This window comes from Eurosta solidaginis, chromosome 4 (genome assembly GCF_040869045.1).
Source record: "Eurosta solidaginis isolate ZX-2024a chromosome 4, ASM4086904v1, whole genome shotgun sequence".
NCBI lineage: Eukaryota > Metazoa > Arthropoda > Insecta > Diptera > Tephritidae > Eurosta > Eurosta solidaginis.
In genome coordinates, this window is record NC_090322.1 from 217,476,840 (window position 1) to 217,736,514 (window position 259,675).

The 259,675-nt window shown below is 38.9% G+C and overlaps 8 protein-coding genes across 24 annotated transcripts in view; 2 read left to right on the forward strand and 6 right to left on the reverse strand.

Annotated features, from left to right (window-relative positions):
* Window positions 1–17,004: 17,004 nt before the first annotated feature.
* LOC137249054 (golgin subfamily A member 1-like) lies at window positions 17,005–18,668 on the reverse strand. Its single transcript, XM_067780178.1, has one exon. The coding sequence runs from the start codon at window positions 18,040–18,042 to the stop codon at window positions 17,422–17,424; it is 621 nt and encodes a 206-aa protein (XP_067636279.1). The 5' UTR covers window positions 18,043–18,668; the 3' UTR covers window positions 17,005–17,421.
* A 792-nt stretch (window positions 18,669–19,460) lies between these two features.
* LOC137249055 (gastrula zinc finger protein XlCGF58.1-like) lies at window positions 19,461–24,379 on the reverse strand. 3 transcript variants are annotated; one of them, XM_067780180.1, is made up of 7 exons: window positions 23,760–24,379; window positions 23,657–23,710; window positions 21,443–21,532; window positions 21,084–21,381; window positions 20,592–21,023; window positions 19,969–20,497; window positions 19,461–19,906 (listed from the first exon to the last, which is right to left on the reverse strand). In XM_067780180.1, exons 1-7 carry the CDS (start codon window positions 24,048–24,050, stop codon window positions 19,765–19,767), a joined length of 1,836 nt encoding a protein of 611 aa, XP_067636281.1. In that variant the 5' UTR covers window positions 24,051–24,379; the 3' UTR covers window positions 19,461–19,764. The 3 variants fall into 3 exon arrangements, with proteins under 3 accessions (XP_067636281.1, XP_067636280.1, XP_067636282.1); XM_067780179.1 differs by having other exon boundaries at window positions 20,559–21,023; window positions 23,760–24,376; XM_067780181.1 differs by lacking the exon at window positions 19,461–19,906 and having other exon boundaries at window positions 20,015–20,207; window positions 20,264–20,497; window positions 20,559–21,023; window positions 23,760–24,377.
* A 596-nt stretch (window positions 24,380–24,975) lies between these two features.
* LOC137250974 (zinc finger C4H2 domain-containing protein) lies at window positions 24,976–31,274 on the forward strand. Of its 2 annotated transcripts, none has more exons than XM_067784776.1 (2): window positions 24,976–26,172; window positions 30,987–31,274. In XM_067784776.1, the coding sequence occupies exon 1, from the start codon at window positions 25,254–25,256 to the stop codon at window positions 26,166–26,168; it is 915 nt and encodes a 304-aa protein (XP_067640877.1). In that variant the 5' UTR covers window positions 24,976–25,253; the 3' UTR covers window positions 26,169–26,172; window positions 30,987–31,274. The 2 variants fall into 2 exon arrangements, with proteins under 2 accessions (XP_067640877.1, XP_067640876.1); XM_067784775.1 differs by having other exon boundaries at window positions 24,977–26,172; window positions 30,999–31,274.
* Window positions 25,025–121,683, reverse strand: LOC137250971 (zinc finger protein 709-like). Of its 4 annotated transcripts, none has more exons than XR_010953130.1 (6): window positions 121,202–121,683; window positions 120,732–121,035; window positions 112,056–113,135; window positions 108,125–108,653; window positions 106,213–106,494; window positions 25,025–26,148 (listed from the first exon to the last, which is right to left on the reverse strand). XR_010953130.1 is itself a non-coding variant. In XM_067784766.1 (5 exons), exons 1-5 carry the CDS (start codon window positions 121,499–121,501, stop codon window positions 106,338–106,340), a joined length of 2,370 nt encoding a protein of 789 aa, XP_067640867.1. In that variant the 5' UTR covers window positions 121,502–121,683; the 3' UTR covers window positions 106,148–106,337. The 4 variants fall into 4 exon arrangements, 1 of the variants encoding a protein (XP_067640867.1); XR_010953131.1 differs by lacking the exon at window positions 25,025–26,148 and adding an exon at window positions 101,216–102,335; XR_010953132.1 differs by lacking the exon at window positions 25,025–26,148 and adding an exon at window positions 102,365–103,820.
* On the reverse strand, window positions 32,398–37,810 carry LOC137250970 (uncharacterized). Its single transcript, XM_067784765.1, has 2 exons — window positions 36,428–37,810; window positions 32,398–35,828 (listed from the first exon to the last, which is right to left on the reverse strand). The coding sequence occupies exons 1-2, from the start codon at window positions 37,433–37,435 to the stop codon at window positions 35,340–35,342; spliced, it is 1,497 nt and encodes a 498-aa protein (XP_067640866.1). The 5' UTR covers window positions 37,436–37,810; the 3' UTR covers window positions 32,398–35,339.
* LOC137250972 (oocyte zinc finger protein XlCOF6-like) lies at window positions 45,016–201,204 on the forward strand. Of its 9 annotated transcripts, XR_010953134.1 has the most exons (12): window positions 45,016–45,122; window positions 45,205–45,708; window positions 45,768–45,848; window positions 52,955–53,050; window positions 53,117–53,420; window positions 65,745–66,166; window positions 69,020–69,236; window positions 84,031–84,559; window positions 90,431–90,590; window positions 95,673–95,774; window positions 196,508–196,652; window positions 196,704–201,204. XR_010953134.1 is itself a non-coding variant. In XM_067784768.1 (10 exons), exons 2-9 carry the CDS (start codon window positions 45,409–45,411, stop codon window positions 90,549–90,551), a joined length of 2,070 nt encoding a protein of 689 aa, XP_067640869.1. In that variant the 5' UTR covers window positions 45,016–45,122; window positions 45,205–45,408; the 3' UTR covers window positions 90,552–90,590; window positions 196,508–196,694. The 9 variants fall into 9 exon arrangements, 6 of the variants coding, with proteins under 6 accessions (XP_067640869.1, XP_067640873.1, XP_067640868.1 ...); XR_010953133.1 differs by lacking the exon at window positions 95,673–95,774; XR_010953135.1 differs by lacking the exons at window positions 196,508–196,652; window positions 196,704–201,204 and adding an exon at window positions 109,053–109,836.
* Window positions 138,078–208,298, reverse strand: LOC137250973 (zinc finger protein 260-like). 3 transcript variants are annotated; one of them, XR_010953136.1, is made up of 7 exons: window positions 207,895–208,298; window positions 207,554–207,824; window positions 196,045–196,662; window positions 179,308–179,836; window positions 154,354–154,482; window positions 143,331–145,123; window positions 138,078–143,282 (listed from the first exon to the last, which is right to left on the reverse strand). XR_010953136.1 is itself a non-coding variant. In XM_067784774.1 (6 exons), exons 1-6 carry the CDS (start codon window positions 208,183–208,185, stop codon window positions 145,093–145,095), a joined length of 1,869 nt encoding a protein of 622 aa, XP_067640875.1. In that variant the 5' UTR covers window positions 208,186–208,298; the 3' UTR covers window positions 138,078–145,092. The 3 variants fall into 3 exon arrangements, 1 of the variants encoding a protein (XP_067640875.1); XR_010953137.1 differs by having other exon boundaries at window positions 138,078–145,123; window positions 154,223–154,482; XM_067784774.1 differs by having other exon boundaries at window positions 138,078–145,123.
* Window positions 208,299–214,495: 6,197 nt separating this feature from the next.
* LOC137250975 (zinc finger protein 260-like) overlaps window positions 214,496–259,675 on the reverse strand; it is a 50,885-nt gene continuing 5,705 nt past the window's right edge. The window contains exons 3-5 of the mRNA XM_067784777.1: window positions 233,452–234,462; window positions 222,168–222,696; window positions 214,496–214,951 (exon numbers count right to left, since the gene is read on the reverse strand). Coding sequence (XP_067640878.1) covers window positions 214,810–214,951; window positions 222,168–222,696; window positions 233,452–234,462 — 1,682 coding nt within the window. The 3' untranslated portion in view covers window positions 214,496–214,809. The remainder of the gene's footprint in view (window positions 214,952–222,167; window positions 222,697–233,451; window positions 234,463–259,675) is intronic.

Sequence of the window (259,675 nt, forward strand, 5' to 3'; positions counted from 1 at the left end):
ACAGTTCACTTAAATTTAACATAATACAATAACATTTGAACTGCAATTTAGTCTTTAGACGTAACATTTAACATAAAACGTTTACCTTTAACATAAAATGTTTCCTTTTTACATGTAACATTTATTAACAAAAACGTTCATTCAACAACATACATATATATACAAACTAGCACAATTAAAATTTTCGACTGCGTCCATTGCCTCGTCCATTGCATTTGATGGCAGTTGTGTATGCGCCGTTTATATTATTTACGTCTTCTTTGAAGTTTACCGTATTCTCTATTTTTTGTTGTATGTGTAACCCTTCGAGTGTTAGTCGCGTGCTCTCTCTCCTCTCTATATCTAAAATCTTAACATTATCGAAGTCCGCTGTATGGCATTTGTTGGTTAGGTGCTCAGCAATAGCAGTAGTCGTTTTCATATTTTTCGCATCTGATTTGTGCTCACTAATTCGGATGCCCAATGATCTCTTCGTTGTACCAATATAAACTTTTTCGCACACTTCTCCTTCCTTTCCGTTGCATTTTATTTCGTAGACTACATCGTGTTGTTGTTCCTTGTTAATTTTGTCTTTTGTTTGTGTAAATATTTTATTTAGTGTTTGGTTTGGTTTATGTGCTAATGTTATGTTGTTGTTTCGCATAAAATTTTCCATTGATTTGTTGTCCGTTAGTCCTGGTATGTATGTTACACCTGTATATAGTCTCTTATTGTTTTCATTATTCAAATTTGCATTGTTGGTTACATTGTTAGTGCTGATTGTTTTTATTGTTGCCAGCCATGTGTCTATTAATTTATTAGGGTACGCATTTTTGTATAAAATATTTTTAATTTTTCGGTTGTTTTCAGTTATGAACTCCTGATCACTTAAATCGCGTACTTTCTTTATACAGTTGATTGCCGTGTTTCTTTTTTGTATCCATGGTTGATTAGAATGATAGTTAATTATTCGCGACGATGCTACAGCTTTTGCATACCAATTCGTTTTCAACTTTTTATCCGATTTTATTATTTCCATATCTAGGAAGGCCAATTTATTTTCTTTCTCTTTTTCTACCGTGAATTGGATTTTTGGGTGTTGTGCGTTAAAAGTTTTTAAAATTTCTTCCACGTCCTTTGTTTTAATTATTGCAAATATATCGTCTACATACTTATTTATGTATTTGATATATATATCCCTGGATTTGAGCTCGGTGATGCTGTCGTCAAGTATTTTGTCTAGCACTATATCTGCTACTGTAGGTGATAGGGGGTTTCCCATAGGCATTCCGTATACTTGTTGGTAGAATTTGCCGTCGTATGTGAAATAATTGTTGTCCCTCAAGCAGAATTCGAGGCAAGTTTGGAACTGTTTATTTGATAAAGTAGTGTGTTCTTTTAGTTTTTCCCATTTTCTCATTATTGTTCGAATGGCTAATAGTATGGGAATGTTTGTGAAGAGGGAAACTACATCAAACGATATTAGAATTTCATCTTCCGCTATGTTAACTTCTTGGAGGTTGTGTTTTAATTGGAGGGAATTTTTGACATTGAGGGTACCACATATTATGTTTTTTAAGGTCTGTCCAATGTGTTTTGAAAGTTTGTAGCATGGTACACCTACAGAAGATGAAATCGGTCTAAGTGGAGTTTGTTCTTTATGGATCTTGGGTAGTCCATACAATCTTGGCGCTGTAGCCGCAGTGCAAGTAAGTTGCTTCTTAAATTTTAAAGATATGTTTCTCTTCTTGTAAATGTCATTTATGATGTTGTAAACTTTCTTAACCCTAACCCCATAGTCGTAACAATATCCATACCCATCTCCAATGTGATCGATTAATGGTGTCTTAACCTAAAAATCTTGAATATTTCATAAAAATGAAGAAACCGCAAAAAATAACAGACATACTCCACAAAAAATAAACCAAAATCTACAAAAAGTTTTAAATTCACCAACTCAAATATTTTTAGGTTGTCGATATGGCGAGAAACCAAAAACCAATTGGTTGGCTATGGTATGGTTATGTCGTTAGCGTTATGGTATGGCACCATTAATCGATTACATTGATTTCCATAACGTAGATTCGATCAGCTGTTTTATCTGGTTATGGTCATGTCTCGTTAATTTTAAAAACTAGTTTCTCCATATAAATTTTGTTTGTGGATTTATTGTACACAGGCACAAATCTACAATAGATCAATAGATAATTTACGCGTTGACACATGCCCCATCCCTATAAACTAGATTACCATGATAACATGAATATTCAGCTGTTCTCATGATTGTGAATCAAACCACAAATCACACACACAAGATTGCGCATTGCGCATGTCAACAAAAAATCAACAGTTTTTACGCCATTTTCCTTTAGCTCTTGTCTTCCTTTCATTCGCTCAAGCAGTCAAGTGTGACGTAGTTGCGCAGAACGAAGCAATTTTGAACTCCTGAATGCGCAATCTTCTGATTTTGATTTATGGGAAATAAAGGGCCAATTAGTGGTGACTTGATTCACAATGGTTCTCATTCTGTTGACGTTTTCCCTTATGCTGACAAGTTCGGAATGCTAATTTAAAGGGTTGTTTATCATACATATTCAAACTACGATCGGAATAGATTTTACTATACCTTCAGAAATATATTATTATGATTTATTAACATAATTAAATAAATTAACTAGTTAAATAGACTAGTGAGCACTAACTGCCAAGGCTATCGGCTCTATATTATAACTTAAATATATGTAATTAAAAGAAGAATTTTTTAAGTTGGTTTGCTAGATTGCTGCTGTAATAGCTTTTATGAAATTGTATATTGCGTTTAGGTTGTCGTTTGTGGGATTTTTTAGAATGCTTATCCAATTTTTCTTTAGATAGATGTTTCTTGTTGCTTGTAGTATGGTACAGTCGGAGAAAATATTGTAACGAATTTGCTTGCAAATCCTCTTATTTGCAATCCTCTGCTAAGTTCGAATCACTAAACTGTTGAATAAATAACTCCAATTTGTAATAATGCAAAGTGGCCTTTATTAAAGTACTTCACAATAACAAACTGTGCAACGTATAGCTTGCTTAATAACCACACTGATTGATAGCTCAATGAAGCTCTACTATTCAAAATAACACTGCTATTGCTCGCTAGATATCGTCTTAATCAAACTGCTTGACAACTCAAATCAAACTGAATTACTTCTTACTCGCTGGCGCCGCTTTTATAGTTTACGCTGCATACTTCTAGGCTCTTCGATTTCCAGAACTTACTAGTTGTTTCGGCTACAAAATCGCCAGCCACAACTACGTGCACAAATTATTGCTCACTCTTGTGACAACTCAGATAAGATATATGCATGTGTTTGTGCATTGCCGCTCCGCTGCTCGTATACGTACATATGTGTAGAGGCAATTATTTATTCGTTTATGTAGATACATAAAGATTGAATTATTGATGTGAATGTTTGTAGTTTACAGTCTCTCGCGCGTACATAGGCATATAAGTAAATGCATCTGTGTGTGACATCTCTCTGGGCTGCCTTATATATGTGTATACTTGATTTGATTATTAACGTAAATACTGCTTGGCATGGCCTTAGCATCGCCTTAGTGATGGGATAATTTAGTGATGCTAATATCCGTGACACTGCCCTCCACCTAAGTCTGATCGTCCCGATCAGACAAATCTCTCGATCTAAACGTTGCTAGCCTTTCCAAATGGACCACCTTCATTTTGGTTCGTGGTTTACCGATGGTTTGTATGCGGTACACTACATCGTTGATTCGTTTTACAACTTTGTATGGACCTTCCCAGTTACACTGCAATTTTGGGGACAAACCTTTTTTTCGTTGTGGGTTGTATAGCAGCACCAAATCTCCTTCCTGAAACCCTTCCGAATTAATTGCTTTATCGTACCTTGCTTTCATCTTGTCACTCATAATCTTTGCTCGTTGCCTTACCAGATTGTGTATCTCTCTCAGCTCTTCTTCCAAAACACCAGTGGATTTCTTGACATTCCTCTCCGCATCGACATCTATCCCATACTTCAAATCAGCTGGCAGTCGAAGGTCATTGCCAAAAATTACCTTTGCGGGAGTTTGGCCCGTTGTGTCATGTACTGCCGATCGGTAGGCCATCAAGAATAATGATATGTGTGTATCCCAGTCCTTATGGTACTTGTCTACTACTTTCCTTAAATGCTCCTCCAATGTTCTATTGAAACGTTCCACCATACCATCGGACTGAGGATGCAATGCAGTTGTCCGTGTTTTCCGAATGCCCAGCTTCTTGCACATTTCTTGGAACACAGCTGATTCAAAATTCCTGCCTTGGTCAGAATGTAACTCCATTGGTACACCATACCTTGCAACCCATTCGTTTTTAACCACTTCTGCTACTGTTTCTGCTTCTTGGTTTGGGATTGGGTATACCTCTGGCCATTTACTGAAATAATCCATAACCACCAGTACGTATTTGTTTCCGCGGTTGCTAGTAGGAAATGGACCTGCGACATCCATGGCGATCCTTTCAAATGGCGCGCCTGAGTTATATTGCTTCATCTGGCCATGACTTCGTGTTCTGGGCCCTTTCGCTCTGCTGCAAACCTCGCAGTTCGCAATCCACTCAGTGACCGACTGACGGCAACCAACCCAATAGAATCTCTGTTTAATCTTCTCGAGCGTCTTCGTGATTCCAAGATGACCTCCGCTTGGACCATTATGCAGCTCGCTGAGCACATCAGGAATCCTCTTTCTGGGAACAACAATCAGTTTATTATTGTATTTACCATCCTCACTCTCCCATACTCGATGAAGGCAACCGGATATCAATTCTAAACTGTTCCACTGTGCCCAATATGACTTCGCAATGGGACTCTCTGCTGACATCTCTTCTCTGTTTGGTCTTTCATTTCGTTCGAGACCTTGCATAACACGTGACAGATCTGCATCTTCTAGCTGGCACTTTCTTAGCTGTTCCTTGTCCCATTCATCTGTACATGTTATAGTCATTAGCCGGACGTCTATAATTTCTTCTTTAGCCTCGGCTTTTGAACAGTGCTTGCATTCCAAACTACATGGTCTTCGTGACATTGCATCGGCATTTCCATGGGTACTACCTTTTCGATGCTCAATGGAAAAGTTATAGCTTTGTAGTCGCTCGATCCACCGTGCCAATTGTCCTTCCGGATTACGGAACTGCAGTAGCCATTTTAAAGCTGCGTGATCTGTCCTGACACGGAATCGCTGGCCGTAGAGGTATTTGTGAAAATGTTTAACGCACTCTACCAATGCCAACAGCTCTCTCCGCGTAACGCAGTAGTTCCTCTCTGGTTTTCCAATCGAACGGCTGTAATATGCAACTACCTTCTCCTGTCCATCGACCAGTTGTGATAAAACGCCTCCTATAGCATATCCACTCGCATCTGTATCTAGAATAAATGTTGCTCCTGGAATCGGATATGCTAACATTGGGGCAGTGCACAAACGCTCCTTCAATGTTTGGAAAGCCACTTCTTGCTCCTTCTTCCATTCAAAAGCTTTATTTTTTCTTGTAAGCTCATGGAGGCTATGGGCTACGCTGGAAAAATTTTGTACAAATCGGCGGTAATATATGCACAGCCCAAGGAAACTTCTTAATTCATGTAGGTTCTGTGGTCTTGGCCAATCCTTTACAGCCTCTATCTTTTCGTTCGCAGTGCATATGCCCTCTGTCGTTACCTTGTGACCCAAATAATTTACTTCCTTTTTAAACAGCGCACACTTTTTGGGACTTAACTTCAGACCAGCGCCAGCTATTCTTTGGAAAACTTCCTCCAAGTTCTTAAGATGTTCATCGAAATTCTTGCCCAATACGATGATGTCGTCCAGGTACACCAAGCATGTTTTCCAATGTAGTCCTTTCAATACCTGATCCATGAGTCTCTCGAAAGTAGCTGGTGCATTACATAGTCCAAAGGGCATTACTGTAAATTGCCAAAGACCATCTCCGACGCTGAAGGCTGTTTTCTCTTTGTCTTCCTCATTTACCTCCACTTGCCAGTAGCCGCTTTTCAAGTCCAGTGTGGAAAACCATTTCGTACCAGAGAGCGAGTCCAGAGTGTCGTCAATTCTTGGCAATGGGTAGCTATCCTTTTTCGTAACGTCATTCAACTTCCGGTAGTCCACGCAAAACCTCATTTTTCCATCCTTTTTCTTTACAAGTACTACCGGTGAGCTCCAGGGACTAGCTGATGGTTCGATGACGCCGCTGTCGCTCATTTCTTGTATAATTTGACTCACAACTTCCCGCTTCGCCAGTGGAACACTACGTGGAGCTTGACGGATCGGCCTCGCATCTCCAGTGTCAATTTGATGTTTCACAACGTTGGTGCGGCCTGGTTTAGAACCATTCTGGTCAAATATGTTCGCGTACTTTAGGAGCAGTTGCTTTGCCTTACTCTGATATGCTTCCCCTAGCCCCTGCGTCCATGCCGTGATGTCATTTGAAAGATTAGTATTACTAGCTGAAACGTGTTCCTGGAGCTGTTCACAGTTAATAACTACTTCAGCCTCTTGGCATCTTCCCAAAATAGCTCCTTTAGTCAGTTTGAGTGGTGAATTGAACTCATTGAGTACTCTTACCGGAATACGTCCATCTTGTTTTGTCATAGCCAGGGTTTTTCCTACAAGTATGTTCAGTGCTGATTTGTTTGCTGCTTCGACAACCCACAATTTGTTTGTCCCACAATCTCCATCAACCTTTGCCCAGATGACTGCTTCGGATTTTGGTGGTATTCGCTGACTCTCTTCTACCAGCACTCGTTTACTGCTGTAGCCTCTCTCGTAGCCGAAATTAAGTGATACATCCATGTTCTTATATCGCATCGTCTTGCTTTGCATGTCGATCTTGATGCCCTGGTCGATTAAGAAGTCCACTCCAATTATGATTTCGTCAACAATCTCTGCCACTATAAAATTGTGTACTACCGTGGCGTTCCCAATTGCGACTTCACATGATACTTTTCCTAGAACCGTGCTGTCTTCTCCAGTGGCTGTACGCAATCTTGCTCCATGCAATGGTGTTATCTCCTTGTTGACTAAATCCGCTCGAATGATGGAATGAGATGCACCCGTATCTACAGTCAGTAAACGTTTCTTTCCATCCACATGTCCTCCGACCGTAAGATTGTTTGACCTTCTTCCAATTTGTGAGATAGAGATTATGGGGCATTCAATTGAGGGAGCCAGCTGTCGCCCCTTGCGGCTGACTCGCTTTAGTTTAACGATTGAGTGGACTTGGAGATTTGCTCATCTCCTTCAGCTCTGCGTTTACGGCCACCCACATTGTTGGAGCTATTGGCACCGGTGCTGCAATGTCGTGCAATATGACCTGGGTTGCCGCACTTGAAACATTTAATAACTCCGGCATTTTTCTGTTGTGATCCCTTCAGTGCTTCCAAAATTGTGTCTACCCATTCTGGCCTTTCTACTTCTACACGATGAGCCTTATATGCTGGTTTACTCAATAGGGCGGCAGTTTCCTGAGTCAATGCATGTGATACCGTTTCAGCAAATGTCAGTTTTGGGTTCGCGTATGTAGCTCGCTTCGTTTCCACGTCTCGTATGCCATTTATAAAACTCTGGATTTTTACCCTCTCGGTGTATTCCACGGGTGCGTCCGCATTTGCGAGATGAGCCAACCTTTCAACATCTGAAGCAAACTCCTGCAATGTCTCATTTGCTTTTTGGTAGCGGTTTTGCAACTCAATTTGGAATATCTGTTTTCTATGCTCGCTTCCGTAACGTCGTTCTACAGCAGCCATCAATGCTTCATAGTTGTTCCGCTCTCCTTCGGGAATCGTCTGTAGGATTTCGGCTGCTGGCCCTTTCAATGCCACGAACAGAGCTGCAACTTTATCTTCCACATTCCAGTTGTTCACTGCTGCGGTCTTCTCAAACTGTAGCTTAAAGACCTGGAAAGGAACAGAACCGTCAAAGGATGGTGTTTTTACCTTTGGATTACTCGCTGAAACTGCTGGACGATTTAGTTGTAACTGCTCGATACGTCCTCTCAAAGCATCCACCTCGGCCTCGATTTTATCCTGTCGACCACTGAAGCCTTCATGAAACTGGGTTAGTTTTTCTTCCATATGCGCTTCCAGTTTAGATGATATACGGGCTTCCTGCTCTTCTAGTTGTGTGGAGATCTGAGATGATATCTGTGCTGAAATTTGTGCTGACATTTCCGAAATACGCGTTTCTTGTGCTTCAATCTTTGATGTTATACGTGTCTCTTGGGATTCCATCTGTGATGACATATACGTTTTCTGTTCTTCTAGTTGAGATGACATATACGTTTTCTGTTCTTCTAGTTGAGATGACATATACGTTTTCTGTTCTTCTAGTTGAGATGACATATACGTTTTCTGTTCTTCCATCTTGGATGTTAAACGTGTCTCCTGCGATTCCAGCTGAGATGCCACTGTCGATGTTTGAGCAGTTATTGCAGCCAATATCATGTTCAAGTCTGTGCTCGTAACTGTCTGCGATGTTTCGTTTTTCTCTTCCATTTTTGTTGTTGTTTCGTCCCCATCAGGATAAAAGACAAACTCGTCCACATCAATTCCTTGCGACTCCATTACCTCTCGTAGCCGTGCTTGAAGTTCGATCTTATTGCCAGTTGTATTTAATCCACGGTTTTCCAACTCCTTTTTCAGTTGCTGGATCTTCAATTCACTGAACTTTGCCATGTCCAAGTTGTATTCCCAATCTTCGGAATTTATTCAACAATTCCTCTTCTGACACCAATTGTAACGAATTTGCTTGCAAATCCTCTTATTTGCAATCCTCTGCTAAGTTCGAATCACTAAACTGTTGAATAAATAACTCCAATTTGTAATAATGCAAAGTGGCCTTTATTAAAGTACTTCACAATAACAAACTGTGCAACGTATAGCTTGCTTAATAACCACACTGATTGATAGCTCAATGAAGCTCTACTATTCAAAATAACACTGCTATTGCTCGCTAGATATCGTCTTAATCAAACTGCTTGACAACTCAAATCAAACTGAATTACTTCTTACTCGCTGGCGCCGCTTTTATAGTTTACGCTGCATACTTCTAGGCTCTTCGATTTCCAGAACTTACTAGTTGTTTCGGCTACAAAATCGCCAGCCACAACTACGTGCACAAATTATTGCTCACTCTTGTGACAACTCAGATAAGATATATGCATGTGTTTGTGCATTGCCGCTCCGCTGCTCGTATACGTACATATGTGTAGAGGCAATTATTTATTCGTTTATGTAGATACATAAAGATTGAATTATTGATGTGAATGTTTGTAGTTTACAGTCTCTCGCGCGTACATAGGCATATAAGTAAATGCATCTGTGTGTGACATCTCTCTGGGCTGCCTTATATATGTGTATACTTGATTTGATTATTAACGTAAATACTGCTTGGCATGGCCTTAGCATCGCCTTAGTGATGGGATAATTTAGTGATGCTAATATCCGTGACAATATGTTTCAAGGTTAATGTATTTTGACAGAGTGCGCATGTTGGTGCAGGCTCCCCTGAGAGCAGATAGTCATGCGTACATCTTGTATGCCCAAGGCGAATGCGGGAATAGATTTCAACTTCTTTTTTCCAGATGCTTGGTGGATAGGTTGGAGATACCAGTTCTTGGTTAATTGATTTATAGTGTTGGTGGTTGTAGCTCTTCCATTTTTCTTTATCTTCTTGTCGTAGACGGTGTAGAATGAACCGTCGCATATCATTTTTTTCAATGGTGCTATCTGCCGTTACAGGAAAGTGCTAGCTGATTTAGCCGCGGTGTCTGCTGCTTCATTGCATGAAATATTTACAAGTCCTGGTATCCAGAGAAGTCTAAGTGTTTCGCTGTTATCAATAAGGTTATCTCTGATCATCTGAATTGTTTTTGACGAAATTGTTGGGTTAAGGACTGCTTTTAAAACCGACAGGCTATCGGTGCATATGATAGTTTTGGTGTTTTCTTCTATTGCTATAAGTTTAGCATGCTGTATGGCTACGGCTTCAGCGGTGAAAGTTGAAGCAATATCTGCTCGGTTTTGTACCCTCAGTACGTAACCGTTAGTGTCTACGACAGAGTAGCTGCCGGGTTTGTCTACGGTTTTTGACCCATCTGTGTATAAGAATTTCCATTCATTTTCTTCGTAGTAAGCTTTCCGTTCTTGGAAGAGTTGTAAATATATGCTAGGTGTTGTGTTATGTTTTTTGTATCTGGACAGGCTGAGGTCGCATGATGTTTTTCGGATCGCCCACGGAGGGTTATTAGTTTGAGCCTCTTCTTCAACGTATAGTAGTCCCAAATTTGTTGCGGTATCGAATAATCTATGCAGAGCAGATCGCAGTTTTGGACTGCTGCCAGGCGCACTTTGCATTATCATTTTTACGTTCTTATATATAATGGAATCGCATTCAATGATTATTTTGGGAGTTAATCGTATCTCTATGTGGTGGATTCTTTCTTCCAGTGTGGGTAGATTCGTTTCTGCCAAGATGTTTCTTACTGGTGTTGTTCGGAAAGCATAGGTGCACAATCTTGCTGTTTGATGGTAACTCGGACTTAATATTTTAAGTGTGGATTTCGGAGAGTTTTCGTAAAGGAATAGCCCATAGTCGATCTTACTTAAAACTAGTGCCTTACTGAGATAAATTAATGTATTTATGTGAATGTGACATTTTTTGCTTAAAAGATATGATATAAAATTTACTCTGGCAGCTAATGACTTCTTTAATTCTAGACAATGGTTATTCCATCTGTAATTATTGGAGAATACAATACCTAATATTTTAAGATGCTTCACATTCTCTACTTCGACATTGTTAATTGATATTTTTAGATTGTTAAAATCGCATTTGCGTTTTCTACATACGTGAAAGTTTTTTGTTTTGCTCAATGTCCCCAGACCACCATCTACATAATGAGGCGAGAATACTCCCCATCAAGGAGAGAAATGAAATGCCAACCAAACAGTTACTGTTGAATACCCAGAAACCTAGGCATCCCAACAGACATCTGATTGATGAGCCAACACCGCCCAGGAGCTTAAGGAGTAATCTCCGTAAGCATTATGAGGAAATACGGCACTTGAGAACACAGCCGTATGAAGCCAAAAAACACAAGCAGGTCCTCAGCGAACTCCACATAGAGGCGTCGGACCTATATGCCAGGAATTGCCCGGTGAATCCTGTACTCAAAGAACAATATCCGAAGCTTGCAGAAGAGGAACGCACACTCCCTAGGGAAACGCGAGGCACTCTAGCTCAACTTCGATCTGGATACTGTAACAGGTTAGAGTTTAACCTATCCAGAATTAACCCCGACATACAAAATGTATGCCCCACTTGCAATGTGTCCCCACATGACACCAACCATCTTTTTAATTGTAATGTGGAACCAACGCCTCTAACACCATTCTCATTATGGTCCACCCCTGTTGAAACTGCAAGTTTCCTTGGACTACCGTTAGAGGACATTAATGACAATTTGTGATTGGTCGCACCTATTGGATGGGGCGAAGCACTGCTACAACAACAACAACAATAAGTATTGTAGCGAATTTACTTGCAAATCCTCTTATTTGCAATCCTCTGCTAAGTTCGAATCCCTAAACTGTTGAATAAATAACTCCAATTTGTAATAATGCAAAATGGCCTTTATTAAAGTTCTTCACAATAACACTAAAACTGTGCAACGAATAGCTTGCTTAATAACCAAACTGATTGATAGCTCAAACGAAACTCTACTATTCAAAATAATACTGCTATTGCTCGCTAGATAGCGTCTCAATCGAAAACTCAAATCAAACTGAATCCCAGCGCCTCTACAATTGCCGCCTTTTATACTCTTTGATTTCAACCTTCGCATCTTCTAGGCGCTTCCAGAATCTACTAGTCCAGCAGCTCTCAAACTTCTCAGCTGTAACTACAATTGCACAATTTTATAGTTTTTCTCATTGCATACTTATAGGAGTATCTCAGATATATGCATGTGTTTGTGCATTGCCTCTCCGCTGCACGTATACGTACATGGTACATATGTGTAGACGCAATTATTGTTTCGTTTATGTAGATACATAATGATTGATCTATGGATGTGAATTTACGTCACTGCTTAACATCGGCTTAGAGACGATAGAATCGCTCAGTGCTGCTAACATTCGTTACACTGCCCTCCACCTAAGTCTGATCGTCCCGATTAGACAAATCTCACGATCTAAAAGTTGCAAGCCTTTCCAAATGGACCACTTTCATTTTGGTTCGTGGTTTACCGATGGTTTGTATGCGGTACACCACATCGTTGAACCGTTTCATTGCTTCATCTGGCCATGACTTCGGGTTCTGGGCCCTTTCGCTCTGCTGCAAACCTCGCAGTTCGCAATCCACTCAGTGACCGACTGACGGCAACCAACCCAATAGAATCTCTGTTTAATCTTCTCGAGGGTCTTCGTGATTCCAAGATGACCTCCGCTTGGACCATTATGCAGCTCGCTGAATACGTCAGGAATCCTCTTCCTGGGAACAACTATCAGTTTCTTCTTGCATTTACCATCCTCACTCTCCCATACTCGATGAAGGCAACCGGATATCAATTCTAAACTGTTCCACTGTGCCCAATATGACTTCGCAATGGGACTCTCTGCTGACATATCTGCTCTGTTTGGTCTTTCGTTTCGTTGGAGCCCTTGCATAACGCGTGATAGATCTGTATCTTCTAGCTGACACTTTCTTAGCTGTTCCTTGTCCCATTCATCTGTACATGTTATAGTCATTAGCCGGACATCTATAATGTCTTCTTTAGCCTCGGCTTTTGAACAGTGCTTGCATCCCAAACTACATGGTCTTCGTGACATTGCATCGGCATTTCCATGGGTACTACCTTTTCGATGCTGAATGGAAAAGTCATAGCTTTGTAGTCGCTCGATCCACCGTGCCAATTGTCCTTTTTCCAATTTGTGAGATAGAGATTATGGGGCATTCAATTGAGGGAGCCAGCTGTCGCCCCTTGCGGCTGACTCGCTTTAGTTTAACGATTGAGTGGACTTGGAGATTTGCTCATCTCCTTCAGCTCTGCGTTTACGGCCACCCACATTGTTGGAGCTATTGACCCCGGTGCTGCAATGTCGTGCAATATGACCTGGGTTGCCGCACTTGAAACATTTAATAACTCCGGCATTTTTCTGTTGTGATCCCTTCAGTGCTGCCAAAATTGTGTCTACCCAATCTGGTTTTTCCACTTCCACATGATGAGCTTTGTATGCTGGTTTACTCAATAGTGAGGCCGTTTCCTGAGTCAATGCATGTGATACCGTTTCAGAAAATGTCAGCTTTGGGTTTGCGTATGTAGCTCGCTTCGTTTCCACGTCCCGTATGCCATTTGTTATTGTTGAAAGCGAAAATGACCATGAGCGTGACAAAATAAAAAATGCCATTGAGAACAATCTGGGAAATAACTATGAGGTTAAGATTCCCAAAAAAGTGAAACCAGCAGTCATGGTGACTGGTATAAATTTTAAATATAGCGACGAGGAACTGGTGCAAAGAATTAAAACGATAAAACATTTGTTTAAGTGAAACGGACATAAAAATTGTTAAGCAATATGAAGTGAAAAAGAACGCGAAAAACTATTATAATGCTGTGATAGAAATGAATGTTGAAGCGTTCGCAAATGTACTAGCTGGAGAGAGTGTGTTGTTTTAAAGGCAAAGGCTTCAATCACAAAGCGGCTGACTGCAAGGAAAAGGAAGTATGCACAAAATGCTTGGGTGAGCATAAACATACACAATGCATAAAGGATGCAGTAAACAAGTGCATTAACTGCATACGAGCAAACAAGGAGCTGAATCTAGGACTTGACGAAAACCATGATACTCTGGATAGAACTTGTCCCGTATACCAACAAAAGCTAGATACAAGGAAAAGGAAGGTTGTTTATTAGCAACCAAAGAAAATCCTTACTGCAGCGCAAAAGTCAAAATATTATTTAAATCGAGATAGCAACAACTTGGAATGCATTTATCTTAATATTAGTAGTATCATAGCAAATAAAATGGAGCTGGAACGTCTTATTGAAATAAGAAGACCAAGTATTGTGTTATGTACGGAAACGTGTACAACAGAACATATCTTGGATTCTGAACTTAGTATTCCGACATACAAATGCATTCGTTGCGACTCTCAAAGTAGGCATACTGGCGGTGTTGTCATGTATGTGAATGAAAATATACAATTTAGCATAGTTTGTAATAAAGCTATCAACATGAAAGTGTGGTGCATTATTGTAAAAATAAACAAATGCGCGTTAAAATAGAAAATCGGTGTACTATATCACTCACCAAGTAGCAGTTACTCCACCTTTATTACTTATCTAAATGAAATCATCACTGAACATCTCAAGGAGGCGGATAATTGGTGATTTTAATATCAATGTAAATGTATCGTCAACATACTTAAACCAGCTAACAAGTTTATTTGCACAAATGGCAATGATACAAAGGATACACTTCGACACAAGGATAACAGAGTACTCGTCTACAAGAATTGATTTGCTATTCAGTAACAATGATAAAGTTAAAGCAGTGAATATAGGTGAACATCGCATTTCTGACCATGAGACAATCCACTTCGAAGTGCCAACAACAAAGCTTTGTAAAATGAGAAGGTATGCTGCTGATACATGTTGGGAGTACTATAGTGCTGAAAATCTTTTAACTTTGCTACGAACATGCGATTTCAGCTTTATGTCAATTTCCGGAGTAGAAACTAAAACTAAACCCCTGAACGAAGTTTTAACTGAGGCTATGCAAGCACTGACTTATGTATATAAAGAGGAACCAAATACAGATAAGAAATAAGTGGTACGACCGAGAATTAACAAACCTGCATAAAAGAAAAATAGAATCTTATAAAACTGCTCGAAATACTGGATTTTGGGACGAATATAACGTCATTAAGAAAATATATAAAAGAACCATAATTTATAAAAAAAAGAAATACATGGAAGATAGAGTAAAGCTGGAGACATTGGTGCTTTATCGGTAACCGTATCGGTAACCTTTTAACAGCTGATTCGACCAACCTTATGAGAATCAATACAATCTATTATTGGTGCCGCTAAGGTCGTAACCGTATCGTAGCCAACCAATTGGGTTTTGGTTTACCGTCGTAACGATAAACAGCTGATTACGTTAGGGATACGGATACAGCGATACGACATACGGCACCAATGACTCCGGCTTAAATCATAACAATGGCGATATGAAACGTATGTGGAAGTGTCTAAAAGACCTCGTCGAGCTTAATGATGTTAAAAAACATATCAATAAAATTGTAATTAACGGTGAATGCCTGGAAAACGAATATGATATAGCAAATGCCCTAAATAACTTTTTTATACAAAGTATTGTTGAAATTAATGATAGCATCGAAGAAATTGTAAATGGGATGAAATAAGCGCAAATCATAGTAATCCATTTGAAACATTTAAATTTACTGACATTGTAGTGGACGATATTATTATTATTACAAAATCACTTAAATCAAATATGGCGGCGACAAGCTTTTATCGGAGGGTGTCGTTAAAGATGCCATGACATATACTGCTAATTTCTACAAAGACATAATTAACGAATCCTTAAACAGCGGTATTGTACCTATTTACTGGAAAATTTCAACAATAATACCTGTTGAAAAAGTAAAAAATACAATGAAACCTGAGGAACTACGTTACCTACAGATGAAAAAATTATGGAGACAGTGGTGAAGGATCAACTTGTGGCATACTTAGAGAAGCACAATGTGATTATCCCAGAACAATCGGGATTCAGGAAGAGCCATTCTTGTGAAACAGCGTTGAATATGGTAATTGCAGATTGGAAAGAAGACATGGCGGACAAAAAATTTACGGTGTCTGTCTTCTTGGATTTAAAACGGGCTTTTGAAACTGTCGATAGATCTGAGCTATTGGACGTTATGTTTAAAATTGGTATAAGAGGAAAGGCGTTGGAATGGTTCCGGAGTTATTTGGGTGACAGAAAACAGAGAACGATAATTGGAAAGGAGGTTTCATCAGTGGTGGATGTTAACATTGGTTTACCACAAGGCTCGGTCTTGGCGCCAATATTGTTTACATTGTATATCAATGATATCAAAAGATGCTTAAAATATTGTAAAATACGTCTATTTGCGGATGATGCATTGCTTATCATAAGTGAAAAATATGCAGAATGCCATGCTGAAAGTACAAGAAGACCTGGACTCGCTATACAAATGGTTATGCCTTAGAAAACTTAAATTAAATGTCGAAAAAACTAAGTTCATGATATTTTGTAAAAACACTAATATCATAAGTAACAATTGTTTAAATAATATTACGCTGAAGGTAAAAAACATGGAAATCCAAAGAGTAGACAAAATTAAGTATTTAGGAGTTTTGATTGATGATAATCTAAATTTTGGAGAGCATGTAACTTATCTGGAAAGGAAAATTGCACAGAAAATAGGCTTCATGTATAGAACATGTAAACATATCAGTCAAAGTCATAAAATATTGGTATATCGTTCAATTATTGAACCACACTTTATTTATTGTCCTACTATTTTGCTATTAAGTAATGATATGTATATTAAGAAACTTCAGATACAGCAAAACAAGGCAATGCGATTTATTTTAAAATGTCCTCCAAGAACGCCAAAAATTGTAATGCTCAATAGATTAAACTGGCTTAGTATTAAACAGTCAGTTAGTTATTTCACATTGAAATTTATACACCAACTTAGGTTAGGAATGTTACCGAATTACCTGAGTAGTAAAATACATTATAATCATGAAATCCACAATTATGGAACTAGAAATTGCAATAATATAAGACTGCCTAGAATAAGAACTGAGTTCGCCAAAAGGTCTCTCGAATATTTAGGGAATAAAATGTATAATGAGTTACCTTCTGATTTGAAAGACTGTGAAAATATTAGTAAGTTCAAAGAAAAATTGTTTTTATATTGTACGTCACTAAATGTGACATGAGTATTTATGTTTAATCTCTTATTTTAACCTAAACTAGGTCTTAAAGACCGTAATAATAAATAAATAAATAAAAACTTATAAAACTCTGGATTTTTACCCTCTCGGTGTATTCCACTGGTGCGTCCGCATTTGCAAGATGAGCCAACCTTTCAACATCCGAGGCAAACTCCTGCAAAGTCTCATTCGCTCTTTGGTGACGGTTTTGCAACTCAATTTGGAATATCTGTTTCCTATGCTCGCTTCCATAACGTCTCTCGACAGCGGCCATCAATGCTTCATAGTTGTTCCGCTCTCCTTCGGGAATCGTCTGTAGAATTTCGGCTGCTAGCCCTTTCAATGCCACGAACAGAGCTGCAACTTTATCTTCAGCATTCCAGTTGTTCGCTGCCGACGTCTTCTAAAATTGGAGCTTAAATACCTGGAATGGAACAGAACCATCAAACGTTGGGGATTTTACCTTCAGAGTAGACGTTGAAGTGATTGGACGGTTCAATTGGAACTCCTGAATCCGATCTTTCAAAGCATCTATCTCGGCCTCCATTTTATCTTGTCGACCACTGAACCCTTCCTGAAACTGCGTTAGTTTCTCTTCCATACGCGATTCTAGTGGTGCAGAGATCTGCGATGATACCTGTGCTGAAATTTGTGTCGACATTTCTGATATACGTGCCTCTTGTGCTTCAATTTTAGATGTTATTTCTGACGACATTTCTGAGATACGTGCCTCCTGTGATTCAATCTTCGCTGTTATACGGTTCTCCTGTGATTCTAGTTGTTTTTCCATCTTGGATGTTATGCGTGTCTCTTGGGATTCCATCTGTGATGACATATACGTTTTCTGTTCTTCTAGTTGAGATGACATTGTCGCTGTTTGAGCAGATATTGCAGCCAAAATCATGTTCAAATCTGTGCTCGTAACTGTCTGCGATGTTTCGTTTTTCTCTTCAAATTTTGTTGTTGTCTCGTCCCCATCAGGATAAAAGACATACTCGTCCACATCAATTCCTTCAGCTTCCATTGCCTCTCGTAGTCGTGCTTGGAGTTCAAGTTTAACGCCGCTTGTATTCAATCCACGGCTCTCCAACTACTTCTTTAGTTGCTGGATCTTCAATTCACTGAACTTTGCCATGTCCTTGTTGTCCTCTGGAATTTATTCAACAATTCCTCTTCCGACACCAATTGTAACGAATTTACTTGCAAATCCTCTTACTTGCAATCCTCTGCTAAGTTCGAATCCCTAAACTGTTGAATAAATAACTCCAATTTGTAATAATGCAAAATGGCCTTTATTAAAGTACTTCACAATAACACTCAAACTGTGCAACGAATAGCTTGCTTAATAACCAAACTAATTGATAGCTCAAATGAAACTCTACTATTCAAAATAATACTGTTATTGCTCGCTAGATAGCGTCTCAATCGAAAACTCAAATCAAACTGAATTCCAGCGCCTCTACAATTGCCGCCTTTTATACTCTTTGATTTCAACCTTCGCATCTTCTAGGCCAGGGCTTTTCAAAACAGAAAGTGCACCTGTATTAGTGAATAGGGTGAATTGCTTTTTCATTTAGTCGCTTACTAGCAAGCAACGAGCTAACAACAAGCATATGTATCGCGCATAATTTTTCATACATATTTTTATACCGATCAGCCGATACCTATAACCGATGTTGCTACGCCAAGTGCCAAGCGACGACTAACTCAATTAACGACGACAGAGCGAATCCTATGCGTGTGAATTGAAGGGCACAATTGTGCTATGAAGTGAATAGCCCTGTTCTAGGCGCTTCCAGAATCTACTAGTCCAGCAGCTCTCAAACTTCTCAGCTGTAATTACAATTGCACAATTTTATAGTTTTTCTCATTGCATACTTATAGGAGTATCTCAGATATATGCATGTGTTTGTGCATTGACTCTCCGCTGCTCGTATACGTACATGGTACATATGTGTAGACGCAATTATTGTTTCGTTTATGTAGATACATAATGATTGATCTATGGATGTGAATTCACGTCACTGCTTAGCATCGGCTTAGAGACGATAGAATCGCTCAGTGCTGCTAACATTCGTTACGGTATTTAATTTTAATATTGCACATGATTAATCTCTTCTTTTAAACGAAAGTCCATTTAATTAGACAGTAAAATTATTTTAATTGAACTAAAACCATTTTTTAAGCTACACAAAACATTTATTTTTTTTTTTATGAAAATCTAGTATACCTGCTTGCGCAGTACGAATTTTTGGCTTCATTAATCGTCCAAGCCATATTTTCTCTGTTATGTTTAAATTTATTGCATAAATTATGAAAAAAATAAAATGTTTATCTACCTAGTTGTTATTGTTAAACATGTTATTAGGAAAAAATGTCCTAGGATAATAAAGTGTAAACCACAATATACACTTGAACATTATCAACTTTTAAATAACTATGTTTGTAATTTATGTGAAATATCTTTTGATACTTTTCTTTATTTTTTATTTTTCATGTATAAAAAATATTCATTGAAAAATAATTGTAATTTGTAAAAAGACTTTTAAATATTAAAAAAATAAAATATTAAAAAAAGCTTTAAAAAAGGGCCTTTTTTGATTTTTAAAGTTTTGTGAACAAGTTTTTACAAGTATCTAAGGCAACGTACCAAAACGTATAGTGTGTTCACTCTTGCCAAATTATTCTCGAGAGATACCAACGTTACTTTTATTTTACCTTGAACCCTGTATGTATCATACATTGTTTATTGCATGACGTTATCTAACCTTCCGAAGTCTTTTGCTAATTTAACACGAGAATAACGACCAGTATTCACTTTAAAAATTTCAGATATTTCATCCTCTGTTAAAACTTGATTATGCTTCTTTTGTAGATGCGTCCTAAGCCTGTAAATGGTAACATTTAGAATTTAATTTATATTTTAAAAATATTACAAACAGAAACCTACTTTATTCGCTTCGTACAGCCATAATCACATGTTGGGCATGTATATGGCATGCCAGTATGTTTATAGGAGTGAGTTCTTAAATCATCTACACGATTATACTCTTTGCCACATACATTACATCTTCGCTTGATACCAGCATGTCGCTGCAGATGATAATTTAGCAATGCTTTATTTCGAAAACGTTGTTCACATAAATGACAGCCATATGGCTTTTCTCCAGTATGTACCCGCATATGAACCTGAAGTTGATTTGGACGTACAAATCGCCTATTACATACATTACACACAAATTTACCATCGAAATGTGCTTTCTTATGATAAGAAAGTAGTGTGCAAGTTTTATATGAATTTCCGCATATATCACAGGAATATTTACGCTCTGAGGTATGCACACGGGCTATATGAGTTTGCAAGTAATGTTCATAAACTTCTTTTTGGCATATTGGACATTCTTTCCGCGGGGGGTTTTCTTTTCCATGAATTTTTTGTTCATGCAAACGCACAGATTTTTGCCTAATAAATTCACGAGCTATAAATATTTAAAATTATGTATGTATAAAAATTAAGTAAAAAATGCGTTATGCACTCACGACAGTATGCACATATATATTTCGTAGGCTTACATTCAGCTAAACCGCCGCTACTACTTAAATTTGATTTCAAAATTGTTATTGATGAATTATGTTTACGCTTTAGATGTTCCTTGTAAGTATTCACTTTTCTAAAACTCATCGGACATACGAGACAATAAAATCGATGTTCCTGTATGTGATCAGCCAACTCATAAATTGATGAGAACGCCTTTTGACACCGTTCACATTGAAATGGAACATCTTCGCCACGTTCAAGTACACGCAAGCGAGGAAAATATTTTAAATAAACACTCGTGTGATTTTTTTGTAAATGTTTGGCGAGTACACCCTTTTTCATAAGCTCCGAGTTGCTACACCAAGGGCAGCACATATTAATATCAGTATCGTGTACGAGTTGTTTATGCATTTCCATATCTACTTGTAATTCAAATACTTTCGAGCATTTATGACATAAAATTGTATCTGTGTACAAAAAATTAATATCCCTATATTTTTATAAAAGTTCAAAGGAATTGATATTACCTTTATGCAGCTCGAAAACATGCTTCTTCAAGTCATTTTTTTGAATACACTTGTACTCACAGCTGTCACAGTTATAATGTTTCTTACGTTTAGTTTCATATTTACTACAATTTTCTTCTTTATCATCATCAAGTTCATCTTCACAGGAGTCCTCGAATTTATTGTAACTAAGTTCTACTTGCACTTTCTCTTTCACAATGCGTGATTTACGTCGACTTTTCCTCATAGCAGAAGCGCTTTGCAAACAATCTTCTGATATCGTAGACGCTGAAGCAACTGCAGAGGTAACAGGATTACCCTAATAAGAACAGGGAGTTTACGTTTGATTAATTTAAATCGTTAGTAACTGTAGTTAGCACCTCTCTAGATCGCCTACTCGATTTGATTGCCAATGAATACTCCTTGTTTGTTGAGACAGATAGTGGATCCAATGCAGCGCCTTTGGAGTCCTAATAAACATATGTATTAATTAGAACTAATTTTTTGTTGTCAAATATATGCATAGAAAGTAAGCTGCGGCTGTTTGTACATGGCCGTATTAAGTATACTCCATACACCGAGCTTTCTTGCATGGCCAGGTTTGAATGCAGTGAAGATTTGTGAGCGAGTGGATACGGAGTTGTTGTTGTTGTTGTAGCAGTGTGCTTCGCCCCATCCAATAGGCGCGACCGATTACAAATTGTCATGTTGTTGTTGTTGTTGTTGTAGCGATAAGGTTGCTCCCCGAAGGCTTTAGGGAGTGTTATCGATGTGATGGTCCTTTGCCGGATACAAATCCGGTACGCTCCGGTACCATAGCACTATTAAGGTGCTAGCCCGACCATCTCAGGAACGATTTATGTGGCCACATTAAACCTTCAGGCCATTCCCTCCCTCCCTACCCCCAAGTTCCATGAGGAGCTTGGGGTCGCCAGAGCCTCGTCTGTTAGTGAAACAGGATTCGCCGCGGATAGGTGAGGTTGACAATTGGGTTTGGAGAAGCTATATATTGCGCTGGCAACCTGAAAGGTTGCGCTACACAGCCCCTTGAATCTGGTATTTTAGTCGCCTCTTACGACAGGCATACCTACCGCGGGTATATTCTGATCCCCCAACCCACTGGGGTTACAAATTGTCAATATCCTCTATCCCAGCGGGTTAGAGAGCCAGAGTATACCCGCCGTAGGTATGCCTGTCGTAAGAGGCGACTAAAATTTGTATTTGTATTTATTACCAGATTCAAGGGGCTGTGTAGCACAACCCTTCTGGTTGCCAGCACAATATGTAGCTTCTCCAAACCCAATTGTCAACCTCATCTATCCGCGGCGAATCCTGTTTCACTAAGAGGCTCCCCAAGCTCCTTATGGAACTTGGGGGGTGGGGAAGGAGGGATGGCCTGAAGGTTTAATGTGGCCATATAAATCGTACCCGAGATGGTCGGGCTAGCACCTTAATGAGGCTGTGTTACCGGAGCGTACCGGATCTGTATCCGGCAAAGGACCATCACATAGATAACACTCCCCAAAGCCTTCAAGGAGTAACCTTATCGCTACAACAACAACAGCAACAATCAATATCCTCTAACGAGAGTGCAAACTTCCAGTTTCAACAGGGGTCCAACCATAGTGAGAGGGCGTTGGTTCCATATTACAATTGAAGAGATGGTTGGTGTCATGTGGGGACACATTGCAAGCAGGACATATATTATGTGTGTCGGGGTTTTATTTTGGATAGGTAAGAGTTTAACCTGTAACAGTTCCCAGATGGAAATTGAGCTAGAGTGACGCGCGTATCCCTGGGCAGAGTGCGTTCCTCTTCTGCGAGTTCTTAGTATTTTTCTTTAGGAACTGAATTCGCCGGGCAGTTCCTGGCATAGAGGTCCGACGTCTGTTTGTGTATATCACTTTTTTGCTTCATACGGCTGTGTTCGCAGGTGCCGTATTTCCTCATAATGCTTACGGAGATGACCCCTTAAGCCACTGAGAGGTGTGGCCCCATCAATCAGAAGCAGGTTGCTGGGTATTCAACAGAAACTGTTTGTTCAGCATTTCATTTCTCTCCCTAATGGGAGCACTCTCGCCTCATTGTGTATGTGGTGGTCTGGGCAGTGTTTTGGAAATATCTCGCATACTTTGCAAAATATAACGCACGTTTTATTGAAAACTTACGTATGTAACGCAAAAATTTACGTTCTTTCGGAAACTGCAGTTTTATATATTAATACAGCTTCATTACAATAATTAAAAAACCCACGATGTCCCTAGTTTTTATTCCGAGGATTATATTATGCATGGAAACATTATAATCAATAAAAATTTTGATTTACATCTGCTTCATACGAGCGAAATGTAGGTTTGTATAGTAGTTGCTGCTGTTACTGCGAAGCACTGCTACATCAACAATAACCACTAAAAATTTCTCCAAAGATTGAGGGGGTATTGCATACGTGGGTAGTCCTTAGCCGGAGATGAACCCAGTACGCTACAGGACTAGCACATTCCGGCGCGACTTTGTTTACCCTACCCGTTGTAGTATTATCTTCTTGAATATAGTCATGTGCAAAGGCTCTTTCCACAAATCATCTGTTTACCTACCTGTGTCATATCAAAATATCGATGATCATCAATAAATGTAGCGGCTTCAATATCCTAAAAAAAAGTTTATTTGATTTGGTTGATATTCATAGAACCATCGTACCTCTAGGACTTCAGGCTGGCCTTCTTCTTTGCTTCTTAATGCCAAAACCATTTTCAGTTCTTGATCTGACCTATGCGCCTTTTGTCTAAAAAGGTAAGCCTGTTGTAAACTTTGAACACAATTCACACATAATATATTCGGAAGTCCATCTTCGCTTGTTGCTTTTAGCTGTGTGCAATCATTAAAGTAATCATACAAGGTTTTCCCATCAGTGGGATCTACGATACTCATGTCCGTTGTTTTTTCGCAACGAAACCTACAGGCACGGCACAGCAACATTAGTTCCTTCATATTAGTTTTGTTTTCAATAATAATATGCTGGCAACTGCTTTAATAGTTTAGAACGATCAAATATCTTCTAGTAAAAGGCAATTTATTATATTTTTGTATGGAGCAATTGTACGAACTGTTAAATTAGTTTATTAATTTAATAGAGATGAAATCGGATGGGCCACATCAATCGAAAAGGTATCGGAGCCATAGTGTACCTATATCGGAGAACACTATGATCGGAGCTCGAAATACGTATTCCGTCACAACAAATCACACAGCCAAGATTGCGCATTGCGCATGTAAACAAAAGATCAGCTTTTTTTTATGGGCAATTCTTAAGTAATTTTCCTTTTGTTTATTTCTCTCTTTCTTTCATTCGCTCAAGCAGTCAAGTGTGACGTAGTTCTAGAAAAAACCAAGAGCTATAGGAAAATTACGTAAAAATTGCCCATAAAAAACAGCTGATCCTTTGTTTACATGCGCAATGCTCAATCTTGTGAGAGTGATTTGTGGTTGTGTGCACTCATTCTCTTAGATAAATTCATAATAAGATAATCCAATGTAAACAATTGTGAATGAATTTCCGATAAGAAGCAAATAAATTTTGTACCATTGTTTAGTATATAGTTTGGCAGCTTAAGTAGAGGTTATGTTGCGAATAGAGTGGAAGGCAGTGGACTAGGCAGTCGAATGTCATATAATGAAGGAATGGTGTTCGGAGTTTTTTCAAAGTTAAAAAAAAAAATGAGAAAAGCTTTAATATAAATAAAACTATTGCTTTAATAACAACAAAAACGCCATATATATTCTGTATACATTAATTGGCAAGGATTATCTCACTTTAAAATTTGAATTAAATAATCTAAAGTGTTTTTTTGAAACTGAGTCGAGAACTGTGCGTGTGAATGTGCGAATTTTCTCCGATCAGCTGTTAGTTGCGCTACTTAGTAAAATTTACAATGTTTTGTACACAACGCTGAAAGTTTTGCGCATTGTTTTGCGAGCTGGAAAATTTATTTAAGCAATCATATTTGTTTGTAAAAAGCCGTAGCATAATTCAATGAGGGCAGATACAATAAACAAAGGACTATCGCTAATCCACAATATACAAACAAATTTACGTAGTAGTGTTTTCATACGGTGAAGAATTTTAGCAAAAAAAAAAAAAAAAAAATCAAACGACCAACGCAGACATCAACGAGAGGAAATAATTTTAATAAAATGGCAAACAGCGATATCTCCAGCTCCAATGAGCGCCATTATTATGCAAAACTTGAAGCTATAAAGGATATACGCGATAAAACTATTGCTCTAGAGAAATTGAAGATGAAAATTATAAAGGAAGTAAAAATCAGCGATGATGAAGAGAAATGTCTAGATGAATATCGCAAAGAAATGGAACATCTGCTGGAGGAAAAAATGTCCCACGTTGAAGAATTGCGCCAAATACATGCAGATATAAATGACATGGAAAATATAATAAAACAAACAAAAGAAAATCAAACCCGATCCGTTGACATGGCTAATCGTGTGTATGAAGAATACTTGGCACTAAAATATCAAATCGACCATATGCGTCGCGACTATTTGGGCCTGAGTCCGCTACGTGATTTACATGAAGAAGAAGGTAGTCCCATCTCAAAGGATCGCTTTCAACAAACAAACTTTTTGAAAGTAAGCGCAGCAGCTGCTGTTCAACCTACGTCATTGGCGCGTCCCCATCCGAGGCATCCACTTATTCCAGAGGCTACAGTTACAGCATTGGCGCCTACAGGAGGAGGGGGTGGACCCACTGGTGGTCATGCTTTCATGCCACCAGCTCCACCAGGTAGTGGACCAGCTGTAGCAGCAGCTGCTGCTGCGGCAGCTGCAGTTCGTTTGGGTAAAGGCGACTTCTCTGCACCGCCACCACCACCACCACCTTCTTCGCGTTTACAACAAACACCATCAATTGGTATCGGGCATCATCCTTCATTTCGTTCAGATTTCAATGTCAATCTACGTCAACAACCACCACCAATGAAATCATGTCTCTCATGTCATCAACAGATTCATCGAAACGCTCCAATCTGTCCCTTGTGCAAGGCTAAGTCACGTTCACGTAATCCTAAGAAACCTAAAAAGAAAAATAATTAAGCAGGTTAGTGTAAATGCATGGTATAAATCGTGGTATAAATATTATATTTATACCATGGTGTAAATGTAATAAAGTTGGCATCGTACTTAAAACGAACGGACCATTTTCAATATCAGTGGTTACATAAAAATTTATCAATTTGCTGAAACAATTAAGTGCATGGATATATGTATATTTTTTGAGTTTTTACCAACTATACTACATTTTCCTGTCAAAAAAATTATAATTTTCGTTTGGTCCTAACGACCATGCATCACCGAAAACGCTGGTAGGAGCATAGAAATCCAAGTAGACGAAGTTCCGGAACAACGCTCCCCTGATACCAGAATTTAAGCACTACATATTATACAACAACTTTTTTTTTTTTAATTGGCTGTCACTGCTCAGGACTTTGAAGTCTCTCTATTACCTCAAATACACTCCCAATACGGTATTGGTACCGAATTAGAGACCCCTTGTGTGTAAAGCGGCTTTGAATATTATCATAATAACCCTTCCTGGTGTAAGGCGCGACTGAAGTCCACAGACTTAAAAGTTTCGTTGTAGTAATATAAAATCGAGATGGCTGAGCTTGTACTTATTTGAAAATAGTTAATGGCAAATAAATAAACGCATATTAGTTTATAAAATATTTTGCGAAAAAGATAAGCAACGCAAGTTCAGGACGGACAAGACGGCTGTTTCGATTAAATCATATATGTCTAGTTGCGAAAAGAAACGGATCAGGAAAGGCGCCAGCGGGCGTAATTTCCCAGGTAGTTATTGCAATGCACCCAGACAAACGCTATTTCTAAAACAAACGCCAACAGATCAGAACGAAAAATGACACTGATGATGGCGCAACTGGGGATCCAAGGGGTTGTGTAGCGCAATATATAGCTTCTCCAGAGCGGCGAATCCCGTTTCACTAACAGACGAGGCTCTGGCGACCCCAAGCTCCTCATGGAACTTGGGGGTGGGGAGGGAGGGATGGCCTGAAGGTTCAATGTGGCCATATATCGTTCCCGAGATGGTCGGGCCAGCACCTTAATGGTGCTGTGTTACCGGAGCGTATCGGATCTGTATCAGACAAAGGACCATCACATCGATAACACTACCCAAACCCTTCGGGGAGTAACCTAATCGCTACAACAACAACAACATGGCGCAACTGCAAACCAAATTTGACAAGGAATGACGGAAAATCGTTCCAATATATTGCATATACCATTACGATGCTAGTCCGACCATCTCGGGAACGATTTATGTGGCCACATTAAAGCTTCAAGCCATCCCGACCTCCCCACCTCCAAGTTCCCTGAGGAGTTCGGGGTCGCCAAAGCCTCGTCTATTAGTGAAACAGGATTCGCCACGGATAGGTCAGGTTGACAATTGGGTTTGGAGAAGCTATATATTGCGCTGGTAACCTGAAGGGTTGCGCTACACAGCCCCTTGAATCTGGTATTTTAGTCGCCTCTTCCGACAGGCATACCTACCGCGGGTAAATAAATAAATATTTTAAGCCCCTAACCCGCTTGGTGGAAAAATGTCACCCTCGATGCTCGCAATTCATACTACGGCTTTGTTAAGCCTATTCATCCCAGCAGAACTTCTAGAAATAACGAAATATTTTAGAAAATGTGTTATGCGTTTTAGGCGAACTAAAAAATTTTGTCGCATGAAAATAACCAAGATTAATTTAAGTCAGTCATTGAATAATTAAGGGTATTAATTTCAACGCTTATATATACGAAATGTTTAAACTTAAGCATTCACATACACTGTTATATAATGCACCTTATTAAAAATTTGTATATCCTTGTGTCAACACAAAACAATTAACGCACCAAAATAACAAACCCACAAAGAAGGTCTAATGACTAAAATTACAGACTTTTTCCTGCCTCAGTCAGCCACACAAATTGATCAGTAAAACCCACCAATGGTTCTGAATGAACACACAGCACATACACATAACTAAATATACACAAGCATCAATTTTAACAATAGGGCTGACTACATTCACGACGGCGGTGTAGCCGCCACATCTGTCATATTTTTACACATGTTCTTATGAGCGTCGCTATTTTCGGCGCGACAGAGCAGCACGACAATCAATTACGACAGCTCTTGTAGCCATATTAAACCGAATTCTATTTTTGGGAAGCGACAGGAGTGGCGTCCTTTTTATTTTGCCAATAAAAACGTAAATAGAAGTAAATAACAGATAATAAAAGCTAAAATCATTCTTTTGGGCGTTTTTAAAACAAATATTTTTTTCGAAATTTTTTCCTACTGTATGCTGTAATTTATATTGGTGGCTGGCGCTTTCAAAGTAATCAAGAAGCCAATGCTTGGCTATGGTTGTCGTCAAGCCTTGCTTTATTGTGGTTGTGGTCTGTAGACGCCGTGTTGAATGTGGGCCTGAATTAGGGCTGATACCTGTTCATGTACCTACGAACTATAAATACAGGACAAACGACAACAACAGATCAGAACCATTGTGAATGATGACATCATTCACAATGATCAGAACTAAAATTGATAGTGATGATGGCACAACGCCGAAACCGGTTTGTCTCGAAACCAAATTTGACAAGGGTTGACGGAAAATCGTTACCTGTCGGAAAATCAACAAAACAAAATAAGTCAGTTTATTTGAAGAATTGTGAGTTCATACAAATGGGGAATGTTTGAAAAGGCCACAACAGTAAACAGTCTCGATCACCTGTTAAGTCGCTGTTTGCACAGGGAAGATCCACAGGACGGTTGGAGTTTAAAGTCAAATTACTAAGCAGAAATACTATTCACTACATTGGGAATTTTGTAGTAATTTTGTAGATATGTTAAGTAAAAATATGTCTATGACAATGACGCAATCAAACCAGAGGGAAGTCAATAGTACTACAATAAACATGTGGAATAAGAATGACAGTGATAGTGAGAGAAAGACGTCGATAAGAGCAAGAGCGGGAGGTTAATTTAGGTTAGGTTGAACTGGCCGGTCCATGAGGACCTCACATAGACTGATTGAGTCCGTAGTATTACCAGAAGTTTGTTTTAACGACCAAACTGAAAAACCCTATCAAAAACCAGGACCTATGTTATAAAATAACTCCGTCCTCTTGGCAAATACTAGAGGCTTCCTAGGACTTAAGTCACTTGCTGCTTCTAGATCTGACAGCTGTATCACTCCTAATAGCTGGAGTCTTAGCCTGGCAGAGCAGAGCACGATCACAGAACGTTCTCGATCGTTTCCTACTCCAACCCGCACTTCCTACATCTGCTATCACTGACCAAGCCTAATTTAAAGGCATGTGACGCCAGAAGGCAGTGTCCAGTCAGAAACCATGTCATGAGTCTACGGTCCTCTCTTTTTAATGATAGAAGCAACTTTGTTAGTCTAAGGTTGTAAGATCTACACATAATCTTCGACACTTTACAGCCCCGCACTTGAACCCACGCCTTTCCCGCTTGGTCGATCATGTGCACCTCTCGCCTTCGCTTAATCTCGCCCAGTCTAATTGGGACGTCTACGGAGCAAGCTTCAAGAGAAGCGCCCTTTTTAGCTAGTTCGTCCGCTTTTTCATTCTTATCTATTCCCATATGCCCTGGGACCCAATATAGATGTATGCTTCTCCCTGTCCCGATTCTCTCCAGAGACTGCTTACACTCTAACACGCATTTATATGCTGTGCTATGCGAGATTATTGCCTTAAAGGGAAAAGTAAGAGGAATAGTAGAAAGATTTACAGAATCATGAATGAGCCGATTAAGGTTAGCTTTGAAAAAACAGGGGGGGGAGGGTGAGGAAATAAGAGAGGGAGGGGATTAGACAGAGGGCAGGCAAGTGGACAGATAGAAAAAGTCAGAAAAATGTCTGTCGGGTTTGATCATGCGACTGGATCGGTATATATTTTTACACCAGCTATCTCTTTTTGCTCAATGAGCCTACCCCAACGCTTGGTTTACATAGATAAATTTCGAGTCTTGGGACAATGAACCGTCAATCCAGAGTTTATTCAGTTCCGTTGACTAAAACTTCCATTTCCTCTCAGGAAAAGGAATAAAACCCCTCAAAAAAGGAAATACGGACCAAGGTGCGTTACTTCATATTTCAGAAAAGCATTGTTGTAGTATTTTTGAATGATACTGGAAAGAATCAATGCTGATCAGATAAGTCAAGAAGCAACACTTATATTTATGAGGGCGACTATTGTCATATGTGACTCCATTTTGTAATATTGACTTCATCGGTCTGCTTTATGGCATCATGGTCTATGACCATGGCGGTTTGGCGCTCTTATAGCTCAAGAAACCTAACTAACATAATCGGCGTAAACGAATTTCCATACAACTTGTAAAAGTTTTTTTATGAGCTCGAACCCTTATTATGTTTTTCTAACATACATATATGTATTTTTAGTTTTGAATACCATTATTTTTTTACTAGGACTCGGTTTTTCAGTGCGAGTTTAAACCCCTGTTAAAGTTGACTAGAGTTTAACCTTGCCACTTTGTTCGATAACATCAAATTTTACTGCTCATCTCATCTTAAGCGGCGGAAGTGGTAGCGTTAAACTCTAGTTAACTTTAACTGCAGTTTAAACTCGCACTGAAAAACCGGGCCATACTATTTATTTGGTTTGGTACGCTTAATAAAATCTTATCTGGTTATATAATTTAACCTCAGTTTAAAAAGACTACATGGATTGAAACAATTTTTATTATTAGTGACATTTTTTGGCTACATAATAGTAAAAAAAATTATGTCATAAGGTCCGATTTCTTTATTTCTGTTTAACACCAATACAAATACAAAATACACCAATCTCCAGTTTATTTAACAGAAAACCGAACTATTGCTGCGAAAAACTGGTCAGGTAGCCGGAGATGGGAAAACGTTCTTAAGTATCAAAATTTAAAATTAAATATGTTCTTCAATCTTAAGATTAAATTAAATATTAAGCTCAATTATTAATATCAAGCTCAAATGTATGTCAAATAAAGTTTTTGTGGTAAGATTTTCCCATTCGTACTGTATTGCTTGACTGAAACTTCATAAAACATATGTATAAATTTGTACGACATTTTTTAAAATAAAACATCAATCGGTATTAAACTAATGTTATAATTTTTTTTTTTCAAATTGCATTACTTTTTCCAAGCTGGTCCCTTCGTTCGGGTTGTTGTTGTTGTTGTTGTTGTAGCAATGCTCGCCCCACCCAATAGGCGCGACCGATCACAAATTGTCATCAATATCCTCTAACGGGAGTCCAAGGAAACTTGCCGTTTCAACAGGGGTGGACCATAAGGAAAGGGGTGTTAGAGGCGTTGGTTCCACATTACAATTAAAGAGATGGTTGGTGTCATGTGGGGACACATTGCAAGCAGGGCATACATTTTGTATGTCGGGGTTGATTCTGGATAGGTAAGAGTTTAACCTGTTACAGTATCCAGAACGAAGTTGAGCAAGAGTGACACGCGTTTCCCTGGGGAGTATGCGTTCCTCTTCTGCGAGTTCTGGATATTTTTCTTCAAGTACTGGATTCACCGGGCAATTCCCGACATAAAGGTCCGACGCCTGTCTATGGAGTTCACCAAGGACCTGCTTGTGTTTTTCCGCTTCATACGGCTGGGTTCTCAGGTGCCGTATTTCCTCAAAATGCTTACGGAGATGACTCCTTAGGCCCATAGGCGGTGCTGGTTCGTCAATCAGATGTCTGTTGGGATGCCCAGGTTTCTGGGTATTCAACAGAAACTGTTTAGTCAGCATCTCATTTCTCTCCCTGATGGGGAGTATTCTCGCCTCATTATGCAGATGGTGTTCTGGGGACATAATAAGACAGCCCGTGGCGATTCTGAGAGCAGTATTTTGGCAGGCCTGTAGTTTCTTCCAGTGGGTGGTTTTTAGGCTTGGCGACCATATGGGTGACGTGTAGCACGTAATCGGCTGGCTAATTGCTTTGTATGTGGTCAAGAGCGTTTCTTTATCTTTTCCCCAGGTACTGTCAGCAAGGGATTTGAGGATTTTATTACGGCTCTGAATTCTTGGAACAATTGCGGTTGCGTGCGCACCAAAATGTAGATCCTGATCAAACGTCACACCCAAGATTTTGGGGTGTAGGACAGTCGGTAGCGTAGTGCCATCGACGTGGATGTTCAATATTTATTTTTTATTTATTTATTTATTTATTTAAAGTCGACGCAAACACAAAGTGGTCGACTAATTATTGTAATAGACAGATATATATGTAAAATACAGAGCCACTCTTAAAATTAAAAAATTCAAAAAAGGTACATAGAAAATTTGTATGTTATAAACATTTGACATCGCATTGTATAAGAAAAAATAAAATTAAAATATCAGGCTAAACATAAGAGTATAGCAGTATGTAAAGCAGCAAACGAACATTCAAAGCCAATGCAGTTATACAAATCATTGTACCGCGAGCACCAATGGCGCAGGGGACTGTTTCTAGCAAAATTTTGCCGGCATAGAGGTAAATGAAAAGGCACAAAATGCCTGGACGCCCTAGCAGGAACCGCAAAATTTAGTTGACTGATTAGGTCAGGGGAGTCAATCACACCAATGATGAGCTTGTGAATGAACATAACGCCAAGTAATACTCTACGATTCTCTAGAGATGGCAAATTAATTAGAAGAAGTCTATTCCTGTATGGTGGAAGATGAGTACTTGATTCCCAGTTGAGACCTCGTAATGCAAAAATTAAAAACCGTCTCTGGACCGACTCAATCCGATCAACATGGATTTGATAGATCGGAGACCAGACACATGAACAGTACTCGAGAATAGGACGTACCAGCGAGGTATAAAGGATCTTTGTGAAATAAGGGTCATCAAACTCTTTAGCCCAACGTTTGATAAAACCTAATACACCAGTTGCTTTGTTTATAGCGGTTGAAATATGTGTGGTAAAACTTAATTTCGGATCAAAAATAACTCCTAGATCAGTAACAATAGATATCCGCTCCAAGGGGTCGCCGTTAAGTGTATAAGATGATAGGACCGGCTTCACACGGTGAAAAGTCATTTGCTTACATTTAGAGTAATTCAAAAAAAGTAAATTTGCAGTACACCAGCTTTGAAATGAGTCCAGATCGCCCTGAAGCTGATTAAAACAGAACAAGTTCGAAGGCAGATATGTGTAACAAAGTTTTACATCATCTGCATACATAAAAACTCTAGAATGTAATATAACCTTTGGTAAGTCGTTAATGAACAGGTTAAAGAGTAATGGACCCAAATGGCTACCCTGGGGCACGCCAGAAGTTACATCAAACGACTTTGAAAGATTGTTGTTAAAGAAAACTCGCTGAGTCCTATTTTCAAGATAACTTGAAATCCAACTTAATAAAGGCGCTGGAAAACCCAGAAGATCAAGTTTGGTAACTAAGAGCTCGTGATTAACAGAGTCAAATGCTTTACTAAAGTCGGTGTAAATTACATCTGTTTGTTTGCAAACTAAAAAACCATTCATAACAAAAGACGTAAATTCAAGCAAGTTGGTAGTAGTTGATCTCCGATGAACAAAACCATGTTGACAAGGTGATATTAAAGAGCTACACAAGTATTGAAGCTGGTATGTAATTATCTGCTCAAAAGTTTTAGGGATAGCTGAGAGCTTAGCTATGCCTCTGTAGTTCTCAATATTAGACCTACTACCTTTTTTATGCAAAGGTATAATAAACGATTGTTTCCAAATAGATGGGAATGATGCGGATTCCAGAGACAGTTTAAATAATTTAAAGATAGGCTCTGATAAGCTGACAGCACAGTACTTAAGTACACAACTAGGAACACCATCCGGACCCGGCGAAGATATCGGTTTCAATGCAAGAAGTTTATTAAGAACAGTATCTTTATCAATAAATGGGTTTAAAATATTATTAGAACTTTCCAAGCAATATGGGTAAAGATTAGACTGGACACATTGGGATGAATAGGTTGATTTAAAGAATTCAGCAAATAAATCAGCGATTTCGTGATCAGAATTTGCGTTTTTGCACCCATAAATAAAAGTAGATGGGAAACCAGAAATTTTCCTTTTGGAATTAACAAATCTGTAGAAACGTTTCGGATTATTAGTAAATTGGAATTTGCAACATGATAAGTAACCTTTATAACACTGCTGGTTAAGACGATGAAAATTGGAGCGCGCCACTAAATATTTAGATAAATCAATAGCTTTACCAGATCTTTTGAAACGCTTATAGAGTCTAGATTTAATATTATCAAGTCTTAATAGTTGCTTTGAGAACCAAGGTGGTTTACCCGTGGTGGTACTGGAATAACGAAGGGGGACACAGCTTTCAAACAAAGCATCAAGAGAACTATAAAACAAGGAAGTCGCTGTTTCAACGTCTGTACACGCATAAAGACTCGACCAGTCATGGGCAGAGATCAAATTATTGAGCTCACTAAAATTCGTCTTTGAAAAACATCTCGACCGGGGTCGGGAATTGGGCTTAGAAACATCGAGCATCACAGGTTGAACAACATCCAGTACTATCTCAAGCGTAGGATGAAGAGGGTCTTCAGGAAGGGATAATGGGGGAGTTCGGGTTAGAGTAATACCCGCAGAGTCATCTGTAAAAACTAAGTCTAAGATTTTCCTTTTGGAATTTAAAACATTATTAATTTGGAGAAGAGATGTATCTAGCAGGCTGTTTAAAAACTCGTGCTGAGTAGTGGGAGTCATGAAATTTGAGTCGATGGTATTGATCCAATTTACTGATGATAAATTGAAATCACCAAGAACTACTAGTCGGTCTTTGTCTCGCAATTGCGAGTACAAACTGCAAATAACAGTGCTATGACATGTATAAACGTGTATATCCGATCGTGGCGGTATATACGAGCAGCAGATAAACAAACTAAAATTGTGCAAGGCAAGCTTTACTGCTATAAATTCAATGTCATTTGTGGTGTCCAATAGCAGCAACTCAGATGGAAGCGTCGAGTCAACAGCAATAAGGACACCACCTGCTCTAGATTCACGATCACGCCGATAAACTACATATTTACGTGAAAAGAGTTCAGAGTTAAAATTGTCAGCTTTTAACCAGGTTTCAGTAAAAGCTATAACTTGAGAAGTAAAAATAAAACTATTCAGATAAAAGGTACTTAATTTCGATCTTAGGCCACGAACATTTTGGTACGTGATGGTTATTTTTTCACTGTTTCCGCAGGGATTTTTGAGTTTTTTGAAGCTCCTGCGGCGTTAGGTTTTTTTGTAAACAAATGCACAACTGAATGTTCCGGCCAGAATGTATGTTCAAGAACTCTATCAAAATAAGCGTCTGGCACTGATATTTTAAATGATGAAATATCCCTATCATATCTAAAATTAAATTTATAAACGCCTATTTTAATAGGTTGTGAAAGGTCTAGCTTATCTTCTATATACTTAATAATATCATTTTCCATAAGCGAAGAATGAAGACGAGATACAAAAATTGTCCTGCGAGGTGGCACGGCAGTCACCTGCCTCGGTTGCGCATTGTCAACATTTGGCAAACGCACAGCGGCGGAGGTAGAATCACCACCAGTGTAGGTGGAGCTGGAAGCAGCATTGTCATTATTAATGGTTGTTATATCATTAACAGCAGTAATTTGAACTTGAGCCAAGGGTGTAGGTTTAGCATTCGTGTTTACCTCAGGCATGCTTAACCAACGAACCGATATCATTTCGTTACGATAATTAACGTTAATAAACGAAACAAAGTCATTTCGTTTCGTTTATTAACGTTAAGAGCGTCAAATTAACGAAATGATTTTGTTTCGTTTTCTGCCATATCAAAACGAAATCAAATCGTTTATGTTGATTATTAATTTCAAACTATGCTGGCAAAGCTGATTGATGGCGAAGTCATTAAAGGTGAAAGCATTAGCCAAGCTGATTGCAAATTTTTTCATGAATTTTGACAGTACGAACATTTCTCAGAGTATTTTTGACATTACCACCACCGAATTACACAAAAAAATTACATGGAGTTTGTGTGTGTATGTCCGCTCGCTGTTACCACCTTACGGCTTCACCATGGCTATAGCATTGCCAGCACAATGCAAACATAGAGTATCACGTTTTTGTTAAAGTTTTTAACGTGAACGAAAGCTTTTCGTTTCGGTTAAAAACGAGATGCAATTTATCTTGATAATTTCTTTATCGATAATATTTCGAAGTGCTTCAACGGAAACGGTGGAAATTTTTTGATAAACGATAAGCTTAACGTTAAGGTGCATCCCTGGTTTACCTTATCAGCGGCTATGTGTTCAGCAGCAGCGTGGGCATGTGCAGTTTTTGCAGTTTTATTGGTAACGTCTTTAGCATTAAGGTTAACAGAAATGTTATTAGCAGTCGAAGGCTTAACATTGGTATTTACAGCATAAGAGGTACTTGAGGTGTCGACGGCATCATTATTAGTCTGTGGGACGACAGTATGTACTTTATCGGCGGCGGTGAAATTGTTTGAATTAGCGGCGCCAGAATTTTCAACAGTAGACAGCCTGGCGTCACTGCAGACAGCGGACGGTGACAAAACAATTGACGAAAACGAAGGTGGGATAGGCACAGAGAGGGGTGTAGGTGTGAGCATAGCCGATGCATTATCAGCTATATGTAGCTGTGAACCTTCTAGAGGAGTGTTTAGAGGGGGACCCGTACACTGCGAATGCGAGCCAGAAGGCACCGGCGAGAAAGTGCATAGATCCATTGCATATGTAACCAAAGCATCGTTGTTGTGTTTTGGGGGCAAAGTACACGAACTCACTGCAGCTTTGAGCGCACCGATTTCGGCAGCCAACACACCAATGCTATCACGATTGTTCTTATTGTTTTTATTCTTATTTTTAGCACTGCGCTTATTTGAACTTGCTTTTTCCTTCGCTTTGTCTTTGTTGCTGCTTTTTTCATCCTCCATGTTAACAGCTTGGTTACAACAAATTAAGTTTTTTATGCCATCTATTTGGGTAGACAAATCCCTGAATTTTACTTCAAAAGCAGTCATTATGGCTTCTAGCCCCAGTTTTTGAGAGGCTAGGACGGAGTCAAATGCCTTCGAAACTTTAATAGGCGCATTTACACACTCCGCACACATGTAGCGTATATGATAATTTGATTTTATTAGTCTAACGTCATATTCAGTGATGGCGCCCTCACAGCACGCGCGATGGAAGCGCTTTTTACAAAAGCCATTACACGGCACACATGTATTGTCAGTACGACCAAAACCCTTATCACATTTTCCGCAAAAGTCATCCATAATTAAGTTGAGATCAAAAACTCGAGAACAAAATACCAAAACAAAAACGAAAACAAAGCGAGCAAGTAGATTCAATAATGAACGTCTGGTCACCTTTATATAAACTGATGGTCAGATGTCTTCACACACAGGTGGCGCAGTTGACCGCTTGGCAAGTGTCAGGTTAGTTAGTAATGGCGCAAAGTGTATTTACTTGTTCTATGCACTAATTGTTGTTGCATGCAATTAAATTTATAAGTGCATTAGTTATTGTTGTTGCACTGCAATTTAATTTTAGATTCACAACTATCCACTTTTACAAGAAATACGCCAGAGAGCAAAAAAACGTCCATTAACTTTCAATCAATAGAAAGGATATAACCATGTATTTAGCAATTCTCACAAATGTTTGACACTTTAAACCAATTAATTAAATTTTCAAAAGGACGAGCAAAGAAACTTTCGACTTGCTTAGCCAGAGTTGGCAGATGTATTTTGGTCGACATTTGGGGCGTCCATGTTGTAAATAAGGTCGCGGAAGATTTAGTCGGTGACAATGCCAGGTTTCGCGAGGCGAAAAAACTGGAGAGATCAGGGAGATAGCCGTTTATTTTATTGCATAGCTCATCGATCTTTGGGCCTGGGCCTGTGGCCATTATTGTGCAGTCATCGGCGTAGGAAACAATTGTGACTCCTTCCGGTGGTGAAGGTAGCTTAGATATGTAGAAATTAAACAAAAGCGGGGATAGGACACCACCCTGTGGCACCCCTTGTTTAATTCTCCTTTGTTTTGATGTTTCGTTTCTGAATTGCACCGATGCCTGCCGACCACCCAGATAATTTGCGGTCCACCTTTTAAGACATGGGGGAAGGGTGGACCCTTCCAGGTCTTGCAGTAACGAGCCATGGTTGACCGTATCAAAAGCTTTTGATAGGTCTAACGCTACGAGAACTGTTCTATGGTGGGGATATTGATTCAAACCGCAATTTATCTGGGTGCTAATGACATTTAGCGCGGAGGTAGTGCTATGGAGTTTTCTGAAGCCATGCTGATGAGGGGCTAGCTGCAAATGTGCTTGGAAATAAGGGAGCAAAATGGCTTCAAGCGTCTTTGCCACTGGCGATAGGAGAGATATCGGACGATATGACTCACCTACGTTAGCTGGTTTCCCAGGCTTTAGTAGCGGGACCACCTTGGCCATTTTCCATTTCTCGGGTATGACAAAGGTGGAAAGAGACAGGTTGAAGACATGCGCTAAGTATTTGAAACCCTCTTTCCCTAGGTTTTTAAGCATCGGCATGGCTATGCCGTCTGGGCCCACTGCTTTGGATGGTTTAGCGCGACCAATGGCGTCCTCAACCTCTCTAGCGGTGATGGTAATTGGTGACGCGCTGAGTTTGTGTTTATGTGCGTGTCTATTGGCTCTCCGTCTATCTTTGTCGACCGTAGGATGCATTATATATTGTCGGCAGAAAGCGCTCGCGCATTTTTTCGCATCCGACAGCACCTTATCGCCAAAGGCGATGGAAACTTTGTCTTTGTGCTTAGTCGGATTCGATAGGGACTTTACGGTGGACCAAAGTTTACCTACACCGGTAGAGAGGTTACAACCTCTTAGGTGCTCTTCCCATTTCGCCCGCTTGTGTTCGTCCACAAGCAATCTGATGCGTTGGTTTATATCCCTTATTTGGGGGTCGCCTGGATCAAGCTGTCTTATAAGGTCGCGTTCCCTCGCTAAGCTCGCGGCCTCCGCCGGGAAGTGGGGCCGGATTTCGGGAATTCTCCCGGCGGGAATGAAATGTGCCGAGGCGGATTCAATGACCTTACGGAAGGCACGCTCCCCTTGGCGGGCATCAGTCGGGATAGGGAGGGCAGCAAAGCTGCTGTCTGTTGCAGATTTATATTCTTCCCACTTTCCTTTTTTGAAGTTTATGAAAGTGCGTTTTTCGGTGACGATGAAGTCGGCAGTACGCTCGAACGAAATAAGTATGGGCAGGTGGTCGGATGCCAATGTTACCATCGGCTGCCAGTTGACGCAGTTTACGAGTTCTGCGCTCACGATTGAGATATCTGGCGAGCTATGACAGCTTCCTACCATACGTGTGGGGGCGTCTCCGTTTATTGTGCAGAACGTCGTTTCGTCTATTTGATCCGCCAACATCTCACCCCTACTGTCCGCCCGCAAGTTTGAATGCCATAGGTCGTGATGGGCATTAAAATCACCTAAGATAATGCGATTGTTGCCAGTGAGTAAGGCCTCGATATTAGGGCGGTATCCACTGGGGCAACAGGTGACAGGAGGGATGTAGATGTTGATGATTTCTAGATTTGCATCGCCTGACCGGACAGATAGGCCTTGACGTTCTAAGACATTGTCACTGCGGTCGATGCCAGGATCAAATATATGATATTGCACAGAGTGGTGTATAATAAACGCGAGGCCGCCTCCATTTCCGCTCTCGCGGTCTTTCCTGTGGACATTATAACCAGAGCAGGTCTGCAATGCAGATCTTGCTGTGAGTTTAGTCTCTTGAAGCGCAGCAATGCGGATGTTGTGCCGCTTCATGAAATCGACTATCTCCGTAATCTTCCCAGTTAGTCCATTACAGTTGAACTGCAGAATTCTGAAGTGCATGAGGGGTGACGCCGCCACTCTAGGGGTAAGTGAGGGGTGACTACGCCTAGGTTGTGGAAGGCCAGGACGCAATTGCTGTTGTGGCCTTGGGACTGGGCGCCCTTGGGCAAGCATTGGGGTACCCGGATGATTTGGGTTTGCGACCTGGCAACATGGCGCGATGAAACCCGTCGGGGGGTTGCCGTCGCGGAGACCAGAACATCTAGGAAAGTGGCACCACCCAAGGCAGGAGCTGCATTGAGCGGATGTCGCAAACCTATATATTCTGTGCTGGCAGACGGTGCAAACGGAGGCAGGGACTAAGAGTCTGTTTCCCTGACCTGCACGATTGCTGCCAGAAAAGAGGGGGGGGGGGGGGGGGAGAAGAAGACGGGGGCAGGGGCTGATGCTCAGCATTGCTACCAGCTCTACTACGAAGGTAGTAGTCATGAGTAGTATCAGCTGTTTGAGTTGTTGGCGCCGTGGGGCGCGAGCAGCAGCGGGTACTTGTTGTGGCTTGCTGAGCAGCGAAGCTGCTGGAAGGTAGTGGGGATACGCTTAGGCGTAGACTACGGGACGCCCTTGGGCGTGAGCAGCAAGGAGCCACAAAAGATTTATAAAAGTTACGTGGACGTCGGGTTTTGGGATCAAGCCCAGAACAACCTGTCCGATGCAACCATCCCTTGCATGAGACACACTGAACAGAGTATGACCGTCCTAAAAAGATTCTTTTCTGGCAAATGCAGCAAAACCATTTCTCATGACCGGGGTCAGGAGACGGACCCGGATTGGGTTCGATACCTTCCCGGAGTAAGAGAATATGTAGCAGTCCTGCTGCAAGGAGCTGCTGGGAGGATGACAATTTGTGGGACGGACGAAACAAATTAAATGGGGTCACACTGAAATGACAGTCCTTGGTCGGGAAAAATCCCGAGTCGCTCCGGTACATAGAACCGACTGCCTTGGGAAGCGTTCGGGTGGATGTGCATTATGTAACTTCTCTCGATTGAAAAGTGATGTTACAATATATTAGCTGTGTTTTTTTTTTCTCATCTATATACGTTTACGCTTAAACTTTATATGGACTGCTAAGCGACAAACTTTAAATACACCTCTGAAATTGCTACGCATAAAATTAGTACAACTAAATTTCAATACGCATTATGCTCTGATGTAACTGAAATATGTGTCTATGTTTCACCCTCTGCACTAATTCTATGCATTGTATGCGCCTCCATTATTTATCACAACTGATTCAGCTATATGTTATACACAGAAATACAACAGAGGGTTGTTTCTCCGCTTTTCGGTACACCCAGTTGCTGTAGCTAGTTGTTTAACCACAACCGCTAGATGGGTATTCTAAGCATTATCTAAGCGAGGATAGGCGTTTTTTTCCCGCGCAAACGAAACGTATACGCGTATACGCGTGTAAAAAAACACGGCTATTGTCTATAGCAGCATTTGAATCAGATAATCTCCCCAGAAAATTATACATTCCATCTTCAACTTAAAACTGTGTTTTAATGCCTTAAAACTTCTTAAGTAGAAACCGATTTTGGTATTGACATTTGAATGTAACATCAAAAATCACTGAAAACATGTGCGAACAAGGTTTTTTACAGAAGTCTACGAAATATGAGTCTCGGTACCTGATTAAGGCTGGAGACATTGGTGCTTTACCGGTAACCGTATCGGTAACCTTATAACAGCTGATTCGACCAACCTTATGAGAATCAATGCAATCGATTATTGGTGCCGCTAAGGTCGTAAGGCTTCCAACCTGGTCTCACCCAGTGGATCTCGTCGTATCTTTGCGGTCGAACGCAAAAAGTTATTTTTAAAAATACTTTTTCAAATGTCATCGATGTTCCCTCTGGCGTCCCACAAGGCAGCCACCTTGGTCCAATTCTGTTCTTGCTATTTATTAATGATGTACCACTATAAAATATTCCAAAATCTTAATGTATGCTGATGATGTAAAACTTTTTAGGTCTTATGCGTCTATCGAAGAACGTCCCTTGCTTCAAGGGTATTTAAACTGCCTAGTTACTTGGTGCAACGTAAATTCAATGCCGCTGAACCTCAATAAATGCAAATTCATGTGCCTATCTCGAAGATCTTTGCCAGCAGCCTCTTACGTAATTAATAATTTTTGTCTTCTATCAGTAAACTATTTTGAGGACTTGGGAGTCACGATAGATGCTAAACTTAGTTTCAACCTTCATATTAATGCTACTGTCAATAAGGCTAGAGGTGTTCTTTCATACGTGAAACGGTGGTCCAAAGAATTTAGTGACCCTTATGTAACTAAAGCCCTTTTCATCACCTTAGTTAGACCGATACTAGAATACGGATCAATAGTCTGGAATCCACAATATCGAGTTCATGCAGATAGACTTGAATCAATACAAAAGCAATTTCTACTTTTCTCTTTAAGGAATTTTCAGTGGGACTCTGCGTATAATCTTCCACCTTATACTAGTCGGTTAAAGCTTATCAATCTTCCAACTCTTGCAAGTCGTAGAGAAATGCTAGGCGTTATATTTATGGCTAAACTCCTGAATGGACTGATTTCTAGTCCAATTCTTTTGAACGAAGTAAATTTCAACGTCCCATCACAGGTGTCAAGACATTACAAACCTCTTCTTTTGAGTCAGTGTAGAACTAATTTCGAATTAAATGAATCTTTTCGGTGTTTGTGTCATGATTTTAACACTCATTCCAATTCATTTGATATAACGGATTCACTTTTTACCATAAAGAAAACTGTCTTATCCTATCTTAACTCTTTACAAAAAAAAAAAAAAAAATCTAATAAATTAAAAATGTTCACTTATTTAACAATGTAGTATATATATGTATTATTTCTATGTAATTTCTAACTGTTATGTATAGTACTCAGCTGATGATTTTTATTCTGTAGCTGAGCAGTTTTAGATCTCGACGCTTAACAAACCTCCGCCTATCAACAACTCGGCAATAACAAATCCGTGCGTCATGCGGATGCGCCCCTCGCGCCGGTCGGGCGGGCTTTGGAGGGTTTAATCCGTTGGGTATTATTATTATTATTATATCGTAGCCAACCAATTTGGTTTGGCTTTAAGCTGGAGTCATTGGTGCCGTTTGTCGTATCGCTGTATCCGTATCCCTAACGTAATCAGCTGTTTATCGGTACGACGGTAAACCAAAACCCAATTGGTTGGCTACGATACGGTTACGACCTTAGCGGCACCAATAATCGATTGCATTGATTCTCATAAGGTTGGTCGAATCAGCTGTTATAAGGTTACCGATACGGTTACCGATAAAGCACCAATGTCTCCAGCTTAAAACAGTCTGCGGAATTGTAGACGGCATGCACAAATCACACAAGAAGTTTGTGCATTGCGCATGTAAACATTAGATCAGCTGTTTTTTATGACGTATGTATTGCTCATTTTCCTTTAGCTCTTTTTTCTCGGTCTGTTTTTTTTCATTCGCTCAAGAGTCAACTTATACGTAGATGCGCAGAACGAAGCAATTTTGAACTCGTGATGGGTAGGTGATTTGTGGGCGGCATGGTGTTTAGGAAACATAACATAGTGTACACACGCCGCCTCATTAAGTCCTGAATTAGTTTTAACGTGCTGAACTCTGGATTCTTTCGGTATTATCCAGAGAGTTTTAGAATTGGATTTCGACTCTAAAATACATACATAACGTCTATGTGTTTATCAAACACATTTATTTCAGTTCAGTGCTTTAAAATGAAATCAAGCCAAAACGTCGGAGTCTCCTTATCGCTACAAGACGAAAAGGATTAAGCACTGGGTAAAACAGTCAATGTTAATGCAGCATGAAGTATATGAACACTTTTGTTTAACAGCACGGTAGCAAAGAATCGCAGATTTAGACAAGCGCTTTGGCCGAATTCCTTCGCTTTGACCGCATCTTATGATTATAATAACCGTGCTTTTTTTACACGCGTATACGTTTCCGTTGCTTAGGAGACCCATCCAGTGGCAACAAGCTACAGAACATGTTGTACCGAAAAACGCAGACACATACTCTAGTGGCCATAGTGTATAAGATATGGCTGCGTTGGTTGCGATGAATGGTAGACACACACCATTTGTAGAGTTGATACATAGAATTAGTGTAGAGGTGAAACATAGACACATATTTCAGTTACATCTGAGTATAATGCGTATTGAAATTTAGTAGTACAAATTTTATGCGCAGCAATTTCAGAGGTGTATTTAAAGTTTGACGCATATCAGTCCATATAAAGTTTAAGCGTAAACGTAGATAATGTAAAAAAAAAACAGCTAATGAAACTACTTGCCGCATTCTGCGCTTTGCAGCGACCAAAGCGTTTATGTGAATCCGCTTTAAAGCCCGAGCTAAAGATGACGTAATCTAACGCCATAGTCACAACCATATTTTTATTTATCCATATTAAAATGGCATCAGTTACTGGTGCCTTAACCTGATAGTCGTGAAAATTTCATAAAAATTAAGAACACGAAAAAAATTACAAACATATACCACAAAAAATAAGTCTCTTAGTCAAAACGTATCCAGAACAATAAATAAAATCTACAAAAAGTTAGTAAATTCTCCAACTCAAATATTTTTAGGTTATGCATATGGCGATTGGTTGGCTATCGCGTTAGCGTTATGGTATGGCACTATTAATCGATTACATTCATTTCCATAAGGTTGGTTCGATCTGCTGTTTAATATGGTTCTGGATAAAGTGTGAATTAAACTTCCTTAACTTTAACGCCATAGTCGTAACCATACCCATATCCATAACCATCTCCAATGTGATCGATTAATGGTGCCTTAACCTAAAAGTCGTGAAAATTTCTTAAAAATGACGAAAACGCAAAAAAATAAAAGCATATTCCACAAAAAATAAGTCTCTTAGTCATAACGAATCCAAAACAATAAATAAAATCTACAAAAAGTTATTAAATTCACCCACTCAAATATTTTTAGGTTATGGATATGGCGAGAAACCAAAAACCAATTGGTTGGCTATGGTATGGTTATGGCGTTAGCGTTATGGTATGGCACCATTAATCAATTACATTCATTTCCCTAAGGTAGGTTCGATCAGCTGTTTTATTTGGTTATGGCTTTATGGTTATAAGACCATTAATTTACCTTTAACTCGCCATTAATTAGCCCTTAACAAATCAATCACGCTACCGTTAACAAATCTATCGAGTAAGAAATATCGATCTGTAGTGTCTAAATCAATCGTAGTGAAATTCATGCCCATCTTTATATGTTTTATGGCTGTTTACATGTCACTGCTTTACCAGTAGATGTAATTAAATAGAGACCAAACGATTTTGGTGGAATAGGAAAAAAAAGTAAATTTTCGTAATGCAGTGCCGTGCATGTCGGAGCAGCAATTATCAAGACTCAACAGATATGAGTTATGTTGTACCAAATGACGGGAAAACCTTGTATGATTACTTCAACGAGTGTACGCAGCTGAAAGCAACAAACAAAGATGAGCTCCCAAAAATTTTGTGCATTAATTGTACTCAGAATTTGCAGCAGGCATACATTTTTAGGACGGAAGCGCGAAAGTCTGATGAAGAGCTGAAAAGAGCCTTGTTACCCTCAAAAACTGTAACAATAGATTGCGATCTCTATGGAATCCAATCAGAAATGTCAGAGGTATGAAACAAAACCCAGTTTAAATCTTAAACTTTAATATAATTTGTTTTCTTTTTTAGAGTAACAATTATCAAGTACTTTCTGTTTCGCCAATCAAAGCAGCATTTGTTGATTATCCTGAGATTTCAAATGTCTTACAGGTAGCTAGAAACCACAATTGCAGCTAAATTATGTATTAAAAATACCGGGAGTATGACATTGATGCGGTTGTGAACCAAAGCAAATTTTTAGTAGGAATTTATGATTGTCCACCATCGAGTTGATTCTGTACTTTAATTGTTGTTGTTGTTGTTGTTGTTGTTGTTGTTGGTGTTGTTGTTGTATAAATGATTACCCCCACCTAATAGCTGCGACCAATCACAAATTGTCATCAATGTCCTCTAACGGGAATCCAAGGAAACTTGCAGTTTCAACAGGGGTGGACCATAATTAAAGGGGTGTTACAGGCGTTGGTTCCACATTACAATTAAAGAGATGGTTTGTGTCATGTGGGGACACGTTACAAGCGGGGCATACATTTTGTATGTCTGGGTTGATTCTGGATATGGAAGCGTTTAACCTGTTACAGTATCTAGAGCGAAGTTGAGCCAGAGTGACTCGCGTTTCCCTGGGGAGTGTGCGTTCCTCTTCCGCAAATTTGGGTACTGTTTTTTGAGTACTGGATTCACCGGGCAATTCCTGGCGTGGACGGCGCCTGTTTGTGGAGTTCACCAAGGACCTGCTTGTTGTTGGTGTATCAATGCTCGCCCCACCTAATAGCCGCGACCGATCACAAATTGTCATCAATATCCTCTGACGGGAGTCCAAGGAAACTTGCCGTTTCAACAGGGGTGGACCATAGGGAAAGGGGTGTTAGAGGCGTTGGTTCCACATTACAATTGAAGAGATGGTTTGTGTTATGTGGGGACACATTGCAAGCGGGGCATCTATTTTGTATGTCGGGGTTGATTCTGGATAGGTAAGAGTTTAACCTGTTACAGTATCCAGATCGAAGTTGAGAAAGAGTGACACGCGTTTCCCTGGGGAGTATGCGTTCCTCTTCCGCGAGTTTTGGATAATTTTCGTTAAGTACTGGATTCACCGGGCAATTCCCGGCATAAAGGTCCGACGCCTGTTATTTCCTCAAAATGTTTACGGAGATGACTCCTTAAGCCCCTAGGCGGTGCTGGTTCATCAATCAGATGTCTGTTGGGATGCCCAGGTTTCTGGGTATTCAACAGGAACTGTTTGGTCAGCATCTCATTTCTCTCCCTGATGGGGAGTATTCTCGCCTCATTATGCAGATGGTGTTCTGGGGACATAAGAAGACAGCCCGTGGCGATTCTGAGAGCAGTATTTTGGCAGGCCTGTAGTTTCTTCCAGTGGGTGATTTTTAGGCTTGGCGACCATATAGGGGACGCGTAGCATGCAATCGGCTGGCCAATTGCTTTGTAAGTCGTAATGAGCGTTGCTTTGCCTTTCCCGAAGTACTGCCAGCAAGGGATTTTAGGATTTTATTACGGCTCTGGATTTTCGGTACAATTGCGGCTGCGTGCTCACTAAAATGTAGATCGTGATCCAAGGTCACACCCAAGATTTTGGGGTGTAGGACAGTCGGTAGCACAGTGCCATCGACGTGGATGTTCAAAATGGTCGACATTTGGGACGTCCATGTTGTAAATAAGGTCGCGGAGGATTTAGTCGGTGATAATGCCAGGTTTCGCGAGCCGAAAAAACTGGTGAGATCAGGGAGGTAGCCGTTTATTCTGTTGCAAAGCTCATCGATCTTTGGGCCTGGGCCTGTGGCCATTATTGTGCAGTCATCGGCGTAGGAAACGATGGTAACTCTTCTGGTGGCGAAGGTAGCTTAAATATATAGAAATTAAACATTGGGATAGGACACCACCCTGTGGCACCCTCTGTTTAATTCTTGGTTTTGATGTTTCATTTCTAAATTGCACCGATGCCTGCCGACCACCCAGATAATTTGCGGTTCACCTTTTAAGACATAGGGGAAGGGTAGACCCTTCCAGGTTGTTGTTGTTGTTGTTGTAGCAATGCTCGCCCCACCTAATAGCCGCGACCGATCACAAATTGTCATCAATATCCTCTAACGGGAGTCCAAGGAAACTTGCCGTTTCAACAGGGGTGGACCATAAGGAAAGGGGTGTTAGAGGCGTTGGTTCCACATTACAATTAAAGAGATGGTTGGTGTCATGTGGGGACACATTGCAAGCAGGGCAAACATTTTGTATGTCGGGGTTGATTCTGGATAGGTAAGAGTTTAACCTGTTACAGTATCCAGAACGAAGTTGAGCAAGAGTGACACGCGTTTCCCTGGGGAGTATGCGTTCCTCTTCTGCGAGTTCTGGATATTTTTCTTCAAGTACTGGATTCACCGGGCAATTCCCGACATAAAGGTCCGACGCCTGTCTATGGAGTTCACCAAGGACCTGCTTGTGTTTTTCCGCTTCATACGGCTGGGTTCTCAGGTGCCGTATTTCCTCAAAATGCTTACGGAGATGACTCCTTAGGCCCCTAGGCGGTGCTGGTTCGTCAATCAGATGTCTGTTGGGATGCCCAGGTTTCTGGGTATTCAACAGAAACTGTTTGGTCAGCATCTCATTTCTCTCCCTGATGGGGAGTATTCTCGCCTCATTATGCAGATGGTGTTCTGGGGACATAAGAAGACAGCCCGTGGCGATTCTGAGAGCAGTATTTTGGCAGGCCTGTAGTTTCTTCCAGTGGGTGGTTTTTAGGCTTGGCGACCATATGGGTGACGCGTAGCACGTAATCGGCTGGCTAATTGCTTGTATGTGGTCAAGAGCGTTTCTTTATCTTTTCCCCAGGTACTGCCAGCAAGGGATTTGAGGATTTTATTACGGCTCTGAATTCTTGCAACAATTGCGGTTGCGTGCGCGCCAAAATGTAGATCCTGATCAAACGTCACACCCAAGATTTTGGGGTGTAGGACAGTCGGTAGCGTAGTGCCATCGACGTGGATGTTCAATATGGTCGACATTTGGGGCGTGCATGTTGTAAATAAGGTCGCGGAAGATTTAGTCGGTGACAATGCCAGGTTTCGCGAGGCGAAAAAACTGGAGAGATCAGGAAGATAGCCGGAAGATAGCAGGAAGACCCTTCCAGGTCTTGCAGTAACGTGCCATGGTTGACCATATCAAAAGCTTTTGATAGGTCTAGCGCTACGAGTACTGTTCTATGGTGGGGGATTTGATTTAAACCGCAATTTATCTGGGTGCTGATGGCATTTAGCGCGGTGGTGGTGCTATGGAGTTTTCTGTACTTTAGTTCACAACTGCTAGTACACGTCGAAAATATCGGGAGGTGGTTCAAAAGACGTGAGGACTGTGCAGCGCAACCCTTCAGGTTGCCAGCGCAATATATAGCTTCTCCAAACCCAATTGTCAACCTCACCTATCCGCGGCGAGTCCTGTTTCACTAACAGACGAGGCTCTGGCGACCCCAAGCTCCTCATGGAACTGGAGGGATGACCTGAAGGTTTAATGTGGCCACATAAATCGTTTCCGAGATGGTCGGGCTAGCGCTTTAATGATGTTGTGTTACCGGAGCGTTCTGGATCTGTATCCGGCAAAGGACCATCTAAAAAACGGATTTTGAAAACGACACCGGACAGCCACGTACCGGGGGTGGGATTAACAATTTTTTTGCGCAGAACAAGTTTCTGCGCTTACAAAAAATCACCCCAGCCTGTCCACCAATAGAAAAATCCCTTTGTACACAATCGTTTTCATGTAAAATCACTACACGAAATTATTACAACTCCTCATGGAACATGGGGGTGGGGAGGGAGGGATGGCCTGAGGGTTTAATGTGGCCACATAAATCGTTCCTGCGATGGCCGGACTAGCACCTTAATGGTGCTATGTTACGGGAGAGTACCGGATCTGTGTTCGGCAAAGGACCATCACATCGATAACAGTCCCCAAAGCCTTCGGGGATCAACCTTATCGCTGCAATAACAACAACAAAAACCACAACTATAAGAAAATTTTTAAATTCCTCTTTCATTGCTTTAATTCACGACTGCCATTCTTGTCCAAAAAAGAGCTTTGAATGACGGACCGCGAATCCGCAAGCGGAAATTAAAAATTACCACGGACCATTCCGAAACGAGTGTGGGATCCATATTTTTTTTTTGCACAGACCATCTGCGCTTATAAAAAATTACCCTATCCTGTGTCCTGTCTACAACCACATTACAAAAACTACATGAAAAATTTTAATTATTTTGCGATTCGATTCATCTTCTTTATATAATGTTCAAAGCGTGTAAGTAAGCAGGCGATTGATAGTGGAAGGTGAAAGTCCTTTCGAGTTGTCCGTCTATACACTAGAGCAGTAGTGCACTCGAAAGCTTCGAAAAACTATTCGGCGTTAACCTACATGTCGCGCAGCAACAGAGATTCAGTAAAGCAAGCAGTCAATCCGTTTTGGCTTCTACATTACACAGTAAACAAAGAAATTGCGTTTGTTGTTGTTGTTCTAGCGATAAGGACACTCCCGGAAGGTTTTGGGGAGTGTTATCGATGTTAATGGACCTTTGCTGGATGCAGATCCGGTACGTTCCGGTAACAAGCACCATTAAGGTACTAGCCCGATCATCTCGGGGACAATTTAGTATCACCACATGAAACCTTCTAGGTCATACCGCCTTCCCACCCCCTAGATCCATGAGGAAATCGGGGTCGTCAGAGGCTAGCCCTAAATATGTGTATGATACATTCATATTTGTACCTCGCGCAGGTGTTGATAATTGCGTTAGGTTAGGTTGCGAGGGCTGAGCTGGACACTATGGTAACAGCTCACTACTTAGGCCACCAATGGGCCATTGTAATACCCTATACGGTCTCAAAGAGGACCCCTACCCTGCCTAAAGCGGGTCTAACCACATCGTGGAAATTATAAACTTTGCTAGAGCCTTTACTTCATAGCTAGAGACCTCAGCGAGGTCATGTAGAAAAGGTTTACCAAGGATGGCCAGCCTACGCTTACTAAGCGCTGGACAATGACAGAGAAGGTGCTGGACACTCTCCTCTTCTGTACATCTACGTTACGGCAATAGTCGAAGGTCGCTACCCCCATTCTAGTGTGCCTATTAAACAATGCCCTGTTAGAACCCTTATCAGGGACGATAGAACTGATTTGTTTAAAATCATAAGCGCTCTTGTGCACCCCTTGTCATATGAGGGCCAGATTAGCCTGGATGTCTCACACAATGCTATGGCTGACCATAGTCCATTTGCAATTCTTATAGTGCTTGTGCTTACACGAAGCCTGAAAGTGGCCATTGGTATACCTACCGAATCATTTCCCGGAAGGATATGGTCGGTGGTGCCTCTTCTGGCTCGTCTGCTCTGCAGTTGCCTTCAATATCCCTGTGCCCAGCTACCCATATAAGCCTGATACTGAAGTGCTGAGCCATCTCGTTAACAGATCTGCGGCATTCAGTGACCGACTTTGCGTTGTCGACGAATTAGTCCAGGGCCTTTGATGCGGCCTGGCTGTCTGAGAAAATAAACACCCGTTTACCATCCTTAGGCATAGACCCGAAATGATTCACAGCCCTGTGTATTGCCAGCATTTCCGCTTGGTAAACACTACAGTGATCTGGTAGGCGAAAAGAGACCTCTAGACCCAGATACGGTGAAAAGAGGCCTGCTCCCACTGTCCCGTCCAGCTTAGAACCATCCGTGAATATGTTGATGACACCCGGTACCATATGTTGTCTGGTATTCCAGTCTTGTCGCGATGGTATATATATACTATAGTTTTTAACGAAGACGTTCTTTGGCGTGCAGTAGTCAGTGCGTACCGGTATTGGGACTGGGGCGTTCGTGCCCAGGATTGTTGCGTGTACACTAGATCCATTTGACCAGAGACCTGTTTCTCTTATGCGTAGAGCAGCGATAACCGCTATTTCCTTCGCCACCAGGTCAAGAGGTGGAAGGTATAGTATTGTGTTGAGTGCTTCAGACAGAGTGGAGCCGAGAGTCCCGGTAATGCAGAGCTCCGAACTCCGTTGCACCTTTTGAAGCATTTTAAGATAGGTACTTTTAGCTAGTGCAGTCCACCAGACCAAGGCACCATAAAGAAGAATCGGACACACAATGGCTTTGTAAATCCAGTAGGCCACCTTAGGGGAGAATCCCCAGGAGGTGCCAATTGCCCTCTTGCAGGTGAACAGCGCTGCTGCTGCCTTCTTGGATCGCTCCATATATGGTCACTCCATAATAGCTTCCTATCCAGAATGACTCCCAAATACTTGACTTGGTCGCTAAACGCTAAAAAGGTACCCCAATTCTTGGCGGTGTTCGATTTGGTACTTTGTACCTCCTTGTGAAGAGGACAAGCTCGGTTTTATCCGGGTTGACTTCCAAATAGTTCCCATTCCATTAGGTGGCAAGAATTTGCGGAAATTTCCCCCGCATGGTGACGCAGATGTCATCTACATACGCGATCACTTGGTGACATTCTGCCTCCATGAGGCGTAGTAGTTGGTTGACGGTAACCACCCAAAGTAGCGGAGAGAGAACGTCGCCCTGCGGAGAGAGAACGCCGCCCTGCGGAGTGCCTCTGCCGACCGGTCTGCGGATCACGCATCCACCTAGCTCAGTTTTAATCTGCCTACGCGTAAGCAGATTGTATATAAATTCCTCCAGGCACGCGTCAACCACCAGATCGGTCCTCGGTGATGGCCTCCGGGAGAGCGTTGTTGAAGGCACCCGCTATATCTAGAAATGCCACCAGTGTGTATTCCTTGAGGTGTAGTGACCTTTCGATAACGGATACCAGTTTGTGCAAGGGCGTGTCAGTTGACCTGCCCTAAGTGTAGGCATGTTGAGCTTACGAAAGAAGCGATGGCTCAATCCTCCTCCTGATGTAGTCCCATAGGAATTTTTCGAGTGCTTTAAGCAGAAAAGAAGATAAGCTTATAGGCCTAGAATCATTTGGTTTAGAGTAGGAGGCTTTCCCTGCCTTGGGGATAAAGACCACGTTGACTTCTCTCCACGATGCTGGTACGTAATTGAGCCTAAGACAACATATAAACATTGGGTTGCGGATGCTGTAAATGGCGGTAGATCCAATGTGGTCATATTAAATCGTTCCCGAGATCGGCGGGTTATTACCTTAATAGTGCTTCTTATCGAAACGTACCAGATCTACATATATCCGGCAAGGATTACGTACTTAAAACTAAAAAAAACTGGTGTATTTTTTTTACAAGGTCATTGACCCAAATACATTTGAACTACAACCTGCGTCAACGAAAAATGGGTCTTCAACGGTTCAAGAAACTACTGAGCAAAGTCAAGTGTTAGAGGTACTAATTACATACAATTCATGTATTTTAATTAAAGCAACAAAAATAATGTTTCTTTTTTATTAGGATATAACTGTAAACTCTCCAATTGACCCTTTATCATCAACAGCTCTCAATAGAATAAGCACGGCTAAACCACAGGAAGATGAAAGTGAATTAGATATGTTTCAAGAGGAAATCAAGGCTGAATTTTCTTGCGATATATTTGAGAACTCCAATAAAAATCAGTTAGAGGAGTCATTGCATGATGATAAAGATGGCTATGCTAATATTTGTAAATCCAAAATAACTTGGTATGGCTGTGACTACTGTAAATACAAATGCAGCAAGCAAATTCAATTAAAAGATCATATTTTCGAACAACATAAAGGTAAATTCACAAATTTTTCAACAGATATATCAATCAATAATGATCTTGTATCTGTTTAATCCTCATAAGGATTTAGCTAATAAATAAGCGATAAATTTACAATAAAAGAATATGGCATTACGTACCCACAGAGTGATCGAATGAACGAGAGGATAGAAGCGCGAGCCCCCCACATCAGTATGCGTGCAGGTACATGGGTTTTTATCCCGGTACTCGTAAAAGTAACTGAAGAAGAGATAATTCAGACTTGCGAGGGATTCAAGGGGTTGTGTAGCGCAACCCTCTCAAGGGGTTCCCAGCGCAATATATAGCTTCTCCAACCCAGTTGTCAACCTCACCTACCCGCGGCGAATCCTGTTTCACACGAGGCTCTGGCGACCGCAAACCCTCATGGAACTAGGGGGTGGGGAGGGAGGGATGACCTTGAAGGTATAATCTGGTCCTATAAATGGTTCCCCGAGATGGTCGGGCTAGTACCTTAATGATGCTTTGTTACCGGAACGTACCGGATCTATATCCGCCGAAGAACCATCAACATCGATAACACTCCCCAAAGCCTTCGGGGAGTGTCTTTACACACAACAACAAAAGATGGTGGCTACGGCACAAAATTTCGTTTAATGAAATAATTAATTTTTCCTTTTTACACAGAGCTACTTGCTTCATAAAGAAACATTTGAAAACAGCCCAAAGAAAAGATATGCTTTTAACACAAAATAGTTAAAATGGTTAGCAGCTGTTTTCTCTTTATATTTATTAAATCATCATCTTCATCATTTATTGCAAAAGTAGTATTAGTACAATAAGATCTAGGATCTTTTATAGTACAACAAAAAGATAAATCGCAATGTAAAAAAGAACAAAAGTCATAACAGAGGGTTATGTAGGTTAAATTATCACATCAAACATAGAGAAGTATCGTAATTTACTAGTATCTAAAATAAACAAATAATTAAATTCAATAAAAAAAACATTGTATACACTCATACATATTGATGGCGAAAACTCAAGAAGTATAATGGTTTCAACTAAAATGAGCATAAAGAACATTTTTAAAGTTGCTTTTATTTAGACTACTACGTACGGATACTGGAATAGAGTTCCATAGGCGAATGGCATTGACAAAGAATAGCCGTCCAGATGTTAGATAGTTGTAAGTTGGTAATATTAGGTTGTTGTTGTTGTAGCAATGCTCGCCCCACCTAATAGCCGCGACCGATCACAAATTGTCATCAATATCCTCTAACGGGAGTCCAAGGAAACTTGCCGTTTCAACAGGGGGGACCATAAGGAAAGGGGTGTTAGAGGCGTTGGTTCCACATTACAATTAAAGAGATGGTTGGTGTCATGTGGGGACACATTGCAAGCAGGGCATACATTTTGTATGTCGGGGTTGATTCTGGATAGGTAAGAGTTTAACCTGTTACAGTATCCAGAACGAAGTTGAGCAAGAGTGACACGCGTTTCCCTGGGGAGTATGCGTTCCTCTTCTGCGAGTTCTGGATATTTTTCTTCAAGTACTGGATTCACCGGGCAATTCCCGACATAAAGGTCCGACGCCTGTCTATGGAGTTCACCAAGGACCTGCTTGTGTTTTTCCGCTTCATACGGCTGGGTTCTCAGGTGCCGTATTTCCTCAAAATGCTTACGGAGATGACTCCTTAGGCCCCTAGGCGGTGCTGGTTCGTCAATCAGATGTCTGTTGGGATGCCCAGGTTTCTGGGTATTCAACAGAAACTGTTTGGTCAGCATCTCATTTCTCTCCCTGATGGGGAGTATTCTCGCCTCATTATGCAGATGGTGTTCTGGGGACATAAGAAGACAGCCCGTGGCGATTCTGAGAGCAGTATTTTGGCAGGCCTGTAGTTTCTTCCAGTGGGTGGTTTTTAGGCTTGGCGACCATATGGGTGACGCGTAGCACGTAATCGGCTGGCTAATTGCTTTGTATGTGGTCAAGAGCGTTTCTTTATCTTTTCCCCAGGTACTGCCAGCAAGGGATTTGAGGATTTTATTACGGCTCTGAATTCTTGGAACAATTGCGGTTGCGTGCGCACCAAAATGTAGATCCTGATCAAGCGTCACACCCAAGATTTTGGGGTGTAGGACAGTCGGTAGCGTAGTGCCATCGACGTGGATGTTCAATATGGTCGACATTTGGGGCGTCCATGTTGTAAATAAGGTCGCGGAAGATTTAGTCGTTGACAATGCCAGGTTTCGCGAGGTCGTTGATTCGAGCAGACCTGGGGAATATTAGCTTATCATATAGGTAACTAGGCTCCTTATACATGATAAGTTGACAAAGGAAAATGCTGTTGTAATCAAAATCCAACTATTTATATATGTTGCACTTAAAAAAGAAGCCAGATTATGTGTTGTTGCAAATGATGCAAAAATAAAAATTTTCTCTTGGTTGACACGAAAACACCCATGTCTGAATGTTAATATATTACACTAGCAATACCCGGTGTGCATTGCTACGCCAAAGAAAAACATCTGAATTAGATTTTATCATTTAAGGAAATTTTTATTTATCTTAATGCTAACGGATAAACAATATTTTTGGTTTTTTCATTAGGTGTGTAAATAAATAAATTTTTTGGTGATCCGACTCGTGAACAGGCGACGTATAATTGGCCATGTGAAAAACACGAATTTATCAAATCCAAGCCAGCGATAGTTAGTGATTGCCCTTGTGCTTTATTTTTGTTCAAGTCGAAGATTTCGTTGGGCTTCCGTTTCATCGTCTCTGGAGGTAGAAGCTCTCACACGATTTTGCTGAAGTCGAGATTCCCTTTGCTCCAGTATTTCATCTTCTCTGGAGGTTGAAGCTCGTATACGACTTTGTTCAACTCGAAGATTTCGTTGGGCTTCCGTTTCATCGTCTCTGGAGATTGAAGCTCGTATACGATTTTGTTCAAGTCGAAGATATCGTTGAGCTTCCATTTCACCTGCTCTGTATTCCATCAAGTGTCTTGCTTTGGTCGTTTTTCTTCCAAGGGATGCTTTCTTTGGTGGCATTATTGCTTTTTTTTTATAAATTTATGTCAATAATAATATTTCGTATTCGTATTCACAACCGTTTTTGCAGCGTCTTAATTTGTTATGAGATAATGTATTAGTTGTGCGACTTTTATACTCTCCGCAGGTACTTATCATACGAATGTATGTATATGTATTTAGGAAAATCCCAAGGGTAAGATCATTATTTAGGTAAATGTTATTTTGTAAATACCTAAAACCTTCAAATAAAGGCTAATAGTATATTAGTGTAAGCAATTTCCAGCTTCAAAATTTAAACTTTCAAACCCTTTGTTACTCGGGTAAAAAACATTTTTCTGTGTAGGTATTCATGAATGTTGTGAAATGATATTTGTATAGGAATATAGGGGAAGCAAATTATGCATTCTGGAGTAAACACTACAGGCATAGGTATATTTGCGAAAAACAATAGTTAGTATACATTGTTAGGACCTCTATTCTATAAAAATTATGCTATATTTTAATTTAGACAAAATTCTACTAATTTACAAAACTCAACTAAATCGCATTACGAATATTATATTTTAGAATAAACCGGTTTTTGGTTCACTTCCCAGAAGAAAAATTATTGTTATTTTAATGCAGGCATAACGCTACTTACATATCAAATTTCAAGCAAATCGAGCCATATATACGATAGTTTAGAATAAATCGGTCCCTGATCCACTTCCCGGAAAAAAAATTATCCGACGTTTTATTCTACATATAACGCTACCTACATACCAAATTTCAGGCAAATCGAGCCATATATACGATAGTTTAGAATAAATCGGTCCCTGGTCCACTTCCCGGAAGAAAAATTATCCGACATTTTATTCTATATATAACGCTACCCACATACCAAAATTCAGGCAAATCGAGCCATATATACGATAGTTTAGAATAAATCGGTCCCTGGTCCACTTCACAAACACTCCGGGTTCCTACTAAGTTATCCTAAAAATTTCATGGCAATCTTTCTATCCGTTCTCGAGTTATGGAGTGACAATCAAAATGTACACTTCTTTTTATATATATAGATTACGAACCCCCCAGCGGGTTAGGGGGCTTAGAATATACCCACAGTAGGCGACTAAAATACCAAATTGATCCAAGGGGTTGTGTAGCGCAACCCTCTCAAGGGGTCGCCAGCGCAATATGTAACTTCTCCAACTCAATTGTCAACCTCACCCAATTGTCAACATCACCTATCCGTGGCGTATCGTGTTTCATTTATAGCCGAGGCTCTGGCTACCACGAACTCCTGATGGATTTAGGGGGTGGGAGAGCGGTATGGCCTAGAAGGTTTCATGACGTCATACCAAATCGTTCCCGAGATAGTCGGGCTAGTGCCCTAATGGTGCTTGTTACCGGAACGTACCGGATCTGCATCCGGCAAAGGACCATCAACATCGATAACAATCTCCAAGGCCTTTGGGGAGTGTCCTTATCGCTACAACAACAACAACAATAACCACCAACATCGATAACGCACCCCAGCTTGATAGGAATTCATGAAACTTCACTGTTACTTTGGGTCTTTGACCGCACTATGAAAAGAAAATTTGTTTGGGATGCAAATAAGTAAAGGCGTCATTCTCTATTACGAAACGAACGTTCGTTTCGCCTCAGGGACGAATCGCTAGTGTATTTGCACTATATTAAACGTTGATAACATATTGTAACGGATTTAGAGAAATTCCGCTTATTGAAACCTGCTAACGTTCGAATCGCTAAACTGTTGAATAAATCACTCCAATATTGTGTATTGCAAAATGGTCTTTATTATACTTCACTTCGCAACTAATAGCGTGTTTAAATTAAACTGATCCGTTATTACTCAGCTTGCGCTGCTTTTATTCTCTCGGTTTCCTCGTTAGCCCATTTCTCCTTAAGTCTAGTAATTTCCCGAACAGTTGTTGCTTATGCTTGGTTATTTACCAGCCAAATAAGTACATGTATATTTGTAGTTTATAACCATATGCGCGTGTATGTGTGAGTAACTACTTCGGCTGCTGACTACATCCGTGCGTGTGTAAGATAGCTCTTCGTCGCCTTCTACATAAGTGTTGCTATCTTTAATGTGTACACGTACATAATAGTGGCTGGTTCATGTTTTTGGTGTTGCGTGATTATCTACTAACAGATTAGTGATGCTAATATTCATCACAATATCATTTGACAATTGCTTTCGCCTTCCTGTTTGACATAAAGTGAGAAACGTAAAGGCCGAACTAAAATGATAGAGAATACCATTGCTAGACGAAGTCGTTTCATGTAACTTAACTCTTACTTTGGGTCTTTGACCGCACTATGCTTCTTCGTTCTCAGCTATACCTGCCTGTACTGGTACCCAGAAGAGCTTAGTATGGGGCGACTGGTGCAAAGTGTCTCGGATCGCGTTCATTGTATTCCACAGTGGGTGTTGGCGTTGTTTTCTTAAAGCTTCTATGACTGAAAGACTCTCGTCGAATATTAGCTTTTTTCTTGCTGTTTTGAGCTATTTCAAAGGCTTCGAGAATTCTAGAGGCTTCGGCCGGAAATATGGGTGCGGTGTACATATAAATGTTGTCTTTTTTGTGTTTTGTAAGCTCTGTGTTGCAGAAATTCGGATTTAAAAGCCAAATGATGTACTGTTTGCAAGTGTGATTTATTTCGTTATGATTTTCGTGTGGAATAAATACTGTTGTTCGAATAGTATTTTTGAGAGTAGTCTAAGTTTGTTTCCGCTATTCTTTCCTCTAATGAAGGAAGTCCTGATTCGGTTAAGATGTTATTTACACGGGTATGGCCTTACGGACAATGGAAAGCCTTGTGCAGTAGTTGGGTGTCAGAGAATGTGTTGCTGACCTTGACTTTGAACCGACGGTTCGTTAAAAAAGATGTAATGAACTTCAATATTTTACTCCCTATCCCCCAGGATTTGAGAGTATCGATGACGGCATGTGCACCGATTTGATAGAGTTGTAGGAGTTAGCGGGTTAGGGGGCTTAGTATATATCCGCGGCGGGTGGTACAACCTAGAACGTTTCATGTGGTCATACTAAATCCCGAAATGGTCGGGCTAGTACCTTAATGGTACCGGATCTGTATTACACTCTAGGGGCAAAACTTTTTCTATGAAAAAAATCCGCGTCTCTGATCATAATTACCGAAAATAAAAATTTAAATGGGAAACGATTGAGAGTTAAGTACTAGGTTTAAGTAGGTAATTGTAAATACGATAAGGGCAAACTTTTTTAAAGTGACCCAAGACTACGTCGTGGAAAAACAATTTGAATAGATTTTTAGGTTAGGTGCGAGTTTGCCTAAATTATTACCTAAATGAGTAAATGCCTCATGGCGTTTTCTATTCTGAAAATAATGCAGCTCTGTTGGTTCTTCCCACCTCCGCTTGTGTGTTCCTTTCAGAAGATATTTTCCACTGAATACGAAAAGGAGACCCCTTTCATATTGTCATATGTGCCATGTGACCTAGTTCAAAAGTTAGAATTTCATAGTGCAACATTAAGGTAAAATTTTGTTTTTTCAGAAAAGAAAACGCCATAAATTTCTGGAAAGATCCGGTAATGCATAATGTTCGATCTAAATTTAGATGTCAAATTTTAAATACAAAACAAGTAAGGAAGGCTAAGTTCGGGTGTAACCGAACATTACATACTCAGCTGAGAGCTTTGGAGACAAAATAAGGGAAAATCTCCATGTAGGAAAATGAACCTAGGGTAACCCTGGAATATGATTGTATGACATGGGTATCAAATGGAAGGTATTAAAGAGTATTTTAAAAGGGAGTGGGCCATAGTTCTATAGGTGGACGCCATTTCGTGGTATCGCCGTACAGGTGGACCAGGGGTGACTCTAGAATGTGTTTGTACGATATTGGTATCAAATTAAAGGTATTAATGAGGGTTTTAAAAGGGAGTGAACCTTAGTTGTATATGTGAAGGCGTTTTCGAGATATCGGACCAGGGTGACCCAGAACATCATCTGTCGGGTACCGCTAATTTATTTATATATGTAATACCCCCAACCGTATTCCTGTCATGATTCCAAGGGCTTTGAATTTCGCCCTGCAGAACTTTTTCATTTTCTTGTACTTAATATGGTAGGTGTTACACTCATTTTACAAAGTTTTTTCTAAAGTTATGTACATTTTGCGACAAAAAGCCAATCCAATTACAATGTTTCATCCCTTTTTCGTATTTGCTATAGAATTATGGCATTATTTCATTTTTCGAAATTTTCGATTTCGAAAAAATGGGCGTGGTCATAGTCGGATTTCGCCCATTTTTAATACGAAGATAAAGTGGGTTCAGATAAGTACGTGAACTAAGTTTAGTAAATATATATCAGGCATGCTTAACCAACGAAACGATATCATTTCGTTACGATAATCAACGTTAATAAACGAAACGAAGTCATTTCGTTTCGTTTATTAACGTTAAGATCGTCAAATTAACGAAATGATTTCGTTTCGTTTTCTGCCATATCAAAACGAAATCAAATCGTTTATGTTGATTATTAATTTCAAACTATGCTGGCAAAGCTGATTGATGGCGGAGTCATTAAAGGTGAAAGCATTATCCAAGCTGATTGCAACTTTTCTCATGAATTTTGACAGTACGAACATTTCTCAGAGTATTTTTGACATTACCACCAACGAATTACACAAACAAATTACATAGAGTTTGTGTGTGTATGTGCGCTCGTTGTTGCCACCTTACGGCTTCACCATGGCTATAGCATTGCCAGCACAATTCAAACATAAAGTATCACGTTTTCGTTAACGTTTTTAACGTTAACGAAAGCTTTTCGTTTCGGTTAAAAACGAGATACAATTTATCTTGATAATTTCTTTATCGATAATATTTCGAAGTGTTTCAACGGAAACGGTGGAAATTTTTTGATAAACGATTAGCTTAACGTTAAGGTGCATCCCTGATATATATTGATTTTTGCTCAAGTTATCGTTGTAACGGCCGAGCGGAAGGGCAGACGACGGTCGACTGTGTATAAAAACTGGGCGTGGCTTCAACCGATTTCGCCCATTTTCACAGAAAACAAGTATCGTCATAGAATCTATGCCCCTACCTAATTTCACAAGGATTTGTAAATTTTTGTTCGACTTATGGCATTAAAAGTATTCTAGACAAATTAAGTGAAAAGGGCGGAGCTACGCCCATTTTGAAATTTTTGTATTTTGTTTTAATTTACTTAAATTGTTTGTTAAAATTTGACTTAAAAATTTTTGCTAATATTTATTTAGCACACACATAGTAATAGGAGTAATGTTCTTGCCAAATTGCATCATGATATCTTCAAGGACTGCCAAATTACAGCTTGCAGAACTTTTAATTTACCGTCTTTTAAAAGTGGGCGGTGCCACGCCCATTGTCCAAAATTTTAGTAATTTTCTATTCTGCGTCATAAGGTCAACCCACCTACCAAGTTTCATCGCTTTAGCCGTCTTTGGTAATGAATTATCGCACTTTTTCGGATAAAGTGGGCGTGGTTATAATCCGGTTTCGTTCATTTTAAATAGCGATCTGAGATGAGTGCCCAGGAACCTACATACCAAATTTCATCAAGATACCTGAAAAGTCACTCAAGTTATCGTGTTTACGGACAGACGGACGGACGGACATGGCTAAATGAATTTCTTTTTTGCCCAGATCATTTTGATATATAGAAGTCTATATCTATATCGATTAGTTTATGCCGTTACGGATTACTGTTATGCGAACAAAATTAATATCTCTGTGAGCTCTGGGTGGGTGATCTTAAGTGCTAGGTTTGTAATTCTTTGTAGAGTACGGTGGCGATGATCCCAAAGGGCTCCGCTGATGGTAGCAGTACAATACGCGGTCCCTTGTGAAAGAAATGTGAATTACATTAAACATACATTGGTCAGCCGGGTGGACTTAGTCACACAAAATGAGTTATTGAGGAAATGCCTAATTTTGCTACGTTATAGCAGGGACAAAAAGAGGTGATGACAAACGTCCTTCTTCGTAATATTATTCTCCAAGACGCCCCCGCAAAAAATTTTATTGGCTGAACTTTCACAAATTGCATTGTTACCTAAAGATGGATTCCTTCGAACACCCAAGGCCCCTTCTTTTATTTAAAAAAATTCAATTTCTCATAAATATTTTTGCAATTTCTATGTCAAAATTTAAAAATCAAAGTTTAGCAAGAATATGTCTTTATATAAGGAGAAATTTTTCGCTGATTTTTGTCCATTTATATAAAGGACGTGCTTAAATTTTTATACCTTTCATGAAAATGAAATGGTATATTAATTTCGTCACGAAACCGAAAATTGTAAGTCCTTAAAGAAAATAGATAGACCCACCATTAAGTATACCGAAATAATCAGGTTGAAGAGCTGAGTTGATTTAGCCATGTCCGTCTGTCTGTCTGTCCGTCTGTCTGTTTGTATGCAAACTAGTCCCTCAATTTTTGAGATATCTTGATAAAATTTGGTGAGCGGGTGTATTTGGGTGTCCGATTAGACATTTGTCGGAACCGACCGGATCGGACCACTATAGCATATATCCTCCATACAACCGATTTTTCAGAAAAAGAGGATTTTTGTAATATCTTACCCAATTTAACAGATTGAAGCTTCAAACTTCACCATATACTTTCGTATATTGCACATATTGTTGCCTGAAAAAATTTATGAGATCGGTCGTATATATAGTATATATCCCCCACAACCGATTGTTCAGATAAGGAACTTTTCGTAATTACTGCCCTATTTTAAGAGCTAGAGGCTTAAAATTTCAACGAATGCTTACATATATAGCATATATTGTTGTCTGAAAAAATCATAAAGATCGGTGGTATATATAGTATATATATCGTGGTATATATAGTATATATATATATATATTCGCAAATTTTAGCCCAATTTTAACAGCTAGAAGCTTCAAATTTCACCGAATACTTACGTATATAGCATATATTGTTATCTGAAAAAATCATAGAGATCGGTTGTATATATAGTATATATCTCATACAACCGATTGTTCAGATAAGAAACTTTTCGCAATTTCTACCCCATTTTAACAGCTATAAGCTTCAAATTTCACTGATTGCTTACGTATGTAGCATATATTGTTGTCTGAAAAAATCATAGACATCGGTTGCATATATAGTATATATCTCATACAACCGATTGTTCAGATAAGAAACTTTTCGCAATTTCTACCCCATTTTAACAGCTATAAGCTTCAAATTTCACCGATTGCTTACGTATATAGTATGTATTGTTTTGTCAAAAAATCATAGAGATCGGTGATATCTATAATATATATATGATGGTATATATAGTATATATATATAGTATATATATATTTTTTTTACGATTTCGGCCCCATTTTAACAGCTAGAAGCTTCAAATTTCACCAAATGCTTACGTGTATAGCATATATTGATGTCTGAAAAAATCATTGAGATCGGTGGTGTACATAGTATATATCTCATACAACCGATTGTTCAGATAAGAAACTTTGCGAAATTTCTGCCCCGTTTTAACAGCTAGAAGCTTCAAATTTCACAAAATGCTTACGTATATAGCATATATTGTTGTCTGAAAAAATCATAGAAATCGGTGGTATATATATTATATACTTCATATAAACTGTAATTTTGACCCCTTTTTTACGGCTAGAAGCTTCAAAATTCATCAAATTTCATCAAATAGTTACGTTTACGTCATATATTTTTGAAATACGTGATTCGTAGTCATAGTTTTTACATGCAGACCACAAAAAACGTGAAGCTTTGCATCCTCACACAGATTACCTACCTATTTTTTATTTTATATTTATCTTAAAAATCGTTTAGATATGTTCAAATTTCACCAAATGCTTACGTGTATAGCATATATTGTTGTCTGAGAAAATCATAGATACCTGTGGTATATATAGTATATATCCCATACAACCGATTGTTCAGATAAGAAACTTTGCGCAATTTCTTCCCCATTTTAACAGCTAGAAGCTTCAAATTTCACCAAATGCTTACGTGTATAGCATATATTGTTGTCTGAAAAAATCGTTGAGATCGGTGGTATATATAATATATATCTCATACAACCGATTGTTCAGTTAAGAAACTTTGCACAATTTCTGCCCATTTTTAACAGCTAGACGCTTCAAATTTCATCAAATTTCATCAAATAGTTACGTTTACGTCATATATTGTTGAAATACGTGATTCGTAGTCATAGTTTTTACACGCAGACCACAAAAAACCTGAATATTGCATCCTCCCACAAATTACCTACCTGTTTTTTATTTTATATTTATCTTAAAAATCGTTAAGGTATGTAGATCTGTTCACTATATATTTCTTATCTTATACATCCGATTATTCGGAGATTACGAACGGGATAAGATTATTGTTCAGCCCCATTCATGAAAGGTATGAAGTCTTCGGCACAGCCGAAGACAGTCCCGTTCTTACTTGTTTTATTTTGTTTTTATTTTCTCCTTTTGTTTCTTTTATCACGGCGTCTTAACCTATCTGTGAAGTTTCATGTTTGTAGCTCAATGAAAAGTTACTTTAAAATCGATCTCAAAACACCAAATTTCCAAATTCTTATCTATATATTTCGATCCGTGCGCCACCTAATGGAATTTTTTTCTCCTTTTCTTAAATTTTCACTGCGTCTTGTCCTATCTGTGAAGTTTTACAGCTGTAGCTCAATGAGAACTTACATAAAAATTAATCCCAAAATTCCCTCCGTTTCGTACGATTTTTCTAAATATGTATCTCATCCCGTGCGCCCCTAGCGAATCTTTTTGTATCGTGTCATCGGCTGTCATCGACATATGTATTAAGTTTGAAATTTCAAGTATCTAGCTCATCGAGAAGTTACTTAAAAGCTCTGTGGTTGGAAAATTTTCAAATTCTTATCTAATTATTTCGATCCGTGCGCCACCTAAAGGATTTTGTTTTCCTTTTGTTGCATTGTCACGGTGTTCCAACCTATGTGTAAAGTTTCACGTTTGTAGCTCCATGAGAAGTTACATAAAGACAAGATCGATTGCAAGATTTGTATGAAAAGTGGATAAAACATTCAACCGACCTAATAAAAAGGAAGTAAAAACCATGCTTGACCGACGGCATGACTAGAGATTTGAAAAGAGAATGCGTGTAGCTTGCGGAAATTTTCATGAACTCATATTTTGTTGCCACTAGCAATAACAAGGGCTCGATTATTCATACAAATACAAGCTCGCAGTTTTTTTTTGAATCAAAACTATATTTTTATATAATAAACTTTATTTACAGACACAATTATCTGTTGTAAATGTTGCAAAGTATTTGAATTACCAAAAGAACTGCAATTACATAAAAAACTTGTACATGAAATTGATTCTCCCATGTGCTGCCCTTGGTGCGCAAACTCCAGCTCTATGCTAAAAAAGGAACTTGCCAAGCATTTGCAAAAAAAGCACAACGATGTGTTTTTAAAATATTTTCCGCGTGTGCGTATGCTACGTCGTGGCGATAATGATCCTTATCCGTGTAACCGTTGTAAAAAATGTTTCACTTCAGTGTACGAATTAGCTGATCATATGCAGGAACATAAATTTAATTGTCCAATATGTACGATGACTTTTAAAAAGAAAGCTACCTACAAACAACATATAAAACGGGTACATAATCAATCATTAACGAGTTTAAAAACAATGCCTAGTGAAAACAATGAGGTTAGTATTTAAACAATTTCGTTGTTGTTTAATGGTGTGTTCAATTTATACTTATTATTAAGAATTCATGAGCTTAACATCGGCTTATAATATTCAATTATTGTAAGCCGGTGTTAAGCTCATGAATTCTTAATAATTTCGTTGTTTATTGAACACACTGGATCACAAATACCAACTTTTTTCTGCACCAGAGACGCCATTATGAAATTCCTATGTAACATCAGCCCCTGATTCCGAAAATCAAGGTTATTTTTAATTCTATGGTAACGTTTTTGATATATTTACCAATTACCTTTTTTTCAAAAAAAAAAAAAAAAAAAATTGGGTCCACTTAATCATATATATCTCAAGAACAAATTGAGCAATTCCAAACCGGTTTGAAGCTTTTAAAACATAATAAAATTTTCCATAAACTGTGCATACAACACGCTAGGCCCTGCAGATAAGAAGATAACGAACAATCATTACGGATATTTTAAAATTTTTTCTAAAAATATTATAACGAATTAAGTGAAATTCCTCTTATTTGCAACCTTCTGCTAACGTTCGTATCGCGAAACTGTTGAATAAAATAACTCCAAAATTCAATAATGCAAAATGGTCTTTATTAGACTGCTTTGAAAATACTTCACAATAACACTTTTATACTCTTCGGTATCCTCGTTCGCATATTTCTAGGCGTTTCTCCTTCTAGAATCTACTAGTTCGCTGAAGACTGCATACTTTTGTGAGTATCTCAGAAATATGCATGTGTATGTGTGAGAACTACTTTGCTGATGATTTCATACTTTTGTGAGTATCTCTCCGCTGCTGTATGTACATATGTGTAGACATAATGATTTATTTGTTTATGTAGATACAAGTGACTGCTTAGTATCGGCTTAGAGATGATAGTATCCGTTAGTGTTGCTTATATTCGTCACAATATAAAAAAAAATTACTTTGCGAGGAAGGATCTCGAAAACTTTTTCTTCTCTCGCGCCCTTTTATTCATATTATATATTTAAGTAAATGACGGGTTGTAAACTGCAATTATAAAGTGAACAGTATCCGGCGAGCCTTGCAGATATTATGAAGGAACAAGGCGCATGTACTATTATTTATACTTAGATCAAGTAAAAATTCAAGCCTACCGAGACAAAAAGGCTCCCTAGTTCTACAAAGAAAACACTACCTGCTTTAAAAATATGCTCTTGCTTGAAATGTACCTGGGTTTGAGAAAACGACACAAACAGTTTTTTGTATCTAATAATGTACCAGTAGGGTACTTAAGTATTAAATGGATATATTTGCTTGAACGCTTATAACTTTTGTATTGGTCCATCGATTTTGTTGAATGAAAGCTTATTTTTTTGTAATAAAACAGCTTAGAGAGAAAAAAATCTTTAAAAAAATTATAAAAAGTTTTCGAGATCCTTCCTCGCAAAGTACACATTTTTTTTATATTTCTACAAAAAAAAATTTTAAAAATCCGTAATGATTATTCGTTATCTTTGAATCTGCAGGGGCTAGCAAAAAGTGTTGTTCGCACAGTTTATAGCAAATTTTATTACCTTTTAAAAGCTTCAAATTTGGAATTACTCAATTCGTTCTTGACGTATATATATTGTGACGAATATTAGTAACACTAAGGCATACTATCACCTCTTAGCCGATACTAAGCAGTCACTTGTATCTACATAAACAAATCAATCATTATGTCTACACATATGTACATACAGCAGCGGAGATATACTCACAAAAATATGTAGTCATCGCGCATATTGCTATGCGAGAGGCTATAAACGTGTATCTGTAGTTTATAGCGAAGAATCAATCTTGCCAATAAATGCTACTTTGGACTAGGTAGGCAATTGAAAAGTAAAGTCCTCTCTCGGCGAACGAAAATCATACTCTACAAGTCACTTATCGTACCCGTCCTGCTATATGGGGCAGAAGCATGGACCATGACAACAGCAGATGAAGCGGCTTTGGGAGTGTTCGAGAGAAAAGTTCTTCGAAAGATTTATGGACCTCTACGCGTTGGCGATGGCGAGTACCGAAGAAGATTTAATGATGAGCTGTACGAGCTATACGCAGACATCAACATAGTCCAGCGAATTAAAACGCAGCGGCTGCGCTGGCTAGGCCATGTTATGCGAATGAAAGATGATGCTCCGGCCAAGAAAGTGTTTCTATCGGAACCCGCCTATGGAAGCAGAGGTAGAGGGCGGCCCCCACTCCGTTGGAAGGACCAGGTGGAAAACGATTTAAACTCCCTTGGTGTGACCAATTGGCGCCGGTTGGCGGAGCGAAGGAGCGACTGGCGCGCCTTGTTGGACGGCCATAACCGTTTAGACGGTTAAGCGCCAATTAAGTAAGTAAGTAAGTAAGTAAACAAGTAGTAAATTCTAGAAGGAGAAACGCCTAGAAATATGCAAACGAGGAAACCGAAGGGTATAAAAGCAGCACCAGCTGAGGCATGGGCAATCAGTTTGATTTAAGCACGCTATTGGTTGCGAAGTATAAGTGTTATTGTGAAGTATTTTCAAAATAGTCTAATAAAGACCATTTTGCATTATTGAACATTGGAGTTATTTATTCAACAATTTAGCGATACGAACGTTAGTAGAAGGTGTAAAATAAGTGGAGTTTCCCTAAATTCGTTACAATATGATTAAGTGGACCCAATTTTTTATTTTTTTGAAAAAAAAAAACGGTAATTCATAAATATCTCAAAAACGTTACCATAGAATTAAAAATAACCTTGATTTTCGGAATCAGGGGGTGATTTCACATAGGAGTTTCATAATGGCGTCTCTTGTGCATTTTGACTGTAAACCAGTGATATTAATAAAAAAAAAAATATTTCAGAAACATACGAGCGATAAACACAAAGAAAGAACATCGAACTCACAAAACGTTATGGAGGATTTAGATCACACTTCATCAATGTCAGAAGATGACGGGATAAACGAAAATTTTGAATTAGTTAAATATAAAAAAAATGGAGCGAGTAGAAAAGAAAAGCAAGAAAAACGTGATGCTAATAAATTAAGAGGTCCAAAAAAATATATATGCTCATACTGCCGTAAGTATTAAACATGATTTGTTTAGCCCTGGCAAAGTCTGCCAGGTTTAGTTTCGTTGTTTGAATAAATATCGGTTCGGCTAGGTTACGTTGAACTGGCCGGTTGGCGAGGACCTCACATAGAGTGAATGAGTCCATAGTCCTACTAGAAGAAGCAGTGTCCAGTCAAAATGCCCGGCATAAGGCTACAGTTAGTTCTGATACAAGTAACTGCGAGTACACACTCGTGTACTTTGCTCAATTGCCGATTATTAGACAAGTATCTCGTGGACATTTCTTCTTAGATATCGAGAACGTGGGCACAATATCGAGGTAGCGAATACTCATGTCCAGGGGCAGAAACCATTATTCCTTTTATAATATAATTCCTTGCAAAACTATTAATTTTGGACTTTTAATATATTTGGATCAAGATAAAAATTATTTTCCGATTTTTATTACCTGAGTCCGATAGAACTAGTTAAACACGGACTTTAAAAAAAAATTTTAATTCGGATAACCCGTTTCTTTGTTATCAAGCCGGACTTTTATTTTGGCCTTAAAAAATAAGTCAGGATTTAACTTTTATTTCCGGACTTTTATTTTTAAAATCGGCCTCAAAAAATAAAAATACAGATTTTATTTTTATATGTGGACTTTTATGGAAAAACTTCGAAAAATAAAAAGGATGCATGATTCGACATGATATTGCTATAGGGATACCTGGAACTCAAACATTTTCACCTAGGACAATTTTTTGACCCGGACTTTTTCGACTCGGAAAAAAAAATTATTATTTTCCGTCCCTGCTCGTGTCAACTTACGCCTTCTGTTTTTTGTAAATTTTGTCTGACGGTTCCTGCTAAATTTAATTTTAAAATTTACTGCATTTGGTAATTTTGAGTTTCCATATAAAAATGACCCAAAAATAATATTGCATTCCTCCCCTAAAATGGCTTCCTTAAAAAGCCAGCATTTGGGAATTGTTAGATGAAATCATCATTATTAAATGACGTCAAATCTCCAAAGGAATTTTTGCGAGAAATCAATATAAAAGTCCTTTGCCTCCAAATATGGGCTCCGAAAGAAATAATTTTTGAGTCGTTCTTAGGAACAGGCGTATCGTAATGATCTGGCCGATAGTCTGAAGCCACACTGATAAGGTCCACTCAGTTCGTTGGCTTTGAGCTTCAGTCTTTCTCGTATAAAAAATGCTACTTAAACAAGTAACCGAACATTATATACTCAGCGTGAGCTTCAATTGCACATAAATTACTTTTCTACATAACACGTGTCTCCCCATTTCCTCTTACAATAAAACTTGATAAGTAAAATATCATTTATTCAAAACTATTTTGCTAAGTTGTAGCTTATTATTCTAGCCTACGACCCTTTTAAACTTGTTTTATATCTAAGTTGCCGTGGTCTTTAACCGATCCCGTCCATTCTTACTAGAAATATTTTCTGCTATAAGGAATTTAATTACGATATGTAAATTTTTCTACGAGTTATGGCTTCCGAATCATAGAAAATTGCTTAGTCATAAAAGGGGCGGTGACACACCCATTTTCAAAAATTTTAGTGGTTTCCAATTTAATGTTATAATTCAATTTAGAAAGTAAAATTCTATTGATACAAAGCTCTTTTTCGCTAAGATATAGCTTATTATTTTCATCTACAACCCTTTTAAAAATCTTTTATATAAAAGTGGGCGTGGTCTTTAACCGATCTCTTCCATTTTTTCTAGAAATATTTCCTGCTATAGGGAAAATTTGTGTACCCAATTTTATTACGATTCGTTAATTTTTCTTCGAGTTATGGCTCCCGGAACATAGAAAATTGCATGGTCATAAAAGAGGCGGGGCCGCGCCTATTTTTTTAAATTTGTGGTTTTTCCTATTGTAAAGAATTTACTTGCAATTCCTCTTATTTCAAATTCTCTGCTAATGTTCGTATCGCTAAATTGTTGAATAAATAACTCCAATATTTAATAATGCAAAATGGTCTTTATTACAATAACACTGACACTTCACAACCAATAGCTTGCTTAAATGAAACTGATTCTTGATGCCTCAGCCTGTGCCGCTTTTATACTCTTCGGCTTCCTCGTTCACCCATTTCTCCTAAGGTCTAGTAATTTCGTGAACCTGATGCTTGTTTACTAGCTATATACACGTATATTTGCAATTTGTATCCATATGCGTGTGTATGTGTGAGCGGCTGATGATGACATGCGCTTGGGAGTATCTCTCTCTATTGCCCCGAACGTATGTGTGCAGACAATGATTAATTTGTTTACGTACATACAAGTGTACCAGCTTGCTTTATTGTTGTTGTGGCTTTATTTCATTTCATTTATTTATTGACAGTATTAGCACAATAAGATCTTGTATGATCTTTTATAGTGCAACAATGGTTGCATAATAATGAGTATAATTTTTTTAAAACTTAAAACTTAAAAATGTATATATTGTCACGGATATTAGCATCCCTAAGCTATACCATCACTAAGGCGATGCTAAGCGATGTTCACGTCAATAATCAAATCATATATACACATATATAAGGCAGCCGAGAGATGTCACACACAGATGCATTTACTTATACGCCTATGTGTGTGCGAGAGACTGTAAACTACAAACTCACATACATCTGAGAGACGCTGAAAAGTTGAAAATTGTAAACAAGTAGAAACTATATGAGAACTATAAACACTCGAAATAGTTGGTAAGTTCTGGAAATAGAAGAGCCTAGATGTATGCAGCGTAAACTATAAAAGCGGCACAAGCGAGTAAAATGTAATTCAGTTTGATTTGAATTGTCAAGCAGTTACGAGTAAGACGATATCTAGCGAGCAATAGCACTATTATTTTGAAAGTCAGTTTCCTTTAAGATATCAGTTTGGTTATTAAGCTATTCGTTGCACAGTTTGAGTGTTATTGTGAAGTACTTAATAAAGGCCATTTTTCCATCATTCAATATTGGAGTTATTTATTCAACAGTTTAGTGATTCGAACTTAGCAGAGGATTGCAAATAAGAGGATTTGCAAGTAAATTCGTTACAATTGGTGTCAGAAGAGGAATTGTTGAATAAATTCCAGAAGACAACAAGGATATGGCAAAGTTCAGTGAATTAAAGATCCAGCAACTGAAGAAGGAGTTGGAGAGCCGTGGATTGAATACAAGCGGCGTTAAACTCGAACTTCAGGCACGGCTACGAGAGGCAATGGAAGCAGAAGGAATTGATGTGGAAGAGTATGTCTTTCACCTTGATGGCGAGGAGACAACAAAAATTGAAGAGAAAAACGAAACATCGCAGACGGTTACCAGCACAGACTTGAACATGATTTTGGCTGCAATATCTGCTCAAACATCGACAGTGGCTTCTCAACTGGAATCGCAAAAGACAGATATAACATCTCAACTGTCATCTCAACTAGAAGAACAGAAAACGTATATGTCATCACAAATGGAATCACAAGAAACGCGTATTTCAGAAATGTCGTCGCAAATGTCATCTCAACTGGAAGAACAGAAGACATATATGGCATCGCAACTGGAAGAACAGAAGACATATATGATATCTCAGTTGGCTCAGCAGTTGAAAGCGCAAGAGGATCGCATATCATCGGAGTTGGAGGGTTTTAGTGAACGACAAGATAAAATGGAAGCTGAGATGGATGCTTTGAAAGATCGGATTCAGCAGTTACAATTAAATCGTCCAGCAGTTTCAGCGAGTAATCCAAAGGTAAAAACACCATCCTTTGACGGTTCTGTTCCTTTCCAGGTCTTTAAGCTACAATTTGAGAAGACGTCGGCAGCTAACAACTGGAATGCGGAAGATAAAGTTGCTGCACTGTTCGTGGCATTGAAGGGGCCAGCAGCGGAAATCCTACAGACGATTCCCGAAGGAGAGCGGAACAATTATGAAGCATTGATGGCTGCTGTAGAACGACGTTATGGAAGCGAGCATAGGAAACAGATATTCCAAATTGAGTTGCAAAACCGTCACCAAAGAGCGAATGAGACTTTGCAGGAGTTTGCTTCAGATGTTGAAAGGTTGGCTCATCTCGCAAATGCGGACGCACCCGTGGAATACACCGAAAGGGTAAAGATTCAGAGCTTTATAAATGGCATACGGGACGTCGAAACAAAGCGAGCTACATACGCAAACCCAAAGCCAACATTCGCAGAAACGGTGTCACAAGCTCTGATTCAGGAAACAGCGTCGCTTCTGTGTAAGCCAGTTTTCAAAGCACGCCGTGTAGAAAGGCCAGAGTGGGTAGACGCAATATTGGAGGCACTGAAAGGATCGCAAAAGCGAAGTGAAAAAGTTATCAAATGCTTCAAATGCGGGAAGTCCGGTCACATAGCACGTCATTGCGATCTTGGTCTTAATAGTTCCAACAATGTGGGTGGCCATAAACGCAAAGCTGGAGGAGATGAGCAAGAGCAAGTAAGAGGTAGAGAGCTAGATCCAGCTATTGAATGCCCTGTGATATCTGTGTCGCAAATTGGAAGGAAATCAAGCAGTCTTACCGTCAGAGGGAATGTGGATGGCAAAGAACGAATACTGACTGTAGATACGGGCGCATCTCATTCCTTGATCCGATCTGACTTGGTCAACAGGAGAGTAAAACCGTTACCTGGAGCAAAGTTCCGTACGGTCACTGGCGAGTATAACCAAGTTCAGGGAGAAGTGATATGTGAAGTATTGATTGGGAAGGTCATGGTTCTACACAAATTTGTTGTGGCAGAGATTGTTGATGAAGTTATATTGGGAGTGGATTTCTTGGTTGACCATGACATCAAGATCGATATGCAGAGAAGGGTGATGTGTTATGAGAACCAAGATGTGCCACTTAACTTTAGTTTGGAAAAAGGGTTCAGCAGTAATCGGGTACTGGTGGAGAAGACTCGACGAAGGCCACGAAATTCAAAGGTAAAGGTTGATGGAACAAATGGGCCAAACAAATCAAAACCGAAGGTACCTGTGAGAGAAATATTGGCATTGAAAAGCCCTAACGGACGTACTGAAACGAAGAAAGAATGCAAGGGTGGTTTCAAGCCTACTGTTGTGAAGCGTCGGAACGATACTGATTATGCAAAGGAAATCCGTCCAGCGCAAGCTCTGCGAAGTAGTTCTTCATTGGTCAAGCAACAGAGTGCGAGGGAACGATCCAGGATAATGAGTAGTAAGATGAAACACAGGTACGACAAGGAAAATAATTCGAAAGGTTTCTTGGCGGGAGATTTGGTACTGTTATACAACCCTCACCGGCGGAAAGGTGTTCCATCCAAATTTCGGTGCAGTTGGGAAGGCCCGTACAAGGTTGTGAAGAAGATCAGTGATACCATCTACCGCATACAAAGCATTGAGAAACCACGGAGTAGAAGAGTGGTACATTTGGCGATGCTAGCAGCGTTTAGATCGAGAGATTTGTCTGATCGGGACGATCAGACTTAGGTGGAGGGCAGTGTCACGGATATTAGCATCCCTAAGCTATACCATCACTAAGGCGATGCTAAGCGATGTTCACGTCAATAATCAAATCATATATACACATATATAAGGCAGCCGAGAGATGTCACACACAGATGCATTTACTTATACGCCTATGTGTGTGCGAGAGACTGTAAACTACAAACTCACATACATCTGAGAGACGCTGAAAAGTTGAAAATTGTAAACAAGTAGAAACTATATGAGAACTATAAACACTCGAAATAGTTGGTAAGTTCTGGAAATAGAAGAGCCTAGATGTATGCAGCGTAAACTATAAAAGCGGCACAAGCGAGTAAAATGTAATTCAGTTTGATTTGAATTGTCAAGCAGTTACGAGTAAGACGATATCTAGCGAGCAATAGCACTATTATTTTGAAAGTCAGTTTCCTTTAAGATATCAGTTTGGTTATTAAGCTATTCGTTGCACAGTTTGAGTGTTATTGTGAAGTACTTAATAAAGGCCATTTTTCCATCATTCAATATTGGAGTTATTTATTCAACAGTTTAGTGATTCGAACTTAGCAGAGGATTGCAAATAAGAGGATTTGCAAATAAAAATTCGTTACAATATTATTCCATAAAGTAATAAAAGTGATAATATATAAGTTTCACAAGAATTGTGACAAGGACATTTAGCAACAATGATTGACTAGATTAATAAGTAGCTAAACTCAGATTCTAGTTTGTATAAACTTTACCAAAGAAAGAAAATATAACATTCTTAAGGTTGCTTCTATTTAAGCTATTGCGAACCGAGTTGGGGATAGAGTTCCAAATGCGGATAGCATTGACAAAGAAAAGTCTTGCAGAGTTTAGGTAATTGTAGCTGGGCACGATCAAGTCATTTATGCGAGCAGATCTAGAGAATGTTAGCTTGTTATATAAATAAGTAGGCATTTTATCAGCAATCACACGACACAAAAATATACAGTTCCTTGCCTTAAGATACTCAGATATTTCACAACCCAAGAGACTCGTTCGCCACGCTGATATATGATCATAACTAGCCAACCCGAAGACATACCGCGTGATATGATTAAAGGCGACATCAATCTTATGTGCCGATTTTGAATCTAATTTGCTGTATATACAATCCGAATAGCAGATAATTGGTAGCATTAGTTGTATAGCAAGCCGCTTCTTAATTCCAAGTGGGGTGAAGGGGGCAAACATTCGTAGATTACGTAGAGTGTAGTAAACTTTACTGATAACAGCGTTAATATGATCATCACAAGAGAGACTACTTAGTATCAGATTAATGATGGGAGTATCACTTAGTGTCACTAATATTCGTCAATCTGCCCTCCACCTAAGTCTGATCGTCCCGATCAGACAAATTTCTCGATCTAACCGCTGCTAGCCTCTCCAAATGAACCACCCTTCTATTTCGAGGTTTCCTAATTGTTTGTATGCGGTAGATGACATCACTGATCCTCTTCACAACTCTGCACGGGCCTTCCCAACTGCACCAAAATTTGGATGGAACACCTTTCCGCCGGTGAGGGTTGTATAGCAGTACCAAATCTCCCTCCAAGAAACTTTCCGAATTATTGTTCTCATCGTACCTGCGTTTCAACTTACTACTCATTATCCTGGATCGTTCCCTCGCACTCTGTTTTTTGGCCAATGAAGAACTACTTCGCAGAGCTTGATCTTGACGGATTGACTTTGCATCATCAGTATCGTCTTGACGTTTCACAACATAAGTGCGCGCTGACTTGAAACCACCCTTGCATTCTTTCTGGAAAATTCTTTTAGTCGTTTCAGTGCGTCCATTAGGGTTTGTCAATGCCAGTGTTTTTCTCGCAGGTACCTTCGGTTTTGATTTGTTTGGCCCATTCGTTCCATCAACCCTTGCCCGATCTGCTGCATTTGATTTTTGTGGTTTTTGTCGAATCTCTTTCACCAGCACTCGCTTACTGCTGAACCCTTGCTTAAAACTGAAGTTAGGTGGCACATCCTTGTTCTTATACTGCATAATCCTTCTCTGCATATCGATCCTGATGTCATAGTCAACTAAGAAATCCACTCCCAATATGACTTCGTCAACGATCTCTGCCACAACGAATTTGTGTAGAACCATGACCTCCCCAATTAAGACTTCACATACCACTTCTCCATGGACTTGGTTATACATCGTACGCAATCTTGCTCCAGGTAATGGCTTTACTCTCCTGTTGACCAAATCAGATCGGATTAAAGAATGAGATGCGCCCGTATCGACAGTCAGTACACGTTCTTTGCCATCCACATTTCCTCTGACGGTAAGACTACTCGATTTTCTTCCAATTTGCGAGACAGATATCACAGGACATTCAACATCTGGAGCTATCTCTCAATTTTTACATCTGGCACGCTCTTTCTCATCTCCTCCAGCTTTGCGTTTACGACCAGCCAAGTTGGAACTACCATGACCGGTACTGCAATGACGTGCAATGTGACTTGGGTTACCGGACTTGAAACGCTTCATAATTCCGCCAGTTTTCTGTTGTAATCCCTTCAGTGCTTCCAAAATTGTGTCTACCCAATCTGGCCTTTCCACTTCCACGCGATGAGCTTTGTATGCGGGCTTACTCAAAAGTGACGCTGTTTCCTGAGTCAGTGCATGGGATACCGTTTCAGCAAATGTTGGCTTTGGGTTCGCATATGCAGCTCGTTTCGTTTCGGCATCCCGTATTCCATTTATAAAGCTCTGAATTTTGGCCATCTCGGTGTATTCCACGGGTGCGTCTGCATTTGCGAAATGAGCCAATCTTTCAACATCCGACGCAAACTCCTGCAAAGTCTCATTCGTTTTTTGGTAACGGGTTTTCAACTCAATTTGGTATATCTGTTTTCTATGCTCGCTTCCATAACGTCTCTCGACAGCGGCCATCAATGCTTCATAACGTTTCCGTTCGTACTCTGGAATAGTCTGTAAGATTTCAGCTGCAGGACCTTTCAATGCCACGAACAGTGCAGCAACCTTATCTTCCGCATACCAGTTGTTCACTGCTGACGTCTTCTCAAACTGAAACTTCAATACCTGGAAAGGAACAGAACCGTCAAAAGATGGAGTTTTTACCTTCGGATTGCTCGCTGGAACAGCTGGGCGATTTAGTTGTAACTGTTGCATAAGACCTTTCAACGCTGCTATGTCGGCATCAATTTTGTCCTCGAGTTGTAAAATTTTTGCATCCTGCTCTTCCAGTTTCGCAAAGAGCTGCGATGAAAACTGTTCCGAAATTTGTGTCGACATTTCAGATATACGTGCCTCTTGCGCTTCCAGTTGAGATGACATATATGTCTTCTGTTCTTCCAATTGAGATGACATTTGCGACGCCATTTCTGAAATGCGTTCCTCCTGTGACTCCAGCTGAGATGCCATTGTCGATGTTTGTGCAGATATTGTGCTCGTCACTGTCTGCGGTGTTTCGTTTTTTCTTCCATTTTTGTTGTTGTTTTGTCGCTATCATAATGAAAGACATACTCCTCAGCATTGATTCCTTCAAATACCATAGCTACACTTAGTCGTCTTTGTAGCTGGGTTTTATCGCCAAAAGTAGCCAATCCAGTTACTTCCAACTCCTCCTTCAGTTGCGGGATCGTCAATTCACTCAACTTTGCCATGTCCAGGTTGTATGCGAAGTCTTCGGAATTTATTCAACAATTCCTCTTCTGACACCAATTGTAACGAATTTACTTGCAATTCCTCTTATTTCAAATTCTCTGCTAACGTTCGTATCGCTAAATTGTTGAATAAATAACTCCAATATTTAATAATGCAAAATGGTCTTTATTACAATAACACTGATACTTCACAACCAATAGCTTGCTTAAATGAAACTGACTCTTGATACCTCAGCCTGTGCCGCTTTTATACTCTTCGGTTTCCTCGTTCACCCATTTCTCCTAAGGTCTAGTAATTTCGTGAACCTGATGCTTATTTACTAGCTATATACACGTATATTTGCAATTTGCATCCATATGCGTGTGTATGTGTGAGCGCCTGATGGTGACATGCGCTTGTGAGTATCTCTCTGTTGCCCCGCACGTATGTGTGCAGACAATGATTAATTTGTTTACGTACATACAAGTGTAACAGCTTGCTTTATTATTGTTGTGGCTTTATTTACTTAGTATCAGATTAGTGATGGGAGTATAACTTAAAAAAAATAAATGTAAGGTGCGATAACCTCCGAAGAGATCTAAGGCCGAGCTTCTCTTCCAATTTGCGTCGTGCTCCTCTTGCTTTTCCCTACTAATTGGCCGGACGGGACCTACATGGTTTATGCCGACTCCGAACGGCATCTGCAAGGCAGATGAGTTTTCACTGAGAGCTTTTCATGGCAGAAATACACCCGGAGCGCTTGCCAAACACTGTCGAGGGGCGACCCCGCTTAGAAAAATTGTGTTCTAATTGTGTTCTAATTGAAAAACCTTATTTCTAAAACTTTGATGTTGCTTCGCCCGGGGTGTGAACCCAGGGCATACGGTGTGGTAGGCGGAGCACGCTACAATCACACCACGGTGGCCGCAGTATAACTTAGTGTCACTAATATTCGTCACACTATTTATTGTTATAAATCCACTTGGGAAATGAAATACCATTGATATAAAGCTCTTTTTGCAAAGATATAGCTTTGGCGGCCACCGTGGTGTGATGGTAGCGTGCTCCGCCTACCACACCGTATGCCCTGGGTTCACACCCCGGGCAGAGCAACATCAAAATTTTAGAAATAAGGTTTTTTAATTAGAAGAAAATTTTTCTAAGCGGGGTCGCCCTCGGCAGTGTTTGGCAAGCGCTCCGAGTGTATTTCTGCCATGAAAAGCTGTCAGTGAAAACTCATCTGCCTTGCAGATGCCGTTCGGAGTCGGCATAAAACATGTAGGTCCCGTCCGGCCAACTTGTAGGGAAAATAAAGAGGAGCACGACGCAAATTGGCATTTTTTATAGCTTATTTTATTCCTCCACGACCCTTTTAAAAATATTTTATATATAGAAGTGGGCGTGGTTCTTAACCGAATTCGTTAATATTGAAAGCATTCCTTATAGTAAAGGCAATCTCTCTGCCGAATTTTGTTACGATAAGTTTATTTGTAAAATTGATTTTATCACAAGTGGGCGGTGCCACACCCATTTTAAACAACTTTTTCAAATTTTTATCAACAGTCTCAATATCAGTCCACACGTCAAATTTCAACATTCTGGGTGTATTATTTACTAAATAATAAGGTTTTTTGTGTTTTCCAAAGTGTTATATATATAAAAAGTAGGCGTGTTATCATCCGATTTCGCTCATTTTCAATAACAAACTATTATGGATCCAGATAAGCTCGTGTATCAAATTTGGTGAAGATATCTCAATATTTACTCAAGTTATCGTGTTAACGGACAGACGGACGAACGGGCGGACATGGCTCGATCAAATTTTTTTTCGGTATTGAATTTTCTATATCTCGATTCCTTTATACCTGTACAACCAACCGTTATCCAATCAAAGTTGATATACTCTGTGTGCAAAGCACGCGGAGTATAAAAAGTAAATATATAAATCTGGATTGAACAGCGCAACTATTTAAAGGACGTTATATTTTGTCATTATAACAGCCAAGTTCGCAAAATCTATAAACATTTTCTTTGAAATTACGTTTCTCTGTTCAGGATAAGGGGAAAGAATAAACTATTTTATTTCCACATCACACAAATGTTTGACCTTTAATCAATCCCAAGTGATAGAAATTAGGTCTGGTCACTTTTAATTTTCGTTTCGTGGTGGTGGACCTTATTTGGGATTCACCCATATATAGATAATTGCCCGTCTAAGGGAGGAATTTGTTGTGAAAGTTGTACTTAAAACATGGTGCTTGAAAAACTGTCCGGCCAAGGGAGGTGTCCGTCTAATAGAGGCATCCCCGTTAGGAAAGGTGTCTCTGTATATGCATTTTTTTCTTGGAACTTTACATAAAGAACTTTCTATACTATGGAGTTCTTGTTTGGTGGAAAGCCACACAAAAAGCAACCTACCTCAAAAAATTTGAGGGGGTATGCAGACTATCTATGCTTAGCATTACGGGAGCCCTGAAAACAACCCCGACGGCTGCACTGTATGTCATTCTGCACATTCCACATGTAGACCTGGTAGCAAAAAACATAGCGTTAACAACTGCAACCAGGCTCAGCGCCTGGGGGCAGCTTGAGCGCCGACCATACGGCCATAGTAGTATAGCGTCATCAATCACAAGACGAACAGACTACCTGATTCCCTATCTGCGCTTCTAGGGCGATCTAAGGCCACAAAAGAGGTGGACGGTTGGCACAAAGGTGCTCAAATGGCGGACGAGGCGATACATGTGTACACAGATGGTTCCAAAGTAGTGGAAGGAGTAGGATCTGCAGTATACTGTGCTGATCCGCAAATAAAGAGATCCTACAGGCTGCCGGATTACAGTAGCGTTTTCCAATTGGAAATAGTAGCCGTAACCAACGCAGTAGAAACCCTGGAAGTGGAACTTTTATATTGACAGACAAGCAGCAATTAAGACAATAACCTCGCATAGCACAGCATCTAAATGTGTGTTAGAGTGTAAACAGTCCCTGGAGAGAATCGGGACAGGGAGAAGCATACATCTATATTGGGTGCCAGGGCATATGGGAATAGATGGGAATGAAAAAGCGGATGAACTAGCTAAAAAGGGCGCATCCGTTGAAGCTTGCTCCGTAGACGTCCCAATTAGACTGGGCGAGATTAAGCGAAGGCGAGAGGTGCACAAGATCGACCAAGCAGGAAGGGCATGGGTTCAAGCCCGGGGCTGTAAAGTGTCGAAGATTATGTGTATGTCTTAGACTAACAAAGTAGGTTCTATCATTAAAAAGAGGGGACTGTAGACTCATGACGGGTATTCTGACTGGACACTGCCTTCTGGCGTCACATGCCTTTAAATTAGGCTTGGTTAATGATACCATATGTAGCACTTGCCAGGCTAAGACTCCAGCTATTAGGAGTGATACAGCTGTCATATCTAGAATAGAGGTTTACGCCGATCACTTAATCGGCGGCGGCGCGCCGGCGTACGCCGGTGTTCTTACTTTAAAAGCTTGATTTTTCTATTTAAAAAAATAATATTTAGGAAAGTTTTTGTTTATATGTATTTAAGGAAATCAACGTGTTGGCAATTTCGGAAAGATCCGGCGTTTTTGCATCAAAATCTCGCAGACCGTTCAAAATTCTTCAGGAGTAGCTCCTTGCGAAGGGATTGTCCCTCGTTCGCATGCTCCAGAGAGGCTTCGAATCTAACCCCGGTCTTTGGAATTGGTACTGCTGCGTCTGCTGAAAAGAAATAGGGATACATAAAATAGTCACAGTTTTGCCTGTATATCTCGTGCAAAGCGTAGTTTCACCTAGGGTTAACTCCTAATAATCGTCGCGAACACAATTTCTTTAAATCATTTGTCGCTCCTTGGCGGTCACGCATAAAGGCGACTTAGGGTTGCTATGAATGGTCTATTAATACTCATAACTATCGTGGCACAGGGCGCCTCCAGTTTTTTCGGCTGTTTTTAAGAGCTAAAATTTCCGATGTGCGAACAGTAGGAATCCCTACCACCAGTCGCTACCACGCCTCCTGAGCCTCACACCATATGCCAGTACAGAAGCTATACGACTGCGACTTCGAACTCATACCTTTGTCGACGTCACTTTCCTAGAAGCTCTAGATGTAGCTCCGAAGACTTTCCAACGGATGCTTTTGTTGCGCTATGCTGCCGAGCTAGACTTTGAAACGTTAGGGAGTGACTTTTCGGCCAAAGATGCCGCCCTCGAAATCATAAGCAGTCTAAGAGGATGTCATTGCGTCATGGGTGAAAATCCGTATAATCCTCGGCGCATCTACATAATTAAAATTTTACTACAAGGACCCTGGATAAAATTTTTAAAATGTAGACCAAAGATTGCAGACGTTTGTGTTCACAACATTGATTTCAATAGTTTTCGTTAAATCAAATTTAGAATGAAAGTCGACGGATTTTAAGTTGAAAGTTGTTAACTACTGTTTTCCGGCCTTACGATATAGAAGCTCATTATGGATGACCGCGTAGCTTCAGTTTTCAGACAAGTTCAACTGTCCACTACGTTAGGGTAGTATCACACACGGTCATTAGTTCCACTGTCTTGGGAAAGCTTTTGCTTCACCACTTTGAGTGTTCTTGCGATGGACAAAGCCTCACCTGGTAGATATATGTGCCTACGTATTCACAATTGTAAAAGGAGCCGTAACGTGTTGGTGATATTTAAACTTGGTTGATAGGCTATAATCAATGTGATTCACTCCAAGGGACTAGTTTTGGATAGGGCCGCCAACTTTAGGAAATGTCAAACCGGGAGACTTAGGTGTTGAAGGATGGAGTGTGAAAATCAAAATTAACATTTCAGACGCTATTGTATAGTTTCGCAAATAAACAACAGATGTTTGAATGTAAGCCCAAGCGATTTTTCAAACCCTTCTCATATGTACATATATCCTCAACTTAAGTATGAGGTAAGAATAATTTCAAAGGAGTGTTTATGCCCCTAGAACCTACTAAAGGATTTTGCATCACTGATTTCGCTTATTCTTGAGGACAGTTTAAAAACATGTTCGCCTTGGGTCATTTTATTCGAATTAATTGTTCATTATTATTTTTTCAAAAATGCAAAGTGAGCATATAAATTTATTATATAACTTTTCTTTTAGTATTTTGTTTTAATAACTTGCTGAATTGGGTGATGGAAAGTCCGTGTTAAGCTGACATCGAAAGCGCCTGTTATTTTAAATAACTTTTGAATAGTTATAAAGAGTTAAATTTCGCAATTAGTTTCTTATAACTGGCAGTGATGCGCATCCGTTGATACCACTTTCGACCATATCCGACCAATTTTCGACATGAGCAATAAATGGCCTAAACAGTCTTAAACGTGTAGAAAATATAGTAACGCGCCGGACGCCGCGCCGCCACGCCGATATTTTTGACATTCGGCGGCGGCGTGCGAAAAACGACCAAAATCGGCGGCGGCGGCGGCGGCGTTTATCGGCGGCGTATATCTCTAATCTAGAAGCAGCAAGTGGCTTAAGTCCTAGGAAGCTTCTAGTATTTGCCAAGAGGACGGAGTTATTTTATAACATAGGTCCTGGTTTTTGATAGGGTTTTTTCAGTTTGGTCGTTAAAACAAACTTCTGGTAACACTACAGACTTATTCAGTCTATGTGAGGTCCTCATGGACCGGCCAGTTCAACCTAACCTAACCTACATAAAGAACTCATAAATATACAAACATTTTTGAATCGTTCCAGCTCGTGAATTTGTAAGACAAAAATCTGTTAAATTACATGAAAAAAAAGTGCACTTATGCGAAAAACCTGCACAGGAACAATGTCCGATTTGCCAAAAAGACCTAGATGCAACCTATATAAAAACCCATATAACAAATGTGCACAATTCAGATCGTAATCTTGCTTGTGACATATGTGGTGATTTATTTACAACTACCAAGCTACTTGCTACACATAAACAATTACATATAGATCGAAAACATCCATGTACTGTATGTAACAAGAGATTTATATTTACATCTGAACTGAGAGTACATATGCGAATGCACACCGGAGAGGAACCATTTCAGTGCCATTTATGTGAGCAACGCTTCAAACTTAGAGGCTCACTTAACTATCATCTGCAACAACATGCTGGTGTCAAACGAAAATGTAAGGTGTGTGGCAAAGAATTTGATCGTATTGAAAAATTGAAAGTTCATTCCTATACACATACTGGCATGCCATATAGATGTTATGTGTGCGACTACAAAAACGTGAAACGGGAAAGGTAAGATTTGGCATAACATTAAGGTTACTAGGGATGTGAACTGCATCCGGATTTTTCAACTATCCAGATAAACCGGATATTGCTATAACCGGATAGCTAAGCAAAAAATCCGGCTATCCGGATTCATAACTGGGAAATCCGGATATCCGCTGTTCGGATATCCGGATACGTAAACGGCAAATCCGGATATCCGTATGTCCGGATACTGGAATATAAAAGTTGAATATCTTCATATCAGAATTGAACGAAGCAAACATCGAAAAATTATTCACAAAATATGTTTATAGATTATTAAATTAACGTCAAAATTAAAAGGCTACAATTTCACAAACAAGTGAAAATAAGAACAGTGCCATTTGTTTATATTGTGAAAAAACGCTGTTAATTGATTTAAATGTCCCACGAATTTATTGTTATTAATGTTAAATAAACATATAAGGTACATCAATTTGTTGCTTTCACTGGCTGTCCAAAAATACGGTTGTTAACCTGATCTTCACAAATCCGGATATCCGGATAGTTTCACAAACGAATATTAACCGGATATCCATGCCGTCCGGATTTTATCCGTGTCAACGGATATCCGTATGGTTATCCGGATAGTACCAGCCCTAGTATTTACATACATACATTGATCAATTTTTCATTCCATTTCTTATTGATTATAGAGCTGTAAGCAGCCGACCATTCAAATCAATTTAAACTTTTTAATTTACCTTCTTGTCACGCAATCATTTGATTTGATATAAATCATGGCGCTTTTACCATGAACCATGATACAAATAAAACTATTGATAATTTGAAATACCTTTTAGCTTAATTATAAAAATTGATCAATGTATACTGCTCTTAATATTCATGTTTTTTTTTCTTTTATACCCAGCGTGTACTTGTACACAAGAGTTTATGACTTTAGGGCCCGATTTTTCAGTACAAGTTCATCTCAGTTTGTCAGTTAAACTACGCTTAATCTTATTTTGAAATTTTTCGAATATACCCAACCAGCATTTGGGCTTGAGTACCATTAGAGCTAATGTTCATGTTTCGAAACTGTGGCTCAACTCGAGTATCATAGAGTACTCAGCAAAAAATGCTATTACTTAAGTTGAAACAATTTAATTCCCAACTTGTATTTCTCGAATTGGACTCAAATGGAAGATTCCATATTACAGTATTTTCACGAAAATAAATAAAATATATGTAGTTTATTTTCGATTAATTACGGTTCATTACTGGTATCTACCAGGTGTTTATTTCTCACAATAAAAAGCTGCTGGTTTTGGTGGTACCACCTTGGAGATTTTTTTTTTCAACTCCACCTTAACTCGATATCCAATGTAGGATATCAACTGGAGAAATTTGTTGGATATTCTGTTAAAAACTGTACATTTCCCAAAATCTCTCAAAGGTTTTGTTGAACGAAGTTGGATGTCAACTCGACAACTATCTGGTTTAAGAATAATCAAATGATGCTGGATATCACCTCCGGAACTAGATATATATTTCGCCGGAGAAATATTTTTTCCATGTTTGTGAAATTTCAGCGAAAATAAAGTAATAAATAAAAAGATTTTAAGTTAAACGGTTTTATTTCACATGCCCAAAGCTTTTATTTAATTGTCTGATCAACATCCTAGATTGATAACTAGCACCTAGGAACTACCTAATTATTTTCTAGCTTTTAGTATTATTATTACATCATGTAAGTATTGTTTTCAATAAAACCGTTTAACTAAACTTTTTTTTAATTATTTCATTTTCAAGTTTTTAGTCTTAATTGCCTATTATTTCTCATCCTATTTAGTTCATTTAGTGACTCATTATTACAAGGACTCTTTCCTGACAATTTGTTACAATCTAAGTCCTCAATACATAATCCTTCGAAAGACTTAACTCGACTCTGCGCCACGTATGCTTGTCTCTCCTCGAACTCCAAAATATTTGATGCCACTTCTACCGGACTGTATGTAATATTTGTTTCAAATATGAGCTAAATCCGACCATAGATACGAGTATTTTTAATAGCTCGATACCTGCGCCACCTAGCGGCGATTTGTTTTCATAGGTAGCTTTCTATTCATGTATGTATTATGTGTTCCAAATATGAGCCAAATCGGACCACAAATATTTCGGTCCATGCGCCACCTATCGTCATTATTACATTGTCATTGGGTTCTGAACTATGTTCCAAGTGTGAAGCTTATAGCTTATCGAGATTTTTAAAATTTTAATTACAAAATTCGTGCCGGCCTGTCAAGTCAAGCTAAATAAAACCGTTTAAAAAAACCAAATACTTGTAACAAGGTTTGTAAATAGGTTTATTAAAAAAATGTTTGTTTAAAAATTAAATTGTTTGTACGGGACACGTACGTTCAATTTTTAAATTGCGATTTTCACTTATACTATATGGAACAAGTAAGGAAGTCTAAGTTGGGGTGAAACCGAACATTACATACCCAGCTGTACATTTGAAATGCTGTTGTTGTTTGTTTTGTGTTCTTAATAGTGTTACAAGGCTGCGCAATAATACATATACATACATATGGTTCTATTCTGAACTAATTTTTCTTCGAGTTGCGGCTCCCAAAACATAGAAAATTGCTTAGTCATAAAAGGGGCGGTGCCATGCCCATTTTTTTAAATTTTAAGTTTTTCCTATTTATTGTTATAAATCCACTTGGGAAATCAAATACCATTGATATAAAGCTCTTTTTGCAAAGATATAGCTTATTTTATTGGTCTCCACATCCCTACTAAAAATCTCTTATATAAAAGTGGGCGTGCTCCTCAACCTCTCTGTCCACAACCCTACTAAAAATCTTTTATATAAAAGTGGGCGTGCTCCGCAACCTCTCTGTCGAATTTTGTTACGATATGTTTAACGATTTTTGATTTATGATTAATAATATTTTTGTAAGATTGATTTTATTACAAGTGGGCCGTGCCACGCCCATTTAAATTTTTTTCAAGAGTCTTAATATCAGTCCACACGTCAAATTTCAACAATCTAGCTGTGTTATTTACTAAATAATCAGGTTTTTTGTGTTTTCCAAAATGTTAAGAGGACGTGGTTATCATGCGATTTCACTCATTTCAATCTATTCTGAGTCCAGATAAGCTCGTGTACCAAATTTGGTGAAGATATCTCAATATTTACTCAAGTTGTGTTAACGGACAGACGGACGGACGGACGGACATGGCTCAATCAAATTTTTTTTCGATACTGATTATTTTTATATATGGAAGTCTATATCTATCTCGATTCTTTTATACCTGTACAACAAACCGGTATCCAATCAAAGTTATAATACCCTACGTACAAGTACAGCTGGGTATAAAAATGTATGCAGTGGTTATCATAAGCAATTTTAATGCATAGAAATTTATTCCAATTTGCTTATCTTACACGAAATACACATATTCCAGGTACAGGCTTAATCTATTTCCAAAAATGAACATTCTGCATTTTTTCAGCTAATTAACATGTAGGAATAAAAAAAATTTGATAAAGAAACTAGGGTTTGTACATATTTCATTAAAAAACCATTTTTTGAATGGGTGAAATTTTCTGAAGTGTATCTGTATTTTCCCATGGTCAATGTTTTTTGAAATTTAAATTTTTTTTTCAAAGTTTTGGTTTTACTGAACGGATTGAACTTAAAAAATCTAATTTGGCAAAAGTTCTGGCGGAAAATAACAAAATTTACAATTTCTGCATAACTTTATGACGTTTTGATATTTCCGTATTTATACTGTAACGAACTTTGGGAAATTCCGCTTATTTGAAACCTTCTGCAAACGTTCGTATCGCTAAACTGTTGAATAAATCACTCCAATATTCTGTATTGCAAAATGGTATTTATTTAGATTACTTTGGTAGTAGTACAATTATACTTCACTTCGCAACTGATAGCGTGTTTAAATGGAACTGATTAGTTATTATTCAGCTTGCGCTGCTTTTATACTCTCGATTTTCTCGTTCATCCATTTCTCCTAAGGTCTAGTGATTTCGCGAAAATGTGTTCCAAAACAATTGTACCTCCTGCTTGAGTAGCTGCCAGCTATATACATACATGTACATTAGGCCGGGTCGATTTATGGGGAGGCAAAAAAATCAACCATACCTCTAAAACGAATTCTGATGTCCCCCCCCCTTTGGGTCGTAGAGGCAAATTTTGAAAAATCCCACTTTGAAATGCCTATGTTTTTTCTTTTTGGAGTTTGTTTTTCTCTTTAGAAATTTATTTAGTCAGAACATATGTAAATGAAAAAATTAATTTAACTTAGTAATGGAAAAGAAATTAAAAAAAATTATTAGAAATTAGCGTTTTTACAACCCCCTTTTAAAACCAAGGCATCACTGTGATGCATTTGCATGTCGTAAACATAGTTGTGTGGGTTTTTTATTCAACCGTTTTAAAAAATGAAGGTATCACTGTGACACAATTGCAGATCGTAAAATTGCTTGTATTATTTTTTTAAGCCACCACAAGACACAGCAGGTAGAATTGAAATTGCCCCTACCGAAAAGTTCGAACCAACGGGGGGGGACATCAGAATTCGTTTTAGAGGTATGGTTCCTTCGTCAAAGCTTCTTATTTTGACCCCTAGAATACGATTTTCACAGAGCAATGAGCAATTTTTAAATCGACCCGCCCTAATGTACATATATCTGTAGTTCATGCCTCTCGCATAGCCATATGCTAGTGCATGTGTGAGTAACTACTTTGGCTGATGACCATGTGTGTGTGCGTGTGAAATATCTCTTCGTTGCCTTGTATGTATGTGCGTAAATGATGACTGATGTATTCATGTACACCAGTGTGGCTTCCTTCATGTTTTTGTTGTTGCGTGATTATTTACTAACAGCCTAGTGATGTCAACATTCGCCACAATACATTGTGAATTCATACAAGTGGCGAATGTTTGATAAAAATCTTCACAAACAGCCTCGATCACCTGTTCAATTGCTGTTGGATTACGATTACTAAAATAATTTGCTCAATAGTGTTTTTCAGACATTTTTGTAAACGATTGTACATTGCAATATTTACATATTTTATATATACTTTAAAATGCTTGCTTCACTGGCTGCTCACATTTAATCTATTTACTAGATTTTAGAAATTAATATTTATATTTAGTCTGATTTTCTGTACAGACATTTAAAAGAAAAGCTGATTTAGATTACAAATGGGCGGTTCATGCTAATTCAATTTAATATAGGCGAGCAAAAAACAAACCTTTCTTCCAGTTTTCTTGGGAATTTCAACTGTTCGGAAATACCACCAAGTAAATGATTTTATGTTAACACTCATTATCAAAATTTTGTTGTTTTAAGAAAGAAATTCCTGTGGCAAAAATCATTCCCATTTTGGAAACAAAATTTATTTGAGTGTAGAATTGATATCAGCGTCACAGAGTTTCGATGGCTTTGAGGGGAGCTCTCCCCAATTTTTTTAAGAAGTGACCTTGCACTGTTTTTCCTGTAGCCTAAGAATATTTTAAAATATTTTAAACTTTTAAATAAAACAAATAAATATGTTTTTGTTTTAATTTATTCTCACTCAATATTTCGAATTCAGTCTGAATTCATCATCAGGAGTTCTTCAACTGTGATTAGATTAGTTGAAGAACTCCTGATCATGAATTCAGACTGAATTCGAAATATTGAGTGAGAATAAATTAAAACAAAAACATATTTATTTGTTTTATTTAAAACCGGCCTTGAGCTCAATAAAATTTTAAAATATTTTATATTAACGGCCAAAAACATTCTACATTATGTAGCCTAAGAAAAAATATCCTCCTTGTAAATAATGATTTTTTTATTATTCTCCTTGTAAATAATGATTTTTTTGTTATTCTCAGTTTAAGAAAACATCTTCTGGAGAAACATGGCATAACAATAACCGCTGATGAATTATTTGCGATGTTTAAGGCGAATACAGGTCGATGTCCACGTGTAAAAGTTGTCAACAAACCAACCTGATATTAACAAACGTCGATAATTTATTCCTAAAAATTTAAGGTACGCAATGCACTAGATTCTGTAGTGAAACAAATTTTAGTCCCCTAATCAACACCCAGCAAAGATTCGGAGTTAAAAATTGTCACCTAAATCGGATCGCTTTCACTCATTATGAGCTCTTTTAAGAGTCCCAAATGAGTGTATTTACCTTCTTACAATGGTCGTCCGATATGAGCCATATTTGATTTATGTGAGCCAAAATAGGAATCCGGTGAGACATCTAAACAGGAGTTCGATCAGACTTTTATTACAATCATAATTTACTTCTCATTTGACTGTTTTCGGAGTAATTTTTATGCATTATATACGGGGTTGGGATTGCCCATTCAGAGCATATTGGGAAACCTTTGGAAAGTACGGTACTTGGAATGAACCCCTGAAAGGGGAGCATACCGACGTCAGCGCTAATCTAAGACATATGAAGTCTCGTTACGCCAACCGGCGTACACTGCGGAGGCAATTTGTTGTTGCAATAAAAAAAGTCCTGTATACTTACCAGCAATGTTTTAATTAACAAACGATCCCGCGAAGCGTCCATACCAATTTATAAGTGGAGCAGCAAAAAACGTTATGATTATAAAAAAAAAATAAATAGATGTAAGGCGCGGTAACCTCCGAAGAGATCTAAGGCCGAGCTTCTCTTCCAATTTGCGTCGTGCTCCTCTTGATTTTCCCTACAAATTGGCCGGATGGGACCTACATGTTTTATGCCGACTCCGGGCGGCATCTGCAAGGCAGATGAGTTTTCACTGAGAGCTTTTCATGGCAGAAATACACCCGGAGCGCTTGCCAAACACTGCCGAGGGGCGACCCCGCTTAGAAAAATGTTCTTCTAATTGAAAAACCTTATTTCTAAATTTTGATGTTGCTTGCCCGGGGTGTGAACCCAGGGCATACGGTGTGGTAGGCGGAGCAGGCTACCATCACACCACGGTGGCCGCCCGGTGGCCGTTATGATTATACCCATATTAAAATTAAGCGAAAATATTTCGAAATTATGAATATCTGAATCCGTATTATGTTTTACTATCCGTGATCGAAACTCATTTTTTTAAAAACAATGGCGCATAGCAGCATGATACAAAAAAGGAGGTAGTTCCATTTAGTGTGACGTTAGCCACTTGACTTTTGCGGGGACAATGACAATTTCACAAAAACAAGCTATCATATTGATAAAAGTTACGAATTTTTCTAATTTTTATGGATTTCAAATTAACGGATACGACTAATTACTTTCATAGTTATTTTAAAAAAGAATGAAAAAAAATGAGCCGCATGCGATGGAAATATTTTAATACGAAATATCAGCCTAGAAAATAAGACTTTTAATAAGCTTTTCGAGCTCCCGAAAAGTGCTTTGGTGGAGGAAACATGGATCAAAGTATACAAAGCAAGGGAACATAGCCTTCTTAAGTGTCCGTACGTTTGCTCAGAACATGTTGACCAATCGATTGCCCAAAGGAGGTCCTTGTAGCTACAACAACAACAACAACATGTCCTTATAAACCGGCACCGCAATTTCTAAAGAGTTTAGCATACTTAACGCGATTTCTTGAAATTGAATGGTCATAAATTGGCTACAAGCCCACATTTTTTATTTATTGTATAATTCAAGCGTAGCCCTTGAGGAGGGAGAACATTGCTCTGTATAACTGCAGGTTAGCCACTAGTTATGAGAGTTCGTTTGCCCGTTGTACCAGGGGTCACCTTGGGCAAGCCCCGCCTATACACATTCTGTGCCCTTTTAGCATTGACATGGATGTGACCTTTCACAAACGTAACAAATTAAACACCATGCCTTGAGAAATATCCACTGTAGAGGCATGATAATAGGGCCATGCTAGAACAACAGGATTTTTAGTGTATTTTTTTTTTTCTGTTTAGGGGTCAAGCTGCCATAAAGATATGAGTCATTAACCAATGTATGAGTCATTATCCACTACTTTTCAATAAAATTGCATATTTTACTGTATTCTGAATAAACATATATGTACATAAATCGTGCTACAGCATATTGTTATTGTCTCAGATGACCATTCCGTTTTCATCCTGAAGGAAATTTCCATCCCGAAAAACCACAATTTCGTCTTAAACAGTAACGGTATGGCAACCCTTCTAACAAAACAACAAAGATTATACTTCAAAAAAATTTGAGTGGAACTACCTTCTTTTTTATACCCTGCATAGCAGAGCTGTAAAACTGTGCAATCATTTGAAGTTTTAATCATTGATTTAAGAATGCTTGCCCTTCATTCATTCATTCCTTGTTAAGGAATATGGCTTAAAAGTTAACCCATTCTTCATTCAGTAGTGGAAAAAAAGAATGCACTCGTGAACTCATTGGAAGAAAGAATGAAGTAATTGAATGAAACACAAACATTTTTCAACACAGAATAAGGATTCAAATGAATGCAGCCTTTGCTGAGTGTGCACACACTTTTCTAGTACCAATCAATTATGAAAAATATCACATGGTTACATTTAATTAAAGCCACTTCAAAATATCTACACAAATACTTTTTTGTTGTCCGTAATAACCAGTTTTTTCGACATTTAAATGGTAATAAAGCACAAAGAAGTTAATTGGAAAAGTATTCCTATTGGAATTTTCCTAAAAATTTAAAAATAAAAAAAGCAATGGACAAAAGATTTCAACATCCCTGTTCCGAAAATTGTCATCGTTCTAAATAAGTGTTGCCAAAGTTCCATATAAAAGGCTTGCATGAAAAAGTACTAACCTACATTTGAACATCCTCAATTGTTGATTAAACAGTAAAAGTTATATACTATAAAAGCTCTTAAGTTCCTTCATATTGTGACGAATATTGGTGACACTAAGTGATACTCATATCACTGGTTTGATGCTAAGTAAATGAAGCCACAACAACAATAAAGCAAGCAGTCACTTGTATCTACAAAAACGAATCAATCATTATGTCTACACATATGTACGTACACGCAGCGGAGTGAGACGCACAAACACATGCATATATCTGAGATACTACCGAAAGCATGCAATCATTTGTGCAGGTATCACTCACACATACACGCGCATGGGCTTTGCGAGAAGCTATAAAATCGTGCATCTGTAGTTATAGCTGGTGAACGAGTAAATTCTAGAAATAGAAGCGCCTAGAAGTATGGAACGAGGAAATCAAAGAGTATAAAAGAGCGCAGTCTGAGCAATCCGTTTGATTTAAGCAAGCTATCTGTCGAGAAGTAGTAGTGTTATTTTGAAAGTAGTTTAATAAAGGCCAATTTGCATATTCGAATATTGGAGTTATTTATTGAACAGTTTAGTGATTCGAACGTTAGCAGAAGGTTGCAAATGAGAGGAATTTCAGTAAATTCGTTACAGTATACTCTTCCTAGCGGTTTATGGTCAAATACTGTATCTATACTGGTTTGTGAGTTTGCAAATTGCAATAGCAATATACTATTTTCTATATTTTCTAAGAAAAATATTCTTCTAAACACAATAATTTGTAATTACAGTCATTTAAAGTAGGCTCTATAGGTAGTTGTAGCTTTTTTGATAGCAAAGAAAATTCACTTTGAATACAAATCTGCTCAAGTAGGATAGAATTGAGAGAGACTAATGGTCCTTCTCAATCACTCGGGTCCTATATTTATATCCCGTCAAACACTGTCAAAACATCAGCTGTAAAAAACTGTAGTCCGATGGAGCCAGTCAATCTCTTTGCGGGGAGGGAAATTAATAACCTCTGAAGAGTTTCTCCCAATGAAACATTTTTTTGTGGCACATATGAAGGAAAACTGGGACGGTGACTCAGGTGAATAGAAAAAGCCTGAATCGCTGTAGGACGATGCCATGGAATTAGGCATATATTTATCGAAATTATCGGAATTAGGAAGCTCCAACGAAATCGCTCATAGACCTATGTACTTTGATGTATTTAAATTTAAATGACTTAAACTCAAGTATCTGTTTTTGTTATATTATAGACAAAAAATATCCACAATTTATTCTATTTGGTCAATGCACAATGTGTTCATTTACATAATCCATTTTACTACAATAACAAAATAAGTAGGACATATAGAACCATTTTGACATATAGCAAGAAAGCAATAGATTGTCTTTGCGAAGTTTAAGAGAAACTGAAAAAAAAAAGAAACATATTGCGATGATTTAAGGCAACTGCAGCTTCACCATTTGATTCGCAGTTCGAATCTCGGTGAAACCTTTGATAACATTCGAAATGGACTGATGATGATTATGTGGCGGTTTTCGAAATGTTAAAATCGCAGTATGCCAGTAAATGTTTCTTTCTATTCAAAAATAATGATTGAATATTCAATTATTATAAGCCGGTGTTAAACTCGTGAATTCTTAAATATTAAACTACTTGAATAATTAGAAGAGGCTATTATTTCTATTGATAAATTTTACGACTTTTTTGTACCCAACTCCTAAATTGATTTAACATATTGATGGCAATAAATAAATAAATACCTTGGGGAAAAAGTATTTAGTACTGAATGGAAAAAATTGTGCATTCATTTCAAGTTTACATTCATTAAAGATTGGGAATCGTTCCTACATTCACACTCTATATTGAATTATATTTTACCATTCAATAACACATACAATTGAGGGGATGTGTGGAATAACGGTATAACTCAAGAATCAACCTTTTGTGAAAAGTGAAAAAAACTTAACAATGCAGGTAAAAATAAATTTATAATAATCCTACTTGGTAGGATTTTAGATAGTATGATTCTTTGATAAGAAAAAGTAACTAATTTTATATATACATAATTTTATTAGAAAATGGATGATTTCTTTTTTTTGAGTTATACCGTTATTCCATAGATCGAATATCAAATATTTTGATTGAGATACTTTATTAAACAAAATAGTAGATACATTAATAACTATTGTTAAATACATTATATTCTATTATTTTGATGTGCTTATAACTATTTGTTATTTCCTTTTGTTATTTTTAGCAATCTTTTTTTACTACTTTTATCATTTTTAAACTTTTTCTATTTTAACAATGAGTTCTCTGTCTGCCTAGTCGTTTTTGAAACCACTTCAATTCTTTTATTTTTCAGTTCTTTCTGGTCTACGACATTGAATATATTTTCACACCATTTCGATGCTTCACTACTGCAAAATTTTTATTAGAGAGTTATACCGTTTTTCCATAAATGAAGGTAATATCTTTGTTAAATATCACTATTATTTTCTAAGATTAATATGGTGTATGTAATCGTGCTCTTTTTATTTAGTTGATTTATGGAAAAACGGTGTAACTCGACTTATACCATTATTCCACACATCCTCTCAATTTGGCTTTGAGTTAAAGTATTTTGAGCCATTCAGAAATGGAGATTTATAAAAAAACACAATTTTTTAAAAGAATGCTGAGAGAATGCTCACTCAATTGATTCAATCTCTTTACAGCTCTGGCGTATAGTCATAGTCAAAATAAAATAGGTTTTAAATATAGTTTTTTGACATAATTTTCTATGAGCTATCTGTCAAAAAAGCTGCAACTAAATATAAAACCTATTATGTTTTGACTATGACTATGGGCCAATAGCTCTTTGATGATGTATCGGATTAAAGTCATATATGAACTAGCGACAAATAATACTCGTCAGAGATCCATAACTTTTTAGTCACTTAGCATAAAAGGTAAAGTTTTTCATATACAGAGATACGTTAAACGCAATCTTATGTATGGCAGTAACATCGCCACAATCACGCAAGATGTTGCGTTTGTAAATATAAAGGAACTTCAGACTTAGCGATTGAAGTTTATTTCGCCTTGTCCATTCACATAAAAAGCGCGAAGCACAGTTATAAACATTCTCACTATATAAGAAAATTATTTGCTAACATATATTGTGTTTTATTCATTTGTTAAATTGCAATTTTGAACTGTGAAAAATGTTAGAAAAGTACAACGAGTGGGAAAAATAATTGCACTTGCTAAGTGTGAAAGCATCCTTAGCTAAAGGAAATGTCAAATTCTTCTTCTTTTATTTTCCTGTACCCATTGTGGATAAGACAAGTGTGATAACTTCTGCATAGACGTCAAAATTACAAATGAAATAACTCATGCTCCTATTCATATACAAATACATGCAGTTACTACATACCGGCCGCCGTGGTGTGATGGTAGCATGCTCCGCCATCCACACCGAAAATCCTCGGCTCACTCCTCGGGCAAAGCAACATCAAAATTTTAGAAACAAGCTTTCAATGAGAAGAACATTCTTCTAAGCGGGGTCATCCCTAGGCAGTGTTTGGCAAGCACTCCGAGTGTATTTCTGCCATAAAAGCTCTCAGTGAAAACTCATATGCCTTACAGATGCCATTCGAAGTCGGCATAAAACAAGTAGGACCCGTCCCGCCAATTTGTAGGTAAAGTTAAAAGGAACACGACGCAAATAGGAAGAGAAGCTTGACCTTAAATCCATTCGGAGGTTAGCGCGCCTTTATTTATTTATTTACATTGTTTACAGATTTTGGGATATGCTCGGTTGCCCGGGTATTTGGATCCCCCCCCCCCACCCCCCCCCCACATGGGTACCCGGGTATCTCATTACTCAAGTCAAATGATCAGCCCTACCTCTCGCCAGGCGTATTGCAAACTATAGCAGGCCACTGGTATTTCCATCGTCAGCGCAACGGCATCGAACCACCTTCCCTCACTGCGTCATCATATGTTTATGTTTATGTTTGTATAGTAATAACTACTATTTAGAATAGCCGCAAGCATTAGAGGAGTTTGGTCTTCATTAAGTTGCCACATACCTTGACTGTTTATTCTTCTTGTAATTCATTTTGTCTTTCGGAACACAAAGTAAGCGAAATATCTCAGGTTTGCCATACTACAACAGAATTCAAGAACATTGGGTTCACAAAGACTTTGAAGAAAGGATAGTAATATATATTTAAGTGGCGGCCCTGCATGTTTTATGCAAACTTCCAACGGCAGAAACTTTTAATAGCAGAACCAGAAGTATATTAGGAGAGCCTGACATAAACGTCCTTTAATATACGAATTATTTTCATGAAAAGTGTAAAAAACGTACTTGGGCTTTGATACAAAAAAGTACTTTATTTAATACTATTTCACAAAGCGGACTCTTCTTTTCTTTCCCTTTCTCTCATCATTCGTATTGTATGGGAGTTTTCAAAATGAAATGTCACTACATAGACCACCTTGTCGTTATTACATCATGTGTAGGAGTATTACCAAAGAGGATAAATATAATAAGAGACGTCACTCGTTACTTGTAGCCAATTGCTAAATGTATTCTTCGAGCTAGTCGCTGGTTTTTTTGGGCGAGATGTGCATAAAATGTTTTCTATACATTTTCGTGGGGTATCTGTGCTTATTTTTCCGAATGTGTTTAATTAATTAATTCTCTTTCCAAAAATCACAGTTGCACAAGGTGCCTACACGGTATGGATAAATGCGAGACGATTAAAAATGCCCCTCTCAGAAAACATTAAGCGGCAATTACCCACCGTGCCGTACGTACGGACGTTTGTCGTACGAAACACGTTTGACCGAACCCTCAAGCCCGTAGGAATCAATGTGTGCGTCTTTGTGCATGTACATAACATATTTGTGTGTGTATTGTTTACAGATAAGCAATGTTGCCATTGACCATTTTGCATGCATGCTTATGGAATCATCAACTTTTTCCAATTTAATTTTTGATCTTGTAAAAGGCTGGAATTAATATTAAATAAATATAAATAGATTACATATTTATAATCTGCACTTTTACATAACTATTTCGAATTATTTTCACAATTTTTCAAACTTTAATTAGGTGTTTTTGCATAAAACTGCAAACGGTCAAAAATTAGCGCACAAAAGTTTACTATGCAACTCTGTCTAGTGAGAGAGCGATCAGCTGACACGTTCTTACGGAAAAAATCAAAATTGTTTTGATTTCTACGTTCTTGGCTACGTACGTATGGGCGTTGCACGTCGGTGAGTTTTCGTTTACATTGCACACTCATAAGATAGGTCGTGTCAGCTGACACGTTTTTGGTACGTACGTTCGTGAGTAACTGCCGCATTAGGCATCAATTTTTTTTTCTGCCCCTATTACGGTATACAACTCAACTTAGTTGGGTTGTAATTAAAACAACTCAACTAATGTTTGGTTACGAATTACAACTTTTTTTTGTGGATTTGTCCGTATTCATTATACAGCATGTGACAAGATTGTTGTACAGTTGCTTATGTTGCCAAAAACCCCAACAGTGGATGTTTTGGAGTGGATTTACATAAAATTTTTCTTCTAATTACATTTTTTCTCTAATTGCTTAATCTATTGATTTTAATTATGACTTACATACTATGCTTAAATTACATTTAGATGTTTGTCTGTATATATTTACATTGTGTATTGATATTTTATATTTCTGTGTTTAAAGCGAGAAAAAGAATTCAAAATTTTTATAATTTCATATAATTCTTCAATGTTTTTTGATGAAAATAATGTTAAATAAATGCAGTTTCGCCCCTGAGGAAGCTAAGGTGCTTAGCGAAACGTTGGGTCGCAATAGTGAAGTTTTACTTGCACTAAAAATAGCAACCATATGGTCAAGAAAAGCCTATTCTCATATAAAATTTAATACAAAAAATTGTTGACCAGCTATCATTGAAAAGAATTCTGTGATTTAATACTAATTCAAATACCCAAATTGTATGAGTTGGTTATTAAGCATATCTTATAACTTTTTATAAAGCTGTGCCTCACGTATAAATTTTGCGAGTTCTTCATATATTTTTATATGTTTTGATTTTAGTAATTCTAACAAGGATGTAGAATTTTTAAAAATATTATAATTGTTTCGTATTGTGTCAAACTTAGTGCATTCAAATACAAGATGCTCTGGCGTTTCTATGGAGGTGCAAAAAGAACATTGGTCAGACACATTCTGCCTGAAGCTGCTTAAATATTGTTTGCAGTACGTGTGGCCTGTAATGAGTCTATTGATAAACTTAATATCATATGGATCCATATGAATTTGCTTATTGTTGTACCAGGGCTTCTGATACGTGTCGGAAAATATTTTTACAAATTAAGTGCCTTTGGAAATACTTATTGTTTGAAATTCATTGTTCCATTCATTTGTTATAATCTGATTTATTTTTATTAGAGCTTCTTGAGGTGTGAGAGCAGTTTCTATAACCGCCCCTCTTGTGGCAGCTTCTTTGGCAGCAAGATCCGCCTTTTCATTAAATGGAATTCCAACATGACTGAGCGTCCAAATAATTTGGATTTCATCAAAGTTTGAGCTATTTAATTTATTATGAATTTCTGCCACTATGAAATTATTTGTTGTTTTCTTTTTTAGGGCATTTATTGAGGATAAGCTGTCTGTGAAGATAGCTAGTTTCTTACATATGTATTTCAATTGCTGCAATTTTTATTGTTTGTTTGATGGCTGTCAGTTCCCCAAAGGTGACGAATTACAACTTATTTCAGTTGAAGTTGAATTGGTGTGGCCAACCTCAGAAAGTGATGATTTGACAGATAAATGAACATCTGATCAATTTGTGGCGGAAATTTAAGCATTTGCAAAAGTGATTTTGTTATCACAAGATATTATATGAAATTAAATCTATTTTATAATGGCGAAAATGTTAGTGATTGATATGTCGCGAATACGGAAAACATTCGCGTGATCATTCCAATCTCTTGGAACTGCCAAGCACCATGTAAGAAAATGTTTAAGTGACAAATGAGGTTATTTTGCAGATTTGAAAGGAAGCATTTTGGTCATTACTAAAGAAAATTAAGGACCATTTCCGCAAACGCTTTCGAGGGAAGACTGTACCCCTATTTTAAAATTATGCGATATTTGTGCGAAGTGGATTAAAACCCACACAGCAAAAATTGTATTTTTCTCTAAAACAGGATTCCCAGTAGTGATTAGTATCAATGGAACTGACGTTCGCATAATTTCACCTATTTTGGCTGCATCCGAACTGCGGCCAGCCTCGTCCAACTTCGGAATGTCGCTCCATAAAGTCAAAAAGTTATTCAATGTAATCCTTCGTTTAAACTTTGTTTTTTCTATAAATGTGTACAAAATTGTTGATTATTGTTTGATTAAAAAGGTTTAACTACCGGCTTTAAATGTTTTTTTTTTGGGAACGTTTTATGAGCCCGTGTACCATCTAACTCTTATCAAAGGTGGTATCAAAAGACGCGTTTCGATCTCCGTTTTTAGGATTCGAAAGCGGAAATTAAAAATTTTATTTCTGTCGAAAATTATTTACAAAAACCCACAAAATGGCCCAAGATGGTCCGAAATATGAGGCCCGTTCCACAGTTTTTTGCACAGAACATCTTTCTGCGTTGGCGGCCTTTGGCCGCGATTTGTTAAAATAACCCTGGGTGGGTCCAACGCCTTTCTGCATTAGTGTGTACAAAAAATCTGGCAAAATACAATCACATGAAAATTTGAACCGAAATGACAGAAATTAAATTTTTAATTCTTGTTTGGTCTTTTGATACCAACTTTGAAATTTTTGTTGAAAATTAGGTGGTGAACCGTCTTCTAAAACGTTACATTTTTTCAAAACAACTGCAAAATTGTATGAGACAACTGCTAGTAATCAGCTGTAAGATTTTGACGTCTTTGACAACTACACCAACATAAGGTTGTAAACGGTAATGCCACAAAGAGTTGTTAGACTAGACAACTCAACCGACATTTTTTTTGACAGGTTTAGTTGTAATCTGTAATACCAAATTATGAAATTTCAACCCAACCAGAGTTGAGTTGTAAACGGTAATAGAGGAATTAATTTCCAGCGAGTTACTCGCTACTCATAGCAGACTTATTATTAAATATCCTCTTTGGTATTACACACAATTTACACATATGTATCGTCACGTATCGTACTCGCTAAAAGCCATATGACATACGTTTTTGTATTGCACATACATGTGTTTTTAAAATTTAAATCATAGGTGACCTACTCCCTATACGCACATGGTCATTTTGTATTTGTACTTTTTTTGAACTAGCTCCTACATCATTACGAGAAGTTTTCGAATTTTATACAGAATGATACCTAAGTCATTCCAAAAATATTACAAACGAGTACGAAACTATTACGAACTAGCTTTACCCGGTGTACGTTGTAACGCCCGAGATCGAATGAATGTTACGTAATTTTTTTGTTTTGTTTGTTAATATTTTAGTTTATTGTTCTGTAAATTGAATTGAATTACTTATGTACGCATATTTGGTGAAATTTTCACTTAAAACATTTTATTATTGTATCTTATTGTAATGCATGTGGGTACACAATATTTTTGGTTATTTCGTTCGGTGCAAATTTAACAAATTTTTTGGCGTTCCAACTCCAGAGCAAGCAACATATAGCTGGCCAAGGGAAACGCATATACTCTCTAAATTTAATCCTGCAACAGTAAGCGATTGTCCTTCGTTGCTTCGTTTACATTCGGCATTAATTTCTTAACGCAAAGTCTGGTTCCATTGCACAGTTTTGGTGGGTCTAAATTCCGAAGAAACATGATAGGTGGTTCTAAAGAGTTTAGAAGTGTTAATAGAAGATGTAGATAGACTGAAGCAAACCAATTTTTTAACGGCGGCAGATTACTAAACGTCCAAAAGGAATAACAGCCAAACTCAACAATGCAGTCAAACTTTAGGTGTTAAAATAACCTAAGTTTGTACGGCAGCCATAGTTCTGAACAGACCTGTTAAATTTGAATTAGCATTAGTAATCAATTAATTAGATGCCTATTTTAATGGCCAATGATTATTTCAATTGTTTTCCGAAAAAAGCAATTACTAATTGATTACCATTAGAAAAAAATCAAAAAAATCATGATTTTTTCCGATTATTGAAAAAAATCAAACTGATTATGATTATTTTTGATTTTTTCGATTAATTTTGATTTTTTTTTTTTTTTTTGATTATTTTTTGATTTCCTTTGATTTCTTTTGATTATTTCTGATTATTTTTCCGCTTTGTTGAAAGAAAAATTCTCTCGCACGGGATAATTTCTACATTCTAAAATGTACTTGATGCAATAGTAAATCGTAAGCGCATATCGAGGCGAATATATACATGCAACATATAGGTCGAAATGGTATATGAGCGTTGATCTAAACATATTCTCTGGTAAGTATACACACATGTGCATATTTTACTACACTCATTATATAAAATAATGTGGGATCGAAAATGGCGGTTTTTCTAATTGCCCAGACAATATGTAAAAAAATGTTGGATTCATAGGTTGGCGTCCAAAAGCTTTCATTTAGAAACGATCCTTTATGGTTTCATCCTTAAGTCTAGCCAATTTTGTTATATCCAAAATAAATATAATCACTATTTTGGATTACGTTATGGCTATGGACTGATTATTTTGTACAAACAAGTACATTGATTGATGTAACGGTATATCGTGATCGCCTATCTAGGGATATGGGTACATACATACCCACCTACAAATTATCGTGTCTTTTGATGTATCCGACGAATACCTTGCGGGGGAGTGCGTATTGCTGCACGACAAAACAATATGCTCAAACAATATGTATGAGTAATACTACTTAGGTTGATAGCTGCACTTCCAACTGGAGCGATCCTCTAAGTTCTCATTCATCATCATGATCAGTTGTCTAACCAAAGGTTGTTAAATCCCAGATAATATTATTAACATACATATTTCCATGTACATTAGATTGACACTTCTTTTTATTTCCTTGATTACGTCTAGTATATTCCTATAAAATTTTAAGTTTTGCGTAGTGAGCCATATTTTTATTACTAACAATGGAAATTCCAAACACATTTGTTTGCCTATCATACATTATTTCTTCGACATTCGTTCAAAAGCTATTAACGAAAAAAATGCTTATTTATGATAAAGCTCTCTAAATGGGACGAAGAACACTTACATAGTGTCGATGATATGAAACCAATATTACTAAAATAAAGCGAATAGCGGAAATATTAATTTTGGATACAAAACAAAATTGGTTTGACATAAGGATGAAACCATAGAGGATCGTTATTATTTTATATAATGAGTGTAGCAAATTATATTATATGTGTATGTACTTACCTGAGAATATGTTTGAATCAGCGCTCATACACCATTCGCCCTGTATGTTGCATGTATATATTCGCCTCGATAAGCGTTTACGATTTACTATTGCATCCTAAAATGTACCTGTGTGTAGAAATTATCCCGTCCATGCAACAAACGAGAATTTTTCTTTCAACAAAGCGGAAAAGTAATCAAAAATAATCAAACAAAAAATTTAAAAAAATCAAAAATAATCAATTACTTTTGATCATTTTTAATTTTTTCTTTTGATTTTTGATTTTTATACTCAGCTGAGCAGAGCTCACAGAGTATATTAACTTTGTTCGCATAACGGTAATCCGTAACGGCATAAACTAATCGAGATATATATAGACTTCTATATATCATCTGGGTGAAAAAAGAAATTCATTTAGCCATGTCCGTCCGTCCGTCTGTAAACACCATAACTTGAGTAAATTTTGAGGTATCTGGATGAAATTTGGTATGTAGGTTGCTGGGCGCTCATCTCAGATCGCTATTTAAAATGAACGAAATCGGACTACAGCCACGACCACTTTTTCGATATCGAAAATTTCGAAAAACCGAAAAAGTGCGATAATTCATTGCCAAAGACGGATAAAGCGATGAAAGAAGATAATTTAAAAGTTTTGCAAGCTGTAATTGATGATATCATGATGAAATTTGGTAGGCACGTTACTCCTATTACTATATGTGTGCTAAATAAAAATTAGCGAAATCGGATGACGAAAACAATTTTTTTTTAAGTCAAATTTTAACAAAAAATTTAATATCTTTACAGAATAAAGTAAATTATGTCAACATTCGACTCCAGTAATGATATGGTGCAACCAAATACAAAGATAAAAGAGAATTTCAAAATGGGCGTAACTCCGCCCTTTTTCATTTAATTCGTCTAGAATACTTTTAATGCCATAAGTCGAACAAAAATTTACCAATCCTTGTGAAATTTGGTAGGGACATAGATTCTATGACGATAACTGTTTTCTGTGAAAATGGGCGAAATGGGTTGAAGCCACGCCCAGTTTTTATACACAGTCGACCGTCTGTCCTTCCGCTCGGCCTTTAACACGATAACTTGCACAAAAGACTATATATCTTAACTAAACTTAGTTCACGTACTTATCTGAAGTCACTTTACTTGGCATAAAATATGACCGAAATCCGACTATGACCACGCCCACTTTTCCGATATCGAAAATTACGAAAAATGAAAAAAATGCCTAATTACCAAATATGAAAAAAGAGATGAAACATGGTAATTAGATTGGTTTATTGACGCAAAATATAACTTTAGAAAAAACTTTGTAAAATGGATGTGACACCTACCATATTAAGTAGAAGAAAATGAGAAAGATCTGCAGGGCGAAATCAAAAGCCCTTGGAATATTGGCAGGAATACTGTTCGTGGTATGACATATATAAATAAATTGGCGGTACCCGACAGAAGATGTTCTGGGTCACCCTGGTCCACATTTTGGTCGATATCTCGAAAACGCCTTCACATATACAACTAAGGGCTACTCCCTTTTAAAACCCTCATTAATACTTTTAATTTGATACCCATATCATACAAACACATTCTAGAGTCACCCCTGGTCCACCCTTATTGCGATATCTCGAAAAGGCGTCCACCTATAGAACTAAGGTCCACTACGTTTTAAATAATCATTAGTACCTTTCATTTGATACACCCGAACTTAGCCTTCTTTACTTGTTTTCAATAATCGTAAAAAAAATGATTTTTTTTGATTATTTTTCAATCAATTGAAAAGTAATCATTGAAAATAGAAAATGATGGCAAGTAATCATTACCATTAGTAATCATTATTTAACAGGTCTGGTTCTGAAAAATGCCATTTGTAGGGAAGGTGCCACGCCCCTTCTTTCCCAATTCCACATTTTACTGGAGGTGTTAGGACTAACGTCATATAGCTCCTTACCAATTTTCATTATCCATCATTTCTGCATCCAGAGATATGCAGTATTATATATTCCATTTGTATGGGAGGTGCCACGCCCCTTTTTTTCCCAATTCCACATTTTCTTGGTGGTGTTAGGAATTGACTTCATATAACTCCTTACTCAATGTCAATGTTCTGGCATGTATACATTCAGAGTTATGCAGTACCAAAGATGCCATTTGTATGGGAGTTGCCACGCCCTTTTATATATATCGAAATTATTTTTAGCCTAAAACATTCGTGTTGATCGAAGGAACCTATAGCCAAAATTTGGTGATGATTGAAGTGTGGGAAATACGTTTCCATAGCGTACACACACACATACAGAATTTTGATTTTATATATATAGATAGATTTCCAACTGATCCCTTAAGTGGACAACATTCTTTACAGACCCGATACGAATCTCGAAGAAGACCATAAAATACTGTTGAAACCCTTTTGAAAATGGCCAGAATGTTCCAGAAATAGTTTCGCAAACGGTCTTTATTATAGAGGTACATTTGTATGTTTCACATGTTCTTCGTACTCACGCATTTTTTAACGGCCATACGTTTTAGATATTTCTGCTTTTTCCATATATTGTATGTTTATTTTGTTCATTTATTTTTTCTTAATCTGTCCCCTTCTTTAGTGTTTGAACTATACGAATCAACAATTACTTCGAATCTTCCAGCTCCGCCTTTTGCTCCTCTAGTTGTAATTCCTCTAAAGATTTAACATGCGGATTTCTTCCAGTATTCGCTTTGAACATTGCGCAATATTCCTCATTTGTCAGTGACATGCCATGCACACGCATTAAATGTTTCCTGAAACTAAAAAATATTTATCCTTAATGATTTGCTCTCTAATATATTCTTGTACATTGTACAAAGCGCGAAGCACTGCTGTAAACACTCTCACTATACAAGAAAAATACTTGCTAACATATTATGTGTCCTATTTATTTGCTAAATTGCAGTTTATAATTCCTCATTATTTTGATTCAAAATAAAATAAACACTTGACGCGATTTACCGAGGAGATTTAGGCCGAGCTTCTCTTCCAATTCATCAATCACAAGACGAACATACTACCTGATTCCCTATCTGCGCTTCGAGGGCGATCTTAAGGCCACAATAGAGGTGGATGGTTGACGCAAGGGTGCTCAAATGGCGGACGAGACGATACATGTGTACACAGATGGTTCCAAAGTAGTGGAAGGAGTAGGGTCTGCGGTATACTGTGCTGATCCCGAAATAAATAGATCATACAGGCTGCCGGATTACTGTAGCGTTTTCCAAGCGGAAATAGTAGCCGTAACCAAAGCAGTAGAAACCCTGGAAGAAAATAGCCCAAGCTGCAATCGTGTTAACTTTTATATTGACAGTCAAGCAGCAATTAAGGCAATAATCTCGCATAGCACAGCATCTAAATGAGTGTTAGAGTGTAAGCAGTCTCTGGAGAGAATCGGGACAGGGAGAAGCATACATCTATATTGGGTCCCAGGGCATATGGGAATAGATGGGAATGAAAAAGCGGACGAACTAGCTAAAAAAGGCACATCCCTTGAAGCTTGCTCCGTAGACGTCCCAATTAGATTGGGCGAGATTAAGCGAAGCCGAGAGGTACACATGATCGACCAAGCGGGAAAGGCGTGGGTTCAAGCGCGGGGCTGTAAAATGTCGAAGATTATCTGTAGGTCTTACAACCTTAGCCTAACAAAGTTGCTTCTATCAATACAAAGAGAGGACTGTAGACTCATGACGAGTATTCTGACTGGACACTGCCTTCTGGCGTCACATGCCTTTAAATTAGGCTTGGTCAGTGATAGCAGATGTAGGAAGTGTGGGTTGGAGGAGGAAACGATCGAGCACGTTCTGTGTTCGTGCCCTGCACTTGCCAGGCTAAGACTCCAGCTATTAGGAGTGATACAGCTGTCAGATCTAGAAGCAGCAAGTGGCTTAAGTCGTCCTAGGAAGCTTCTAGTATTTGCCAAGAGTACGGAGTTATTTTATAACATAGGTCTTGGTTTTTGATAGGGTTTTTCAGTTTGGTCGTTAAAACAAACTTTTGGTAACACTACGGACTCATTCAGTCTATGTGAGGTCCTCATGGACCGGCCAGTTCAACCTAACCTTCTCTTCCAATTTCCGTCGTGTTCCTTTAATTTTCCCTTTTGGCGGGACGGGACGGGGCCTAAATGTTGTATGCCGACTCAGAACGGCATCTACAAGGTAGATTAATTTTCACAGAGATGCTTTTCATATCAGAAATACACTCGGGGTGTTTGCTGAATTGCTTCTGAGAAGCGACCCGGATTAGAAAAACTTGTTTCCAAATTTTTAATGTTACTTTGCCCTGGGAGTTTAACCCAGGACCCTCGGTGTGGCATTTGATTTAGAAAAAAACCACCCTAAAATATTTATAGCATGTTTATCAGAATATTGTAAATAAATAACTTACATGTCGCGCTGCGCACATCCATAGTTACAGACAGGACATTTATATGGCATGCCGGTATGCTTGTAAGAATGAAGTTTTAATTGTTTAACATTATTGAATTCTTGGCCACAAATGTCACATGTACGTTTTATACCAGCATGTTGCTGTAGATGATAGCTTAGTCGTACTTTAACTTTGAAACGTCTATCACATATATGGCAAGCATATGGTTCTTCGCCGGTATGCATACGCATGTGAACTTTTAAATCATATGATCTTATAAACTTTTTACCACACACATTGCAAGGAAAATTACGTTCCATATGCAAACGTTTATGGCTATGTAACAATATTTGACTTTTAAATGAATCGCCGCAAGTATCACATATATGTTTGCGCTCTGAATTATGAACAGTTGTAAGATGTGTTCTTAAATAGTTTGGATCGAGTTTCTTTTGACAAATTGGACACTCTTTTACTTCTGGCAATTCGCCAAAGTGAATATTTTTCTCATGTTTCCTAAGTGACGGTTCAGCTCGAAATTCTTGTGCTACAAAAGAAAAAAACATTATAAAAGTACATGTTGATTGAAGTTTGTAGGTAAATCAAAACAGTTCAGAGCGTGCAAACATAGAACAAAAAGAAACTTCAGTTCTTAGAAAAGCAACTCCATTTGCGAAGGTCCAAACCAAGTTGAAACATTTGCATCATAAGTAGTTTCGAGAAAATTGGCGAAGTTTATTTTACCATTGATACCAAATGAATATTAGTTTTTTTTTTTTTAATGGAGTAAGTTTGCCTTAATAAGCATAAAACGAAGTGGTTACTTGTATTTTAAATTAATATGTTCTCTTAGTTATTATTAGCTATTAAAAATAGTCCATTTATATAAAGGAAGTACTTGCAATTTTTGTATCTTCTCTTTATTACATATTGTGACGAATATTAGTGACACTAAGTGATACTCACATCACTAGTCTGATGATAAGTAAATGAAGCCACAACAACAATAAAGCAGGCAGTCACTTGTATCTACATAAACGAATCAATCATTATATCTACACATATGTACGTTCACGCAGCGGAGAGAGACGCACAAACACTTGCATATATCTTTTTTGAGATGCTCCCAAAAGTAGGCAATTATCTGTGGAAGTATCACTCACATATACACGCGCATAGAAGAAGCTATAACGTGCATCTGTAGTCATGTTATAGCTGGTAGCAAATTCTAAAAATAGAAACGCCTAGAAATAAGTCAACGAGGAAACCAAAAAGTATAAAAGCAGCACCAGCTGAGGCACGACGAAACAGTTTGATTTAAGCACGCTATCTGTTGAGCAGTAGAAGTGTTATTGTCAAGTACTTTAATAAAGGCCATTTTGCATTATTGAATAGTGGAGTTATTTATTCAACAGTTTAGTGATTCGAACGTTAGTAGAAGGTTGCAAATAAGCGGAATTGCACTAAATTCGTTACAATATTTTATTCATGTGGAAAATATACAACTCACAAAGCAGTATTTCAAGAGCCCTTAAAATAAACAATTCATTTGAAATATTGCAATTTTTTTATTTTTATATACTCAAGTATCTAAAAATCTAAGATAAATCGAATTTGCAATTTAGGCTGTGGGCGAGTTGACCTAAATTTCTACCTAAATAGAGAAAAAACCTAAATCACTGAAAACTGTCGGTAAGGCAGTGCCATGGCGGAACGATACAAGGTGGCAGCATGGGACAGCTGATTATAAACTTTTTTATTTGATTTGATACATCAACTTCCGGCGCAGTACGATTTTGACATTTGTCCATCGAATTTACAAAAACAAAGTACATGGAATTTTTATTTATGTTTGTAGATATGTCGCCATGCTGCCACCTTGTATCGTTCCGCCATGGGCAGTGCAAAATAAAAATATTTATTTTTCAGTATTGTATATGCAAATAAATGGCTCTTGTCCATTCAATTTAAGTAAATCATAGATCATAGAGCGATGATCCCTGCTGCGATTAAGGTCCGATCGATTGTACATGATGGTGAGCTCAATTTTGTTCAAGCTGATGTTGGCGACACAAGAATGGGACCCAAATATGGACCGCAATCTGAACATATTTGGCAGCCAAGTGCACTAATTGGCCTAAAGAAGTTATTGGAGGGGTACCAACATCACAGTATTGAATTCGAGATTGTGGAAATTGTGCACGTACTCCACTATGTCCGAAAAAAAAGCCTTATAAAACGGAGCCACTGCATTTTCTTTAACTGCTATACATGATACATAGGTACTTACCGCGCACCCTAATTGACCTCTGTTCATTTTAAGCATGAAAACGCATCAAAAATACCAAATTTCCCGTATTGATATCATTTTCTTAGCAGAAATAAACAATTTAGGTTTTCAAATCAACTCGCACAGTTTTGACAGCTTTTTCCTATGTTATTGCAGTGCTGCAAAGTTCCAGTGGAATATTAGTTTAGGTACCTAAAATTTAGGCGAACTCGCACCCAACCTTAATACAATATTGTGTTAACAATTAAAAATAGGTAAGCTTTAAAAATGTTTTTGCTCGAGTGCTTTAGCCTTAACCGCTGCTGAGAAATTTGGATTGGACTTTTGGACTGCATCTTTTAATCATTTTCTTTGGGAATAATGAATAAATTTCTTTAGTCATTATTCCATTTTGTTTGTCCGGGCTAATTATTCCTTTTTGCATTCCTTGTGAAATAACAAAATTTAAAAGCATTCCGATTAAAAGAATTGCGGAATGCAATCCTCCGAGTATTGCAGTCCAATGAATGCAATCCATGGGAAAAAAGAGTAATAAAAAAACTGTCCAGAATGCAAAAAGGAATAAGGACGAGAATTTTGTATATTTATATAATATTCTGGGCCAACAAAAAAGTATGAAATGCTCTGGAGCTGCAATCAAAAGAACAATTACACTGGCAACAGTGAAAAATTGTCCAGACTTTGTTTTAGTCGTTTTAAGTCAATTTAAGGGTGCTGATTACGAAGAAATTATTTGTTTTTTTCTAACAACTCTAGTTTTTAATTTTCGTATAGGTGTTAAATTCTTACAAATATGAGAATTTTTACACTTAATTTTAATGATTTACCGCGTATCAGCAAAAACATGCCTTTTATAATACTTTCTTGTCTGTGGGTCTTATTCAAGATCCCGACAAAGACTCCAGCAGTAATCGGTCATCATATGCGTGTCCCATCCTTGGTATCGCTCTTCCATAACACGAATATCCTGGTAAAATCTTTTACCCTGCTCTTCTCAGTAATCTCCAAGATTCTTAGGAAACCGATTTAAATGGCTATGCAAATAATGAATAAATAAATTTGGAGATGTTATAAGAAAACACAATAAATACTCTTAGTCAAAGCCAATACGAACGAACAGTAATTGAAAAGTGCAAAAGCGAAAGACGCAAACTTCAATTTCATTTTCATTTTAAACTATTTGCTTTTTGCATTTGTTGTTTATTTGTTGTTTAATTTAACAAAAGTTTAAGAACAAAAACAAAATAACGTCGATCACTTTCGCTGAGTTCTTCTTATTGACATTCTTGTAGGTTTTTTTAATTTTCATTAAATGAAACAACAACAAATACAAAAACCAAATACAAAAATGAAAGAACAAGGACAAATAATAAATGAAGTATTAAAAAAATTGAGGTTTGCTTTTGTAAATTGTTGCATTTTTTGTTTTTGCACTTTTCTACTCCTGTGGGATAAGTTTTCGGGTAGTCGAAAATATCTCGAAAACTAGAGCTGTTACAAAAAAAGTAAAATGATTTATGAAATCAGCACACAAAACTACATCTAATGTGATATCCTTGGACAATTTTGAATTTGTTCCGCAGTATTATTCCATCTGCAGCAGAGAATAAATCCGTCTATTTACACACTCTGCCTATATTATATTATATCTATACTTACGACAGAATGAACACAGAAATCTTTTATTTTTTTCTCGCATTCTATAAACATGTCTTCTTTCATGCGTTCTCTTTTCCATTTTTGGTATTTTTTTATTACAATATTTGCATTCACCATATTCACCGTGTTCTGTAATTTCGTAGACATCCTTTTCCTTTACTTCACTAGTTAAGCTGTCTACTGCAGAAGTTTTTTTTGTTGAAACTTCTGGATGTTTTCTTTTTTTGTGTAAATAAAATGTGCTTCGGTTGGTAAAGTACGAATAGCAAATCTTACATTCATATAATTTGCCATGATGATTTACTAGATCTATGCGAATATTTTCATTATGCATCTTTTTCATATGTTGTTTGTAGAATATCTTTGTTTTAAATTTGTTCGAGCATATGTAGCATTTATATGGTTCATTCCAATCGTCAGGCAAATCGCTATCTTCTCCATTTTCTTCCATTTCCATTTCTGCTGCCTTGTCCTCAACAAAATTGTGATTTCGTTTTTTATGATAGTAAAAACTCGAAGGACTTTTAAAACAGGCATTGCAAAGCTCACATTCATGTATATTATCTTCATCGTTTGCTGAATCAGACTCGTTTATAATTATATTATGCTCATTCTTCAAGTGTACACGATAAGTTTTGTGTAATACAAAGCTAGATGAGCATTTAGTGCAATCGTATTTCGTATTCATTTCAATATTATCTTTAAGACTGCTTAAGCAACGCCTGTGTATGCGGCTTAGATGTGTTTTGTAAGTAGCAAGTTTTTTGAAACTTTTCGTACATAGTACACAATCGAATTTGTGATTTCTCAAATGATTGGCTAACTCGAGTATTGTCCCAAATTTTTGAGGGCAATCATCACAAGTAATCAAATTATCACTGCCCTTACGTCTTGGAAAGTATTTTCTATAGGCAGCGAAATGGTGAATTTGGAAATGTCTAGCCATTTTATCTCTTTTAAGATACTCTTTACACTTTAAACATTGCAATTCTTCTTCAGTACCATGTACAATAGCTTCGTGTTGCTGTAGCTCTCGTGGAAATGCATATACTTTCGGGCATTTCATGCAGATTATATCAGCTAAAATATAATATACATATATTATAATATTAGAATAAAAAATTATATAAATATATGTGAGCCGGTCTATGAAAAGGTGGCTTATGATTCAAAAAAGAAATTGTGAGATACAGCTGTTAACAGCTGTTTTTTTTTTTTTTTGAGTCGTAAGCCACCTTTTCATAAACCGGGTCACATATTTAAAATGTACCGACAGAGTTGTGTGCATTATGAACCGGCTATCACAGTTGAGTGGTAATGCAAAACAAATACATATTTGCCTCACTGAGATTTAGTGCTAAAGAAGCCGAAAAATATTTCACTAAAATTTAAAAGCTAGTGGTGAAAATATTTTCAGCTTCCGCTTAGTGCACACCATGATGAAATGAATATTCAGGTGTTCTCATCCCGTTGACGTTTTCCCTTATTCTGGCAAGTTCGGCATGCATAATTAGAGGGTTGTCTATCATACAGAACTGTCTTGAGTTCTACTATGATCGTAGTAGATTTTACTATACGTTTAGAAATATTATAACTATATAAGCCGTTACTAGAACTGTTTAGCCAAAAAGATTAACGTAACTTTGTATTCCCTAAGAGAATATAGACAAAATTTGAAGAAAACTAATTTATTTGAAGAAAAGGTAAAAGTAAGCAACCCAAATTTATTACTTTTGAAATACACGTAAATACTGGCATTTAGAGCTGCCGAAAAAGTGAGGTTATGTTGTTGACATCACCTTTATTATTCCATCATGGTCCACACAAATTTTTCTTCACTCATTTCATTGGAGCCCATAAAACTTCAAATCACTTTTTTTTAATTCATATTGAAAACAAAAAAAAAAAACAGTAGAAAAAAGAAACATTACATTTTTATCAAAAGAAATGATACATGGAAACTATTGCAAGGGAATATAATAAGTTTGACAATGGATATATTATATATATAGCTTATGAATGAAAAGATGTACGAAGTGCTCTAAAACCGCTGTCTTAGAAAGGTGATTCACACCTTACGACCATATTTTATACATGAATAAAATCTTGACAGGGCTTATTAAGGAATACAATAGCCACTTCTTGAGTGGTGTTGACAATTGAGAATATTGCGACGAGTATTGGCAGCACTAATTGATACTCACATCACTAAGGTTATTAAATAAAGGCACAACAACAAGAAAGCAAGCTGCCACTACTGTGTACGTAAAAAAATCAATAATCATTTACTCACATACATACATACCAGGCAACGGAGAGATACGCACAAACCCATGTAATCATCAGCCGAATTAGTACTCACATATATACGCGTATATGGTTACAAACTACAAGTATACCTGTATATGGCTGGTAACCAAGCATGCAGTTCGAGAAATTACTAGACCTTAGTAGAAATATGCGAATGAAGCAACGGAGAGTATTAAAGCAGCGCAAGCTGAGTAATCAGGAATCAGTTTCGATTTAAGCACGCTATTAGTTGCGAAGTGAATTTTAATTGTGAAGTACTCTCAAAGCAGAGCTGTAAAAATATTAAATCAATTTAGTGTGCATTCTCTCAGCATTCCTTTAAAAATTGTTATTTTTTGATTGCATATTATAAATCTCCATTCCTGAATGGCTCAAAATACTTTAACTCAAAGCTAAAGTGTGTGTGTTATTGAATGGTAAAATATAATTCAATATAGAGTGTGAATGTAGGAACGATTCCCAATCTTTAATCAATGTAAACTTGAAATGAATGCACACTTTTTTTCCCATTCAGTACTAAAGACTTTTTTCCCAAGGTTATTTTTTGTATAGTTTCATTGCCATCAGATATGTTAAATCAATTTCGGAGTTGGGTGCAAAAATTACGTAAAATTGGTCAATAGCAAAAATAGCCCCTTTTAATTATTCAAGTAGTTTAATATTTAAGAATTCATGAGCTTTACACCGGCTTATAATTACTGAATATGAATTATTATGTTTGTTTAAGAGCAACTGAAAAGAAAGAACCATTTACAGGTATATTGCGACGGTACCATTTCGAAAACAAACAAAAAAGTAGTTAATTATAAACCATGAAAGTCTTAAATCATCTTCATGGTGTCCGAACATAAGACGTACAAGAAATAGTACTTCATAGCAGAATTTGTATACTTCGTAACTGGGTTGATTTTTTTTAATTAATCGTGTGAGATCAAAAAATGTTAGACTCTAGTGAGTTGATTGGTTACCTTTTTAGGTAAATCTCGCGAATAACTCGCTTACATAAAACCATATGGCTCTTGATTATATAAAGTATTCAAAAGACATGAAGATATACTCGAATTTGGCTGAAACTTCGCAAAAGCAATCTATTGCTTTCTTGCTATATATCAAAATGTTACTACTAATTTGCTATTGTTGTAAAATGGATTTTGTAAATGAACACATTGTGCATTGACCAAATAGAGTAAATTGTGAATATTTTTTAGTAGTATGTAAATACCGGTTCTAGCTCAAATGGTGAAAGGAAAAGTATATACACACCGACACACCGACACACATATATATATATACAGCAAAACAATTTCGTTGCCTACTTTTAGGCGCATACGTATGAAACCGCAAAACAGCAAAACAATTTCGTTGCCTACATTTAGGCTCATCCATGTGTACGTGTGTGTGTGTGTGTGTGAACTTTGTGAACCCAGCAAAAAACGAGCGACTGATCCGTATCTGATCAGACTGAACAGATACTGGTGTTATACTGATCAGATCAGCACCAGTTCAGTACCTGATCAGGTCCAGTCGCTCGTTTTTTTGCTGGGTTCACAAAGTTCATACACACACACACATAGACGCGCCTAAATGTAGGCAACGAAATTGTTTTGCTGTTTTGCGGTTTCATACGTATGCCCCTAAAAGTAGGCAACGAAATTTTTTTGCTGTATATATATGTGTGTCGGTGTGTATATACTTTTCTTTTCACCATTTGAGCTAGAACCGGTATTTACATACTACTTTTTTTGTCGATAATATAACAAAAACAGATACTTGAGTTTAAGTCATTTAAATACATCAAAGTGCATAGGTCCATCGGCGATTTCGTTGGAGCTTCCTAATTTCGAGATTTCGATAAACATATGTCTATTTCCATGGCATCGTCCTACGGTGATTCAGGCTTTTTCTATTCACCTGATTCACCTTCCCCGTTTTCCTTCATCTGTGCCACAAAAAAAAAAATGTTCCATTGGAAGAAACTCTTCAGAGGTTATTGACTGGCTTCATCGGACTACAGTTTTCTTACAGCTTATATTTTAACAGTGTTTGACGGAATATAAATATAGGACCCGAGTGGTTGAGAAGAGACTATTTTGCACGGCTTTGGTAAAAGATTGAAATTGTTTTGGTTGAATTCTATCTTACTTGAGCAGATTTGTATTAAAAGTTAATTCTTTGCTATCAAAAAAGCTACAACTACCCACAGAGCCTACTTTAAATGGCTGTAATTACAAACTATTGTGTTTAGGAGAATATTTTTCTTAGAAAATAGGATATTGCTTTGCAATTTGCAAACTCACAAACCAGAATAGATACAGTATTTGACCATATACCGCTAAGAAGAATATATGGAGGAACTTAAGAGCTTTTATAATGTATTGCCTTTTCTTCAATTGTTTAATCACCAATTGAGGACGTTCAAATGTAGGCTAGTACTTTGTAATGCAAGCATATAAAAGGCTCATTGGCAACACTCATTTAGAACGATGCCAATTTTCGGAACAGAGATGTTGAAATATTTGTAATTTGCTTTTTTTATTAATAAATTTTTAGGAAAATTTCAATATGAATACTTTTCCAATTAACTTCTTCGTACTTTATTGTCATAAATATGGAAAAAACTAGTAATCACGGACAACAATTAAATTTTTGTGTTTTTTGTGATATTTTGAAGTGGCTTTAATTAAATGCAACCATGTGATATTTTAGCGGGTTTTGTGCATGTACGACATTTTTCATAATTGATTGGTACTAGAAAAGTGTGAGCACACTCAGCAAAGACTGCATTCATTTGAATGCTTATTCTGTGTTGAAAAATGTTTGTGTTTCATTCAATTACTTCATTCTTTCTTCGAATGAGTTGAGGAGTGCATTCTTTTTTTTCCACTAGTGAATGAAGAATGGGTTGACTTTTAATGATTGCACAGTTTTACAGCTCTGTCTCGAAGTAGTCTAATAAAGACCATTTTATAATACAGAATACTGGAGTGTTTTATTCAACAGTTTAGCGATACGAACGTTAGCAGAAGGTTGCAAATAAGCAATGTTTATCATTGTTGACCTTGTAGAGAACTATGATATTTATTTGAACTGATGATAAAATATATAATTAGGCAATTCACAAGGTCTCCTGTTCACCTCGTCTTAATCGGTTAAAAAATAAAAAAAAATAATCGGTTAGTCGAAGTTTAAATCGCATTCCATGAAATCGCATGGTAGCCAGTCCCATGTTGAAAACATCGGCTAATTGATTTTTGGTAAATTACGTACGATATCATCTTTAATGGAATGGCGTTTAATATCAATATCTTTAGATATTTTCTGTCCTGTCGTAAGAGGCGACTACAATACCAAATTGATTCAAGGCGTTGTGTAGCGCAACCCTTTTAAGGGGCTGCCAGCGCAATATATAGCCTCTCCAACCCAATTGTCTATGTTGTTGTTGTTGTTGTAGCGATTAGGTTACTCCCCGAAGGCTTTGGGGAGTGTTATCGATGTGATGGTCCTTTGTCGGATACAGATCCGATACGCTCCGGTAACACAGCACCATTAAGGTGCTAGCCCGACCATCTCGGGAACGATTTATATGGCCACATTGAACCTTCAGGCCATCCCTCCCTCCCCACCCCAAGTTCCATGAGGAGCTTGGGGTCGCCAGAGCCTCGTCTGTTAGTGAAACGGGATTCGCCGCTCGCAGGTGAGGTTGACAATTGGGTTGGAGAAGCTATATATTGCGCTACACAACCCCTTGAATCCCCCCCCCATTGTCTCTCTCACCTACCCGTAGCGAATACTGTTTACGAGGCTCTGGTGACCCCAAGTTTCTGATGGATCTAGGGGATGTGAGGACGGGATGGTCTTGAAGGTTTCATGTGGTCATACTAAATCGTTCCCGAGATGGTCGGACTAGTTCCTTGATGGTGCTTATTACCGGAACGTACCGGATCTGTAACCGCTACAATAACAACAACATGAACTACGTCAACAGAAATCAGCGTTGTTGTTGCGCTTATTTACTTACTTACTTGGCTCTAAACGGTTATGGCCGTCCAAAAGGGCACGCCAGTCACTTCTTCGTTGGGTTAACTGGCGCCAATTGATCACAACAAGGGAGTTTAAAACGTGCTGACTCTTTGCTCGATGACAACGGGTACTTCGTTTTGTCCACATTCATCGTTGTTGTTGTTGTAGCGATAAGGTTGCTCCCCGAAGGCTTTGGGGAGTGATATCGATGCGATGGTCCTTTGCCGGATACAGATCCGGTACGCTTCGGTACCATAGCACCATTAAGGTGCTAGCCCGACTATCTCGGGAACGATTTATGTGGCCACATTAAACCTTCATGCCATTCCCTCCCTCCCCACCCCCAAGTTCCATGAGGAGCTTGGGGTCGCCAGAGCCTCGTCTGTTAGTGAAACATGATTCGCCGCGGATAGGTGAGGTTGACAATTGGGTTTGGAGAAGCTATGTATATATTGCGCTGGCAACCTGAAGGGTTGCGCTACACAACCCCTTCAATCTGGTATTTTAGTCGCCTCTTACGACAGGCATACCTACCGCGGGTATATTCTGATCCCCTAACCCGCTGGGGGGCCACATTCATCGTCAAACTCATCTTTACCACTTCTTTTTCCAGTTTAGAGTAAGCAGAACTAACGGCGCGGGTGCTTAGGCCGATGATACAAATGTCTACTGATTACCAGTAATTGCACGCTATTATAGAATATTGTTAGGAGACTTTTATATTGGTTGCGCAAGATGCGCACGGGTCCAGCTCGTAATTATATATTATTATAATAAGTATAATTTTCTCCAGCATCAAATTAAAGAAATCGCACGATGGAGGGTAACCTTGTCTGAAACATCGTTTAGCTTCGAACGGGTCGGAGAGGTCCTTCGCAATTCTGACTGAGCTGATGGTGTTGCCCGACGTAATTTTGCAGTCGTATAAATTTTGCGGGGAAACCAAATTCAGAGATAGCGGCATACAGGCTGCTCGTTTTCGTGCTGCCGAAGGCTTTAAATCGACAAAGAGGTGATGTGTGTCGATTCTTTTTTCGCGGGTTTTTTCCTAGATTTGGCGCATTGTGAAAATCTGGTCGATGGTAGATTTACCAGGTCTGAAACCGCAAGGTCCAATCTCAGCCGATTGACAGAACCTTATATGCGATAATAAGGCTGATTCCGCGATAGTTGTCGCAGTTTGTAGCATCGCCTTTCTTGTGGACTGGTCAAAGAACAATTAGATTCCAATCGTCGGGCATGCACTCGTCCGACACTATTTTGCGAAGAAGCCGATACATGCGCCTTACCAACACCTCGCCGCCGTATTTTAATAGCTCCACAGGCACTCCATCAACGCTCGCGGCCATGTTGTTTTTCAGTCTGGTTATTGCTATTCTGACTTCGTCATAATCGAGTGGGGGAACATTTACTCCATCATCATATTGCGGGATCGGGTTCGTCATCCCTGTGCGGTAAACCGCTGTTTCCATTTAGGAGAGCAGAGGAGTGTTCCCTCCATAATCTAAGTACTCGCTGGACGTCAGTTACAAGGTCACCGTTTTCGTTCTTACAAGAGTTTGCACCGGTCTTAAAACCTTCTGTCTATCGCCGAATTTTTTGTTAATATTTTCGGGCGTTATTCATGGTGGCTAGAGCTCAAGCTCCTCGCACTCACGCCTTTTGGCCTCTGCTTTTTGCTTCCTGCAAAGGTGTCCTTTTTCAATTAGCGTTCACACACTCCTCCACACACCCGAGTCCTGAAAATGGTTTTGCTGCACTGCTACAACAACAACAACACTCCTCTCTTTCGGCCCGCTTTTAACGTTGGCGCAACCATCCCTTACACGTGACACACTGACAAGAGTGTGACCGTCCTAAAGATTATTTTCTGTCAAACGCAGAAACTTTTCGTATTTTCCCTTTTCGAACATTGCGGGTTGGGGGGTTAGAATATACCCGCGGTAGGTATGCCTGTCGTAAGAGGTGACTAAAACACCAGATTCAGGTTGCCAGCGCAATATATAGCTTTTCCAAACCCAATTCTCAACCTCACCTCCTCCTGGAACTTGGGGGTGGGGAGGGCGGGATGGCCTGAAGGTTTAATGTTGCCATATAAATCGTTCCCGAGATGGTCGGGCTAGCACCTTAATGGAGCTGTTACCGGAGCGTACCGGATCTGTATCCGCAAAGGACCATCACATCGATAACACTCTATAAAGCCTTCGGGGAGCAACCTTATCGCTACAACAACAGAGGAAACGGAGAAGTGCAAAAAACCACCAAAGACTTTTATTTAGAATACGAGGAATGAAAAAAGGGAAAACTCGCAGCGTAAAATTTTAAGTTTATACACTACTAACTTACATTTGTGTTTGTGAAAGATGTGTTCCTTTACCAGCTTTCGTGAAAAAAATTTTAAATTACATACTCCACAAGTAAATTTATTCTTTTCATCTTCCCCATTATTCTTTATATGTTCTTCGTCATCACTCACATCAATCTGTGTTTCATATGGTGCTTCATCAATATTTGTTTTATAAGGCTCACTTTTTATTCGCACATCAAGAAACTCTTCTTTTATGTCTGGTAAAGGTATAAGGAGTTCTGTTTCATTTATAGCCTTTCCAGCAGCTTCCGCGAAAGGATCATACAAACATTCCGTAACATGCTAAAAAGCATTAAAAAATTTAGGAATAAAATCAAAATAACAGCGAGAGTACCAAAAATTTCGGGATTAGTGTTAAAAGGCGTAAAACAACTTTCTTGACAGTTTTAGAGGCGTCGAGCGCTGCTCTAGCTTTTAACCAAAAAATAACTGCTACATATGTACATACCCCGGATTCGTCGGTTTGTTCAGTAGCATTATTAACCACATCCGCGTCAACCTTTTGTTCGTCCAACATCTTTTTGAATTTTTTATCCGACTTAACAGCTTTTTGTCTAAAATGAAATGCCACTTGCAGATTTCGTGTGCAAGTTGTACATAACATTTTTGGAAGTTTGTCCATTGAGTTTGCTTGCAATTGCGTACAATCATTGAAGAGAGTGTACAATGTTTTTCCGTCATCTGACGTGGTGGTGGCCATATGTACAACTTCCGCACAGTCCTCTTGCATACATGACCGGCATTGCATTGTAGTGTGGTATATTTGCTTTTGACCATCAATAATTTCCACAAGTCTTCAGAATTTTGTAAACATTTCACATACATATGTATGTTGAAATGAAATTATAGGGCTGAATTTCGATTCGATATTTAATCTTTCCTTTTTCGTGAAACGAAGAATCGACTTTTTCTAGAATCTTTCGATCTTTTTTAACATTTGTACTCACAAATCTAGATTGCGCATTCACGAGTTCAAAATTGCTTCGTTCTGCGTAACTACGTCACAGTTTACTTGAGCGCACAGCAGATATGCTGCTTTCATTACAAAATACAAGGGCAAGTTTTTGTGTAAATTTCTTTTATTTTGTTAACTAAAATGTTTTTAACCGTAAATGTATCGTTCTTTTCGGTCAACTATAATTTTAACATATCTAAACACTATTTGCCGAGAAAGAGGGAACCCGAAAGGCAGTCGCTATAAATTGCGAAAAACATGAAAAATAGGCGAATGGAATGGAGAGTAAACAATTCTTGTTATGGGAAAATAATGCGATAAATTAGATCAATTTACTAAAAACATAATAACTTAAAAGTGATGTGAAATTATTTTTTATTAAAAAATATACCACTATGTCAGTAAATATTTTTCAATGTGTTGGTTAAATTTTGCGTCTGCCGTCTCCTTTTGACAATTCCTACGCCAGTCCAATGCACAAATCACCTTACCTACCTACCATAGCGGAATGATACAAGGTGGCAGCATGGTGAAATACCTACAAACATAAATAAAAATTGCATGTACTTTGTTTTTGTTAATTCGATGGACAAATGTCAAAATCGTACTGCGCTGGAAGTTGATGTATCAAATCCAATAAAAAAAGTGTATAATCAGCTGTCCCATGCTGCCACCTTGTATCATTGCGCCATGCCTACCTACACATTTTTTGTGATGGCAATGGAAATACTCATAATTTTCTCATACGATAGTTTATAGTTATCGACTCTTCTACCGAATAGTAGTAATGTGTTGTCCACAGGGCACTTAATTTGATGAGAAGTAATGGCACTGCGTTACTCGCGAAGAGTTTTGTTCAAATGTCGCTTTTTTTTATTTTTAGTGTGATGGAATTCAAAGATGCGAATTCGAGCCGTTTAATTGTGTTAGAACATAACAAAAATACAATTTTCTAAAAAAATAAATTATTGTAAGTCGCAAACTCATTGGCGCACAGTCATAGTCAAAAAAATAGGCTTAAATTTAGTTGCAGCTTTTTCGACAGGTAGCTCATAGAAATGATACCAAAAAGCTGAAACTAAATTAAAAACCTATTTCATTTTGACTATGACTATGCGCCATTAAATTTACGAGTGTAGAAAATTTAAGTTGCAACGCCTTTTTAGTCATTAAAATCGTAGTAGTGTGTGAAAAACGTGTACATAAAACTAATATTATCGCACTATTTTTGTTAAAAGTTTAAAAGGCACGGTGAGGTTAGTTTATTTAATTGATATTCTATAACTCGTGGGCAAATTTTTATTACTCCTTATTCAGTAGTGCCGAGAATTGCACACCTGAGTGGCGCGCCCTTATAAAAAATTGATTGCTGATGGCAAAACTCATGTGAAAGTATAAAATATCATTGGTTGCTCACCCAATAATGGCACGCAATGCCATCAAGTACATACATACCAACTAAGCGGCAAAAAAACGTGGAAGAAAGCCAGGTCGCTAAAAGAAGTTAAGTCCGTCAGCAGATACTCAAAGCAGTTGCCATTACCGTCCGCTACTGAGATCAAAGATCCCTTAAATGCATTAAAACATTGAGACTGTTTGTCGGCGTTTGCGTGAGCACGACCTGGGTGACCACAGTCCAAGAAACATTTGAATTGGCCTTCGACCAAATGGTACAACTTTTTATGGTCGGACGAGTCAAAGAATTCAAACATAATATAAAAACCCAAAACTTTTCAGAAAAATATGAGGTCTTATTGTTAAAAACGCGCAGTAAGCGTTTGCGATCTACGCATGTCCTTAGCCCACTTGGGCTGTTATCGCTCGTGGTCACAAATTTTTAAAAAATAAAAAAATACAAAATTTTTACTAGAAGCTTAAGGGCCCATTACTGATACTTAGCATAGACTTGACTTGACTTGAGAACTGTCACTTACAGTTCTGTTAAATGAACATTGCATGTTACTGATTACTCAAAACTTAGCAACACTTAACTTGACTTACAAGTCTGTTGAATTTTGATTTTCTATGTAAGTTCTAAGTGACGTTTACATTTTGAGATGCCATTTGTTTGTTTCCATTTCATTTTGACATTTTGTCATACAAATTGACATTTATTGATTATGATGCCAGATTGTATGCGCTAAGTGGAGTATAATCGTGGCTAAGTTGCCAAGTTTACGCCAAGTCAAGTCAAGTTTATACTAAGTATCAGTAATGGGCCCTTTAATGAAAAACCGTCATTGTCACATAAGGGCACAGGAAGTAAAAAACGAGGAGGGTCCAAGTAACCTCTGACACTTTATTGTTGCAGCACATTATGTCAGCTTTATTTTGACTGAGTTAAATAAAAAAAAAACGTTTGAAAAGTTAATTAAAAACTAAAGTTACCAGAATTGCGCCCAATTGAATGGTTATGGGTCCATGCACAACATGCCCAAGTAAACTTAAAAAAATTTAAGAACAAATAAAGGTGTCTAAGTTCGGGTGTAACCGAACATTATATACTCAACGTGAGCTTCAATTGTTCATTTCATTTCAGATAAATAAATTTTCTACATAAAATGTGGCACCGCCCGTTTAAGAAAAAATGTTTCCACATTTCCTCTTACAATAAAACTTGATAAGTGAAATATCATGGATTCAAAACTATTTTTTGCTAAGTTAAAGCTTATTATTCTGTTCTCCAACCTTTTTAAACTTGTTTTATATTAAGCGATGCCGTCCATTTTTACTAGAAATATTTTCTGCTATAAGGAAATTATGTGTACACAATTTCATTACGATACTCTTCGAGTTATGGCTCCCGAAACACTGAAAATTGCTTAGTCATAAAAGGGCGATGCCACTCCCATTTTCAAAAATTTTAGTGTTTTCCAATTTAATGTTATAATTCAATTTATAAAGTAAAATTCTATTGATACAAAGCTCTTTTTCGCTAAGATATAGCTTATTATTTTCGTCCACGACCCTTTTAAAAATATTTTGTATTTAAGTGGGCGTGGTCCCGTACCGATTTCGTTAATTTTTCTTCAAAGCATTCCTTATGGTAAAGGCAACCCCTCTGCCGAATTTTGTTACGATAGGTCTAACAATTTTTGATTTATGATTAATATTTGTAAAATTTATTTTATCACAAGTGGACGATGCCACGCCCATTTTAAATTTTTTTTCTAAATTTTTATCAAGAGTCAATATCAGTCCACAAGTCAAATTTCAACATTCTAGGTGTATTATTTACTAAATAATCAGGTTTTTTGTGTTATATATACAAAAAGTGGGCGTGTTTATCATCCGAGTTAACTCATTTTCAATACCACTCTATTCTGGGTCCAAATAAGCTCGTTTACCAAATTTGGTGAAGATATCTCAATATGTACTCAAGTTATCGTGTTAACGGACACAATCAAATTTTTTTCCGATACTGATGATTTTGATATATGGAAGTCTATATCTATCTCGATTGCTTTATACCGGTACAACCAACCGTTATCCAATCAAAGTTAATATACTCTGTGTGCAAAGCACACTGAGTATAAAAACAAGGATACTTATATCGAAAAACGTCCACAAAAGTTTATTAAAGCTGGTAAAAATAAACGATGCTGCCGGCGCCTTTCTCGGATACAATTTTCTGATTTTCTCGGTAATTTTACATAGTTTAACCACTATTTCTGGAGAAACCAACACGACCGATCACCTTAGGTTCGAATATAGCTTAACTTAAGATGTTATTAGTAATCAGTTGATCTATTCATTCGGCACAAAAACGTTTGGTTATATCATAGTTTATTAGTCCAGAATACTATTAGAAACTATTCACCATGATGAAATGAATATTCCCGATGACGTTTTTCCTTATTCTGACAAGTTCGGCATGCATAATTAGAGTGTTGTCTATCATACTGTCACGGATATTAACATCACTAAGTTATACCATCACTAAGGCGATGCCAAGGCCACGATAAGCAGTATTTACGTCAATAATCAAATCATGTATACACATATATAAGGCAGCCGAAAGATGTCACACACAGATGCATTTACTTATACGCCTATGTATGCGCGAGAGACTGTAAACTTCAAACATTCACATCAATAATTCAATAATTATGTAGCTACATAAACGAATAAATAATTGCGTCTACACATATGTACGTATACGAGCAGCGGAGCGGCAATGCACAAACACATGCATATATCTTATCTGAGTTGTCACAAGAGAGAGCAATAATTTGTGCACGTAGTTGTGGCTGGCGATTTTGTAGCCGAAACTAACTAGTAACTTCTGGAAATCGAGAGCCTAGAAGTATGCATCGTAAACTATAAAAGCGGGGCAGGCGAGTAAGAAGTAATTCAGTTTGATTTGAGTTGTCAAGCAGTTACGACTAAGACGATATCTAGCGAGCAATAGCAGTATTATTTTGAAAGTCAGTTTCATTTAAGCTATCAGTTTGGTTATTAAGCTATTCGTTGCACAGTTTGAGTGTTATTGTGAAGTATTTTAATTAAAGGCCATTTTTTCCATTATTCAATATTGGAGTTATTTATTCAACAGTTTAGCGATACGAACCTAGCAAAAGGGCAAATAAGGAGATTTGCAGCAAATTCGTTACAATTGGTGTCAGAAGAGGAATTGTTGAATAAATTCTAAAGGACAACAAGGACATGGCAAAGTTAAGTGAATTGAAGATGCCGCAACTGAAGAAGGAGTTGGAGAACCGTGGATTGAATACAACCGGCATTAAACTCGAACTTCAGGCACGACTACGAGAGGCAATGGAATTAGAAGGAATTGACGTGGAAGAGTATGTCTTTCATCTTGATGGCGATGAGACAACAAAATTGGAGGAGAAAAATGAAACACCGCAGACAATGGCGAACACAGACTTGAACATGATATTGGCTGCAATAGCGGCACAAATGTCCGAAATGTCATCACAAATATCCACCAACATGTCATCTCAACTGGAATCGCAAAAGACAGATATAACATCTAAGATGGAAACACAACTAGAAGAACAGAAAACGTATATGTCATCACAGATGGAATCCCAAGAGACACGTATAACATCAAAGATTGAAGCACAAGAAACGCGTATTTCGGAAATGTCAGCACAAATTTCAGCACAGATATCATCTCAGATCTCCACACAACTAGAAGAGCAGGAAGCCCGTATATCATCTAAACTGGAAGCGCATATGGAAGAAAAACTAACCCAGTTTCATGAAGGCTTCAGTGGTCGACAGGATAAAATCGAGGCCGAGGTGGATGCTTTGAGAGGACGTATCGAGCAGTTACAACTAAATCGTCCAGCAGTTTCAGCGAGTAATCCAAAGGTAAAAACACCATCCTTTGACGGTTTTGTTCCTTTCCAGGTCTTTAAGCTACAGTTTGAGAAGACCGCAGCGGTGAACAACTGGAATGTGGAAGATAAAGTTGCCGCACTCTTCGTGGCATTGAAGGGGCCAGCAGCGGAAATCCTACAGACGATTCCCGAAGGAGAGCGGAACAATTATGAAGCATTGATGGCTGCTGTAGAACGACGTTATGGAAGCCAGCATAGAAAACAGATATTCCAAATTGAGTTGCAAAACCGCTACCAAAAAGCAAATGAGACATTGCAGGAGTTTGCTTCAGATGTTGAAAGGTTGGCTCATCTCGCAAATGCGGACGCACCCGTGGAATACATCGAGAGGGTAAAAATCCAGAGTTTTATAAATGGCATACGAGACGTGGAAACGAAGCGAGCTACATACGCAAACCCAAAACTGACATTTGCTGAAACGGTATCACATACATTGACTCAGGAAACGGCCTCACTATTGAGTAAACCAGCATACAAAGCTCATCGTGTGGAAGTGGAAAGACCAGATTGGGTAGACACAATTTTGGAAGCACTGAAGGGATCGCAACAGAAAAATGCCGGAGTGATTAAATGTTTCAAGTGCGGCAACCCAGGTCATATTGCACGACATTGCAGCACCGGTTCCAATAGCTCCAACAATGTGGGTAGCCGTAAACGCAGAGCTTAAGGAGATGAGCAAATCTCCAAGTCCACTCAATCGTTAAACTAAAGCGAGTCAGCCGCAAGGGGCGATAGCTGGCTCCCTCAATTGAATGCCCCATAATCTCTATCTCACAAATTGGAAAAAGGTCAAACAATCTTACTGTCGGAGGACATGTGGATGGAAAGGAACGTTTACTGACTGTAGATACGGGTGCATCTCATTCCATCATTCGAGCGGATTTAGTCAACAAAAAGATAACATCATTGCATGGAGCAAGATTGCGTACAGCCACTGGAGAAAACAGCACGGTTCTAGGAGAAGTATCATGTGAAGTCGCAATTGGGAACGTCACGGTAGTACACAATTTTATAGTGGCAGAGATTGTTGATGAAATCATAATTAGAGTGGACTTCTTAATCGACCAGGGCATCAAGATCGACATGCAAAGCAAGACGATGCGATATAAGAACATGGATGTACCACTTAATTTCGGCTACGAGAGAGGCTACAGCAGTAAACTAGTGCTGGTGGAAGAGAGTCAGCGAATACCACCAAAATCCGAAGCAGTCATCTGGGCAAAGGTTGATGGAGATTGTGGGACAAACAAATTGTGGGTTGTCGAAGCAGCAAACAAATCAGCACTGAACATACTTGTAGGAAAAACCCTGGCTATGACAAAACAAGAAGGACGTATTCCGGTAAGAGTACTCAATGAGTTCAATTCACCACTCAAACTGACTAAAGGAGCTATTTTGGGAAGATGCCAAGAGGCTGAAGTAGTTATTAACTGTGAACAGCTCCAGGAACACGTTTCAGCTAGTAATACTAATCTTTCAAATGACATCCCGGCATGGACGCAGGGGCTAGAGGAAGCATATCAGAGTAAGGCAAAACAACTGCTCCTAAAGTACGCGAACATATTTGACCAGAATGGTTCTAAACCAGGCCGAACCAACGTTGTGAAACATCAAATTGACACTGGAGATGCGAGGCCGATCCGTCAAGCTCCACGTAGTGTTCCACTGGCGAAGCGGGAAGTTGTGAGTCAAATTATACAAGAAATGAGCGACAGTGGCGTCATCGAACCATCAGCTAGTCCCTGGAGCTCACCGGTAGTACTTGTAAAGAAGAAGGATGGAAAAATGAGGTTTTGCGTGGACTACCGGAAGTTGAATGACGTTACGAAAAAGGATAGCTACCCATTGCCAAGAATTGACGACACTCTGGACTCGCTCTCTGGTACGAAATGGTTTTCCACACTGGACTTGAAAAGCGGCTACTGGCAAGTGGAGGTAAAGAAGGAAGACAAAGAGAAAACAGCCTCCAGCGTCGGAGATGGTCTTTGGCAATTTACAGTAATGCCCTTTGGACTATGTAATGCACCAGTTACTTTCGAGAGACTCATGGATCAGGTATTGAAAGGACTACATTGGAAAACATGCTTGGTGTACCTGGACGACATCATCGTATTGGGCAAGAATTTCGATAAACATCTTAAGAACTTGGAGGAAGTTTTCCAAAGAATAGCTGGCGATGGTCTGAAGTTAAGTCCCAAAAAGTGTGCGCTGTTTAAAAAGGAAGTAAATTATTTGGGTCACAAGGTAACGACAGAGGGCATCTGCACTGCGAACGAAAAGATAGAGGCTGTAAAGGATTGGCCAAGACCACAGGACCTACATGAATTAAGAAGTTTCCTTGGGCTGTGCACATATTACCGCCGATTTGTACAAAATTTTTCCAGCGTAGCCCATAGCCTCCATGAGCTTACAAGAAAAAATAAAGCTTTTGAATGGAAGAAGGAGCAAGAAGTGGCTTTCTAAACATTGAAGGAGCGTTTGTGCACTGCCCCAATGTTAGCATATCCGATTCCAGGAGCAACATTTATTCTAGATACAGATGCGAGTGGATATGCTATAGGAGGCGTTTTATCACAACTGGTCGATGAACAGGAGAAGGTAGTTGCATATTACAGCCGTTCGATTGGAAAACCAGAGAGGAACTACTGCGTTACGCGGAGAGAGCTGTTGGCATTGGTAGAGTGCGTTAAACATTTTCACAAATACCTCTACGGCCAGCGATTCCGTGTCAGGACAGATCACGCAGCTTTAAAATGGCTACTGCAGTTCCGCAATCCGGAAGGACAATTGGCACGGTGGATCGAGCGACTACAAAGCTATGACTTTTCCATTGAGCATCGAAAAGGTAGTACCCATGGAAATGCCGATGCAATGTCACGAAGACCATGTAGTTTGGAATGCAAGCACTGTTCAAAAGCCGAGGCTAAAGAAGACATTATAGATGTCCGGCTAATGACTATAACATGTACAGATGAATGGGACAAGGAACAGCTAAGAAAGTGCCAGCTAGAAGATGCAGATCTGTCACGTGTTATGCAAGGGCTCGAACGAAATGAAAGACCAAACAGAGAAGAGATGTCAGCAGAGAGTCCCATTGCGAAGTCATATTGGGCACAGTGGAACAGTTTAGAATTGATATCCGGTTGCCTTCATCGAGTATGGGAGAGTGAGGATGGTAAATACAAGAATAAACTGATAGTTGTTCCCAGAAAGAGGATTCCTGATGTGCTCAGCGAGCTGCATAATGGTCCAAGCGGAGGTCATCTTGGAATCACGAAGACGCTCGAGAAGATTAAACAGAGATTCTATTGGGTTGGTTGCCGTCAGTCGGTCACTGAGTGGATTGCGAACTGCGAGGTTTGCAGCAGAGCGAAAGGGCCCAGAACACGAAGTCATGGCCAGATGAAGCAATATAACTCAGGTGCGCCATTTGACAGTATCGCTATGGATGTCGCCGGTCCATTTCCTACTAGCAACGGCGGAAACAAATATGTACTGGTAGTTATGGATTATTTCAGCAAATGGCCAGAGGTATACCCAATCCCAAATCAAGAAGCGGAAACGGTAGCAGAAGTGTTTATAAACAATTGGGTTGCAAGGTACCAATGGAGTTACATTCTGACCAAGGCAGGAATTTCGAATCAGCTGTGTTCCAGGAAATGTGTAAGTCATTGGGCATTCAAAAAACACGGACAACTGCATTGCATCCTCAATCCGATTGTATGGTAGAACGATTCAATAGAACATTGGAGGAGCACTTAAGCAAAGTAGTGGACAAGTACCATAAAGAATGGGATACCCGCATACCATTATTCTTGATGGCTTACCGATCAGCAGTGCATGAGACAACGGGCCAAACCCCTGCAAAAGTAATTTTTGGCAATGACCTTAGACTGCCAGCTGATTTGAAGTTTGGGATAGATGCCAATGCGGAGAGAAATATCAGGAATTGATTTGGAAGAAGAGCTAAGAGAAATACATGATCTGATAAGGCAACGAACAAATATTATGAGTGACAAGATGAAAGCCAGATATGATAAAGCAATTAATTCAGAAGGTTTTCAGGAAGGAGATTTGGTGCTGTTATACAACCCGCAACGAAAAAAAGGTTTGTCCCCGAAATTACAGTGTAATTGGGAAGGCCCATACAAAGTTGTAAAACGGATCAACGAGGTAGTGTACCGCATACAAACCATCGGTAAACCACGAACCAAAATGAAAGTGGTCCATTTGGAAAGGCTGGCAACGTTTAGATCGGGAGATTTGTCTGATCGGGACGATCAGACTTAGGTGGAGGGCAGTGTCACGGATATTAACATCACTAAGCCGATGCCAAGGCCACGATAAGCAGTATTTACGTCAATAATCAAATCATGTATACACATATATAAGGCAGCCGAAAGATGTCACACACAGATGCATTTACTTATACGCCTATGTATGCGCGAGAGACTGTAAACTACAAACATTCACATCAATAATTCAATCATTATGTATCTACATAAACGAATAAATAATTGCGTCTACACATATGTACGTATACGAGCAGCGGAGCGGCAATGCACAAACACATGCATATATCTTATCTGAGTTGTCACAAGAGAGAGCAATAATTTGTGCACGTAGTTGTGGCTGGCGATTTTGTAGCCGAAACTAACTAGTAACTTCTGGAAATCGAAGAGCCTAGAAGTATGCATCGTAAACTATAAAAGCGGGGCAGGCGAGTAAGAAGTAATTCAGTTTGATTTGAGTTGTCAAGCAGTTACGACTAAGACGATATCTAGCGAGCAATAGCAGTATTATTTTGAAAGTCAGTTTCATTTAAGCTATCAGTTTGGTTATTAAGCTATTCGTTGCACAGTTTGAGTGTTATTGTGAAGTATTTTAATAAAGACCATTTTTTCCATTATTCAATATTGGAGTTATTTATTCAACAGTTTAGCGATACGAACCTAGCAAAAGGGCAAATAAGATTTGCAGCAAATTCGTTACAATACAAAACTGCCTTGAATTCTACTACGATCGTAGTAGATTTTACTATACGTTTAGAAATATTATAACTATATAAGCCGTTACTAGAACTGTTTAGCCAAAAAGATTAACGTAACTTTGTATTCCCTAAGAGAATAAAAACAAATTTTGCAGGAAACTAATTTATTTGAAGAATTTGTACGAAAAAGTAAGCAATCCAAATTTATTACTTTTGAAATACACGTAAATACTGGCATTTAGAGCTGCCAGAAAGTGAGGCTTTGTTGTCGACATCACCTTTATTATTCCATCATGCTGTTCACAAAGCTGCGTGGAGTTTAGCAAAAAAAAAACGTTTGTTTACGCAACAGACGGAAGAAGCTCTGCTGCCAAATGTCAAGAACTAAGTGTACAAAAATACCTAAACAAGAGTGTTTATTAATTTCATGAAAGACCAATTTTCATAAAACAGTTTATTATGTAACACAACGCAAACTTCTTACGAAACTCTTTTGTTCCATCAATAATAAAAATATGTCAAAATGAAAAAAATATCAAATAAAAAAAAAAACTTACAATTATCCAATTTCTAGTAGGTATGTTTGAAATTCTTCAGCATTACTATGGGAAAATTTAACTTGTTGTCCAATAATTTCCCTAGTTCAAGAATAGCCCGATCTACACAACCTGCTACCATCAGCATTAAAAGCGAGCATTTCTCCGACTCCAGTTTTTTTCTTTTAAATCAGAAACTTGAGTCTGAGAAAATGCTTGATTTTTATGCGAAAGGGCCCATTGTAAAATGAAATACACCATTTTGGAATAACGTTGCATACATTTAGGTGAAAGTATAACAAATTGTTTCCGGTGTCGCTTGTTGTTCGTATCTGAGTACCTGTTAACTGTAGAACGCATAACCAAAATATACCACGCAAACGCATAACGGGGTACCCGTGTGTCCACGTACAAGTTTTTACCGTTACAAATGCACAGAAACAAAATTCATAAGTAAAAATTATTACATATTGTGTGCTGATCAGTGAGTTACTTACTTACTGCGACAAGCTCGAGAAAATCGGTAACCGGGTCAGGCTACCTATGTTATACTGAAACCCCCAAACGAAGAAGAAAAACGCGAAAAGCATGCGGCATCTGCAAAAAACCAATGTGTCTGGTACATTAGGTGACAAATTGTATTTGCGCCGCTTGCGAGCAGACAAATTAGTATATGTCTACAAAATACGATATTTTTTGTTTAAAGATTCATGTTTCCTAATATATTTTTACAATCCGCAATAAAACTAATAAATTGTTAAATATTTGAAGGGTAGTCGGGTACCCGGTTATGCGTTCGCAAAGGTCTCAACTTTGGAAACTTATATCTGGGGATCCACTCATCTGAAACCTTCAAGCATTGACTTAAAAGATAGAGAAATACTGTAGTTTACACACACACACAGTGGTTCTCTCACTAAAGTAGTTTAAAGTCGCTACTGGACACACGGGTACCCGGTTATGCGTTCTAAGGTTAAAAGGGCAGTATTTCACGCCATTCGACTCTTGTAGGTGAAGACTCGCCAACAATTTTTTTAAATACATTCATTTCTGAACTACTCAAATACCACACGCATAATTTTGAGAGCGAACCATCTTATTCCATGCTAATGTGAGTCTTCTTCCGTGCTTTGTCTTATCCAATAGCTAGCTGGTAACTCACGAATTAACACCCATACATTTTATCGGAAGTCCAAGGCAACTGGCAATTTTAACATTGTTGGAGCATAGCGACATTGTTGTTAGAGCCGAAGGTTCTATAAAACTATTGACAAGATTTTTGTTGGAGAAACAAAACATAAATGAAATACGTTACATATGGCGGGTCTGATTGTGGATAAAAGGGGGTTTAACGTATACCAATATGCAGATCAAAGTTGGACCAGGATGACGGGCAACTCCTTGGGAGGCATACTCTCCCTTGTGTAAGAATTGGACAGTGAACGTAACTCGCTATACGAATTTGCCGGCCGTGCATGAATAAGGCTGATGGTATTTTAGTTCTCTTTTAGATCAAACGGATAAGTCCTTCTATGAAGAATGTTTCATAGTGTTTACGTATATGTCGTCCTATATACTTGGGAGGTCAAGCTGTATCCGTTTTATTTGATAAATTTTCTAATTTTAATCGGCAATAATTACTGTTAAAACAGTTACAAATACTATTTATAATAGTCCCAATATTTGGCCATTAATTTGCTTAGTAACAAATTTAAATCTAAAAGATAGAATCAACAAATAGTAGATTCTATTCCGATCAATAATCCCAGTAGGGGGTCCTACCTAGAACGCGGACCTATGTTTTAAATCTAATTTGAACCTCTACGGAAAAAGCTTCGAGGGATGTGCCCTTTTCCTTTTCATTTCCATTTATTCCCAATTGCACGGGGACCAAATATATCTATATATATATTTCTCTTTTTCCCGATTATTTCTTGGGATCGCTTACACTAACACACTTTAAGATGTTGCTTGTAATGTTGGCCGATCCCGTGATTTTTGAGGAACAACGTTATATGTGATTGTGGCCTCTCAGTCACAGCGAGTTTTACCCGTGACTGTGACTGAAACAAACCAAAAACGACAACAGGAATCAGTTTTATATTTTTCCCTACGGCTTGTGTTGCGAATAAGTAGCAGATGTCGCAGAAAACCTGAGGGCCGATTTCACCAACTCGACTTAGGCTAAAACTAAGTTGCAACTTAAGTTAGCCCAGATTTGAGGATAAGTTTTTTTTACGGTTTTGCCAACTTGCTACTAAACCCATTGGTGGTGAAACAGAAAAATTAAAAAATATGACTTAACTAAGTTAGGTCGAGTTGGTTAAATCGGCCCTAAGGAACAGCCTCTAGAAACGTACTCACTAGTAGCAGATATATACACACATAACATTACTATTACTGCGACCATCGATTTAACAGTGGATATGGACTGTTAGCGAGGGTGTTGCTACAGCCGCCTCACTATCATTTTCTGGGACATCTACTGTTATTCAGTCGCAGCTTAAATAATACGCTCATTGTATTGGTTCCTAGCATAGAAGCGATTTGTTCCTGTGATCATAGCTTTGTTTTAGTCTGTGATTGAGTTTATTGATAAGCGTGATTGGCAATGGGTAATAAATGCTGTCACAGGCAATCTGTCACGGTTATTCCTTCTAACGTGTCACTGAAATGTACTGTGATATTTCAGTGGCTGTGACAAAATCACAGGTACACGGATATTTGTCAACTCTAGTTGCTTGCGAGATTATTTTACTTTATTTTCTGCTTGGCAGTTGACGCGGCTGAGTAATTCAAATTCTAAAAAATATCTGTTTTTAGTGTACCTGGGGCCCTATTCAGTAACTGTGAGTTTTAAAATGTAAACTTTTTGTTCATTTAATTTCTATGAAAGAAAAATGTACATTTAAAAACTCATAGTTACTGAATAGGGCCTCTGCACTAGGACATGATCCTCGTGTTCCAATGGTACATGAACCAGATACGGATCCATATGGTTCACATTGTTATCCGTATCTGGTTCACGTTTCATTGGAACACGAGGGATATGTTATATTTCTCTAAGATGCGTGCACATTAAGCGGCTTGAAATGAAGCGGTACCAGCGCGATACTTTTTTCCATATTTGATCAACATTAGCCATCTTCCGGTGGCAAAGATCCTGAACCAGATAAATAATTTTACATGTAAATGCAACAACAACGATTTGAGCCAGATAAATCTAGATAGAAGCCTGGTTAAATTTGTGAGCCAGATAATTTGTTAATTACTTTTTTAATTTGGCAACGCTGCCTTTAATAAACCTACTTTTTCAAAAATAGATGTCGCTTCTTAGGCTTTCGCCGTATGTGTTAAATGAAAAACAGCGGAGATATCTGCCTATCACATTTCGCGTGTGCGAAAATTTCACATCTGCTTCTAAAGCCTCTCAATGATCCAGAACATTCCCGTGAGAATTGAGCGTGAGCCGGAGCTGTAAAACTCACTGGATGACGGCCGCGTCGCGTAGGGCTGCTGCCGCTAAATTTGATTTGCTCCATAAGAATGCATTCATACAGGAAACGCCTCTTCTGAGATTGCACCATATAATTTTGTAGCATACTTTTAGGAACGATGCATAAATCATTTACGCCGTTGTCGATGGTCTTTTATATTCTGAGTACCTATTACAATGCGCAAATTTAGAGAATGCGGCATCATCACTTTTTGTGTTACTTGTTCTTTCAACTTCTGAGTTCCTGTTAAAATAAAACATTGAAGCCATGTCTGCACAGTTAAGTCGCGAATTATTTGAAAGCTGGGCTAATTTTGTTAAATATATTAAAGCTATCAGAATATAAACTAAAGATCTGTTGGACATCATTTTGGAATAATGATCAAAAAATACCTTGAATTAGATCCCTACATACACAGGAAACAGCTTTTTATTACGAAAACGACGTAAGATAAACCCAACGAAGGGATAGATACAACATAAAAATGTGTAGTTATTTCCAGGTTTGAAGGTTTACAACAGAAAGGAATGGTGAGAACCAATTTATAGGTTTCTCTATCTTATAACTTTAAACGAGCAATTCTTGCATATTCGTATATTTGTATGTTTTTATAGCCAAACGACGAACGGCTCAACCGATTTAAATGAAATTGACACAGAGATAATGTATCACCTTCTAAAGGGCCCATTACTGATACTTAGCATAGACTTGGGTTGACTTAGCGTGCACTTGGCAACTTAGCCACGATTATACTCCACTTAGCGCATACAATCTGGCATCATAATCAGCTTTGAAATTTATTTTTAAATAAATGTCAATTTGTATGAAAAAATGTCAAAATGAAATGGAAACAAACAAATGGCATCTCAAAATGTAAACGTCAACGAAAGGCATTTCACTCCGCATATCAATAGGGACATTTTTGAGTAGGGTTGCCATTTAGGGTTTCCACCTATTCGAAATAAAAAAAAAAATTGCATAAGATATGCCGATATGGGTATCAAACGAAAGGTATTTCACTCCGTATTACAATAGGAACATTTTTGAGTAGGGTTGCCATTTAGGGTTGGGGTAGTTAGACGACATAGTACTCTACTTACTCATATTCTATTAAAGCTTTAAAGAAGAACATTAGAGTTAAAAATCTTCGTAAAAAACTCTTACACATGATTCGACTTAATTTTCTTAATTTCACACACGCTAATAAAATTGAAATACAATATCAAGGCACCGTGGCAAATTCTAGCAAAATATATTCAAATACATATTTTTGGCAAATATGAAATGAATAATTGCAATTTCTCACAGATTACTATTAGAAAGATTTCTCACCATAGCAAAAATATATCTCACCATGTTAATTTGCTACCGTTGAACACTAGAGGCATATGTTCAATTTGAAAACGACATCTAACCGTTTAACTACTTACCAACAAATGGCGTTTGGGGAAGTAAGTTGACATTTAATTAAACTAACTGATAGTTGTCATTCGTGAAATTTACAAGTTTTTGGAATGTAATAAAATTGTGACTTTCATAGTGTATAACTAAAAAAAATTTTGAAATTAATACCTAATTCGGCGCATGAAGATACTCCACCTAAATCACTTAGTTCTCGATTTCAATAATTGTCATAACAATCCCTTATACTAGAGGCTGGAATTACCCAATTCAAATTTTTCATTCCGGTTCATTTTGCCGTTAGTGTTTGAAATCAAATATTGGTAAGTAAAAATATATAATATATGTACATATAAAAAAAGTAGAGTTTGATTAATGATGACATGTAGAACAAAGTATGTTATGCGGCATACTTGAAGATTGCCGAGCAAAGCTCGGTCGCCCAGGTACTATAAATAGTAAAATAAACCTTTATTTTTACGTTGGATGGAGAAGGAACACTAAGAACGACCGCATAATACTTAGCAGCAAAATAAGATATAAATAATACCACAACAATAACAATAATATCGATTGATATTTAAATTTTATTACAATTTTTTTCTTCATATATCATATATTTTATGTAAATATGTATATGTACATATTTGTTTGTTCATATATTTAAATGTGACCAATTAGTTAATTAATTATAACTAATTTAAACAAAACTACATATATTTATATATAAACTATAAAATATCTTTTATAACATAAGTTTTTATTAATTAATTATATTTATAAATATTTCTTTATACTTTTTTTTTTAATTTTTATTTTAAGTCTATTATACATTTTTATGTATTTCAATAAAATCTTTTTAATATCAATTAAATATCGGAATTACTTATTTTAAAACAATTACAAAGGGTAACGCAAACACGACCACGCACAGTGGCGCCTCTGCCGTTAAAGCATGGCAAAAATCAAAAAAATCATGAAATCGTTCGCTAAATCTAATACATGTTTCTAATAGAGAATTTTCCTTGCATCAAGAATATACAACTTTTTTTCACAGAAAATCATAGTTTACCAGGTAGAGCCGATCAAAGTTGACCAATTTTCAACATTGGGAAAAATTTGAAATTTTTCTCCTTTTTCGTTGTATTTAAAATGGTTTTGTGAGTAAAGAAGGCGGCCGGTTGTCGTTTTCTTGTATAGCTATTAAAGATAATTTAATTTAGGATTGAAACAAAAAAAATTGTTTTTTTTTTTTTGGTAAAAGTTGGCGGATATACCTGTTTTTCGAAATGCCTATTTTTAGGCCCTTTTTAAAACTTTGATGGAAAAAATAAAAAGATGTTAAAATATGTGCTCCGTCAAATTAACAGTAGTTATTTGTGAAATATTCAGTTACCTAAATTCATAAAGTCTACTTGCGTCCAGCTGCAACTTCAATTTTTACATAATATAAATAATATAAAATAAAGTTAAACAACCTTGGGCATAAATACGCGCCGTAAACACGTGCCGTAAGGTCGTTTTTGTTATTGGAAGTTGTTAACAACATACATTTTTTTAGTTACGAATTATATACCTGAAATTAATTTTAATAATTTCAGTAGGTATATAAAGCTATCCATCATACAATGCACATTATCATTCGTCTTTTGGAGATTAAGGAACTAAGTATTCTGTTTACTTAAATAAATTGAATAGTATTTTTAAATATAGTTCACAGTTTAATATTTAGTCAGATACACTCGAAGCCAATTCTAATATGTATCTAGAAAACTCGAAACTATTTGCGGTGTTTAAATCTACAAAGTCAAGACGGGACTTCGTTGAGCCTATTATGAGAGAATTAGCGAGTGAAACAAGCATTAAAGAAAAGGAAGGCCTGGAAGAAAAAATTGGCTTACAATACATTATGATAGAAAGAAAATGGAAGGACGTCTATCGTAACAATTCAAAATTTCTAAGTAAGCATGAAAAGTGGCTAGCTAACAAAATTGTTTGGACGAAGAAACGCCTAGCACGTCAACCAATCCAACTAGAGGGAGACCAACAAAACCCATAGCAGAGTGTTCTACCTACGCAAGGAAAAGGAAGCTGTCTGATACCACAAAAGCTATGGCCACGACTCATCTTTCAGAAGCACTGGCTATTAAATATAAAAAAGACGAAGAAAACGTGAAGTCTCAAATAACAGAAGCAGTTGCGGTAGCAAGTTCAGTGCGACTGATGAGGATCAAAAACAGCATTCCCACACCACCAAATGCGCTACCTAGGAAATAACTCCCGAAGAAGCTTTGGCGCTGTTTATAGATCTTGGTTTAACGAAGAAAAAATAGATTATATTGCGTAAGTCATTACTGCAACGTAATGCCGATATTTAACCTGGATACAAAAAAATTACTCAAGCCAAGAAAGAAGCAGTTCCTCTAAGTCCCAAAATAACCGAAGTATCAGCTGAAATTGAGCTACAAAACCTAATGGATCATACGTCTACATGACTCCTTCAAAGTTTTACTGAAGAAAAGTTGAAATCACTGCCAAAGGAGCTAGCCTTGATAACTAAGTGGGACTGTGATGGATCATCAGGACAAAGCGCAATTAAACAAAGAATAAATGTAGACGATGACCCAATTACAGATAGTAATATGTTTATGGCTTCTATTGTTCCATTACGACTAAAATATGAAGCTTCAGAATATTGGAAAAATCCACGTCCGTCATCAACTATATTGTGCCGCCCGACATTATTCAAATACGAGAAGGAGTCTTCGGAACTCATAAAAGCTACAGTGAGTGATATAAAAAATCAAATTGCCAAATTAGAACCAACAATAATTGAAATTGAAGAGGGAAATGTTATTACAATAAAGCATGATTTTCTTCTAACAATGGTCGATGGAAAAGTTTTGAACTTAATAACAAATACGACATCTATAATGAAATGTCCAATTTGTAAGAAGGGCCAAAAGGACTTTGAAAATCTTGATGATTCAATAACTGACGAACTAAATTATGAGTATGGAATATCTCCTTTGCATGCTAGGATAAGACGTATGGAATTTGTTTTGAAGCTGGCTTATACACTACCACAACAAGGAGAAGTTTTCAACGACAATACAACATGTAAGGAGAAACAAAACAGGAGAAAAAAAATAATACAGGATGCATTCTATAAAGAGATTGGCCTTAGAGTTGACTCTCCAAAGTATGGATACGGAAATACAAATGATGGTAACTCCTCAAGAAGGTTTTTTCAAAACGATGAAGAGACTGCTCGCATAACAGGAGGTGATAGAGATATTGTGAAAAGATTGGGAGTAATTTTAAATATTTTAAACTGCCATGAACCAGTTAATGGACCCAAATTAGAAGAATATGCATCTAAAACTACAGAGTTGCTGCAGCAAAAGTAACCTGAGAAGAAACTTACACCAACGGTACATAAAATTTTAGCACATGGAAAAGATTTAATAGAGTACCAGTGCTTACCATTAGGAGAATTGTCTGAAGAAGCTCAAGAATCTAAGAACAAGGACTACAAAAGATATAGATGTATGAACACCTTCAAAGTATCACGAGTTAGACAAAACGAAGACCTTTTCAACATGTTAGCTATCTCTTCTGATCCAGTCATATCATCTATGAGATATGTAAGAACACAAAAAGATCTTACAGATGCGTATAGCTCAGAAATGATTCCAGTGACGATGACTATGTTAAGATAAAATAAGTTTCTCACTTCTTATCACAACAATGAAAAAGAGATTTACTAATCAGTTTTGTTACTTTACTGAAAAATAAGATATCTATGAACAAGTTAATTTTTTATTTCAAAAAAAAGAATTAATTTATTTAATAATTTATCAATAAATACTTTTCGTTATTGCATTTCTCTAAAGTTTATCAAATTTATTTTAAAGCTTAGGCATTTCGCCTTCAAACGAGTATTAAATTTTTATAGAAATCAATACGTCTATCGAGTTTGGTACAAATTGGTAAAGCGGTTACTAAGATCAAACTTTTTAGCATTAATGGGCAGGGCCACTCCCTTTTTCCAAAATTCGTTGGCTCTTTAATCTTTAGCTCAAATAAAATTTTATTGCACCACTTTCAATAACTTTTAGTTATTAATAAAATATGTATTTGGCTTGTAAATTAAAAAAAAAAACTTAAAATTTTACGATTAATTTTGAAGCACCTTGTTATTGTGGCACCAAAAACGGACATTTGAGTTTTATAAGAGTATTGCCATTTAAAAGAAACAATACGTCTATCGATTTTGGTAGTTATTGATTACGTGAATACTTAGATACAACTTTTTATCATAAGTGGGCAGCGCCACACTATCTTATCAAAATCATTAGTTTATCTTATTTAATGCTTAAATACGTCATTATACGACAAATCTCATTTTATTTTTTTATTTTTTACTAAAAACATTTTGTTTTTGCATTTTTCTAAAAATTTTCGAGTTTGACGAAGCACCCTGTATCTGCGACATTCTGAGCTTTCACACAATAAAACTTCAAATAATTAGCTTTCATTTGCATTTTAAATTTTTAAAATATTTTCATTGGTTCAAAAGTTATGATTTTTGCAAAGACAAAATTCAAAAGGCGCCACTGTGCGACGTTCACTTATATATTTTTATACTCAGGGTGCTTTGCACACAGAGTATATTAACTTTGATTGGATAACGGTTGGTTGTACAGGTATAAAGGAATCGAGATAGATATAGACTTCCATATATCAAAATCATCAGTATCGAAAAAAATTTGATTGACCCATGTCCGTCCGTCCGTCCGTTAGCACGATAACTTGAGTAAATATTGAGATATCTTCACCAAATTTGGTACACAAGCTTATGTGGACCCAGAATAGATTATTATTGGAAATGAGCGAAATCGGATGATTACACCCACTTTTTATATATATATAACATTTTGGAAAACACAAAAAACCTGATTATTTAGTAAATAATCACCCCTATTCTGCATTTCGATTACGTTCCCGTTCTACGCTCCGCTTCAATCGAAGTTTGGTATTCTGCATTACGACGGAATCTTAAAGAGAAGAGGAAGAGCAAATGATTTTTCGAAATCAGCTGTTGGTACGGAATGTGTGAACATTGGAACAAAATAAATTAAAGAACATTTGTAAAAAACACTGAAAAAAGTTTATATTTTATTATCCACGCCATTTTGTACAAAAAAAAAGCAATATAATATATTGCCGCAAGTGTTATATTTTTTTGAGTGAAGTGCTTTCATAACTGTAATTGTGTTTTGTCGTTCTTTTGGCCAATTCCCTGCCGTGGCCACCAAGTTTTGTTAAAACGGATTCCTGCACGAATATAGTTGACATTTTCTGAATTTTAAGGATGCTAATTTCATTGCACTGGCCTAAAATACTTTATGAAGATTTATTTATTCTTTCCGCAAGGATTGTTTACGTTTTCGCTTCACCTTCCGCTACTCCGCAAGCTTGCTTTGGCATATAGTCTGTTATACTGGAATCAATAGCCGCGGTATTATTTATGGAGTTGGAAAGCAACGCATACGAAAATTGCCAGGCGAGAATGGAAAGGCAAATATTGCGAGATTTGTGTAATACATTTGAGATGAGTGACGAATTGTAAGAAATTGAACTTAAAATTGGTAAAGTTCAATGACTTATTTTCTTATTTAGGTTCAAAAAAAACGTTCGACTTAACAAGGATGCTTTAAAGTATGTGTTAGATACTTTTGCGGGGCAAATACGTCCAAGGACTTCGACATCGACATGTTGCTTTTGACCTGGAAACATGTAAAAAACAATCATCATCAAGCCTTCTACGTTTCTTAACAAGTTTTACTTACATTTTTGTTAAAATTCTGTTATAAATTAATAAAAAAATAAAAAGAAAATATTTTTCCGCCAACAAATTTGCAACTTAGAAAAACGGAACTACGATCGAAATGCAGAATACAAAAAATCGAACGATTCGAAGTTGGATCGAAAGAGATTGGAACACAGAATACCAAAATTGCCAAATCGAAAAAATTCCAATCCAAGTCGAAATGCAGAATAGGGCTGAATACACCTAGAATGTTGAAATTTGACTTGTGGACTGATATTGAGATTCTTGATAAAAATATGAAACAAAATTTTAAAATGGGCGTGGTACCGCCCACTTGTGCTAAAATCAATTTTACAAATATTATTAATCATAAATCAAAAACCTTAAACCTGTTGTAACAAAATTCGCCAGAGGGGTTGCCTTTACTATAAGGAATGCTTTGAAGAAAAATTAACGAAATCGTTTAAGGACCACGCCCACTTTTATATAAAAGATTTTTAAAAGGGTCGTTGACGAATAAAATAAGCTATATCTTTGCAAAAACGAGCTTTATGCCAATGATATTTCATTCCCCAAGTGGATTTATAACAATAAATAGGAAAAACTTCAAATTTAAACAAATGGGCGTGGCACCGCCCCTTTCATGACTAAGCAATTTTCTATGTTTCGGGCGCAATAAGTCGGAGAAAAATTTACATATCGTAACAAAATTGGGTACATATATTTTCTTTATAGCAGGAAATATTTCTAGTAAAAATGGATAAGATTGGTTAAGGACCAGACCCACTTTTATATAAATGACTTTAAAAAGGGTCGTAGGCAAAAATAATAAGTTAAATCTTAGCGAAAAATAGATTTGTACCAATCGTATTTTTATTATTCTGTTATATCTTTATTTTAAAATAAACAGTAGGGAAATCCCCATATCTGAAGGAGAACTGCATTATTACCCGCTCATGGTCATTGGTGTTAGCCTCTGCATCCTTTTTGCTTCTTTTAAACGAAAATTAGTTCAGAATAGAACCATATGTATATGCATTATTGCGCAGTCTTGTAACCCCATTAAGCACACAAACAACAACAGCATTTCAAGTGTGCAGCTGGGTATGTAATGTTCGGTTTCACCCGAACTTAGACCTCGTTACTTAGTTTTCCTGAGCCCAAATCCCATCGATCAATGTCGCGATATCGGGTAATAAATCGACCCACCCTAATGGGCATGCTTTTCTTGGCTACTCGTGGAACCTTTAATAGTGTTGGGGAAATTATGACTGGCCGTTCATATGTTGATATATTAAAAACATCTTGTCACATAAGAAATGCCACTTGTTTGGATCTTCCAGCAAGACAGCAACCCGAAATATACGAGCAAAGTAGCAAAAAGATGGTTTAAGGAAAGCCAGATCAACGTCAACACGATCTTATTCTAGTGTGAAACTTACTGCATTTCCGAAACTGGAAAATACCTTTTCAGAAACTTTTGAATTGGCAGGTACCGCATGATATCTTTTAGCGAGTTTCGAGAGATTGGGAAATATTTTTTCATGATTCTGCCACTAATTTCTGATACTGAAATTGTGAATTTTTTTCCATAGGTATCCGAATATTCGAACATTCGGTTTATCCGGGTAATTGAAAAATCCAGATGAAACTCCCAACCGTAACACAAACGTATTGAATTCTACAAATGTATTATCGTTTATTCTGAAGAAATTTCAGCTTTCATTCAAGCTACCACATATCAGCTTCGCCACTTGCTCATTTTTTTGTATCCAAAAGTGTATCATTCCTGAAAAAATGTATAAGTTTTTTTTTTTAATTCATAGATTGATTGTGTTTGAGTAATTTCGTCTGTATTTAAGTAAATCATGAAAAAAAAAAAACTGAAACTAATGGTGATTTCTTTTCTACACGAAAATGTCGCCAACGGGGCCAAACATTTTTAAGATTCTCACTTCGCCCTGTGAAATTGTAGCCACTTAAAAGGTTCAGTGCCACCCTGCATGACTTGAAAAGAACAAAAATTGTCACGTAACCAGCTATTTCTTCCCGCCAAATAAACAAATCTTTCGCAAATTATACTTATTCAAATAAAATTAATTTTAGTATACTGTTTTTAGTATACTGTGTTTAATTGTCAATGTGATTCATCAGCTGATTGACAGGGCTGTTCTCTGCACCGTCAATGGCAGCGAGGGCAAGTAATGTTGCTTTTTGGCCATTTTTAGGGGTAGGTTGTTGAGAAAAGATAATGATGCCCTCTATTGAGGTTACACTGATTTTACAACAGAACACAACTTTTTAGAGTTGGCGTGAAGGCGACATTTTCGTGTAGAAAAGAAATCACCATAATATTTGGAGCGAGACCATGATTCAATCACAAGAGGTTTGCTCGGCTGACAAATTTTTGACAATTGAAGCCATTTTGCTCCCAAATCGCATTGACATCTGTTAACTGTGTTGTTTCTTTGCGAATTTTCGAAAAATATTAGTAGTAGAAATAGGAATCAATCAGTTTACAAATACCCGATAAGTACTGAACTACATAATCCCTTGGAACAATTTTTTTAATTTTATGATTAATTTTTTAACGATACCATGATCCATTAGTGTGGCTGAATATATTGTAACGAATTTACTGCAATTCCTCTTATTTGCAACCTTCTGCTAACGCTCGAATCACTAAGCTGTTGAATAAATAACTCCACTATTCAATACTGCAAAATGGCATATATTAAAGTACAATAACACTACTATTGCTCACCAGATAGCGTCTTAAATCAAACTGATTGTCGTGTCTCTACTGTCGCTGCCATTTATACTCTGTGATTTCTCGTTTGCATACTTCGAGGCGCTTCCATTTCTAGAATTTACTAGTTGGTTATCAGCTATAAAATTACTACGTTTATAGCTTCTCATATGCGCGTGTATATGTGAGCACAATTATAATTGCATACTTTTGGGAGCATCTCAGATAAGATAACTGCATGTGTTTGTGCGTCTCTTCTCCGCTGCGTGTACGTACATATGTGTAGACATAATTATTGATTTATTGATGTGCTAACAAGTCACTGCTTAGCATCGGCTTAGAGATGATAGTATCCCTTAGTGTTGCTAATATTCGTCACACTGCCCTCCACCTAAGTCTGACCGTCCCGATCAGACAAATCTCTCGATCTAAACGATGCCAGCCTTTCCAAATGAACCACTTTCATTTTGGTTCGTGGTTTGCCAATGGTTGGTATCGGTACACTACATCGTTGATCCATTTTACAACTTGGTATGGGCCTTCCCAATTACACTGCAATTTCGGGGATAAACCTTTTTTTCGTTGTGGGTTGTATAACAATACCAAATCTCCTTCCTGAAACCCTTCCGATATATTGCTTTATCGTACCTCACTTTCATCTTGTCACTCATAATCTTTGCTCGTTGCCTTACCAGATCGTGTATCTCTCTCAGCTCTTCTTCCAAGACACCAGTGGATTTCTTGACATTTCTCTCCGCATCGGCATCTATCCCATACTTCAAATCAGCTGGCAGTCGAAGGTCATTGCCAAAATTACCTTTGTGGGAGTTTGGCCCGTTGTCTCATGTACTGCCGATCGGCAGGCCATCAAGAATAACGAGATGTGTGTATCCCACTCTTTATGGTACTCGTCTACTACTTTCCTTAAATGCTCCTCCAATGTTCTATTGAAACGTTCCACCATACCATCGGACTGAGGATGCAATACAGTTGTCCGTGTTTTTCGAATGCCCAATTTCTTACACATTTCTTGGAATACAGCTGATTCAAAATTCCTGCCTTGGTCAGAATGTACACCATACCATGCAACCCAATCGTTTGTAACCACTTCTGCTACTGTTTCCGCGTCTTGGTTTGGGTTTGGGTATACCTCTGGCCATTTACTGAAATAATCCATAACCACCAGTACGTATTTGTTTCCGCGGTTGCTAGTAGGAAATGGACCTACGACATCCATGGCGATCCTTTCAAATGGTGCACCTGAAATATACTGCTTCATCTGGCCATGACTTCGTGTTTTGGGCCCTTTCGCTCTGTTGAAAACCTCGCAGTTGGCAATCCACTCGGTGACCGACTGACGGCAACCAACCCAATATAATCTCTGCTTAATTTTCTCGAGCGTCTTCGTGATTCCAAGATGACCTCCACTTGGACCATTATGCAGCTCGCTGAGCACGTCAGGAATCCTCTTTCTGGGAACAAATATCAGTTTCTTCTTGTATTGGCCATCCTAATTCTCCCATACTCGATGCAAGCAACCGGATATCAATTTTAAACTGTTCCACTGTGCCCAATATTACTTCGCAATGGGACTCTCTGTTTGGTCTTTCATTTCGTTCGAGCCCTTGTATAACATGTGACAGATCTGTATCTTCTAGCTGACACTTTCTTAGTTGTTCATTGTCCCATCCATGCGTACACGTTATAGTCATTAGCCGGACACCTATAATGTCTTATTTAGCCTCGGCCTTTGAACAGTGTTTGCATTCCAAACTACATGGTCTTCGTGACATTGCGTCGGCATTTCCATGGGTACTACCTTTTCGATGCTCAATGGAAAAGTCATAGCTTTGTAGTCGCTCGATCCACCGTGCCTTCCGGATTACGGAACTGCAGAAGCCATTTCAACACTGCGTGATCTGTCCTGACGCGGAATCGCTGGCCGTAGAGCTATTTGCGAGAATGTTTAATGCACTCTACCAATGCCAACAGCTCTCTCCGTGTAACGCAATAGTTCCTCTCTGGTTTTCCAATCGAACGGCTGTAATATGCAACTACCTTCTCCTGTCCATCGACCAGTTGTGATAAAACGCCTCCTATAGCATATCCACTCGCATCTGTATCTAGAATAAATGTTGCTCCTGGAATCGGATATGCCAACATTGGGGCAGTGCACAAACGCTCCTTGAATGTTTGGAAAGCCACTTCTTGCTCCTTCTTCCATTCAAAAGCTTTATTTTTTTGTTGTAAGCTCATGAAGGCTATGGGCTACGCTGGAAAAGTTTGGTAAAAATCGGCGGTAATATGTGCACAGCCCAAGGAAACTTCTTAATTCATGCAAATTCTGTGGTCTTGGCCAATCTCTCTATCTTTTCATTCGCTGTACATATACCTTCTGTCGTTACCTTGTGACCCAAGTAATTTACTTCCATTTTAAACACCGAACACTTTTTGGGACTTAGTTTCAAACCAGCGCCAGCTATTCTCTGGAAAACTTCCTCCAAGTTCTTAAGATGTTCATCAAAGTTCTTGCCAATACGACGATGTCGTCCAGGTATACCAAGCATGTTTTCCAATGTAGTCCTTTCATTACCTATCCATGAGTCCCTCAAAAGTAGCTGGCTGGTGCATTACAAAGTCCAAAAGGCATTACTGTAAATTGCCAAAGACCATCTCCGACGCTGACGGCTGTTTTTTCTTTGTCTTCCTCCTTCACTTCCACTTGCCAGTAGCCACTTTTAAGTCCAGTGTGGAAAACCATTTCGTACCAGAGAGCGAGTCCAGAGTGTCGTCAATTCTCGGCAATGGGTAGCTATCCTTTTTCGTGACGTCGTTCAAGTTGCAACAGTTTACGCAAAACCTCATTTTCCCATCCTTCTTCTTCACAATTACCACCGGTGAGCTCTATGGACTAGCTGATGGTTCGATGACGCCGCTGTCGCTCATTTCTTGTACGATTTGACTCACAACTTCCCGCTTCGCCAGTGGAACACTACGAGGAGCTTGACGTATCGCCTCGCATCTCCAGTGTCAATTTGATGTTTCACAACAGTGGTGCGGCCTGGTTTGGAACCATCCTGGTCAAATATGTTTGCGTACTTTAGGAGCAGTTGCTTTGCCTTACTCTGATAATCTTCCTCTAGCCCCTCCGTCCATGCCGTGATGTCATTTGAAAGATCAGTGTTGCTAATTGAAACATGTTCCTGGAGCTGTTTACAGTTAATAACTACTTCAGCCTCTTGGCATCTTCCCAATATAGCTCCTTTGGTCAGTTTGAGTGGTGACTTGAACTCATTGAGTACTCTTACCGGAATACTTCCAACTTGTTTTGTCGTAGCCAGGGTTTTTCCTACAAGTACGTTTGGTGCTGATTTGTTTGCTGCTTCGACAACTCACAATTTGTTTGTCCGACAATGTGCATCAACCTTTGCCCAGATGACTGCTTCTGATTTCGCTGGTATTTGCTGACTTTCTTCCACCAGCACTCGCTTACTGCTGTAGTCTCTCTCGTAGCCGAAATTAAGTGGCACATCCATGTTCTCATATCGCATCGTCTTGCTTTTCATGTCGATCTTGATGCCTTGGTCGATTAAAAAGTCCACTGCAATTATGATTTCATCAACAATCTCTGCCACTATAAAATTGTATACTACCGTGACGTTCCCAATTGTGACTTCACATGATACTTCTCCTAGAACCGTGGTGTCTTCTCCAGAGGCTGTACGCAATCTTGCTCCATGCAATGGTTTTATTTTCTTGTTGACTAAATCCGCTCGAATGATGTAATGAGATGCACCCGTATCTACAGTCAGTAAACGTTACTTTCCATCCACATGTCCTCCGACAGTAAGATTGTTTGACCTTCTTCCAATTTGTGAGATAGATATTATGGGACATTCAATTGAGGGAGCCAGCTCTCGCCCCTTCCGGCTGACTCGCTTTAGTTTAACGATTGATTGGTTTTGGAGATCTGCTCATCTCCTTCAGCTCTGCGTTTACGACCACCCACATTGTTGGAACTGTTAGGGTTGGTGTTGCAATAACGCGCAATGTGCCGTGGCTTTCCACACTTAAAGCATTTGACTGCATCATTATTCTTCTGCTGCGTACCCTTCAATGCTTCCAAAATTGTGTCTACCCACTCTGGTTTTTCTACTTCCACACGATGAGCCTTATATGCTGGTTTACTCAATAGGGAGGCAGTTTCCTGAGTCAATGCATGTGATACCGTTTCAGCAAATGTCAGCTTTAGGTTTGCGTATGTAGCTCGCTTCGTTTCCACGTCCCGTATGCCATTTTTAAAACTCTGGATTTTTACCCTCTCGGTGTATTCCACGGGTGCGTCCGCATTTGCGAGATGAGCCAATCTTTCAACATCCCAGGCAAACTCCTGCAAAGTCTCATTCGCTCTTTGGTGACGGTTTTGCAACTCAATTTGGTATATCTGGTTTCTATGCTCGCTTCCATAATGTCTCTCGACAGCGGTCATCAATGCTTCATAACTGTTCCGTTCGTACTCTGGAATCGTCTGTGAGATTTCCGCTGCAGGCCATTTCAATGCCACGAACAGTGTGCAGCAAATTTATCTTCCGCATTCCAGTTGTTCACTGCTGCGGTCTTCTAAAACTGTAGCTTAAAGGCCTGGAAAGGAACAGAACCGTCAAAAGATGGAGTTTTTACCTTCGTATTACTCGCTGAAGCAGCGGGGCGATTGAGTTGCAATTCCTGTATACGACCTCTCAAAGCGTCCACCTCTGCCTCGAATTTTTCTTCACACTGCATTATTTTTTCGTCCATGCGCGCTTCGAGTTTTGATAATATACGCACCTCTTGTGCTTCTAGTTGTACTGTTATGCTTGTCTCTTGTTCTTTCAGTTGAGTTGCCATATATATATCATATCATACCATATATCTTCTGCTCTTCCAGCTGTGATGAAATTTGTGTTTCCTGTGCTTCAATCTTGGCTGTTATCTGTGTCGACATTTCTGAAATACGCGTTTTTTGTGCTTAAATTTTCGATGTTATTTCTGACGACATTTCTGCAATACGTGTCTTCTGTTCTTTCATCTTGGATGTTATACGGTTCTCCTGGGATTCTAGTTGAGATGCCATTTGCGACGACATTGATGTTACTGTCGATGTTTGTGCAGATATTGCAGCCAATGTCATGTCTAAGTCTGTGCTCGTAACTGTCTGCGATGTTTTATTTTTCTCTTCAATTTTTGTTGTCTCCTCGCCATCAAGAGGAAAGACATACTCTTCCACGTTAATTCCCTCTAATTCCATTGCCTTTCGTAGTCGTACCTGAAGTTCGAGTTTATTGCCGGTTTTATTCAATTCACGGCTCTCCAACTCCTTCTTCAGTTGCTGTATCTTCAATTCACTCCACTTTGCTAAGTCAAAGTTGTATTCGAAGTCTTCGGAATTTATTCAACAATTCCTCTTCTGACACCAATTGTAACGAATTTACTGTAATTCCTCTTATTTGCAACCTTCAGCTAACGTTCGAATCACTAAACTGTTGAATAAATAACTCCACTATTCAATAATGCAAAATGGCCTTTATTAAAGTACAATAACACTACTATTGCTCGCCAGATAGCGTCTTAAATCAAACTGATTGTCGTGCCTCTACTGTTGCTGCCTTTTATACTCTGTGATTTCTCGTTCGCATACTTCTAGGCGCTTCCATTTCTAGAGGTTATCAGCTAGTTGGTTATCAGCTATAAAATTACTACGTTTATAGCTTCTCATATGCGTGTGTATATGTGAGCACAATTATAATTGCATACTTTTGGGAGCATCTCAGATAAGATATCTGAATGTGTTTGTGCGTCTCTTCTCCGCTGCGTGTACGTACATATGTGTAGACATAATGATTGATTTATTGATGTGCATACAAGTCACTGCTTAGTATCGGCTTAGAGATGATAGTATCCCTTAGTGTTGCTAATATTCGTCACAATATGTAATTTTATGAAAAGTGAGGACACGAAGAAATGGTACACTCTCATAAACCTATGAACATACGAAACCTAAACCAATTTAAAATTCATTGTTCAACGTCAAAAACTCGACTGGTAAATCGATTCACGTAAAAATATAATTAGTAAATAATGGAGATGTCATAACGAAATGTACTCATTGAGCATGTTAACTTATTCATTCCGTATGTCCCGAACATTCGTCCGCATTTAAGAATTTTTGGGAGTCGTTATAGATTTGGAATATTATGTATATATTCGGACCTCGTGAGGTAGTATCAAGCGAACGTGTTTCGAATATTCTAAATTAACGGTTTATCCGGAACACTCCCATGAATACTTAAACGGAAATTTCATAATTAAAATGTAAATACTACCTGTGTAGCAGGACCGCACAAAAGCTTAACTCTTCTACCAAAGTCAAGGCTGGAATATAAAGCTCTAAGAGAATAAGCCATTTTCTTCAATTTTTTTTGTCAGTTCAGTATCAACCCATGCCGGCTGCCAATTCACAATTGTCCTATCTAAAAATTCCCATTTCAGGATTTGTCACAAAAACGCCCTATATTATAATTAGGTTGAAGAACGCCTTATCGCAGAATGCTTTTCCATAACTCCCTCTTATGTCAAAATGCATTGAACTTATGCTCAGTTAAGGAGTTTTTAAAACAAATTATGAGATAGCATTCTTCAAACAAATTCTGAAATAATGAGGAAACCAACATAACTCTCTATCTATTTACGAAATATTTGGTAGAAAATTAATTATTTCCCTCAAAACCTGTTGGCATCAACAAATTTATTATCACTATTAATATACTACTAAAGGTACTTTTCTACTACAATTTTCGCTGAGGGGCACTCCCCGTTTTCCACACTTCGTAAAAGCAACCCGTCCAGATTTTCAAATTTGGGAGTGTCAAAGCTCTGTTATCGTGTGAGATTAATATTACTGTTATTATTATTATTAAACCTGTAGTAACTGAATCATCGAGCGAGACATCACCGTACCATTTTTGCTAATTAGAACGCACCGCTGAATTTTGTAGAATTTTACCAAAGCTCAGTTTCACACATGGACAATATTTTATCCATACTTATGTACGTTTTATAACAAAGAGCACTTAATTCAAACAAAAACAATAATAACCCAATTAAAAACAATAATTAAAGGTGTCTAAGTTCAGGTGTGACCGAACATTATATACTCAGCGTGAGTTTCAATTGTACATTTCATTTCAGATAAATTACTTTTCTACATAACACGTGGCACCGCCCATTTAAAAGAAAAATGTCTCCCTATTTCCTCTTACAATAAAACTTGATAAGTGAAATATCATTGATTCAAAACTATTTTTTGCTAAGTTATATCTTATTATTCTAGTCTACGACCCTTTTAAACTTGTTTTATATCTAAGTTACCGTGGTCTTTAACCGATCCCGTCAAGGGTTTCAATATCAGTCCACACGTCAAATTTCAACATTCTAGGTATATTATTTACTAAATAATCAGGTTTTTTGTTTTTTCCAAAATGTTATATATATAAAAAGTGGGCGTGGTTATCATCCGCTTTCGCTAATTTTCAATACCCATCTATTCTGGGTCCAGATAAGCTCGTGTACCAAATTTGGTGAATCAATCTCAATATTTACTCAAGTTATCGTGTTAACGGACAGACAGACGGACGGACGGACGGACAAGGCTCAATCAAATTTTTTTTCGATACTGATGATTTTGATATATGGAAGTCTATATCTAACTCGATTCCTTTATACCTGTATAACCAACCGTTATCCAATCAAAGTTAATATACTCTGTGTGCAAAGCACGCTGAGTATAAAAAAACTGAAATTTGGAGCGAGACATCACCGTACTATTTTTGCTAATTAGAACGCACAGCTGAATTTCTTAAAATTTTACCAAAACTCCGTTTTTAATAATAAATCGCATTGTTATAAGAGCTTTTCTATTTAACACATCGACAATATTTTATCCATACTTAAAAAAAATTTAAAAACAAAAAACACATCAATTTAAACTTAAATCTGACGCTTTTTTGCTACTTAGAAATGAGTACAAATAACTAATGAAGTTTTGCGTTGTTAGATGAGTAAATGAAATTAACTTTAGTTTTTTATTTTAAATTCGCATACCGTTTTGTTGATGAGGTATGAGAATAACGAAACACTTTAACTCGATTCAAATTCCCAGTTTAATATGTACATCAGTTCGATGCCCTGGTAAGCATTATAATAGATGGTTAGCCATATTGTTTATTACTCACGCTCCGCCTCCGGTTGCAATTTCTAAATTTCCCACGTATGTGACTCGTCCAGTATTCGCTCTGAACATTGCGCATAATTCTTCGGGCGTAATTATCATATCGTGTATACGCAACATATGCTTTCTAAACCTACGGTTTGAAATAAAGTATTTATTTATATGTTTATAAATTTATTTCATAATACTGTGCTGCTCTACATATGAAAGAAAATAGGTTCTACTTTTTACCTAACTGGGGTGACATAAGGTCAACGGACACCAGGACTAGCGATATACGCCGCCGATAAACGCCGCCGCCGATTTTCGTTGTTTTTTGCACGCCCCCGCCGAATGTCAAAAATAACGGCGCGGCGGCGTCCGGAGCGGGTACTATATTTTCTACTCATTTAAGACTATCTAGGCCATTTATTGTTCATGTCGAAAATTGGACGGATATGGTCGAAAGGGGTATCAACGGATGCGCGTCACTGCCAATTATAAGAATTTAAAACACTAATTTGTCTCGTTATTGGCCGTTAGTGTTTAGAAAAACTGAAATTTTTCGTTGAGCTCAAGGCCGGGTTTTCTTAAATAAAACAGTTGGATGTGTATTTTATTTTGTTTGTCTTTAAAACGTAGCTTAAGATTCCTGAGGATGACTTCAGACTGAAGTCGAAATATTGAAAAATAAAAACAAAATAAAATACACATCCAAGTGTTTTATTTAAGAAAACCCGGCCTTGAGCTCAACCAAAAATTTCAGTTTTTCAAAACACTAAGAGAAAAGTTATATAAAAAATTTAAATGCTCACTTTGCATAATTTTTTAAAAAAATTAAGAAGGAACGATGAATTCAAATAAAATGACCCAAGTCGAACTTGTTTTCAAATTGCTGATTTTTCTCTGATTCGCTGATTCTATATTCCGATTGGCGTAAATAATAAGCGAAATCAATTATGCAAAATCCTTTAGTAGGTTGACATTTCCTAAAGTTGGCGGCCCTATCCCAACTAGTCCCTTGGAGATTCTAGCCTATAAACCAAGTTTAAATATCACCTACACGTTTCGGCTACTGTTTAATATGTGAATACGTAGGCACATATATTTACCAGGTGAGGCTTTGTCCTTCGCAAGAACACTAAAAGTGGTAAGCAAAAGTTTTCCCCAGACAGTCGAACAAATGACCGGGTGTGCTACTAATCTAACGTAGTGGACAGTCGAAATAGTTTGAAAACTGAAGCTACGCGGTTATTCATAATGAATTCTTGTACCAAAAGGCCGGAAAACAACAGTTTGAACTCAGCGTATAACCTTAACATCTTTCAACTTAAAATCGGTCGACTTTCATTCTAAAATATCGTTTTGGTTTAGCGAAGACTATTGAAAGCAATGTTTCGAACACAAACGTCTGCAAATTTAGGTCTACATTTAAAAAAAGGTATCCAGGGTCCTTGTAAAATTTAAATTATGTAGGATTATACTATTTTCACCCATGAGTTACGCAATAATATCCACTTGGACTGCTTATGATTTCGAGGGCAGCATCCTTGGCCGAATAGTTACTCCCTAACATTTCAAGGTGTTTCTCTGGTAGGGCTCGGCTGTATAGCGCGACAAAAAAAATCCGTTAGAGAGTCTTCGGAGCTATACGTAGAGTTTCCAGTGACGTTCACGAAGGTATGAGTTCGAAGTCGCAGTCCTATAGCTTCTGTCCTGGCATGTTGTATGAGGGCCAGGAGGCGTGGGAGCGGCTGGTGGTGTACAGGTTTGCTACTGTTCGCACTTCGGGAATTATAGCTCTTAAAACACCCCGAAAAACCTAGATGCCCCCTTTGGCGCGATTAACAATAGGCTAGAGTTGGTGCTGATCGTTAAAACTGTGCCATGAGAGCCATGAGTATTAAAAGACCATTAATAGCAACCGTAAGTCGCCTTTGTGCGTGACCAGCAAGGGGTCACAAATAATTTAAAGAAATAGTGTCGATAAGGATTATTAGAAGTTAGACCAGAACATCTCCTTCGGTGGAACTACGCTTTGTACGAGACATACAGACACAAGTGTGACCATTTTAAGTACCAGTCCCTAAGACCGAGGTTAGCTTCGAAGCCTCACTGGAGTAAGTGAATAAAGGACAGTCCCTCCGCAAGCAGCTGCTCTTGAAATTTTTTGAACGATCCGCGAGACTTTGAGGCAAAAACCCCGGATCTTTCCGAAATCGCCAAAACGTTGATCCCCTTAAATACATACAAACAAAACCTTTCCTAAATATTATTTTTTTTAAATAAAAACAAGCTTTTTAAAGCAAGAATACCGGCGCTCCGCCTACGCCGCCGCCACCGATATAGTGATCGGCGTAAACCTCTAATAAGGACACCCAACTTCAAAGAGCCATGAGGTTAATTGAAACTTTGCACACATATCAAGGATCGATAAAAGTTCAATAATTTGATGGTGGGGTGACATAAGGTCAACCAGGTTCGGTTATTCTTGTAGCAGTATGTATATCTACTTCAAGGTTGTTATATAAGGTTAATTGACCTTAATAATGGTATTATAAATACTATTTTTTCTGATACAACGAACTACAAAACTTAAAATTAAAAATATTTTAAAAAACTAAATAAACAAATTCCACGAAACAAACTTGGAAAAACTAAACAACATTCTAAGGAAAGATAATTATCCGAGAAGTTTAATACGCGAGTTAATAGACCAGGAGAGCATGAAAAGAAACTGTCACAGCCAAATAATAACAAATTCGGAACCACAAACACAAAAGAAATTCTTCAGCACATACCACGATTTACCGAAAATGTTTACCACAGCATAGCAAAAACACCTAACACAGTACTAGCTTACAGGTCAAACCACACCATGTCTACAATACCTTATCTGTCAACTGCCTGACAGGATGTTCTATATGGCTACTTTTTAGCGTTTTGACAGGGTGTTCAATATGGCGGCGCATATCTTCAGCGGGTGATAGAAAGAGATACAGAATGAGACAGCGATAGTCAATTACAAATCAGGTGATCCAGTCACTTTGGAATTTTGACGTCTATGCAGAAGATATCACACTTAGTTTCATTCACAATGGAACAAAGAATCCCTTAGAACACCAACAACAAAACAATTTTATATACGAGGTAACATGTAAAGGCGATGAAAACGACGAATGTAGAAGAATTGGTACCACAAAACGACCTTTTTCGGTTAGACTAGGCGAGCATGAAGCAGATATCAGAAAACAAAAAACAAGTACAGCACTAGCACAACATATATTAACAAGTGGACACTTAGCTGACTTTACCAACACGAAAATTATTGATAAAGAAGAGAGAAGCAACAAGATATACACTTGAGAGCCTGAGAATCATGGAGAGGAGGAAAGACGATCAATTAGCGCGAAGATACGGAAAACATAGCGGCCGCTTACATTGCTGGTTTGCAAAATTAAAATTTTTAGTATCGACAAAGATACCATGATCATTGAAAAGGTCTACAAGTAGGATATGTAGCAGCACGCACATACACAGCCACGCACACCTGATAAAATGCTTGTTCTTGCTCCTTTTTTTTGTGGATGCTATTTGGCACTGTTGTAATTCTTTAGTCAAAGAAAAGTGGAGTTGCTGCTAACGAAAACCGCGTAAAATTTTTATCGTAAAATTACAAAGAAATATCCTTATTTACTTTCAAACGAGCACTTAATTACATCTCTCTTTAAAATCCATATGTTTTAGCCTATTTTAATTAACAAATTGTGATACTGCATTACCGGGGACGATTGCTAAAATACGACCAAAACCGTCGGGGGAGGTTTTTGCCTCACTTGTTAAAATTTTACTTTTCATTGAAGATCTTATTTTTTTCACATATCTACTCACATTTTTTCAATCATGAAGTTCAGAAAAAATATATTAAAATTTTATTCTTCAAGACAAAAAATAATGTAAATACTGTTCCTAAGGAAAGAACCATTTCTCCACCTTTGGCTTCCCAGAAAATACAAATCTATGAAAGAAAAGAAACTGTCACAGCCAAATAATAACAAATTCGGAACCACAAACACAAAAGAAATTCTTCAGCACATACCACGATTTACCGAAAATGTTTACCACAGCATAGCAAAAACACCTAACACAGTACTAGCTTACAGGTCAAACCACACCATGTCTACAATACCTTATCTGTCAACTGCCTGACAGGATGTTCTATATGGCTACTTTTTAGCGTTTTGACAGGGTGTTCAATATGGCGGCGCATATCTTCAGCGGGTGATAGAAAGAGATACAGAATGAGACAGCGATAGTCAATTACAAATCAGGTGATCCAGTCACTTTGGAATTTTGACGTCTATGCAGAAGATATCACACTTAGTTTCATTCACAATGGAACAAAGAATCCCTTAGAACACCAACAACAAAACAATTTTATATACGAGGTAACATGTAAAGGCGATGAAAACGACGAATGTAGAAGAATTGGTACCACAAAACGACCTTTTTCGGTTAGACTAGGCGAGCATGAAGCAGATATCAGAAAACAAAAAACAAGTACAGCACTAGCACAACATATATTAACAAGTGGACACTTAGCTGACTTTACCAACACGAAAATTATTGATAAAGAAGAGAGAAGCAACAAGATATACACTTGAGAGCCTGAGAATCATGGAGAGGAGGAAAGACGATCAATTAGCGCGAAGATACGGAAAACATAGCGGCCGCTTACATTGCTGGTTTGCAAAATTAAAATTTTTAGTATCGACAAAGATACCATGATCATTGAAAAGGTCTACAAGTAGGATATGTAGCAGCACGCACATACACAGCCACGCACACCTGATAAAATGCTTGTTCTTGCTCCTTTTTTTTGTGGATGCTATTTGGCACTGTTGTAATTCTTTAGTCAAAGAAAAGTGGAGTTGCTGCTAACGAAAACCGCGTAAAATTTTTATCGTAAAATTACAAAGAAATATCCTTATTTACTTTCAAACGAGCACTTAATTACATCTCTCTTTAAAATCCATATGTTTTAGCCTATTTTAATTAACAAATTGTGATACTGCATTACCGGGGACGATTGCTAAAATACGACCAAAACCGTCGGGGGAGGTTTTTGCCTCACTTGTTAAAATTTTACTTTTCATTGAAGATCTTATTTTTTTCACATATCTACTCACATTTTTTCAATCATGAAGTTCAGAAAAAATATATTAAAATTTTATTCTTCAAGACAAAAAATAATGTAAATACTGTTCCTAAGGAAAGAACCATTTCTCCACCTTTGGCTTCCCAGAAAATACAAATCTAGCCATTAGAGAATACAAAGGTTGTGAACTATTTGAACCCCAGGTAAGTGAAACTCTATTGACATATGTATCAGGATATGGCTTCAACATCCCGTACCATATCGTATTTCAATATGTTGACGATCATAGATGATGCTGGATGTTGTAGTCGCAGGTGTATATCGGTAAAGTTTGTTTGCGAGTGACCTGTGGTTCAAATAGCTCACTTCCGCATGCTTTCCTCCCCTGATGAAATAAGATTACTATGTAGTATCTTATTTTGAATGAGATATGAAGAATAAATGCATCATAATCGCATTCAAAAATGATTCAAAACGATTGAAATATGTTCACGAATATGATTAGAAAATTACTCTGAAAAATACTCTAAACAATAGAAGCTCAATTTTACAATGATAACAAATATGACCAAAAAGCGTTTTGAAATATGAATCATAAATGATTATTCAAGAATAATCACATTTAAGGTACATTTTTCTCCCGACGATACATTAATTTTCGAACAGAAAATGCTTTTAAATTTGAACGTTTTTAATCATCTTGGGGTATGATATTTGAATATTTTTTGATCAAAATTTTCAAAAAATGCTGGCCGGGAAGAATGTCTTAATAAAAAAATCTTTATATACATATGTATCTTTTCTGAGCTTCATTATTGAAAAAATGTGAATATGTGAAAAAAATAAGATCTATGAAAAGTAAAATTTTAACAAGTATAAAACTCATTATTCAGTCAACAAATATAGTCAGAAAAGGTTCAGAAAGCTCAATTAAAAATGATTATAAATTTTTGATCACCTAAAGTAAGCACATTTGATTCAAATATGATTCCAAAATGTGATTGAAAAACTATATTCAGTTTTTGATCATCAAAGGTAAGCATATTTGATTATTTCTTTGTTGGTTTTTATGAAATACAAAATTTAATCATCAAAGGACTTCAAAAATGATTCCGAAAAGTGGTCGAAAAATGCTTTTCAGTTTTTGATCATCAAAAGTTTTCATATTTGATTATTTTTTTTATTCATTGTATGATAACTCATTATTTAGTCAGAAAGAGTAATCAAATTGTATTTAAATGTAGGGAAATTCAAAATTTAATCATCTAAATGCTGAGTGGGTGTCTGTAGCTTTTATTTGCTATAGCAACGTTTCCAACGCCATATCAACAAAATTCTGAACTCCTTTATAGTGTAAAGCGAACCACAAGCTTTTGTACTCTGAATTTAATTATTTTGTTCATAGCTTTTATTTATTTGTAAGTAATTTTTTTTTTTATTTAAATATTTATGGTGAATTATTGGACCTTCTACTACCGTATAAGTTCTTACAAACAAGCATTTCTTTAAATGTTTTTGAAAAAAAAAACCTAAAGTAAGCGTGCTGTAATAAATATGTCATCATTGTGGATAAAACAAATGTGATATCTTATCCGTCAACTGCCTGACAGAATAGTAGTAGTAGTAGTGATTTATTTATTTTCTTTCAACTAGAAATTACAAATGTAAAGCAAAATTAATTAAACTATAAATATAGAAAAAGAAATAAAGATACCAGACAATAACAATAACTGTTGTGTGTCTTAATATCACTTATAAATAAACAACTCGTTTAGGAAAATTCGTTGATAATAAGTTCTCTATATTTAAGGCAATTTCTTATATAAACAAAGAGTGAATTATATTTATAACCATTAAGGATATTTACCACCTTCTGCAGATCTAAAACTTTCTCACCAAAACAATTAAACCGTATGTCTTTATATATAGGACATATCACAATGAAGTGATAGGTGTCTTCAGCTACACATAAATTACACATAGAACGGTTTTTGGAAAAAATTTTTTTAAAACATTAAGCATTAAGATTTAGCAAGCCACCCCTTGCTCGGAATATCAGACTTATGGCGTATGCAGAATACTCATCGTTAAAATAGGTAGAGTACATAGGGAGCAAGTCGGAGTAAAGATCATGTGACAACTGAAAAGAACTATCGGCATATTCTGCAAACTCTTTTTGAATCAATTTCTCTAGTAAAATTGGTATGCTCATATTAAGCGATGCGGAAGAAAAGTCAGACAGAGGCACCATGTCGACACTTTCATAAACGTTTCTCCACTTTTTGACTCAGTACGACCCTTGTCTCACTGCCTCCTCTGCTACAACTCGGGGCAGTCTATTTGCGGCCAAACTTAAACAGCGCGCAATATAAAGCATGTGAATGCATAAGGTGTGACTGAATAGCGACGATAAACCTGATTCAAGGTGTAACATATATTTTGGTGTATTAGCTGGTAAAAAAATTTACTTTTTTAAAAAGCGAGAAAGTTTCTCTACGCATTCAAACTTATCAACACCCCAGACTTGCGCACCATAAAACATAATGGACCTACATGCTGCCTCGAAAATTTTCATCTTATTTGAGATACAAATGCGAGGGTTATTTATGTATTTTGACCAGGTAGCATTTATCGTTGTTTTAACCTCAGCTAGTTTTGCCTCGAGGTGCCTTGTAATATTCAATATGGCTTCTTTTTAGCATTTTGGCAGAACTTTGACAGGGTGTTCAATATGGCGGCGTATAGGGCCGGCCATCTTCAACGGGCTATATTCAGCGGATACAGAATGCGACAGCGATAGTCAATTAAAAGTCAGCTATGGAATCGTAACATATGATCACGGATGAAAACTATTTTCACTCAAGGGATACAAATTAGGATATTCAACTATTTAAAAAAATAATAATATATTATGGAAATAGTGAGTACGCGTTGTCCCTAGTTCACATATTTCATTAATCGGATACACCATTTCGGAGGTATTGTGTTTGAAAAAACGGCATTCGATCACGGATGGTATGTTACGATTCGGCCCCAGGTGATCCATCCTATTTGTAATTTTGACGTATGCAGAAGTTATCACACTTGTCTTATCCACAATGCATATCATAACCGCTGTCATAGCGCATTAAACAAACCTCCTGTTCCAATGAACAGTGATCCAGATACCGATAAAAATTTAACATGCAAATGCAAAAACAAATTGATCCATATGGATCACATTGTTGTAGCATTTGAATTTTAAATTTCTATCCGTTTCTGGTCACGTTTCATTGGAAGCCAACAAAAGTGTGATAGACAGTTGAACATGATTCTCTTGTCAGGGACTATTATGTCAAATAAATGTAAACAAATGAATTAACCCTATGTTTTGAATGCAGCATTTTATCACTAATGTTCTGTTTGCATTTTACCTTGTATGCCAGCATATGAAAAGAAGATGAGAATTTCAAAAGCCGACTGTACTTATTTGAATAAAACAAACACACAAGTTCCAGTTGTCAGTCTCGTGATTAAAACATGAGGTATAACCCATAGTGCAATAACAAAGGTGCTATCAACAACATAGCCTCACTTCTTCGGCAGCAATATTTCCCAGTATTTGATGTATATTGGAACGATTTTCCGTCATCCCTTGTCAAATTTGGTTTTGAGACAAACCGGTTTCGGCGTTGTGCCATCATCAGTGTCGATTTTCGTTCTGATCTGTTGTTGTCGTTTGTCCTGTATTTATAGTTCGTAGGTATATGAGCAGGTATTGTCAAATTGATGCTTGGTTATATTTAGTTATGTGTATGTGCTGTGTGTTCATTCAGAACCGAGGGTGGTTTACTAATCGATTTGTGTGACTGGCTGGGGTAGGTAGAAATCTGTGATTTTAGTCGTTTGACCTTCTTTGTCGGTTTTTTGTTTTGGTGTGTTAATTGTTTTGTGTTTATTTGTTGTTGTGTGTTTGTCTGTTGTACAAGATATGCCAGTATTTACTTGTAATACGAAAGTAATAAATTTTGATTTCTTAATTTTTCGTGCAGGTCTCTTCAGGAAATAAGTTTTCTGATCAATTTTACCTATAATGTTTTGGGGAATACAAAGTTACGTTAATCTTTATGTTTAAAAAATTCTGGTAGCGGCTTATATAGTTATTATATTTCTAAAGGTAATAATGATAAAACAACCCTTTAAATTATACATGCCGAACTTGTCAGAATAAGGGAAAACGAAAAAAGGATGAGAAATAAAAGGAAAAATAAACAAAAGAAAATATTCAAATTTATTTTTGTTTGAGAAAAAACATAAATATGCATGTAATAACTATATGACAATATTTTCTCTTATATTTTTTGTCGTCCTCCCTCTAAATACGGTTTCAGTACTTGTGTAAGTGTGTAAACCATGATACAAAAAAGAAGGTAGTTCCACTCAAAATTTTTTGACGTATTTGGGGATTTTTGAAGTTTCATAATGTTTGTTGTTTTGCCAGAAGCGTTGCCATACCGTTACTGTTTAAGGCGAAATTGTGGTTTTTCGGGATGGAAAATTCCTTTGGGATGAAAACGCAATGGTCATCTGAGACAATAATAATATGCTTTAGCACGATTTATGTGCATACATATCAATTGAGAATACAGTAAAACATGCAATTTTATTGAAAAATAGTGCATAATGACTCTTGCATTGGTTAATGACTCATATCTTTATGGCAGCTTGACCCCTAGACAGAAAAAAATACATGAAAAATCCTATTGTTCTAGCATGGCCTCTACAGCTAAGCATCATGCCCCTACAGTGAATATTTCTCAAGGCATGTTGAGAAAAGTTGTACCTCCAAAGTCTGCACATCTATTTCAATGCTAAAAGGGCACAGAATGTGTATAGGCGGGGTTGCCCCAAGGTGACCTCTGGTACAACGGGCAAAAACACTCATAATTAGTAGCTAACCTGCAGAGCTACAGGGTAATGTTCTCCCTAAAAAAAGAACTAACGATTCCCTCCTAAAGCGCAACGCTTGAATTATACAATAAATAAAAATAAATAAAAAATGTGGACCTGTGGCCAATTTATCAAGAAATTGCGGTGTCGGTTTATAAGGACCTTTGAGCAAGCAATTGATCAACGTGTATGTTTGTTCTGTGCAAACGTACGGGCTGTTGTTGTTGTTGTAGCAATGTTTCGCCCCACCTAATAGCTGCGACCGATCACAAATTGTCATCAATATCGTCTAACGCGAGTCCAAGGAAACTTGCTGTTTCGACAGGGGTGGACCATAATGAAAGGGGTGTTAGAAGCGTTGGTTCCACATTACAATTAAAGAGATGGTTGGTGTTATGTGGGGACACATTGCAAGCGGGGCATACATTTTGTATGTCGAGGTTGATTCTGGATATGTAAGAGTTTAACCTGTTACAGTATCCAGAACGAAGTTGAGCCAGAGTGACCCGCGTTTCCCTGGGGAGTATGCGTTCCTCTTCCGCAAGTTTTGGGTACTGTTCCCCGAGTACTGGATTCACCGGGCAATTCCCGGCATAAAAGGTCCGACGCCTGTTTGTGGAGTTCACCAAGGACCTGCTTGTGTTTGCTTCATACGGCTGAGTTCTCAGGTGCCGTATTTCCTCAAAATGCTTACGAAGATGACTCCTTAAGTCCCTAGGCGGTGCTGGCTCATCAATCAGATGGCTGTTGGGATGCCCAGGTTTCTGGGTATTCAACAGGAACTGTTTGGTTAGCATCTCATTTCTCTCCCTGATGGGGAGTATTCTCGACTCATTATGTAGATGTTGTTCTGGGTACATAAGAAGACAGCCCGTGGCGGTTCTGAGCGCAGTATTTTGGCAGGCCTGTCGCTTCTTCCAGTGGGTAGTTTTTAGGCTTGGCGACCATTTAGGGGACGCGTAGCACGCAAACGGCTGGCCAATTGCTTTGTATGTGGTAATAAGCGTTTCTTTGTCTTTTCCCCAAGTACTGCCAGCAAGGGATTTGAGGATTTTATTACGGCTCTGGATTTTCGGAACAATTGCGGCTGTGTGCTCACCAAAATTTAGACCCTGTCAAACGTCACACCCAAGATTTTGGGGTGTAGGACAGTCGGTAGCGTAGTGCCATCGACGTGGATGTTCAAAATTGTCGACATTTGGGACGTCCAAGTTGTAAATAGGGTCGCGGATGATTTAGTCGGTGATAATGCCAGGTTTCGCGGGCGAAAAAACTGGAGAGATCAGGGAGGTAGCCGTTTATTCTGTTGCAAAGCTCATCGATCTTTGGGCCCGTGCCTGTGGCCATTATTGTGCAGTCATCGGCGTAAGAAACAATAGTAACTCCTTCTGGTGGCGAAGGTAGTTTTGATATGTAAAAATTAAACAAAAGTAAGGATAGGACACCACCCTGAGGCACCCCTTGTTTAATTCTTCTTGGCTTTGATATTTCTTTTCTGAATTGCACCGATGCCTGCCGACCACCAACAACAACAACAACAACGACCACCCAGATAATTTGCGGTCCACCTTTTAAGACATGGGGAAAGGGTAGAACCTTCCAGGTCGTGCAGTAACGAGCAATGGTTGACCGTATCAAAAGCTTTTGATAGGTCTAGCGCTACGAGTACTGTTCTATGGTGGGGGTTTTGATTTAAACCGCAATTTATATGGGTGCTGATGGATCGAGCTGTCTTATAAGGTCACGTTCTCTCGCTAAACTTGCGGCCTCTGCCGGGAAGTGGCGCCGAATTTCGAGAATTCTAACGGCGGGAATGAAACGAGCCGAGGCGGATTCAATGACCCCTTGGCGGGCATCAGTTGGGATAGGGAGGGCAGCAAAGCAGTTGTCTGTAAAGGATTTGTATTCGTCCCACTTTCCTTTTTTAAAGTTAATGAAAATGCGTTTTTCTGCGACGACGAAGTCGGCGGGACGCTCGAGCGAAATAAGTATAGGCAGGTGGTCGGATGCCAATGTTACCATCGGCTGCCAGTTGACGCAGTTTACGAGTTCTGCGCTCACGATTGAAATATCCGTGACAGCTGTGACAGCTGTGACAGCTTCCTACCATACGTGTGGGGCGTCTCCGTTTTTAGTGCAGAACGTCGTTTCTTCTATTTGATCCGCTAACATCTCACCCCTACTGTCCACCCGCAAGTTTGAATGCCATAGATCGTGATGGGCATTGAAATCGCCTAAGATAATGCGATTGTTTCCATTGAGTACGCCGCTGATATCAAGGCGGTATGCACTAGGGCAACAGGTGACAGGAGGGATGTAGATGTTGATGATTTCTAGATTTGCATCGCTCGACCGGACAGCAAATCCTTGACGTTCTAAGACACTGTCCCTGCGGTCGATGTTGGGATCAAATATATGATATTGCACAGTGTGGTGTATGATAAGCGCGAGGCCGCCTCCATTTCCGCTCTCGCGATCTTTTCTGTGGACATTATACCCAGAACAGGTCTGCAATGCAGATCTTGCTGTGAGTTTAGTCTCTTGAATCGCAGCAATGCGGATGTTGTGCCGCTTCATGAAATCGACTATCTCCGTAATCTTCCCAGTTAATCCATTACAGTTTAACTGCAGAATTCTGAAGTGCATAGGGGGAGACTTCGTCACTCTGGGAGTAAGTGACGGGTGACTACGCCTGGGTTGTGGAAGGCCAGAACGCGATTACCGTTGAGGCCCTCGGACTAGACGTCCTTGGGTAGGCATTGGGGTACCCGGTGTATTTGGGTATGCGGCCTGGCAACATGGCGCAATGAAACCCGTCGGGGGGTTCGCGGAGACCAGAACATCTAGGAAAGTCGCACCGTCCATGGCAGGAGCTGCATTGGGCGGATGCCGCAAACGTATATATTCTGTACTGGCAAACGGTGCAAAGGGAGGTAGGGACTAAGAGTCTGTTTCCCTGACCTACACAATTGCTGTCGGAAAAGAGGGGGGAAGAAGACGGGGGCAGGGGCTAATGCTCGGCATTGCTCCCGGCTCTACTACGGAGATTTTAGGTATGAGTGGGAGCAGCCGTGTGAGTTGGTCGCGCCGTGGGGCGCGAGCAACAGCTAGTACTTGTTGTGGCTTGCTGAGCAGCGGGGCTGTTGGAAGGTAGCGGGGGGCGCTAAAGCGCAGACTACGGGACGTCCTAGGACGTGAACAGCAATGAGCCACAAAAGATTTATAGAAGTTACGTGGACGTCTGGTTTTGGGGTCTAGCCCAGAACAACCTGTCCGATGCAACCATCCCTTACACGAGACACACTGACAAGAGTATGCCCGTCCTAAAAATATTCTTTTCCGGCAGATGCAGCAAAACCATTTCTCAGGACCGGGCTCAGTAGACGGACCCGGATTGGGTTCGATACCTTCCTGGAGCAAGAGAATATGGAGCAGTTCCGCTGCAAGGAGCTGCTGGGAGGAGAACAATTTGTGGGAGGGACGCAACAAATTAAATGGGGTTACAATGAAATGGCAGTCCTTGGTCGGGAAAATCCCGAGTCGCTCCGGTACATAGAACCGACGGCCTTGGGAACGTACGGGCTATATTCCCTTGCTTTGCATACTTCGATCCATGTTTCTTCCACCAAAACAAATTTCGGGAGCTCGAAAACTCATTAAAAACCTTCTTTTCTAGGCTGATATTTGGTATTAAAATATTTCCAAGGCTTGGCGCTCATTGTTTTTTCTTTTTTATTTAAAATAACTATGAAAGTAATTCAGTCGTATTCGTTAATATTAAATCCATCAAAATTAGAAAAATTCGTAACATTTTTCAATCTGGTAGCTTGTTTTTGGTGAAATTGTCATTGTCCCCGCAAAAGTCAAGTGGCTAACGTCACACTAAATGGAACTACCTCCATTTTTTTTATCATGGTGTAAACTATATTTCAAAAAACTAACGAAATACAACCTAGTTCAGAAAAAACAAACGAGCCAGTTTGTATTTCGATAGGTTTTTTTTTTGATATTCGGCCGTTTTTTCTCTATTTTTTCTGACAAATGAAAATTATGTTTTTGGTTTGAAAAAATTGTGCATAAAAACACAACTAAAATCAACTCTCATGTGAAAAAGTGAACTATCACAGACTGAAATAATTTTCTCATGTTATTTGCATTGTTTTTATTGGTAAAAATGAAATTTAAAACATAAACAAAAACATGCCAAACTCACAAATTTTGGGGGAATAGTGGTCTCGCTTTCTCATGGTAGAAATTGTTTTTGTATTTGTTCCTATAAAGTTTCGTCAAAGAGCCGTCACTCGATACTTTGGCAACAACAAAGCCACCAATTCATACCGAATGTTTTCTCAAAGAATTGATTGGATAACGGTTGGTTGTACAGGTATAAAGGAATCGAGATAGATATAGACTTCCATATATCAAAATCATCAGGATCGAAAAAAAATTTGATTGAGCCATGTCCGTCCGTCCGTTAACACGATAACTTGAGTAAATTTTGAGGTATCTTGATGAAATTTAGTATGTAGGTTCCTGAGCACTCATCTCAGATCGCTATTTAAAATGAACGACATCGGACTATAACCACGCCCACTTTTACGATATCGAAAATTTCGAAAAACCGAAATAGTGCGATAATTCATTACCAAAGAAGGATAAAGGGATGAAACTTGGTAGGTGAGTTGAACTTATGACGCAGAATATAAAATTAGTAAAATTTTTGACAATGGGCGTGGCACCGCCCACTTTTAAAAGAAGGTAATTTAAAACTTTTACAAGCTGTAATTTGGCAGTCGTTGAAGATATCATGATGAACTTTGGCAGGAACGTTACTCCTATTACTATATGTATGCTTAATAAAAATTAGCAAAATCGGAGAACGACCACGCCCACTTTTGAAAAAAAATAATTTTTAAGTCAAATTTTAACAAAAAATTTAATATCTTTACAGTATATAAGTAAATTATGTCAACATTCAACTCCAGTAATGATATGGTGCAGCAAAATACAAAAACAAAAGAAAATTTCAAAATGGGCGTGGCTCCGCCCTTTTCATTTAATTTGTCTAGGCTACTTTTAATGCCATAAGTCGAACAAAAATTTACCAATCCTTGTGAAATTTGGTAGGGGCTTAGATTCTAGGACAATAACTGTTTTCTGCGAAAAAGGGTGAAATCGGTTGAAGCCATGCCCAGTTTTTATACACAGTCGACCGTCTGTCCTTCCGCATGGCCCTTAACATGATAACTTGAGCAAAAATCGACATATCTTTACTGAACTTAGTTCACGTACTTATCTGAACTCACTTTATCTTGGTATAAAAAATTAACAAAATCCGACTATGACCACGCCCACTTTTTCGATACCGAAAATTACGAAAAATGGAAAAAATGCCATAATTCTATACCAAATACGAAAAGAGGGATGAAACATGGTAATTGGATTGGTTTATTGACGCAAAATATAACTTTAGAAAAAAACTTTGTAAAATGTCACACCTACCATATTACGTACAAGAAAATGAAAAAGTTCTGCAGGGCGAAATAAAAAGCCCTTTAAATCTTGGCAGGAATACTGTTCGTGGTATTACATATATAAATAAATTAGCGGTATCCAACAGATGATGTTCTGGATCACCCTGGCCCACATTTTGGTCGATATCTGGAAAACGCCTTCACATATACAACTACCACCACTCCCTTTTAAAACCCTCATTAGTACCTTTAATTTGATACCCATATCGTAAACACATATTCTAGAGTCACCCCTGGTCCACCTTTATGGCGATATCTCGAAAAGGCGTCCACCTATAGAACTAAGGCCCACTCCCTTTTAAAATACTCATTAACACCTTTCGTTTGATACACATGCCACGAAAATGTATAGAAGGCATTTTTATAAACACATTTGATAAAAAAACCAGCGTCTACCTTGAGAAAACATCGAGTAATTTGCCAAAGTATCGAGTGACGGTTCTTAACAAATAAAAACTCTTTGGTTTCGTTAGTTTTTCTAGGTACATATGTAGGTATATATGACACTACTTTATTTTGTCTTGGATTCCAAGCTATAAAGCTGACGAAACTTTATCCGAACTTCAAAATACAAAAACAGTTTCTACCATGATAAAGCGAGACCACTATTCCCCAAAATTACTGAGTTTGACATGTTTTTGTTTACGTTTTAAATTTTATTTTTTTTATTAGGTTAGGTTGAACTGGCCGGTCCATGAGGACCTCACATAGACTGAATAAGTCCGTAGTGTTACCAGAAGTATGTTTTAACGACCAAACTGAAAAACCCTACCAATAACCAGGACCTATGTTATAAAATAACTCCGTCCTCTTGGCAAATACTAGAAGCTTCCTAGGACTTAAGCCACTTGCTGCTTCTAGATCTGACAACTGTATCACTCCTAATAGCTGGAATCTTAGCCTGGTAAGCGCAGGGCACGAGCACAGAACGTGCTCGATCGTTTCCTCCTCCAGCCCGCACTTCCTACATCTGATATAAATGACCAAGCCTAATTTAAGGGCATGTGACGCCAGAAGGCAGTGTCCAGTCAGAATACCCGTCATGAGTCTACAGTCCTCTCTTTTTAATGATAGAAGCAACTTTGTTAGTCTAAGGTTGTAAGACTTACACATAATCTTCAACACTTTACAGTCACGCGCTTGAACCCACGCCTTTCCTGATTGGTCGATCACGTGTACCTCTCGCCTCCGCTTAATCTCGCCCAGTCTTATTCGGACGTCTACGGAGCAAGCTTCAAGGGATGTGCCCTTTTTAGCTAGTTCATGCGCTTTTTCATTCCCATCTATTCCCATATGCCCTGGGACCCAATATAGATGTATGCTTCTCCCTGTCCCGATTCTCTCTAGGGACTGCTTACACTCTAACACGCATTTAGATGCTGTGCCATGCGAGATTATTGCCTTAATTGCTGCTTGACTGTCAATATAAAAGTTAACATGGTCGCAGCTTAAGCTATTATCTTCCAGGGTTTCTACTGCTTTGGTTACGGCTACTATTTCGGCTTTGAAAACGCTACAGTAATCCGGCAGCCTGTAGGATCTGTTTATTTTGGGATCAGCACAGTACACCGCAGACCCTACTCCTTCCACTACTTTGGAACCATCTGTGTACACATGTACCGCCTCTTTCGCCATTTGAGCACCCTTGCGCCAACCGTCTACCTCTATTGTGGCCTTAAGATCGCCCTCGAAGCGCAGATAGGGAATCAGGTAGTATGTTCGTCTTGTGATTGATGACGCTATACTACTATGGCCGTATGGTTGGCGCTCAAGCTGCCCCGAGGCACCGAGCCTGGTTGCAGTTGTTAACGCTATGTTCTTTGCTACGAGGTCTACAGGTGGAATGTGCAGAATGGCATACGGTGCAGCTGTCGGGGTTGTTTTCAGGGCTGCCGTAATGCTAAGCATTGATAGTCTGCATACCCCCTCTAATTTTTTGAGGTATGTTGTTTTTTGTGTGGCTTTCCACCATAGTATAGAATAGGGCTTACAGTGGCTGTAAAAACCCAATGAGAAAGAGAGGGCGATAAGCCCCACGTACACCCGAGCATTTTTTTACATGCATAAAGTGCCGTTGAAGCCTTCTTCACCCTCTCCTCCACGTAAGCTTCCATTACAGCTTACATTAACATATTTAACAATAAAAACAATGCAAATAACATAAAAACAAAATTTTCGTTTATCAGAAAAAATAAACGAAAACGTCTGAATGTCAAAAAAACCTATCGAAATACAAACTGGCTCGATTGTTTTTAATGAACTAGGTTGTATTTTTCTTGTATTTCGTTAGTTTTTTGAAATATAGTTTACACCATGGTATAAAAAAGACGTATTTGAGGATTTTTGAAGTTTTATAATCTTTGTTGTTTTGCTAGAAGCGTTGCCATACCGTTACTGTTTAAAGCGAAATTGTGGTTTTTTGGGATGGAAATTTTCTTCAGGATGAAAACGGATTTGGTCATCTGAGACAATAATAATATGTTTTAGCACGATTTATGTGCATACATTTCGATTGAGAATACAGTAAAACATGCATATTTATTGAAAAATAGTGGATAATGACTCATATCTTTATGGAAGCTGGACCCCTAGACAGAAAAACATACACGAAAAATCCTGCTGTTCTAGCATGGCCCTATTATCATGTCTCTGGATATTTCTCGAGGTATGTTGAGAAAAAGTGTACCTCCGAAGTCTGCAGTGAATGGTAGGTGTTTAATTTGTTACGTTTGTGGGACGAAACTGTCATTGTCCCCGCAAAAGTTAAGTGGCTAACGTCACACTAAATGGAACTACCTCCATTTTTTGTATCATGGGTAGAATCATGGTATAAAAGAGAAAGTGGTTCCACTCAAAATTTTTTACCTATTTGGGGACTTTTGAAGTTTCATAATGTTTGTTGTTTTGCTAGAAGCGTTGCCATGCCGTTACTGTTACTTGCCCCAAGGTGACCCCTGCTACGAAGGGCAAAGGAAAGCTTACATCTAGTGGCTAACCTGCAACACAACAGGGAAAGGTTCTCTAAAAAATGGTTTAACAATTCCTTGTTCCAGCGCTACACTTGAATTAAGCGATAAATAAAAAAGTAAAAAATGTGGACTTGTAGCAAATTTATCACCATTTAATATCATAAAAATTGTATTTAAGTATGGTAAACTCTTTAGAAAACGCGGTGTTGGTTTATAAAGACATCATTTGGTCAAGCAATTGACAAAGGTAAATGTTTTGTCAAAATATTTTGAGCAAACAAGCGAACCCTACGACTGTATTCCCTTGGCTGCTTTGCATACTTCGATCCATGTTTCTTCCACCACAAGAGTTTTCGGGAGATTGAAAAACTTATTAAATACCTTCTTTTCTAGGCTAATATTTCGTATTGAAATATTTTCAACTCACGCGGCTCATTTTTTCTTTTCTATTTAAAAGAAGTATGAAAGAAATTGAGTTGTATCCGTTAATATGAAATCCATCAAAATTAGAAAAATTCATAACATTTTTTAGTGTGGTAGCTTATTTTGATGAAATTGTCATTGTTCCCCGCAAAGTCAAGTGGCTAACAGCACATTAAATGGAACTACCTCCATTTTTTTATCATGGTTTACACACATACACCGGTACTGAAACCGTATTAGAAGGGAGGGCGACAAAAAATATAAAATAAAATAAAGGAAAAATACAGAGAAAATAAAGTAGTGTCATATAGGTAATACGTATAAGCAATTGAGAAATTTTTAAATTCTTATCATTGCAGAAAAACGTCAATGTCAGAAACGGTTATACAGTTGTTTCACTTAATGATTTTGGTCGCCATATTAACCATTTGACTTTTACTGGCATTTTGAGATCTGATATAAAATCGCGATACCAGAGTGGGTTGCAGTTTTTTTATTGTTTCCTGAGGGATATTTCCCAACGGGACACATATTGCCGGGTCCTAGGCAACCATCAATTTGGAGCCCCTTTTTTCACGCCCGTTCCCTTCTTTTTTCGATTAAAAAATGCAAACTATGTCTTTCATACAAATTTTATTGTCACAATGTAATAATAGCCGTGTTTTTTAACACGCGTATATCCGTTTACGCTTAAACTTTATATTGACTGCTAAGGGACAAACTATAAATACACCTCTGAAATTGCTGCGCATAAATTTTGTCCTACTAAATTTCAATACGCATTATACTCAGATGTAACTGAAATATATGTCTTTGTGTCACCCTCTACACTAATTCTATGTATTCTATGTGTGTCCACAATTCATCGCAACTGATTCAGCTATATGTTATACCCTATGGCCATCAGAGCGTTGCGTCTCCGCTTTTCGGTACACCCTGTTGCTGTAGCTAGTTGTTTAACCACAGCCGCTAGATGGGTCTCCTAAGCATTATCTAAGCGAAGATACGCGTATTTTTACACGCGCAAACGAAACGTATACGCGCGTGTTAAAAAACACGGCTAATGTCAATAAAATTACTATCCGCATTTTAAACATGCCGTTTTCTACATTTGTTTTCGGCAAATTCATCAATTATATCATCAATATCAATTTTGTTCAATAAATCTAACTCAATGCAAAGTATACCTAACATCTCGAGTCGCTGTTGTTGTTGTTGTTGTAGCAATGCTCGCCCCACCTAATAGCCGCGACCGATCACAAATTGTTATCAATATCCTCTAACGGGAGTCCAAGGAAACTTGCCGTTTCAACAGGGGTGGACCATAAGGAAAGGGGTGTTAGAGGCGTTGGTTCCACATTACAATTAAAGAGATGGTTGGTGTCATGTGGGGACACATTGCAAGCGGGGCATACATTCTGTATGTCGGGGTTAATTCTGGATAGGTAAGAGTTTAACCTGTTACAGTATCCAGAACGAAGTTGAGCAAGAGTGACACGCGTTTCCCTGGGGAGTATGCGTTCCTCTTCCGCGAGTTTTGGATACTTTTCTTTAAGTACTGGATTCACCGGGCAATTCAACAGGAACTGTTTGGTCAGCATCTCATTTCTCTCCCTGATGGGGAGTATTCTCGCCTCATTATGCAGATGGTGTTCTGGGGACATAAGAAGACAGCCCGTGGCGATTTTGAGAGCAGTATTTTGGCAGGCCTGTAGTTTCTTCCAATGGGTAGTTTTTAGGCTTGGCGACCATATGGGTGACGCGTAGCACGTAATCGGCTGGCTAATTGCTTTGTATGTAGTCATGAGCGTTTCTTTATCTTTTCCCCAGGTACTGCCAGCGAGGGATTTGAGGATTTTGTTACGGCTCTGAATTCTCGGAACAATTGCGGCTGCGTGCTCACCAAAATGTAGATCCTGATCAAACGTCACACCCAAGATTTTGGGGTGTAGGGCAGTCGGTAGCGTAGTGCCATCGACGTGGATGTTCAAAATGGTCGACATTTGGGAAGTCCATGTTGTAAATAAGGTCGCGGAAGATTTAGTCGGTGATAATGCCAGGTTTCGCGAGGCGAAAAAACTGGAGAGATCAGGGAGGTAGCCGTTTATTTTATTGCATAGCGCATCGATCTTTGGGCCTGGGCCTGTGGCCATTATTGTGCAGTCATCGGCGTAGGAAACGATTGTGACTCCTTCCGGTGGTGAAGGTAGCTTAGATATGTAAAAATTAAACAAAAGTGGGGATAGGACACCACCTTGTGGCACCCCTTGCTTAATTCTCCTTGGTTTTGATGTTTCGTTTCTAAATTGCACAGATGCTTGCCGTCCACCTTTTAAGACATGGGGGAAGGGTAGACCCTTCCAGGTCTTGCAGTAACGAGCCATGGTTGACCGTATCAAAAGCTTTTGATAGGTCTAGCGCTACGAGTACTGTTCTATGGTGGGGGTATTGATTTAAACCGCAATTTATCTGGGTGCTAATGGCATTTAGCGCGGTGGTAGTGCTATGGAGTTTTCTGAAGCCATGCTGATGAGGGGCTAGCTGCAAATTTGCTTGGAAATAAGGGAGCAAAATGGCTTCAAGCGTCTTTGCTACTGGCGATAGGAGATATATCGGACGATACGACTCACCTATGTCAGCTGGTTTCCCAGGCTTTAGTAGCGGGACCACCTTGGCCATTTTCCATTTCTCGGGTATGACAAAGGTGGAAAGAGACAGGTTGAAGACATGCGCTAAATATTTGAAACCCTCTTTCCCTAAGCTTTTAAGCATCGGCATGGCTATGCCGTCTGGGCCCACTGCCTTGGATGGTTTAGCGCGACCAATGGCGTATTCAACCTCTTTAGCGGTGATGGTGACGCGCTGAATTTGTGTTTACGTGCGTGTCTATTTGCTCTCCGTCTATCTTTGTCGACCGTAGGATGCATTATATATTGTCGGCAGAAAGCGCTCGCGCATTTTTCGCATCCGACAGCACTTTGTCGCCAAAGGCGATGGAAACTTTGTCTTTGTGCTTAGTCGGATTCGATAGGGACTTTACGGTGGACCAAAGCTTACCCACACCGGTAGAGAGATTACAACCTCTTAGGTGCTCCTCCCATTTCGCCCGATTGTGTTCGTCCACAAGCAATCTGATGCGTTGGTTTATATCCCTTATTTGGGGGTCGCCTGTATCAAGCTGTCTTATAAGGTTACGTTCTCTCGCAAAGTTTGCGGCCGGGAAGTGGGGCCGCATTTCGGGAATTCTCCCGGCGGGAATGAAACGTGCCGAGGCGGATTCCATGACCTTACGGAAGGCACGCCCCCCTTGGCGGGCATCAGTCGGGATAGGGAGGGCAGCAAAGCGGTTGTCTGTTAAAGAGTTATATTCTACCCACTTTCCTTTTTTGAAGTTTATGAAAGTGCGTTTTTCGGTGACGATGAAGTCGGCGGTACGCTCGAGCGAAATAAGTATGGGCAGGTGGTCGGATGCCAATGTTACCATCGGCTGCCAGTTGACGCAGTGTACGAGTTCTGCGCTCACGATTGAGATATCTGGCGAGCTGTGACAGCTTCCTACCATACGTGTGTGGGCGTCTCCGTTTATTGTGCAGAACGTCGTTTCTTCTATTTGATCCGCCAACATCTCACCCCTACTGTCCGCCCGCAAGTTTGAATTCCATAGATCATGATGGGCATTGAAATCGCCTAAGATAATGCGATTGTTGCCAGTGAGTAAGGCCCTGATATTAGGGTGGTATCCACTGGGGCAACAGGTGGCAGGAGGGATGTAGATGTTGATGATTTCTAGGTTTGCATCGCCTGACCGGACAGATAGGCCTTGACGTTCTAAGACATTGTCCCTGCGGTCGATGCCAGGATCAAATATATAATATTTCACAGAGTGGTGTATGATAAACGCGAGGCCGCCTCCATTTCCGCTCTCGCGGTCTTTCCTGTGGACATTATACCCAGAGCAGGTCTGCAATGCAGATCTTGCTGTAAGTTTAGTCTCTTGAATCGCAGCAATGCGGATGTTGTGCCGCTTCATGAAATCGACTATCTCCGTAATCTTCCCAGTTAGTCCATTACAGTTTAACTGCAGAATTCTGAAGTGCATAAGGGGAGACGCCGCCACTCTGGGGGTAAGTGATGGGTGACTACGCCTGGGTTGTGGAAGGCCAGGACGCAATTGCTGTTGTGGCCCTGGGACTGGGCGTCCTTGGGCAAGCATTGGGGTACCCGGATGATTTGGGTTTGCGACCTGGCAACATGGCGCGATGAAACCGGGGGTTGCCGTCGCGGAGACCAGAACATCTAGGAAAGTGGCACCACCCAAGGCAGGAGCTGCATTGGGCGGATGTCGCAAACATATATATTCTGTGCTGGCAGACGGTGCAAACGGAGGTATGGACTAAGAGTCTGTTTCCCTGACCTGCACGATTGCTGCCGGAAAAGAGGGGGGAGAAGACGGGGGCAGGGGCTGATGCTCAGCATTGCTACCAACTGTACTACGAAGGTAGTAGTTATGAGTGGTATCAGCTGTTTGAGTTGTTGGCGCCGTGGGGCGCGAGCAGCAGCGGGTACTTGTTGTGGCTTGCTGAGCAGCGGGGCTGCTGGAAGGTAGTGGGGGGGCTTAGGCGTAGACTACGGGGCGCCCTTGGGCGTGAACAGCAAGGAGCCACACAAGATTTATAAAAGTTACGTGGACGTCACGAGACACACTGAACAGAGTATGACCGTCCTAAAAAGATTCTTTTCCGGCAGATGCAGCAAAACCATTTCTCAGCACCGGGGTCAGGAGACGGACCCGGATTGGATTCGATGCCTTCCCGGAGTAAGAGAGTATGGAGCAGTCCTGCTGCAAGGAGCTGCTGGGAGGATGACAATTTGTGGGAGGGACGCAACAAAGTAAATGGGGTCACACTGAAATGACAGTCCTTAGTCGGGAAAAATCCCTTGTCGCTCCGGTACATAGAACCGACTGCCTTGGGAAGCGAAGTCGAGTCGCTCTTGTCGCGTTGTAGCTCTTTCAGCAGCTTTGATTCTTTTTAATTGCGAGAAGGATCGTTCGGCAGAACAAATTGTGATCATTAATGTTAAAAAAATCCGAGGAGTTATTTCTGTGTTAGGAAATACATCGGCTAATTGATCTTCCATTATAATCTTATACAAATGACTATGAGTTTTTTGTGCATCAGTGTATCTGGAGTTCACGTAACTTTGGAATTGTTCCATTTCAATGAAAATTTCTTCCAAATCTCTATAATAAAAATGAACTAAGCTATTTATAGCATGACGGTCTCGATCATTTAGAGAAAAGTTGATGAGAAATGCAAATCTCTCTGAAACTGTACGTAAGAATCAATGCATCTCAAGACATACCAAAAAGAAAATATGTGTTTGTTCAAATGAATGAATGACTGAATGAATGAATGCTACAACTGCTTGTATACGCCAAATCTTCAAGTGAAACTACTTTCAGTATTCATAATTTGGTTATAACTACCTTGTTGTATCAATGTCTACTAAAATGGTATTTCGCTAAAAATCGCTTTAGCGACGACGTCAAAATTACAAATAGAATGGATCACCTGATTTTCAAAGTGACTATCGTAGTCTCATCTTGCATCTCTTTCTATCACCCACTGGAGATAGCCGGCCGTAAACGTCGCCATATTGAACATCCTGTCAAAACGCTGCCAAAATGCCAAAAAGTAGCCATCTTGAACATCCAGTCAGGCAGTTGACGGATGAGATATCACACTTGTTTTATCGACAATGCCAAAGAAAGCTATTCATGTAGTTAAAATAACGTAAAACTCGCCTTCATATCATTGTAGATAACACAAGTGTGATATATTCTGCACAGAAGTAAAAATTAGAAATATAATAGATCACCTAATCTTTAAAGTAACTATCGTGATCTCAACCTGTACCTCTATACCAAAGTTCAGTTCTATTATGTTTGTAAATATAATACTTACACATCACGTTTCGGGCAAGCGTAACTACATACAGTACATTTGTATGGCATTCCTGTATGTTTATAAGAATGGATCCTCAATTGTGATAAGATATTAAATTCCTTTCCACATTCTTTACATTTGTGTTTAATACCAGCATGTTTTTGAAGATGATCATTAAGATGTCCTTTAACTTTATATCGTTTGTCACATATATCACAGGCATACGGCGCTTCACCAGTATGAAAGCGCATATGCCATTTAAGATCATTAGTCCGTGCAAAATTTTTATCGCATAAAGTACATTTAAATTTTCGATCTAAATGCAAAGCCTTATGATCTCTCAAATAAGTTTTCGTTTTGTATGAGCAACCGCAAATATCACAAACGAACTTACGCTCGGAGGGGTGAACATCTCTCATGTGCCCCATGAAATGTTTTGGGTCAATTTTTTTATGGCATATAGGGCATTCTTTCCTGTCCGGCCGCTGGTGCAAATGTATTTTCTTCTCATGTATAATCACGCCAGGTTCACTTACAAACTCCTGTGCTGAAATATAGAAATTCAATGTATATTGTGGCGAATTTTCACATCACTAAATAAATACACAACAACAAAAACATTAAAGCAAGCTTCATAAACCCATTAATCATCATTTACCCACATACATGCAAGGCAACGGAGAGATACTCATAAACACATGTAATCATCAGCCGAAGTAGAACTCACATATACACACGCTTATGGCTATGCGAGGGACTATAAACTACAAATATACATGTACGTTGATGGCTGGTAACCAACCATGAAGTTCACGAAATTACTAGACCTTAGTAGAAATAAGCGAATGAAGCAACGGAGAGTATAAAAGCAGCACAAGCTGAGTAATCAGAATCAGTTTGATTTAAACACGCAATTGGTTGTGAAGTATAAGTGTTATTGTGAAGTACTTTCAAAGTAGTCTAATAAAGACCATTTTGCATTATTGAATATTAGAGCAAAGCGCATAAATCAACAAGAGACATCACTTAACATGTTTGCTTCGAACCCAAACTACTCGCTGATTTAGATTGTTGTTACTGACATTTCTTTTTAAGGCTGTTCGCAAAAACACGGCGAAAACCACGGTTGCCACTTCGGACTCTGTTTGGTGCGCTGGTACCTTTTTGTCAATTTTGGTGCTTTTTAAGCAAGTAGCAACGATTTTGATATTTTTGTCTTTTTCACTACTGCACAGATTCAAAAACCGTTCAATCATTTAATTGTAGCAGAACAAAGGCCATTACGACACATAAAGGAGTAATGTGGGATTTTTCAAAAAACAAATTTTGTAGATATTTGATGAAACAACGGATTTGTCAGAACGAGAGGTCTTGTTTTGGTGGTTAGATATTTCGATCGATTAAATTAAAAATTTATTTGAAAATCACGTGTGCTTCTTGGTAATTTTAGAAAGCTTGCCATTGATGGAGCCAATAAGATGGACACCGAAAAAAATAATTGAAAACAAAATTTTACATTTAGTGCATTCAAGCGAATCGACTTGAACTAGGTAACCTGTCACTCTGCAAAATGGCTGAGTTTGTACCCCTTTCTCATTCTGTAAGAAATATTGCCACGATTTTGTTATGCCACAATTTGTATGCTGCCACGACTTTGTTATGAGAAATTATCTTATTAATTCTCATACATAAGATGATGAATAGTACTGTGATATTGAAATATTTTGAGACTTATTTATGTATGTGGGCAAGTCTGGATTCCTGACGCGACATTTTCATGTATTTTATGAGAATCTTCGCGAATCGTTGGAAAAATTTCACATTCCTTAGACGAGAGGCTGATGCTCGTAGTTTGCTCAATTAACAAGACTATATGACATTGAAAATATATTATTTTCAAGATATACCTCAAGTTTTAGGTCTAGTTTAGTATACAAAATCTGCATACTTGGATCATATACGCCCTCAAAATTCGGAGTTGGGGTCCAAAAACCCCTTTTAATAAGCGGCGACATCTACTGTCATATAACTTTCCATCTGTTTATTCTTCCATGTATTTTTACGTCATTGAAATGAATAAATTTTTGTGCTTGCAACGATGCACAAATGTAGGTTTAATTGACAGAAATATAGGAGAAACAGTACAAAATAAACCAAAGATTTGAATTTTTGCATTTTGAGTAACCGTTTCCTTTACCATTTTGCTTGTCACTAATCGAAAAATATTTTCACTGCATTTATACACTACATTCAAAAGAAAAATGCTGGGTAGTTTGATTGCCTTCCTTTTGTTTGTGCATATGCAATCGTTGACTAAACCAACCTCAATTAATCTTTAAAACATTCATCCTAGACTAATCGAATTTTTTGCAGAGCTTATGGTCCCTCAATAGGGTAGGCACCTTGTCGTTGGTGTGAGGGCTTAGTCGAACTCCATAGCGCCCGACTATGAGGCGGAGCTGTTTAGGACTGACATCTACGCCGTTTCGCCTCGTAGGAGGGCGGCGGGATGTCGGTGACCAAGAACTGCCAACCCCCTAATCCAGGGTGTTATGCGGACCGTGCCCATTGGACGATTTGCAGCCTGGGGATAAATTCGGCTGTATTCGAACGGAGCAGTATTAATGGCCTTACCACAGTAAGGGGCGCTGCTGTGGCGGGCGGTTCTTTCCCCGTATATAATACTAGATCGCTGAGCCCGCCTTGTCGAGCAGGTGGTCGTACGACCAAGATGAACGACTCATTACCTGATTATAATAAGGACGATGTAAAGAGGAGAACTGAGTCGCAATCCAAGGACGACAAATACGAATTAAGCGATGCGTCGGACTCGGGGAGCGAGAAGCACACAAATGAAAACGGAGTAGAAGAGTGAAGGGTACGGAGCAGAGGAAGTAAAAGAGCTCTCTCGCAGTACCGTGCAGCACTAAGAATTGTACAACGCTTGGGAGCAGTGGTCGACCCAACAGAAGTGGAGATCGAGCGCTTGGAATGGGCCCATGAAGCGGTAGAAGTAGGTCGAAGGCAGTTCAAAAGGTTTGCTGCGAGAAACCCCGGTTCTGCAACCGGTACGAGGAGGAAGAAGCGCCGAATGGCAGAATGAAGAGGCAACGTTCGGCGGAAGGCGACAAGCCTGCTTTCAAGAGGCAGAAAGGACCCAGTCCTAGAGCCACGAGGCAGGGCAGTCGCATAGACAAGACAATTAGGCCCAAAGCTGTAAGACAGATGGGCTCCAATAGCGAGGTGGCAACTACCTCGAAAGCTGTGAGTCAGAGGGAAGTTCCAATTACGGAAGTAGGAGATAAGCCAAAGGGAGATAACGCTAAGACTCCGGCTTTCTCGGAGGCGCTAAAGGGAGTTAACGCTAAGACTCCGGCTTTCTCGGAGGTGCCAAAGGGAGATAACACTAAGACTCCTGCTTTTCCCGAGAAGATGAGTGATGTGGCAAAGCAGTCACTGACTGTGGCGCTGGTTGATCGTAGCAGTCCTTTCGGACAAATGACTACTGAAAGGTGGAGATCTGTGGAAAGGGAGCTTATTAGCTTAATGCTTAAGATGATGCGGGAACAACCAAGTAAGCCCCTTCCAACCTTTGATTCGGGGGGATGGTATAATGGTGTGAAGAAGGTAGCGTGCGACAACATCGCGAGCTTGTGGTGGCTGGAGGAAATGGTTCCAAACCTCCAAAGGCAAGGCACGAACGCGCGGTTTGAAGTGGTGGATAAAGCGCAAATCCCCACGGTACCAAAAGTTAAGGTATGGATACCATGCGTGATGAAGTCGGAGGATACACTGCGACTTCTGCAGAATCAGAATCCGAACATACCGACACAGGATTGGAAGGTACTTACTGTATCTCGGCCTACCGAGGATGGTCAGTTCTACATCTTCCAAATAAACAAGCAGGCGGAGGATATTTTGTACACGCAGCTTGGTAAAATGTCCTTTGGCACTGGCAAAATCTATATGCGACTCAGGAAAAGAAGTCCCGAGGATAAAAACCCTAACACGCTAGAGGTAGGCGAAGACGAAAAGGACCTCAAAAGCCTAAGGGAAAAAAGACAGGTGGAAGTTCCCGACGTCACCACGAATGTGCTAGAAGAGGACCAACCGCTAAATGGTGCTGTGACTCGCACAGAGGAACAGCCGGCACAACAGTCACGAGAGACTGAAGGGGGCCTCGAATACTCTAAACCAAAAGGTCAAGACGAAGGTGCTGGAGGGAGAAAAACAGCCCAATGGTGCCGCGGGTTCTACAGATAAACCTCCAACACAGTAAAGTGGCGTCGATCGAACTCCTCCTAACCCTTGAGGAGGGTTCGTTTGACGTGGCGCTGATCCAGGAGCCGGAAGGAAAGGTTTCTGGACTTAGCGCGCGCGGGTTTCGCGTTTACTACCCGCAAACGGAAGGACGGGTGCGAGCTGTAGTAATGGTAAGAAAACTAATTACACCACTGAGGATCTCGTAGCGGTGGCCGTTGAGCAAAAGAATAAGCAGTCATTTATCCTGGCGTCCTGCTACATGGCCCATGTTGCGGAGGTTCCACCGATGGATTGCAAAAGGCTAGTACAGGAGGAAGGGCGGTTGGTCTTAGGCGCAGATGCAAATGCTCACCACAATGCGTGGGGAGGAGCAGATACGAACGAGAGAGGCGAATCTCTGTTTTGTTACATCCTGCAAACCAATTTGCAGATAGCCAACAGGGGAAATGTCCCTACATACATTGGTCCAACATCCAGCAATGTTCTGGATATTACATTGAGCTCCGAACGTGATATATTAAGGTATGATTGGATGGTTCTTGATAGACCATCCTTCTCCGACCATGCGTACATCAGCTTCAGCATCCCCCTAAAGAGGGTAGAGAAGGGAGGAACCTTTAGAAACCCTAGGCCAACGAACTGGACTAAATTCCAGAAACATGTAGAAAAAAACTGGGACAACCCAAAGAGGTTGCTAATGTAGAGGAACTGGAGGAGTCGAATGAATTCCTAACAAGGACGCTTATGACTGCGTATAACAAAGCTTACCCTCTGAGAAGAGTCAGAGGAAAAGCAAAGCCGCCATGGTGAAGCAATGAGCTGAGTCTTCTAAGAAGACAGGTAAAAGAAATGTTTAAGCTCGCAAAGACCGCGGAAAGCGAAGCGTGTTGGAACGAGTACAGGGATCTACCGAGGATCTACAAGCGTGAAATTACCAGGGCGAAGAGAAACTCATGGAAAAGTTTCTGTACGGACATAGAGTGGTCCAGCGAAACAGCACGGTTGAATAAAATCCTAGCAAAGGGAAACATAGTCCAGGGACTAATAAATAAAGAGCACGGGGAATGGTCAAGTAATAGTGAGGAATCCCTTGAGGTGCTTCTCGATACACATTTCCCATCGGGAGACGGTTTAGAAGAGCCAGCAGACATCACTCACACTTCGATCACGGAGATAGTAGTGCCGGGCTTGGTGACCGATACCAAGATCGAGTGGGCAGTGAAGACGTTTTCTAAGTTTAAATCGCCGAGCCCAGATGGTATATTCCCGGCCATGCTATAAGTCTCAAGTAGGGCGGTCGTGGAATGGCTTAAAATAATATTCGATGGGTGCATAAGACTGAATCATGTACCGCACTCTTGGAGAACTGCTCTTGTAGCTTTTCTACCAAAAGGCGGGGAAGATCGGTCACATGTATCCCAAAGACTAGAGACCCATTAGCTTAACATTATTTCTGCTCAAAACCTTTGAGAGGCTGATAGATGTGTACATAAAGTCCAACGTGGATGAAAAGCTGCTCTCCACAATACAGCATGCGTACACCAAAGGCTAGTCGGTAGACACCGCATTGCATAGGGTAGTAATAAGCATAGAGAAATCCCTGGAATATAAGGAGTATGCTCTAGGAGTCTTCTTGGACATTGCCCGGGCTTTCAATAATGTTGCGAAATGGGCGATTATGGATGGTCTTAATTACATTAAAGTACATCCTGCCTTAATCAGATGGATCGGCTGCATGTTAAACTGCAGAAAGATTACGTCACAATGGGGATTGTACGAGGCCACGAAATCAGCGGACAGGGGCACGCCGCAGGGAGGGGTGCTATCACCTCTGCTGTGGACGCTGGATCAACCAACTGCTCAGGCAATTCGATGAGGGACACGTAAAACTTACGGCTTACGCAGATGACGTTGCAATTGTCATAAGTGGAAAGTGCCTTCCAACGATTAGTTCTTTGATGGATCGGGCACTTCGCGATATTCATACCTGGGCATCTAATGTCGGGTTGAAAGTCAATGCGGAGAAGACGGATATGGTCTTGTTTACAAAGAGGTACAAGGTCCCAAATTGGACCAGGCCTAAGTTAGGAGGGGTGACCTCACAGGAGAAACCTTGCACAAAATATCTAGGAATCATCCTAGACAGTAAGCTGTCATGGAAGCTCAACGTGGAGGAGAGGGTCAAGAAGGCCTCAACGGCACTCTATGCATGTAAAAGAATGCTGGGGTGTACGTGGGGCCTATCGCCCTCTCTTTCTCATTGGGTTTTTACAGCGATTCTAATCCCTATTCTATACTATGGAGTTCTTGTTTGGTGGAAAGCCACACAAAAAAAAACATACCTCAAAAAATTAGAGGGGATATGCAGACTATCGTTGCTAGCATTACGGGAGCCCTGAAAACAACCGCGACGGCTGCACTGTATGCCATTCTGCACATCCCACCTGTAGACCTGGTAGCAAAGAACAAAGCTTTAACGACCGCAACCAGGCTCGGTGCTTCGGGGAAGCTTGAGCGCCGACCATATGGCCATAGTAGTATAGCGTCATCAATCACAAGACGAACAGACTACATGATTCCCTATCTGCGCTTCGAGGGAGATCTTAAGGCCACAATAGAGGTGGGCGGTTGGCGCAAGGGTGCGCAAATGGCGGACGAGGCGATACATGTGTACACCGATGGTTCCAAAGTAGTGGAAGGAGGAGGGTCTGTGGTATACCTAGATTGGGCGAGATTAAGCGAAGGCGACAGGTGCACATGATCGACCAAGCGGGAAAGGCGTGGGTTCAAGCGCGGTGCTGTAAAGTGTCGAAGATTATGTGTGGGTCTTACAACCTTAGACTAACACAGTTGCTTCTATCATTAGAAAGAGAGGACTGTAGACTCATGACGGGTATTCTGACTGGACACTGCCTTCTGGCGTCACATGCCTTTAAATTAGGCTTGGTCAGTGATAGCAGATGTAGGAAGTGCGGGTTGGAGGAGGAAACGATCGAGCACGTTCTGTGCTCGTGCCCTGTACTTGCCAGGCTAAGACTCCAGCTATTAGGAGTGATACAGCTGTCAGATCTAGAAACAGCAAGTGGCTTAAGTCCTAGGAAGCTTCTAGTATTTGCCAAGAGGACGGAGTTATTTTATAACATAGGCCCTGGTTTTTGATAGGGTTTTTCAGTTTGGTCGTTAAAAACTTCTGGTAACACTAGGGACTCAATCAGTCTATGTTAGGTCCTCATGGACCGGCCAGTTCAACCTACCTACCTATGGTTTTTATGAAAGAAATTAGTAAAACTCTTGAAAAGTTGCCTTTAACTTTTAGCTTTTATGCTTAGCTTTAAAAAATTGTATTTTGCTTCTTTCAGCCTTTATTTAATTTTTGTACATATATCCTTTTTTCTACAAAGAGGTTCTGGCAACACTGCTCTAGTGTTTTGACATACGGCGAAAATTAAAATGAAAAGTGGGATGCAACTGTCAGTAACCCCAATCTTTTGTAGCGAGTGTTTAATATCAAACATACGAACTGACGTCTCTTGTTATGTATTCTCTTTGTTCAACAGTTTAGCGTTACGAACGTTAGCAGAAGGTTGCAAATAGGCCGAATTTCACTAAATGCGTTACAATATTTATAGCTACGTATAAATTCTTGAAACCAATTTTTCAATGCGATTTTAAACAACACACAACAGTTAAAGTTAAACTTAACGTAACTTTGCCACTTTAAATTTTTATGTACATACAATTGTACTGCTTATCCTTGTTTAAATGGACCAGTTCGTTTAAGGTCAGGTTTTTCATTACGAGTTAAAAGTTCGGTTAAAGTTGAATAGAGTTTAACCTATAGTATACTCCCCAACATGAAAGTGCAGAAAATAAGATGTGGCTGGACAGATTGACATCAATATTGGCGATGCAATAGATTTCACGTCGAAAATCATACTCTTTTTCGGATAAAACTTTAAGCAATAAGAAAGGGATCGCGGGGTCGAATGTCATCTTTCATGAAGAAGAAGGACGATTACGACTTACCCCAGCGGGTTAGGGGTTAGAATATACCCGCGGTAGGTATGCCAGTCGTAATAGGCGACTAAAATACCAAATTGATTCAAGGGGTTGTGTAGCGCAACCCTTTCGAGGGTTTGCCGGCGCAATATATGGCTTCTCTAACCAAATTGTCAACCTCACCTATCCGTGGCGAATCCTGTTTCATTAACAGCCGAAGCTCTGGAGACCCCGAACTCCTCATGGATCTAGAGGGTGGGAGGGCGGTATGGCCTAGAAGGTCGCATGTGGTCATACCAAATCGTTCCCGAGATGGTCGGGCTTGGTACCGGAACGTACTGGATCTGCATCCGGCAAAGGAACATCAACATCGATAACACTCGCGAAGGCCTTCGGGGAGTGTCCTTATCGCTACAACAACAACAACGATTACGACTTGCTGTTTTTTTTTAAATACAAATTACCGAAACAAAACCATATTTTTATACTCACTGTGCTTTGCACACAGAGTATATTAACTTTGATTGGATGACGGTTGGTTGCACAGGTATAAAGGAATCGAGATAGATATAGACTTCCATATATCACAATCATCAGTATCGAAAAAAAATTTGATTGGGCCATGTCCATCCGTCTGTCCGTTAACACGATAACTTGAGTAAATATTGAGATATCTTCACCAAATTTGGCACATGAGCTTATATGGACCTAGAATTGTATTGAAAATGAGCGAAATCGGATGATAACCACGCCCACTTTATATATATATAACATTTTGGAAAACACAAAAAACCTGATTATTTAGTAATTAATACCCCTAGAATGTTGAAATTTGACGTGTGGATTGATAATGAGCCTCTTGATAAAAATTTGAAAAACATTTTAAAATGGGCGTGGCACCGCCCACTTGTGATAAAATCAATTTTATAAATATTATTAATCATAAATCAATCGTTAAACCTATCGTAACAAAATTCGACAGAGAGGTTGCCTTTACTATAAGAAATACTTTGAAGAAAAATTAACGAAATCGGTTAAGGACCTTTTATATAAAAGATTTTTAAAAGGGTCGTGGACGAATAAAAAAAGCTGTAAAAAAAATAAATGTAAGGCACGATAACCTCCGAAGAGATCTAAGGCCGAGGTTCTCTTCCAATTTGCGTCGTGCTCCTCTTGATTTTCCCTACAAATTGGCCGGACGGGACCTACATGTTTTATGCCGACTCCGAACGGCATCTGCAAGGCAGATGAGTTTTCACTAAGAGCTTTTCATGGCAGAAATACACCCGGAGCGCTTGCCAAACACTGCCGAGGGGCGACCCCGCTTTGAAAAATTTTTTTCTAATTTAAAAACCATATTTCTAAAATTTTGATGTTGCTTTGCCCGGGGTGCGAACCCAGGGCATACGGTGTGGTAGGCGGAGCACGCTACCATCACACCACGGTGGCTTTATATAACTGGTATTACATTTCCCAAGTGGATTTATAACAATAAATAGCACTGCCCCTTTTATAGCTAAGCAATTGTCTATGTTTCGGAAGCCACAACTCGAAGAAAAATTAGGATATCGTAATGAAATTGTGTACACATATTTTTCTTATAGCAGAAAATGTTCCTAGTAAAAATGGACGGGATCGGTTAAAGACCACTTCAGCTTGGATATAAAACAAGTTTAAAAGGGTCGTAGGCTAGAATAATAAGCTATAACTTAACAAAAAATAGTTTTGAATCAATGATATTTCACTTATCAAGTTTTATTGTAAGAGGAAATGGGGAGACATTTTTTCTTAAACGGGCGGTGCCACGTGTTATGTAGAAAAGTAATTTATCTGAAATTAAAAGTACAATTGAAGCTCACGCTGGGAATATAATGTTGGGTTATAGCCGAACTGAGACACCTTTACTTATTTTTTATTATATTGCTTTTCAATCACATTTAACTCAAAACATATTTATTATACATATAATTTTGTTCACAATATTTTATTTTTTATAACGGTACATCGATAACACGGTTTCTCACGAGATTCTCGAATCTCGAAATACTCGTATTATTCGGGAACTTCTCGACTTTCAATTCTCGCGAGATTCTCGAATCTCGAAATACTCGTATAACTCGCGAGATTCTCGACTTTCAATGCAGTCGCTGCATTAGCAGTATTCTATACATTTGGGTGTTTTTATACTCAGTTGAGCAGAGCTCACAGAGTATATTAAGTTTGATTGGATAACGGTTGGTTGTACATATATAAAGGAATCGAGATAGATATAGACTTCCATATATCAAAATAATCAGGATCGAAAAAAAATTTGATTGAGCCATGTCCGTTCGTCCGTTAACACGATAACTTGAGTAAATTTTGAGGTATCTTGATGAAATTTGGTATGTATGTTCCTGAGCACTCATCTCAGATCGCTATTTAAAATGAACGATATCGGACTATAACCACGCCCACTTTTTCTACATCGAAAATTTCGAAAAACCGAAAAATTGCGATAATTCATTACAAAAGAGAGATAAAGCGACGAAACTTGGTAGATGAGTTGAACTTATGACGCAGAATAGAAAATTAGTAAAATTTTGGACAATGGGCGTGGCACCGCCCACTTTTAAAAGAAGGTAATTTAAAACTTTTGCAAGCTGTAATTTGGCAGTCGTTGAAGATATCATGATGAAATTTGGCAGGAACGTTACTCCTATTACTATATGTACGCTTAATAAAAATTAGCAAAATGGGAGAAGAACCACGCCCACTTTTTAAAAAAAAAAATTTTTTAAGTAAAATTTTAACAAAAGATTTAATATCTTTACAGTATATAAATAAATTATGTCAACATTCAACTCCAGTAATGATATAGTGCAACAAAATACAAAAATAAAAGAAAATTTGAAAATGGGCGTGGCTCCGCCCTTTTTCATTTAATTTGTCTAGGATACTTTTAACGCCATAAGTCGAACAAAAATTAACCAATCCTTTTGAAATTTGGTAGGGGCATAGATTTTATGACGATAACTCTTTTCTGTGAAAATGGGCGAAATCGGTTGATGCCACGCCCAGTTTTTATACACAGTCGTCCGTCTGTCCTTCCGCATGGCCGTTAACACGATAACTTGAGCAAAAATCGACATATCTTTAATGAACTTAGTTCACGTGCTTACTTGAACTCACTTTATCTTGGTATGAAAAATGAACGAAATCCGACTATGACCACGCCCACTTTTTCGATATCGAAAATTACGAAAAATGAAAAAAATGCCATAATTCTATACCAAATACGAAAAAAGGGATGAAACATGGTAAGGTAATTGGACTGTTTTATTGAAGCGAAATATAACTTTAGAAAAAACTTTATAAAATGGTTGTGACACCTACCATATTAAGTAGAAGAAAATGAAAAAGTTCTACAGGGCGAAATAAAAAACCCTTAAAATCTTGGCAGGTATTACATATATAAAAAAATTAGCGGTATCCAACAGATGATGTTCTGGGTCACCCTGGTCCACATTTTGGTCGATATCTGGAAAACGCTTTCACATATACAACTACCACCAATCCCTTTTAAAACTCTCATTAATACCTTTAATTTGATACCCATTTCGTACAAACTCATTCTAGAGTCACCCCTGGTCCACCTTTATGGCGATATCTCGAAAAGGCGTCCACCTATAGAACTAAGGCCCACTCCCTTTTAAAATACTCATTAACTCCTTTCGTTTGATACCCATATTGCACAAACGAATTCTACAGTCACCCCTGGCCCACCTTTATGGCGATATCTCGAAACGGCGTCCACCTATGGAACTAAGGATTACTCCCTTTTAAAATACTCATTAACACCTTTCTTTTGATACCCATATTGTACAAACAAATTCTAGAGTCACCCCTGGTCCACCTTTATGGCGATATTTCGAAAATGCGACCACCTATACAACAACCACCACTCCCTTTTAAAACCCTCATTAATACCTTTAATTTGATACCCATATCGTACAAACACATTCTAGAGTCACCCCTGGTCCACCTTTATGGCGATATTTCGAAACGGCGTTCACCTATAGAACTAAGGCCCACTCCCTTTTAAAATACTCATTAACACCTTTCATTTGATACCCATATCGCACAAACATATTCTAAAGTCACCCCTGGTCCACCTTTATGGCGATATCTCGAAAAGGCGAACACCTATAGAACGAAGGCCCACTCCCTTTTAAAAATACTCATTAACACCTTTCATTTGATACCCATATCGTACTAACAAAGTCTAGAGTCACCCCTGGTCCACCTTTATTGCAATACCTCGAAAAGGCGTCCACCTATAGAACTAAGGCCCACTCCCTTTTAAAATACTCATTAACTCCTTTCGTTTGATACCCATATTGCACAAACGAATTCTAGAGTCACCCCTGGCCCACCTTTATGGCGATATCGCGAAACGGCGTCCACCTATAGAACCAAGGCCCACTCCCTTTTAAAATACTCATTAACACCTTTCGTTTGATGCCCATATTGTACAAACAAATTCTAGGGTCACTCCTGGTCCACCTTTTGGCGATATCTCGAAACGGCGTCCACCTATGGGACTAAGGATTACTCCCTTTTAAAATACTTATTAACACCTTTCTTTTGATACCCATATTGAACAAACAACTTCTAGGGTCACCCTGGTCCACCTTTATGGCGATATCTCGAAACGGCGTCCACCTATGGAACTAAGGATTACTCCCTTTTAAAATACTCATTAACACCTTTCATTTGATATCCATATCGTACAAACGCATTCTAGAGTCACCCCTGGTCCACCTTTATGGCGATATCTCGAAAAGGCGACCACGTATACAACAACCACCACTCCCTTTTAAAACCCTCATTAATACCTTTAATTTGATACCCATATCGTACAAACACATTCTAGAGTCAACCCTGGTCCACCTTTATGGCGATATTTCGAAACGGCATCCACCTATAGAACTAAGGCCCACTCCATTTTAAAATACTCATTAACACCATTCGTTTGATGCCCATATTGTACAAACAAATTCTAGGGTCACCCCTGTTCCACCTTTGTGGCGATATCTCGAAACGGCGTCCACCTATGGAACTAAGAATTACTCCCTTTTAAAATACTCATTAACACCTTTAATTTGATACCCATATCGTACAAACGCATTCTAGAGTCAACCCTGATCCACCTTTATGGCTATATCCCTAAATGGCGTCCACCTATAGAACTATGGCCCACTCCCTCATAAAATACTCTTTAATGCCTTTCATTTGATACACATGTCATACAAACACATTCCAGGGTTTCCCTCGGTTCATTTTCCTACATGGTTATTTTCCCTTATGTTGTCACCATAGCTCTCAACTGAGTATGTAATGTTCGGTTACACCCGAACTTAACCTTCCTTACTTGTTTAGTTGTGGTTTTGTGGAAATTTTCGCTTGTGCTCGAGAAGCTCTATATAAAACAGCCAATGAATCGATTAAATTGAATGTCGAGAAGCTCGCCAGCCTTACGAGTAATTCGAGAATCTCGCGAGAAGGCGAGACTCGCGAGAAATCTCTTTTCAAACAAGTTCGAGAAATCGTACGCTCTAGTCCTAGGTACTAGTCATCACACTCCTCATCAATCTAGGGCGTTGATCAGACAATTAAATAAAAATGTGGGGCGTAGTATAACCTGATTAAGGTTCAGTTGGTCTTACTTATGGCTATCAATAGAAATTTGACGCGTCCAACGTTTTTATTTAATTGTCTGATCAACGCCCTAGATTGATGAGGAGTGTGATGACTAGTATCTAGGACCTACCTAATTATTTGCTACCTTTTAGTATTATTATTACTTAATGTAAGTATTGTCTTCAATAAAACCGTTTAACTTGAAAATTTTTGTTAATTATTTTATTTTCAAGTTTTTAGTCTTTATTGACTGTATGTAATATTTGTTCAATGAGCAAAGTCGGACAGACAAGTACGACTTTTTAGAATATCTCAATTCTTGCAACACCTAGCGTGAAATTTTTTTTACTAAAGCGGTTTCTCTTTCTGTACCTCATATATGTTTTCCAAATATGAGCCAAATCGGACCCCAAATACGATTTTTTAATATCTCGATCATTGCGCCACCCGGCGGCGATTTTTTTCATATGTCGCTTTCTCTTCATGTGTGTAATATGTGTTCCAAATTTGAGCCACATCGAAAACAAATACGATTTGCTTTAATGTCTCGATCCTTGCGCCACGCGGCTGCAATTTTTTCATATATCGCTTTCTATTCATGTATGGAATATGTGTTCCAAATATGAGCCAAATCGGACCACAAATACGATTTTTTAAATATTTAGATTCATGCGCCACCTATCAGATTTTTTTCTTTCTTATTATTGCATTATCATCTCGTTCTGAACTATGTTCAAAGTTTCAAGTTTGTAGCTTATAGGGAAGTTACTTAAATTTCAATTACAAAATTCTGTTCGCTCGCTACACAGAGTCAAACCAATGTTAGGTTAGGTTAGGTGGTAGCTGCCCTGATAAGGATAGCTCACTTGGACAACACGAAGGTCCGTTGTGATACCACATACACCAAAAATAACGGTGACTTAGATCTAGCTACTTAGAGTATCGTTGGGTAGCAACGATAAAGCTCCGAATTATACCGATCTCAACTTTGGATAAATCCTCGGGAGATCCAAGTGAGTCGCGACCGAAGTACTTTCGCCTAGTTCTGGCAAAAGCTGGGCAATCAAGCATAAAATGATTTGGTGATTCCACCTCACCATCCACCATACAGCTGCAGCAGGATGGAGTTTCCATGACCATTGATAGGTGAGCCTTAGTGAATCCAATTGTTTCAGCAGACCTCCTGCCATCCACTTTCGGCCAGAAAGATCTTGCTACCCTGCAAGACGTGGTGTCCGCCCAACGTTTGCTGAGCTGACTCGAGGCCCAGCTATGGAGGAGCAATCCACAGGTGGACAGCGGGATCCCGAAATCCCTACAGCCATCTTCATCCGTTTCAGTTGTACCGATGCGGGCTAAGAGATCCGCTTGACAGTTACCCGGGATATCACTATGGCCCGGGACCCAGATAATCTTAATTATAAAATAATTCGATGCAATCGCAAGCGAGGTCAGGCACTCCCCGACCACCCTCTATCTCACTGTAGTTGAGCTCAAGGCCTTGATAGCCGCTTGGCTCTCAGAGTAGATGTTAAATTCCCTAACCGTAGTAGCACTGGATAGCATTCCATCCACCGCATCCTTAATCGCAGCAACTTCCGCTTGGAATACACTGCAGTGATCAGCCAACTTAAACTTGCAGCTTACATTTAGCTCTTGACAAAAGACCCCCCACCAACCTTTCCGTCCAGCTTCGACCTATCCGTGAACAAGTTAACCGGTCACATGTCCCAGATAATTCCTCTTCCCCACTCCTCTCTCGGTGGAATGACTGGGGTGAAGGTTGTATAGGGAGCAGTTATTGGCATACAATAGTCCGTTCTGTCCGAGATAAAGTCGAAACTGGTAAGAAGGCTAGAGTGTCTGCAGTCAGAAAGCCCATATCCCATACCACGAAGCCTGACCAATGACCTTGTCAAACTAAATAAACCCGTAACATTTTTCAATCTGTTAGCGAGAATTTTATGAAATTGTAACTGTCCCTGCAAAAGTCAAGTGGCTAACGTCACATAAAGTAGAACTACCTCTATTTTTTGTATCTTGGGTTGTACTACTTGAAATTTTCAAGTTTCATTCCAATCACTTCAAAAAGAACGATTACTTCGATTGCACAGAAGGTAACAGGACTTCATGAATGCCACAACTAGGGCTGGGACTATCCGCATATTCGAATATCCGGATATCCATACGGATATCCGTTGACACGGATAAAATTCGGACGGCATGGTTATCCGGTTAATATTCGTTTGTGAAACTATCCGGATATCCGGTTTTCCAGATCCACTGAAAGCAACAAATTGATGTACCATATATATTTATTTAACATTAATAACAATAAATTCGTGGGCATTTAAATAAATTAACAGCGATTTTTCACAATATAAACAAATGGCACTGTTCTTATTTTCACTTTTGACGTTAATTTAATAATCTACAAACATTTTGTGAATAATTTCTCGATGTTTGCTTCGCTCAATACTGATATGCAGATATTCAACTTTTATATTCCAGTATCCGGACATACGGATATCCGGATTTCCCATTTATGAATTCGGATATCTTGATAGCCGGATTTTTTGCTTAGCTATCCGGTTATTCGAATATCCGGTTTATCCGGATAGTTGAAAAATCCGGATGCAGTTCACAGCCCTAGTCACAACTGTATCATAAACTTTTTTGTAATTTTTGCGCCTATGTTGTAGTGTAGACAAATTGAAACAACAAATGCTATTTCAGTGTAAAAAAAAAAACTAGGACTAAAATATGATAGGCTACTGCTATTATTTAACCCAGTTGTGTATAGGTACTTACGACAAAATGAGCATAGGTATTTTTCTTTCGGTTTTAATGTTTCATTATCTTTAGATTTTTGAGCCTTTGACTTGTTATTGTTGTTTTTAGGATAAGCTTCGTGCTTAATTGTAATGTGTTTAGCGAGTGATATTTTGGATTGAAATTGCTTTGGACATATTAAACATTCAAAATTCTTTTCCACATCAGGATCGCTGTTTTCACCTCTAGTCAACAACACAGCTTCCACCATATCAGTAGTTGTTATTTCCTTGTGTGTATTTTTAATATGAGTATCATATGACTTATGTTTTACGAAGCTTTTGAAGCACATCGGACAATCGTATTTCTGATCCTTATCATCTTTAATTAGCTCATTATCCAGTGAGATGGGGTTTTGACAATTTTTTACATTATTATCAACGTTATCACTGCTATATATATGGAAATACTTTAAATAATATCTAAAATGCTTTGCTTTCAGATGATCCACCAGTTCATTTTTTAAAATTAAGCTTGAACGTTTGCACCAAGGACAACGTATGGTCGAGCCAGATATACTATGTACGAACTTGTCATGTAGATAAAGTTCCATTGGTATTTCAAACACACTTGAGCATTTTGTGCAAGTAACATCGTCTATAAATAAAATAATAATTATTTTTTTATTAATTTTTCAGTTGGTCCAACTCGCCTTAAGTCTAAAAGCTACCATTCATAAATTTCAATTAAATGGACTTCTTAAGGTACATTCACATTGCGCCAAAAACGTAATTTTCGGCATTGCGGCATTTCCTTATACATATCGCATTTCCGAAATTACTCATTTGATCGCATTTCATCGGTTTTGAGCTGCAAATGAGATCCATTCAAACACATTGTAACATTTATTTCTATTCTACATATATATTATATGTAATACTTCTACTACATATATAATACTTCTATATCACTACTACTGAACTGTGCAGCAAAGATGACTTGATACGAAACACTCTCATTTTTTTCGCTCTCACGAAGGATTTACCTCAAATTTGTGCTGGCAACAATCACAGATAAATCCCTCGCGCCAGCTGAAGCGAGTGCCAGAACAAAAAATGTGACAGCTAAAACGAAAAACGGGCCAAAAATTTAGGTAAACTTTAGTTTGTCCTACAACTGTAGAAATGCGTTCAAAAATTATGGGAAAAAATATAAAAATACTTGTTGTTTGGCGGCCACCGTGGTGTGATGGTAGCGTGCTGCGCCTATCACACCGTATGCTCTGGGTTCGCACCCCGGGCAAAGCAACATCAAACTTTTAGAAATAAGGTTTTTCAATTAGAAGAAAATTTTTCTAAGCGGGGTCGCCCCTCGGCAGTGTTTGGCAAGCTCTCCGGGTGTATTTCTGCCATGAAAAGCTCTCAGTGAAAACTCATCTGCCTTGCAGATGCCGTTCGGAGTCGGCATAAAACATGTAGGTCCCGTTCGGCCAATTTGTAGGGAAAATCAAGAGGAGCACGACGCAAGTTGGAAGAGAAGTTCGGCCTTAGATCTCTTCGGAGGTTATAGCGCCTTACATTTATTTATTTTTTACTTGTTTTAGTGTAAATATTATTAGTTAGAAGGCGGAAGTTAAATATTATTTCCCACTCAAAAGTTATCACTAAAAACAGGTTTTGTAAAATAAGTCCCGATGTAACCAGTCCATTTTTATAACAGAACCTGGAACGTCAGACATGTAAGATAAGCCTTATCCACTAAATGATGTTAACTATTATATCTTAGGTCCGATTTACTCAAATTTCAAAAGAATATTTGGTTTTCACTGTGAGTTAAATGCATTACAATATTTGACTAATTAATTTAATCAAAATGTAAATTTTACTTAGATTTGTTTATATTTAACTCTAGCTAGTCGTATTATTGTAAAATAAGTTTAAAAAAATAAATATTTTTCGACTATCGTTTTATTAAATGATTGAAACTATAAAATAGCCGAAATGTATGTCAAAAATCCCCATATTCAGATCTTTTTTGTTTGAAGTGGCATCATTGACAAAAATGTGCATTTTGACAGCGCTCTCTCGAAACAAAGAGTCGCAAATCCATTCATCTTTGCTGTGCAGCCTGTCAAACATTACAGTACAGATATACAACGAGAGAAGGAGACAAAATATCAAGGCTGTCGTTAATTTTTTGTAAAAAAGGGGCTTAAATAGATGTATATTTCAACAATTGGCGTCTTCCGGTGAGTTTTACAGCTCCGGCTCACGCTCAATTCTCACGGGAATACTCTGGATCATCGAGAGACTTGAGAAGCATATGTCGTAAAATTTTCGCACACGTGAAATGTGATAGGCAGATGCCGCCGCTGTTTTTCATTTAACTCATACGGCGAAAGGCTAAGCAGCGACATCTATTTCTGAAAAAGTAGGTTTATTAAAGGCAGCGTTGCCAAACTAAAAAGAAGTAATTAACAAATTATCTGGCTCACAAATTGAACCAGACTTCCATCTGGATTTATCTGGCTCAAATCGTTGTTACTGCATTCACATGCAAAATTATTTCTCTGGCTCAGGATTTTGCCACCGGATGATGGCAAATGTTGTTCGTTATATTTCTGGCTATGTTGCTTGGAAGGTACAAAAGAAAATAAAATGTTCCACATGTTAAGGGCAATTGATAGGTGAAGAAATGCCTTTACTTTCAGCGCACAAAAATAATGGTCCGTTTGCCGCACCATCTGTGGACGTATGTAATATTTGTATAGTGTCAGAGAACGCTTTAAGACAAGTTTTCAAGGCATGCCCAATTGGAAATGCAAAATTAAGTTTAATAAATAAAATTTTTCAAAATACAAGTGATGCATTCTCCAATAGTATCATGGACTATCACATAGCCATCGAAAATTTATTTAGCAATGACATCTTTAATAATCAGCGGACACAGCTGTGGAAGGAGTAATAAGTTTTTATTTGGATAGTCGTTTGTTTTTTGAATCGAAAAAAGCACGGACGAAAAAGAGTATGTTAGAAAAAATTTACAAAATTGATATTATTTCAAACCCAATAGCAGCCAGCCCAGTACTCATATTTTGTTTACTTCATCAAAAATTTACTTCATTAAAAACTCAAAATAAGTAAAATTTTGAAAGCGTTTATATATCGTTTGCATGGTTCAATTATATGGTTGGCTCATCTCATCAGCTGATTTTATTTATTTCATTGCATGGTCGATGGGATTGTCAAAAGGAGATGGCAAACTCAAAATGAAACCAACACATTGGCAACATTTTCTTACACATACAAAAACTGCCAAGTTTAAGTTTCCATTCCATACCATTCGCACCAACACTAATACACAGATTATGGCAATTTGAACAGACATAATTTGTTGCTTTACAGATGAGCCAACCATATAGTTGAACCATGATCGTTTGTTCAAGCTAATTCACTTTAAATTATTTTTAAAAACGTTTAAAGAAATGCTTGTTGGGATGTATGTATAAGTATATTTTTATACATGTATATTTGAATTTTTTTCATTTCAAAAATATGAATTCCTCGCCTTGTTTTTTTACTATTTATGTAAATAATGTCCTTTTTATGGCTGCAGCCCATGTTTAGATAATAAATTATTATTGATAGGACTGGAAGCACTGCGACATAGGGATTAAGAGTCCCACCACCTAGATTGGATAGTCTCTGCCTAGCTAGAGCGGTTCGCAGAGAATGTGAACCGGCGTTTCATCATCCAGCTCACAGAAACGACAAATTTTGGTATCAGATAGATTTAATTTACTTAGGTGATATCGTTGACCGCAGTGTCCCGTATAGTACCCAGCAAGAGTTCTTAGGTCCTACCTGCTTAGGTTAATGAGTTTGGCTGATACTTTCGTTGCCGGAAGTATAAACAGTTTGGCCTGCCCTTGCCCTGGGCAATCAATCCAGTGACGTCTGAATTGTTTAGTTTCCCAGTTACTTATAGTTTCCCTGGTGTGTGCTTTTGTAAGTCCACAATTAAATAATAAATACATCAAGCCTTGTATTGTATTTGTTGGCCTTTTCATTGTTTAATCGACTAAACACATTTTATAACAATTAGTATGCAGAAGTCTGGTAAAAGGGATAGTGACTCGTTGTTACTACTACTTACGTTTTTTACACACGCTACTACAATTCACTAACCCTAACAAAGCCAGCGCATGCGCAGAACATACATTTGCACAGTTTCAGCAAATAAAGGCCGCGGCACAAGGACATTTTTCATATTATTATTATTATTATTATTATTATCAGACTTGGCAATTGAAGTTTATTACGCCTTGCCCATTCACATACAAAATTTCGCGAAGCACTGTTATAAACATTCTCCCTATACAACAAAAATACTTGCTCACTTATTTTATGTCGTAAACGATTGTTATATTGCAGTTTTTAATTAAAAAAAATGTTAGAAAATTTACCAACCAGTGGGAAAAATTATTTTATTTGCAAAGTGTGCCAACACCCTTAGCCAAAGCAAATGCCAAATTCTTCTTCTTATGATTTCCTTGGAACAAAATTTGGGAGATGGCTACTTCTCAATATCAGATGGCGCCAGTGTCGCTCATTCTACCGTTCTCCATAAAAATAAGTGCAATCTACTCATAATGCATAAGCTTGTGTTAAACTCATCTATATGAAAAACTGCTTATGTGACGGAGCTATAATGATTGACAGAAAATTTGCACATTAGGAAGGTAGGAAGGTATTGATATAGAAGTATTATATTGTGACGAATATTAGCAACACTAAGGGATACTATCATCTCTAAGCCGATACTAAGCAGTCACTGATATGTACATAAACAAATCAATCAATATGTCTACACATATGCACATACAAGCAGCGGAGAGATACGCACAAATGCATGCATATATCTGAGATACTCACAAAAGTATGCAATTATCGGTGGATGTATTACTCACATATACACGTGCATATTGCTATGCGAGAAGCGTTTATAGCATCTGTAGTTTATAGCTGGTAACAAAGTAGTAAATTCTAGAAGAAGAAACGCCTAGAAGTATGCGAAGGAGACAGGAGAGATTAAAAATGAAGCGAAATATGAGTAAGCAGCAATCAGTTTGATTTAAGCACGCTATTGGTTGTGAAGTTATGTGTTATTCAAAGTAGACTAATAAAGACCATTTTTGCGTTATTGAATATTGGAGTTATTTATTCAACAGTTTAGTGATTCGAACGTTAGCAGAAGATTTGGAATAAGCGCAATTCCACTAAATTCGTTACAATATATATGCTCTTCTACCAGAAACTGCTTTGTATTACTTATATTTTTTCCTCGTACTATTGTTTAATCAACCAATTCAGTACATTTTCTTGCGAGGGAACTGCGAACGAGGGCAATGTAGACGCTTTAAAATGGCTTATTTGGAAGTACACATTTGAGTTCAGTATAAATGTAATGATAAAAAAAGAAACAAATATCAATAATGCAAAGCAGTTTCTAGTCGGAGTTTCAGTTTGGCTTTGAAAAAACTATTGGAAACTGTATTGACCAAAAAAACATCTCTTATATCCTTAGACCCTGCCTATCTAAAGAATTTAATTTATTATTATTGTGTAGGCCTAAAACTTAAATTATTAAATACACATAACTAGGTTAGGTTGAAGTGGCTGCCTCGGCTGTCCAAGCGGATACTCACGTAGGCCGCTGTGGTACGTTGTGCTACCACGCGGCGGCCCCTATTTCCTATTTCCCTACTTCCGAAGCATGTTTAGACCCCAGTAAGGTTAAACCAGCGCGTTTGCCTGATGAAACGCAAGATATCGTTTGTGTGTGCAGATTCAAGTTCCGCAAGACCCCAAAGCAGTGTCTGTGAAGGCATCGGTACCTGGTTCTTGACAGTGCGGGACAGTGGCACAGATAGTGCTCTACGCTTTCTATCTCCTCCTCGTCCCTACAGCTGCGGCAGAAGTAATTCGTCTGTAGGCCCATATAGGCACCATGAGTGCCCATGAGACAGTGACCTGTAAGAAAGCCCACTAGTGGGCTTATAGGGTTACGGCTTAACTGTATCACTGATTGCGATCTCTTTTCATCCAGCTTAGGCCAGATTTGCTTGGATATTCTACATGTAGGTTCCATGGCCCATCTGGCGTTTGCTTGATCCGTGAATAAAGATCGCAAGCAGTGCTTGCAGGAGTTTAGAGGAGGGCTGGGCCAACCAGCGGAGGTTATTGTTTGCAGATTGGTGCCTTCCCTAGCTAGCTCATCCGCAGCGCAGTTTCCTGAGATGTCACAATGGCCAGGAACCCATATAATTCTCAGGTTGCATTTATCAGCTAGCTTGTTGAGGATTTCTCTGCACTTCAACGCCACTAGTGACGAGGTGTTACTGCATTGCAGGGATTTTATGGTGGCTTGGATGTCCGAAAAAATTGAAATACAATTGGTCACCTGCAGGTTAGCAAGATAGAGGGCTGCTTCCCAGAAAGCTACAAGTTCAGCATGAAAAACACTGCAGTGGTCGGGTAAGCGTAAGCTCTCGCTTAGATTAAGCTCCTCTGATAATATACCGCTGCCGATTTCTAACAAGCTAATACCCGCTTTTACGTAGGAGTAACGATGAATGTGTATGAAGTTAATTTTGCAGAGAATTTAGGATTGGGATTCTCACTAACATAGCCAAAAATTGTTATGTTTTGCCATAGATATGTTTCCATAAAAAATAAAGTGCTGCGCTGAAGTAGCATTACATTGACAATCTGGAAGAGCTACTACTGTTGAGTTTAAACACAAAATCCAAAAATTCTTGCCATCAGTGTATATCTCACTGTGTAGACAAGTTTGCATTGTCTTTATATAACACAAAAGTGCAGTACAGCAAGGATTTCAGGATATCCTCTTACGTTTATATACAATTATATACACTTGTTGTTGTTATTGTTGTAGCGATAAGGACACTCGCCGAAGGCCTTGGGGAGTGTTATCGAGTTGATGGTACTTTGTCGGATGCAGTTCCGGTACTTTCCGGTTCCAAGCCCGACCATCTCGCGAACGATTTATATGGCCACATTAAACCTTCAGGCCATCCCTCCCTCCCCACCTCCAAGTTCCATGAGGAGTTTGGGGTCGCCAGAGCCTCTTCTGTTAGTGAAACAGGATTCGCCGCGGATAGGTGAGGTTGACAATTGGGTATGGAGAAATTATATATTGCGCTGGCAACCTGAAAGGGTTGCGCTACACAGCCCCTTGAATCTGGTATTTTAGTCGCCTCTTACGATAGGCATACCTACCGCGGGTATATTCTGTCCCCCTAACCCGCTAGGACGCGAAGCTATTCTCTTAAATTCAGCGCGTCACCAATTACCATCACCGCCAAAGAGGTTGAGGATGCCACCGGTCATGCTAAACCATCCAAAGCAGTGGGCTCAGACGGCATAGCCATTCTGATGCTTAAAAGCCTAGGGAAAGAGGGTTTCAAATATTTAGCACATGTCTTCAACCTGTCACGTTTGTCATTCCAGAAAAAGGGAAAATGGCCAAGGCGTCCCGCTACTAAAGCCTGGGAAACCAGCTAACATAGGAGAGTCATATCGGCCGATATCTCTCCTATATCCAGTAGCCAAGACGCTTGAAGCCATTTTTCTCCCCTACTTTAAAGCAATTTGCAGCTAGCCTGTCATCAGCATGGCTTTAGAAAATCCATAGCACCACCACCGCGCTAAATGCCATTAGCACCCAGATAAATTGCGGTTTAAATCAAAACCCCCACCATAGAACAGTACTCGTTGTGCTGGACCGCTACTGCAAGATCTGAAAGGGTCTCCCCTTCCCCCATGTCTTAAAAGGTGGACCGCAAATTATCTGGGTAGTCGGCAGGCATCGGTGCAATTTAGAAACGAAACATCAAAACCAAGAAGAATTAAACAAGGGGTGCAGCAGGATCGTGTCCTATCCCCACTTTTGTTTATTTTCTACATATCTAAGCTACCTTCGCCGCCAGGAGTTACTATCGTTTCTACGCCGATAACTGCACAATAATGGCCACAGGCCCAGTCCCACAGATCGATGAGCTTTGCAACAGAATAAACGGATACCTCCCTGATCTCTCCAGTTGTTTCGCCTCGCGAAACCTGGCATTATCACCGACTAAATCCTCCGCGACCTTATTTACAACATGGACGTCCCAAATGTCGACCATTTTGACCATCCACGTCGATGGCACTACGCTAGCGACTATCCTACACCCCAAAATCTTGGGTGTGACGTTTGATCAGGATCTACATTTTGGTGAGCACACAGCCGCAATTGTACTGAAAATCCATAGCCGTAATAAAATCCTCAAACTCCTTGCTGGTAGTACTTGGGGAAAAGACAAAGAAACGCTCATTACCACATACAAAGCAATTGGCCAGCCGATTGCATGTTATGCGTCCCCTATATGGTCGCCAAGCCTAAAAACTACTCACTGGAGGAAGCTACAGGCCTGCCAAAATACTGCTCTCAGAACCGCCACGGGCTGTCTCCTTATGTCCTCAGAACACCATCTACATAATGAGGCGAGAATACTCCCCATCAGGGAGAGAAATGAAATGCTGACCAAACAGTTCCTGTTGAATACCCAGAAACCTGGGCATCCCAACAGACATCTGATTGATGAGCCAACACCGCCCAGGGGCTTAAGGAGTCATCTCCGTAAGCATTATGAGGAAATACGGCACCTGAGAACTCAGCCGTATGAAGCAAAAAAACACAAGCAGGTCCTCAGTGAACTCCACAAAAAGGCGTCGGACATTTATGCCGGGAATTGCCCGGTGAATCCGTACTCAAAGATCAGTACTCAAAACTTGCGGAAGAGGAACGCATACTCCCCAGGGAAAAGCGAGTCACTCTAGCTCAACTTCGTTCTGGAGGATACTGTAACAGGCTAAACTCTTACCTATCCAGAATCAACCCTGACGTACAAAATGTATGCCCCGCTTGCAATGTATGCCCCGCTTACAATATGTCCCCACATGACACTAACCATCTCTTTAATTATAATGTGGAACCAACGCCTCTAACGCCCCTTTCATTATGGTCCACCTCTGTTGAAACAGCAAGCTTCCTTGGACTCCTGTTAGAGGATATTGATGAGAATCTGTGATCGGTCGCACCTATTGGGTGGGTTGAAGCACTGCTACAACAACAACAACAACAAACTTTGAATTATCCAACAAAGAAGGAACGCTTGAAGCGAAGGTGTGAAACAAGATGGACGGAAAGACTAGATGCTGTGATCTGCTTCAAAGAAATGTCATTTGGTCATGTGGTGAAAAATGAAGTCCTACTATGGAGATAATGTTACGTTGGAGCAGATCGCCCAAAGACATACATCGACCATTTTGAACATCCATGTCGATGGCACTACGCTACCGACTGTCCTACACCCCAAAATCTTGGGTGTGACGTTTGATCAGGATCTACATTTAGGTGAGCACGCAGCCGCAATTGTTCCGAGAATTCAGAGCCGTAACAAAATCCTAAAGTCCCTCGCTGGCAGTACCTGGGAAAAAGATAAAGAAACGCTCATGACTACATACAAAGCAATTAGCCAGCCGATTACGTGCTACGCGTCACCCATATGGTCGCCAAGCCTAAAAATTACCCACTGGAAGAAACTACAGGCCTGCCAAAATACTGCTCTCAGAATCGCCACGGGCTGTCTTCTTATGTCCCCAGAACACCATCTGCATAATGAGGCGAGAATACTCCCCATCAGGGAAAGAAATGAGATGCTGACCAAACAGTTCCTGTTGAATACCCAGAAACCTGGGCATCCCAACAGACATCTGATTGATGAACCAGCACCGCCTAGGGGCTTAAGGAGTCATCTCCGTAAGCATTTTGAGGAAATACGGCACCTGAGAACCCAGCCGTATGAAGCGAAAAAACACAAGCAGGTCCTTGGTGAACTCCATAAACAGGCGTCGGACCTTTATGCCGGGAATTGCCCGGTGAATCCAGTACTTAAAGAAAAGTATCCAAAACTCGCGGAAGAGGAACGCATACTCCCCAGGGAAACGCGTGTCACTCTTGCTCAACTTCGTTCAGGATACTGTAACAGGTTAAACCCTTACTTATCCAGAATCAACCCCGACATACAAAATGTATGCCCCGCTTGCAATGTGTCTCCGCATGACACCAATCATCTCATGATCACCATCACCTCTAACACCCCTTTCCTTATGGTCCACCCCTGTTGAAACGGCAAGTTTCCTTGGACTCCCGTTAGAGGATATTGATGACATTTTGTGATCGGTCGCGGCTATTAGGTGGGGCGAGCATTGCTACAACAACAACAACAACATACATCGACGCATTAAATCTTTGTAATGAAGAATTTTTTCCACACGTTTTCAAGTTTTTGAAGATTGGAGCCACGTTAGCTGTAAGCAGTGAACGAAGTTTTTTAACATTGAAGCGTTTGAAAAATTGGATAAGGAATTCAACCGGAGAAGATAGGCTGAATGGACTTGCCCTATTAAGAAATAATAGAAATATTGCTATCACAGTGGAAGAAGTCATTGGCCGATTCATACAAAAACAAACGAAAATCAATTCATAATTTTGCTTTTTACTATTAGTTATTACAACAACATTTTCAATAAATGGATCACTGAATAAATACAATACTATATCCTCCCAATAACATTATTCAATACAATAAGTACTTATCATCACTTAAGAAAATTTGGATTTTAATAATTCTTTTACTACGCCACTGATGCATGCAGAAAATAAGTGATGTCTGTCGGCAATGCGATAATGGACAATTATATTTTTTCCTTTACATGCCAAGTGCCCGTTTATCTTTGATAACAATTAAGCCACAAATTCATAAAAATAAAATATGCTTATAAAGCTTTTATAACTGGAATTTTATTGGAAATGTAATTTTCCAGGTTTTATAAGTCGTTTGTATTTATTAAAAATAAGGAGGAACGTCTTGCAATCACCCAGCGGGTTAGAGGGTCAGAATATACCCGCGGTAGGTATGCCTGTCGTAAGAGGCGACTAAAATACCAGATTCAAGGGGCTGTGTAGCGCAACCCTTCAGGTTGCCAGCGCAATATACAGCTTCTCCAAACCTAATTGCCAACCTCACCTATCCGCGACGAATCCTGTTTCACTAACAGACGAGGCTCTGGCGACCCAAGCTCCTCATGGAACTTGGGGGTGGGAAGAGAGGGATGATGGCCTGAAGGTTTAATGTGGCCATATAAATCGTTCCCGAGATGGTCGGGCTAGCACCTTAATGGTGCTGTTACCGGAACGTATCGGATCTGTATCTGGCAAAGGACCATCACATCGATAACACTCCCCAAAGCCTTCGGGGAGCAACCTTATTGCTATAGCAACAACAACACCAACAACAACACCGTCTTGCAACATTTGCTGGATGGTATTAAATTATAAAAGCGTTCTATGTAAACCTGATTTTACAGTGTTTAATCATACTTGTCGCAAGAAATCGCATCCAGCTATTGAATAAACTTACCCGTATGAAATTCGTTAATATGATCTTCAAGAATATTTAATGTTCGGCATTCCATATTACAAATATCACAGCTCAAAATTGGTGGGCATGTTGAACCATCTTCGGAAGCTTCAGAAGTATTCAATATTTCAACAGAAATCTCAGTTTTCACATCTCCTTCCATCATACTAAATAAATCTTCTTCGCTCCGTGCCATGTTTGTTTTTCCAGTCTCATTTTTTTCGATACTCTCATAGATGAGTAAAGGATCAACTTTGTATTCCTCGAGTTTCTAGTGCATAGCAAAGGGTAAAAACTGAGTTGACTACTTAATCAAATGATATAAACATGTAGGTACAAACCTCTACAACATATTGTTCGGTAGAGCTATCTATAGGCACCGGTTCAATCTTTTGCAATGAAAGTTGTTTCAACTTCTTATCACATCTAACTGCTTTAATTCTAAAGTTATATGCAATCTTTAGATATTTTGAACACTTTAAACATAACACTTGAGGAAGTGTGTCAATTTTTGATGCATTTAGCTGTGTACATTCGTTGAAGTAGTCAAAGAACGTTTTACCGCCCCTTGAAATAATCGAGCTCATTTCAGTTACATTGTGAACGATTTGCATACAACCTCGGCATTGCATTATTGAAAAGATTTTTTTTGTGTATTTATCGTATGAAAGTGTATATATTCAAGGTATTTAATAAATTGAGGACTAAACGCTGAAAGATATTCTACCATAGGTGAATGGATTTGCAACTCTTTGTTTCGAGAGAGCGCTGTCAAAATGCAAATTTTTTATAACATTTATCAATGATGCCACTCCAAACAAAAATGATTAGATCTGAAAATGGGGATTTTTGACATAAATTTCGGCGATTATACTTTCAATCATCTAATAAAATGATAGTTGTAAAATACTTATTTCTTTAAACTTATTTTACAATAATACGACTAGTTAGAGTTAAATATAAACAAATCTAAGTAAAATTTACATTTCAATTAAATTACTTAGTCAAATATTGTAACGCATTTAACTCGCAGTGAAAACCATATATTCTTTCGAAATTTCAGTAAATCGGACCTATGATATAACAGTTAACAATATTTAATGGATAGGGCTTATCCTACATGTCTGGCGTCCCAGGTTCTGTGATCAAAATGGACTGGTTGCATCGGGAGTTCATATTTACAAAACCTGTTTTTAGTGATAACTTTTGAATGGGAAATAATATTTACCCTCCGTCTTCGAACTAATAATATATAGACTAAAATTAGTATTTTTATCCTTTTTCCCATAATTTTTGAACGCTATTCTACAGTTGTAGGTCAAACTAAAGTGTACCGAAATTTTTGGCCCGTTTTTCGTTTTGACTGGCAAATTTTTTGTTCTGGCACCCGCTTCAGCTGGAGCGAGGGATTTATCTGTGATTGTTGCCAGCAACAACTAGAAGATAAATCCCTCGTGAGAGCGAAAATATGAGAGCGTAACCAAAAGATTCGTATCAATCTAATCTATGTATTCTACAAATTAAATCGAAGTCCAATAGAGCTGTCAAAACATCGATGACTTTGTAGTATCGATAACAAAATTTTTAATTTATCAAGTACTAGTGAAATTCCCATAGATAAAATGATGTCCACACGGCACATAATTTAGCCTCCAAATAAAACACATTAGCCGCGTTTTTTTACACGCGTATAGGTTTACGTTTGCGCGTGAAAAACACGCTTATCCTCGCTTAGAAAACCCTCTGTTGTATTTCTGTGTACAACATATAGCTGAATGAGCTGTGATAAATAGTGAACGCGCATAGAATACATAGAATTAGTGCAGGGGGTGTAACATAGACTCATATTTCACATCTGAATATAATGCGTATCGAAATTTAGTAGTACTAATTTTATGCGTAGTAATTTCAGAGGTGTATTTAAAGTTTGTCGCTTAGCAGTCCATATAAAGCTTAAGCGTAAACGTATATAGATGTGAAAAAAACAACACTGCTGTTGATAGTACATTCAAAGAGGATATAGATATTCACATTCCCAGTGTAAAGCCCAAAACCGTTGTGGATTATATAGTTAGTACACAATGCCCAAAACAGGGGGTCAATTCCCTAACTGTGAAAAACTGAAAAATGTACACTTAATTAAAACTCATTTGCACACAAAATTTACACTTTAAATTTTCATGCGATTCTGTAAAGTATTGTGCACATTGTTTTGCTGAATGAGCCTGAATGTAAAAGTCATATGTCAATGAGAAAATGTCTATGAAACACCATGAAAATGAAAAGTTATTCTGCTACAGTGCGCATAGATGAAAGTGCGTATGAGTTTTGAATGTCACATAAAGTGTACGCTGACTGTCAAGAAAGCCCCCAGCGGGTTGGGGGGTCAGAATATACCCGCGGTAGGTATGCCTGTCGTAAGAGGCGACTAAAATACCAGATTCAAGGGGCTGTGTAACGCAACCCTTCAGGTTGCCAGCGCTTCTCCATACCCAATTGTCAACCTCACCTATCCGCGGCGAATGCTGTTTCACTAACAGACGAGGTTCTGGCGACCCCAAGCTCCTGTTGTTGTTGTTGTTGTAGCAATGCTCGCCCCACCTAATAGCCGCGACCGATCACAAATTGTCATCAATATCCTCTAACGGGAGTCCAAGGTGCCGTATTTCCTCAAAATGCTTACGGAGATGACTCCTTAGGCCCCTAGGCGGTTCTGGTTCGTCAATCAGATGTCTGTTGGGATGCCCAGGTTTCTGGGTATTCAACAGAAACTGTTTGGTCAGCATCTCATTTCTCTCCCTGATGGGGAGTATTCTCGCCTCATTATGCAGATGGTGTTCTGGGGACATAAGAAGACAGCCCGTGGCGATTCTGAGAGCAGTATTTTGGCAGGCCTGTAGTTTTTTCCGGTGGGTAGTTTTTAGGCTTGGCGACCATATGGGTGACGCGTAGCACGTAATCGGCTGGCTAATTGCTTTGTATGTGGTCATGAGCGTTTCTTTATCTTTTCCCCAGGTACTGCCAGCAAGGGATTTGAGGATTTTATTACGGCTCTGAATTCTCGGAACAATTGCGGTTGCGTGCGCACCAAAATGTAGATCCTGATCAAACGTCACACCCAAGATTTTGGGGTGTAGGACAGTCGGTAGCGTAGTGCCATCGACGTGGATGTTCAATATGGTCGACATTTGGGGCGTCCATGTTGTAAATAAGGTCGCGGAAGATTTATTCGGTGACAATGCCAGGTTTCGCGAGGCGAAAAAACTGGAGAGATCAAGGAGATAGCCGTTTATTTTATTGCATAGCTCATCGATCTCTGGGCCTGGGCCTGTGGCCATTATTGTGCAGTCATCGGCGTAGGAAACGATTGTGACTCCTTCCGGTGGTGAAGGTAGCTTAAATATGTAGAAATTAAACAAAAGTGGGAATAGGACACCACCCTGTGGCACCCCTTGTTTAATTCTCCTTGGTTTTGATGTTTCGTTCCGGAATTGCAACGATGCCTGCCGACCACCCAGATAATTTGCGGTCCACCTTTTAAGACATGGGGGAAGGGTAGACCCTTCCAGGTCTTGCAGTAATGAGCCATGGTTGACCGTATCAAAGGCTTTTGATAGGTCTAGCGCTACGAGTACTGTTCTATGGTGGGGGTATTGATTCAAACCGCAATTTATCTGGGTGCTAATGACATTTAGCGCGGAGGTAGTGCTATGGAGTTTTCTGAAGCCATGCTGATGAGGGGCTAGCTGCAAATGTGCTTGGAAATAAGGGAGCAAAATGGCTTCAAGCGTCTTTGCCACTGGCGATAGGAGAGATATCGGACGATATGACTCACCTACGTTAGCTGGTTTCCCAGGCTTTAGTAGCGGGACCATCTTGGCCATTTTCCAGTTCTCGGGTATGGCAAAGGTGGAGAGAGACAGGTTGAAGACATGCGCTAAATATTTGAAACCCTCTTTCCCTAGGTTTTTAAGCATCGGCATGGCTATGCCGTCTGGGCCCACTGCTTTGGATGGTTTAGCGCGACCAATGGCGTCCTCAACCTCTCTAGCGGTGATGGTGATTGGTGACGCGCTGAATTTGTGTTTATGTGCGTGTCTATTGGCTCTCCGTCTATCTTTGTCGACCGTAGGATGCATTATATATTGTCGGCAGAAAGCGCTCGCGCATTTTTTCGCATCCGACAGCACCTTATCGCCAAAGGCGATGGAAACTTTGTCTTTGTGCTTAGTCGGATTCGATAGGGACTTTACGGTGGACCAAAGTTTACCTACACCGGTAGAGAGGTTACAACCTCTTAGGTGCTCTTCTCATTTCGCCCGCTTGTGTTCGTCCACAAGCAATCTGATGCGTTGGTTTATATCCCTTATTTGGGGGTCGCCTGGATCAAGCTGTCTTATAAGGTCGCGTTCCCTCGCTAAGCTCGCGGCCTCCGCCGGGAAGTGGGGCCGGATTTCGGGAATTCTCCTGGCGGGAATGAAATGTGCCGAGGCGGATTCAATGACCTTACGGAAGGCACGCTCCCCTTGGCGGGCATCAGTCGGGATAGGGAGGGCAGCAAAGCTGCTGTCTGTTGCAGATTTATATTCTTCCCACTTTCCTTTTTTGAAGTTTATGAAAGTGCGTTTTTCGGTGACGATGAAGTCAGCGGCACGCTCGAACGAAATAAGTATGGGCAGGTGGTCGGATGCCAATGTTACCATCGGCTGCCAGTTGACGCAGTTTACGAGTTCTGCGCTCACGATTGAGATATCTGGCGAGCTATGACAGCTTCCTACCATACGTGTGGGGGCGTCTCCGTTTATTGTGCAGAACGTCGTTTCTTCTATTTGATCCGCCAACATCTCACCCCTACTGTCCGCCCGCAAGTTTGAATGCCATAGGTCGTGATGGGCATTGAAATCGCCTAAGATAATGCGATTGTTGCCAGTGAATAAGGCCTCGATATTAGGGCGGTATCCACTGGGGAAACAGGTGACAGGAGGGATGTAGATGTTGATGATTTCTAGATTTGCATCGCCTGACCGGACAGATAGGCCTTGACGTTCTAAGACATTGTCCCTGCGGTCGATGCCAGGATCAAATATATAATATTGCACAGAGTGGTGTATAATAAACGCGAGGCCGCCTCCATTTCCGCTCTCGCGGTTTTCCTGTGGACATTATAACCAGAGCAGGTCCGCAATGCAGATCTTGCTGTGAGTTTAGTCTCTTGAATCGCAGCAATGCGGATGTTGTGCCGCTTCATGAAATCGACTATCTCCGTAATCTTCCCAGTTAGTCCATTACAGTTTAACTGCAGAATTCTGAAGTGCATGAGGGGTGACGCCGCCACTCTAGGGGTAAGTGACGGGTGACTACGCCTAGGTTGTGGAAGGCCAGGACGCAATTGCTGTTGTGGCCTTGGGACTGGGCGCCCTTGGGCAAGCATTGGGGTACCCGGATGATTTGGGTTTGCGACCTGGCAACATGGCGCGATGAAACCCGTCGAGGGGTTGCCGTCGCGGAGACCAGAACATCTAGGAAAGTGGCACCACCCAAGGCAGGAGCTGCATTGAGCGGATGTCGCAAACCTATATATTCTGTGCTGGCAGACGGTGCATACGGAGGCAGGGACTAAGAGTCTGTTTCCCTGACCTGCACGATTGCTGCCAGAAAAGAGGGTGGAGAAGGCGGGGGCAGGGGCTGATGCTCAGCATTGCTACCAGCTCTACTACGAAGGTAGTAGTTATGAGTGGTATCAGCTGTTTGAGTTGTTGGCGCCGTGGGGCGCGAGCAGCAGCGGGTACTTGTTGTGGCTTGCTGAGCAGCGAAGCTGCTGGAAGGTAGTGGGGATACGCTTAGGCGTAGACTACGGGACGCCCTTGGGCGTGAGCAGCAAGGAGCCACAAAAGATTTATAAAAGTTACGTGGACGTCGGGTTTTGGGATCAAGCCCAGAACAACCTGTCCGATGCAACCATCCCTTGCACGAGACACACTGAACAGAGTATGACCGTCCTAAAAAGATTCTTTTCTGGCAAATGCAGCAAAACCATTTCTCAGGACCGGGGTCAGGAGACGGACCCGGATTGGGTTCGATACCTTCCCGGAGTAAGAGAATATGTAGCAGTCCTGCTGCAAGGAGCTGCTGGGAGGATGACAATTTGTGGGAGGGACGAAACAAATTAAATGGGGTCACACTGAAATGACAGTCCTTGGTCGGGAAAAATCCCGAGTCGCTCCGGTACATAGAACCGACTGCCTTGGGAAGCTCCTCATGGGAGGAGGGATGGCCTGAAGGTTTAATGTGGCCACATAAATCGTTCCCGAGATGGTCGGGCTAACACCCTAATGGTGCTATGTTACCGGAGCGCACCGGATCTGTATCTGACAAAGGATCATCACATCGATAACACTCCCCAAAGCCTTCGGGGAGCAACCTTATCGCTACAACAACAACAACAGTGAGTTTTCTTGTTTATAATTTTGCTTTACAGAATCAGAATTTCAAAGTTTATACAATTTCTTGTGTACACATTAACACTCACAGATAGTGAATTGGCCCCCAGAAGTGCAGAATTCCCGCGCCTCTAGATTTTAAACACACCAACTCGTACTACGCGAGACACATGGGTCGCTGCATGACCTAGCTAACTGAGTTTTAAAGTGTAAACTATAAATTATGTAAACTTTAAAATTCTGATTCTGCAAGCAAAAATGTGACCTAGGAAACTTCCTGATAGAAACTTCGTAAGGTTTCTTGACTTGTCACTTTTATATTCAGCATAATAGGCACAATACTTTACATAATCAGAAAGCATGAAAATCTAAAATGTAAATTTTGTGTGCAAATGAGTTTTCAATAAGTGAAAATTTTTTCTTTTTTTTCAGCCCCTGTTCAAACAAAATTTTGCTGCATAAAATTAGTATTGAATCACAAAAAACCCAAACAAACACAACACAAAATGCCAAACAAACAAATATTTTTCCGTTATTTCAGTTGTTTTACTCATTTAAAATAAAAAAATGTATACTTCAAAAACCTTTTGTTTTTGAACTTTTAAATTAATTTATGTTGAAAACTTGGCATAAGTCGCTGCATAGAGCGGCCCTGTAAATTATACATAACTTCACGCGTGTCTACAAAGTAATCAAGCAGCAGCAAAAATAGCAGCGCTGCAGGCAAAACTGCTGCACATGTGTGATTTGTGGTTTTGAGGGTAATACATCAGCTCGATGAACTTATGAGCATTATGACTGATGGTTATATATTGTTTACTCTATATACTCTGCTTCTGGTTGCAATTCCTCTAAATTTTCCACATAAGAGACTCGACCAGTGTTTGCTCTGAACATTGCGCATAATTCTTCGGTCGTAATTGTCATATCGTGTACACGGAACAAATGCTTCCTTAACCTGCAGTTTGAAATATCGCATTTATTTATATGTTTAAAAAATTTATTTATACACAATATAGTGTTAAGGGCCCATTACTGAACTTAGCATAGACTTGACTTGACTTGAGAACTGTCACTTACAGTTCGGTTGAATGAACATTGTATGTTACTGATTACTCAAAACTTAGCAACACTTAACTTGACTTAGAAGTCTGTTGAATTTTCTATGTAAGTTCTAAGTGACGTTTACATTTTGAGATGCCATTTGTTTGCTTCCATTTCATTTTGACATTTTGTCATACAAATTGACATTTATTGATTATGATGCCAGATTGTATGCACTAAGTGGAGTATAATCGTGGCTAAGTTGCCAAGTTTACGCCAAGTCAAGTCTATGCTAAGTATCAGTAATGGGCCCTTTACTCTCCATATGAAAGAAAATTGGTCATACTTTTAAAATAAATAAAAAATAAATGTAAGGCACGATAACCTCCGTCTTTTAGGACGAGCTTTTCTTCTAATTCGCGTCGTGATCGTATTAATTTTTCATACAAACTGGTGGGACGAGACCTACATGTTTTACGCCGACTTCTAACGGCATATGCAAGGCAGACGATTCTCACTGAGAAGCTTTTCGTGCCAAGGGGCGACCCCCTTAGAACAACTTTCTTCTAATTGAAAAAACCTTGTGTCTCAAATTTTGATGTTGTTTTGTCCGAAGCGTGAACCCAGGATCTTCGGTGTGGAAGGCGGAGCACGCTAGTACCACACCACAGCAGCCACTAATTATACTCAGCGTGCTTTGCACACAGAGTATATTAACTTTGATTGGATAACGGTTGGTTGTACAGGTATAAAGGAATCGAGATAGATATAGACTTCCATATATCAAAATCATCAGTATCGAAAAAAAATTTGATTGAGCCATGTCCGTTCGCCCGTTAACACGATAAGTTGAGTAAATATTGAGATATCTTCACCAAATTTCCAAGACTGGTTTCGAAAATGAGTGAAATCGGATGATAACCACGCCCACTTTTTATATATATAACATTTTGGAAAACACAAAAAACCTGATTATTTAGTAAATACACCTAGAATGTTGAAATTTGACATGTGGAGTATTATTGAGATTCTTGATACAAATTTTACAAATATTATTAATCATAACTCAAAAATCGTTAAACCTATCGTAACAAAATTCGGCAGAGAGGTTACCTTTACTATACGGAATGCTTTGAGGAAAAATTAGCGAAATCGGTTAAGGACCGCGCCCACTTTTATATAAGATTTTTAAAAGGGCCGTGGACGAATAAAATATGCTATATCTTTGCAAAACAGAGCTTTATATCAATGGTATTTCATTTCCCACGTGGATTTATAACAATAAATAAGAAAATCTTTAAATTTTAAAAAATGGGCGTGGCACCGCCCCTTTTATGACTAAGCAATTTTCTATGTTTCGGGAGCCATAACTCGAAGAACACAAATTTTCCCTATAGCAGGAAATATTTCTAGAAAAAATGGACGAGATCAGGTAAAGACCACGCCCACTTTTATATAAAAGATTTTTAAAAGGGTCGTAGTCGAAAATAAGCTATATCTTAGCGAAAAAGAGCTTTGTATCAATAGAATTTTATTTTCTAAATTGAATTATAACATTAAATTGGAAAGCACTCAAATTTTTGAAAATGGGTGTGACACCGCCCCTTTTATGTCTAAGCAAGTTTCTATGTTTCGGGAGCCATAACTCGAAGAAAAATTAAATATCGTAATGAAATTGTGTTCACATATTTTCCTTATAGCAGGAAATATTTCTAGTAAAAGTGGACGGGATCGGTTAAAGACCACGCCAACTTAGATATAAAACAAGTTTAAAAGAGTCGTAGACAAGAATAAAAAGCTATAACTTAGTAAAAAATAGTTTTGAATCAATGATATTTCACTTATCAAGTTTTATTGTAAGTGGAAATGGGGAGACATTTTTCTTAAACGGGCGGTGCCACGTGTTATGTAGAAAAGTATTTGTTCTGAAATGAAATGTACAATTGAAGCTCACGCTGAGTATATAATGTTCGGTTACACCCGAACTTAGACACCTTTACTTGTTTTTACCTAACTTTTATTCTAGGGCAGTAGCTTTGTACTCGTATGTAACGGAATGTTTGAGCATAGTTTTCACAAATTTCCAGAAGTTTCATAAATTTTAAACTTTGCACACGTATCACGGACCTATGACAATGCAATAATTTGATAGTGGGTGATATAAGGTCAACGGATATAAAGTCAATTACCCTTATGACCACTTTAAAGCTGTATAAGGTCATTTGACCTTAATAAAGGTAAAAAAACTAAACTAATGGATACATCGAACTTAAAAATTAAATACCAAAATAGTTTAAAAACCTAAAAAAAAAAAACGCTTTTATATCCAACCGAACTAAAAATTTGAAAATATTTTAATCACAAAGGGTTTAAGTAGCAGAAGGCCAAATAATTTACCACAAATAATTAACTGAAAATATAAATACTTATACATTAATTTAAGTTAACAGAATGAAAAGCGTGAAGTGTGTTATATATTAAGAGCTACAATTATTCTATTTGCAACTATCTATAGAGTTATGAAAATATAGTTAGGCTTTTTACTCTAAATTTGATTATTCTGTTACATTTATTTTTAATTATTTATTTTGTAAAATATTTTATAAATGCATTTATAAAATATTCAAAGGTGTCGGACAAAAGAAGTGTCTATAATCCACAGGCTCAAAGGTTTGAGGGATCAACAAATCTCTAAAAACAATGTTGTAACGAATTTAGAGAAATTCGGCTTATTTGAAACCTTCTGCTAACGTTCGAATCGCTAAACTGTTGAATAAATCACTTCAACATTCTGTATTGGAAAATGGTCTTTATTAGACTACTTTGGGGGTAGTACAATTATACTTCGCAACTGATAGCGCGTTTAAATCAAACTGATTAGTCATTCCTCAGCTTGCGCTGCTTTTATACTCTCTGTTGCCTCGTCAGCATATTTCTCCACAGGTCTAGACGTTTCACCTTCTAGAATCTCTTGCTTGGTTACCATGTAGTTTATGCGTTTCTCATAATCATATGCGTGTGTATGTGTGAGCACTACTTCGGCTGATGACCAGAAAAAAAGTGGAACATTTTTTTTTGAGTCATAAGTCACCTTTTCATAGGCCGGGTCACATATATTGCTCTTGTTTTCCGTATTTTTTTGTTTTCTGCGCATTCCACTGTTGGGAACTGTGTAAACCGAAATCGCTTTTCAATATTCTTACTCCTACTAAGTTTATACTAACTATTTGATTTTATGTGAATTTTTTCTTGAGTATTTAAAAAATATACTAAAATGAGTTTTACGCGGGAGCAAGTGATGGAATTAATACGCACGAAATGTGAAGAAAGTAGGCAGGAGTACGCTCAGCTCTTGGCAGCTAGCGAAGAGAGTAGAAAAGATTTAGTGGCCCAAGTAGAAAGTATCACATCGGCTTTCAACCGTTTAGCATCACCAAGTGTGCAGCCTTATTTACCCGTTGCACTAGATCCTTTGATTGAATCTGGGCACTGTAGTATGGATTTAATCAAATCCATGCCAGAATTCAATGGGGATGCTACCTCTTACCAGCTTGGCATTCGACTGCCAATTTTGCAATCAGATACTATAGTGAAGGATCCGAAAAGTATTATGTGGCAATGGGTATCCTACGAAACAAAATAACAGGTTCCGCTAATGCCACGCTATCATCCTTTAACACAGTTCTTAATTTTAGTGCTATCATTGCTAGACTTGATCATACGTACGCCGACAAAAGGCCAGTGTACGTTTTAGAAAATGAATTAAGCATTCTAAGGCAAGATAACTTAACAATTTTAGAATATTATGAGAGAGTTGAACAACATTTGACACTCATAATCAACAAGCAAATAATGACTTATAGTGGAAATGATGAGGTTATAGATACCCTTAACACAGGTGCAAGAGAAAATGCCTTACGAGTGTTTATTTCCGGCCTTAAGCGCCCTATATGCGATATTCTTTTTTCATCCCAATCAAAGGACCTTCCAACAGCATTAGCTATTGCCTAGGAGCTGGAAACAAATCATAAACTTTATGATTTCGCTCATACTTTTGCTATAGGTAATTTAATAAAACCAACTAGACCTCGACGGACTGCTCCTCAATATAATAATTCTCAAAATCCTCAAATGCCAAAATTTCATTCGAGTGGAAAAACAGTTCCTATGGAAATAGACCCAGGATCATCAATGTACAGAAATCGGACTTCATTTCAATATTCTGACCTACAAAAAGCCGCAATATTAGTTTTAATCAAGCACAAAATCAATTTCCTCAACAACAACCGCCTGTGTTTCAAACTGAAGCTGTTAAGCGACATTGGGATCCATCTGGATCATTCAATCGACCTCAACCTAAAACCCAGAGAGTGAACTGCATGCCTGAAGCCTCGGATGTGAGCTATGAAGAATTAAATTGCAAAGACTGCGATGTTGACGAACAGCTTTACGAACGCAATTGCAATAACGAGCAGGAGGATGTCAATGAGGAGATACATTTTTTAAACTTAAGTCGCTCCTGCCATTTATTACAAAGAAAGCTATAAATGGTCAGGAGCTTCGTTTACTAATATATATATTAAGGAGCTATCTTGTCTTAAGGGTGTTCAATTCCTGAAAAAATCCTTTTAATTTAAAATCAATAAATGGGTATAATTTAATAAATAAAAAATGTTTTGTCAATGTCCTTAACCACAATTCGACCTTTTATTTGTTAAAAAGTCTAGATCTTTAGATCATTGTGAATCAAACTAAGTGTGATATGTTCTGCATAGACGTCAAAATTCCAAAGTGATTGGATCACCTGATTTGTAATTGACTATCACTGTCTCATTCTGTATCTCTTTTTGTATCACCCGCTGAAGATAGCCGTCCCTATGCGCCGCCATATTGAACACGCTGTCAAAACGCTAAGTAGCCATCATTGTGAATCAAACTAACGGTTGGATTCTGTAATTCAGTCTCATCTGAAGTCTCTAAATTTAAGATTTTCCTTTAGACAATTTTTGTGACTTTGAGATGATTTCGGTATTCAGTAAACGAAAGTCACAAAAACAATTCACCATATCAACGAAATTCTCATATATTGAACAAATAATATAGCATTGCATTTTGTCAACATAACGTTGAGTGATATTGTGGCTGAGCTTGCAAAGACGCCGTTCATAATTTTGTATAGAAAATCCGAAAGTGTGTAGGTTCGAATCTCAGCGCCACCACATAGAGTTTGATGTTTTTTTTTAAGTATTTTCTGTTTTTTAATTTTTCTACGCTTATTTTAATTTGAGGAATAAAACAACATATTTAAAGCGTTTTTCGCAAATAATTTTCATACTTTTTCTAAAATTTTCATGTTTGTGATCTGCCCCTGCCCAGCTCACAAATTAGTGATTGCTTTTGTGAGGCTGGAGACACGAGACAGCTTACAGAATTGCAAATTGTCTCAAAAGTGATTTTCACCTCAAATATTCTCTAACAGCCTGATTCTAATGTGGTAACAACTTTCTTCACCACGGCAACTTTCTTCATATGGTAACTTTTGTACCCTTTTGGTATTCTGCCCACGAAAGTAGCCGGATAATCGTTTACCCACTAAAATAGGTGGCAACATCGATGTAACCACACAAAAGCTGTTGTTTAGAAAAAGGCAATACTGAAAAATAAAGAATTGTGAGCGCAAATAAGTAAACATAATAGTAAAAAAGTGTTGCCTCTTGCTATACATATTTGTTTCCATGTACTTTCACAGTATGTATTACAATATAGCTATGTAAAAACGTATGCATCTATGCACATATGTATATACACATCGTCCCGTTTATTCGTCAACATCGTATCTACGAGTGACACATTTTCGGTAAAGCCATGGCGGAACCATACACGGTGGCAGCATGGTGACATACCTACAAACATAAATCAAAATTCCATGTACTTCGTTTTTGTAAATTCGATGGACAAATGTCAAAATCGTACTGCGCCGGAAGTTGATGTATCAAATTAAATAAAAAAAAGTTTATATTCAGCTGTCCCATGCTGCCACCTTGTATCGTTCCGCCATGGGTAAAGCGAAGAAAACCAACTTTAAAATTTCACCACAGACATTGGTGAGTTTTTCGGTGATGACAGCGTTACCACTTTGGCCAGAATCGCGAATAAAACAACTGGTAACGATTTTCGGTTACATAATGTTCTGGGTACTATTTTACCGGTAACGCTAAGAATCGGGCCGTAATAGTGACTTACTGAATTCAGCTGTAAGTGTGTCTTATCTGTCAACTGCCTGACAGGATGTTCAATATGGCTACTTTTTAGCGTTTTGACAGGGTGTTTAATATGGCAGCGCATAGGGCCGGCTATCTTCAGCGGGTGATAGAAAAAGATACAGAATGAGACAGCGATAGTCAATTACAAATCAGGTTATCCGATCACTTTGGAATTTTGACGTCTATGCAGAACATATCACACTTAGTTTGATTCACAATTATCTAAAGATCTAGACTTTTTAACAAATAAAAGGTCGAATTGTGGTTAAGGACATTGACAAAACATTTTTTATTTATTAAATTATACCCATTTATTGATTTTAAATTAAAATGATTTTTTTCAGGAATTGAACACCCTTAAGACAAGATAGCTCCTTAATATAATTTTTAGATGTCCCCGTATATATTAGTAAACGAAGCTCCTGACCATTTATAGCTTTCTTTGTAATAAATGGCAGGAGCGACTTCAGTTTAAAAAATTTATCTCCTCATTGACATCCTCCTGTTCGTTATTGCAATTGCGTTCGTAAAGCTGTTCGTCAACATCGCAGTCTTTGCAACTTAATTCTTCATATATGCAGAAGATATCACACTTAGTTTGATTCATAATGCTTTAGATCTAGTGTTATATTTATGAATCCAAATTTTATTCTGAAAATTTTCATTTTTCTTTCTTTTCAAAAAACACTACAAAATTTAAGCTTATTATTTTAAAACGAAAACAGTGTTTTTCCTCAACGTAGTGCCAAGACCAAGAACCGAACAGTCATCCTTAACTTGTATAAGCAATATTTGTGGTAGGACAAGTCAAATTTCAAACAAAAAACTGAAATTAGGTAGTTTTCTACCTGCAAATGTTATACTTACACATCTCGTTGCGCACAACCATAATTACATACAGTACATTTGTATGGCATGCCTGTATGTTTATAAGAATGGAGCCTCAATTGTGATAAGAGATTAAATTCCTTTCCACATTCGTTACATTTGTGTTTAACACCAGCATGTTTTTGAAGATGATAATTGAGATGTCCTCTAACTTTATATCGTTTGTCACATATATCACAGGCATACGGCGCTTCACCAGTATGAAAGCGCATATGCGCCTTAAGATCAATAGTCCGTGCAAACTTTCTATCGCATACATTACATGGAAATTTTCGGTCCAAATGTAAAGCTTTGTGATCTTTTAAGTAAGTACTCGTTTTGTATGAGCAACCGCAAATATCACAAACGAACTTACGCCCGGAGGGGTGAACATCTCTCATGTGCCCATTGAAATGTCTTGGGTCAATTTTTTTATGGCATATAGTGCATTCTTTCCTGTCCGGCCTTTGGTGCAAGTGTATTTTTTGCTCGTGTCTTTTTGCTGTAGCTGCACTAACAAATTCCTGTGCTGAAATTGAAAAAATAAATGTATATTTATAACTAAATAGATATGAATTCTCGAGATCAATTATTCAGTGCGATTTTAAACAACAAAAAACAGTTAAAGTTAAACTTAACGTACCCTTGCCACTTTGAATTTTTATGTTCAATTTTAAGGACAGGCGAGTTAAAACTTCAGTTAAAATTGACAAGAGTTTAAGTTGGGAAGTTTCCAACATGGAAGGCCAGAAATGAATATAGGAAACAGAACGAGATAATCGGTAAACGGTTATTTTAACTTTAACAAATAAGGAAGGGCGGTGCTGTATCGAATCCATCTGCCCTATAAACATTACAAATCGAATGAAGGGAGTTGCTTAGAGATCGTATGTTACATATATCCTTATGGTAGAAAAGTTAACGATTTTCAGGAGCACCAATCTTAGTCTTGGCTTAAAGGGATTTTTCATGACTTTTAACAAAACCTTTACTGATATATTTGTCTTACTAAAAGTTATGTTAAAATTTCGTTAAGCCAGAACAAAGGAGAAAGGTGCGTAGTAATTCAATTCACCTCAAGGTAAAGCTTTGCAAGTTGCAAAAGGCCCATTATTGCTCACCAAAGCAAAACGTGCTAATTATCAATCACTGAAATAAATGGTGCTAGTGAAATCAACAAATATGTTCTGTTATTCTTGACTTAACGAAGATTCGGTGAAATTGATCGAATTATGGTTAATTCGACCGACTTCTTTGTCAAGCGAACAAATTAGTTTAGTCATCTCAACAGATGAGAATTTGTCGCTCTTAAATTAACAAAATTCTGTAAAATTTACAGATTCCTAATCTAACTGATTTTTCTGTTAACACAACAACAGTCAATGCATGAGCAAATTTCAAAGAGAATTTTACGCTTATGTCGATGGTGCCACTTGTTTAAAAAAAAAAAACACCAAAATAAGAAAACAACCAAATCGAAAAAAACATACAAATAGGGAAAACAACAAAAAACTAATTTTTCAGTTATCAATACAAAAAAAACCCTTTTTTGAATTTAATGTGCATAACACTGCAAAAAATTATTCGATACCGGACACCTACTTATAGGATACAAATTTGCAACTTGTCCTCCAAGCGAAATGCAAAATTACGCCCACTTGTTGCAAAAGTTTTGTTTGAACGAACAGGATTTTTCCAAAATTAGTAGCATTTTGTTCAAGTTTTTAGAAATGTTCACTCACGCGAACGAATCTAATAAGATAATAAAAAACATAATTTTTTAATGTTGATGTTTCCGACAGCATAAAAGTTTGAGTTGTTTCAGAATCGTTTTAAAATAAAATGCTACGAGAATTAAACTTGCCGAATTACATCGTCGGTCCAATGCCAAAGTCACGAATGTGCATATTTGATGTTTTGTGAAAAACGCGCTTCAAACCTTGAAGACATTGTTAAAAATAGAGATGTAATTAATAGAGATTTAATTTTGTATATTTCGACCACTATTGGGAGGTTTGCTTTTGCAAACCACTAAGTAATGCTAATTGAAAAATGTTTATTTTTTTTTCCAATAAAATGCACATTCGTTTTGGCTTTGCAAAATTTGACATATATAATGTTTCGATTGAACAAAAATGGCACATTCGTGACTTTGGCATTGTACCGACGACATGTAAACTTACTCAAGTGGTGAATTACCTTCCAGCGATTTCAATCTTTACTTTTCTATAGCTTACAAGTTCTCTATTTAAAATGTTATGTCAAACATTCATACTACAAGTTTTGTTCGAAACAATCACGTGTGGCAACTCTACATGCAAGAGAAGATATTAAGTCAACTTTTTAAGTAAGATACAGTGACCTTAAAATTTTTCATGCAAACACACATACATATCTACACTCATCTACAAAAGTTATCATCACTTAGATTTTTCCAGTGTTTACTAAGTTATGCTTCGACCTTCATTATTTTCGATATTTTTATAAAAATATGTATTATTATATAACACCAACAATCCAAATATACACGTAAGACTTTTTAGAAAATTCCGCGAATTTTCATGCAAATTTTTAGCTTTTAGAAAGAATTTTTGGAATTTATCTCTCAGATGGGGCTTGCATGAACGTTTGCGGGCAATCAAAGAGAGATTTTTTGAAATACATTGTACATACATACAGTGTTGCCCTTATGTCACTTTGCGGAGATTTCATCCTTTTTAGAACATTTTGCTCCTTTGAAAACAATTTCAAATATTTTTAGAACTATTTTAGGGCTCAATATTTTACCCTGTCATAAACATAAAAATCAAAAATGCACTTGATTATTGTAAGAAGTATCTATAGAAATATGATTCACAAATTATATCCTTTCGAATTTATAAGAAATCCATAACTTAAAAATAAAGGCGGTCGACATATTGCATTCAACAATTCCTGATGATGACTTCAGACTGAAGTCGAAATATCGACAAAATAAATAATATAATTGTATATCAAAAATTCACGTATTGTGTTTTATTAAGAATATATAATTATTTGGCCTAGAGCTCGTTTTTATTTAAAAAGTTATAATTCAAAGGCCGTAAACAACAAAAATAATAATGCGTCTGAATATTTGCATGATTCTTCTGCCCTTACGTCACCGCGACAAGCTACATATAAATATACATATTGTCACGGATATTAGCATCACTAAATTATCCCATCACTAAGGCGATGCTAAGGCCATGCCAAGCAGTATTTACGTTAATAATTAAATCAAGTATACACATATATAAGGCAGCCCAGAGAGATGTCACACACAGATGCATTCACTTATATGCCTATGTGCGCGCGAGAGACTGTAAACTACAAACATTCACATCAATAATTCAATCTTTATGTATCTACATAAACGAATAAATAATTGCGTCTACATATATGTACGTATACGAGCAGCGGAGCGGCAATGCACAAACACATGCATATATCTTATCTGAGTTGTCACAAGAGAGAGCAATAATTTGTGCACGTAGCCGAAACAACTAGTAAGTTCTGGAAATCGAAGAGCCTAGAAGTATGCAGCGTAAACTATAAAAGCGGGGCAAGCGAGTAAGAAGTAATTCAGTTTGATTTGAGTTGTCAAGCAGTTTGATTAAGACGATATCTAGCGAGCAATAGCAGTGTTATTTTGAATAGTAGAGTTTCATTGAGCTATCAATCAGTGTGGTTATTAAGCAAGCTATTCGTTGCACAGTTTGTTATTGTGAAGTACTTTAATAAAGGCCATTTTGCATTATTACAAATTGGAGTTATTTATTCAACAGTTTAGTGATTCGAACTTAGCAGAGGATTGCAAATAAGAGGATTTGCAAGCAAATTCGTTACAATTGGTGTCAGAAGAGGAATTGTTGAATAAATTCCAGAGGACAACAAGGACATGGCAAAGTTAAGTGAATTGAAGATCCCGCAACTGAAGAAGGAGTTGGAGAACCGTGGATTGAATACAACTGGCATTAAACTCGAACTTCAGTCACGACTACGAGAGGCAATGGAATTAGAAGGAATTGATGTGGAAGAGTATGTCTTTCATCTTGATGGCGAGGAGACAACAAAAATTGAAGAGAAAAACGAATCATCACAGACAATTACCAGCACAGACTTGAACATGATATTGGCTGCAATAACTGCTCAAACATCGACAGTAACATCTAAGATGGAAGCGCAAGAGGCACGTATAACAGAAATGTCATCACAAATATCCACCAACATGTCATTACAACTGGAAGAACAGAAAACGTATACGTCATCACAGATGGAAGAACAGAAGACGTATATGATATCCCAACTGGAATCGCAGGAAACCCGTATAACATCACAATTGGAAGAGCAGAAGGCATATATGGCATCCCAGCTGGAAACACATGAGACACGTATTTCAGAAATGTCGACACAGATTACATCAAAGATGGAAACACAACTGAAAGAGCAAGAGGCGTGTATATCATCAAAACTCGAAGCGCGTATGGACGAGAAAATAACGCAGTTTGAAGAAAAATTCGAGGCAGAGGTGGATGCATTGAGAGGTCGTATACAGGAATTGCAACTTAATCGGCCGACTGCTTCAGCGAGCAATACGAAGGTAAAAACTCCATCTTTTGACGGTTCTCTTCCTTTCCAGGTCTTCAAGCTACAGTTTGAGAAGACCGCAGCAGTGAACAACTGGAATGCGGAAGATAAAGTTGCTGCACTGTTCGTGACATTGAAGGGGCCAGCAGCGGAAATCCTACAGACGATTCCCGAAGGAGAGCGGAACAATTATGAAGCATTGATGGCTGCTGTAGAACGACGTTATGGAAGCGAGCATAGAAAACAGATATTCCAAATTGAGTTGCAAAACCGCTACCAAAAAGCAAATGAGACATTGCAGGAGTTTGCTTCAGATGTTGAAAGGTTGGCTCTTCTCGCAAATGCGGACGCACCCGTGGAATACACCGAGAGGGTAAAAATCCAGAGTTTTATAAATGGCATACGAGACGTGGAAACGAAGCGAGCTACATACGCGAACCCAAAACTGACATTTGCTGAAACGGTATCACATGCATTGACCCAGGAAACTGCCTCCCTATTAAGTAAACCAGCATATAAGGCTCATCGTGTAGAAGTAGAAAGGCCAGAATGGGTAGACACAATTTTGGAAGCACTGAAGGGATCACAACAGAAAAATGCCGGAGTTATTAAATGTTTCAAGTGCGGCAACACAGGTCATATTGCACGACATTGCAGCACCGGTCCCAATAGCTCCAACAATGTGGGTGTCCGTAAACGCAGAGCTGAAGGAGATGAGCAAATCTCCAAGTCCACTCAATCGTTAAACTAAAGCGAGTCAGCCGCAAGGGGCGACAGCTGGCTCCCTCAATTGAATGCCCCATAATCTCTATCTCACAAATTGGAAGAAGGTCAAACAATCTTACTGTCGGAGGACATGTGGATGGAAAGGAACGTTTACTGACTGTAGATACGGGTGCATCTCATTCCATCATTCGAGCGGATTTAGTCAACAAGAAGATAACACCATTGCATGGAGCAAGATTGCGTACAGCCACTGGAGAAGACAGCACGGTTCTAGGAGAAGTATCATGTGAAGTCGCAATTGGGAACGTCACGGTAGTACACAATTTTATAGTGGCAGAGATTGTTGATGAAATCATAATTGGAGTGGACTTCTTAATCGACCAGGGCATCAAGATCGACATGCAAAGCAAGACGATGCGATATAAGAACATGGATGTACCACTTAATTTCGGCTACGAGAGAGGCTACAGCAGTAAACGAGTGCTGGTGGAAGAGAGTCAGCAAATACCACCAAAATCCGAAGCAGTCATCTGGGCAAAGGTTGATGGAGATTGTGGGACAAACAAATTGTGGGTTGTCGAAGCAGCAAACAAATCAGCACTAAACATACTTGTAGGAAAAACCCTGGCTATGACAAAACAAGATGGACGTGTTCCGGTAAGAGTACTCAATGAGTTCAATTCACCACTCAAACTGACTAAAGGAGCTATTTTGGGAAGATGCCAAGAGGCTGAAGTAGTTATTAACTGTGAACAGCTCCAGGAACACGTTTCAGCTAGTAATACTAATCTTTCAAATGACATCACGGCATGGACGCAGGGGCTAGAGGAAGCATATCAGAGTAAGGCAAAACAACTGCTCCTAAAGTACGCGAACATATTTGACCAGGATGGTTCTAAACCAGGCCGCACCAACGTTGTGAAACATCAAATTGACACTGGAGATGCGAGGCCGATCCGTCAAGGTCCACGTAGTGTTCCACTGGCGAAGCGACAAGTTGTGAGTCAAATTATACAAGAAATGAGCGACAACGGCGTCATCGAACCATCAGCTAGTCCCTGGAGCTCACCGGTAGTACTTGTAAAGAAGAAGGATGGAAAAATGAGGTTTTGCGTGGACTACCGGAAGTTGAATGACGTTACGAAAAAGGATAGCTACCCATTGCCAAGAATTGACGACACTCTAGACTCGCTCTCTGGTACGAAATGGTTTTCCACACTGGACTTGAAAAGCGGCTACTGGCAAGTGGAGGTAAAGGAGGAAGACAAAGAGAAAACAGCCTTCAGCGTCGGAGATGGTCTTTGGCAATTTACAGTAATGCCCTTTGGACTATGTAATGCACCAGCTACTTTCGAGAGACTCATGGATCAGGTATTGAAAGGACTACATTGGAAAACATGCTTGGTGTACCTGGACGACATCATCGTATTGGGCAAGAATTTCGATGAACATCTTAAGAACTTGGAGGAAGTTTTCCAAAGAATAGCTGGCGCTGGTCTGAAGTTAAGTCCCACAAAGTGTGCGCTGTTTAAAAAGGAAGTAAATTATTTGGGTCACAAGGTAACGACAGAGGGCATCTGCACTGCGAACGAAAAGATAGAGGCTGTAAAGGATTGGCCAAGACCACAGAACCTACATGAATTAAGAAGTTTCCTTGGGCTGTGCACATATTACCGCCGATTTGTACAACATTTTTCCAGCGTAGCCCATAGCCTCCATGAGCTTACAAGAAAAAATAAAGCTTTTGAATGGAAGAAGGAGCAAGAAGTGGCTTTCCAAACATTGAAGGAGCGTTTGTGCACTGCCCCAATGTTAGCATATCCGATTCCAGGAGCAACATTTATTCTAGATACAGATGCGAGTGGATATGCTATAGGAGGCGTTTTGTCACAACTGGTCGATGGACAGGAGAAGGTAGTTGCATATTACAGCCGTTCGATTGGAAAACCAGAGAGGAACTACTGCGTTACGCGGAGAGAGCTGTTGGCATTGGTAGAGTGCGTTAAGCATTTTCACAAATACCTCTACGGCCAGCGATTCCGTGTCAGGACAGATCACGCAGCTTTAAAATGGCTACTGCAGTTCCGTAATCCGGAAGGACAATTGGCACGGTGGATCGAGCGACTACAAAGCTATGACTTTTCCATTGAGCATCGAAAAGGTAGTACCCATGGAAATGCCGATGCAATGTCACGAAGACCATGCAGTTTGGAATGCAAGCACTGTTCAAAAGCCGAGGCTAAAGAAGACATTATAGATGTCCGGCTAATGACTATAACATGTACAGATGAATGGGACAAGGAACAGCTAAGAAAGTGCCAGCTAGAAGATGCAGATCTGTCACGTGTTATGCAAGGGCTCGAACGAAATGAAAGACCAAACAGAGAAGAGATGTCAGCAGAGAGTCCCATTGCGAAGTCATATTGGGCACAGTGGAACAGTTTAGAATTGATATCCGGTTGCCTTCATCGAGTATGGGAGAGTGAGGATGGTAAATACAAGAATAAACTGATAGTTGTTCCCAGAAAGAGGATTCCTGATGTGCTCAGCGAGCTGCATAATGGTCCAAGCGGAGGTCATCTTGGAATCACGAAGACGCTCGAGAAGATTAAACAGAGATTCTATTGGGTTGGTTGCCGTCAGTCGGTCACTGAGTGGATTGCGAACTGCGAGGTTTGCAGCAGAGCGAAAGGGCCCAGAACACGAAGTCATGGCCAGATGAAGCAATATAACTCAGGTGCGCCATTTGAAAGGATCGCTATGGATGTCGCCGGTCCATTTCCTACTAGCAACGGCGGAAACAAATATGTACTGGTAGTTATGGATTATTTCAGCAAATGGCCAGAGGTATACCCAATCCCAAATCAAGAAGCGGAAACGGTAGCAGAAGTGTTTATAAACAATTGGGTTGCAAGGTATGGTGTACCAATGGAGTTACATTCTGACCAAGGCAGGAATTTCGAATCAGCTGTGTTCCAGGAAATGTGTATGTCATTGGGCATTCGAAAAACACGGACAACTGCATTGCATCCTCAATCCGATGGTATGGTAGAACGATTCAATAGAACATTGGAGGAGCACTTAAGGAAAGTAGTGGACAAGTACCATAAAGAATGGGATACCCGCATACCATTATTCTTGATGGCTTACCGATCAGCAGTGCATGAGACAACGGGCCAAACCCCTGCAAAAGTAATTTTTGGCAATGACCTTAGACTGCCAGCTGATTTGAAGTTTGGGATAGATGCCAATGCGGAGAGAAATGTCAGGAAATCCACTAGTGATTTGGAAGAAGAGCTAAGAGAAATACATGATCTGATAAGGCAACGAACAAAGATTATGAGTGACAAGATGAAAGCCAGATATGATAAAGCAATTAATTCAGAAGGTTTTCAGGAAGGAGATTTGGTGCTGTTATACAACCCACAACGTAAAAAAAGGTTTGTCCCCGAAATTGCAGTGTAATTGGGAAGGCCCATACAAAGTTGTAAAACGGATCAACGATGTAGTGTACCGCATACAGACCATCGGTAAACCACGAACCAAAATGAAGGTGGTCCATTTGGAAAGGCTAGCAACGTTTAGATCGAGAGATTTGTCTGATCGGGACGATCAGACTTAGGTGGAGGGCAGTGTCACGGATATTAGCATCACTAAATTATCCCATCACTAAGGCGATGCTAAGGCCATGCCAAGCAGTATTTACGTTAATAATTAAATCAAGTATACACATATATAAGGCAGCCCAGAGCGATGTCACACACAGATGCATTCACTTATATGCCTATGTGCGCGCGAGAGACTGTAAACTACAAACATTCACATCAATAATTCAATCTTTATGTATCTACATAAACGAATAAATAATTGCGTCTACATATATGTACGTATACGAGCAGCGGAGCGGCAATGCACAAACACATGCATATATCTTATCTGAGTTGTCACAAGAGAGAGCAATAATTTGTGCACGTAGCCGAAACAACTAGTAAGTTCTGGAAATCGAAGAGCCTAGAAGTATGCAGCGTAAACTATAAAAGCGGGGCAAGCGAGTAAGAAGTAATTCAGTTTGATTTGAGTTGTCAAGCAGTTTGATTAAGACGATATCTAGCGAGCAATAGCAGTGTTATTTTGAATAGTAGAGTTTCATTGAGCTATCAATCAGTGTGGTTATTAAGCAAGCTATTCGTTGCACAGTTTGTTATTGTGAAGTACTTTAATAAAGGCCATTTTGCATTATTACAAATTGGAGTTATTTATTCAACAGTTTAGTGATTCGAACTTAGCAGAGGATTGCAAATAAGAGGATTTGCAAGCAAATTCGTTACAATATAAACATTGCTTACGATTGTGTTTGCCGAACTTAACAATACTAATTCTCGTGCTTTGATTTTATTCTCCGCTTGCCTTCGTTTGATCAATACAATCGTACGCAAAACCTGTTCGGTCATTCGATCGCAATCATGCTAACAGAGTCTTGTAAAGACAGATGCTGAGTATATTCAATTACGAGTTTATTCTATTATGAGTTTATTCAATATGAGTTTATTCGCATGATTGAATGTGAATGCTTTTGGTGTTTGATTAAATCAAGAAAATTGTGATTTTTGCAGTTCTCTGGTGTGTATATATTTTTTCATAGTAGGGCAATAGGATCACTTAACAGACGTTCTCAGATTTTTTTAGCACAAAGAAATAATTACACAGCATTTTAAGACGGAGCCAGACATTGCTAAATTGACAAATAAACGATTGAATAAGCAAGCCTGAACCGTGATAAAAAATAAAAAAAAAACAAATATATACTTGGCGCGATTTAACTCAGAAAATATTTAGTTCAAGTTTGAATCTTGCCCCTTTTTAGTTTTTCCTACAAATATACGGGATAGGGCTTTAATTTTTTATGCCGACTCCGAACGGCACCTGGAAGGCAGACGAATTTTCACTGAGAAGGTTTTTAATGGCAGAAACTTTTCGGAGTGTTTGCCAAACCACTGTCGAGGGCGACCCCGCTTAGAAATGCTTTTTTGTAGTTGAATGACCTTTTTTCTTAAATTTTGATGTTGCTTTTGCGCGGGTCTTGAACCCAGCACCCTAGGTGTGGTAGGAGGAGTACACTACCACTACACCACGGCGCCGCCAGAGTCTTGAACCAGCAAAAGCAATAAGTTAAGCTTAAATTCCGGTTAAATAATTATAGGATGAAAATAACAAGTGTTCACACTTTTGGGAAAACCCTCATTTTTTATTGATCTTGATGAGAAAGTTTATGTTTCATGAAAAATTTACGCTTATTGTGAACCCTAAACAACCTGTTGGAAAGAATATCTTATTATTCCGTTTTTTTCGGGTCGTGTATTGAAAGCTCTTATACTGGTTTTGAAACATTATAAATGTGTGCTTATGATTGTGTGATTATGAAATAGTGACCAAGGCTGCCAAATTTCAGCGAAAAGTACGCAATTCTTTCTTCAAATACCAGAATAGTACATTTTTTCTGCTGATTTTACCCACAGCGAAACAAATGGAAATTGAAATGAATATATAGCTAAACTATTCATTTCATAAAATATTTCAACCGAAGTATTACAAATTGCAGATCTTGGGAGGGGGCGAGGGGGGGGATTAGGACGATCTTATAGATTATACATACATAAAAGCTAAACATTTTAAATTTGTATATGTAATTAAAACAAACTTTTATAATTTTCATAAGTTCCAGGTCAGAGCGGGGGGGTCCCATAGTTGGCGTCTAAAACCGGGCCTAACTTAAAATAAATTACTTTACATGATAGCAAATTATATGGCGAAAATGATAAACAGAAAACAGATAGGCTGACAAGAAATGCTTTCCCATTTAACGAGCCACGTGCCCATTATGGTAAATTTTTTTTAGCTACGATTTTTTTATATATACAATTGTAAACTTCATACATATATAGGTACTTACGACAAAATGAACATATGTATTTTCCTTTCGATTTTAATCTGGATGCAAGTAGGTTTTCGTGCCCGGAATTCATACTGCCTCGGTTATCTTTAAAAAATTTACCCTCTAATTTATTATAGGTGCTTTTATGCTTAATTCTAAAGTGTTTAGCCAGTGTTCTTTTTGTTTGATATAGCCTTGAACATAATAAACATTCAAAAGGCTTTACCGTATCAGGATTGCTTTTTTCACTTCCAGTCATCAACTCAGGTTCCACCATATCAGAAATTTTACCCTCTGACTCGTTATTGTTAATTTTAGGTGACGCTTCATGCTTATTTCTAATGTGTTTAGCCAGAGATTTTTTTGACTGAAATCGCTTTGGACATATCGAACAATCAAAAGGCTTTGAAATATCAGGACTGCTATTTTCATCTTCAGTCATCAACTCAGGTTCCACCATATCAGAAATTTGACCCTCTGACTCGTTATTGTTGATTTTAGGTGACGCTTCATGCTTATTTCTAATGTGTTTAGCCAGTGATTTTTTTGACTGAAATCGCTTTGGGCATATCGAAAAATCAAAAGGCTTTGAAATATCAGGATTGCTATTTTCATCTCCAGTCAACAACACAGCTTCCACCATATCAGAAGTTGTTATTTCCTCATGTGTATTTTTAATATGAGTATCATATGACTCAAGTTTTGCGAATCTTATAAAACATATCGGACACTCGTATTTCTGATCCTCCTGGTCTTTAGTTAGCTCATAATCCAGCGCGATGGTGTTTCGACTATTTTTTGAATTAATATCAACGTTTTGACTACTAATTATATGGAAATATTTCAAATAATATGTAAAATGATTTGCTTTCAGATGGTCCATTAGTTCATTTTTTGGAATTAAGCTGGAATGTTTGCACCATGGACAATGTATGGTGGAGCCAGATATACTATGTACGAACTTGTCATGTAGATATAGTTCCCTTGGTATTTCAAACACACTTGAACATTTTGTGCAAGTTATGTTGTCTGTAAGTAAAAGAAACAAATTATTTCATTTGACATTTGGCTCAACTCGCCGTTCATAAAATAACATTTATATCACTCAACTGGCGGAAACATGTTCGCAACGTATCTATAAAAGTTATACTCGCTCAAAGCGCCCATTCTTAAGATTTATGAAAAAAACTGCTTAGAGGACATTTACACTGCGCCAAATATTTAACCTTGAGCGAAAAATTCCAAATGTGGTGCATTTCCTTATATAAATCGCATTCCGAAAATGATTCATTTGATCGCATTTAACGGCATTTGTCCTGAAAATGAGTTCTATTCAAGCGTTCCACACATGCTTTTAACATAAACTATTTTTAAACTATTCTGTTCAATCAATTAATTCAGTGCATTTTCAGGCGAAGGATTGGTGTCGTGGCGGTCAAGTATTACAGGGAAGGTTAAGCGAAATGCGAACGACGCACAGTGGAGCCTTTTGAGTTTTTTCTTTGCAAAAATCATAACTTTTGAACCAATGAAAGATATTTTAAAAATTTAGAATGCAAATGAAAGCTAATTATTTGAAGTGTTATTGTGTGAAAGCTCAGAATGTCACAGATACAGGGTGCTTAAAAAAATTCGTCAAAGTCGAAAATTTTTAGAAAAATGCAAAAACAAAATGTTTTTAGTAAAAAATAAAAAAAAATAAAAGAGATTTGTCTTATAATGACGTATTTAATCATTAAATAAGATAAACTAATGATTTTGATAAGATAGCGTGGAACTACCCACTTATGAAAAAAGTTGTATCTAAGTAGTCACGTAATCAATAACTACCAAAATCGATAGACGTATTGTTTCTTTTAAATGACAATACTCTTATAAAACTCAAATGTCCGTTTTTAGTGCCACAATAACAAGGTGCTTCAAAATTAATCGTAAAATTTTAAGTTTTTTTTTTAATTTACAAGCCAAAGATGTATTTTATTAATAACTAAAAGTTATTGAAAGTGGTTCAATGAAATTTTATTTGAGCTGAAGATTAAACAGCCGACGAATTTTGGAAAAGGGGAGTGGCACTGCCCATTTATGCTAAAAAGTTTGATCTTAGTAACCGCTTTACCAAACTCGATAGACGTATTGATTTCTATAAAAATTTAATACTTGTTTGAAAGCGAAATGCCTAAGCTTTAAAATAAATTTGATAAACTTTACAGAAATGCAATACCGAAAAGTATATAGTTATAAATTACTAAATTAATTAATTCTTTTATTTGAAATAAAAAATTAACTTGTACATAGATATCTTATTTTTCAATAAAGTAACAAAATTGATAAGTAAATCTCTTTTTCATTGTTGTGATAAGAAGTGAGAAACTTATTTTATCTTAACATAGTCATCGTCACTGGAACATATATCTAACAAAGCAACCACTTCTGAGCTATACGCATCTGTAAGATCTTTTTGTGTTCTTACATACCTCATAGATGATATAACTGGATCAGAAGAGATAGCTAACATGTTGAAAAGGTCTTCGTTTTGTCTAACTCGTGATACTTTGCAGGTGTTCATACATATATATCTATTGTAGTCCTTGTTTTTAGATTATTGAGCTTCTTCAGATAATTCTCCTAATGGTAAGCACTGGTACTCTACTAAATCTTTTCTCTGTGCTAAAATTTTATGTACCGTTGGCGTAGGTTTCTTCTCAGGATACTTTTGAAGCAGCAACTCTGTAGTTTTAGATGCATATTCTCCAAATTTGGGTCCATTAACTGGTTCATGGCAGTTTAAAATATTTAAAATTACTCCCAATCTTTTCACAATATCTCTATCAACTCTTGTTATGCGAGCAGTCACTTCATCGTTTTCAAAAAATCTTCATGCATCCTGAATTATTTTGTTTCTCCTGTTTTGTTTCTCCTTACATGTTGTATTGTCGTCGAAAACTTCTCCTTGTTGTGGTAGTGTATAAGCCAGCTTCAAAACAAAATCCATACATCTTATCCTAGCATGCAAAGGAGATTTTCCATACTCATAATTTAGTTCGTCAGTTATTGAATCATCGAGATTTTCGAAGTCGTTTTGGCTCTTCTTACCAATTGGACATTTCATTGTAGATGTCGTATTTGTTATTAAGTTCAAAACTTTTCCATCGACCATTGTTAGAAGAAAATCATGCTTTATTGTAATGACATTCCCCTCTTCAATTTCAATTATTGTTGGTTCTAATTTGGCAATTTGATTTTTTATATCACTCACTGTAGCTTTTATGAGTTCCGAAGACTCCTTCTCGTATTTGAATAATGTCGGGCGGCACAATATAGTTGATGACGGACGTGGATTTTTCCAATATTCTGAAGCTTCATCTTTTAGTCGTAATGGAACAATAGAAGCCATAAACATATTACCATCTGTAATTGTTTCATCGTCTACATTTATTCTTTGTTTATATGCGCTTTGTCCTGATGATCCATCACAGCCCCACTTAGTTATCAATGCTAGCTCCTTTGGCAGTGATTTCAACTTTTCTTCAGTAAAACTTTGAAGGAGTCGTGTAGACGTATGATCCATTAGGTTTTGTAGCTCAATTTCAGCTGATACTTCGGTTATTTTGGGACTTAGAGGAACTGCTTCTTTCTTGGCTTGAGTAATTTTTTTGTATCCAGGTAAAATATCGGCATTACGTTGCAATAATGACTTACGCAATATAATCTATTTTTTCTTCGTTAAATCGAGATCTATAAACAGTGCCAAAGCTTCTTCGGGAGTGTATTTCCTAGGTAGCGCATTTGGTGGTGTGAGAACGCTGTTTTTGATCCTCATCAGTCGCACTGGACTTGCTACCGCAACTGCTTCTGTTATATGAGACTTCACGTTTTCTTCGTCTTTTTTATATTTAATAGCCGGTGCTTCTGAAAGATGAGTCATGACCATAGCTTTTGTGGTATCAGACAGCTTCATTTTCCTTGTGTATGTAGAACACTCTTCTATGGGTTTTGTTGGTATCCCTCTAGTTGGATTGGTTGACGTGCTAGGCGTTTCTTCGTCCAAACAATTTTGTCAGCTAGCCACTTTTCATGCTTACTTAGAAATTTTGAATTGTTACGATAGACGTCCTTCCATTTTCTTTCTATCATAATGTATTGTAAGCCAATTTTTTCTTCCAGGCCTTCCTTTTCTTTAATGCTTGTTTCACTCGCTAATTCTCTCATAATAGGCTCAACGAAGTCCCGTCTTGACTTTGTAGATTTAAACACCGCAAATAGTTTCGAGTTTTCTAGATACATATTAGAATTGGCTTCGAGTGTATCTGACTAAATATTAAACTGTGAACTATATTTAAAAATACTATTCACTTTATTTAAGTAAACAGAATACTTAGTTCCTTAATCTCCAAAAGACGAATGATAATGTGCATTGTATGATGGTTAGCTTTATATACCTACTCAAATTATTACAATGAATTTTAGGTATACAATTCGTAACTAAAAAAATTTATGTTGTTAACAAGTTCCAATAACAAAAACGACCTTACTGCCGTACTGAATTATATATACCTGCTCAGGCGCGGATTTATGCCCAAGGTTGTTTAACTTTATTTGATGTAAAAAGTGAAGTTGCAGCTGGACGCAAGTAGACTTTATGAATTTAGGTAACTGAATATTTCACAAATAACTACTGTTAATTTGACGGAGCACATATTAACATTTTTTTTCCATCAAAGTTTTAAAAAGGGCCTAAAAATAGGCATTTAGAAAAGCGGTATATCCGCCAACTTTTACAAAAAAAAAACATTTTTTTTTTGTTTCAATCCTAAATTAAATTATCTTTAATTACTATACAAGAAAACGACAACCGGCCGCCTTATTTACTCACAAAACCATTTTAAATACAACGACAAAGAAGAAAAATTTAAAATTTTCCCCATTGTTGAAAATTGGTCAACTTTGAGCGGCTGGCTCTACCTGGTAAACTATAATTTTCTGTGAAAAAACAGTTGTATATTCTTGATCCCTGGAAAATTCTCTATTAGAAACATGTATTAGATTTAGCGAACGCTTTTATGATTTTTTTGATTTTTGCCATGATTTAACGGCAGAGGCGCCACTGTGCGACGGCGATGTAGACGCTTTCGAATGACTCATTGGGAAGCACGCATTTGTGGCCAGTGGAAATGTAATATTAGGCTTTACGGGGTGTTTTGTCCATTACAAATGTGTAGACAATAGGCCTAACTACATTGAACACGGCGGCTACAGACCACAACCACGAAGAAGCGAAGCTTGACGACAGCCGTAGCCAAGCTGAGATGAGTAGCAAAATTTTATGTTATCGAACAAAGTGGCAAAGTTAAACTATAGTAAACTTTAACTGGAGTTAAAACTCGCACAGAAAAAACAGGCCTTAGTATGAGTAATGGTAGCTTAAGATTATGATAGTTAACCATTGTGTACTTTCCGGGGTTTATTTTATAAGAAAATGCCAAAAGCCGTGTGGATTGCATTTGAAGATCAAATGCGGTGATATGTGACCATATAAGTAATTTCGGAAATCGCATTTGGATTTTTGCACCCAAGATGACGCATTCGGTGCCGTATAAATGTACTTTTAGATAGCGAGATATTGGACCTTGCTTATCTAAAAAATGTAATTATTTATAACTGCTTAGGCCTAAACCCTAAATTATTAATTTGAGATTTTTGGCGACCTTTAAAATTATAACTTAAATGATTAAATATACTTCATAACTAGTTAATACCCGCTACTACGTAGGCCTGGATATTTGAGTAATGTGAATGTAGTAAATTTTACAGAGAATTTGTGGTTGGGTTTCTCACTAACGTAGCTAAAAATTGTTGTTGTTGTTGATGCAGCCACAAATTGTTCTTATGCTTTGTCTTAGACATGTGTTCATAAAAAGGTTATTGCTAAGCCACTTTTTTCCATTTAAACTAAATATAATTATCATCTCGTAAGCGTGGTTAAAATCAAGCCGAAGGCTTTGGGGAGTATTATCGATGTTGGTGGTCCTTTACCGGATACATATCCGGTACGTTCCGGTAACAAGCACCATTAAGGTACTAGCCCGACCATCTCGTGAACGATTTGGTATAACCAAGAAAAGACCATATCGCCCTCCCACCCCCTAGATCCATGCGGAACTTGGGGTCGCCAGAGGCTTGGCTGTTAAAGAAACAGGATTCAAGAAGGTAAGGTTGACAATTCGCTTGGAGAAGCTATATATTGTGCTGGCAATCCAATGAAAGGTGTTAGAAACTCCGCCACCAATAATTTTAGTCCCAAAAATGTTAACGTAATATAAGCATACATTTGGTTTTATTTGTCTCTATTGGCAACCCTCGCTCCTGTCCGAATGTAAACTTGTTCGAATTGTTTCATCACTATTCTAATAAGTGCAAGCAAAGAGAGCGGTTGGGAAAAAACCAAATCTAACTAGGTATTTTATTTCAAACTCTTCAATTTGTAACAATTTTCTTCTCGAATTTATTAAATAAAGATTTAAAAGCCTTCGACTATTTTATACGATAAATACGATGTGCTGAACAATTGGTTGGATCGCCAAAAAAAGGGTTGCACTACACAACTCCTTGAATCAATTTGGTATTTTAGTCGCCTCTTACGACAGGCATACCTGCTGCGGGTATGTTCTAAGCCCCCTATCCCACTGGGAGAAACTGACAAACACATCGGTATGGCAAACGAAAAGCCTTACCTAAAATCTCAATAGATCGCATCGTTATAAAATAGTGAGTGCAATTACTGTGGGCGAATCCCCTAACTTGTAACATGCTACTTAATGAAATTTCAACTAACGATTTTTTACGTGTAATAGCTACTTTGCTATTCACTAACTTGGTTCTGACATCGCTAATGTGGTGACAGTTCAAACATTAAAAGGAGCACGACAAAGGTTAAAAGAGAAGATTGGCCTAAAATCTCTCTGCGGAGGTTATCACGTCAACATTGTATGAAATTCCATTATCATTCCATTTAAACTAATAATAATGGTCACCTCGAAAAATCGCCAGTTAAAATTTTGACAAGCTCCGTTAAAAGTTAGTGAATTCTACTACTTATCACATTTTACAATAGCCGTGTTTTTTTAAAAGCGTATACGTTTGTGTAAAAAAGGCTTATCCTCGCTTATATAATGCTTAGGAGACCCATCTAGCGGCAGGTTAAATAACTAGCTGCAGAACAGGGTGTACCTAAAATCGGAGACACAAACCTCTGGTGGCCATAATGTATAACATATAGCTGAATCAGTTGCGATGAATAGTGGACACACATAGAATACATAGAATTAGTGTAAAGGGTGAAACATAGACACATATTTCAGTTACATTTGAGTATAATGCGTATTGAAATTTAGTAGCACAAATTTTATGCGCAGCATTTCAGAGGTGTATTTAAAGTTTGACGCTTAGCAGTCCATATAAAGTTTAAGCGTAAACGTCTATAGATGTAAAAAAAAAAACACGGCTAATTTCTCTTATTAAAACCAAGATATCCTATATCTCGTAATGGCGTTGATAAATAACAATAAAGCTTGTCGAAACTCTCGTCACCAGCTTTTTTTTATCACATTGTCAATTGTTCAAATATCCAAATGTACAGATACCGACCGATTCCAATTTTATGTAGAGATTACGTTTTGCAACCAGGTTCATACTATCGGAATTCAAATTTATTCTAATCAGTTCCCCGAAAATTTCATTCGGTTTTTTTGTATTTTGTATTTTGTTTTTACTTATCTGTTAATAAGTTTTTCTTTTATTCACTCTTAAAATGTAATCAATTTTCATTGTGGGCCGCAAGTAAACTCTTCTTTTTATTTAGTTCTTTTTTCTAGTTTGATCTTACGTGGTTAAACGCCTCTTCGCTCTTCTCTGAAATCCACGGGTTGATTTTTTACCACTATTTCGAGAAATGTTTCAATATTCGGCAGAGTATTTATCGGTCAAAAATCTTCCCTCTTTATTGTTACAGTTGTCGATTCTGGTTGGCCAGCGAACGGGTATTCATTCCACATATACACAAAAGTGTTGGCCATTTAACGTATATGCTGCTCCAGGAGTACAACCCGGGTCTACCGACCCAAAACTGGAAGGTGGTTAACGTGGGGAAGACTGAACGGGCCACGATGCAGATAGTCTTGCTGCTCGACAGCGCAAGCGTCGAAGCGTTGAAAAGGTAGGATTTCAGGGTAAGATACGGCTTCAAGAATATAAGCCTTAAGGTTTATAAGGCTGACGTTAAAGCCTTGATAAACCTTGCGTCTCGTACGGAGGTTGAACTCCCCCCCCCCCCCCCCCCCCGGTTAAGACGAGATGGAGGTAGACGAGGGCGAAGAAGCTGGTGGCTACGCTTCGTCAGGCTCGAGCAGAAGCTTGGCTCTCAGAGGGTTGTACTCTGAGGGTCAGCTTCTGGAGGATGGCGATTTTGACGCGACGCTCATGGAGGAGAGCGCAAACAAACAGTGATTCGGGTCCTCCAAATAAACCTGCATCACTGCAAAACAGCATCAGCTACACTCCTACTGCACATGTCTTCAGGTGCGGTAGACATCGTACTAGTCCAGGAGCCGTGGGTCGCTGATAATAGGATCTGCGGCCTGCGGACACCAACGTATAAGCTTTATAGCGCTCAGGAAAAGGGTAAGCCTTGCACATGTATATAGGCTAAGTCTACTCTTAATGTTTTTCTTCGACCCAATTTTAGCGATGGGGATCTGACAGCGGTTAGCGTCGAGGTGTTAGGGAGGAGCTTTAAACTTGCTTCCTTCTACCTAGCGCAAGATCACCAAGGCTCATTACCACCGGATAATTTCAGGGATTTCGTGAGAGCGGCAAATCCACTAAACGGTTTCATCCTACTCGGAGGCGACGCCAATGCTCATCACGCCCAGTGGGGCAGCAGTGATATAAATTAGAGGTTTACGCCGATCACTTTATCGGCGGCGGCGGCGTAGGATCTATTATATACCGGTGGCGCCGGCGTAGGCCGGTGTTCTTACTTTAAAAGCTTGATTTTTCTATTTAAAAACATAATATTTAGGAAAGGTTTTGTTTATATGTATTTAAGGAAATCAACGTGTTGGACATTTCGGAAAGATCCGGGGTTTTGCATCAAAATCTCGCAGACCGTTCAAACATTTTCAGGAGTAGCTCCTTGCGAAGGGATTGTCCCTCGTTCGCTTGCTCCAGAGAGGCTTCGAACCTAACCCCGGTCTTTGGAATTGGTACTGCTACGTCTGCTGAAAAGAAATAGAGATACATAAAATAGTCACACTTTTGCTTGTATATCTCGTGCAAAGCGTAGTTTCACCTAGGGTTAACTCCTAATAATCGTCGCGAACACAATTTCTTTAAATCATAAAGGCGACTTAGGGTTGCTATTAATGGTCTATTAATACTCTTGACTCTCGTGGCACAGGGCGCCTCCAGTTTTTTCTGCTGTTTTTAAGAGCTACAATTCCCGATGTGCGAACAGTAGGAATCCCTACCACCAGTCGCTACCACGCCTCCTGAGCCTCACACCATATGCCAGTACAGAAGCTATAGGACTGCGACTTCGAACTCATACCTTCGTCGACGTCACTTTCCTTCAAGCTCTAGGTGTAGCTCCGAAGACTTTCCAACGGATGCTTTTGTCGCGCTATGCTGCCGAGCTACACAAGAGAAATACCTTGAAACGTTAGGGAGTGACTATTCGGCCAAGGATGCCGCCCTCGAAATCATAAGCAGTCTAAGTGAATGTCATTGCGTCATGGGTGAAAATCGTATAATCCTCGACGCATCTACATAATTAAAATTTTACAAGCACCCTGGATAAAATTTTTAAAATGTAGACCAAAGATTGCAGACGTTTGTGTTCACAACATTGATTTCAATAGTCTTCGTTAAATCAAATTTAGAATGAAAGTCGACGGATTTTAAGTTGAAAGTTGTTAACTACTGTTTTCCGGCCTTACGATATAGGAGCTCATCATGGATGACCGCGTAGCTTCAGTTTTCAGACAAGTTCGACTGTCCACTACGTTAGGGTAGTATCACACACGGTCATTAGTTCCACTGTCTTGGGAAAGCTTTTGCTTCACCACTTTGAATGTTCTTGCGAAGGACAGAGCCTCACCTGGTAGATATATGTGCCTACGTATTCACATTTGTAAAAGGAGCCGTAACGTGTAAGTGATATTTAATCTTGGTTGATAGGCTATAATCAATGTGATTCACTCCAAGGGACTAGTTTTGGATAGGACCGCCATCAAACCGGGATACTTGGGTGTTGAAGGATGAAGTGTGAAAATCAATTTGAATAGTTATAAAGAGTTAAATTTCCCAATTAGTTTCTTATAACTGGCAGTGATGCGTATCCGTTGATACAACTTTCGACCATATCCGACCAGTTTTCGACATAAACAATAAATGGCCTAAACAGTCTTAAACGAGTAGAAAATATAGTAACGCGCCGGACGCCGTGCCGCCGCGCCGATATTTTTGACATTCGGCGGCGGCGTGCGAAAAGGGACCAAAATCGGCGGCGTATATCTCTAATACAAATGACCGAAGTGAGTCTTTATTTAACTATCTTTTAGGCACTAATCTAAGTATATGTAATAGGGGAAATGATCCCACTTTCATTACGAGGAGCCGCGAAGAGGTCCTTTACATAACCCTGGTCACAGACTCTTTCAGTGACCTGATCGTTTCATGGAGAGTTCTAAAGGACCACTCCTTTTCTGACCATAGATATATAAGCTTTTCTATATCACAGGCGCACACAAGTCCTAAGTACATACAAAATATTAGAAGAACGAACTGGGGCTACTATAAGAAGATAATAGGTAAAAAGCTATCTGAAGAAGTGCGAGCCCCAGAAAGCGAGGAGGAGCTAGACGTGTTTGTAAATAATTTCAGTCAAAAATGTAGGAATGCTTTAGATAGGGCTTGCCCGACTAAAAAGGTTTTGGAAACTCACAAACCGCCATGGTGGTCGTCCGATCTTGATAAGCTTAGGAAGTCATGTAGGGCGGCCTTTAATAAAGCAAAGCATGGTGGAAATGAATCCTCATGGGCTGCTTATAAAGCGAAAATAAATATATATAAAAAAGCAATCCCGAAATGGAAAGCGATTTCTGCGGCAGGATTGAATCCACATCTGCGGCCTCCCGTTAAGGAATGTGCTATCGAAATCTCCAACTCAGCGAAGTTACGTCCAAAAGCCGTATGGGCACTGGACGGACTCCAGCGCTGAAACCATAAACTTGCTAATGGATACGCACTTCCCAGCAAGTGCGGGCGTGTCTTCAAGTATTGTCAGCGGAGGGTCACCTAATGATCAGCTGATAAGCGAAATCCCAGATGATAAAAGGATAGATTGGGCTTTACAGACCTTCAAGCCCTATAAATCGCCGGGGCCGGATGGAATTTTTCCGGCTCAGCTACAGTATACTGCCGAACTTATAAGGCCCTGGATTAAAGGGATGTTTATAGGTTGTCTTAGGCTCAATTACGTACCAGTATCGTGGAGGAAAGTCAACGTGGTCTTTATCCCCAAGGCAGGGAAACCCTCCCACTCTAAACCAAATTATTAAAGGCCTATAAGCTTATCTTCTTTTCTGCTGAAAGCACTCGAAAGACTCCTAGAGGACTACATCAGGAGGAGGATTGAGCAGTCGGTTCTTTCGCAAGCTCAGCATGCCTATACTAAGGGCAGGTCAACTGACACGGCCTTGCACTCAGTGGTATCCGTTATCCAAAGGTCACTAGACCTCAAGGAATACACATTGGTGGCATTTCTAGATATAGCGGATGCCTTCAACAACGTTCTCCCGGAGGCCATCACCTCGGCGCTTACCGATCTGGGGGTGGACACGTGCCTGGTGGAGTTTATATACAATCTGCTTACGCGTAGGCAGATTAAAACTGAGCTAGGTTGATGCGTGATCCACAGACCGGTCGGCAGAGGCACTCCGCAGGGAGGTGTTCCCTCTCCGCTACTTTGGGTGGTTACCGTCAACCAACTACTACGCCTCATGGAATCTGGAATCAGAAAGTCACCAAGTGATCGCGTATGCAGATGACATCTGCGTCACCATGCGGGGGAAATTTCCGCAAACTCTTTGCAACCTAATGGAAGGGGCACTATCCAAAATTTCGCACTGGGCTACAGCCAAGGTTTGGAAGTCAACCCGGATAAAACCGAGCTTGTCCTCTTCACGAGGAGGTACAAAGAACCAAATCTAACACCGCCAAGAATTGGGGGTACGTTTTTAGCGTTTAGCGATAAAGTCAAGTATTTGGGAGTCATTCTGGATAGGAAGCTATTATGGAGTGACCATATAGTGGAGCGATGCAAGAAGGCAGCAACAGCGCTGTTCACCTGCAAAAGGACAATTTGCACCTCCTGGGGATTCTCCCCAAAGGTGACCTACTGGATTTATGCAGCCATTGTGCGCCCGATTCTTCTTTATGGTGCCTTGGTCTGGTGGCCTGCACTAGCTAAAACTACCTATCTTAAAACGCTTCAAAAGGTGCAACGGAGTTCGGAGCTCTGCATCACCGGGGCTCTGGGCTCCACTCCATCTGAAGCATTCAATACAATGCTATACCTTCCACCTCTTGACCTGGTGGCGAAGAAAATAGCGGTCATCGCCGCTCTACGCATAAGGGAAACAGGTCTCTGGTCAAATGGATCTAGTAGACACGCAACAATCCTGGGCACGAACGCCCCAGTCCAAATACCGGTGCGCACTGACTACTGCACGCCAAAGAACGTCTTCGTAAAAAACTATAGTATATATATACCATCGCGACAAGACTGGTTTACCAGACAACATACGGTACCGGGTGCCATCAACATATTCACGGATGGTTCTAAGCTTGAAGGGAAGGTGGGAGCAGGCCTCTTTTCGCCGGATCTGGGTCTAGAGGTCTCTTTTCGCCTACCAGATTACTGTAGTGTTTACCAAGCGGAAATGCTGACAAGGCCGCATTAAAGGCCGCGGACTCATTCGTCGACAACGCAAAGTCGGTCACTGAATGCCACAGATCTCTTAACGAGATGGGTCAGCACTTCAGTATCAGCCTTATATGGGTACCTGGGCACAGGGATATTGAAGGCAATTGCAGAGCAGACGAGCTGGCCAGAAGAGGCACCACCGACCATATCTATCCTTCCGGGAAATGATTCGGTAGGTATACCCATGGCCACTTTTAGGCTTCGTGTGAACACAAGCACTATAAGAATTGCAAATGGACTATGGTCAGCCATATCATCGTGTGAGACATCCAGGCAAACCTGGCCCTCATATGACAAGTGGCACACAGAAGCGCTTCTGATTTTAAACAAATCAGTTCTATCGTCCCTGATAAGGGTTCTAACAGGGCATTGCTTAATAGGCTCGCATGGTGCTAGAATGTGGGTAACGACCTTCGACTATTGTCGCAAGAGAGTGTCCAGCACCTTCTCTGTCATTGTCCAGCGCTTAGTCGGCGTAGGTTGGCCTTCCTTGGTAAACCTTTTCTACATGACCTCGCTGAGGTCTCTAGCTATGAAGTAAAGGCTCTAGCAAAATTTATAATTTCCACGAGGTGGTTAGACCCGCTTTAGGCAGGGTAGGGGGCCTCTTTGAGACCGTATAAGGTATTGCAATGGGCCCATTGGTGGCCTAAGTAGTGAGCTGTTACCATAGTGTCCAGCTCAGCCCTTGCAACCTAACCTAACCTAACGTATGTGCCCTTTAATAATATGCCACGCCCATAAATTTATTGAAATATTTTTAGTTCAAATCTTATTAGTTATTACAATGTATTAGCTTTGTTATAGTACTGAAAACCTTTTAATCAACGCTGCGACATACAACCACATACCGACCCCAGCAGACGACATACAACCACTCCACCGCCAACGAGTTAAGCGACTTTCATTTGGTCAAAAGCATGTATGCAAGAAAGTTGAGTTTTGGGACAAGGTGATATTTTCCGATGAGTGTGAGTTCTGTGTTTAACGGTCAGATTGGCGTACTTTGGTTTGGAGAAGGCAGAATACCACATTACATCCAAAGAATATTCTAACTACGGTTAAACACGGTGGCGGAGAAGTGTACATTTTGATTGTCACTCCATAACTCGAGAACGGATAGAAAGATTGCCATGAAATTTTTAGGAAAGATACAGGAAGAAGAGATGATGGTTAGTTGATTTTGAAATCCCAAATCGGTTTAGCCATGTATCTATATATATATAAATGAATGTTTGTATGTATGTCATCGATTAACTCAAAAACTACTGGACCGATTATTAGGAAAATTGTCATATATATGTATTTTTCCACGCGGAAGGTTTATATAATGAGTACTTTGATAACGGGTGACCAGGGTCTCGAGATATAACCCAAAACATGGACCCGGGTAACTCCAGGAAGTGTTTGTACAATATGGGTATCAAATGGAAGCTGTTTATGAGTACTTTGACACTGGGTATTTTTCGTACCCCTGGGTGACTAGGGTCTCGAGATATAGGCCAAAACATGGACACGGGTAACTCCAGGAAGTGTTTGTACAATATGGATATCAAATGGAAGCTGTTTATGAGTACTTTGACACTGGGTATTTTTCGTACCCCTGGGTGACTAGGGTCTCGAGATATAGGCCAAAACATGGACCCGGGCACCCCTGTGGTTGTTGTTCTTGTAGCAGTGCTTCGCCCTACCTAACAGCCGCGACCGATCACAAATTGTCATCAATATCCTCTAACGGGAGTCCACGGAAACTTGCTGTTTCAACAGGGGCGGACCATAGGGAAAGGGGTGTTAGAGGCGTTGGTTCCACATTACAATTAAAGAGATGGTTGGTGTCATGTGGGGACACATTGCAGGCGGGGCATACATTTTGTATGTCGGGGTTGATTCTGGATAGGTAAGAGTTTAACCTGTTACAGTATCCAGAACGAAGGTGAGCAAGAGTGACACGCGTTCCCCTGGGGAGTATGCGTTCCTCTTCCGCGAGTTTTGGATACTTTTCTTTGAGTACAGGATTCACCGGGTAATTCCCGGCATAAAGGTCCGACGCCTGTTTGTGGAGTTCACCAAGGACCTGCTTGTTTTTTCGCTTCATACGGCTGGGTTCTCAGGTGCCGTATTTCCTCAAAATGCTTACGGAGATGACTCCTTAAGCCCCTAGGCGGTGCTGGTTCATCAATCAGATGTCTGTTGGGATGCTCAGGTTTCTGGGTATTCAACAGGAACTGTTTGGTCAGCATCTCATTTCTCTCCCTGATGGGGAGTATTCTCGCCTCATTATGCAGATGGTGTTCTGGGGACATAAGAAGACAGCCCATGGCGATTCTGAGGGCAGTATTTTGGCAGGCCTGTAGCTTCTACTTTGGACTAGGTAGGCAATTGAAAAGTAAAGTCCTCTCTCGGCGAACGAAAATCATACTCTACAAGTCACTTATCGTACCCGTCCTGCTATATGGGGCAGAAGCATGGACCATGACAACAGCAGATGAAGCGGCTTTGGGAGTGTTCGAGAGAAAAGTTCTTCGAAAGATTTATGGACCTCTACGCGTTGGCGATGGCGAGTACCGAAGAAGATTTAATGATGAGCTGTACGAGCTATACGCAGACATCAACATAGTCCAGCGAATTAAAACGCAGCGGCTGCGCTGGCTAGGCCATGTTATGCGAATGAAAGATGATGCTCCGGCCAAGAAAGTGTTTCTATCGGAACCCGCCTATGGAAGCAGAGGTAGAGGGCGGCCCCCACTCCGTTGGAAGGAGCAGGTGGAAAACGATTTAAACTCCCTTGGTGTGACCAATTGGCGCCGGTTGGCGGAGCGAAGGAGCGACTGGCGCGCCTTGTTGGACGGCCATAACCGTTTAGACGGTTAAGCGCCAATTAAGTAAGTAAGTAAGTAGCTTCTTCCAGTGGGTAATTTTTAGGCTTGGCGACCATATGGGTGACGCGTAGCACGTAATCGGCTGGCTAATTGCTTTGTATGTAGTCATGAGCGTTTCTTTATCTTTTCCCCAAGTACTGCCAGCGAGGGATTTGAGGATTTTGTTACGGCTCTGAATTCTCGGAACAATTGCGGCTGCGTGCTCACCAAAATGTACATCCTGATCAAACGTCACACCCAAGATTTTGGGGGATTGTGGGACAGTCGGTAGCGTAGTACCATCCACGTGGATGTTCAAAATGGTCGACATTTGGGATGTCCATGTTGTAAATAAGGTCGCGGAAGATTTAGTCGGTGATAATGCCAGGTTTCGCGAGGCGAAAAAACTGGAGAGATCAGGGAGGTAGCCGTTTATTCTATTGCATAGCTCATCGATCTGTGGGCCTGGGCCTGTGGCCATTATTGTGCAGTCATCGGCGTAAGAAACGATTGTGACTCCTTCCGGTGGTGAAGGTAGCTTAGATATGTAGAAATTAAACAAAAGTGGGGACAGGACACCACCCTGTGGCACCCCCTGTTTAATTCTTTTTGGTTTTGATGTTTCGTTTCTAAATTGCACCGATGCCTGCCGACCACCCAGATAATTTGCAGTCCACCTTTTAAGACATGGGGGAAGGGTAGACCCTTCCAGGTCTTGCAGTAACGAGTCATGGTTGACCGTATGGAAAGCTCTTGATAGGTCTAGCGCTACGAGAACTGTTCTATGGTGGGGGTTTTGATTTAAACCGCAATTTATCTGGGTGCTAATGGCATTTAGCGCGGTGGTAGTGCTATGGAGTTTTCTGAAGCCATGCTGATGACAGGCTAGTTGCAAATTTGCTTGGAAATAGGGGAGCAAAATGGCTTCAAGCGTCTTTGCTCCTGGCGATAGGAGAGATATCGGATGATACGACTATCCTATGTTAGCTGGTTTCCCAGGCTTTAGTAGCGGGACCACCTTGGCCATTTTCCATTTCTCGGGTATGACAAAAGTGGAAAGAGCCAGGTTTAAGACATGCGCTAAATATTTGAAACCCTCTTTACCTAGGCTTTTAAGCATCGACATGGCTATGCCGTCTGGGTCCACTGCTTTGGTTGGTTTAGCGTGACCAATGGCGTCCTCAACCTCTTTAGCGGTGATTGTGATTGGTGACGCGCTGAATTTGTGTTTATGTGCGTGTCTGTTGGCCCTCCGTCTATCTTTGTCGACCGTAGAATGCATTATATATTGTCGGCAGAAAGCGGTCGCGCATTTTTTCGCATCCGACAGCACTTTATCGCCAAAGGCGATGGAAACTTTGTCTTTGTGCTTAGACGGATTCGATAGGGACTTTACGGTGGACCAAAGTTTACCCACACCGGTAGAGAGGTTAGAACCTCTTAGGTGCTCCTCCCATTTCGCCCGCTTGTGTTCATCCACAAGCAATCTGATGCGTTGGTTTATATCCCTTATTTGGGGGTGGCCTGGATCAAGCTGTCTTATAAGGTCACGTTCTCTCGCTAAGTTTGCGGCCTCCGCCGGGAAGTGGGGCCGAATTTCGGGAATTCTCCCGGCGGAAATGAAACGTGCCGAGGCGGATTCAATGACCTTGCGGAAGGCACGCTCCCCTTGGCGGGCATCAGTCGGGATAGGGAGGGCAACAAAGAGGTCCCACTTTCCTTTTTTGAAGTTTATGAAAGTGCGTTTTTTTGTGACGATGGAGTCGGCAATACGCACGAGCGAAATAAGTATAGGCAGATGGTCGGATGCCAATGTTACCATCGGCTGCCAGTTGACGCAGTTTACGAGTTCTGCGCTCACGATTGAGATATCTGGCGAACTGTGACAGCTTCCTACCATACGTGTGGGGGCGTCTCTGTTTATTGTGCAGAACGTCGTTTCTTCTATTTGATCCGCCAACATCTCACCCCTACTGTCCGCCCGCAAATTTGAATGCCATAGATCGTGAGGGGCATTGAAATCGCCTAAGATAATACGATTGTTGCCAGTAAGGCTCTGATATTAGGGCGGTATCCACTGGGGCAACAGGTGGCAGAAGGGATGTAGATGTTGATGATTTCTAGGTTTGCATCGCCTGACCGGACAGATAGGACTTGACGTTCTAAGACATTGTCCCTGCGGTCGATGCCAGGATCAAATATATAATATTGCAGAGTGGTGTATGATAAACGCGAGTCCGCCTCCATTTCCGCTCTCGGGACCTTTTCTGTGGACATTATACCCAGAGCAGGTCTGCAATGTAGATCTTGCTGTGAGTTTAGTCTCTTGAATCGCAGCAATGCGGATGTTGTGCCGCTTCATGAAATCAACTATCTCCGTAATCTTCCCAGTTAGTCCATTACAGTTTAACTGCAGAATTCTGAAGTGCATGAGGGGAGACGTCGCCACTCTGGGGGTAAGTGACGGGTGACTGCGCCTGGGTTGAGGAGAGAAGACGGGGGCAGGGGCTGATGCTCAGCATTGCTACCGACTCTACTACGAAGATAGTAGTTATGAGTGGTAGCAGCTGTTTGAGTTGTTGGCGCCGCGGGTACTTGTTGTGGCTTGCTGAGCAGCGGGGCTGCTGGCAGGTAGTGGGGGATGCTTAGGCGTAGACTGCGGGACGCCCTTGGGCGTGAACAGCAAGGAGCCACAAAAGATTTATAAAAGTTACGTGGACGTCGGGTTTTGGGATCAAGCCCAGAACAACCTGTCCGATGCAACCATCCCTCACACGAGACACACTGAACAGAGTATGACCGTCCTAAAAAGATTATTTTCCGGCAGATGCAGCAAAACCATTTCTCAGGACCGGGGTCAGGAGACGGACCCGGATTGGATTCGATACCTTCCCGGAGCAAGAGAATATGGAGCAGTCCCGCTGCAAGGAGCTGCTGGCAGGATGACAATTTGTGGGAGGGACGCAACAAATTAAATGGGGTTACACTGAAATGACAGTCCTTGGTCGGGAAAAATCCCGAGTCGCTCCGGTACATAGAACCGACTGCCTTGGGAAGCAACTGCCCGGGCACCCCTAGAGTGTGTTTATACAATATGGATATCAAATGGCTGGAAAGCTGCTGATGAGTGCTTTAGTACAGGGTAGTTTTCATACCTATTGGTGACTAGGGTCTCGAGATATAGGCCAAAACGTGGAACCGGGTACCCCTAGAATGTGTTTATACAATATGGATATCAAATGAAAGCTGATGATGAGTGCTTTAGTACAGGGTAGTTTTCATACCTATTGGTGACTAGGGTCTCGAGATATAGGCCAAAACGTGGACCCGGGCACCCCTAGAATGTGTTTATACAATATGGATATCAAATGAAAGCTGTTGATGAGTGCTTTAATACAGGGTAGTTTTCATACCTATTGGTGACTAGGGTCTCGAGATATAGGCCAAAACGTGGATCAGGGTAACACTAGGATGCATTTTTACATTATGAGTATCAAATTGAAGCTGTTGATGTGTGCTTTACTACAGATAATTTTTTATACCGCTGAGTGTTTAGGGTATCGAGATATAGGCCAAAACGTGGACACGGATACCCCGAGACAATGTTTATACAATATGGATATCAAATGAAAGCTGTTGATGAGTGCTTTAATACAGGATAGTTTTCATACCTACTGGTGACCAGGGTCTCGAGATATAGGCCAAAACATGGACCCGGATACCCCTAGAATGTGTGTATATTTTGGATATCAAATGAAAGCTGTTGCTGAAAGCTTTTAAGTAATTTTCATTGTGATATTCGATTTAGTCGCATCAACCTGGCAAAACTGATAAATATGCATGCAAATCCGAAATAAATTCATGAATTAATAATACCCACATACCTATTTACATACGTCCCATTCGATTTGCCTGAAATTTGGTATATAAATTTGCCTATATTAGTATTTACGATGCTTTTTTCCGGGAAGTATACCATAGACGGACTGGGACTGAGACTGAGACTCGGAGTGGGACTGGGACTGAGACTCGGAATGGGACTGGAACAAAATACATACCACCCTCTGGGGCTGGCAGTAAGATATGAAGAAGAATGAGAAAAACTTGAGAGAAGAGAAAAGAGAGGAGACTGAGAAAGAGATAGAATGAGACGAAGATGGAGATAGATGAAGCGAAAAATACAGAGGGAGGAGTGAATACATAGATTAGGAAAAAGTGTAGAGGGGCGAGGGCAGATTTAGACGGAAAAAGCTTATTAAAATGTATGCAGATATACCAAATTTGGGGCAGAACAACGTCTGCCGGGTCTGCTAGTTATAAATAAAGTTTAAAATAACTTAAGTAAGACTAAAAGTGTTCTATATAAGCAAATTATTGCAAATAAACTGTGAACAAGGATAAACGGAACTAAGTATATTCATTTTTCAAAAAAAAAAAAAAAAATTTGAGGATTTTGCGGCAGGTGTGCGCGTGGGCTGCATACCCACAAGTGTGAGTATATAAAGGGGGCACTTTATACTCGTATTTATAGAAAATACAATGGATAAATATGCCTACTTGAGTATACTAAAAGAAAATTTGGCAAAGAGCGCGCGAAAACTATACATAGAATCCGATTATCACTTTCAGCACCATAGAACATCTATGGGATCATCTTGAAAGAAAGATCAGAGAACGCCATATAACATCAAAAAACTTACTAAAGGAATTTATAAAGGAAGAATTTGGTAAAATCGGTCCTGATGTTTCCAAAAAATTGGTACACTCAATGCCTAATCGGCTTCAAGAAGGAAGACAAACCAAATATCAGAAACTAGTATACTTCATTAATTTTATTAATTAATTCAAGGTGACGAACACTTTTGTCCACATAATTTATTACCTATTTTACTTAAATCGTATTTATTTAAAATATTGCAACGTTGATTAAAAGGTGTTCAGTACTATAACAAAGGTAATACATTGTAATAACTAATAAGATTTGAATTAAAAATATTTCAATAAATTTATGGGCGTGGCATATTATTAAAAGGTACATACGTTAAATGACCAACATTTTTGTCTATATTTATTTATTTGTTTGTTAAAGTCAACACAGACACAAAGCGGTCGACTACTGGATATAAGATACAATACATATAACAAGGAAAGAAAACTTAAAAACTTAAATAATAAAAAATAAACAATCAAATTAATTAAGTTAAATTTTAATTAATACATAAATCAAATCAAAAATAAAAAAAATAAGTTAAAATTAATATTGAAATAAAATTGACATCTTATTTAAAAATCTTTAAAAATATCATGCCAGACGTGAGAGTATTTCCTTACGGATAGCAGCAATCGAATACTCAAAACTAATACAGCTGTACAGTTCATTATAGCGCAAGCACAAATTGCGAAGAGGGCTATATTTGGCAAAATTACGCTGCAGAATGGGTAAATGAAAGAGTACATAGGTCTTGTAGTTCTCGCAGGAACACAAAAATTCAGTCTGCTTACAAGGTCAGTGGAGTCTATCTCACCGATAATCAGTTTATGAAGGAACATTACCCCGAGTAATGTTCTTCTATTCTCTAAAGTTGGCAAACTAATGAGAAGAAGTCTATTTCTATAAGGTGGAAGATGTTGATTTGATTTCCAGTTAAGACCGCGTAAAGCGAAGCGATTCAATCCGATCTATATGATTTTTGTACCCCGGGGACCAAATACTGGAACAATACTCAAGTATTGGGCGATCCAAAGATGTGTAAAGGGTCTTGGTTAAATATGAATCATCAAATTCTTTAGCAGCAGTTCAAAACTAGTAGATTTACTGTACACCATAATTGAAATGAGTCCAAATCGGCCTGAAATAAATCCAAACGGGAAGAGTTAGAAGGCAAGTATGTACAGCATAGTTTAACATCATCTGCATACATTAGAACACGGGAATAGTAATACGATAAAAAGTAATGGACCCAGATGGCTACCCCGAGGCACACCAGAAGTTACTTCTATCAACTCTGAGAGACTGTTTTCGAACGTAACTCGCTGAGTTCTATTTAAGAGATAGCTGCGAAACCAAAGTAATAAATTCTTCGAAAAACCCAGTAAGTCAAGTTTATGAATTAAAATCTAATGATTAACAGAATCAAATACTTTGCTGAAGTCGGTATAAATAACATCGGTTTGCTTATTGGATAAAAATCCATCCATGACTAGAGGTGTACATAGTTTGTTGTTCTGAAAATAAGTGATGTCTGGAGGCAATGGGATCATGTATTTATATATATATTTTTTTTCCTTGACCTAACAAGCGCTCATTTAAGAGTTAGCCCTCAAATTCATAAAAACAGGGGTCGACTGGTAATACCCGTCCAAAAATATTGGGATAATCCGAAGGCGGAGAAGAAAAATTTTAACTCTGTCGGGAGATATGTGTGGTTGAAGTTGCCAATTTTCATGTGGTTGCTGTAATTTTGCTGTACATAGTGACAAATTTTGTGTACAAAAGGATTTGATCCCACATTAGTGAACCGGCGAGGGTAATTTTATTTTTTTTTATTAGCGCGTCCGATGGCCGCCAACGCAGAGGTTTTCTGTGCAAAAATCGGGACTCGGGGAAATTTTTCGGTTTTTCGTGAATATCACCTCTCGCGATATATTTGGAAGCGTCGACTCTGTTGTAAATTACTACGATGTAATGTTCTAGGTTTTATAAACCGTTCCAATCTTTTAAGTATAAGGTGGAAGGTCTTGCAATAATTGGCGATGGCATTCCCAAGGCAGTCGGTTCTATGTACCGGAGCGACTCGGGATTTTTCCCGACCAAGGACTGTCATTTCAGTGTGACCCCATTTAATTTGTTTCGTCCCTCCCACAAATTGTCATCCTCCCAGCAGCTCCTTGCAGCAGGACTGCTACATATTCTCTTACTCCGGGAAGGTATCGAACCCAATCCGGGTCCGTCTCCTGACCCCGGTCCTGAGAAATGGTTTTGCTGCATTTGCCAGAAAAGAATCTTTTTAGGACGGTCATACTCTGTTCAGTGTCTCGTGCAAGGGATGGTTGCATCGGACAGGTTGTTCTGGGCTTGATCCCAAAACCCGACGTCCACGTAACTTTTATAAATCTTTTGTGGCTCCTTGCTGCTCACGCCCAAGGGCGTCCCGTAGTCTACGCCTAAGCGCCCCCCCCCCCCCCCCCCCACTACCTTCCAGCAGCCACAACAAGTACCCGCTGCTGCTCGCGCCCCACGGCGCCAACAACTCAAACAGCTGATACCACTCATAACTACTACCTTCGTAGTAGAGCTGGTAGCAATGCTGAGCATCAGCCCCTGCCCCCGTCTTCTTCTCTCCCCCCCCCCCCCTCTTTTCAGACAGCAATCGTGCAGGTCAGGGAAACAGACTCTTAGTCCCTACCTCCGTTTGCACCGTCTGCCAGCACAGAATATATAGGTTTGCGACATCCGCTTAATGCAGCTCCTGCCTTGGGTGGTGCCACTTTCCTAGATGTTCTGGTCTCCGCGACGTTTCATCGCGCCATGTTACCAGGTCGCAAACCCAAATCATCCGGGTACCCTAATGCTTGCCCAAGGGCGCCCAGTCCCAAGGCCACAATAGCAATTGCGTCCTGGCCTTCCACAACCTAGGCGTAGTCACCCGTCACTAACCCCTACAGTGGCGGCGTCCCCCTCATGCACTTCAGAATTCTGCAGTTTAACTGTAATGGACTAACTGGGAAGATTACGGAGATAGTCGATTTCATGAAGCGGCACAACATCCGCATTGCTGCGATTCAAGAGACTAAACTCACATCAAGATCTGCATTGCAGACTTGCTCTGTGTATAATGTCCACAGGAAGGACCGCGAGAGCGGAAATGGAGGCGGCCTCGCGTTTATTGTACACCACTCTGTGCAATATCATATATTTGATCCTGGCATTGACCGCAGGGACAATGTCTTAGAACGTCAAGGCCTATCTGTCCGGTCAGGCGATGCAAATCTAGAAATCATCAACATCTACATCCCTCCTGTCACCTGTTGCCCCAGTGGATACCACCCTAAAATCGAGGCCTTACTCACTGGCAACAATCGCATTATCTTAGGCGATTTCAATGCCCATCACGATCTATGGCATTCAAACTTGCGGGCGGACAGTAGGGGTGAGATGTTGGCGGATCAAATAGAAGAAACGATGTTCTGCACAATAAACGGAGACGCCCCCACACGTATGGTAGGAAGCTGTCATAGCTCGCCAGATATCTCAATCGTGAGCGCAGAACTCGTAAACTGCGTCAACTGGCAGCCGATGGTAACATTGGCATCCGACCACCTGCCCATACTTATTTCGTTCGAGCGTACCGCCGACTTCATCGTCACCGAAAAACGCACTTTCATAAACTTCAAAAAAGGAAAGTGGGAAGAATATAAATCTGCAACAGACAGCAGCTTTGCTGCCCTCCCCTATGCCGACTGATGCCCGCCAAGGGGAGCGTGCCTTCCGTAAGGTCATTGAATCCGCCTCGGCACATTTCATTCCCGCGGGAGAATTCCCGAAATCCGGCCCCACTTCCCGGCGGAGGCCACGAGCTTAGCGAGGGGAAAGCGACCTTATAAGACAGCTTGATCCAGGCGACCCCCAAATAAGGGATATAAACCAACGCATCAGATTGCTTGTGGACGAACACAAGCGGGCGAAATGGGAAGAGCACCTAAGAGGTTGTAACCTCTCTACCGGTGTAGGTAAACTTTGGTCCACCGTAAAGCCCCTATCGAATCCGACTAAGCACAAAGACAAAGTTTCCATCGCCTTTGGCGATAAGGTGAAACCTAGGGAACGAGGGTGTGGCATACCTACCTGTTAATTTTCTACTTTAACAATTATTCGATTTAAAAAAAAAATTTTTTAATTCATTTGTTGTCAGTAAAGAAAATTTTTTCAGTTAGTTGAAGAAAATTATTTTGGAGAACTGAAGATTTATCAAATAATAAAGAACGTGTTATAAAAATACATTTGTGTAATAAATCAACTTTACAATTGGTGACCCTAGACAGGAAACATGTTTCATACACCGAATAGAGGAAGTGAAGCCAATAATGGGGCGGGAGATTCGTTAATTTCTGATCTGCAACAGCCGCCAACAGCATCACCCCAAACACCCGTATATCAAAGGAATCTTTTAGAAGAGCCGAATACAACATTAGAGGTTGCACGTGTGTCCGTTAAAGTTCCGCCATTTTGGAGAACAAATCCAGCTCTATGGTTCAAGCAAGTGGAGAGCCAGTTTATTACGGCTGGAATATCATCAGATGCAACAAAATTCCACACCATTGTAGGATCCATCGAAGCGAGTGTGCTTAGTGAAGTCAGCGATCTTATTCTAAACCCACCTGAAAATAACATGTACGAAGCATTGAAATCTCGGTTGCAGGAGCGATTCAGGGATTCGGAGGAAAAGCGATTAAAGAAACTGCTGCGTGACATGGAACTGGGTGACATAAAGCCTTCTGCAATGTTACGTGAAATGATGGACCTGGCTGCTGGTAAAGTATCTGATGAGTTGCTGAAATCTCTATGGATGCAGCGTCTTCCGAAACAGTCACAAGCAATTTTATCTGTAAGTACTGAAAGTTTAAGTAGACTCGCCCTTATGGCAGATAAAATATCTGATACATCAGATGCTTGGGAGATAAATAGTGTTTCCAAGACTCCTTCCATAAATCATGATTTGGAATTACGTATTGAAGCTTTGACGAAGCAAGTTGAGCTACTTTCACATCGCTCTCGAAGTCATAGCCGTAATAACAACAAACGCGTTAAACAAACGAATTCCTCAAGAGCAAGAGAAAGTAAGCCTTTTTGTTGGTACCATTATAAATTCGGTGAACGTGCTAAAAAGTGCGTGCAGCCATGTAATTATACTTCACGTTCAAATAATATTTCGGAAAACCATTAGGCCCCTCGTCTAAGGTGACGGATAAGGTTGGCCAAGAAGTATGTCGCCTATTTGTTAGAGAAAATTCATTAAACATAGAATTTCTCATTGATACTGGCGCAGACGTCTCGGTGTTCCCTGCTCTTTCCAGTGAAATGTTGAATGGACCAGCATCTCTTCAGCTATTTGCTGCAAATCAATCCCAATAAAACCTTTGGAAACAAAACATTAAATTAAGTTTGGGACCATTAAGACACCCAAGCAACGTTTTCGGCCTGGACTTTCCTATCATTAGCAAATCGCTTAACAAGCTTATAATCGGCGCGATTTCTCAGCCATTACGGATTAATAATTGATCTTAGAATGCTAGAATAATAGATCTTAACGTTCAATTCAATATGAAATATACTGTTACTATG

Coding starts and splice junctions, on each gene's coding strand:
- LOC137250972 (XM_067784768.1), top strand. CDS start 45,409: ATGCAGTGCCGTGCATGTCGGAGCAGCAATTATCAAGACTCAACAGAT. Junction 53,421..65,744: donor TATTTTCGAACAACATAAAG/GTAAATTCACAA, acceptor CTTTATTTACAG/ACACAATTATCTGTTGTAAA. Junction 84,560..90,430: donor AAAAACGTGAAACGGGAAAG/GTAAGATTTGGC, acceptor TGTTATTCTCAG/TTTAAGAAAACATCTTCTGG.
- LOC137250971 (XM_067784766.1), bottom strand. CDS start 121,501: ATGCAATGCCGGTCATGTATGCAAGAGGACTGTGCGGAAGTTGTACAT. Junction 121,036..121,201: donor AACAAACCGACGAATCCGGG/GTATGTACATAT, acceptor AATGCTTTTTAG/CATGTTACGGAATGTTTGTA. Junction 108,654..112,055: donor ATTTCTGTGTTCATTCTGTC/GTAAGTATAGAT, acceptor TTTCTTTTGTAG/CACAAGAATTTCGAGCTGAA.
- LOC137249054 (XM_067780178.1), bottom strand. CDS start 18,042: ATGGAAGCTGAAGGAATTGATGTGGACGAGTATGTCTTTTATCCTGAT.
- LOC137249055 (XM_067780179.1), bottom strand. CDS start 24,050: ATGAAGGAACTAATGTTGCTGTGCCGTGCCTGTAGGTTTCGTTGCGAA. Junction 21,533..23,656: donor GATATTTTGATATGACACAG/GTAGGTAAACAG, acceptor TATGTTTATTAG/GACTCCAAAGGCGCTGCATT. Junction 21,382..21,442: donor CGAGTAGGCGATCTAGAGAG/GTGCTAACTACA, acceptor TGTTCTTATTAG/GGTAATCCTGTTACCTCTGC.
- LOC137250974 (XM_067784776.1), top strand. CDS start 25,254: ATGGCAAACAGCGATATCTCCAGCTCCAATGAGCGCCATTATTATGCA.
- LOC137250973 (XM_067784774.1), bottom strand. CDS start 208,185: ATGCAATGCCGAGGTTGTATGCAAATCGTTCACAATGTAACTGAAATG. Junction 207,825..207,894: donor CCGAACAATATGTTGTAGAG/GTTTGTACCTAC, acceptor GCTATGCACTAG/AAACTCGAGGAATACAAAGT. Junction 145,124..154,353: donor ATTGCAACCGGAGGCGGAGC/GTGAGTAATAAA, acceptor ACATTTTTTCAG/GAATGATACACTTTTGGATA.
- LOC137250970 (XM_067784765.1), bottom strand. CDS start 37,435: ATGGATGACTTTTGCGGAAAATGTGATAAGGGTTTTGGTCGTACTGAC. Junction 35,829..36,427: donor AACACATAGCCGCTGATAAG/GTAAACCAGGGA, acceptor AGCATGCCTGAG/GTAAACACGAATGCTAAACC.